This window comes from Neodiprion fabricii, chromosome 2, assembly GCF_021155785.1.
Source record: "Neodiprion fabricii isolate iyNeoFabr1 chromosome 2, iyNeoFabr1.1, whole genome shotgun sequence".
NCBI lineage: Eukaryota > Metazoa > Arthropoda > Insecta > Hymenoptera > Diprionidae > Neodiprion > Neodiprion fabricii.
In genome coordinates this window covers 41710396-41926932 of record NC_060240.1, presented here as the reverse complement: position 1 = coordinate 41926932, position 216537 = coordinate 41710396, and the positions used below count along the sequence as shown (strand labels likewise).

Below are 216537 nucleotides of genomic sequence, written 5' to 3'. Positions count from 1 at the left end.
CTAACCTAACCTAACCTAACCTAACCTAACCTAACCTAACCTAACCTAACCTAACCTAACCTAACCTAACCTAACCTAACCTAACCTAACCTAACCTAACCTAACCTAACCTAACCTAACCTAACCTAACCTAACCTAACCTAACCTAACCTAACCTAACCTAACCTAACCTAACCTAACCTAACCTAACCTAACCTAACCTAACCTAACCTAACCTAACCTAACCTAACCTAACCTAACCTAACCTAACCTAACCTAACCTAACCTAACCTAACCTAACCTAACCTAACCTAACCTAACCTAACCTAACCTAACCTAACCTAACCTAACCTAACCTAACCTAACCTAACCTAACCTAACCTAACCTAACCTAACCTAACCTAACCTAACCTAACCTAACCTAACCTAACCTAACCTAACCTAACCTAACCTAACCTAACCTAACCTAACCTAACCTAACCTAACCTAACCTAACCTAACCTAACCTAACCTAACCTAACCTAACCTAACCTAACCTAACCTAACCTAACCTAACCTAACCTAACCTAACCTAACCTAACCTAACCTAACCTAACCTAACCTAACCTAACCTAACCTAACCTAACCTAACCTAACCTAACCTAACCTAACCTAACCTAACCTAACCTAACCTAACCTAACCTAACCTAACCTAACCTAACCTAACCTAACCTAACCTAACCTAACCTAACCTAACCTAACCTAACCTAACCTAACCTAACCTAACCTAACCTAACCTAACCTAACCTAACCTAACCTAACCTAACCTAACCTAACCTAACCTAACCTAACCTAACCTAACCTAACCTAACCTAACCTAACCTAACCTAACCTAACCTAACCTAACCTAACCTAACCTAACCTAACCTAACCTAACCTAACCTAACCTAACCTAACCTAACCTAACCTAACCTAACCTAACCTAACCTAACCTAACCTAACCTAACATCACATAACATTACATAACCCGCCGCGACCCGCCGCGATTTGCCGCGACCCGCCGCGATTCGCCTCGATTCGCCGCGACCCGCCGCGACCCGCCGCGACCCGCCGCGATTTGCCTCGATTCGCCGCGACCCGCCGCGACCCGCCGCGATTTGCCTCGATTCGCCTCGATTCGCCGCGACCCGCCGCGACCCGCCGCGATTTGCCTCGATTCGCCGCGACCCGCCGCGACCCGCCGCGATTTGCCGCGACCCGCCGCGACCCGCCGCGATTTGCCTCGATTCGCCGCGACCCGCCGCGACCCGCCGCGACCCGCCGCGATTTGCCTCGATTCGCCGCGACCCGCCGCGACCCGCCGCGATTTGCCTCGATTCGCCTCGATTCGCCGCGACCCGCCGCGACCCGCCGCGATTTGCCTCGATTCGCCGCGACCCGCCGCGACCCGCCGCGATTTGCCTCGACCCGCCGCGACCCGCCGCGATTTGCCTCGATTCGCCGCGACCCGCCGCGACCCGCCGCGATTTGCCTCGATTCGCCGCGACCCGCCGCGACCCGCCGCGATTTGCCTCGACCCGCCGCGACCCGCCGCGATTTGCCTCGATTCGCCGCGACCCGCCGCGACCCGCCGCGACCCGCCGCGATTTGCCGCGACCCGCCGCGACCCGCCGCGATTTGCCTCGATTCGCCGCGACCCGCCGCGACCCGCCGCGATTTGCCTCGATTCGCCGCGACCCGCCGCGACCCGCCGCGATTTGCCTCGATTCGCCGCGACCCGCCGCGACCCGCCGCGATTTGCCTCGATTCGCCGCGACCCGCCGCGATTTGCCGCGACCCGCCGCGACCCGCCGCGATTTGCCTCGATTCGCCGCGACCCGCCGCGACCCGCCGCGACCCGCCGCGTCCCGCCGCGACCCGCCGCGATTTGCCTCGATTCGCCGCGACCCGCCGCGACCCGCCGCGATTTGCCTCGATTCGCCGCGACCCGCCGCGACCCGCCGCGACCCGCCGCGATTTGCCGCGACCCGCCGCGACCCGCCTCGATTCGCCGCGACCCGCCGCGACCCGCCGCGACCCGCCGCGATTTGCCGCGACCCGCCGCGACCCGCCGCGATTTGCCTCGATTCGCCGCGACCCGCCGCGACCCGCCGCGATTTGCCTCGATTCGCCTCGATTCGCCGCGACCCGCCGCGACCCGCCGCGATTTGCCTCGATTCGCCGCGACCCGCCGCGACCCGCCGCGACCCGCCGCGATTTGCCGCGACCCGCCGCGACCCGCCGCGATTTGCCTCGATTCGCCGCGACCCGCCGCGACCCGCCGCGATTTGCCTCGATTCGCCTCGATTCGCCGCGACCCGCCGCGACCCGCCGCGATTTGCCTCGATTCGCCGCGACCCGCCGCGACCCGCCGCGATTTGCCGCGACCCGCCGCGACCCGCCGCGATTTGCCTCGATTCGCCGCGACCCGCCGCGACCCGCCGCGACCCGCCGCGATTTGCCTCGATTCGCCGCGACCCGCCGCGACCCGCCGCGATTTGCCTCGATTCGCCTCGATTCGCCGCGACCCGCCGCGACCCGCCGCGATTTGCCTCGATTCGCCGCGACCCGCCGCGACCCGCCGCGATTTGCCTCGACCCGCCGCGACCCGCCGCGATTTGCCTCGATTCGCCGCGACCCGCCGCGACCCGCCGCGATTTGCCTCGATTCGCCGCGACCCGCCGCGACCCGCCGCGATTTGCCTCGACCCGCCGCGACCCGCCGCGATTTGCCTCGATTCGCCGCGACCCGCCGCGACCCGCCGCGACCCGCCGCGATTTGCCGCGACCCGCCGCGACCCGCCGCGATTTGCCTCGATTCGCCGCGACCCGCCGCGACCCGCCGCGATTTGCCTCGATTCGCCGCGACCCGCCGCGACCCGCCGCGACCCGCCGCGATTTGCCTCGATTCGCCGCGACCCGCCGCGACCCGCCGCGATTTGCCTCGACCCGCCGCGACCCGCCGCGATTTGCCTCGATTCGCCGCGACCCGCCGCGATTTGCCGCGACCCGCCGCGACCCGCCGCGATTTGCCTCGATTCGCCGCGACCCGCCGCGACCCGCCGCGACCCGCCGCGTCCCGCCGCGACCCGCCGCGATTTGCCTCGATTCGCCGCGACCCGCCGCGACCCGCCGCGATTTGCCTCGATTCGCCGCGACCCGCCGCGACCCGCCGCGACCCGCCGCGATTTGCCGCGACCCGCCGCGACCCGCCTCGATTCGCCGCGACCCGCCGCGACCCGCCGCGACCCGCCGCGATTTGCCGCGACCCGCCGCGACCCGCCGCGATTTGCCTCGATTCGCCGCGACCCGCCGCGACCCGCCGCGACCCGTCGCGATTTGCCGCGACCCCTTGCAATCCCCCGCAATCCCCCGCAATCCCCCGCAATCCCCCGCGATCCCCCGCAATCCCCCGCAATCCCCCGCAATCCCCCGCAATCCCCCGCAATCCCCCGCAATCCCCCGCAATCCCCCGCAATCCCTTGCAATCCCCCGCAATCCCCCGAAATCCCCCGCAATCCGCGGCAATCCCCCGCAATCCCCCGCGATCCCCCGCAATCCCCCGCAGTCCCCCGCAATCCCCCGCAATCCCCCGCAATCCCCCGCAATCCCCCGCGATCCCCCGCAATCCCCTGCAGTCCCCCGCAATCCCCCGCAATCCCCCGCTATCCCCCGCAATCCCCCGCAATCCCTTGCAATCCCCCGCAATCCCCTGCGATCCCCCGCAATCCGTTGCAATCCCCCGCAATCCCCCGCAATCCCCCGCAATCCCCCGCAATCCCCCACAATCCCCCGCAATTCCCCGCAATCCCCCGCAATCCCCCGCGATCCCTTGCAATCCCCCGCAATCCCCCGCAATCCCCCGCAATCCCCAACAATCCCCAACAATCCCCCACAATCCCCAACAATCCCCAACAATCCCCAACAATCCCCGACAATCCCCGACAATCCCCGACAATCCCCAACAATCCCCAACAATCCCCAACAACAATCCCCAACAACAATCCCCAACAACAATCCCCAACAACTATCCCCAACAACAATCCCCAACGTTCCCCAACAATCCCCAACGATCCCCAACGATCCCCAACAATCCCCAACAATCCCCAACAATCCCCAACAATCCCCAACAATCCCCAACAACAATCCCCAACAACAAACCCCCAACAACAATCCCCAACAACAATCCCCAACAACAATCCCCAACAACAATCCCCAACAACAATCCCCAACAATCCCAAACAATCCCCTACAATCCCCAACAATCCCCAACAATCCCCAACAATCCCCAACAACCATCCCCAACAACCATCCCCAACAACAATCCCCAACAACAATCCCCAACAACGATCCCCAACAACAATCCCCAACAACAATCCCCAACAACAATCCCCAACAACGATCCCCAACAATCCCCAACAATCCCCAACGATCCCCAACGATCCCCAACGATCCCCAACGATCCCTAACGATTCCCAACGATCCCCAACGATCCCCAACGATCCCCAACGATCCCCAACGATCCCCAACAATCACCAACAATCCCCAATAATTTCCAACAATCCCCAACAATCCCCAACAATCCCCAACAATCCCCAACAATCCCCAACAATCCCCAACAATCCCCAACAATCCCCGACAATCCCCGACAATCCCCAACAATCCCCAACAATCCCCAACAATCCCCAACAATCCCCAATAATCCCCAACAATCCCCAACAATCCCCAACAATCCCCAACAATCCCCAACAATCCCCTACAATCCCCAACAATCCCCAACAATCCCCAACAATCCTCAACAATCCCCAACAATCCCCAACAATCCCTAACAATCCCCAACAATCCCCGACAATCCCCGACAATCCCCGACAATCCCCAACAATCCCCAACAATCCCCAACAATCCCCAACAATCCCCAACAATCCCCAACAATCCCCAACAAACCCCAACAATCCCCAACAATCCCCAACAACAATCCCCAACAACAATCCCCAACAACAATCCCCAACAACAATCCCCAACAACAATCCCCAACAACAATCCCCAACGATCCCCAACAATCCCCAACGATCCCCAACGATCCCCAACGATCCCCAACAATCCCCAACAATCCCCAACAATCCCCAACAATCCCCGACAACAATCCCCAACAACAATCCCCAACAACAATCCCCAACAACAATCCCCAACATCAATCCCCAACAACAATTCCCAACAACAATCCCCAACAACAATCCCCAACAACAATCCCCAACAACAATCCCCAACAACAATCCCCAACAACAATCCCCAACAACAATCCCCAACAACAATTCCCAACAACAATCCCCAACAACAATCCCCAACAACAATCCCCAACAACAATCCCCAACAACAATCCCCAACAACAATCCCCAACAACAATCCCCAACAACAATCCCCAACAATCCCCAACAATCCCCAACAATCCCCAACAATCCCCAACAATCCCCAACAATCCCCAACAACAATCCCCAACAATCCCCAACAATCCCCAACAACAATCCCCAACAATCCCCAACAATCCCCAACAACAATCCCCAACAATCCCAAACAATCCCCTACAATCCCCAACAATCCCCAACAATCCCCAACAATCCCCAACAATCCCCAACAATCCCCAACAACAATCCCCAACAACAATCCCCAACAACAATCCCCAACAACAATCCCCAACAACAATCCCCAACAACAATCCCCAACAACAATCCCCAACAACAATCCTCAACAACAATCCCCAACAACAATCCCCAACAACAATCCCCAACAACAATCCCCAACAACAATCCCCAACAACAATCCCCAACAACAATCCCCAACAACAATTCCCAACAACAATCCCCAACAACAATCCCCAACAACAATCCCCAACAATCCCCAACAATCCCCAACAATCCCCAACAATCCCCAACAATCCCCAACAATCCCCAACAATCTCCAACAATCCTCAACAATCCCCAACAAACCCCAACAATTCCCAACAATCCCAGAAAATACCCAACAATCCCCAACAATCCCCAACAATCCCCAACAATCCCCAACAATCCCCAACAACAATCCCCAACAACAATCCCCAACAACAATCCCCAACAACAATCCCCAACAACAATCTTCAACAACAATCCTCAACAACAATCCCCAACAACAATCCCCAACAACAATCCCCAACAACAATCCCCAACAACAATCCCCAACAACAATCCCCAACAATCCCCAACAACAATCCCCAACAACAATCCTCAACAACAATCTCCAACAACAATCCCCAACAACAATCCCCAACAATCCCCAACAATCCCCAACAATCCCCAACAATCCCCAACAACAATCCCCAACAACAATCCCCAACAACAATCCCCAACAACAATCCCCAACAACAATCCCCAACAACAATCCCCAACAACAATCCCCAACAACAATCCCCAACAACAATCCCCAACAACAATCCCCAACAACAATCCCCAACAACAATCCCCAACAACAATCCCCAACAACAATCCCCAACAACAATCCCCAACAACAATCCCAAACAACAATCCCCAACAACAATCCCCAACAACAATCCCCAACAACAATCCCCAACAACAATCCCCAACAACAATCCCCAACAACAATCCCCAACAACAATCCCCAACAACAATCCCCAACAATCCCCAACAATCCCCAACAACAATCCCCAACAACAATCCCCAACAACCATCCCCAACAACAATCCCCAACAACAATCCCCAACAACGATCCCCAACAACAATCCCCAACAACAATCCCAAACAACAATCCCCAACAACGATCCCCAACAATCCCCAACAATCCCCAACAATCCCTATCAATCCCCAACAATCCCCAACAATCCCCAACGATCCCCAACGATCCCCAACGATCCCCAACGATCCCTAACGATACCCAACGATCCCCAACGATCCCCAACGATCCCCAACGATCCCCAACGATCCCCAACAACAATCCCCAACAACAATCCCCAACAACAATCCCCAACAACAATCCCCAACAACAATCCCCAACAACGATCCCCAACAACGATCCCCAACAACAATCCCCAACAACAATCCCCAACAACAATCCCCAACAATCCCCAACAATCCCCAACAATCCCCAACAATCCCCAACAACAATCCCCAACAACAATCCCCAACAACAATCCCCAACAACAATCCCCAACAACAATCCCCAACAACAATCCCCAACAACAATCCCCAACAACAATCCCCAACAACAATCCCCAACAACAATCCCCAACAACAATCCCCAACAACAATCCCCAACAACAATCCCCAACAACAATCCCCAACAACAATCCCCAACAACAATCCCCAACAACAATCCCCAACAACAATCCCCAACAACAATCCCCAACAACAATCCCCAACAACAATCCCCAACAACAATCCCAAACAACAATCCCCAACAACAATCCCCAACAACAATCCCCAACAACAATCCCCAACAACAATCCCCAACAACAATCCCCAACAACAATCCCCAACAACAATCCCCAACAACAATCCCCAACAATCCCCAACAATCCCCAACAACAATCCCCAACAACAATCCCCAACAACCATCCCCCCCAACAATCCCCAACAACAATCCCCAACAACGATCCCCAACAACAATCCCCAACAACAATCCCAAACAACAATCCCCAACAACGATCCCCAACAATCCCCAACAATCCCCAACAATCCCCATCAATCCCCAACAATCCCCAACAATCCCCAACGATCCCCAACGATCCCCAACGATCCCCAACGATCCCTAACGATACCCAACGATCCCCAACGATCCCCAACGATCCCCAACGATCCCCAACGATCCCCAACGATCCCCAACAATCCCCAACAATCCCCAATAATCCCCAACAATCCCCAACAATCCCCAACAATCCCCAACAATCCCAACAATCCCCAACAATCCCCAACAACAATCCCCAACAATCCCCAACAATCCCCAACAACAATCCCCAACAACAATCTCCAACAACAATCCCCGACAATCCCCGACAATCCCCAACAATCCCCAACAATTCCCAACAATCCCCAACAATCCCCAACAATCCCCGACAATCCCCGACAATCCCCGACAATCCCCAACAATCCTCGACAATCCCCGACAATCCCCGACAATCCCCGACAATCCCCAACAATCCCCAACGATTCCCAACAATCCCCAACGATCCCCAACTATCTCCAACAATCCCCAACAATCCCTAACAATCCCCAACAATCCCCAACAATCCCCAACAATCCCCAACAATCCCCAACAATCCCCGACAATCCCCGACAATCCCCGACAATCCCCAACAATCCCCAATAATCCCCAACAATCCCCAACAATCCCCAACAATCCCCAACAATCCCCAACAATCCCCAACAATCCCCAACAACAATCCCCAACAATCCCCAACAATCCCCAACAACAATCCCCAACAACAATCTCCAACAACAATCCCCAACAACAATCCCCGACAATCCCCGACAATCCCCAACAATCCCCGACAATTCCCAACAATCCCCAACAATCCCCAACAATCCCCGACAATCCCCGACAATCCCCGACAATCCCCAACAATCCCCGACAATCCCCGACAATCCCCGACAATCCCCGACAATCCCCAACAATTCCCAACGATCCCCAACAATCCCCAACGATCCCCAACTATCTCCAACAATCCCCAACAATCCCTAACAATCCCCAACAATCCCCAACAATCCCCAACAATCCCCAACAATCCCCAACAATCCCCGACAATCCCCGACAATCCCCGACAATACCCAACAATCCCCGACAATCCCCGACAATCCCCGACAATCCCCGACAATCCCCGACAATCCCCAACGATCCCCAACAATCCCCAACGATCCCCAACTATCTCCAACAATCCCCAACAATCCCCAACGATCCCCAACGATCCCCAACGATCCCCAACGATCTACAACGATCCCCAACAATCCCCAACGATCCCCAACAATCCCCAACGATCCACAACAATCCCCAACAATCCCCAACAATCCCCAACAATCCCCAACAATCCCCAACGATCCCCAACAACAATCCCCAACAACAATCCCCAACAACAATCCTCAACAACAATCCCCAACAACAATCCCCGACAATCCCCGACAATCCCCGACAATCCCCGACAATCCCCGACAATCCCCAACAATCCCCAACAATCCCCATCAATCCCCAACAATCCCCAACAATCCCCAACAATCCCCAACGATCCCCAACAATCCCCAACAATCCCCAACAATCCCCAACAATCCCCAACAACAATCCCCAACAATCCCCAACAATCCCCAACAACAATCCCCAACAACAATCTCCAACAACAATCCCCAACAACAATCCCCGACAATCCCCGACAATCCCCAACAATCCCCAACAATTCCCAACAATCCCCAACAATCCCCAACAATCCCCGACAATCCCCGACAATCCCCGACAATCCCCAACAATCCCCGACAATCCCCGACAATCCCCGACAATCCCCGACAATCCCCAACAATCCCCAACGATCCCCAACAATCCCCAACGATCCCCAACTATCTCCAACAATCCCCAACAATCCCTAACAATCCCCAACAATCCCCAACAATCCCCAACAATCCCCGACAATCCCCAACAATCCCCGACAATCCCCGACAATCCCCGACAATCCCCAACAATCCCCAACAATCCCCAACAATCCCCAACAATCCCCGACAATCCCCAACAATCCCCAACAATTCCCAACAATCCCCAACAATCCCCAACAATCACCGACAATCCCCGACAATCCTCGACAATCCCCAACAATCCCCGACAATCCCCGACAATCCCCGACAATCCCCGACAATTCCCAACAATTCCCAACGATCCCCAACAATCCCCAACAATCCCCAACAATCCCCGACAATCCCCGACAATCCCCGACAATCCCCGACAATCCCCGACAATCCCCAACAATTCCCAACGATCCCCAACAATCCCCAACAATCCCTAACAATCCCCAACGATCCCCAACAATCCCCAACAATCCCCAACAATCCCCAACAATCCCCAACAACAATCCCCAACAATCCCCAACAATCCCCAACAACAATCCCCAACAACAATCTCCAACAACAATCCCCAACAACAATCCCCGACAATCCCCGACAATCCCCAACAATCCCCAACAATTCCCAACAATCCCCAACAATCCCCAACAATCCCCAACTATCCCCAACGATCCCCAACGATCCCCAACGATCCCCAACGATCCCCAACGATCCCCAACGATCCCCAACGATCCCCAACGATCCCCAACGACCCCCAACGATCCCCAACAATCCCCAACAATCCCCAATAATCCCCAACAATCCCCAACAATCCCCAACAATCCCCAACAATCCCCAACAATCCCCAACAATCCCCAACAACAATCCCCAACAATCCCCAACAACAATCCCCAACAACAATCTCCAACAACAATCCCCAACAACAATCCCCGACAATCCCCGACAATCCCCAACAATCCCCAACAATTCCCAACAATCCCCAACAATCCCCAACAATCACCGACAATCCCCGACAATCCTCGACAATCCCCAACAATCCCCGACAATCCCCGACAATCCCCGACAATCCCCGACAATCCCCAACAATTCCCAACGATCCCCAACAATCCCCAACAATCCCTAACAATCCCCAACAATCCCCAACAATTCCCAACAATCCCCAACAATCCCCAACAATCCCCGACAATCCCCGACAATCCCCGACAATCCCCAACAATCCCCGACAATCCCCGACAATCCCCGACAATCCCCGACAATCCCCAACAATCCCCAACGATCCCCAACAATCCCCAACGATCCCCAACTATCTCCAACAATCCCCAACAATCCCTAACAATCCCCAACAATCCCCAACAATCCCCAACAATCCCCAACAATCCCCAACAATCCCCGACAATCCCCGACAATCCCCGACAATCCCCAACAATCCCCGACAATCCCCAACAATCCCCGACAATCCCCAACAATCCCCAACCATCCCCAACGATCCCCAACGATCCCCAACGATCCCCAACGATCCCCAACGATCCCCAACGATCCCCAACGATCCCCAACGATCCCCAACGATCCCCAACAATCCCCAACATTCCCCAATAATCCCCAACAATCCCCAACAATCCCCAACAATCCCCAACAATCCCCAACAATCCCCAACAATCCCCAACAACAATCCCCAACAATCCCCAACAATCCCCAACAACAATCCCCAACAACAATCTCCAACAACAATCCCCAACAACAATCCCCGACAATCCCCGACAATCCCCAACAATCCCCAACAATTCCCAACAATCCCCAACAATCCCCGACAATCCCCGACAATCCCCGACAATCCCCAACAATCCCCGACAATCCCCGACAATCCCCGACAATCCCCGACAATCCCCAACAATTCCCAACGATCCCCAACAATCCCCAACGATCCCCAACTATCTCCAACAATCCCCAACAATCCCTAACAATCCCCAACAATCCCCAACAATCCCCAACAATCCCCAACAATCCCCAACAATCCCCGACAATCCCCGACAATCCCCGACAATCCCCAACAATCCCCGACAATCCCCGACAATCCCCGACAATCCCCGACAATCCCCGACAATCCCCAACGATCCCCAACAATCCCCAACGATCCCCAACTATCTCCAACAATCCCCAACAATCCCCAACGATCCCCAACGATCCCCAACGATCCCCAACGATCTACAACGATCCCCAACAATCCCCAACGATCCACAACAATCCCCAACAATCCCCAACAATCCCCAACAATCCCCAACAATCCTCAACAATCCCCAACAATCCCCAACAACAATCCCCAACAACAATCCCCAACAACAATCCCCAACGATCCCCAACAATCCCCAACGATCCCCAACGATCCCCAACAATCCCCAACAATCCCCAACGATCCCCAACGATCTCCAACGATCCCCAACAATCCCCAACAATCCCCAACAATCCCCAACAATCCCCAACAATCCCCAACAATCCCCGACAATCCCCAACAATCCCCGACAATCCCCGACAATCCCCGACAATCCCCAACAATCCCCGACAATCCTCAACAATCTCCGACAATCCCCGACAATCCCCGACAATCCCTAACAATCCCCAACAATCCCCAACAATTCCCAACAATCCCCAACAATCCCCGACAATCCCCGACAATCCCCGACAATCCCCAACAATCCCCGACAATCCCCGACAATCCCCGACAATCCCCGACAATCCCCAACAATCCCCAACGATCCCCAACAATCCCCAACGATCCCCAACTATCTCCAACAATCCCCAACAATCCCTAACAATCCCCAACAATCCCCAACAATCCCCAACAATCCCCAACAATCCCCAACAATCCCCGACAATCCCCGACAATCCCCGACAATCCCCAACAATCCCCGACAATCCCCAACAATCCCCGACAATCCCCAACAATCCCCAACCATCCCCAACGATCCCCAACGATCCCCAACGATCCCCAACGATCCCCAACGATCCCCAACGATCCCCAACGATCCCCAACGATCCCCAACGATCCCCAACAATCCCCAACATTCCCCAATAATCCCCAACAATCCCCAACAATCCCCAACAATCCCCAACAATCCCCAACAATCCCCAACAATCCCCAACAACAATCCCCAACAATCCCCAACAATCCCCAACAACAATCCCCAACAACAATCTCCAACAACAATCCCCAACAACAATCCCCGACAATCCCCGACAATCCCCAACAATCCCCAACAATTCCCAACAATCCCCAACAATCCCCGACAATCCCCGACAATCCCCGACAATCCCCAACAATCCCCGACAATCCCCGACAATCCCCGACAATCCCCGACAATCCCCAACAATTCCCAACGATCCCCAACAATCCCCAACGATCCCCAACCATCTCCAACAATCCCCAACAATTCCTAACAATCCCCAACAATCCCCAACAATCCCCAACAATCCCCAACAATCCCCAACAATCCCCGACAATCCCCGACAATCCCCGACAATCCCCAACAATCCCCGACAATCCCCGACAATCCCCGACAATCCCCGACAATCCCCGACAATCCCCAACGATCCCCAACAATCCCCAACGATCCCCAACTATCTCCAACAATCCCCAACAATCCCCAACGATCCCCAACGATCCCCAACGATCCCCAACGATCTACAACGATCCCCAACAATCCCCAACGATCCACAACAATCCCCAACAATCCCCAACAATCCCCAACAATCCCCAACAATCCTCAACAATCCCCAACAATCCCCAACAACAATCCCCAACAACAATCCCCAACAACAATCCCCAACGATCCCCAACAATCCCCAACGATCCCCAACGATCCCCAACAATCCCCAACAATCCCCAACGATCCCCAACGATCTCCAACGATCCCCAACAATCCCCAACAATCCCCAACAATCCCCAACAATCCCCAACAATCCCCAACAATCCCCGACAATCCCCAACAATCCCCGACAATCCCCGACAATCCCCGACAATCCCCAACAATCCCCGACAATCCTCAACAATCTCCGACAATCCCCGACAATCCCCGACAATCCCCAACAATCCCCAACAATTCCCAACAATCCCCAACAGTCCCCAACAATCCCCGACAATCCCCGACGATCCCCGACGATCCCCGACGATCCCCGACAATCCCCGACAATCCCCGACAATCCCCGACAATCCCCAACAATCCCCAACAATCCCCAACAATCCCCAACAATCCCCAACAATCCCCAACAATCCCCAACAATCCCCAACAATCATCAACAATCCCCAACAATCCCCAACAACAATCCCCAACAACAATCCCCAACAACAATCCCCAACAACAATCCCCAACAACAATCCCCAACAACAATCCCCAACAACAATCCCCAACAACGATCCCCAACAACAATCCCCAACAACAATCCCCAACAACAATCCCCAACAACAATCCCCAACGATCCCCAACAATCCCCAACGATCCCCAACGATCCCCAACAATCCCCAACAATCCCCAACAATCCCCAACAATTCCCAACGATCCCCAACAATCCCCAACAATCCCCAACGATCCCCAACAATCTCCAACAATCCCCAACAATCCGCAACAATCCCCAACAATTCCCAACAATCCCGTCACGGTAATACGGATACGTCACTTCCGCTTCGCTCACAAGCAGGACGACAAGGAACTGGAAAAAAAACCTTGTGAAAAACCCTAGGAAAAAATCCCTGGAGAATAGAAAACCTCAGAATAAAACCCTAGCTGAGAAACCCTAGAATATGAAAAACTCTAGGATATCTAACCCTACAGGAGAAAACCCTGGGAAAAAAACCTGAGGGAAAAAAACCTGAAAGAAAAAACCCAACAAAAAAAAACCCTCGTGAAGAAAACCCCGAGGAAAAAACCCTAGATGAAAAACTCTAGGGGAAAAAAACCGTAGGGAATCAAATCCAGGGAAAACCCAAGGAAAAAACTCTAGAAAAAAAAAATCGGAATAGAAAAACCCTGGAAAAAACCCCTAGGGAAAGAAAACCCAACTTCCAGAACTGTAAAAATCTTCGCGTTTGTCATCTCTAAAGCTATTTCTTCGAAAGGCGGCAATTTGTAATGTTCTCCGAGCAGGCACGAGTTCAGCAGGCACTGACGGTCTAAGCAAATTTGGAGCGAATTATCCGGTTTTTCCACAAGTACATCCGGATTCTCGAACTCTGTTGGCTCGTCTATTTGCCTGATAATTTTGTGACGTTCAATACCCTCAAGTTCAGATCGATAAGCCTCTAACACTTCAAAAGGTACCTTCGTGCAAGGTTCGATGTTCCCTATATATCCTGGTTTCATTTTGAAATCGTAAACGTACCTGACTTAGCCGATGCCTTCGAACAAGTCTTCATTTTCCTGAATTAAACCCTTTGTTCCCTGAGCCTTATTTGAACTTATATTCGCTACTCGAGTTAACAGTTTTGACTTTACAATGCTCGGTAACCGCATGATAGGTGTCGTTTTTTTCGCAATCAACTACGTAGAATACAAGATTTTCAGTCTTACCTTCAACTTCGCACCTCGTTGAATCTTCGGTTACCGCGTCTATCTTTTGACGGCTTACACATACCTGCGCGAAGTGATTGTACCCATTGCACGCTTTGCATTGCTTATTGAATGCTGGACATCTATTCGCTTGATGTCGATACCCGCATCGTTCACAGGACGATTGATTCTGCTGCTGCTGATTTGGCTGTCCGTTGTTCTGCTGCTGCGTATAGTTTTGTTGTCGTCTGGATGGCTGGCCTTCGCTGCTACTCTGCTGTTGCTACTGCTGCTGTTGTGTCTGCTGCCCTCTGCCTCTGTTGCCACGCGGCTGGTTGCGTCCTCTACTGGACGGTTGTTGTTTTTCTTTTTGTTTTGTTTGGACGACATCCATTTTGGACGTCTGAGGCGTCTTCGAAATCACTAGTAGTGTCTAGTCCAGACTGCGCCATTTAATAAATGTGGAGGACGCTTTTGTCGTGTTCGGCCTGCAGCCATCTTTATTTGTCTGCCTCTAGGCGTCACCGCTAGGTGGCGTATAAGCTCGATCGTGACAACCAAAGCTGCATGCTTGAATCCGAGAATTTGGATTGTCACGTTTTGTGATTTCGGCTGCTTCTTAAGTGATTCCGACTTTTTCTTTGCAGCCACCGACTTCTCTTGAAGTCTACCGGTTGTCACTCAGGGTTGCATGTATACAATATTTACCGTCGTCATAATGTCATCGTTGTAATATTCTCTCAATTTCAATTTTATAGAACTTTCATGTGGTGTATAACCCTTGGTATGATCTGTTTATTCTTATGGCGAGAAGTGGCAATTGTGACTAATATCTGTGTAATTATCAATTATTTCTTGCCACGTGGCACTGCTAGCGCCACATATGCACAAGTTCTCGTCCGCAGCACTTGTCTACTACGCTCTGTTCGGTAAGGGTTGTGCTTGTGTTGAAGCTGACGGTACCGCGCTGCTTGTAATCCGACTTCCACGTTAGACTCTCGGTATAAGCTTGGAATAAGGTTCGCCAGAGCTTGACATTGAACGATATATACACATATCCCTGCATAACAGGTGAGAGTCGATGTAGGTGAATGCATATTTATTATCTGTTCTACAAGATATTTCTTTAGAATGCTGTACATCTCAGCGACAATTAAGTTGTGGACAGTAAAAGTCTACATCTAACAGTAAAACACGAACCACATCTAATCAACTGTGATTGGTGTAAGCACAAAGAATATTCACGGACGCGGATTGAGAATTTAGGATGATCGATATGAGTATCCATAACGAATGCAATGCAATGTATCATTTTTCTCAAATCTACGAGAGGTGGCTAGCTGTTTGGACTTTCTCTGACACCTCGAACCTAGGAAAGAAGCTCTTTTGGAAGCATATCTTCGAAGATCGGATATGTGAACGAAAGTTTTCAGGACAGTACATGTGACGTAAGCTATTTCTACATTTACTATAATTTACATAGTGGAGCTGTAACAGTGGCTCGGCACGAGCATGTTGCGATCGTTCGTATGAGCGAAAATGTCCAAACTGTGACAATATCGGGGGACCGCCGCGACCCGCCAAGACCCGCCGCAACCCGCCGCAACCCGCCGCGACCCGCCGCGACCCGCCGCGACCCGCCGCAACCCGCCTCAACCCGCCGCAACCCGTCCCAACCCGTCCCAACCCGTCCCAACCCGTCCCAACCCGTCCCAACCCGTCCCAACCCGTCCCAACCCGCCCCAACCTTCCATGTACCAGGATAAATAAATAGAGTAAATGGAAGAAGTAGATTGGAAAGAAAGAATAGAATAAATAAATAGAGTAAATAAATAGTTAGTGTGTAAAAAGTAAAATAGGTAAATCAATAAATAGTTTAAAATAGACATGGAAGGACGTTACGATGTATAAAACTTGTCAATAGACAAGGTGTAAATGTAGATAAATAAATAGATAAATAGAGTAAAAAGGATAGTCAGTGTGTAAAAGTAAAATAGGTAAATCAATATATAGTTTAAAATAAACATGGAAGGACGTAACGATGTTTAAAACTTGTCAATAGACAAGGTGTAAATGTAGATAAAATAAATAGATAAATAGAGTGAAAGGATAGTCAGTGTGTAAAAAGTAAGATAGGTAAATTAGTGTATAGTTTAAAATAGACATGGAAGGACGTTACGATGTTTAAAACTTGTCAATAGACAAGGTGTAAATGGAGATAAATAAATAGATAAATAGAGTAGAAGGATAGTCAGTGTGTAAAAAGTAAGATAAGTTAATTAGTATATAGTTTAAACTAATACATGAATTACGTGTGTATAGTCAGAATAGATAGATAGAATAAATAGGATAGATAAATAGAGTAAATAGATAGATAAATAGGAATGGAAGTAAGTAACGATGATAACACGCGTCAATAACTACGATGCCTGATATAAGCGAGTAGGAATCATTCAAGACTTACAAGATGGTCTTCTTTTGTCAGAAGCCATTGTTTCTGTCGTCCTTATCTTTCGTTGAAATGATTTCGTAGACTATTGCCGCGATCTCCTTCCACCTTTTCTCGCTGGAGAGCAACTCCTCGACGATGTAGTCCGGGCTAAGTGGTTCTCCAGTCCTCCTCTTCCAGGATTGACCTCTCACTGCGTTCCATTTTTGGCAACTAAATATTGTGTGCTCGACGCTGTCTGAGGTCGCAGTACAGTAGCCGCATCCTGCCGCTGTCCGTTTCCGGAATCTGTGAAGGTATTCGTTGAACGTCCCATGTCCGGTGAGCATCTGCGTCAGATGGTAGTTTATTTCCCCATGCGTCCTGTCCAACCATTTATTCGGGTCTTTGATAAGTCTCCTGGCCCAGTTACTAGTGTTGCGGTGGTCCCTCCACCTGGTGCACCACTCCTGTCTCGCCCAGGACGTCGCCTCCTCCGCCTCTCTTTTCATCGCCTCTTTTCTCTGCTTCGGGGTTTGGTAGGTTTCCATCTCCCGTCTTGCTCCTCCCTTGGTCCACTGCCGCCTCCATTTCTGCGCCGTTATCTCCAGAGGTTGTATACCTGCGATGACGGTAAGAGCCTCATTGGGTGCCGTTCGGTACGCCGACGCAACCCTCAGTGCGCATGCCCTTTGAACTACCCTGAGCTTCCTGGCTCGCGTCTCCTTTCTGGCCTCGTCGCCCCAGATTTGAGCCCCGTACATTATAATGGACTCGCCGACGCGAGCGAGTAGCTTTCGTCTCGCCTGTTTCGGTCCCCCGATATTGGGCATAAGCCTCCCGATGCTATTCATCACTCTTATGGCCTTGGCCGACGCCATGTCCAGGTGCTCCGAGTAGTTCAGTTTTCGGTCTAGGATGATGCCTAGGTATTTCATGCTTTTGGCAGCATGGATCTCCTTTCCTCTGATTTGCACTGTTTCTGGTAGTGGAGCTCTTTTCTTTGTAAAGAAGACCACCTCTGTTTTTTCAACCGCGATCTGAAGTCCTAGCGTTTCGATCTGTTCAATGACCTCAGCTGCTGCGCGGGAAGCCCTCTCTGCGGTCTCCTCTCCTGTCCGTCCCTCTACCAGGATCAAGGTATCGTCCGCGTAACAGGTGATCTCCATTTCTGTGTTATACGTTTGTGATAGCACTTTATTGTAAGCCAGATTCCAGAGGGTTGGCCCCAGTATCGAGCCTTGGGGGATGCCTCTTGTCAATTGCGCCTTGACGCTCTTCCCCCCAGCCCTAATCTGGATGTGTCTATCTTGTAGGTATGATCTGAGGATCCCTGTTAGGTCATTCGGGAGCTCAGCCGTTGCCGCTGCCTCCATTATCTCCGGCCAGGGGATGGATCCAAACGCATTTTTAATGTCTATGCATACCCCAGCTACCCCAGCCTTTCCTCTCAGTTTTTTGTTTGATGGCCGTCGTCACACGGTCCACTGCGTCAATCGTCGAGAGGCCTTCGCGGAAGCCGTATTGATTCTTGCTGAGGAAGCCTCTATTTTTCAGGTGGTCTTTTATTTTAGCATCCACCACTCTTTCCAGCGTTTTGCCCAGGACACTCAGGAGGCTGATCGGCCTGTATCCCTGCTTTTTCTTTTCTCCTCCTTCGCCGTCGGTTTTGCTCGTACCCTTCGGTATAAGGATCAGCTCTGCTTCTTTCCAGATCTTCGGAAAGTATCTTCGCTCGAGACACCTCTTTATCGTTTCACCCAGTGGGGTCGGGTTCACCCTGTAAATCCTTTTTACCACTTCGGGGTAGATGCCATCGGGTCCCGGCGCCTTACCCGTCCTGGTTCTCCTTACTGCCCTGTCTATTTCGGCATACCCTAGAGGTCCACCGTCGGCTGTGTCTGATTCCCGCTGGTCTTCGTGTCGTCCTTCGTCCTCGCCGCTCGGCGCCAGAGTCGGACCCGCTGGGAACAGCGTGGCGTATACCTCCATCGCTTCCTCCATACTCGAAGGTCCCGCGTTGGCGTTACTCAGTTTCCCCGTAACGATTCTGTACGGCTTCCCCCATACGTCGTCGTCGATGGTTCGTATGAGGTCATCCCAAGCTCTGCCTTTGCTTGCTCTTATGAGCTTGCGAAGTGCCCGTCGCTCCTCCCTGAGCTTGTCCTCCTGATCTTCGGGGACCTGTACCCCCATACGTGCCCTTCTCTTTCGTTCCCTTTGCAGGGACCTTCTTGTTTTCATACATATTTGTCTGCCTGCCGCGATCTCCTCGTTCCACCAATAGACGGTCTTCCTTCCGCCGCCGTGACGCCGCCTTGGCATGACCCTGTCACATAATCCTTGTATGGACCTTGTAAGCTCCTCCGCCATGTCCTCGGGGTCTCCCTTGCGTGGCGTTTTCACTTCTTTCGCACACCGCTTCAGCTTGGCCTCATTGAGTTTCTTGAGGATCCATTTACGGGTGCCATCCTCCTGTATTGCTGGCCTTTGCCCTGTCGCTTCCTCCCTGCCTTGAAGTCGGAAGCATATTGCCCTGTGATCACTAAGGGTTTCTACCTCTAGGACCGTCCAACCTGATATTCGGCTTGCCACGTCCGGAGTTGCTATAGTGACGTCTAACACCGCGGACCATCCCCTTCGCTCGAAGGTATGCTCTCCGTTCAAGTTCAGACACACCATGTCCAGTGCATCTATTAGCTCTTCAATCCTCCTGCCTCGCCGGTCGGTCCTGTCAGTCCATACCCTTGATTTGGAGTTCAGGTCTCCAGCCAGGATGACCCCACGTCTCTTTCTATTGGTCGGACCCTCGTGAAGTATGGCTCGCAGTGTGTCTTCTATTTCGGCCACCTGTCTCCCGTAATCCCTCCATTTTTCATTTGGTGCGAGGTAACAGCTTACAATTACTATTCTGTCTACTTCGACCACCACATATGCCCTGCCCGCCACCAGCTTTTTTGCGGACAGGTTTTTATTTATAATAAAACCTAACCTAACCTAACCTAACCTAATCTCTCGATAACTTAAAGTATATCTTACTTCTACGGTGCCCGTCGTCCTACAGCGCGGACATAGATAGAATGGGGAATACGTTAATTTATTTTTACTTTTCCTTATAAATGATGAATTTTTTTTTTGCAGATGCGATACAGGAAAGAGAAAGAGTATTTGGGCGAAGCAGGAAAGTTCACCCGTCATCGGAGGGCAAGGCAGGGAAGAAGGGGAAGAAAGAGGGATGGAGTATACAGGATATGCTAAGGGTATTAGGGAGGAGGTTAAAGATAGGAATAGAGGAGGTCAAAGGGCAGGGAAGGGGGATCAGGGAGGAAATGGAAAAGATTAAAGGGGAAATGACTAGAAGGGAAGAGCAGTGGGAAGTAGAGAGGGGGGGAGATGAAGGAAACAATGAGGGACCTAAGCAAAAAGAAGAGGTAGAAGAGCGGAGAGGGGGGGAGATGGAAACGGTAAAGGAGAGGCTGGCAGAATTGGGAAAGAAGCGTGTAGAAGGCGTTGGGGAGAGGCAGGGACGGGGGAATGCGGATGTGGCGCAGGTAGCAATTGATAGGGTAAAATAGATGGAGTGGGCCATAGAGTGGGAAAGAAAGGGGAGAAAAAAGGGGAAATATACTATTGCGAGGAGCGAGAATAGAGAAGGAAAGGGAAAAGGATGGGTTGAAAAAAGATTATGCAGGTGATAGGGGTAGAGGTCGAAGTAAAGGATATGTGGGAGGAAGGCGCGAAAAAGCGGGAAGAAAAAGAGATATGGATAGCAAGGCTAGGGAACAGGGAGCAAAAGAGGCAGGTAATGGAAAGAAATAGCCTCCTTAAAGGGTGGGAGGAGAGAATGGAGTAGGATCTCACCTGGGCAGAGAGGAGAATGAAATGGCATTTGAGGGAGATAGCAGCTATCGAGAAGAGAAGGGGAAACAGAGTAAGAAAAGGGTATACAAAGATTTGGATAGAAGGGAAAATGTGGAAGTGGGATGAGATAGAAGAGGTGCTTAGGGACGGTGCAGGGAGAGAGGGGGAAAAGGGGCTAAGGGAGGGGTGGGGAAAAGTAGGGGAAGGTGGAAGGGATAGGACAACAAGCGAGGAAAGGCAAGAGGGAGGTATAGAGGCACAGGCCGGGGAAGTAGGGAAAGGCAGTCGGGGGAATGGGTAGTGGGGAGGGGCAGAGGCAGGGGGTGCGGGGGAGAAATAGGAGAGAGAGGGAAGTAGGTGAGACGGAAAGGGAGGGTTGAAAAGTAGTTTTCTGGAATGTGGCGGGGCTTGTGAGAAAGGACGAAGATTTTCGGACGGGTCTAAGGGAGTGGGATGTAATATTTTTAATGGAGACATGGATAGAGGAGAAGGGGTGGGAAAAGGTTAGGAATAAGTTGCCGGCAGGGTATGAATGGGAAGTGTAGTATGCGGTTAAAAGAAATAGGAAGGGAGGAGCAATAGGCGGAATGCTGTCAGGGGCAAGAGAGGAGCTAGTAAGCGGGGAGGGAGGGAGGGAAGAGATAAAGGAGGGGATGTTAATAAGGAAAATAAGTGTAGGGGGGGAGGGGGAATGGCTAGTAATAGGAATATACGTAAACGGGGATCTAAAAGAGAAGATAGGGGAATTGAAGGAGCGGGCGAAGAGGCAGATGGAGGAACAAAAGTGCTAGTGGGGGGCGATTTTAATGCCAGAAGGGGGCAGGAGGGGGGAGGATGCTGGGAAGAAGGAGAGGAGGAAAGTAGGAGTAGGAAATCAGAGGATAGGAAAATAAACTCAGAAGATAAGCAGCTGATGCAATTTTTGGAAGAGACAGGATGGGCAATAATGCATGGGAACATAGAGGGTGATGAGGGAGAATTGACGTATGTAGGAGGGGCGGGGGTGACGGTGATAGATTACGCTATAGGAAACAGTGAGGTAAGGGATAGGGTCAAAAGGATAGAGATTGGGGATTTGGCTTACCTTTTTGAGAATATTCTGGATGCGATGACTTGTAGATTGGTGAGAGGTTTTAGCGGAATAACTGACTTTAATATTTGGGTATTTTGACTAAGTTTGGTTTATTTTATAAGTTTTGATATTTAAAAGTCACAAACGCAGAGTTACACTCTGTAAGATCTTAAACTTAGTATGACAAAATGGATTTTAAGCTCGCTGAACTTTTGGGCAGAGTAACGTTGTAGGAAGGCTTAAATGCAAAAGGCTAAAGGATTTTACCACGAGACTGTACCGGAACTAGATGACGAATCTGGAGGTAGAAACACAAGAGGACGATCGAGTGATCGGTCGCCCTTTTTGTAGGGGTCGATCGTTGCGCAGAACGATCCCCCTCTCTAGTTTTTTGGTCACCTTTGCGCACCTCCCCTCTTTTTCTAGGAACTAATTAGGTCACGACATCCTCGCGCATACACGCCTGTTATCTTAGTTCTTTAGCTATTACTATATCGTAGGTTTTTACGTATGGTATATCGCTGCTTGGTGCGGTGGTGTAGGTGCGTGGACTTGTTCCGTAGTTCTCCGAACTGCGTGAGCTTTTCGTTGTGGCGCCAGCCCCCTTTGTGGCGCCAGCCCCTTTTGTGGCGCCAGCCCCCTTTCTGGTGCCCCTCAGCCACTTAACTTCTTCCTGTCTACCTCTTAATGTTTTTGCTATCTTGTTCGTTACAAAGCCCATATTTCATTCTGGTTACCTGTCGTTTGTTAGTTTTATAGCTATGTCTATATAGAATTACATATGTATTATAGTCGACTACTGTCGTTGTTAACCTGGAGTACAATAGCAATTGTTTATGAACATAGTTTGTTATTTGTTTAACATTATTAGAATCGCGCTGCTGCGAATATCCTTAGTTGTTTGTGTTATAATTATCCTAACAGATTTAGAGTATTTAGTAATTTGATGATTCATAGCTTTAGAGCAGGTTTACATGTGTGCTTTTGTATATGATTCCCTTCTGTAGTTGTCAATTCTTATATTGATATAAATCGGCTTGGAAGCTTCTAGAACGTTTTCGTTTCGTCGGTAAGTTTCCTAATGTATTCTCTAGGTAAGGCTCTGTATGGCTCCACATTGGAGATCTGCATTGCCTTCAAAACGTTGCGCGTGTTGCCTACAATACGGCGTTGCGGAAGAAGGTATAGTTCATGCTGGGTAATTAGCATTCACGGTTTGATGGTTTTGCAGTCTCTGGTTTTATGGGTTATTGCAGCAGTGCTATCTTTACATTATATTGGTTATGCATTTATCTATGGTTTTACAGTCTTCTATACTCCAGGCTATATAGTAAAGCGTATGTTGCTTATAATATAGCTCTCAGCTCCGAATGCACAAATGGCATTGTTGAGTGCTATATAATAATTGGGTATAATTGTGTTAGTTAATTATAGTGTTAATATGATATATAATAACGCATAATAGTATTATAGTTCTCTGTAGTACGAAGATCTCGTAACATGGTTTTTAAGCCTTGGCTAGTGAATTTCATAGTTATTTCCATCTAGGGATATTCCAAATAGTTAGACAGTTGTTTTAATTTCTTATGGTTACAAGATTCTCGTACTTCGAGTTTGGTTAGTTGATAAAAGTAACATGCAGTAATAATAGTCGATAAAACATACGGACGTTCCGGTCGGATGTTACATTACTCTCACCACTCTACTTGTCCTCGTTGCCAACCTCTACACACTCTTGTATGAAGTTACTAGCAGTGTTGCCAACATATGTATCACTAAAATTCCTCTCACAGAATCTGAGTGCTCACATACTGCGACTGGCAACTCGAAGTAAAAACGGTGTGGCGACCTCTCGACAACGACCAGGTTCGCCCGTCGTCAGAGCTGAGAGCAGCGCCCCAGATCGTGAGCGGCAGCGTAAGCAGACACTGACGTTCCGTCTCTGCGACGAATGATCGTGCGAGAACTCTCTCCCGAGCGCGAGCTAAAAGTGCCGGTTACACTCAGCCAGAGCTGTGGCGAAAGAACCGCGTGATATTTTCATCAGAATTCTTTAATAAACGATAATTCATTATCTGTGATACTTATCCAGGCGTACCAATCATTTAGTTACCTGTTCTCCCTTCAAAAAAGCTAATAGCCCATGAAAGCCAAAACGGAACGCAGTTCGCAGTTGACTGCGTGACGTCACGGCGGTACTGGAAGCATATTTCGGAATACGCCCTCAGTAGCCATCCCGGGCGGTGGGGTCATTAAGAGTCTGCTGTTACCTCCATTTACTGTTAATTACCAAATTGCTATTCATACTTCATGTGTACCTGACAAGTAAGACTTCAACTCGAGCTTGTGCGCGGAAAATAAATTTTTCGCGAGCTGTTCAAAAAGTCAGAATGCTCATCGTGAAAACCCTTTGGAGTGTTTGGAGTAGAACCTGCCCGGCGAGGTATCGTTTGCTGGCATCGACGATAGAAAAGAAACCCACGCATTTTCGTGGTTTTTTTCACTTATTAGGTAAAGATGCAAGTGACAAAATGGAATGGAATCCTTTTGTCATGCAGCTTGGTTACAATTCGTTGAAGTGCATGCGTAAGCGATGCTTTATCGTGTCATCTCTCAATTTGGCCAAGACGAAGGACCGAGGAAAGGATAAGAAGAAACAGACTAAGGTAGAAGTAAACCTGAACGAACTGTCAGAAGTGATCAATACAGAGAAACTGCTTACGCAATTCGAACATACCGTTAATAATTTAAAGGATAATTACTCCAAGAACTTGACACTACGCTCTTCCGTTGGCTCGATTGAACAAATACCAATTCCGTGGGAGAGTAAGGAATACCAACTACAAGAATTATCACAAGTCGCGAGAAAACCCAAGACGTTGATAATTGATGTGTCTGCGTTCCCCCAAGTCATTCCCAATATCATACAAGCTTTAGCTAAAAGTGGAATGAATCTTAACCCCCAACAGGACGGAACCACGCTCTTTGTACCAATTCCAAAGTAAGTTTTATTGTTCAGCTCATGAGTTTGTTGTAGTTACTTACATAATCATTAGATCAAAAATGTGCGCAGATAGAAGTTATTTGATATATGCCAACCAGTATGTTTTGTTTCATCTGCATTGGCCATTCGTATTGAATATTTCATCATATTCCCATTCTCGTTCAGAATCACCAAGGAGCACAGAGAAAATTTGGCTAAAAATGCTAAGGCGATGTTCATTGGTTGTCGTAAAAGTATCAGGGATATCCAACTGGATTGCATCAAGTCAGTGAAAAACAAGAAACATATCTCTGAGGATCTTCAACGTAGTATACAGAATCAAGTTCAAGCTCTAGCGGATAAGTTTATCAATGAAGCGGAGGCGATACTTAAAATGAAACAAAAGGAATTGTCAGGAGATTTGGACTAGGAGTATACAATTTGTATATTGTCTAATGATTTCCTTACATTAGCCATTATTCATAATAATCCATCATGACAAACAAATCGTACAATCTGATAGATTTGTTATTTTTGCTATGAATACTCTGTGAGTAAAAAATAATCGTTGCGTGTAACCTGTATGAGCGGTTGGATTAAAACTACTTTGCTGTCAATTTCAGATTATCTTAAGACCGAAAAAGAATAAATCGGTATTGAATTAGGCTAAAGTTAGTAACGTTAGCGTAACTAAACATTGCGGAGGCTATTTTGTAATATTATCGTGACTTTGAAGTAGCTAAGTTTTCAAATTGTGAATTTATTTTGCCTTATACTATAATTTACTGAATTTCAGATATTCCTAAAATTCGAAATAACCGGGGTTTTCCGAAATGTGAATCTTTACAATAACTTGACTAACTTCAGCCTCACGGTATTGAATGTAATAACGAAATATATTTGTGTCTTCTCATCCCAGATCAACCAATGTGCCAAGATGGGCATAGGATAGATTGATTTGATTGTACTGTAATCGATAATACGATATTTAGAAATATTCACTCTCTATACAGATGTGTGCCATAAGAAGTTTCACTTCGAAAATCATTGTTCTCAAATGTGACATACCGCCGGTTCACTAATGCCATGGTCATTGAGAATTTCAAGCAGCAAGAAAACAGAAATGTTGAAAACAGAATCGTCAATAAGACGAAGTACTAATTATTTGGGAAGGTCGAAGTAAGCACTGTACTAGTGGCACTCTACAACGACCTCTATATTTTTTATCAATACATTTTGCTGTTTACACCTCTTCAGACAGGTTGAAATGTTTTGATAGGTGTTCAATATCTTTCCTTACAATTAGTATTGGTCAGTGAATCAATTCTGAAGCCATTTTATCAACGCTCGTACCAGTTTAGAGACGACTAATTTTTATTTTCTCTCAGCTGGAAATCATGACTGTGATTTTTGATGGTCTATTAACTTCTCATGTCAGAGACAGAGTAGACACTTTGTTAAGATCCTTCTTTGCCTTGACATTCAACATTTATTCGCCCAAAACATACAACTTTGTGAATTCTAAACTAAATCTGACTGAGAGCTCTATGTAGCGGAAGTGGCTGTCAAATTATCATTTAGAAATTGGTTTACTGACTTATGATTAAGATTATTTAAAATTATAATTCTCGATGCCATCATTCGAAATGTTACCTTTTATTCTTGATCCGATCATAATTCGGATTGTGATAGTATGACAAATACCAGGGATAAATATGTCGACTATAGAGGCATAGCAGTTGCAAACTAAGACCAAATTTCAACTAATTATGATCACAGAAGTTTTTGGATTTACAAATCTTATCGTAATTGATCAGATTCAAAGTTTCTGTATGTTTGTAAATGTGATAAAAATCTTACTGCGATATCAGATTTTACTTCATGTTTGAAATGAGTTGCATTAAATAGGTAATTATCTTTGTACACGCGATTACATATAATGGTAATGTAACAAATATCGAAAGATTACTGACTTGCAATTTTTCTATGGAAGTTGTCGCAATATCTTTCGTACACTCTACTGTTGTAACGCATCTTAATTGTATCCTAGACCTCAACCATATGATCAAATTACCATAGTCCTGAATACTTTTGCTTAGAAACACGTTCAACACGAGGTTTTTTTTCTGCTTCCACTAACGAACAACATGAACTTCAAGAGGCTGGAGATCTAAGATTGGCAAACGAACTTCTGTTCGTGTACCTTAATTTGTATAATAAAACGATGAATGTGCAATTGGCAGTGCAGACAATAAGCAGTGGAGTAGCAGATACGATAAACTTTTTTAAGAGTCAGTAGCAGTGTGAAATTCACAGGAAGTGAAGTTTAACTCTGTACATTAGAATATTTGACAAACAATTTGATGTGACAAATGCAAAAAAGTTGCGTGGCGAGAGGTTCAAGATGCTCGCATGGTTGTGTACGTAACAAACATGGTGTTAAAAATTTCGTAGTTAGTTAGGAAGGACAGTGCGTTGGGTCTTCTTCCCAGTTGGAGCAACTGCCTATGTACCCTACAAGATTTAATTATTGAAATATCATATTTTAATACGTGTGTTCTGATTTTCTCATCCTATAACGATCTATTTACTATCTATATCAACTTGTGTCAGACAGATATTTCCAATATTGTCATGGACATTACTATTAAATATTGATTGATATTTATATTTGTTTATTTATATTGTTAACCTTATAGTATGGATCTTTGAAGGAGCCTAGTGATCAGAATCCAAACTTGGAAATTCAAACCACCATTCGACACGTCAGCATTTGTTTTAAAATTCTAGAAATTTAAGTTGATATTTTTATTTCTTGTAAGGATCAACTGATTGAGAACTTGGATAGTGAATAATCTTAAGATAAGTTTGCATGTATGTTCTATATAATTTTATTTCGCAGGTAATATTTCGTAGTCGAGATAGATCAGCTTCTCCCTTTCATGCATACAGTTTTCCTTTTATGCGGTTCACTTGATACTTTTGTATTTAAGGGGTTTTGGGGTCGCTGATTACGAATCTGAAATCGAAATTTGCAGATTGAAAATGGCGGCTACAATATGGCGGACAAATAAATACACATTTTTTTTTAAACGCCACAATTTATTGACGTGTTGTGTAAACATTGGCATTCGGATTTTCATAGTGGATTAGCAAAAATGCTTGTTTTTGGGAAAAAGATGAATCTGATATCTTAATTTCGCGTTGAGTTTGAAATCTATTGCAAGTGTTTATTACTTTGAGTCATTGTGGCTGAGATAATAAATTATGGGTTTTATGTTAAAACCAGTGTTGAAAGGTTATACCAGGTGACATGTGAAAATTATATACGCTGCTTAATGCTTCATAGGTACGAGCATGGAGACTAGAGTACAGGAGTCCGATCTCTATTTCGGAGCATACGAAAAAATCGTCCTCGATGATTTGCCGTTTAAGTAGTTTTAGATTTCATCAACAGCAGCGCATCCTTTCCACGATTGTTTCAGTGTGATTACCGTTTTCTTTTTATCAAGAAAGCGTACCGATGGAATTTTATTTAATCTTTGGTCTTTCGATTCATCATGCATTTCATTTTCACTAATATACTGTCACTATAGTCACATACATCCATCATACAATTATTTTCTTTTGTTAAATATTAATGTACCCATGTAATCTTAGGCAGCAGATTTCATTTTCCACACACAAACGTCAAACTTTCGTGAATACTGTCTACTAGATCGCCGCCATTATTGTCTACCTCATCCTCACCGACGCATGAGGCCCTCGGCGGATTTCCGTCGTACTAAGACCAAATAATCACAGCAAATCACAGTGACCGTAGGCCAGTCGGACCACGTCTAATTCTTACACCGTGGTCTCTGGGGCTTTGATTCTTAAAACTAGGATCCTAGATATCGTGCGTGATATCGTCTGCAAAAGCATAGGATATGGCATGAGTTATTTGGGATCCTTGTTTCAAGAATCAAGGCTCTAGTTTTCTTCGATAAAACATATGGTCGTTCCGGACGAATGTCACAGCGGGATCAGCTGTTCTGTTTCTTGTTACAACGGTTTAAGGGGGGGATCCTTATAGCTTTCTAACCTATATTCTTGGCTAATCGATATCGCGTGATTACCTCACGGGCATCGACACGAACCGACCGTGATAATATTGTTTACTGTTAGGAACCTGAGCTTGCATTGTGTTATTTGGCGTTTGATCAGGAGCGGAAGACGATGCCGCAGGGCAGGAGAAAAGTGCCATTTAGTGGAAAGGCCAAGAAACTCCAGATGAAGGCGAAAAAACAACGGCAAACGCGAGTTCTGCTCGGTAAAACGTGTAACCGTAATATCATAGTATACAGGCCGGATTACAATTTTTGACAGGCTATGGTTTTCAATATTACGCGTGATTGCGATACATTCAATATCCCTTTAGTTGTCAAGGGATTGCCTTAGTAGATTTCGACATCGTTGTATATATCTCGAATTATCCAAGTCCACACATCTCTAACGCAGAAAAGGGTTTAATAACTCCATTCCACAAGCAATTCTGCACAAAACCAATCTAACACATTTTTATTTAACATAACAACAAAGAAATGGCATGATTTCTCCGAAATCGCGATAGTGAATCACATCAATGTCCAAATCGACTAGGACACGGATTCGACGAAAACATAATTAGTAAATTTGTAGAATTCATGTCAATTCTTTAATTCTGCGTCAAATGAAGATGGATTGGAGTGTTTTTGTGCGGGATTCTGTATGGAATAGAGCTGTTAGGCCTTTTTTCGCGTTTGAGGTGCGTGGACTTCGATATTTGAATATATATACTACAACATTGGGATCGCCCAGGGCATTCCCTTAATGGCAGAACAAGAGTTAGTTTTGCAATGGCTAAGTGTCATTCCGAAACTTACAATATATGCAGTTCTCTTGCTTTTAGACGATTTTTTGTAACTCTCCTCGCAAAAATGTACGTTCTTGCGCTCCACTTGCTCTTGTACTCGTCGTGTTGGTAGCATTTTCGTTGTAGAGACGAGCTTATTGTAATATAAGAGCACACAATTTTGTTGAATTGAGACATATAGACAGTCATAGGCAGGGCGCGAATTTTTTAAATGTGTAAGGCAGAGAATAAGGCCAATAATAGAAGGTGATAAAATTTACCACAGGTTTCAATAATTATGAACTCATTCATCATTAAAGATAGAATTCTTACCATTAATATGTAACTGGATGTATTTTCTATTTTAGTACCAATTCTGCCCCATCTCCTGTTATAACCTGGTATTCGATGTCAGAGCAAAAAATAGGCTTAATACACATAACACGTCAAAGTTTGATCCATTCATGTAGCCTCATCGCAGAATAGAATCGAGTTTGTAAGATAATGGAATATTATGTGTTCGTCACACTTACTGATAGGTTAATCTTTTATGCACAGATGTCGATGTCGAACAGGAGCAGCAGCAAGATGTGAAAGATTCTCAAAGTACGTTTGCAAAAGTTCAAAAACTGAATCAACAGCCGCGTGCTGGAAATTCCACTGGGAACAAGTATACTTTGCAATTTCTGCAAGAATCTAAGGAAGAGCTAATGAAAAGAAAAGAAGAGGCCAGACGCACGATTAATCCCATCCCTTTGTTGGCACAGGAAATCTCTGACAACTTTTTCCCACCTGAGATTGACATGCCAAAGAGACCGGAATGGGATTTCAATACCACTAAGGAAATACTCGAGGCTAGGGAACGTAAATACTTTGCCGTAAGATTTGATTATTGTTGCTGCAATCATACGGGTTAATTGTGATATTCATACAAGCAAAGTTTTTAAAGCATTTTTATTGTGCACAATTATCGATGCATGTATCAAGGGCCAGTTATGTCGAATCAACCGGCCACTGAATCTTACAGTTCAGAATATCATTGTCCGATCCATATGTTGTGGCATGTTTGAAGAAACGAACCAATGTTAATATTTTCAGTTTCTCCGACATCAGACTTTATGGTAATGACATTCATGACGAAAGTATCAGCCTAAATACCGAATGAATTTGAAGCATTGGACTATCCAGTCTTAAGGCAACATTATGTTGTTTCCAACTATGATATCCGTGACCCTCCCATTATTATCCTTAGTATCTATAAAAAAAATATTTTGGTTGAAAATATTTGAATGTGATTAAATATTTCAAATGCAGAAATGATATTGGACTTTCAATTAAAATGTAAATGTCACTATTTAGGTATCTACATCGTCGATACTGATGTCAATTAATTCAACAATCAGTACCATTCCTATGGGAATTGCTGACTAACACTGTAGATGAATAATTTTTTCCTATGGCTGATAAGTGTTTTCTTGCACAAATATGGACAGAAGGCTTTGCGTTTACACAGCACTACCTATTGAACCGAGTTTCGGGATATTCAGGCTCTTGTACACATTGCTGTTTTGAAAGTCTCTACGATTCAAGAATCTAGTAAAGAAGATACAGATTGAAATTACAAGGGTCAGTGACCGGTCGAGTTCGAATCAAATGGCTCTTTGTTGCAGCATTTTATTTTTTAATCTTTTTTTTTTTTTTTTTTTGCCAAGGAAAACTCAGGCTATTAGTCAAGACAGATATGCACAACTCATACTTACTTTGACATCCTCGCCAGAAGATTTATAGTCCGTCTGTGCGCCCATGTAATATGCTCCATACTTACTGCAGGAATATCTGAAGAACATTGAGAAAGTAAATGGCCTGAGCTACTTTGAGTTGAATCTTGAGACATGGCGCCAGTTGTGGAGGGTGCTTGAGATGTCGGACATACTCCTTATCATAGTGGACATTCGATACCCCGTGCTAACGTTTCCACCTTACCTATACACTTATGTGACCAAGGATCTGGGAAAAAATATGATACTGGTGTTAAATAAAATAGATCTGGCACCTGCTGCATTAGTTGTGGCATGGCGGGAATATTTTAAGATACGCTACCCAAAGTTGCATGTGCTAATGTTCACATCATTCCCCACCTATAATTTGCGCGATCCAAACAGGGATGAAAAGGGTCTCAAGTCCCGTCGACTGAAAGGCAAATTAAAGATGGCTGCTGAAGGTGCTCAGAAGTTACTGGATACCTGTGAACAGATTGTTGGGGATGAGGTGGACTTGAGTTCTTGGCGTGACAAAATACGCGAGGAGATGGAGTCCGAACAAAGCCTTGATGAACTGAACCGGAATGAAAGCATTGTCAGACTTGATAAGCATGACACTGACTTCTACTGTCATGAGCGATATAAAAATGGCATACTGACAATAGGATGTATTGGCACACCAAATGTGGGGAAATCTTCTCTCATGAATGCTCTAATGGGTAATTAATTTTTTTGCTTTAGCAAAAACTTTGATGTTGATGAGATACGCCGACATGATTGTGTCCTAACATAAATATCATACGCATGTACGCTGTATCGATCTTTTTGCAATAATGACAGGTAGAAAGGTTGTCAGTGTGTCACGGACACCAGGACACACGAAACACTTCCAGACGATTTTCTTAACGACAACTGTTCGTCTGTGCGACTGTCCAGGATTGGTGTTTCCTTCTACAGTACCTAAACAATTACAAATCCTTATGGGATCATTTCCTATTGCGCAAGTTAAAGAACCCTATACGACAGTAAAATTTCTGGCCGAAAGGTTGGACCTTCCACGTGTTCTCAATATTCATCACCAAGAAGGCAACAGCACTTGGTCAGCGATGGATATCTGTGATGGCTGGGCTGCCAAACGAAGTTACTTGACCGCTAGAACTGCGCGATTCGATTGTTATCGGTCTGCCAATTCTATATTACGAATGGCACTCGATGGAAAGATTTGCATCTACGCTTACCCAATAGGATGGTCAGTCGATAAAGGTATCTAAATATGTACCTTTGAATATTAAATCATTACGTTTTTGCTTCTCCGCAACAAAGCCTGTCTCTGTCGAAGATGGCATGGCCTTTGAAACGGAGCATTTATTAGATCTGGCGTTGCACTATTTTTCCAATTTTGGCAAATTTCAGATAAATGGGAGAAACATCCTGACATTCAAATGGTACAGTGGATTCAGGCGAGAGGGCAAGTAAATGATTGTACATCTAACACGACCATGGTATCTACGTCAGACGAAGAGGAAAGTTCTGAACAAGTTTCCAGTGCAGAAGAAGGTTCCTCAGTGTCACTAGATGAGGAACACAAGCCAGACCAGATGTGCAACAGCCCAATTTCGCATACATCTTCTGAAGACGAATCCGATCTACCAATGGTGGCTAATAGGTTCACAGCATTAACGACAGCCAAGTAACGACGTCTTTTCTGACACCTTCCAAAATTTCTTATGCAATATTGTTTCGGGTGAAGTTTTACATTTACGATCTCCAATAACATTATATATACCAACACGTATAATAGAAACTATCGTCTCGTAGACTATGCTTGGCAAGCGGAGTTTATAAAGTATTAAAACTATTTTATTCATCGATGGTCACCGGGCTGATATTGACAGGCAATGCAATGCTGGAATTATTAATTAATTCGGTTATTGAATTATCATTTAAAAAATACCAAATACAATGTCAGATTTCTTGTTACTGTACCTATGTAGAACAATACCATTTAATTTTGTTACGTCATTGCGAGTTTCGTTCCGAGCCAACTCTGCAACATTTACGCCACCAAAGCAGGGCCTCTTGTTGATTGTACACAGTAAGTTGATATTCCCGAGGTAAGTACCGAAAATTCTATACTGACCGTTCTGACGCTGATACTCAAGATTGTAGTCAAATTTGTAATAATGATTGATTTTAATTCAATTCAAACCAGTGTATGCGGATTAAACTCTTGTCCATTAGCGTGGTAAATATACGGTAATCCGCGGCTGCGGGCGAAATAACTCATTTGTCCGGCCCCTTTGAAAACTTGTCATTTCGTGCATGTAAAGCAGACAAAAAACAGTACCGCGTTCAGGCTGATTCAGGAGCATTCCGAAGCGGGCGAACAGGGACTTTCCGCCCGGCTCTAGCGGACGTAATAGAATCAGATCGAAGCGAATACGGCCCTTCTTCGCATTACAAATACGTACTACCAGTTGGTGTCATGTCAATAATTATATTAAGAAATATATTTCATAAAACGTTAAACCATACATTTACTGCTTCGATTTTTCTAGTGTATAGTTTAATAACTCAATGGTACTGACGTGTTTTTCTTTCTTTTTTGTTTTTTTGGAACGAAGTTCCTTATCGCTCGTTCACCGTAGGGGCTAGGCGGAAAAAAACGACACCAAAAAACCGACACTTTTTGGCTATAGTGCTCGTTTGCTATAGTGCGCGCGATCTCTCTCTCTCTCTCTATTCCAGCGTGTGCGCGCGCCCTCTCTCTCTGTCTCAGCGCTTGGGGTGGGAGACGGCAGCAGCGGTCTCTCTCACTCACAGCGCACGACTATACTTCGCCCCTCTTTCTCTCTCCTACAGCGTACAACTATACTTTGGGCCGCAGCGCGCTCTCTCACAGCGTACGTCTATACTTTGCCTCTCTTTCTTTCTCATAGCTTTCCCACTTTCTCTCTCTCTCTCTCACACAGCGCTCGGAAAGAAAACAAGCGGCATCAGTATAGCGTCTCTTTGCCTCTCTCGCGCGCGCTCACTAAATCTCTGTCGTTTTCTTCTTAATAAACAATGAATTGTGAAAGTGATTCAGCAGAATTTTTATATCTTTCAAAAACACATTCGTACGATTTTATTACCATTCCTTCATATATTTGATTTTTCATTTAATTATTCTTCAATTAAACGTTCTTAATTTTTCTTCAATTAAACGTTCTTAATTTATTCAATGAGCAGTAATATAGCGTAAGGAACTTCGTTCGTACCGGCTGTCCCATGACAGCTCTCATTTTTTTTTCTCATCATTTCGATATTTCGCATTTTCAAAAGCGTCTGTTAAAAAGTATCGTGTGCAGCACGGGCGGAACGCGATTTTATTCGTGTGTACGCCGCCCTCGCTTCCCTCGTGCGGCTAACTTCGCACTCCGTAAAATCGCCTCCTTTCCGCCCTTGATACTTAATGTACTATATTAAACACGTATTCGGATCAAATTACGTTTTTTGAGTAGGGTAAGTTGGGTTACATAACCTATTGTAAACATCTGGAGTGATATATAGTTACTCTCTAATCATATATTTTTCGACTTTACATAAACTAACAGAAAGTTTTGTCTACCCGTATTACTCGTTAGTAAAAATGTGTTATCTGATCATCAGACATAGGTACCCTTGATTTGATTGGATCAAGTTGTTGACTGAAGTTGTCATGAGAATTGCATAATTCTAACAATTGGTCCATTGTATGTAGGATATTTGTTATCTGTTCGAGTATTTTTTTGTGTTACTGATAGTACAAGCAGGAAGAAGGATTATAAATTATGCACGCTAGTGAGTTGAGCTTGACTGGCGAGTGCATTATGATCCCATGAATTATTATACAACGCAAATTTGGGGCATACTCGAACGCTCATTATCAGTTACAGCAAGTATTATGATCAGCCGGATTCATTTTTTCAGGCTCAGCCTGTAAATTTTCCGCTGTATTCTCATGCTTGCGTTATCAGGAGTATAATCGTGGAATAAGAAATACATAAAAATTTTATGCGAAAATTACACTTCATTGACATATATAGCCTGTGATAGAACGTTGTACTTTTGTCATTCGTCACGTACTTTATAATTCCTATTCTCTTGCGGCAGTTTGTTTATAATATTTTTAAATGAAACTGCAAGCAAGTCGCGGTGCTCACGAATGTCTTGAAATGGGCACGAGTGCGATACGAATTAATTAAGCGCCTAAAATTTTTTTCACTGAATATCCAGGGATAGCGTAGAAAAAAAGGAGAACCAACAAAGCTACGGCAATGAGTACGAAAATTCGGAGTATTGCCCACTTGTAGTTGTGCCATACGATATACTTGATAGACTTAAGAGGATTCAGAAACCACATAAATGAAGCGTCCGGCCGACTGTAAATAACAATTTCTATATTAGCTAATCGTTGAAAAGAAGAATTGAGGTACGTTCGTTAAGACAGCACAACCACCTAAAAATATCGAAATGGCAACCATTACACGGGGATGTAATAAAGCTGAAGCTGACGTCCTTGTGATGTAACCACTATGGCAAATTCTTTTTAATAATTAAATATTTCGATGTTGAGAAAAAAAGTTTGTATTGTCTTTCTTTAGGTTTAATAAAATCGCTGAATATATATTTATAAACAACTTAATGCCCACATCCCTTATCTCAAATGATTAAACATTATTCGATTTGCGATATCAAAACTCTTATTCAACGCTGGAATTTCAATATTGTGACGGATTGTTTTGTTTATAATCTATATATGCATTGAATGAATTATCGACTGTTATAATTTAAAGAGTAAATCGTCAATTTCAATACATAGCATGTGCACGTTCAACTAAAAGACATACTCGTTCTCGGGATTGAATAAATAAATAAATCAGAGGTGTATAAATAAAATTGTAAAGATAAATCATAAAAAAAATCATTCATTCATCCATCCACTCATTCGCAGTATTTTAAAACACACACCCGACACAAAATATATTCACGATAACATGTCTTGGTTTTCTTCCCATTCCAACGCGTGCAATTGCAAGACCATTCCGGTTGCTCAAGCCTCCGGCCCGGCCACCTGTGGTTCCTTGGGTTCGTCAAACATTTGCTTCGTCGGTCGTTGTCGAAGTCAGTTTTGTAATGTTAAACACTTTTTTCACTTGACATTATTTGAATGGGAAAAAGGAAAAAGGAACCAAGACTACGAGACAATCTGCTCGTCGTTCGACGTCTTCTCCTTGAATCCTTCCCGCAATACCGCGAATCCCGTCCCCCGGGCCACATCATCGTCGCCCCAAACGCCGCGTCTGGCTCATCACCGTACTACCTTGACTATATGACTCCCACAATAGTTTTCGAAAAAAATTAAGAACTTTTTTCTACGTTATTCGAGAGACAATACGAAAGAAAATATTACCGATCATGTAATTTGATTTCATTGTTATGTCAAATGTACATAGACAAATGACTTCAGTATTATATTATGGCGTTATGTAAATATTATATAGCATTCGAATCATTTTGTGACATGAAATTAATGTCACTCAGTACGATGTCAGAAAGATGTATAATTTCGCATCGCACCTTAGTCACAAAGGATGTCTCTATTATTTCAAATTTGCGTAAAATTTCCTTACCTATCTATGACCTATTAATGATGTTATATTAAGGTCACGTGTTCACTGGGACATGATCAGTAGCAGCTAATTAGCGGCGAATTACAGTCTCATTTAAAATTTCTGACCATCAACCCTTCGCAGTTATTTCACGAGTGATTGTGCTCTTATTGTGAAGTTTAACAAATCATCGATGCTTGCGAAAATTCAACACGCGGCAAAATAAATTTTTCAACAGTTAATTAGCGGCTTATTAACGGCTAATTTTAAAAACGGTACCATTTCGATGCTTATAAGTGGTTGTGCTAACTTAACGAACGTACTTAATTAACAATAAGATGAGAATTTTGAGGATGAAATCGCAATGGAAGGTCACTAGGTAACTCACTTTGGCTTGTCGAGAGGGTCCGGTTCGTTTCTTCCGTAACCGGTAGGATTTTTCTCAGCCTCTTCTTTTGTTAGTAAATGTATTTCAGCTTCAACTTTTCCCTGGAAAGAGAGACATAAAATGAATACAATCAAATTCGCGTTTACTTGCAAATTTTATCATTACCACGTTGTTTTGCACTTTGTATGCGTAGGCGTGCGCGCGCGCGTGTGTGTGTCCGTGTGATTGCTGCCTTACTTACCGTTAATTCCATGTCCTCACATTCCTTCTTCACGTAAAAAGGCCACCATCCTTTGATACGCTTCTGCTTGAATATATTGACCATCGGCACAGATCCATCCACTTTCAACATTTCCAAGGTGCACAGCTTACTGTTCTTCGCGCCCCGTGGAAATCGATTCAAGTCCAACGTGATTGCTCCAAGAAAATCATCAGCCGAGAAATGATCCGCATCCCACACCTGCGAAGTATCGATGAGGGGAAGAAAATGGAATTGAATGCACGATACGGCATAATCGATAGAATATACTACAATGATCTATCTCATTCAACCGGATCATTCCATAATGCCTATCAATTTGTCAGCACTTTTGCATCGACATACGACATTTAGCCAAATATAGCAATCTGTTTCTGGTTTGTGGCTGCTTTGTTTTTCAAACTTAGATATTGTTGTCGAAGCTCTTGAGTGAAAAACGAGGGTTGTTGTACGTTTAACGGGGTGTTCTGTTCGATTTCGACGCTAACGTATATATCTCCAAATATCGAAGTCCACATATATCTCAAACGCGAGAAATGACTCAACAGTCCCATCCTGTATGCAATTTCGAACAAAAACACTTCAATACGTTTTCATTTGAGGCAGAAATAAAGGAATGGTAGGGATTCTACCAATTTACTATCGCGATTACGCAACGGATAAAATCTTGAGTTCTATTCAATCGATTGACTTCAAATTTAGCATGGACCTTCAGTATACATACATCTCTTTATAGCTCCTAATTAGAGCATTGCAAAATTATTATTACTAAAACGATTTAAAAAAAAATGAGAGCTGTCATGGGACAGCCGGTACGAACGAAGTTCCTTACGCTATATTACTGCTCATTGAATAAATTAAGAACGTTTAATTGAAGAAAAATTAAGAACGTTTAATTGAAGAATAATTAAATGAAAAATCAAATATATGAAGGAATGGTAATAAAATCGTACGAATGTGTTTTTGAAAGATATAAAAATTCTGCTGAATCACTTTCACAATTCATTGTTTATTAAGAAGAAAACGACAGAGATTTAGTGAGCGCGCGCGAGAGAGGCAAAGAGACGCTATACTGATGCCGCTTGTTTTCTTTCCGAGCGCTGTGTGAGAGAGAGAGAGAGAAAGTGGGAAAGCTATGAGAAAGAAAGAGAGGCAAAGTATAGACGTACGCTGTGAGAGAGCGCGCTGCGGCCCAAAGTATAGTTGTACGCTGTAGGAGAGAGAAAGAGGGGCGAAGTATAGTCGTGCGCTGTGAGTGAGAGAGACCGCTGCTGCCATCTCCCACCCCAAGCGCTGAGACAGAGAGAGAGAGAGCGCGCACACGCTGGAATAGAGAGAGAGAGAGAGAGGGAGATCGCGCGCACTATAGCAAACGAGCACTATAGCCAAAAAGTGTCGGTTTTTTGGTGTCGTTTTTTTCCGCCTAGCCCCTACGGTGAACGAGCGATAAGGAACTTCGTTCCAAAAATTAAACACATTGAAAAAAACGGGGTGAATAATTAACTTTTCCTTCAGGCGGACGCTATTTTTTTAAACTTTTCTTTTCTTTCTTAGGTACCGGCTATAATGACATTCTTACTGATCAAGAAAATTGGTTTCATTTCTGTTTCAGACGAATGGGAGCACCGGAATCATGTCGAACGCAGGGCTTCCAGTGTGCAGCTAATTACACTATTTTCCCACTATTTTTCACACCTTGTACTATTTGCCTCTATTTTTAACCAATTGCCTCTAATTGCCTCTATTTACATGTCTCTGATAAAAAGGAAATAAAAATTTCGCTCCTCGCATCAACGTGTCCCCCAAAATGCCAGGATGCCTCTGTAAGTGACTGGATCCATTTCAAGTAGCCCAGTATAGTCGAGATGAAAAATGGAAGGGACTTTTAAAAAATATACACGATTCTTTGGCAAATTTGAGGAGACCCACATTCTGACATTCGGCTCCAAAAAAATTCGTGAGGGTAAGATAGAAGAATAGAGAAACATTGAAGCAATGAAAGGATTACAAAAGAATCGCGTCTAGAGAAAGGAAATTGAAACTAACCGCATTTTCGCTGCAAGAGCGAATTGTCGATGTGTGGGATGATTGAAACAGATGTCTGACTTCTTGAATAATTGCGTATAGGATATTCATATTCTGAGGATTATATAGTCTTATTTTCCAATGGATTTTCCATACTTTCCACATTCACTTATTTGCTCGTGTACCTACATGCATTACACAGAAAGAAACAACGTAGCGACATAATGAAAATAATTTACATATAGTACAAAATGTAAGCTACCCGAATACATAGAAACTTCGTGATATAGAAAAATTCACAACTCCTTTCAAAGAACTTACCCGCTAACGAACTAAAAACCGGCAAGAGAAAAGAAAATAATTCCCGAAAGCCGTGGTTAAATTTTCTCCCATTAATCTACATTACATTGAATAGCTCCGGAAATTTTGGGTCGATCTTCGTTAATTTCACATTTTCTGAATAACGATAGAAATACTCACACTTTGAAAAGAAAAAAAAAAATCACTCGAAGAAGAAAATGAATTTTTGGCGAAAAATAGTAATAGCCATGCAGAGAGATGAGAGTCTTTTTTAGAATATAATAACAATACGGATTTCTTCTAATTTGCCACAGTGTCATAAATTTTTTACAAGTTGTTTGAATTTTTCGTCCTTATCCTTGCTGGGCGATGTCAGATGGAACCGCGGCCTATACTGCATTTCTGTCACCCCAATATATGCGAATCATTAAAAAACGGAGTCGTGTTTGGTTCCAAATACCATTGTTTTAATAACTATTTTTTATGGCTGATGCCACTAATACAACTATATTTGGGCACTTTAGTCGATGGAAGCCCTGAAACCGCTTCAACCCGTATTTTTCACGTCTGTGTATAATGTAGAGACATAACTTTTTTAATTTTCATTTTTTTTTAAACAACAATATTTCTGTAAGTGCTTGGAACATCGATAAAGAGACGAAATTAATGGATGGTTAAAAAACGTTTTTTTGTTTTTTTTTATCTTCCATCAAGCTCAAAAAAACACTGGAAATTGCGGCCTCTGGACTACTATACCCCCTCAAGGAGCCCTGGGTATTATTAATTTTTATTCAATCCGCGACCAAATCAGTAGCACAAGTCTTACCTGTAATTCCAATCGTGCGGGTATTTTACATTCCGTTTCGTCCCAACTGAACAAACTCTCCTTTCGGTTGATGACAATCTTTTCCTCGGCTACAAGGTAGTCGAATGGAAATATCAACCGCCAGTTAAAATTGCCCTCGCCGGTTAACGATCTATAATGAATATCTGTGCACTGGCAATCTTCTGGCCCTTTCAGCCATCTATTCGTGAGGTGGAGAAATTTACAGTGCCACGTCGCATACACGAACAATAAAATATGATATAATGACAATAAAAAGAATGGTTACGGACCCCTTAACATAGATGTCGCTCATTTTTTCACCGGTAAAAAACGCGTCGTCCTCCAAGACGACGTCGTCCGTATTCCAGATAATAATTCTCAGCTCATAACTTTTTGGTTTCCTTGGGGAAATGTCCAACGGTGGGCCAGGCAGAGGCATGTCCATCGGAAATAGATCCACCCACATCTCGAGCTTACCCTGCTCAATGCCAGGTTTGTCAGGATTGTACAACGGGCGTGTTTCCACGTGCTCCGGTACCAACGTAGTACCTAGTCGAGGAAACGAGCTCCACTGATGTAGGACTGCCAAGGCGAGATGTTCCTCCATGCCTACAAACATATAGGCTCACATACACGGACCCGGAACATTCAACTGCAGTGGTCATTATTTGTTAGAGCGAGAGTAATTGTATGCTCATAAGCGCATAAGCTTGTATGCTGGTATGCTCACCTTTTGTATGGACATAATTCTCCATTTCGTCATGAGACAGTGTGAAATTTTTACGTCCGATTGTTACTCGTCCGTGGGTGTAAGATGGACCGTCCAATTTCCCATCTTTACAGAGCTTCGACAGTATTTGCGTTGGTTTAAGGGCGTCTCGCCACTTGTTGTAACCGGAGCTTAAGGCGAAATATTTTATCTTGACGTAATTTGCAAAATGGATGTAATTTATTAATACATATATATCTATGTTAGGGCGTGACTATGACTCAATGTTTATATGCGAATATCTCTTAATTGGTTGGTTAGGAAAAGTTTATATCGGTGCTTTATTAAAGAGCGTGAAATTTTCTAAAAGAATCTGTATTTAGATAGGTTATAAGTCAAGCCGTTTACGTATAGAAAAATGTCGATAATATTCCGATTTTCCTTACTTGATTCTCCTTCTTTTATACTTACAATTTTTCAAACATAAGATTTTTTTACTCAATTATTTAAATGGAAAATGGAAAAAAAACGCAATAGGCATCTCTGAATATCAGTATTAAGAACTCATATTTGGATGAGACATACTATTTGGGATGCGCTATGGAAGTTTTGATGCACGTTTCAGATAAAAAGTGTTTTTTTTTTTTTTTTTTTTTTTTATTTGGCACACCCTAATCTACTTATGTATATATATATTCATTTTGATTCCGCGGAATTAAATCCGTATAACAAGTACTGTAAGTTCAAACCGGTCATATCAGCTGACTGACAGTACACGTTGTAGCAGGCAGAATACGGAACGTGACAGACGTCTAAAAGATGTCTTTAGGTGATGTTACGTCCAAGATATTTTAATGCATATTTGCACATGCTGCTTCCTATGTCTATCGCTCGATCATGACTGGGCATGTTTGAGATTATGTTTTTTAACAAATAAGGGTGTTTCAGTAATATAAATAAACATCCCGTTTCACATTTATCATTCTTATACTTTTACAATTAAATAAAATCTTTTTGCAGAGTTCTGGTTGAAATGTTACCTTGCCGCAGCATTGAAAAATTTCGTTGCCTGACCGCGCGTTTTGCACGATAGGTTACCTTTCTGAACTTGTTCATATGCAATGGAAAATATCAGTTGTATGTTTGAAGAAGTCATGCACAACGTGAAGAAATTGGCTTTTTCGATCCAACTCCGCAAAGTTTCGCGAAGCAAAGTTTCTAGTCGTCAAAGAGTTTCAAGGCATTATTCGAGACATTGAGAAACAAATCAAAGGTTAATGTGCGATTAGGGGCATCTGAGCAGTTTGTGAATAAATTTGTGATACGAGACCTATCTCCGTCGCGGGTACCCAATTAAATTACAACTAATTCGTAATAATTTAACATCGAAAAACGGGATCCATACGAATTCAAAGGAACTGGTACTACGACCGAGTGATTTTTTTCTGTCCAAAGCAATCTGAAAATGATTGACCCAAAATTATTTTCTTTTCATTCTAATCCCATTCATCAAAGGCAAATATATTTTGGTTGGTGGGTGAAAAATCGAGAAAGCCGCGATACGTGCGACTCTGGCGGCCCGAATATAGGTATGTAGTTGCGTCAGCGATGCCAGTACACCGGTCGTTGTTCCGTCTCGCATTCTGCATTTCTATGTGAACATTATCAGGTAATTGGAGAAAATCGGGAATGAGAGAAAATGTAGAGTAAAGTATGCGCGAGTGTTTGAAATCAGCTCAGAAGTTGCAGGACACATTTAGTTAGGTGCGGCGTCTTTTTCATTTCTGTCATCGTTTCGAATATATTAATGTGCCGGAAATGTGTTGAGTGAATTGCTTACCCGTGAACATTTCTGCAAATGATGTTTGTTATTTCAAAGAATGCTCGAGTAAAAAGGAACACCATCATCTTATCCGTTCATCATGATACGTACGGTTGTTATTTTCACGTAGTTGCCGATATTTTACCACACTTATACCTAGAACTCACTCGTCGTATTTCCTTGCTAGTCCGCACGTAGCACGATGCCTGCTGTAGAACCGATTTTCCAAGTCAATCTTAGTCTCCCCGATTAGATCATCTGATCCAACCAGATCCCAGTCCAATACCTGTACCGTGAGAAGTGAGTCCTGCGGAAAGGTAGCTTCAATTTCGAAACACCTGTCCGAATGAGAATTTTATGATGATATGAAACCGAAATAAAAATCGCCTTCATCCTCTCGGATAACGGCCATGAAATAATGACTGTTTCTTTTGTTTTATATCGGATCGATTATAGTCAGACCTACTTTCCGAATACTGGGTTCAATTGCTTTGATACGTAGCTATCCTTGTCGCTGATGCTCTTGCCGCCAAGCTGCAGAACAACGTAGGGATCGGCTTTGCCGTTCAAATCGCAGGGATGCAGGTCATTTGCTTTGACTATGTATACCCTGACCAGAACGTGTATAGGATCGTTCGAGGGCAATCCCTGAAAGAAGCCGTATTGCGGATCAAAACTCATCCCGTTATGATCCACGAGATCTTTTGGCAGTGGCCACTTGTAAACCTTCAAAGCTCCTTTGAAGCTACCAACGATTCGTGACTCGTCCTCGGGTTCGTCACCCATCTTTTTACCTCTGTACAATTCAAAAGTGTGCAACCACTCCTTGAAATGTTCATACTCAGGCTGTGCTTCGAGTTCGTTAGGATAGATTTTCAACAATGCCGTTTTATCGCATACGTTCCGAGACATGTGCTTGGGGCTTAATTTTGAAGAAAGATGCGTCGTGTTTCCCGTGGGCCGCAAACCGAAAAGCTTCCTTGTCGAGTGAATACCTGGGCTCTTGTCACCTGTAGAATTAGTCGCGTTACCGCGAGATGCAAGGTCTTGGTCCAAATATGTCGGAAGTGTGCCGTTCTGCTGGTTCGGGAATAATGACTTTCCTTTCCGTAACATCTCTTTGTTCTCCTCAATCATTGCCTCGATTGACGCAAAATATTTGGTCCACCAATCCTGGCAGCCATTCTCGTCTTCAAGGGCCGTCAAATCACCTACGCCAATCGTAACGGTTATATGATATAATGGTACATGCCTATGTACGAGCACGAGGCCTTTGCATTACTGCTATAGCATTCTTCGCGGTACACGACAGAGTCAGACTGTGCAGATAAAACGTTGCTCCTTCTAGTCTGGGGTAGAGGATCACAAGTTTGGGATAAAAGGTGCTGAATCATGTGTAGTAGCGTTGAAAATAATTAAACCTTCAACCGATGTTCTACTCCGTCACTAAAAGTTGAATCTAACCTAGACTGAAGTTTCGTTTATTCGGCTGTCGATTTGTTTGGTTGGCCTGTTGGATTCAAGGGCTGAAAATGTATTCTCCAAAAGAAACGTACTCGCGTGAACGCATCAGCCGTTGCGTGATGGCAAAAAAGTCAATTTCAACTCCAGTAAATCGCCAACTAGATTTTCAATACGAGTAGTACGTCCGAATTATCGGTAACCGCGTAAATTGCAATAATCTTATAGTTATACGAGTACATATAAATATTTTGAACTGCGCTGGTCGTACTCGCGGGAGGTCGACGAACTGACCTGACATTAAATGCACATTGCGATGTTCGTACACAGATCGCAGGACAATGCAATTGTTTTGGTGACGTCTACCCAACACGCACGCTCAACATAGGCAGCCCTTTCGTGCTTATCCTTCAAAGATCATGTCCTACCTGAGCTATCGTTGGTGGCCAAACTGTGCCTCCGACGAACATTCTGCTCAGTTTTGTCCCGCTTCGTTGTAGGCCAATTATCGGTTAGCTCGAATCCCAGCTTGATAATCGAATCACCGTTGCATGAATCGTTGTCCGTAAACGTATCTAAAAGCAGGCTATGCTGGTTCTTCGCCTTAAACTGGTCGAACGCTAAAAGAAAATACGTGCTTTAGGTATTTCGATGTCGTAAGTTAACGTGTAACGTAACCGCTACTGGTTTTAACTCGTTCATTCTCTGCCTTGAACGTCTCGTCTTACATTGTACGTGATGAGGACTTCTTTTCCTGTCCTCGACGTCTCTCGGGTTATACCTTGTTTGCGGACAATGCATGTATTTGTGAATGGAGCTTATTGTGTGCGTTCCAACGAGGGTATATCTACCAAAACTCCGACAGTCAACAGCACGAATTGTCAGTGGCGGACGGTAGAGCTCTTGCTCGGGAAGCTCCAGTTCCATAAATTTTATGGGCGTGCTGAAATTTGGATTTTTCTTTGCGTTTGAAATTACTGACGAGTAAAGTATGTGACCGGCACACTCAACGTCGACGCGAGGTTTGTCGACCGTTAGCAAGTGTACTCGCTTCAGATCACGAAGTCCCCAGAAGAGAACCTCGATTCTGCAGAACAATAAGTTTGATATTGTTTGGATTAGAGAGATCAAACGGATACACAGTATCTGTAGATATCCGGCTTCAATACGTCCTTTGGTATTGAAACCGGGTACAGTACGATTCGGAGCGGCCGTCTCGACGCTGAATGAAAGTTCTCGGTAAATAATTACATTTTACATTGTGCCGAATCTGTTCTAATCGTTCTAAGGATATCCGAACTATAATACTTTTGGAACGAAGTTCCTTATTTTTTTCTGTTTTACATAACTTGGCGCGACACATTTTCGTGTCTCTTGACATCCCAACTCTAGCTTCGGATTTTTTGTAGTGTTCACGGCGGTGGGATCCGCTAATATAGTACATCAGATTCCTCATTCCTTGCAATCCTGTCACAGTCACCTTCTCTAATGATTCGTAATTGGTAGTAATCGTGCGGGTTGTGACGAATAATATACCTTTTCGTCTACCCCCACGCCCCACCCACCCACCGAGCGAAGAATGCCTGTTTGCGGATATGAATTTATATCGTGCGCATGGAAACAGATATTTCTTACACCCGCTTTACATGTGCGAAAGGCGAAAGAGACTAGCCCAAAACAAGATCGTTGACATGAGTGATGGATGGAAGGAGATTTCACTCGTATGGTCACCATACTTCGCTTCGCTCACATGACAAACATGACACTCGTAATCGAAAAAACCGAAATTACTCAGAAAACCATATAATTAAAACTCATGTGAATTAAATCATTCCGAAATTACTGCCCAACTACCTCAAGGTCATATTAAAAACAAAAAAATTATATTCATCGAAACTGACGCCTTCTTCTGGCGGTTGTTTAAACATTTCGCACTGTTAATGAATATCTGCGTAACAAACATTGAGGTGGGACGAAGGGACAGAGGGATAGAAGCATATATGGCGGACTAGCGCTGTCTTTGTCCGAACCCCCCGCCCGTGACTGCCCGCGCCGCCGAAAGTATAATGATCACGACAAACCTAGTGACGACTAGTGAACTACCAACGCGTCTTCAAGAAGCGATCTCCCCCTTCCACTGCAATTTCCAGACCGGTATGTAAGACCGCGATCAGTACCCGCCACTCACGTACCATCTCAAAGTAATCTGAAAGCTTTTTCTGGAAGTTTGTTTATTCAGTGCCGAAACGGCCGTATCGGAACGTCCTGCTTTCTTGAAGCCTACCTGTATTTCGAGAGGGTAGGCCTGATGCCGATGGGAACGGGAAGAATTGATCCTAACGTATCGAGGCCAGATGAGTTTCCTTGATGAAGACCAAGATCTCGGAGCTTGGGGTCAGGGAGCGTGGGGAAACCATAATCCTTCACCGACGGATGCTCCAGGAGTTCGAACACAGCGAGCAGCTCGCCGGCTCTGGCGATCCCTCTCGTCACGTCGTACCATTCCAACGACGGTGGGAACTGAGGCGGACCGTACGACTCTGAAGCTAATTTCACATGGGGTCGAGCTATCGCTCTGCCGATGTACTCCGACTTTCCCTGAACAATCGGTGACGATTAGCTATGCAGATTGTCGGTGTAACATCGCATGTCATCTACGTACAGCTGGTCGTAAAATACATTTCGACATTTCTTATCGAACTAGGTATATTAAATACAACGATACGTATTTATAAGGTATGACGAATCTGACGCGTGTTGAACACGTATGTTCATTTCAGATAGGTAAGTGTTGTTAAATTGCAGTTATTATAACGTTGTGTGTCATACAAACTGTTAAAGAGGAGCCCTCATGCAGCGTTATGCCCAGAGATATTACATGACTCTGAAAAAATTCAAAGAGTCACAATTCGTCAAAGATTCTGCAGTGTATGAGAAGAAAGCAAGAGGCTTGAATTCGCATTAACAAATATGATGCTCTATTTTCCGATGCGAACGGACATTGTTATAGTTTCCCTCCGTGCGATTCGCCTATCCGGAAAAAAGTGGCAACGCGGGTATATTTGTGTACAACAAGATTTTTTCATGAGACCTGATTCGCCGACATACGATATACTATACGCACGTGTGATTGGATTATATGTGTTTCGATACGTACCACTTTGTCCTGATCGAACAGCTCAACGATAATCGAGGGTGGATCGTTTTTTATTTCTTCGGCCGTTCCGTATATCAATATGTCATCAAAGAGCAGAAGTTCGTCCCACGTTGGACTTAAGGTTTCGTCGATTACCTGTGTTGACCTACAGAACTCGCCACAAATGACTCGAGCGAAGGGATCGGACAGCCCCGAAGCGTCGCTACCAATGAGTGACCTTGCTTGATACATGTGTGCCCTCAATTGGAATTTCTGTTTTTCAAAAAAATTTATCCAATTGAATCGTGCGGCCTGGTCAAATTCGATGCGACGAGCGCGACTGCCTAAGCATTGTACATCCGGAAATTGTTAAAACGGTACAGCACCGGATTACAGGGAAAAATGATAACGTTACACAGGTATAAGGGAAACGAACGTGTAGGGAGTATATCCTTGAAACGTGGGAAAAGTAGCGAAAGCACTTACGGCAAATACCTAATATGTACGGGTACTTTGCGGAGGAGAAAAAATGTAGAAAAATTATGAAACAGCAAAATCAATAAGGAAATTTCACAGAGGCAAGTATCTGCTTCATGGAACTCGAAAATGTAGTAATCTCAAACTATAGAAGGCCGTGATACATAATTATCGGAATGAATAATAATATCACAGGATTCTATAACTCGTTTATATGCCTCACCTTTCTGCATTCTGACTCCTCTATATATGCATCGGCTTCCAACGTTATGACATTCTCTGAAATAGACTCTCCCGTTCTTGATAACTCAGTATCGTGACCCTTCTACTTTCGAAACTTCACCCTCATTTTCACCCTCGCCCAAAGAAATTAAAGACAACTAATTTCATCGCGCCCCCAATGGCGCATGTACTATTGACAGAGGTACTAACGTGTTTTCGAATGTAATGGATCGTTGACGGAGGCAGGGCTCGCGGCCTGTCGACGTTTTTCAGTTCGTGACTGACTTCATAACCCTTGGGTAGCCCCTGTATAAAATACTTCTTGTGCTTCAATATACCGAGCCAGATGTATATTTGTAATTTGGTCTGAATTGCCCATCCGGATGGGCCGAATCTCTTCTTTCCAGGCAGCTGCAATTCATATCTATTATTCGAAACGCTGAATTTCGACTCAGGTGAACTCTACGCAAAATGATTAAATTCGACGACAGATGCCGAACGTCCTCGCCGTACCTTTAAAAACATAGTTTGAATCTTGCCGCAGTACCGGCCGCATTCTTCGTCTACGATGGAATAGATTAAATCTCTTCCCTGAATTCTGTGATAGGCTACTCGTTTTCCAGAACTTACAACCCATATGAAAACATCCGGTAGCGAATCTTGGGGCTGAACGAAAAACCGTTAATTATTGAAAACTTTCAAGCATCCACCGAACAGCAATTTGTATATAAATAACAACAAGTACTTTTCTACATGTATCATTTCCATTATTAAGCGAAACATGCAGTAGTTGATAACTGAAAAGGTGTTCACATGCGCTGTCTCAAACACTTACGTCGTCAACGAGTAGCCTGAGTCTTTGCAAGTAAGTTTGGGCAGTCTTGAGTCTTTCTTTGAAGCTACTCTTGGTGACCGTAGCTTTTAAGCTCCTTGACATGTTCCCAATATTTTCAATCTCCCTTTGACACAGCTTCGACCTCTCTTTGTCCAGTTTCGTTTTGCCAACACCCGGTCCGGTGGTGAAAGATCTACTGATGCTGGCGTACCGATTACAATTGCTGCTCAATTCCTCGAAAGCAATTTTCAAGCATTTCTCGGCAGTAGTATCCTCGACGCGTGACATCACTTGGGCTAGGCTTTCTTCCTGCGGGTTCGTAAGAAAAAAACTATGGTTGGAATCAAAGCGAAAGAGCAGATAATTTTCCAGTGCAGGACACGCAGAGCAGAGGATGGTGACTCATAGTACCGCATATTGCAGCTCGCGTCTTATAGAAAGTATTATGACTTACGTTTGCGATCACTTACCGCTCGCATAATAGGAAAAATAACAGCAGAAACAACAATATTGATAATAGCAATAAAAGTGCCGATCCCGCTAGACCCGGAAGGGTACAACGTAATGTCCGGGATGGGTCATTCGTATACTATCACACTGTGTTTGCTCGCGAACCCACGACAGACATTACACGTTAAAGCGTACGGTATAGGTGCACATAACACTGCCAGATTACCAGTTTATCCGCTATTTTCCCGATTATGTTGCTGCTGTACATTCTTCGGCGATAGTCGGGCCAAATGCTCCGCACGTGTAAGCAGGGCTTGTTGTCCCAGTAAGGTAGGAAATAATACATTTTGTCGTGGGTCATTGGCTTGCACGGCTGCGTTGTACTTTGACAAGAATCTGTAACGACTTCTTGAAGCTCATCCTCGTCTCCGCTTCCGCCGGCACCGCCTTGAATGCTCATTTCACAAACCTAGAACCGTTTGCCAATCGTACCGTTATTCGTTTGGCGCGTACAGATTCTCAGACAGTTCGTACAAGGTATGATATTGCATATCGTAACGAATGGTGATTTGTTATTTAGAAAATCGTTTATTTGCTAGACCGCCGCCCGATTCTCGGGTGCAACGGAACCGCTTATGCGGGCGTCAAGTCAAATCGACTGCGTCGCGTCCGTTTCATTCGTGGCCGTTATCCAACGAATGACCCCCTATACGAGTACTGTACCCACCTTAGAGCTTTCATTGTATCCATCCAACGAGTTCCCGGCGTTCCCAATTGACATTTCAAAGTACACCGGTTTATCCCCGAGTCTCTTATCAATCATCGTCGCGTCCATAATGGTCGCGAACATGAAAAACTCCTCGTTCCGGGCATAAGACGACTCGGTTATCGGTGTCGTCGGCTCAACTTCAACATCTGACGGCGCCATGTCAACGTTGTCACTTATTTCAGTTCTGATGGCTATAAGGAGTCTGGAAATGTCGTTACTTATCCATTATTATACACTATACATATCGTGGTGGCTCCTGATTCGATTTTGTAAAAAATTTCCGCATGACGCCCTACAAACTTGTTTCAAATCGATGGAAAGAAATTTGTTAATGACTTAAATCTCTCACATCGATGGACACTCGTCCACCACCAAGCTTGGATTATTCTGCGTATAAATCAACGAAACTTTGGAGACACAATTTTGTGAACCAGAAAATGCGAATTGTTCATTTCAAATCGTAAACAATTTGCCATTAAGATTTGTGAGCTCCTTGTGGTTTTTGACTTAATTTTTTGTGTCGCAAACAATGGCGAATCGAAAGGGGTTCTATGTTTCCAGATTTATATTCTCAGCAAAACAATTTGATTTTTACAATTTAAAAGATATCGTTTACAAGCATTTTTTTTATCAACATTCTGCTTATTTTCTTCTAGAAGGCAAAAAAGAATAAGGTAGGTGATTGTTAGCACCCCGAAAAATGAATAGTTGAGTTTTCACTGGATCTCGAAGTTTCGAGCATCAAGAGAACCATTACCGACCATTTTCGGTCGGATGTTTGGGTGTGCGTGTCGCGTGCGCCCGTGATCAATTTTTTCTCCACTGATATCTGGCGAACAAACGAATGAACGAATTTGTATGAATTTTGAATTTTATCGGCCACGCGGTTTCTCATTGTCAATTATTTGAATAACAAAAGAAGAGGCATTAAAATATTACATTTTTTCAAGTTTCATTTGCTCGAAGTATACCGCAACGGGAAGTCTTTAAGCTGGCTCCATCAAGGTTAGGGAAATGAACCACTTGTTTTTGTTGATATGATACACAAATTTTAGATACGTCTTGTTCAACGATTTGGAACAGGCTTGGGGGACTGTCCCGAGGAAAATCTTTTCGATTCCTGCAAATTGAGGAGCGTTTCGATATATTGCATACATATGAACGTACGTGAAGGCTTATATTCCTCACATTATAATTTTCCGTTTCAACGAAACATTTATGAAATTTATTCGCCAATTATGTACCTAATTCAATCATCTATTACACAGAAGTTCGCTACATTATTGTAGACATGGGGACAGTAATTCCGGTATGGCTAATTTTTCGTCCGGGTTGATTACGCTAGCCCGCAGCGCCACCACCGGCCGTGGGCTCAATTTTCGTAAACATAACAGAACCCAACAGTGCAAAGTTGAAATGAGTTTGCGGCCAGCCGACGCGGCGGTGGTGGTGGTGCATATACATGACAGAGATTGACAGTGCACTTTATGCACCGAGCTTTAGTCGCGTTAAGACAATGTAGCTTCGCACCTTCCTCTGTAAGATATTCCTTCGCCCAAACCCATGTTCAAAGTTGAATGTTCGTCGATGAGACTATAATCTCTGATGCTACCGTACATGTGGACGAAAGCTGGCCCGAAAGTTGGTAGGAAACCCTTCTCACCGTCGTTGCTCACTTGCTTGAGATCGACGAAATGGGTGCTGATTACAGATGCATGAACCGGGTCGTTGTCGCGGAGTTGAATCTTGATGCGCTGGCACAGAGGCGGAAACATTTCGGTAAAAACTATCTGTTCGTTCCACACAGGTGCGTAACTGTTGCGTTTTACGCTTGTTTTGCCCTGTAAAACAATGAAAGAATAACGTCTTTTCGCATAATTGCATGTGATGAGGAACGGAGATTTTGTGTCCCGAGACCAAAAAATCACGAGTGAGAGATGTTGAAGGGGAAGTGCAAAATTTTCCCACAACAATGACCGTGGGTGCGAACGTGTTTACACCGAGCGCGAGGAAGGAATCCGCCCTCTGTGATGTTTTAAAGTTCACAGTTGAATCCGAATGCTTATAGGTTATAGGCGACACGTAAGACAGAATATAGATCGGGTCTTCGCGCGAACATCGGTAGGATCCATAGATCGGATAGAGTGTAAGTCGTTAGTACAGTAGCAGGCTACATACATGCGGCATCTCGTCCGTTCGACGTTCGACTTGGCCCGTGATAAGCCGAAGGCAGGGATATTTGTCGTCGTATGAGTTTCACCCGCTTTGCCCCCGATGTACATTAATATTTAAAATGCTATATGCTTTTGACGTATAATTTATGAGCCAACAAATAGCGTCAGATTCTGTGTTGTAAAATCATCAGTACCACCGCATCTTTGAATTTGTTCCCGAAATTGAATTTACCCAGTTCCTTTTTCTAACTTATTAGACACCGGCCCCGTTTCCTCTACGCATAAGACGTTGTTAGGTACTTGGCTTGTAAGCACGTCTTGTCTACCACCTTCATGATGTACGTGAGGTGAAATAAATTTTTGAAGTTATACTTCTTTAGGCGCGTTATGAAAAACTGATGAGAGTGAAATTTCAAGATGCGCGCGCATCACTGTAACACAAAATTAACAGGATGAAGTTGCCCACTCAACCGAATTCATCAAGTCTCGAAAAAAAGCTAATGTTGGTACGCTTGTCGCCTCTGATCACTGTTTTCATATTTATTTATAATATTTATCCACATGGTTTTAGTTTTTACAGTCACAACACGTGTTTTATTTTCATACAAGTGCGAATTATATATGTGGCAATAAAATCTATTCAGTAGTGATTTAAATTGAATATTTGGATTAATATTATTTACTATTTGTGAATATTAGTGAAAAAATTGTGCTAAAATACTTTTTCAAGTGCTCCAATATAATTGAGGTTAGTTATCCGTATGTATTATTTATTGATATAAATTAAAATATCATTATTTAATATAATTAATATTAAATATTATTAAATTATCGATGTTGAATATTTATTATTGATTTTTTAATATTTACAAAATAAAGAAATAAATTTAATAGAACATTTAATAAAAAGTTCGTGACAAAAATTTAATAGATTATTTAAATATAATGTAAGACATCCGTTATTTGTTTTATTGTTTTTTATTACATACTTCTTTTCTTTATCATTGTGTGACAGAAGATTTTGACATGTTGTGTATTTTTTAATGATGCCAAAGAAGTATAACTTCTCACGCGCGTACATAAGTACACGCACCCATTTTTTTTTTTTTTTTTATTCTCTAATATCCTCACAACCACCGCACTCCCGAAAAGTAGCTACAAATAACTTTCGGCCCCAATTTTACATGCAATTATATCTAAATGCGTAACGGTAATTATAATGTGTCTTATTCGTTGTAGATACTGATCGGGGATTATCCCGTCACTAACATACATTCCACTGTGTAGAAATAAAACGCATACTCACGCAGAGTCCGGCAAAGGAGACTTGCACGTAGGGGTCGACCAAATCTTTTGCCTCGCCAGTAAATGCCTTCTTCACATTAGCCATTATACTGCTGTTCATCTTTGGTAGACCGTCGGCTCTGTAAATTTTTACCACAAATCTGGCTCGCTGTCGTTCAATCGGCACACCGTCCGGCAGCAGCAGATTCCCTTCGATGTCGTCCTCGTCCTTTTCACTCTTCGGCGGTATCTTGACCGAGTCCCCTTTCCCAATCACACTGACGTCGCATTTCAGATATCCCTTTGGCCCTCCGGCGACGTCGTCGGGGTCAGTAAGCAGTGCCCACTTGTGATAGAATTGATGATCTGCCCGGAAGTGCGTTGATGTTATACCGATTAATCGTTCTTTCGCGAAAATAATTCCGAAAACTATTCGTAGCATTGATACGCAGGCGCGTACGTGTTCCTGGACTGTTAATCCTTGTCGATTCTACCGGACCGTACAGCTCTACTTATGCATACAGTAGTACGCCCGTATATGAACGCATATGCGGAATACAGCTGTTGTGCATCGTGGCCGTTGAGAAATTAGAAAAAGAAAAACGAGAGGCTACGGGAAATTCGATATAGTTTGTCAGAAGATATTTCTTTTATTCAATGTATAAATTTTTTTTTCTCACGTCTATGCAATGGCACGCAATATGAGGTTTATACACATGCAAGTAAACGCGTTTTCAAGTGTCGTCTTTATAGTCCGAAAAACATTGAGTAACGTAAAAGGTGTTTGGATTTCCTTGCCCTCTAGAGGGCGGTATTGAGAACTGAATAACAGAGACGGCAGGACCTTCAGGTATCAAATGTTTCGGATTGGCGAAAAGAAAAAGTCATGCTGACAAGCAGATTCTTTCGAAAGCTCAGATATTGACCTTAATTTGATTCCAGCCGCCATTGAATTTTTATGACCGTAGAATCCGTTAACGTGCTCTGATTTTTCATGGTGTACAGCGATCTGTATATATTTGGTAAATCGATGGACTAATTCTATGGTTAAAAAAACGCAAAATCAACTGTAGAAGGCACTGCAAAGCAGCCGGAAAAAATCGAAAGTCCCGCGATTACTTCTATATGGGGAATTTCACGAAGTATATTGATCAACGTCGGAGGTCGATATTTCCTATTTGATACAAATGTTTTTTCAACTTTTTTCAATCACTTGTCTGAGATATTACTATTTCGAGACCACCCATGTATTAAAATCTGAAGCAATTCATAAAATTCTAGGAAAGTGTGACAAGGTTTTTTAGGCCTATTCAAATATGGAGATTTCGTCACAGAAAAAGTTGGATTTCGAAAATGATGCATATTTCCAAATTTTCAAAGCATTTCAATCAGATGTAGACCGTACATACATTTGCTTGGGAAACGACTTTAGGTGCGGTACCTAGCAAAGATCTCCGTAGTTACTGTTTTTTCAAGTTGAACGCTATGAATATACATATTTGTTTTCGACTCGTGTTATAAGGAACTTTCATGTTCATTTTCGTACGAACAGAGTATTCCAGAAGTAATTTTTGAAATAGTCATCATTTTCGAAAAGCAATTTTTGCTGTGATGAAATCTCCATCTTTGAATGGGGCACAAAGATTTTTTCATATTTTCCCAGAATTTTCCGATTTTTTTCAGATTCTAAAAAAGGGGCGGCCTCGAATTAGTAAAATCTTCGACAGTGATGGTTGAAATTTTTTATTAAAAAATCCGGGCTCTGTAATTCGACCAGTGTTTTCGCAGAAAAAAAATTTGGATCAAATCGGAAAGGTCATTTTCTGATTTTTGTCGATACTTTGTGAAATGCCCCATGAACAGATATTTCCATACGAAACTTCGGGACATCAGTACAGGGAAGGGCTTTCGAAAGTGCCCGGTCCAAGCCACGCAATATAAATTCTTGCGGAACTCACCTCGTAAATTGTACTATTATAATGAAAGCAAATGTTTCGATCTGGAATCGTAGGCATACGGACAAATCATGCAAGCATAATATATCTAGATACATTACAAGAGGTGGGAAATGAATATGAATTTGCTATTCAGCAAAACACTGAGATGGGGGACGTTAGGAGAATATTCGGATTGCCCCGTACGCTAGGACCGGCTACTATAACGCTAGGCACGCACAAACATATATAGTGAAGCTACGCTACCGAAGTACTACACTGCCCTGTACGATATAAATACATACATGCATACATACGTGTTTCAGGTAATCAGAACCCGCGTACTCTGGTCAAAATATAGTTAAAAATCGTAAGATGGTAAGAATCCTCATCTGACGATTGTCAGCTATTGTATTTCGACCAGAGTACAAGGAGTACATACACGAGTCATTCCATGCCAACTCGATCAATGATTTTCCCTCACCATTTTTGACTTCGTTCATGATTTTTCACACGACTGTTATAACTCTAAATAGCACTCACGAGGTATTTCAACTTTTATTCTTCAACCGTTGTTTTTTTCAATGAACTTTCAAACCTCGAGAAAGAAAGATATTTTTTGTTTTCCCCGAAAAATTCTCAAAAATTCTTCGATCAACGACCGTCATTTTGGGCGGTACCCAGAAAAAGAAACTATGATTTTTACATTTATTTCGCTGAATTGAAGATATTTTTTTTCGTAATTCTGTTCAATTTTTTTATTTTTGCTGGCATATGTATTTTTATGCACCGGGTGGGTGTGAAATTATACATACGCGAAATTACCATCCAAGTATGATAGGTATCCACGCCAGTTGGGGCGCTGATTGCGTATAAATATACGCTGATCTCTCGTACGCACTGATAACATGCTTGAGAGGTATGAAACTAGCGTATAACGTACATACAAACATGCATTACACATGCACATCATGTATATGTACACCACCGTCTAGCTATCCGCTGTATAATGTAAAAATTTTGCACAAAATCTTGATACTTCAGTTACTCATATTATGAGAACGTATGTTGAAAATGCATAATTCATATTTGTTTTATTATTCCCGGTGGCAGGAGGCCAAGCAGATGTCTACCGGGCACTGATTATAACTCAAACTTAGTAGGTTATTTTTATTGGCATCCACCTCACTCCAAACCGTAATGATTAGATTATCATCCACTCTATTTATAAATCACACAAAACAATTAATCGATAATAATACGTGTTTGACCATGCTACTTTACACGGAGGGTAATAATAATGCGAATTTTGTATAAAGAAAACGTGTGAATTAAATGACTAAAAATTTTATTGAACGCACCTCAATCATTTCTTCTGTTCAAAAATATGAATTTGTTCTATCAAGGCAAATTAAGATTGTTCTATTTCATGGGTTTGTTGAGTCAAGAGTTCAATCGTTGCAGCGGGCAGTGAAATTTGTGGTTACAAAAATCTTTTGCATTGACTAAACATTAGAGTTATTCAAGCGCAGAAAACGTATTTTACGAATGATATTGTGTTCGATTCCGGTGACTCAAGATTTTGTGGAACTCACTCGATATTTAACGGGTCAAACCCGAAAACTTATATTTGCGTCTGTGAAGTGTAAATGGAACATGTGTCGTCAGTGGAGTTGCAGCTCGGTATTACGCTTTCTTCGGTTGTAACATAGGTCGGACGAGACATCTATTTTATGTTATCCGTAACTAACTTCTTTGCCGTCTACACGGTTGTATAACTATCTCCAAACCTATTTCCGTAGCGAGCAGCTTCACCGCCTAGTGGCCGATTATATTACTAGTGATCTACTTGTTTCAAAGCATGTGTGGTGTTTCTTTTAGCTCGTAAACAAACTAGTGCAACTGATTCAACCAGTTACGCCAACAGGCTCCGCTTAGATCAACTAAGCATGGCATTCGATCGATGTAAATTTTTTGTTGGCTAGATTCGTTTACTTGTTTCATTTTAAGTACGTAATTGTTTCTGTCAACGAACGTCCGACTTGGAGGAATAATACATAAACTTCAAGTAAAATCATACTCAGTTGACGCAATTTCGGAAACACATCGAAAGGTTAACTCGAACCAATACGTCCCTCGATTTCATTTTGGCAAACTAACTAAATCGAAATTGCTGAATCGAAGTCATCGCATTTGGAATACCCAATATGGGATACTGGATTAAAGAGAATGGACTCCGATAAAATCTATTCAGTTGGTTCGAAAATTCTTTTCCCTCCGTGTGATGCCTCCGAAAAATTGTTAAAAAGCCTCATGCCAAATGTGGATGGCGGATTGTGTTCCATCAACGGATGGTTTCAAATTTTGCGATTCCACGCGTTAAAAAGAAGTTATTGTCGCAATAGTCATTTCCGATAATATCCGATAAAATTTCCTCGTGTCGACGCAGGAAGAAATCATACAAGCGCGTTCTCGAGTTAGTTGTGTATAACGGGTTATATTTTTACTGAAAAAAAATATACAGGGTCATTTATCGAATACTGGCCGCGAGTGCGACTTCGACACGGCCAATAATACCCGACGCCCGTTAAAGAGGGTATTGCTCGCTTGGGCAACGGGTGGCGAGTATCAATAAATAAATGGTCCTGTATTATAAAAGGCCCAGAGTATAGCCTCGATTAACGTGTTGTACGCACAGTTCCCTGACGGCGTAGCAATGTTGCTACAGTCAACGGAGTACAGTAATTGGAAACATGTACACGGTTTTCAGAATGCACTGGTTCGCGGTACGTCCAAAGTTAGACATTACGTTTACGGGCTTTACGTCATGGCCCCGAGCTTCGCACCGCGTAGCGTATACAAATAATCTGTAGTCAGTATAGTCACGTATGAGATACGTATCGCGTACGTCTTCGTCAGCTTGTCTGACTTTTTTCAAATTACTCACTGCTATATTATTTTACCCCGTATTACACGAATACCATGCATGTGCCGTATTAGAGACGAAAGACCATCAATGGCTTTGGAAAGTTGACAAAATTTAATCCGATAGGGTGAGAGGGAGAGTATGACGCGTCGATCTTTGAACTTTGCAATTAAACAGCATAGGCGCAGCACGAACACGGGCGTACATTCCATGTATAGGCACACGGAACGCGCGCGCCTGCGCCCGCATATACTTTATACGTATATACATTATTATAAAACGTAATGAGTATAGTTAGGGGAAGACGGAAGGGTAGGTACGTTTGACGTCGGCCGTGAGGTGCGTGGGGAGAGTCGACGGGTTTGTGACTCCCTCGATTGGAAATAAAGAGTGCTACGCGTATTTGTCCCGCAACGTGATCATGCATTTTGTGAATTGACGCAACGGCCAATGTACCTTCGTTATCCGTTTGAACATTGATTTGTACGCAAGTCTCTTGATTTATTCAACTCGTTCAATTGTCATCGGTATAATTCCAGTAAATAATGAAATTCAATGAGGTAGCAGTGTTGTAACAGGTTAAAATAGCGGCAACTGTATATTGGCCGGAGGCATTTAAACATATTTATAAAATTTCGTGCAAAGCTCTATCGAATCAAGGAAGTCCAAAAAAGCGTGTACCTGGCTGAGCCCAGACGGTGGCTACATCTAACTTAAAGCTGCCCAGTGTTAGATTAGGACGTAGAAGGTTCCGCGATTGCTGCACCTGTGCATTATCACAAATCACCACACATTTATACCGTAGTCTATTATCATTACGACCAAATACTTTACGGCAGCTTGCAATTTCATTAGCCGCGGGTAAAAGTTGTTGGTCATAAACGTATGCCTATTATAATACATACATGCGGAATGCATACAACACTGACATGTGAGAATCTGAAATATGTGCCCATAGTATACGTATAATATACAATATACATGTATACGGTTGATTTCAGAATGACTACGTCTAAACTCATATGCAAAATCCGAGGTTAACCCTATGATTAGTGTTTATCCTAGGCACAACTACGCGAATACCGTATATATTCATCTGCACAAAGCATCTGTTTGTTAATTTTCGATACGAGTCTGCCTTTCAGGCTTCCATCCGGCGGATAGAATGAAACTACGTGCAATTGCCAATTGAAACTACTGTCGCAAACGGTACGTGATTAAAATAATGAATTTTTTTTTCCTCCGAAGACTTCAAAATCAGAATAGCTCAACTAATGAAAACAGTTATATCTACAATATGTACAATGTAGCCTGTGACAGCACAATATTGATAGCTACATATGCACACTCAACGATACGTGGAAGATCACTTGTCATGTGAAAATTGATACGATATGCCTGATACGTGTACGGGGTATTCCCAAAGTTACCCAAAGATCGCTGTCCCTCGCCTTTATTGATTCTCTTATAAATTTTTCGTGTTTTCGCCATGCATGCAAGGATGGCGGGTGAGTTTTTTCACTTTTTAATTCAACCCGATGTAAGTTTGTTCCCTTTGTTTTTCAGGATTGTGTTACAGCCTAGCGAGATTCAAGTTACAACAACATCGATAACAAATAATTTTTCTACATTTCGGATAAAAGGATGCTCTTTCACTCACCGATAAAGTGATAATCTTGTCAAACAGCATAATCGGCGGCATGTGGAAGTCGAACACGAAATACTGCAACGTGAAGTATCAGCGCATTGATTTCGTTCTTTTGATACCCCAATGACGCAATAAGATAGCCAAATGAACTAAACTCCCTCAAAGGGCAGCACGGCTAGCTTATACAGATATGCTGGCCACTCGAAAAGTATAACACAGATGTATAGAAGTGTCATTATGATGAAATTATCGTGATTTCAAGGATCTTAAACTTTACAGATCGATTTAAACCAGAGATGTGCGAGTCGTTCGTACTTTTCAGAATGTAGACCTTTTTTTCCCAATTAATTTTTTAGCATACATTAAGCCAATACCGATGACTGGCAGCGCGATAACTGTTCTTCTTTGGGTGTCTTGAGATAAAACCGTAATATCTCCCATGACGCGGGAGGTGAAAGACGTTTATTAATGACTTTCAGGATTTTCGCATTTGAAATAATGAGCTTCAGCAAGTTACGGCCTTCGAACTATTATTCTGAGAGTACAGCTTTGCCAAAAATTTTCCTTCCTTATTTGATTGTCTAGTGGCAATACTTTTATTTCATTTTTTTTATACACTGGCGTTGTCAGTTTTTTGCCAAATTAGCAATTTAGTAAGCCGTGGTTTCGGAATGATAATTATTATGTGAGAAAAATTGCAAGGAACTATTTCAATCCTCGTTTGATTATTCAATGGCGATACCTTTATTTCTCTTATTATCATCAACTGATGCAGTAAAAATAATTTTGACAAGTTCGCTCCTCTGTCCTCGAAGAATCTTGACAAACTTATATTCTAATAATACCACGCATTTATTCAACCCTAGTGCTCGACTTCCCGGTTGCGCATAAGCGCAAAAGCCTAGTTGAACCCAGTTGTACTTTATTCCTTACCGCACGGGAATAAATGACCCTCGAGTCGTTACATACGTGACTTTGTCATCGGAACGATCGTTTAGAAGATACGGCTTGCTACAGTTAACTTTGAACGACGTAGAAATCTTGAAAGTCATTAGTCAATTTATGATTGTTGCAAAAAATCTCAATCCGCGTGTCCTTAAGGCCTCCGATACCAAATCTGGCATTAAAACTGTAGAGTCGAAATACCGTATCAAGGTAAGGGGAAAGAAAGTGACTACCAAGGTGAATAAATACAATATAATAAGAGCTTGAGAATAATTAGAGGAACGTACCTCATTGTAATAGGGACAGTTCGTGGACTCTTTGACACTAGTGTATTTCCGTTGGTCACCGACTTGGACGCAAACCGTCGGATCCATGTTGAGTCCAGCGAGTTGTCTCGCTTCTATGACAGTCACGCAAATCTGATAGTCTTGGGCTTTAAGGGCACTCTGTCCCACTTCACCACTCTGAAATAAAATACGTGATTTGCTTCCGCAAATTCGACTCTACAAGTGTCAAAATGAAAATCGTGAAAAGCCATTTTCAACGATATTTGTAATTAATCAATTTATTTTGACGACAGGAATTATCGAAGCTGCGGTAGACGTTCGGAAATGGTGGGCTGGGAAATGAATTCAGGTGTATATCTTTATCCTTCGGAAATTCTGCATGCTTCTTTGATAACAACTACGAACTTCTGGTGGATGAATATTGATCGTCATCCTTGACATGGTTCCTTCACGCTTACATTTCAAATTGAAAAAGTAGAACCTTTGTTCAAGAACCTCACCTTGGGTTGGGCTCTCCTCAAGGATTTCGCCGAGTTGTTTTCCGCGTCGTTGCCACTGACCTGGCTGTCGTCGGACGGATTCAATTCGAACGATGTCATTGAATTTGTCCGAGAAACTGCATTTGACGAAGTGCAGCTGAAATCGTGTTGCTCCAAAAGTCCCCGTGACTCAGAGTTACTGTCGCATGATTTGTCTCTCGGTGGTCTCTGCTTCCCAAGCCTCATGAGGGAGCGGACGCTTTTCAGAGTAGAACTCCTGTTACAATTCCACGGGATTGCAGAAACGGATGGGTTACGCATACGCATTATAGGTATGTACACCTGAGGACAATGAATCTGAGACGGCTAATTTTTTACACCAGACAGTTATGTTGGCGGCACAGACAAACCTACAGCGCCGTAGTCGGCCGAACACGGAACAAACTCAATCTCAATAAACACAACACAACCCATGACCATCGAATCTAACCTTAGAATACGTGTCAATCTAACAAGTCATCATCCCTAGTATGTTAGCAATTAAAATGTTAATGGTATTTATGAAGGAAATCTTTACATTTGTACTCAAAAAGATGTTATTGATTGGATCGGATGATCGATTGACTCGCCAGAGAATTGCAATTTTTCAGTCGTTTCAACGAAATTCATGCAGTCTGCACGTACAACGTGAAATTAGTGTTGGAATGTCACACGAACAACACATATGATATTCAAATTGCACTTGAATTGGTCGCGGCTTCCTTAATTATCGCCCGACTACAAACGTAGGTATCACTTGACTCGATGTTTTTCATCCCCCTCGAGATGCCAAGAACATTGAGCCAACAATCAAGTTCACAATCGTCCGGGGGAAGTCGGTTTTATAGGGTAAGATTGACCGACGTGCGCTGCGGAATATTAAGAATGCTTTCGCGTGTAAATGTACACCATAATGTATACGACGTCCGCTTGTGCGATCGGTAATTGTATTTTATACGCTACCGTTTCCGTTCCGGCGACCCTTCCGCCGCAGACATGGAGCTGCCCCGCTGCATGGTTCCTGATCCTCGCTTCCTTGCCTTCTCTGCGGGGCTGTGCCATGAACCCCGACGTCTCATGGAATTTGCCTCCTCGAGGCTTCGCTCCAAAGTTGCAATGTTTTGCTCAATATCGATTAGCATCCTTTGTTCATCCTCCATTATTTCTGTACCGGCATAAGAGCTACAGCTACCGTCCGGGGGTGTGTAACGCACCTCGAGTGTAACGACTGCCTAAAAGTGATTGGTCGGGTCGTTTGTTATCCGATGGTATAACGTTGGGCACGCACTTTCAAGGACTTAGAAAATACAGTTCTCATATACATATATATGTATCTCATATATAAATATATAATATATACATGTATCTCAACAGTTTAATTAGTGGCCACCGATTCCTAAATGTAAATTCTGCAAATGTTGGCGAAGTATCTTCGCTCTCGTTGACTTATGAACTTGTGTGCCGTTAACATTGCATATTTGTTGGCCGCATTGCGTTGGAACATATCTGTACAGGTATGTTCGTTGCATGTAACTTATTCGCAAGCTAAACGGCAGCATCTAAAAGCATTCCAACGTCGCGTCAGTATGTTAGGGCGTATACGCGTAAACTGCTGACAAAGGTGGGTGACTGTTCGAAATTCATACCTTGATAACCAAAAAAAAAAAAACTTTCCATTACAATCAAGCAATAGAAAGCATTGTTACTAAAGGTTGAGGCTACTTGCAGGTGGTCACAAGGTGATTTTATCCATGTATGGAACGATATTAAAAGGATAAAGTTTATCGGGTATCAAAAACATCTCTCACAAAATTTCTTAATGTCGGATTTTCGAAGGGAATTGAATTATTGAAGGTATTGAACATCGCATAGATAAGCGCAGCAGGAAAGCTTCTTAATCGGAAGGAACAGCGATTTCATACCGACAACAACACCACCTGATATTGCTGGCCAGATTTTAATTTGAAGGTATACGGGCGCGGAGGACAAAGTGGGCTCATCAAGGAAGCAAGGCTCCAAATGGGCATCTGAGTCGATGGATCTTAATTCAATTTTTACCAAAAAAATAGAAGTCTGACTGATGACTCGCGTTTATTTGATGCGTCCGAAAATAGCGGGGAAGGTGGCCCTTAAAATTTTTAGTATTCCACCAAAATTACACAAAATGATGAATTTCTTTATGTACTTTTCTGAAAAGGCTTCAACGATGAAATTAACTAAATATTAAGAAAATTTTTAAATTTCCTTATTTACTTGCCATGGAATATTTTGCCATTTAATCATTGAATATTATGAAAATTACTAAATTATTAACTAGACATTACAAAAGAAGACAAACAAATAAGGAAACTTGTATGATTTTTGAAAAATTTTGCAGGGGGCCCACTTTGTTCGGCTCTTCCCTGTACGTGTCCCTTAATTCATGAGCAAGTATGGTCGCTGTACTGCGCTTGTCGAGAAGCGCAAGCTAGCCTACATTACCCCTGGCGATATTTCGTACAACTTTCAGTCTTGAACTGTTGATTTTACCGGAAGTGGCCGGTTGCTTAGATCAACCAGTGAATCGCTGATTAGAATCCTCCCTTCTTGAATGACAGTCTGAAGAATTAAACCGTATTTCGCGACTGTTTTTTCACTGCGCAAAATCCCTCGGGATACAACAGTCAGCTGAAGCGTCTCCGACTCCTCCACCGGCCTTCCCAAATTCCAAGTGAAACTCTGAAACTCAGAAATTCAATTTAAGACTCATAGTCCTGCAGTAGCGTGGTTGATTCAAAACTGTTTCAGTGTTCACATATGAATGCCGCCAGGGCGTTCAAATGACCATTAAATTGGAACGAAACTCCTGTTCGTTTCCTTCTTTATATCAACCCCACCACTTCATATCGGCACCTAAGACCGCCGAATGGATTTGTGCTGTAGATAGATAGTCTGTTAATTGTGGGTCAGCGTATATTTCCGAAAACGATTTGCTCTGTACCGTGAAATTATTATCAAAGTTTTTATGGGCATTTCACGCGCAGTATTTTCAAGGGATGGACATCCTTGCTTGTTGACTCATAAAACCAGTTGATTTGTCGTTAGATTACTTTTTTTTGTTCCATTTGTATTCACCGCTCCTATTCCATAACCTGTTCAATCGAAGCACCGTCGTAATAAAGCTCGTACAAAATTATGGTATGCCGCGCGTTCATGTCAGACCCCGGAGAAGACTGTGAGTATAATGCAAGTTTTCTGGTTTCACGATTACGAATAAATATTGCTATTCTGCATTTTCCTGAGAGTACAGCGATCAAGTCACACGCGTAATTTGTATCAATAAAATAAGATCCCATGGAACAGGGTGTATTTTCACGTTATTATCTTTATGATTTTCACACGTTTCAAGGTCTACAAGACTGCTGTAACCCGAATAGAAATAGGTACAACCAGTTGAATTCTATCTGTTTGTATTTGCTGTCAGCCTGTGTCCAGGCTACGTGGCTAGCCGTATTCAAGCTTCTATCATTTCGTCAAATTTTTATTGAAGTTATACTTCTTTAGGCGCGTTATGAAAAACTGATGAGAGTGAAATTTCAAGATGCGCGCGCATCACTGTAACACAAAATTGTAACACGAAATTAACAGGATGAAGTTGCCCACTCAACCGAATTCATTAAGTCTCGAAAAATTTGTGAATATTAGTGAAAAAAATTGTGCTAAAATACTTTTTCAAGTGCTCCAATATAATTGAGGTTAGTTATCCGTATGTATTATTTATTGATATAAATTAAAATATCATTATTTAATATAATTAATATTAAATATTATTAAATTATCGATGTTGAATATTTATTATTGATTTTTTAATATTTACAAAATAAAGAAATAAATTTAATAGAACATTTAATAAAAAGTTCGTGACAAAAATTTAATAGATTATTTAAATATAATGTAAGACATCCGTTATTTGTTTTATTGTTTTTTATTACATACTTCTTTTCTTTATCATTGTGTGACAGAAGATTTTGACATGTTGTGTATTTTTTAATGATGCCAAAGAAGTGTAACTTCTCACGCGCGTACATAAGTACACGCACCCATTTTTTTTTTTTTTTTTTTTTTTTATCAATTGCGTAAAAACCGTTTTTATAAACTGTCGCTATCCAAAAATCTCGCTGAGGATCAAACTGGGGAGTAGTGACGATCAAACGCGTAACTTTCCAAATCGAAACTTTGCGTATGCCTTTCGCAATTACAATGGATCATGAAATATGGAACATTTAACTAGCAGGGAGGATCAGTAATACGGAGAATTTGAAACGTACATAATATACTTAGGCATGTCCCTGCCTCCATACCCGTATTAACGAGCACACGTGCGTATATCATACATACGTCATACATTACATATACTTACGAATACGTTCGTGCATATCGTCTATAATATTAGCTACAAAGATGGTCTGTATCAGGATATGCGGGGTAAACGGTTGATTTCGCTAAACGCGCGAAGAACGGTGTATCACACGAAATGCGTGAGGAACGGGCAATATCGCGAGATACGCGAACAACAGGCTATTTCGCCTGTATTATATGTATAACTACAGGAACAGTGGCAGTAGGTAACTGTAATAACCACAGATAAAGCAGTCCTGTCCTTCACACACTTCACGAGCCTTTCTTCACCGATTTCGTAAGATACACCGCAAAATAGATCGTTCTCTCGCATTTTCTTAAATAGCCTCATTTTTCATGACCAGTATAGCCAGTATTTGTTAAACGTATGAATGCGTATAAGTATATACATAATATGTTGTAACGTGCTCGGCTGATCGACCGGACAGCCATATGGGCGGTACGCGAGGAAGGCGGGGGTGCTAGTACTGGTACAGAGGCACACGGAAGGATGACCGAGACAATACTTTAGGGGCGATGCGTGACCGCCGTGACACTTGACTCTTTGGTGTAAATGGGATATCTGATGCTTTGCAGATCATACACCTATACATATAACTATATAACCGAAGCGCTGACTTAAAATGGTGATAATATGATGAATTTTGCCACGTTACCTGATCTACGACAATGAGATCTCCGTTTTCGTCGAGACTTCGAGAACAGTGTGTCGCACCTGAAATCCAAGAAATAAGAATGACAAAGAATTCGGTATTTATTTTGTTCGACCGAGTTCTACAAAATATCGTCGAGGAAATCGGAAAAGGTAAGAGACGGACGTTGGTCGCTTTGGCAAGGAATTTGCTCAAAGTTACTTGAATGTTGACCGGTGGTAAGAAAATATATGATCAGGAATTAAACTCTCCTTACGTCAGGTTTTTCGTGTGCAACGGGAACGTGTGCCAGTGGGCCATTCCCCTATCGTTTCGCAAAGTTTTAATACTGTAAGATATGATACGCTCACTGCATCGGCACTCTGACCTTCCCTCGCAAATTGACCTTTCGAATGTACCCGGGTGAATGTTCACCACCGATTGAAATATAATCATGCATAGTTCCGACTTGAAGCATGTCCCAAATATTTCTGAGACCTTGGACATGGAGAGAAAAAAGTCGTTAAATCAACCGAATCGATTTAGTTGGATGTAAAATTGTTGCTTCAATCATTCTGTCAGTCAAAATTAACCATAAGAGTTGCTTAAAATGTGCGGTTGTTTTAATCGAAAATTTGATATGTCTAAAAAAAATATTCAGTGATGTCAACTCAATGATTCGGCTAAAGACAGGGGTATCTGCGGTTGAATGCGTGCGATGGCTTCGACTATATATTTTTTTGTCGTCAAAGAATTTAGCATTCCACGAAATAAAATTTGATTCTCTCGTGTTAACCCCTAAATTTGATTTAGTAAACAAGTCGATTTCGTCAAACTAAGTGATTTTTATGCTTTCCATTCAAACTTATACAGTGTTGAATAGGTATGGTTGTGTGAACTAAGTGTGTCTTCCGTCAGGAGCTTTTGATGATTGGTAGAAACAAAGTAAGTTTCACAACCCATAAAAAAAACCTGCATCTTGTAAGTACTGCTTGTTCCGTTGATTCAAGTCATTGAATATAATTCGACTGGCTGCAAATACTTTTGTTGATTTAAATGTATGCGTCAGTCGAAACAAGAACAAACCTATTTCCATACAAATAGTCCAATTAATCTATACACAATCACGAATAGGCTAATAAATTAAGATGCTTTTGAATATTTTGTTGGTAAAAAAAAAAAAAAAATAAAGCCACATAAGTCCAACGTGTAAAGTAGCTGGAAAAACATAAAGGTAATAATATCCCAGTTTTCAGTGTGTTGGACCAATTATGTAAACGACATATTTGCATCGAATAAATATTTTGTTGATTGGGAGCATTTCATTCGTTAACTCAACTATTTCATCGGCTTTATCACTGCTGTCAAATTGTTGTAAATACTAACGAAATTCTTGAATATTTGTAGCAAATCTCTTCATGTCACCTGGCAATAGCTTCGTATTACTGACAATAAGATAAATATATCTTGTCATCTAAGTGAGCAAAAGTTAACACGAAATCCGTGCGATAGTTTGACGTAGTAGGTACAGATGTGCGACTAGGTATATAGGATGACAGGTATTCATTTGCAAGTGGTTCCCGGTTTGAATCCCGAACAAAATCATGCGGCGTTTAATAGGGAACTTAAAAAATTGCGTTGTATCCGACTTGCGAACAATTATATGTTATTTGCGTTACCGAAGAATCTACCAACTGCCGTAATTAGGCTGAAAATTTCAATTTTATTTTCGATCGGAACCATTCCAAATGATTTTAGGACTTTCTTTCATTCCATTCAGTCTTGTCAATCGAAGTTCATAATAACGTAGCTTTAAAACCCTCGCTTGCTGAAGCTCGCTCGGGGTCGGATGCCTATAATAGCGTAGCTGGTTTTGGTGGTCATGCCCTCGCTACGCTCGCTTACTCGTTGTCAGTGTTTCACCAGATGAGGATTGTTCAATCGGTAGTAAATGTTCATGAATAACATTATAACAACATACGTGCAAACACACAATTCAAGATGTGCTTATGCGCTCACTACGATCATTAACTCAGTTTTTTCATTTCCACTTCAACGTACGATCATTAACTCAGTTGAGTAAGCTGCTATAAGGTTGGGATGCCTAGTACAGCTGATTTGTGTACTCGTTTGGATAAAGCCTTACTGTCATCAGTTTAGCGTACATTCGTAGAATGTTAAAACATAACTCACTACCTGATAATTCTGCTCGTATGTGTCGTGATATAGGGGCGGGGGGGCAAAACGGGGTACTTAAGGAAATAGTAAAATTTTGTGAACGGAAATATGTTGAATTTTCTTTTTTTTTTAGTTGGAAACAACGTAAATAATGTCAATTTTCAATTTCCAGTAAGAAAAAATTTTTTATTTTTGCGGGCAAAATGGGGTACCCGTGAAAAATGGAATTTTTTTTTTTCAAGTAAATAAAATATGTGTAATAATTACTTTTTAAATTAACGTTAGTAATAAAATTTACTCTAAACATAATTAAAAAAAAGTTTTTTCTCGTTATTTCCATTTTTTTTATTTGTATTTTTTCGCAAAAAGTATACAAATGTTTTTTTTTTAGCTTTTAATAGTGTAAAATGATGCTAGATGTCATTTTTGACCATTTACGATGCGCGGTTGTTTCCGGACTGATGAATTCGGTCAGCTGATTTTCGTCGTCGTCGATTACTATAGATCGATGACGTTAAGAGAGAAAAAATTTTGGGTGACGTCACTTTCTGAACATCCGAACGTACAAAATTTGGTTTCGAACTTTAATACTATGTATGATGTATGATGTATGATTCTAACAAAACATTATCTTACTTTGGTACCTGAGCATTAATTGGTGATCCGAACGATACGAGACTGCAGCCAACAAATAATTTGTTTGAATCAATGGTTGGAACACTACACTGAACTGAATGTTCAGTTGCTTGTACCAAGCTGTGACGTTTCCAACTAAATATTCAGTTCCGTTAACTGAGATTTTTTTAAACCAACGAAACATGATCTTGCTTTGAACAAGCACTTGTCGGATAAAAAATTAGGATATTCACATTAATAAAATGATTTCCGTACCACCGGTATAACACAGGTCGTTCAACTCAATATTTCGTTCACTGTACATCCTCGTATTTGTGCTGGATAATAATTTAGTCGACAGATGTATGTTTTATGTAGTTCGTGCATGTTATCAATCCTTGCAATAACCGAATATTCGTTTCGCTGCCCGTAAACGCCTTATTTGGTTAGTCGAAACGATGTTTTTTTTTTTTTTTTTTTCCAGATTCAACGACCTTTTTCTCTCAGTGCAGAGGAAACATTCCCAGAATAAGCCCAAAATATTTCACTCAACTGGGGCATATATCTCGAATATGATTAACGAAAAGACTGAACGTATTCTTTTACAAGCACAACTAGAAATCGAACCGAGCTATCACGAACTGACTATGAGTTATAATAACACTCTCGACTAATACCGTTTGCGGAAAGAACCCGGTCACCGAGTCCATCGGATCAAGGCTTACACATGCCCTGTTACTCGTGTGTTTATCTGAGAAAAAATTCTGGTTGAACCAATCGGAACGGCAGTTACGGGTGAGGAGATGCAGATTTTTATTAGACATACTGAATATCAGTTAACACAATTGAATATTTCGTAGCAGATCCAAGGGGCGATAAAAGACATAATCAAGTTAACTGATATCCAGTTGAAGTAACTAAATCTGCGTTTCCTAGCCCGTAATCGCCGTTTAGATTAGTTCGAACAAATTTTTTTCTCAGTACATATACGGAGAGGTTTCATTCAATGACGATGGACCGAGATTTCGATGACTGATTGTGAGTAATATGAACTATCAAGCTGCGGTGTCATTGCTGATGCGATTTATTATACCTATGGCCGGGAGACATTATTACGCGGCTTATACTTGCAGTTAGAGCGAATTGAATCGTGCTCTTCAAAATCGGTTTGAAACTACTTACGGTACATTTTGCGCCTTGCATGGTACCATTTAGAGTTACCGCAATCTGTAATCGACACATGTCTGACAATGAGACGGCAGAGAGAGTCAGACACGTCTATCCGGGTAACGCATCACCGAGTATCGTATTAACAATTACAGTACAATTATACCAACGTATACATTCTATGGCTATCTTAATTGCAGTGAATTTCTCTGGGATTCTTGTAATGTTGGCTACGAAAAAAATAAACATAAAATATTTTCCATCAGTCAGATGTCACGTGCTGTGCTACATACTTATGCACATGCGTTATATTGAAACATGACGGTCGACAAAGTCTATTCAACGCGATTGTTGAGTCTTAAGGGGTCGCGGGTGCGGTGCGTTAATCGATGTTTAAGAAATCCGACTAAAATTCAGATTGTGTTATCGCATACCTCTGAAGTCGATCTTGACGAACTTTTCTCCCTTGAACTTGAGAGCTTGGACGTTCTTAATGCTCACCACGAGTGACATGGCGGATAGTTTGGCGATTGGATTCCTGTTACTATTTATCAATGATCGGTAATCTCTCTGTAATTAACAGAGATATTTATCACCGCCTCGCTCATAACGCAGAATGGGCGCTTATCAAATGGCCGCGTTATGTTCAACAATTATGTAGTCGACCGGACTAAAGACACCGAATAAATTTTATGAATCAAGGTCTGGCATATTAGCAGGACTCTGAACGTCCTATTGGCATGCCGTTATTACAAAACTCGCATCCTAACTGGAATTCGTTGAGGAGACCGATATTGTTTGATGTTTATAACTCCGTAGTACAGGTGCGAACAGTTTCCACTGATCGCGCGGATACGACGATTGTGTTGCGGATTTATACGTAATAGTGGAACTATTACTCTCCAGATGTTCTACGATTTGGCTATCGGCCCACCTTTCCAATTTTCACCCGTGCCGCGAGGCGAAGAACCAGGGGTTTCGCGACGTACTGCCCGCGTTCTCGCTGTTGAGGAAACAATTTTCCCCGCGCCACCGACGCGCCGCCGCCTGTCGCCTGGCCTACAATTTGCAAACGCCCCACGACCCCTGCCGACTTAATTACCACCGAGTACTCGATCGCGCACCTTACCTGCATATATGCCATACGTGGATACCGCGATAAACGATTTCACACCATCCTCGTGACCGTTGCCGTGCGCTTGCAGATTGTCCACCCTTTGAATCCCCTTTGCTTTTGGTTGAATCGTGGTAAAATCTTAGGAGGTTGTACGCACCTGTGTAGTACTCTTATTTACCATTTTTTCAACCAGCTCTGTCATATTCACAGCCTTGACTACTACGCGGCAGTCTCTTGTGGCCTTAGAAATTGCATTGTTGTTCGGATGAACTCAGAGTCAATGATGGGTGAAAAGCAAGTGACCATCATCACTCAAGTGCCAATACTTACCTGAGTATCGATCCGATTTCCTTATCGGAACACCCGTTGGAATTAGATACTAGTTCTGGCTACGACCATTCTCGAGAGAAATTGGAACGCGTTACGAGCCACGCTGCCTAATCAGACACAATCCATAGCCCTTCGTTTAGCTTATAACTCTGACTGCCCAAAGTTGTTGTCATACAAAACACCTTTTGGCGAGGTCACCCGTTAATTACTCTGCTCAACGGCGGCCGGTCCCTTTCGCATTCAAGCACTGTCGTGAAAACGACTCAAACTAAACAACCAAGATAAGTATAAAATACCTCCAAGGGGGATTCTATGCAGAAATGATCTGGATCGAATAAATCTTTCAAACTGCTATGCAGTATTATTACGATAGGTTGCAGATATGTGCCAATGTATCACATTTTGCAATGGAGTTGATGCGAAAACTGACAACACCGCATACATAAATTATTTCTACTAATTGTCTCAAATATTTGACCCCGCAGGCGGTGCCGGCTATTCCTAGGACGATTCACGCGGGTGAGTTAAACCTCGCCCCAATTATCCATATTTACTGGATCGCATGAAGGAGGAATCGGCATATTTCAGTCAAACGGCAGAGCTCCCTGGTTTTATTAGGCTAGCTTTGAATGGAGGACGCTTACACTCGTACAGGTTATACCTGGCCGTTCCAGAGTGTGCGGGGTGAATCAATACGTGTGTCCTCAAAGGAGGCGTACACAGCGCCATCCACCGACATTGTAACAAAGCCGCGCCTTTGGCATCCACGTCCGTTCACTCGCATGTAGGAAATATTTATGCCAGTAACGTATTTTGAAAATCATGAGCATTTCGTTTCTGACGACGTACTGCAATTCGCTTCTTTACTTTTCCATCCACTTTGTAATTCCTATGTGATTTCTACGCCGCCGCGCCGCGGCAGAATTGAATCAAATGCAGGTCAACTCTCGTTGCCCGTCGCGTTAATTTATGCAACCCCGGTTCTGGTGGACCGTGCGGGATGACAGGCGATAGGGGAGACGGAGTTTGTAGTTTTCAGAAACGGTAATACTATGTCGTAGAACAAGATCGGTCAAAGGTTACGCTAGGTATACCACGATAGTTAATTACTGACGTAATAAGAGCACATCAAGGGTATGTTATAGATATGTATTGTAAAAACTCAAGAATACAGGTAGAAAAAACACCACAGAAATCTATAATCCTATTAACACGAAGCGTTGGTTAATTGTATTCATCTTTTTGAGTAGATTGTTTCTCCTCGGATGGAATTTTTTACTCATGCAATCAATTGTACACCAACAATAATAACCATAGTAATAATAATAAAAAAAAAAAAAATAACCTGTTTCACTCTCCGATTTCCTCATAATATGTATATTCGACTGCATTGCCGTATTTTTCTACATTCGTTACACCACTGCTAAGAGAAACACGAATTGAATAATTCGTAATGCCATATTGAAAATTTACATCTAGAACCAAGTTGCAGGGCTTGTATCGAGCACGTCATGTTAAGTTTAAAAAACTGTTACCATTAGTTAATCACGTGAACTTCAGTACCGCGCGAGACAAGTTTTCCCGGAAATATAGAATTGCTTTTCTTCTGTTGGGGATTAGTTGTCCAGTTCAACTAAAGCCATTCCACTTCAACTTGGTGCTTAATCGAGTAGTTAATATACCGGTTGAGCAATCGATTCGGTCGTTTCGGTTAGTTGGGTTTACGTTGCAAACCCTCTGCGTAGGCATGCGGTAGGCCGACGCATTCTGTTAACGGGAATATAAGTATCATTTTTTCTAATGCACCCTCTCGATCAATCCTCCGATAATCGGGACACTTTTCAAGCCTTCCGTGACAAAGTCAAGGCAGAATCTGGCTGTCTCAAAATTCTTGCATACGTAATAAATAATTCCGAAGTAAAAGGCGTAGACCGCGGTGATATGAATCACGTACAACCTGCAATCATGACGAAATTAATGAAACCGTGTATGATTAAATGAAATTACGAGATTTAGATGCGGCAGTGAACAGTTTGCAAGATAAGCCTGGTATTTGTGTAATTCTTACATTTTAAGATGCCGCCGCGCCCTGGGAAGCGTGTCAAGTTTTTCTTTCATACAGTACTGCCTTGCACCCAGGACAACATCGGTCATGTAGGTAACTTGTTCGACGTTATAAAAATCTATTGGGAATAACTCCTTGTCCTTTGGACTCATCTCGTTTGAAAGGTTGATCAGATTGGTGTTGTGGAATATCCATTCGCGTGTCGTAAAATACTGGAGAACCTCGAGGCCGTCGGAGATACGTCTTTGAATGCGGACCATGCTGCGGACGGAGGTTCGTGATTATTAACCAGGGCATATTACCTAATGTACGCGGCGTTTGAACTGTTTGTAAGGTTGAAAGTCTTTTGCACAATCTGTGAAAAGAAATGCCTTCAAGCTGCCAGAAGGAACGAGACATCTCGTTATCTTCGCGCAGTCACTACAGCTGTCTGTTCGCAAATGCTATGGTCATTTTTGAAAAATTATCGATGAACGTTTCAGGAACTACACTTCTTTGCGGAACACTAAAATTTCGTTCGCAGAACCAAGAGGAGAAGTTATCTTATTATTTTTACATTTTAGAATCAGTGTTCTTGTTTCCGCAGTGTGATTATAACCAGGAACGTTTTGACTTACAATTAGAATTAGCTGGGTGACTCGTGCGACATTCTACAAACGCCAAGAAGGTACTTGTGGTAGCTAAGCAGTCTTTATCTATTTGTATTTTTTACCATAATCGAAAAATATGGTCTTGGGTGCGAAATGAATAAGAGTTTTGTAGCTGTAACCTGCCGAAAATTTAGAACGTATTGCTATTTCTTTTCGTTATGGTCACTCGTGCTATATTTGTATGTCCCTATTGCGATAATTTGTTTCGGCTCCAACAATAAATCCCACGTCAAGACATTATTCAACCGCAAAAATGTAGTTCACCGAACAAACCAATTTCGTGTTGCATGGACCAACATAGTATTTTTCGCAACAAGTGCGTGAAATGGAATAACTGCAATAACCAAAACTGCACACTTTTCTCATGCGCTTTTCGAAAGCTGCAGAAGGAGGATACGTGGTTGTGAATATGGGTATAAGCCGGTCTACTCTGAGTTTATTACGACTCACTCCGTAACGTACAAGTCAGTGAACTACTTCAAAATGTTTGCGTCATAGACTTGATACATGAATTAAGGCATAGACTTAGTTAACTCGGGCATAGACTTGGTTATGCGGGCTATGTGTGGAAGTGGGGTGTTATTATTTACACGCGGGTACTTGTCATTGTGTAGTCTAAGATGTAGATGTAGGTAGATGATGAGATAGTAGCCTTTTCTATTTTAAAAGATAATGGAAACGATTGGTACACTTACAAACGCTTCTGTCGGAATAACAGCATTAGAAAATCGATGAAATAGGCAGGAATCAGGTGGAAGAAGAAGACGAAGAGTTCGTGTACAAACTTGCTGCTCCGTATGTCACCGTCCGGATACCAGATAGCTCCGTCAAAGGGATACTCACGCGCAATCTTCTTTCCTTTCTCAAGGACTTCACCCCAAGTGATTGGCACTACCCCACTTTGGGTGATGTTGTAAACAGGTATTTTCTTCGGCCTGTTTAAATGGTGAGATTACAAATACTCTGTATCCACATCTAGGCATAAGGTGTGCGTAAGCCTGCACAAGTGAATATTGAAGTCACGTCGATCGTGCCGCATGTAATCGCCATGTCAGCTGTTTCATACGATCAGAGAACTTGAAACTCCCTTCCCTAACTGGCAATCTCAACGCGTTTGTTTTACGGTCTCTCGGAATGGGGTTATAAACTATTGCGGGAAACTACGCTGTACTCCTAACGTCCCGATTATTTATTACAACTTGGGGCAATAAATATTGCCAAGAATCGACTCACTTTTCTTTTGCTGTACCGATTTTTACAGAGATGACTATGAGGGCATTTATTGCCAAATCAACGGGGACAACTTCTGCGTGATAGTTGCCGTTGCAGTGCATTGACCGTAGGACACCTTTGCTGCCAGCTACGATGAGTCCCACGGGTCCGTTAAGGCTGTCCACCCACCCAGGTAGCGGTTCTTTCCATGCTGGGGTTACTGAAAATAAGTAAAAGATCAATGAGTCCAAATTACGAGTCGGGCACGTGAAGGGAAACGGGGGTGCCAAATTTTGCAGAATATCCTGCAAACGAATAAGAACACCTTTCGCACAACTCTTTGAGATTACGTATTTCAAAGCAATATTCTTATCGAATGCATTGCGTTCAATCAATATGAGTCAGAGCTGACGCTATGGTTCATATCGTTATCCATGTTTTTTGTTAACCGTTAAAGAATTACTTGGTCAAGAAGTTCTAGCCCGCGAAAATTGCCCCATCATACTATTGCCTCCAGGTGATCCTCTTTAGAGCCGATTATATTTGATACCCGCACGATCAATTGAGATATATGGTCTTGTGCCTGGAACTACGCACGGGTAGTACGTGCATCCGATTTCAGACTTATGTTTGAGGAGTGAGCAAGGCTTTCTCTGTTTGCACATAGTATCACCTGATGGTTTGTACAGCAATAAGAAGCTTTTACCGGGAGTTTTCTGACAGTGAGAAGCTCGGCGCTCACGTCCAGTAGGTAGGGAACCGAAGCTACATTTTGGGTCAGTTCTATCATTTCTGTGAAGATGTCTCCATTTTACGGACGTTGTTCATGTAAAGTACTTAATCAGACCTTTTCAGATATCGCAATACGGATTTAAAATGTAACTTCGGTTACCTATCCGGTAGCGATGAGCAGCGAGCGGAAGCTTAAAAAAACTCTCGACATATACATTGGATTGCGCTGCCTATGAAAGCGTTTTGACAAGACCGAAGTGAGTCCGAGTTAATACTTTGAAATCTGATTTTTCATGTCGATTTTTTCATATTTCATTCCGTCTCATTATACACCATAAGGATTCAGCGAGAAAAAAAAAACCAGACAAGTGCGAGTAGGATTCGCGCCGTAAGGTTCCGTACAAACTTGATTACCCTTGCTTCTCCGTCTTGCTTACTGCTTCTCTCCAAATTTCGTGATTATAGTTCAACGGAAAGTACCCTATGGGTTTTGACGAGTGAGTTTGACAAACGGACGGACAACAAAGCGATCCTTAAGGGTTCCGTTTTTTCCTCATGAGGCACGGAATCCTAAAATACGAGTAATTTAACCATCATCAGGTATGCCTAATTCGGTAGAGTATGTACTCCCCGAATATCATACACAGTTTCGAAAAATAGGCTGTACACGAAGATGCGATGACGTAACCACAGCGTTTGTTTTACTCGTTACATCACTGAGAAGAATTAATGAACACGTTGGAGCTTGGAGAAGTAAGGATTTTCAACTGGAAAATCGTAGCTTGCCATTTACGCCAAGTCATTTCTGACTGACAATAATTGTTATTAGTTCGATATTCGGGTATAAAGTTCTATATGTTATCCAAGAGTGAATCGTGAAGCGAGAGATCGAGCAAACCGAGGTGACTTTGCGCTTGGGTTAAATACTATGAGTAGGCACCTGGAGGTATACGACCAAAGCAAACTTTCTGCTGGCGATTAACATACTCGGAATACACAGAGAATTATATGACCATTTGTGACGTACCAATCGATGGTCTGGCGATCGCGCAAGGCAATGTTGCGTATTCATCGGCGACCAGTGTTTCGGCAAGCCTCTTCGAGTACGTGTATGTGTTTGGATGTGGTTCGATTAATCTAGTTCAAGACAAGTATGAATAATATTGAAAAATGCATAAAGTGCACATTGCAAGATAATTCGAAATTGCATGTCCGATCTAAAGTATTTGCATTCAGCTCGCTGCCTGGGAATTGTGTGTATGTGGGGCGGTCCAACTTGAAATTCTTACCATGAAGTGAGAATCAATATGTGGGGCATTCTCTACAAGTTCTGCCACTTATATAAACCACCATTCTATTCATTGTGCCCGGTTATTGAAGGATATTAATACTAGAATCTCTTTCTATCCCTCTCTTTTTTTTGTCATTAGTTCAGCCACTTTTTTCAGACTCCCTCGGATATGATTCGTAAGTGTCCGCACTTTGGAAGTTTCTGAGTTTATTTTTCATATATTCTATACATTTGGGGGTTGGAGTTTGTTAGGTAATTCACATACCTTGGATCGGGTCGTGGTCTGGCAAAAAATTTCTTCGTACGTAGAACTAATTTTCAACCGATCGTGAACAATAAAATATAATACGTCTTGCATTTTTATTCTTATTGCCTGGTTTGTTTTGAGTAGGAGAAAATGATGAGAAATTTTCCCGACCAAATTGTACTTTTTCCTCCCTACCATAATTTTCATACGAAATGAGTGGGTTTCGACTATTTTATGGAGTTGAAACTTTTTACTCGAAAGTTTCACAATCAGTATCAAATCGCGGTATATAAAAACCGTTTGCGTCACCTTTTACGTGAGTATACTTTTCCCAAATCATTTTACTAATAAATGCAAAAATCCAATGGTCAGTCTAATCCGATTGAGTATACAGCCTCCTCTATTAAATCCCAGCTATTGCATCGCAATATCTAGTAAAAAAACTATTCGAGTTCTGCATTAGTAGATTTTTAGCCAGACTCATCCGATTGCGAATTATAAAGAAAAAAAAGTCTTGTTCTGAAAGAATTTATTCAAAAATCTGAAAAAAATCAAGGGGACTGCTTTCAAGTAGTACTCAAACGTGGCCAATTGTGAGCGATGTTTGAGAGGGTCCGTAAAAAAGTGCCTGAACTGATGAAGAATGCCCTCTACGTGGAATTGCTATCTAGCTGCACCCTCGGGCACTGGCCCCCATATTGCACTTGTATGTACCAAGATATGGGAACCTGCATGGAAATTAATGTAAAATTGGAACCGGCTTTTGCGTTGGCTCCCGCAATCATACTTTAGATAGGACTGGAGGACATAATGCAAATCGTTATACAAAAATGACAGAGGGCTGGACATTTGCAGTTTTTAAACATGGAAAAAATTTGTCGGACTTGCAGTACTTTTAGCCAACACACTGCGCTTACAAAGTTTCTGCAATTACCGCCGTGTCAGCATAAGTTACTAATTAGACGTTCCAAGTGACTGGCTCAAAAGAGATGTCAGCACCATAATATGTATAAGCATTCTAACACATTCAGCGTAAGTGCAACGTATATGTATATGTCGTATGGTTTAAGGAAAAAAGTAAGAATTAAGCAACGCACTTTGGTGTTACGAGGTTAATGGCATCTTCATCCATCCATTGTATCATACGCATTACGTCCCGAGGGTCCTCGTTCGCTTCGTAAACCCTCTCGCCAAGTTCATCCTGGTCCACATGGCAGAAGGCTGTACTAAGGTGCAACAAGCACTTCAGCCCTTTCATTGTCCCGCAGAGTTCAAGCACCCTACTCGTACCCACCTTGAAATATCAGCCATGAATATCTCTTTTCTAATATTTCTCTTGCACTGTTTCATCTAATTAATCGTCTATCACGTATCCCAGTGGGCAGTCCCACTGTCGTCCCGTAGACAGGTACAATCTAATATTGCTTCGTTGATGTTACCATACAACGATGGCAAACAGAGCTGCGTACTAATTTTCGTTTCTACCTGTAACACGTACCGTATTCATTTCGACGGCATCTTTTAGTTTAGCTTCCAGGCGAAGAGTAGCCGCGCAATGGTACACAATCGATACTTCCTCGGCAAGAGTTTTTCGTTGTTGTTCGTCCAGCCCAAGGTTATCCAGTGTCACGTCACCCTCCATCGGCACTACTTTTTCCATCAAGGCGGGATTTAATTTTCGGACACGGTGAAACATCTATTAAAAATTTTTTTTCGTACGTGATTCGACATAATAATATTGCCTATTCGGTGTGACATGTCGGTAGGCCAAATATGAACTGTAGTGATGCCAACCTCTCACAATCAGTGTAGATAGTCTTGGCTGCGGGCACAATTCGCGTGAAAGATATTCCGCTTGGAAAGTTTGACTTTTGAAGCCTGTGGAGCGTGCTTAAAGTGTCCCATTTCCGAACAGTGCGGAAAAATAACCCTGACCATGCGCACTATCAAACAATTCAATTTTACGCACTGTATCATTCAGCGCAAGTTGCCTAACTTTGACTGTACGTAACGTTAGTGACATCTCCCGTAATTATCAAATCAAACTCTCCGTGCGAGTATTGCAAAAAGAATCTGGTGTTACGTGTGCGGACATGCAATATATAATTTGTGTTATTACAACACTCGGTATCGGCTCGTGCCGCAACTTATACTCGTTCAGATTATATTGCCCATATATTACTTTTCATCACCCTTGGTGATATAACAAGAGTATTGGTTTCGGTCGAAAATCACTTTTCCTAATTTGAACGAATCTTTACATTTTCAAACCTCTAGAATCCGAAAAGCAGGTTTTCAGAGAAATGTAGGTCTGTCTGTCGATCCGTCGATCTGTTCAACAAACTCCCGCGATGATCTGGGAAACAGCTTGACGATGAAAACTGAAACTAACAGGATTTTGCAACCAAACATTGTGCATGAAAAATTTCCAAGTCCTGATTAATTTGATCTTTCGATTCTATCGGAAATCAATCGATTCTAAATTGTTATCAACAAACTTTTATTTTTTTCTCCTTATCACTTTTTTTATACGAATTATTATGTTTTACCGTGTTTACTTATTTGTTTAACAAAAAAATTTAGTTGGTTGCCAACTCTTGTTCAGACTTTGTCCTTTTCATGGTGATGAAAAGCATTGCGAAAAACACTGTTTTCCCGGCTTGCTGCACTCGTTAGGACCTGTCATTTGTTACGTATGATGTTTTGCGAGGTTTGGGAGGGGGGGGGGGGGGGGGAAGGGAGTACAACATTTCTTACTTAGTCTTACTTCGGGAAGAGGGGGACTCTGAAGACATCTTCCGTGAGATTTTTATTTTATTTTTAATCATAAATCAGCTCCACACGCAAGAATTACTTTTAATGTATTACCCTCTGTGACTCTTATAAGTTTTCTCGATAGCATTAACATTATCATGAACGCTAGGGTGGATGCTGCGAAGGTACGATATTTATGATTACTTTCAATATTTCAGGTATTTAATATTCAATCTTGCGTAAGATATCCGGCGCAAGGGGGGCCGGGGCTTCCCAAGTCTTTTCGATTTCTTGATTAATCGTGAAGGGGGCGGGGACGGGGGGGAGGGGGCCAAAATAGGCAAAAAACGTCTTGCGTAATAAGTGAACGCCCCCTTGCACAACTTACCATTTTTATGCACTCTATAGATGTGATGTATGCAATATATATTTATGGATATATGTGACAATCACATGTATATACATATATTGAAGACAATATTTCGCAAATAAATTCGATACCCGTGCGAGTATAATACGTCAAATTTATTTGATCATATATGAGACATGCATATAATACGTAGCATATGTTCCTCATTTATCCGTAATTTAATAATCGCATAATTTGTGCAAAAAAAAAAATTATGATCTCACATACTTTTGGCATATTCCTACACGCATTTGTCCATACGGACATAGTTATACAGTGCAGATTTCACGGGATAATCTAGTATATCATATATATTTCAAAGAAAGCAATAATGCAGTATACTGTACATTAATAATGGCACCGCTTCGAAAATATGATACCACGACTAAGCCACGATATGAAAGGTAATATGCCTTACCGGGAGTTTGAACATATCGTCGACACGAGCTTCCACCGAGCGTCCACGTTTCTGGCGAAGAAGGATGTAGATGCATTTCAAATCACTGCAGCAGTAGAGAAGCTTTTCGAGTAAGACCTTACCCATCAGGCCCGAGGCTCCGGTAATGAAAATTGAGCGTCCACTGTAGAACGATTGTATTTCACTCGCCTGATCCATCGCGGTACGTTTACTGCAGTGAGAATTGAAGCGGTAATTAATCTCGCAGAAAATCATTCGTCGCGTGAGATGCGAAAGTACTTGCTTGCAACACATCTGCGTGAAAAGTTTAATTCTCCAAGTCTGTGGAGCGCGCGTAAAGTAATTTCTTTTTGAACAGTGCCATGTGGAAATAAAAAGTCGGTACGTGCGCTAATGAAAATGTCAAGTGTGGTCAATAATAGCTGGGCTGTGATTGTTCCCCATATATGAGGTACAGAGTACACCGGATGGCCTTTGGAAACCGGTTTATACATGTATAATAATTTTAATATACCACATTACCGTGCAGCGCTTTTACGCGTCTCTACATAATATCTGTTCACCATTGGTGTGCTTACATTTACTATTATTCCACGCACTTTGCGACGCAGTAGCTTCTTTGAGTAAAGGTAGGTAGGAATAATTGATGACGATTGGATATGCACCTGCTATAAACACAAATTTACTCAATTGGCAAACTAAGATCCTAAACAAATCAATACCAGCTCATTGGCAGTATAATGACAGCAGCGATTTTCTGTACTTGCATCCGAAACTACATCTGGCCAGAAAAGAACAAGGTACGAGTTCGTCGATCGCTCAGGCAAGGATATTATAACTGTATAACGGTTCGATCCTCGAGAAAGGCCGCTGGACGTGAGATATTACGCCGACCGAATGGTGAAAATTGCCAGTGAAAGGCATCGCGCAAATACTACGAGAGATCCTTCCGGTTGTCACTTGGGCCTATTAATTGTCAGATAAAGCGTATGCATTATATTGATGTTGAATAAAATAGAGTAAAATTTAATGGCGGTGTTATTGTCACTGAGTCAGATTACAGCCGGGGTTTAATTTAAAGAAAAGAGTGGGAGGGAAAGAGAGAGGGACCACGACTGAAGATTTACCTCAAATGATTCCATGAAACGTTTAACATTTACACAATCAAGTGGATATGGCGTGTTCGATTATCCATAAACTGTTTGTATGCATACTCGTAATGTTGTTTGTACGTTTATGCATAATGGATATAACCTTAGAATGTGTAAATATGGTTGATAGGCTCTAATTGGAATCAAGCAGAGAGCAGCGACTCTCCCTTCTTCTTCTTCATATCTGTTCCGCACGGTCGTTACGTATAATAAGAGAAAGCATGTAAAACTCGTTTACTATTATATCAGAGAAAATACAGCAGTAGTTGCTTAAGTAGTTTCTAGGTGGCCTAAAGAGATACGTCACGTAAAATTTCGTACGAAAGTAGGCATGTCATTGAAATGACATGGCTATTATTTTAAATTAACAAAGGTCTTAGCAAAATCGTGCTCGCGCTTGCTTATGGGGTAAGAATTGTAGAAATCTATAAATTGGGTGCTTTGATGTGCCGCGATATACATACCTCTCAGGCCCTAGTTTATAAATCGTTGTGGGTTAATTTTCGCAGTTATAAAAAAAATTATAAAATTCGCAAACTTTGGTAGGTATACAAGGTTTTAAAAAATTTTCTTATCCAATTATTTTTTCAACTGAAAGGATCCCTTCTTAATTCTTTCAAGCCGTAATTATTGTCATTAAAAGAGAGCGTATAGGCGTAAAAAAAAATGCGCGAGAGATTATTTTGAGGTTGGTTGAAAAAAAAAAAAATACGCCGTCAGAAAATTTCTCAACAAACAAAACACTTTTCTGTTATTGGAAATCGAATGCACGTTACAATGACACACCAAGTCAAAGAGCTAAATCTTTAGACATACCGGAAGGATTCCTTGAAGGTTAACAATGCGGACGATACCCTGCCGGTATAGGTAGGCAACTGGAGCTATATCCGAGGTACTTATACTGCGTATAAAAAAATGTAACTTCGTTTGCATCGTTAACCCTGAAGAAAATCTCCCGGCATTACTTTCTAAAATTTGACTGCAAATGTATGTCATTACGTATAATATGAAAACGTCTTGTATTATATAAAAATACTGTTGCGTAACGATGGGTGATTAATGTGGGAATCAGATTGTGCGAGCTAAATTTATATTTGATGAGCGACGAGCATTATGCAATCGACAGATATACAGGTCAAAGTACGCAACGTGATCCTGATACTTGGGAGGATTCGCCATCTCTCGATTCGTAAAAATTTTCACCATTACACACGAAGCGGATTCTCCGTATATACTGCTGGCTAAAACTGCCTCTCGTTACAGTTCAGTCTTCGATTAAAAATAATCATTCAGCGGAGAAGCATGATCGCTAAAGAACGGATTACTGAAATTCAATTTTAGTGTATTTTCACTTCGTGTAACCGCACTCACGAACGCAGGTTTGTGCACCCAAGTTTTCCAAACATGTGTACCAATGCGAGGCCGCTTCCGTAAAATAACAAGGCAGTTTATAAATCCGCATTGCCTATTTCGGGTCTACAACTGTATAGTATATAGCCAGATCTGAATGTTTATAAAAATGTATCGTTTGCTGCCTTGGAAAGCAATTGCATCTCATTGATGTAAGCAGTATATCATATATCTCTTTCGATCAATGCATCGAGGCGATATACATATAGTCGAGTTTTACGATGAAAGCGTTGGTGTCACGTCTGTGGTAGACGTGTTCTTTGACGAAACAATAAGGCACTCAGTAATTATAACAATATCTCTCTGTTTGATCTTACAGTGACGCAGCTTTTAATCTCCGTAGTAAAAGAAGCCACATTCTTTACCTATAGATTTCCAGTAGAGCTAGTCCTATGTACCACTTATTGCCCTTCCGAGAATTTCTTCCGTTAGAAATAATTTTTTTCGATGTGATTTGAAAATATTCAATCATGCGTACGGGTTAACAAGAATCAGGAGAGTCGACACCATAAGACGAAAATAATGTTCAAGTTTCTTAAAAATTGGTAGTATACAATTATCTCGTAGTGAAAAAATTCAGCAATAGCCTGACGATGTCTATAAAGGCGGTTCGTTAGTAAATAAAGCTCATTATGTAACGTATACAGTACTATACAGATAGGCTTTTAGTTTTTTTCGTAATACTGCAAACAAGTGCAGTGGATAATTGATATAATTTTTTCGCAATGAATTGTCAGAGTGCCCTTGCCGCTTTTCAGCGTTATAGAAGTGCTTCGTACTGGATCTGACCGGTTCCGTTCAATCCATGACGCACATCGTCTAAGTATGGGTTTAAGCGAAGCTTATTCTTGTACGCGATATCAACTTTTCCCTTAGTTATACACGTTATACCGCATACTCAGAAACACACGTTATAACGACTCCGGATACATGTTTGATTGATTGATTCACGTTTTTATAGCTTTCTCAGTTATTTGTTTACATCATTAAATTTTAGTTTTACGTCTATATTGCGCATATTCATTTGGGGACATGACATATTGCGAATCGAATGAATTACTCACAATTGCGCACGCTTCAAAATAAACTCGGGTTAAATCCGTAGACACGGGATCTTCGTAGAATACTTTTCCGTATGGTCCAGCGACGCAGGTCCGTTCAGTAAATTGTTCGACGTTAACGGCTCGCGTCGAAAGGCGGCGGGCTGTACGGTAATCCCGACGATCGCTCGAGCACTGCGTTCGCGGATGTCTCGCCTTGGGTACCTATTCATTCGGACAGTTTTCCATCCTTTCCACTGTACCTCTCCATAACCCCTTCCTTCCTACGAGCTTCTCGTACTCTCACTCCGGCACGAAGTCTCACTGTAGCCCCGGTGTTTCCTGTTAAATTCTCTGCCCATCGCGTCTACGTAACCAAACAACCCATTTGCCAACGGGTTTTCCCTTTTGCTTTCCTATATAATGTTAGCTTGGGTCCAAGACGTTCGTTCTTAATACTTTACAGATTTTGCGGGTGAACTATCCGACTCACCGCTACTCATCCGTGGGTCGAAGGGCTCCTTTCTAGAATCTTTCTGGGGTCGTCCACAAATTACGTAAATGTATTTCCTGAAATTTTCGAATCCTCTCTCTCTCCTCGTCTAAGAATTCATAAGATCCATTCGATGGATTTCCCTTTCGATTCTTATGTACGATTTTGTTTCAAAATAGTGCCACAAAACACAAATATTGAAAATAATTCACCATTCGTACTCTCGAATAAATGTTTTCAAACGATAAAAGTGATCGACGATAGAAGAATACTTCAATATACGAGGAGAACACGCGAGCTTGGAGCAATGACAATGGTACCATGATCGACACTTAAATAATAGGGTTGAATTCATGGTATTTTTCGGGATTAAAAAAAATCTTACGGAAACGACCTCTTCCTGCGCGTCTTCCCTTACTACTATGATAGACTCTATAAGGGTTTCAGACCCCTTTCTCGCCGTGAGAAAGCCTTACGTAGGTAAGTTACGGAGGCCCCTTGTCCAATATGCCAGAGGTTAATGCGAGAGTTACGGAATTATACACAAGAATGCATACCTAATAGACCGCTAACTTAATATCCTTTATTGAAGAATTTTGACGTATTAGAACATTCACAGGTATGTACGACTTCCGAAAGATGCACCGCACTCATCTACCTCTGACACTGCAATGCTATGATTACGGTCAATGAGCGTAGCTTGTTGCACTGCCCGTTGTTACGCGTTGTACTGACAAGGAGGGTATCCCAGGTCGATTGCTCTGATTTGATTTCTTTTGTAATATGTTATAGTATACTAAAAATTCAGCGACACGTTTATTTTTTTATCTGCCATTAAACACTTCAGACGGGAGAAATTAACCTCCAAAGTAAGGCACCTGAAGGGGCGATTTGGCATTTTTTTTTTTCTTCCTCTTGAAGAAAATTACATTTTTCAGTTCTCGTTATGTGAAAACTTTTCCAGTTGGACTGGTTAAAAAATATCACGTTCTTGTCGGTGAAATTGCCAAATCGCACCTTGTCATGCCGTACTTTGGAGGGTGGTTTCGTCCCCTTGAAGTGTTTAATGGAAGATGATAAAAAATACTTGTTGATTAATTTTTAATCTACCATAAGATATTAAAAAAGAAATCAAAACGGAAAGATCGATCTGGGATACCTTTCTCGCTAGTCAGCGTGGCGTTGTGGCAATCAAAGATCCGGGCGTCCGATGCATAGACTGATGGGTGCAATGACGCCCAATTCTCGAGTAGGCGCGGAGCGAAAAATAAAATGTTTCGGTTGCGATACATTTCTTGTGTGTATGCAGCGCGTCAAGAAACGGGAGCTCGTGGAATAAGGAAATGATGTTAGGTTTATGTAATTGTAAGGTATTCAGGAGTCTTATTGCCAATCGGGAACTACCGGTTGGGATTTTTGCGGCAAAAGTACACGTTATAAGGAGAATCCCTCATCGATACTGCCATAGGCACGTAGTTATAGACGAAGGGTATCGGGACGAAATGATTTCGCGGGGTAGAAAAATTAGCTAAACGTCATTTTTCCAACATCCTGATACGATGAAACTATCTTACAGCAGCCACTAACTATGCACGGTTGATTTCTTCTGTCTATAATCAAGAATCCTGTGGCAGTTATAGATTTGAATAGTCTTCATGGCAGTAATAGGAGGAAGTTGAACAGTGACTTTCTGGTAAAATCAAGAATAAATGTAGTATCCTTTGAACAGATGAAATCAATTCAAATTTCATAAGTAAATTATATATATTTCAACCTTTGGCATACTTTATTTATATGCGAATTGTAAGTATTTCATTATTTATGACAGTATCCTTTTAGCTTCGGAAAAGTTTACCTCGCCCTATTTTGCCCCGACATCCTCTAAACAGACGCAGGTGTATGTACACTATGTACAGTCACTTAGGATATCGAATGGAAACGTATCGTACACGTAAGTGCTGTGCTGTGAATTGAATCAATCCAATTTCATTTTCCGTTGAAAAAAGAGCGGTACGTCACGGTTCATAGAAACCCTAATCTCCGTCCTGGAACAATTATTACGGGGTCCTTACATCGGAAATCTGTGCATGGGAAATTTGACCGACTAAAGTAAATCAATTTTTCGTTCGAACTTCCATCTTTTAATGACATTTCGGATGAAAAATGCTTCTCTTTCAAGTTGCATTGAAAACCTACAACTGCCATTTCGTATTACTACATACATTTGATCGCAGTCCTCTCCTCAGCGTTCGGTATCCAGTCGATGCTTGCACCCATAACAACGGTTGCCTTGTTTAGCGTATTATTCGGGAAAAATCGAATTAAGCTTTTCATGCCGAGCACGCGAGCGCACGTACACACGCGTCCACTTCCACGTGCCTGGATCGATTAGAATGTTTATTACGAAAGTCGAGCCACACGGCTGCCGACGCTGCCGTTACGTTTTAACGTGCCTTCGCATAAGAAATCATGCAGAGGCTCGAATACCATCATTTTATTATTTCCAGCCACTTTCAATTTTACGCTACTTTCTGGCCTGCCCGCGTGCAAGCGAATCTGCATGCTTTAAAATTTCAGCATCTCTATTCGGTGTTGTCTGCAATGCAAGCCTAACCAATGAATAAGTTTCTGAGGCTGGGCCTTTTGATCTGAGAAAATAAATTGGTTATTGTCAAAATATTCTTTATACCTGGTAGTATCCAATTAGTCATTCACTGTTTACAGTTTGTCCAATGTTGCTGTCAAACGCGAAACTTAACAGTATGTATACGCCCTGCTTAAATCTACCTATGTATTAACAGTAAACCTATGAACCTGTCGCGGGATTCACTGTTTCTGAGTTAGAGCCGTTTAAAATCGGCAGATTTGCTTATGTTAAACTCCACAAGAGACACACGTCCTTCTAATGGAATTTTTAATCGATTCGGTTGAAATTCTACCCGATTTTCCAACATTTGTACGCGTTGGCGAACGAATTCAAGGCCGCTCAGGCCTTTTTAGGAAATCTTCGTCATAACCGGATGTATCCACGAAGAAAAATAAATCAAAGTTTACGTAATTCGTTAATTACGAGCTTGCCATAGGTAAACCCGATGAATAGCAAACTTCTTTTTCGTGTAAGTAGCTTCATTAGAAGCCGCATAACGCGAGCATATTAATGTATTTGATCAGTCGTCGTGTAATCGTCTTAAAATTTATAATCAAACGCTGCAGTTTCATATTACATTCATTATAAGTCAGTGGATTTCCTCATAAAGTTTACTTTCTGCCAGCTCACTGTGTACCCATGTTCATTGTTCACCTGTAGGTACAAGCGCATTGTTTTTAGCCAGATGAGCGTTCGCTCGTAATAGTATTAATCTTTCGCGCTAGGGCACTGGAAAAGCTCAGCGCTATTGCGCCGTCCGGGGAACCTGGGAAACGGGAGCGGAGCGCATGCTCTGTGACTTGACCAGCTTACGCCTATCGGGCTACGAACGCAGTATGCGCGGTGCTGTGGTTGAACCGGCGTATGAGGCGGCTCGGCAACCTGGGTCACGGGGCTTTCACGTAGAATCGGAGATTTCTCATCATGATCGACGAACTAGCCACTGACCACGCTGCTTACGCCAAAATCGACCTCACTAGTCAGGTAAATTGTCGCGCACGCATGCATACGCTATTGATCGTAGTCGGTACTCAGCGGATTCGGTGTGCGTGCGTGTGCGTGTATGTGTGTCGCGTGAACGTATGTTTCACAACAATGTCGGTCGCTAACTGTACTAGACCTTACGATAATTCCAATTGCTTCGGCTCGTAAGCGCGGCAAGGAATTATACTTAAAGTGTTAATTTCAATCGAATCGTCATGCGTTGTCGGTCGCTAGCGAAAACAATTGCGAGAACCTGCATGCCCGAGGGCACGGGCTTGGCCGAGTCACATGGAAGTAACAGGCAAGGGCACCGAACTCCGTGCCGGAGAACATGGATCGAATTTCGAGTCTCTTTAGTAGTACGATATTCTTCTACTCGCGGTGCTGGTGCCCGACGGTATGTTTCGCCGACCGTTGGTGTGCACAGATGCGTTCTTTGACAGTGAATACATTATCACGCCGTGAAAGTAGGACATTGCGCGTTCAATATATCTTTTTGAATATCACAGGAATAATAATTTTTAATACCAATGTTGCATAAGTTTTTGCCTCAATAAGTTACTCTTTGAAACAAAATTTCACCAAAACATTTCGCAACCATAAAATAAAGGAAGATAAACACTAACCGTACAAGCCTTGAACAAACTAGGATTTTAACTCCCAACTCCTTGTATTTGCCTTTTTCCCATTTGTAACCGGTCTTACGTCCCGGTATAAAAGACATTTTCAGTACCGACTCTTGCAAACCACGTGCTAGAGATCGCTTTCGAAGTTTGATCCCAACGTAAAACGTGAACAAACGTTCTACCACGTCGTAGTCGTGACCCGGCATCGGAAATCACTTGCAACACTTCGAGTGGCAGAATACGCGGTGACACTAAACTCGACGTAAGTTCCGGTGTTCACCCAGCATGGAGATTGATCTCCTTGCCTTTTATTTCCCGGCCGTGCCGATTGGTAATTAGCGCAGCAGTCTACACGAGGCTATTATCTCTCGGATGGAATACATGTATGTACAACTTTTCCATTCATACATGATTATAAATGTGTGCACATCGTGCACGCAACGCATATGGAAAGTCGATACCTGCTCATGTGCTCTTTCACCTATCTTGCCGACCGCTACATTCGGACTATGCGTGTGTGTATCACTGGTGTGTATGCGTTCCTTGGAGTAATGTAGTATCTGGAAGGAACCTTCCTTATCGCCACCCATAAGTAGAAACTGTCTAACAATGAGAAGCAAATACGGTAAGATGATATTTTGCCTCTTTCATAGACGTTCTAATTGATGGTAATTCATCAATCACGTGACCAGAGAGATACGGGATATGTGAGGATGACGGAAGAGGAGACATCATTCTCATGTTCTCCTCTCCGTCTTCCCACTTATTGGCCGGAAGGCTCCGTCCAGGCACCGCATACGCGAGAAGATGCGTTCTCATTGTTGAGGCCCACATCCGTACTGATAGAAACCCGTTATTATGGCGACAAGTTGCGGAGAGAATGTTATTATTGCGTTGTATCGACGAATGCGAAAGCACTGCGTGATATGATTGCTCCTCGCAGGAACGCAACGGTTCGACATAGATAGGTTGGATGAATAATAGCTGATTTCTGAATTTTGTTGCAGGTCAGAGTGCTTCACAACACCATAGAAGATATGATGATGCGGCTTGAAGAGTTCGAATCAATATTTGGCATGGTGATTTGAAACTACCGTTTCAAGAGAATCGCTAAATGTGTTTAATAGTATTTTCAACCCCGCAGAGTCATTGCTTCAATTTAGTTTTTCTCAACCACCCAGTGTCACTATTTTATTAGTCTATTATCGAAGTCCAAGTACCACTAACGTGAAAGGGCTGTGTGAGGATAGCACAATTTTATATGCAATAGTAAAGTTTTCAATTTACGCGGTCGGCAAAAATTGACTGCAACATCCTCCTTAATGCAAACAGATCTTGACAAGTCCACGGAACAATTTTATTCCTTGACCCTTTGACGCCCTTTGTTAAAGCTCCACACCTTCCTTGCTCTGCAGGTACTGTCGGAGGGTGCAGAATGTCTCAGCGGACAAATTCCACGCGTGCAAGTAGTACGGCAAGAATTGACAAGCTTGTGTAGACGCATTGACGCCCTGGAGCACGTCGTCGGACGGGCGAATGTAAGCCTTGTATCCTTGGAAGCTGCTGTAGATGCTGCTGAGGCGGATCTAGGTGTTCCCGATTCACTGTTCAGCAAATTGAATCCGCTGTCCTTTTTTGTAAGTTTTCCGTATGCCAATTTTTCAAACTGTAATCAGTATCTGTTAGAAGGTATCTCGTTGCTTATCCCAGCGAAGTCCAATCACTCGCGATATAACATTCCATCGCTCGCTGTAGCTAATTTTTTTGTTCCCACAATCAAACCCTTTGTCGCATCAACAAAAATGAAGCCGGAGCATCAAGATATTTTCACCCCACCTGCAATGAAATATTTCGTTGCCTGAAATAGAATTTTTTTGCGGTGTATGGGTGGACGGGTAAAAATTCAACTAGCAAAATTACTGTTTTAGTTTTCCATCAAATTGTCCAACCATTTTTACGGCAAGATAATAATACTTCTATGAGAAACCTTACTCAATAGTGGGCATCAAGCAGAATACAATCCAAGAAATATTACGTTTTATTGAGAATGAGGTGAAAATTAGAATTTGTAAGACCTTGTATTACGTTGAATATTTTGACGAGCGCGATTTTCGCCGATAGGAGCAGGACTTTGGTGTGAAAAATTCACCTCCCGCGAGTATCTGGATTTCGCTGGAATTACCTTAATACTATGTAGGAACTGTAACGAATATAATTATCTACTTCATTTCAACCGTACAAGATAGTCACAATCGATTGTTTTGCAGAAAAAGGTCCAAGAACCGGTAACCTCTACGAGAATGCAAATATTTAACCCGCCAGTGCTGTACAAAACGGAAGAGTTCTTTAATTCGGAATAAATCTTGCTCTACATAATAAATATAGAAATGTTACCTGACCATATGTTTACCCACGATGGGCTGATACACATGGCATTACCGGTTTCATCAAATCAACAAAATGATGTACAATTGAATGTATGGAAACTGTTATTGTCGGCTTTTTTCATCGAAAGTGACATTACTTCGAGGCTTGGAGCAATCGATAAGAAGCGGGTCAAGTCAAGACTGAACGTGCATTGAGAACCGTGTTCAGAAGCTGAATTGTATTTGTACAATATAGGAATTCAAGCAGCGATGTAATCAGATTATATTTTCATACTCGGAGCGAAGCAAAAACATTTCACCCCCTGCCTCTTCCCCCTCCAATCGGCTCGTAAAACTGCAGCATAAAAATAACAATATTTCGTGAGATATGTCGACACCAGGTGTTACAAAATGGAACACGAATCAGAAACCAGATATAAATGTAAAATATATTATACAAGACTCACGGAAAGGAGGTAAGAGCAATAATTGTGACTAATTGGGCATGCAAGCCCTAAAAATTAATGAAAATCCCTGTCAGATTTTCCCGTGTTTGAAATTGTTCTATTAAAACATATCTATTCGCGTTTCCAAATCACCAGGAGTCCGAGAATCGTGCTGGCGGGGAAATTGTTATACACATGGTATAAATTGTAGATACACACGTTGACCCAATCATCCGGTGTATACCATTTTCACGTCTATTTTACGGACGTCGCTATCATCGATGTCACCTCTGTCGTCGTTGTTGCTGCTGCCATCGCCGTCGTCACCGTCGTCTCCGTCCTCGTCATCGTCGCGGTAAACGTCATTCTCGTAGTCATCGTTTGTTTCTTTGGAATCGTCTATAATTTTCGATTCAATGGACTTGTGGTTGTCGTATTCCCCGTTCTCTCCCAAAATGGAAATTCTGTAAGGGAGTCGCGTATGGCTTCTCACGGTGTACCGCTGTTCTCATCCAAATTGTTATAATTGTTTCTTCCATCTCCTCGTCTGTGACCTTTGATTGTGGTAAAATAAAAAAAAAAAAAAAGTATCAGACCCATGTTAGCCGTCAACTTATCGAAGGTCGGATAAGAATTTCAGGATTATTCCATGCCCACGCGGTAAAACTCAATTATTCTTAGAGGTTTACCCATCATGTATATTTCGCTTCCCCAGGACTTCCCCGACATGTTCAAAGAGGTCGTCCATAGCTCGAACTCTGCCTGTCACAGAATCATCTCCCTCATCTCGATCGTCGTCTTTAAGCATGCAAGCATGTGCAGATCTGATGTTCTTTAGGTCAACTGCGATCCCAATTCCATTTTCGCTCTCCCCCTCTTCTTCTTAACCTTTTCGTCCATCTGCAATTCTAATACTCTCGGCCCTATCACTTCGACCGGAGCTTCAACAAACGTGGCTATAACTGATCATGAGTCAGTAGCATCCTTCGCTAGTACAGTTTGCGCATTCTCATCTGTCTGAAGAGTAGCGGCAGAAGATAAAGCTGCTAATAGAAGGATGTCCCGATTATTCCGCGATACATTTACATCTGGCGAAGTTGTGTAGACGACTGTGACACTCAACCCATGTGATACGATTATAAGGAGTACGGAAGGCTCGCACTTGGTTTGGTTAGTAAGCCGATTGATTATCGGATAAAAAAGTGCTTGAAACGTCATTCAAGTCAATGAAATGTTACAAAATGCCACAGAGACATGCAATGAAATTCGCAACTTTGTGGTAACAGCTGAACACGTGCGATAATTTTCATCGCAATGCCTATGCTGTGAAAAGTGAATGAAGTATTCGATTCCATGCGGTTCATCGATTCGCAAATGTAATCGGCAATAAATGTACAAATATCCGAGTATAATTCTCCGAGCTCTAATTTGACTTAGGCTTTGATTCCAAGCCAAGTCAACAAACTCTTGCTATTGCAGTCCCTGAGATGACACGTCCTTATTTGGGCCTTCTTAAGACCGGCCATACACTCCTTTCCGATACAGTGACGCCATCGAACTTGGCGCCCGCAGCCACAACTCGTACTGCATTCGCTCCATTCGGTCCATTCGTCCCAGTCGCTCATGTCATTCTCCGTCTCTTCCTTGTCTACATGGGTATCCTCCTCGTATTCCGCTGCAACGAATATCCAGTCATAGCCGATAATGTAATTTAAGATCAATCGCAACTTAAGCTCCCTGCCGTCTGACTAATTTATAGTCTGAAAGGACGTGCCAAGTAATGCGGGTCGGTGCTCAAAATACTACAGGTGATGGTGAAAATATGTATTGTACATACGATCATTTCTCCGTGCGAAACGGTCGTTGTTCAAAGGTGGTGAATCTTTATTGCCTTTTTTCACCCGCGTTCTGTGATAAAGTGCAGTTTCAGTCGTTGTGCATCTCTCGCAAGCCGTCTGCCGCTCGTGCGAGACGGAGCCTGTGTTTATAAAGTTCCTCTCAGCAAGGTTACGGCGTAAGTGGAGCGGTGTCCTTCGTTTCTTGCGTACGTGGTGTTGTGGAATAATGCGGAAAAGAGACCGTGTACCTCTTTGATGATGCTGCCATGTAGAAATCTGCCTCCCATTCACCTATTCAATTTCAAGGCCACACATTGTACATTGAAAGCTTGTAAAAAGTCATGTCTAGCAATTTCTGTATTCTTGTCATTTTTATGTTTCTCGTCCAACGAAATATCCGTATTTAGAAACAGCGAACCGGTGTACGCTTTTTTCGCGTTCGGGCCCTGATAGATGCAGATCTCTTGGGTAGCAGATAAGTAAAAGCTAGTTCTCGAGTTTTTGAAGAACTGGTAGGTATGTGTCGATGACACGCAAGGTTTTGGCCTACACCGTGGGTATCCGTCAACATAGCTTGAGCAATCTTTTCTCCAGTTTGACTTGTTCCAGTCTGACGGTTATAACTGTTGGTATGAATGACAAGTTTTGAGTAGCTTAAGAGATGTGCGGATGCATTTCTTGGAATGATGCTTTAGAGCTAGTACAAACCTTTCTCTCGTACCGCCCCTCTCGGTTGAAATCCCACGTGGAAGCTTTGTCGAAGATATAACTTGACTTTCTGAACCTTCGACGATGATCTTGCCGTCCCTGACTGGTGGCCTGCGCGGGAATTCATTGTCAAAATTTTCCAGAATGACGCAGCCGAAGCAGTATGTAAGAACTATTGCGGATAGTACTCGCATATCATGGTTTTCTCTTCTGTGATACGCAATCTTTGCCGATGGTGAATGTATACAAAACGAACGGTTGCAGGCTGCAGGCTGATTAGATAGAATCTACCGCTGTAGGACCATCGATGGTAATGACGGTAGAATAACGACGTGAAGTTAGTACTTATCAACGATTGTTCACGAATCGATTCCTATCGGAGTTGTCAATTTCACTACATCCTAGATACGCTTAGCTTCGGATTCACAACCGCAGCTATGACAGAATACGACAGCGTATGATGAATTACCACAGATTTTGTTACAGATTTTACGAGAGCTGGATAGTCAGTTTCTAAAAACCACGTCATTCATCATGTGCATCTAATTTATAAATATACCGATCTATGATTGTACGTGTAAGATTTTTCATTGAATTCATTATGAATTCCGAAAGACGTTTGTTGAAATTTATTTAGAGATACTCTTTTTATCGATGCTTCAGAAGTAGCATTGTTTCAAAAATTTAACATTTTTATTTCAAATAGTCTCATTTAATACTCCGGATGCCACAACAAGAATCACTATTCAAGTATTTTCGACATTTCACCCCACTGCAGGGAGATCGCATGAATAATTGACAGCTGATTTAGACAAAAATTGGAGGGGTTCCACGGCATGACAGTAATATATTTTACTTATGGACGGCTCGACCCGAGTTCTGGAGGTACGGCCAGTTGGATCATGAGCAATGCTTCGTGAAGTACGAAACTTTGATGCTTCATATCTATACTGAGCAAGAACTCCGTAGCTGATTTAGTAAGGCTGTCGGTCAGTGGCATGGAAATTCCTCGTATAAGTCAATTCACCGTTTCATTTACGTCGACTCCACGGCTTCAACATTCCCAATGACAATTTTTATTGGCTTACGAACTCACAAATCATTTCGCTTGAGTTACGTCGCCGTAACTCTGAAACCAAGGATCCTCTATCTCGAAACCTTCGCATACCTTTACGATACCATCCAACACCTGTGCCATTTCATCAAGTCAATTCAAAGTCAGATGTCCGGAATTACTCCGACGGCATCCGTGCCAGAGTGGTACATCGCGAGATCCAACCAATATTATTATACCATTATACCCAGCATCGGGATCGATTTTTACAGGAAATACATAATGTGAATCAAATGTCCGATCTAAACGGCATATTGACGACACATGTACTGTACATGTATATATGGGTGTAAAAGCTTCAGATTGTACTTTGGAAAATTATTCCCACACTCGCAGTTTAGAAAGAGTACAATTTCGAAAATTTTCAAGCGAGTTGAAAAATTAACGACGGAGCCAGGAACGGAGCCAGGAACCGAACCTGGTATCTAGAGATGCTTTACCGGAGACTTACTCCACTGGACCACCTAGCCGCCCTGACTACAGTGTCATTAATTTCTCTCATCACCTGTATTCGAAATTGTTTTGTTTTCGTGTGCCTTTGAGTATATATAATTGTATATACATGAAATTTGTCGCGAGACGCATTTACGACTTGTGAGTGAGACTTGTTGACATGTGCACACGTTGAAACATCTATATGTGGCTATTAATGTGATTTACATTATTTTAGCCATTCAGAACGGCTCAGCCGTTTATTTTTGATGATATGAAAGAATCATATCCATATTAGAGCGAGAAAAATTAGCTTACTCGCAGTTTAGTTCGACGGTACAGCGCCAGCCAAATTCCTTATAAAAGTAGCTGTAAACGTTTAAATATAATCGTACTTTGTTCTGGATATCAATTTTTATTATTCCTGTACAAAATGGCACAATCCTACTCTACAACTATAGTAGACTATGTAAACGACGCCAAGTCTGCGCCAAAGATAATTCAAGTACTTTTTTTCTACATCCGTGGAGTTTTCCTTAATACTAAAATATCTATTTACAATTTCATAAAAAATTTCAACTTTATGAAACTCGGATACTCCCAATTTTATTGGTTTGTTATTATGACGGCACAAAGCCGAGATACTGTGTGACTCGTGTATAATGAATATGTTCCGTGGCAGATATGGCCGGATTTCCGGAGGATCTATGATTCACCGGCGAAATTTTCTAAATGCTAAAGACACATACCTTCAAGAGTAAGTAAAAATTGACGAAAATTCGACTGCGTCACGCTCGTCTGAATGTTATGTTGGGTTAATTTTGTTCGCTTTGTTTCGCTTCGAGCAGTACGTTTGCACTATATTAAGATACTAAATTCAAATATCTCCATAATAAGAAGACATTTCCTATCACAGTCGGTGACGGGCCATACGATTCATTGTCAAGGAGCGCACGAAGGATGCAACTCAATAATTGGGTACAATGCGTCGCTCGTAATTTGACGAAACGAGGAATTAATCGTTGCCTCGTTCATGTCCTCTGCTACACAGGGTCAACTCGGTTTAGATATGAGTCGGTAATATGTAGCGGAGACCGCGTCCATGACTAATGTTTGGGTTTCAATGTTTTCTACAAAAACTCTTGTCCTACAAGTGAACCTTATTCGCCTGAATAACTTGTGGAAATGTCGATTTTCAATACCATTCAACAAATTTTCATCCGTTGTATGTGGTAGATCGAATTTGAAATTGCGCCTTCGCATCATACTCAAACAAAGGTTGACCGTTCTGCAAAATTTTCGTTAGATGTTACAGTTACCGATGTAGGTACACGTGTGCCAGAGTAGGACAGAATTTGCATAGATAGATAGCTCTATAGTGTGTGCGTGTGCGTGTGTGTGTGTGTGTGTGTACGCACACACACACACACACACGTATATCTACATGGAATTAGATTATTGAATTGTGGGATAATTACTTCTATCAATTACTCTAAATTATTATCATTATAGTTATTTACAAGCCACCGATAATGAATGGCACATTAAGAATAGTTTTTTGCACTGCAAGTCCATTGTAATGGGGAAAGTTTCGGTAGACGATATCATGTCTTGCTAAATCCGGTGCGCTTGTTTCGTATCGGCCAATCTATAGTTATCGATTCGTTGTTCATTCTGATTACCACTGCGATTGGATGGAGCACTTAATATTACTATGTTATGTCATCCTATCTTCGGCGAACCTGTCTAAGTACACGTGGCATCTCTTTGATTCAAGGCACAACATTTTCTCACCCCTTCATCAGCTAGGTAATTGGTAGGTAGGTATACATTAGCGCGCCGTCTAACGTGTGTGTAACGGAGACTGTGAGGTGGCTAAATGCTATCACATCCACGCAAACATTCCCGAAACAGCAGACGTAATTGAAGCACGATATCCCAAATCATTTCTGCGTCTATGGCAGGGGTCGGTTCCAATGAAGACGAGAAAAAATACACGGTTTTTGTATTGATTACTGGCCACAAGTGCGTCCGCCACCACAGCTAATTATACCAGAAGCCGACGCATGCGGCCGTCTCTCTCATTCATTGGTCGGCTGGCAAGTATTCAATAAATAATCCTGTATAATTTTTACCAGATGATCAACGTTCATATACGACGGCTCCTCGCCGCCCCCGCTGCAACGATGTCACATAGATATACATATACCAGTGTCAGTTGGGACAATAAATATCATACTGTCGTTTCGTTCTTTCTAAGCGGTTTCAAAGGCTGGAGCTCGCGCTCAAGCCGATCGAAGTCGTTGTAATACTCGTGATCCGATTCCTCTTCCGTACTCCTTTGCCTGACCTGAGAGCCAAAGGCGGTACCGTTTGTCGTCTCCGTCTTGACGAGATCCGCGGTCGCGGGAATCCCCAACGTCTGCGGGCTCAACGCCGCGTCGTCCTGCGACATGATATACTCCGGATTGTCAACCGACGTTTTCCCGGGGATTGTTAAGAATTCCGGGTACTTTCGATATCCATTGTTCATATGCTTCGACTCTGACTCTGCAAAAGAAAAAATTCTAAAATATTGGCAGTCTGCGATTTTATCGTCTACCCCCGGTGGAGGCTTGGCAATAATCAGCATTTGCATTTCATCAACGGGTAGAGCGCGCCACGCTACGGTGCTTACCGGTAGGTTTCGAATCACCGATCAGATCCATGTATTGTATCGTGCTTGCTGGCATCTGGGGCGAGGGCATGAGGTAGTCATCTTCGTCCAGGGGCAGGTCCAACTTCAAATTTCCAATTCTAGCTTGTTGGTGTATCGTGCCGACCTCCGACTTAAAGCAGTCGTCCGTTACGTCGCATTCTACAACGCCCAAGGAATCATGTTTTATTAATGGTATATCCTCGCGAAATACCCGCATGTTACAAATAGACGTGTAAGCCCAGTCCATTATTAGTCCAGTCAAAGCGTGCTCAAAAAATAGGCTCGTGAGAATTTTGGGAAGAACGCTGTTTTTTTTTTTCATTCCCTGGGGGGGGGGGGGGTCGGCCATGAGTGTGAAACTCAGTTTCCGGGTCTGGAAAGGTTGCCGAACGGCCGCCATCTTGAAATTAAGGGTGTGATTAGTTTTTTCAATTTACCTCCGTAACCGTGAGGCTGACAAAAATTTTGTAAAGAGCTTTTTTGTAGTTGATGTTTTGTAGAAAAAAAACTTTGGTCTCTTGAAAGTTTATTCGTTCTGTTTTTAGTTTTGAAAGGTATCCATTGCTTACGGATTATTGGAATTAATCATATAACGTTGAGGTTAATTATTTTTTACTTAATTAATTTGAATTGACTGAATGTTAATAATTAGGAATCATTTCGAATTTTTTTTCTCGATTACAAATAATTAAGAATTTAATAATCCTACGACTTTTATATTTTTATAAATTTCTAAACTTCAGATTATTATTATTTACTTTCAGGAACAAATAAAAGAAGAAAGGAATTCGGATGTATTCCGTTTAAATTAAACGAAGAAGAAATAATAGAATTTAAATAATAGATCAAATTGTTCATGACAAAATGCTCTATAAAAAAGGTAAGAATCATTTTTATTGTCAGATTTCAAGTTAATTAATAATCTTGCCTCAAAGTTTTCTATTCCCTAATTTTTCATCGGTTTTGGTTTATAATTTGTTTATTATCAACATTAGCGCAAAAAGTTATAGGAAAAAGTTATGGATAATTGTATCAACTACAAAAAAGCTCTTTATAAAATTATTGTCAGCCTCACGGTTATGGAGGTAAATTAAAAAACTAATCACACCCTTAATTTCAAGATGGCGGCCGTTCGGCAACCCTTCCAGACCCGGAAACTGAGTTTCACAGTCACGGCCGACCCCCCCAGGGAATGAAAAAAAAAAAAAATAGCGTTCTTCCCAAAATTCTCAGCGAAATCACACTTTGACTGGACTATACATATAGTAAACCAACAAGAGCCTTTGCGTCTACGTCTGATATTCAAGTAAAATCACCTATGACTCCGATCATCTTAAGGGGGTCTGAACAGTATCTGGAATTCGAGCCATCCAAGCTGGCAGCCGGGCCACAATGGCCGTTCGGGTGGGTATAATGGGGGTGCTGTAGATGCGCGGGGTTTGCCTCTGCAGACTCCCGCGAGGTACCCCCATTACCCGAGACGCCGTATCGCAATAGCTCCCGGTCCCAGTTCTGTTGGTTCTGCGGTGTCGGTGAGTCAGCGGCCATTGGCGTGTTATTCGGCCAGCAGCTCTTTATCGGCGTGTTGGGAGGTGAGCCGGACGTACTCGACGGCGAGACCACGATAGGTGGTATAGGTGCCCTCGACTTTGGTTGAAGATATTCATCTGCGTCTACCACGGCTTCCGGACCATCCATCGCGGACGCCAGATTTCTTATCATTTCTTTTTTATCCTAGTTACAATGATTGCATATTTATACAGGTCATGTGGCTTCGCGATAGAATTAAAGTTTACAATCAGTATTTGCGGTCAGAGTGACGAATGGAAGGTGCATTCGTTAATGTAATCACCGATATCCGTTTGCAGTCCCTCGAATTATATTATATAATGTGGTGGATTCTGATCGTCCCAGCCGGACACTCCGAAAATGGAATGGGGTACCAGAGAAAGTTTTCCTTTAGCTTTGGAGGATTCCGGAGGGGAAAGATAGTTTCGATTATTGGTTGACTTGTCGATTGTACTATTTCCGACGTTTCGCAAGGGCATCTGATTTTAAGGAAGGAGCACGACTCTTGATAACGGATAGTTGATAGCGAGATCAAGGACAAATTGAAACCGTGAAACTTCTTTTACTTTCTTTCTTTGAATTTTTTTTTTTTTTTGTCTACTTAATTCGTGTTTCACCAATTTGTGGGTTAATTATCTTTGTAATGGATTTCATGTCGCTGCGATTTCTCGTTAGTGAGTCTCTTGTATGAAAGCTTGAGTCAGATATGAGGTTTGACTTATACCGAAGTATCGTGTCGTACGGCCGTTAATTGTATTCGTTATTAATCTACGAATTTCTTTTTGCACACTATAGGCTATAGGTACATTCAAACTCTGTGATTTTTCACCCGCGCAAAAATTTTTAGTGATGAAGAGGAACAGCGGTACTCATAGGAACTGAAAAAGTGAGAATTTTTTTCAACAGGAAAAAATACCAAATCTATTTTTTCGATTGTTCGAAACTCGATAATTTTGCATCGCAAAGAAGACTTTACAACAGGGGAGAACAACGTATACGGTAGCTTGAGTGGAAGAGAAGAATATTTGAAAAAAAATTTTTGCTCCGGTGTTTATATTCGTCTTTGATCTTGCTTCCAACTGCCAAAATACGTATTTCACATTTAAAATCAGTCGTCACTCGCGAAGTCTCGACCATGGCACAATGCAAAAGTCAACTCATTCACTAAGTCATCAAGCCATTATCTTTTTTTTAAAACCCTCCGAGTTTCGTATTGAGATTTCTCTTTTATCCCTTTTTACTTTCGAGTTATTCGCTTGGGGTGCTTATAACCGACTACCCTGCAGTGAACCGAGTCTCAGGATTTCACCAAATTTTAACGCGTCGTAAAGATGAATGGTTGGTATCGCTTGTGCAGAAAAATGTCATCTTTCGTACGGAATTCTTGGCCAGTACATGCATTAGGTACCAAGTTGTAAAAATACGGACCATTGAATGTTATCACGTTTTTATTAAATCATTGTCTGTGCGAAATTTTAAGTGAAGAATACCAAATCAAGAAATTTGCATTTTTTCATATTACGTGACTAACAGTTGATAACATTACCTCGAAATATCTGCGGAAGCGAAGTTGCGGTCACAAATGTTTCGGTGCTTTTCGAATCTTTCAGAAACTCGTACGTAAAGGAATAAGTGAGGTAATTACTATTTCTGATTAGATTAGCGTACGAAAATTCATAACAGATTTTTTCGCACCAAACCTCCCACAGGGGTCATCCTACTATCATGAACCATAGTCGAATTCCATACAAAGGATATTTGCACTAGGAAAGAAAAAACAAAAAAAATTTTCAACGTGAGATAGAGACTCACCTGCAATGTATAGGATGGTAGTATCATGTACTTGTCCCCCTTTATTGCCAGATAACGTCCAGGATCTCTCGACATTTTCGCAAAGTCGTCGGCAAGTTCCTTGAAGCTTGGCCTCGACTCCGCGTCGAGCATCCAGCATTTTATCATGATCATGTACACATCGATCGTACATATCGCCGGCTGCGGTAACCGTTCCCCCTTTTCCAATAATTCTGGCACATTTCTTGCCGGAACGTTTTCGTAGGGTCTTCCACCATAAGTCAAAACTTCCCAGATGGTAACACCGAATGCCCAGACGTCTGACTTGTGCGTAAATACGCGGTGCTGAATACATTCTAAGGCCAACCATTTTATTGGCATTTTACCGCCAGCAGCCTTGTACTGTTCCTCGTTGATGTCCAAAAGCTTCGCGAGGCCAAAGTCGGTTATTTTCACGCAGTTTGGCGTTTGCACAAGGACGTTCCTCGCTGCCAAATCCCTGTGGACCAATCGTCTCTCTTCGAGATAGGCCATACCCCTGGCGATCTGTGTACACCAATTCAACAGAGGCTTTGAGCCAATCTTGTCCTTATACTTTCTAACGAAGTCAAGGAGACAACCGAGCGGCATCAGTTGTGTCACAAGCATCATCTGCGACGTCATGCAGACGGCGAGTAGCTGAAGTAGATTCGGATGCTCGACACTTGCCATGATATAGGCTTCATCGAGGAACTCCTTCGACGTATTGGATCCTGTCCCATCGTGGAGAACTTTGATCGCAACCGGGATCTTAACATTCTCACCCTCTGGCACCCAGACTCCCTTGTAGACGTTGCCGAATGCCCCGTATCCGAGTATACCGCCCTTTCTCATCTCCTCCTCCTTGATTATACGCAGCTTTGCTAAGTTCGGCTTCACTCCCGTAGGCCTTAGAGGTTCGTTGTCATCAAGCCCGGTAAGTGCCATCGTCATTTTCACGGTATTTTCCTTGGCCTTCGTCCGCTGACGCCACAGGCATAATACAGCAGCGGAGAAGACCATTAGAATCACTACGAAAACACCAACACCTGCTAATATTGCCGGTGTTTGTTCGCCTTCTAACGGGTAACTCATCTTCTTTGCATGATTGGAGCAGAACGGGTCGTTGTCCGCAGGGAACCTCGTAAACGGCTGTTCTGGCGGGCAGGTATCGGTGCAATTGAAGGATGTTGCATTGTCTTCCGTGGCAACGTTCTGAAAAATTAGCATTACTGTTTAATGATATCGCTGCGCAGTTCGTCGCATCTATATAATATAAAGGCTAATCGTGGGAGGGGTGAAACTAAGGAAATAAACTTGGTGTACAGGTAGAACTTACGGCGAACACCTTGAAGTTTCGGCACTTGTAGCACTGATCAGCTCCCGGGCCGTAACAGCCCCTGCACTCCGAAGAGCATGGGATGCAGCTCCGGGTTTCCGGGATAGCGAAGTGATCGGCGGGGCACTCGTCTTCGCACTGTTCACCTTTCTTGTACTTGGCGCATTCCTGGCAAACTTGTTGATGAAAACCGTACCCGGTACACCTAAGGCACCGAGGGTGACATTTCCGACAGACTGCTTTACCAGCAAGGGCCTTCAGAGGACCCCGTTCCTGAGGCTCGACCCCCTCCCAGTAGTAACCTACACGCGCAAACATACATATGAATAACCTGTCCGGTAAGTGGTCGAGTTACACTGCCCGGCAAGACGTTTACCGTAAATAAAGGAAGCAAATTTGGCAACCAAAATTTCACTCAGAGTACCGGTTATACAAATACATACCATTCTAATAAGATTACATGAGGCAGTCTTTCGTGAAAGGTATTAGAAATGAAAACATCCACAGGCGTTTGTAGGCATTTGTAGGGCGCTACTGCCGCCTAGCAAATATGGCCGCCATGGGGGTAAGCCGCTGGCAAGGTTTACGTTGAATTTGAACAGAGCGCGTGACATTTCTTGAATAAAAATTACATTTCCACGTTTGAAAATATTTTCAGCGTATCTCAAATCGGTTTTCGAATACACGAAGGCGTCTGTCACTACTAGGAATTAAATAAAGTTTGCTAGAGCTGTTGATTTGGGTAAAAAAATACTAGTAAACGCGTTATTTGCAGATATATTGGTGGAAGGATGATCTCATGCGGTGAGACACGCAGTAAGTGCGAATCTGTGCAAATAATGCAGAGATAATGCCTGCGATGCCGTTTAGCTGTATCTCTGCGACGGCCATTTCGAAGAGTACACAGAGCGACCATCAGGTCCCGCATAGAATGTTTATACTCCCAATAGAGATACGCGTACTCACCTTCCGGGCAAGACTCATCCGTTCTCAAACACCTCTCCGGTGTTTCGAAGTTCATAATCGCTTTTTCGCAACTGTGACACCCATTTGGACCAATGTTATTTTCCGGACCCTCGCACCCCCCTACGCAATTATCGTGACAATGTTTGCATATCCCACCATCGTTGAACTTTGATGATGGACATTTGGGAACGCAGAAAGGCCCGTCGCGCACATGCTTACATGAGTGGCAGTGTTCCGCATTCGGACCAGAACAAGTACCGTTGCATTGCACGTGACAAGGTTTGCAGACTCTTTCGTCTGCTTGGTAAATACTGAAATGCAAAAAATATCGGCCGTTTGGTGAACGATCGTGATTTCAATAGTAAGTTAATAATACTTTGAGGTGACTATTTTTATTTAATACCTGTAGTTGTTGGTTATGGGATAATAAAATTCAGATCTCTTGTCAACAATTTTGGCTAGCTCGCAATCAGTGTTCAAGCGCAGATAGATGGGCTTACAATTAATCATAGAACAAAATTGCTAATAATAATAGCAATTCAAAAATATAATTCATGCTTCAAATTGATAATATTACCAGCCACGCAATCAAAACTTACCCAGGTACTGCTGTGCAATTTTGTACGCAAATATTCTCCAATATGAAATTCCTGCAGGACAAACATTGCTCGGGACCTGGCCCCCAGCAGCCCTCGTCCGAACATTGATCATCGCATACCAAGCCTTCGCGTGCTGCAACAAATAATGCAGATGATACATGACGTTGTTGTGCAAGCGAACTTGGTCAAAAATTGTGAAGGTCATCACATGCCGAATTCATTTGCCATCAGGCTACTCATTAGCCCATGTATGTACAAAGCAGGGCAAGTAGGCTTTGTTCCCAATTTGAGAGAAAATGATCAAAAACGTGTAGTTCAAGAACCGAGCAAGTTGGGAATACCGTGGATAAAGAAGAATTTCCAGTACAATCAGATGTAATACCAAGTTACTCACCGCAGTCAGCTTCGGGCTTGTTGCTGGACAAAATCGTGGTATGTTCTTGAGACCTTTTTATTCGCGTCCAGTTGATGCTCTGAGCGTAGCAGAGATCCGTGTTCTCCAGGATTGCTACCGTACCAGAGTTGATCTTTTTCAGTGAATTCAATCCGAGGGACACCAGGGCTGTCTTCACAATGTAAAGTGATGCAAAGAATGTTTCGGTAAGGCTTCTGCCCCCGATAACCTCCAGATTCCGGAAGTATGAAAGATTTGTGAACTGCTTGTGATACCCTTGAATATTAACGTATCCCGTAACTTCCTTTAGCGTGCTGAACACCTCGAGTTTGTCGGGGTGAAGCTCCAGATACCTCGGTCCAAACGTAAAGTTTTGGTATATATGTTGATACCCCATGAAACTCTGATCCAATATTGTGATCGAGCCTTCAATTATTGTACAATCTTTAAAGCTGTCAATGTTTCCAGAATGGACCCGATCCACGCCTTGGCAAGTCTTTGGGCATGGACCGTCGCATGGTACACATTCACCATTAACAGCCTTTTTCTTTGCAGGACACGAACGCACGCATGCACCGTTGTCCTTCAGAAGGTGTTCGGGACACTTACGGACACACGTCGCACCATATGCATACTTTCCATCGGGGTTTGTTTCCCACGAGTATGTTGTCGGATTATACCTGTTGATGAGAATTATAACCGTTGTATGGTAAGATCGTGTTGATATTGAAACACGCGCATGATGGGCAATAAGTCGCATAACTATTTGGCAGCCGGAGATTTATCGATTCAGTCAGATATGTCAGCAGTGAGTGTCGTATATTGCACGGGGCTTGTTGCATGAAAATGAATCAATTTGAAAAGTACAGGATCATTCTACTGTATTTCATTTGGGCAGCAATCGACGTGTCCACGTAATGCATCGACGGCTTGAAACAGCAAACACATCAGCCGTAGTGTCTTATTATTAAGGACATACATGCGTGTAGGTCGAAATCGTGCCAGGTCGATGAAAATTATACAAATTGTTCTAGCTTTTGCTTTAAACACTTGTGAAAACATTGAAAACGTTTGTCTGAACCATGACGATGTTAATTTACTTTTGATTTTTTGTGATTTTATAAGTTGAGCCTGACAGTTTGCCATCAGAATCACTGTAAAATCACAAAAAATTAAAAGTCAAATAACTCCGGTATGGTTCAGACAATCGTTAAAAAAAAAAAAAAAAAAAAAAAAACAGACAACCGCGCCGTGGTATTGACAAAAGAGGACTCTACCATAACGAGACATTTTCTCCTACGATTCTTTCTATTTTTCGTACCTAACGCCGAGACCATCTATTGCATAAGAATACTAACAATATGAATCTTTCAGCAATTTATTCGACTGCTGTCGGCTGTATCATAATCTGCCGTGGCACATAGATAAATATTATTTTCTTACTTCTGCATTGCCGGACATTCTTGCGTACAGACACCGTCGTCGAAAAAGTTTTTGCACGCCAAACAATCACTCTGCTTCGGTCCGGTGCAACCCCCGGCGCAAAAAAGATGACAGCACTCCCTTGGATTTTGCCCGAAGCAACGTCCCTGCCAGCACTGTGGCGAGCAATTTATCTTTGAGAAACTCTGGCAATTGTGGGGTCCTTCGCCCCAGCATCCCTGCTCACAACTCTTGTCGCACTCGGGGCATACCCGCTCCGGGGCTGTGAAGTTGTACACGTAATCATACTTTGCCTGGGGACCCGTTATTATTTCGTCCCAATTGATGGTCCTCATGTGGCAGAGATTGTAGTTGTTGTACATGCCGACACTGCCATTTAGGATGTCTGGGGAATAATTAATAAATTATTACTAGGTGAATATCATTACTTCAGTGAAGCTCGGCATACCTATATGTATACTTTCAGTGTATATATAAGTATATCGCGTTATTGTTGATGCGGCCAAAATCAGATATTAAACCGTTACCTCGAAGTGCCGGTAGCTCGAGGCTATTCATCTGGCACATGGTGACGAATAGTGCAAACTCGGCCTCGTGAATGTTCAGCTTGAACAGGGTTCGGCCGCGAATGATCTGGAGCCGTGGCAGGACAACCTTCTGCACGTCCACGTGGCTGATGAGGACGTACCCGGTGACCTCTCGGATGTACTGAAGGAAACTGAGGTCCAGCTCAAGGTTCTGCAGCCATGTGATTTCGAGGTTGCCGTCAACGTACGTACAATTCGTATACCGATCTCGAAGATTTCGGTAATGATGGTCCTTGTTGGAGGGTACCGATAGTCGACCATTTGTCCCGATACAGACTGAAAAAGTTTAGAAAAAATTTTATCAACGTGCTTTCCGCCCACTTCGTCGATACACAATAAGCTATACCCAAATCAAATGATAATCGAAAGGTACACGGCCTGAGAAATATTCGGCCGAGCTTCGTATGCGCTGACAGTTTAGCTTAGTATACAAAAATGAAAATACCGATATCATTACTGTTCACCTTTGTCAGACGCTTGTATAAAAATTGGATTTCTGTCCCTGCATTCGCTTAAGGGCATGACCGAATGATTAGCAGCAGGATAATAAACGGCAGAATACAGTTTGAGGGAATAAAACAAGTAACGAGGATCAATAGGGTTGGTCGCATAGGCAGATTTCGCGGTTTATTCGGCAAGCGCAGGCATCGGCAAATTCTAACTGTCTTTTCACGAATCGCCCGACCAATCACAAAACATGGACTGATTAAACTGTAAATGGCCACGTATATATTTGTTCGTTATAAGGGAACAAGCGATTGCTTTGGATCACGTATACGTGTTGAGACACCGAATTCGTATACATATCTGTGATGCTCTTATAACGAGGAGTGGTATTGATCATCGACACATTCACGCACGTGTGATTCTCGAGCTCTCCAGGTAGTAGTCGGTGAAAGTTCCGGCGTCGAATTTCTTGGAATCCTATTCCCCTTACCGCCCAAACATACGTCTTACAACGAGGTTGCACTGTATGCGATAAAGAAAAACTTTTCTTTGAGATAATTTTGAAAAACCTTTCTTCAAGAAGATGCGAAGCAAAGTATCTTTCAAGGACGCAACAGAATATGTAACTTGATAACCTTGTGGAGAAAGAATGAACGCAATGCCAACCTTCTCAACTCATTATTGGAAAGTAAAAATGTATGGAGTTTTCACGGGCATATAATGCATTTCCCTAATAAGTAAACCTCATCAACCGGAAGGCCTTGATTACTTCAGAATTGTTCTATTTATTTCTAGTAGCGAATAACAAATCGAAATCAAAAAATATGTAGCCTCAGTTGAATTATTAATATCATGTTATAGTGCAATGTACATTTTCTAGCTTCGATTCAAGGTTTCGTGAGGCCTTCAGCGCGAAAAGTTGTGTAGTAAAGCGAAGCTGCCATTGTTTATCAACGCGTGTACACGCCGCGCGCCGCCTCTATGTCGTTTCAGCCGGAGCGGCTACTGCATTACACCCTGTGAGATCAAAGTAAAAGCAACACGAACGTTGATAGTTCCTTTCGCCACTCTTGTCAATATTCCTCTTAATTTTCATGAAGAGGGTAAAACAAAACTCACAAGGCCAAATAAGTGTAACGTTTTTAAGTCGATAGTTTCTCAAGCATAATCCGTATTATACACCGCACAGTAGCTATATTTATTAATGCCTGCATCAATTCTTTACATCCAAGTGTAGATGTAGAAAATCGGGTTCCGGCCGTAGGCCAGTAAAACGAACACAGCTCATGCGTGTAAAGTCACTTCTGGTTACCACGTACACATGTGTACGCATAAGAAGGTGATTCTAAAACGAACTGCGATACTAGCCTAATCGTCGATCAGTATCTTATATAAGATATCAGTTCCGTTTCAGCATCAACCCCTGCACGTGTACTTGGATAAGTTATAAGTTTATTGAAGATTTATGAGCACAGAAAAGATAAATAAAAATAATCTGCTCGCTTGTTGACTCGATTCATAGCATATTTTCCAAACAATACTGGCACAGAGACGATTGAGAATCTAACAGATTTATGTCGACCTCTTTATTTAGCACGCTGATCCGTTGTGAGGGTGAAAAGCTGGGGAAGAGGGAGGGGGGCGGGGGGGTGTAGAACTGGTAAGATGAAGAAAAATAGGAAAAGCTAAGGAGTTCAGAACTGAAATGTACCGCAGACAAGGAACAAATAACGGCGTGTGGAATGTGCTTTGTTCGTCGATCTCTCTCCGTATTGCCTTTCAGGCATCTCCGGCTCTTGGTCGCTCTCGCGCAATCTCACCTCGCCGGACGGCTCTGGGACTGTGAGGTTGCGAGGCTGCAGGACCAGCTCGTGTCTGGCTCCGAGTACGTGAGCCTTTCTCTGGATATTAACTCTACCAGAAGTACCGGACGGCGGTTTATTGTGAACCTTGATCACCTCAGCCACCCAGTTCAACCTTGAACGGTAATATTGCTTGTATTCGTATTATAACAACTGTTTGCCTTCGGAGCCTACGTCGTAAGACTCTATGTGCTCTGAGTATTCTTCTCTCGATAAAATAATACAAGCGTGGAGCGCTACCTCGGACGGGCGCATTTCACGTCGATTCGATCAATGGTTAGGAACGTTGCGTGGAATCCCCGTACACGTGCATCATCCCCACACACATACGGAGCAAGGATTTGTTGACTTTTCCAAGTATGGCAGTCAGATATGGCGCAAGAAATATTTATTGCATTCGTGTGAATGTCATTTGTTTCAACAGAAAGGTGGCTACAACAATAACTTGTGTTATCGTATCAAACCACTCTTATTTGAATTAACCAAACATTTTTTTACGCCATATATTCATACAAACTGACTGTAGTTCTAAAAATTTTTCTGCTACGTACCGTGGTATTCTTGTAGCAATCGTGGCAACACGGAAGGAACTCTCATTCCTCATCTCTATCATTCAAGGTTTCGGATGCAAATTGATTGAAATCGAACGCTTCTAGGAGTCAACCTAATTTTCTTACTCAATTGCTTGCTTGCATTGGTACAAAAGTTACAACACTTTCATTGTTTTCGACCAAATCTTTCAACGCTCCGTTGTCACACTTCCGGGGAATACTGCCGGTGTCGCTTTGGGTCAAATTGACCCCATATCGGATTTCAGAACGCTGTTACATGCAAACTATCATTCTGGTTTGAAACAAAAAATTGGGAGAAATACTTTGAACATTCTAAAATAAGAATTCATGGCTGTTTTAGGAGAAATAAAATGGCAACACGTTAAAAAAAAATTCACAAAGTCATAAGTTTGCAAAAAGAGGTTCTTCGTATAAAAAATTGTAAGTTTTTCAATTTTTAATATTTTTTCCACAATATTATTGCGTGACACTCTCGAAACGGGCTACGCAATGGGGGAAAGAAATAGCTTGTTAGTGTACAATTCACAAAGCGTATTCATTCTGACCCATGAAGCTAATCACGATGTTCCGTAAGCACCTGTCGCATGAACACATTTTGGTATGTGTGCACTGGTAGGCAGATACGGACAGCCTTTGAGTAGAACCACCAAATTATCGGTAGGTGGCAGAGAAGGATCCATTTTCACCCTTTCAGTTACAGATATTTAGTCCCAAAGTCCACAGATTCAGTGTGACAACGAAAGGTTGAACAAGACTCAGAATGGAACCTGTCAAATGACAAACTATATTTGTTTGTATTTGCTGGACACCTAAAGCCATACAGGCAAATTGATTGAATTTAAATTTTAAACATGTAGTTCAAAAAAGGCACCAAGTTTCACAAGTTCTAAATTTTTTAGGATAATTCCTAATACTGGTAGTCATTTTAGTGTACAACGAATTACGCAATAGCTATCAGATTATGTTAATTACCAAAGTTTTATTGGCTGATTGAACATGGACGGTTTTGACCATTTCGATAAATTGTTCAAGGGTTTTCCAACTACAGGATTCTAAATCCGAATGATCAGCCCCAATGATACACAGTTAACCGTAATAATAAATTATTCTTCCCTTTTACAGGTTAATCAAAAATACAGAACACTGAATATATGTCAAGAATCAAGGAAAACATAGAAGTCAAATGCGTTACTAGAAATATATTCAGGGTTAGAAACATGTCAAGGTCAAAGTACAGTGACGGAGCAGGATTGCTTAAGAATTTCACTTTCCTGGCTCGTTAGGGCTTGGAACTCAGTGTTGTCAGCTGAAAAATGGAAAAATTATTATTTTGACATCAGAATTAGAAGAAATGCATGCAACGTTTGTGGAGTACATCTCTGCGAGTTGAGGTATACTCTTCCGCGTGTCTTAATTCTACAATATAGCAGGTCAAAAGTCTTGGACCGTGTAGAATCATGCCCAAGTAATAACGCTTTCGGATCACTCTATCTGAAATTTATTCGATATATATATACATATACATATACATATATATATATATATATATATATATATATATATATATATATATATATATATATATATATATAGCGTTAGTTCGTCTCATCGTTAGGTGTATTACGATTATGACGATGGTACGTCCGTGAGAATGTTCGAGGTCTCATGTTAGATATACGCATATATACGTATAATATATATGAGTTGAGACCTCATGTTAGATATACGTATATATACGTATATATATATATATATATATATATATATATATATATATGAGTTGAGACCTCGAACACTCTCACGGACGTACCATCGTCAAAATCGTAATACACCTAACGATGAGACGACCTAACGCTGTTAAATCACTGTGTTACTATATGCCCTATTGATAACCTTAAAATGTAATGATTTGGACTGCCGGAATCGTCGTGAAGATTTTGTCAAGTACCAACTATTCTTTCGCGAGAAGAGTTGCCAAGGTGCGGTAAATCAAATTATAGAATAAGCTCGGATCAGATCGGGATGTTGTCTCACTTTTTCCTTTCACAAACTCAGAATTGAGTTCTGCGGAAGCATATCGATGCGAGAAGACAACCACCAACAATATCAGTGCTGCGCCGAGGAGACGACTGTGCGTTGACGGCGAATTGAGCTCGATGCGATGCAGACTTGACATGGTGAGCGTTCATGCCCTCCACGGATCCGTGGACTCTGTCAAGGTGACCTTGAGGGATGCCACGGAGACTGGCCTCGGAAGCACGGCTTTCGGACACGCGTCAAGAAAGTCGAATGCGTTTCGAACGAACGTTGCGGTTTCCATCGCGCCCAATTCATCAAGTCTGGCACATGCCAGAATGGATGACTTCTTTCTAAAACATGTAATAAAGTTAATTAGTCAATGTGAACATCGCTGGTCTCGACAAAAAATTCAAATTAACATTTTTAATACGTATAAGTATACTACGTATGTGGACATAACATAATATCCGATGCGTGTTTTCAATACAGGCATGAGTACAGCACGCAGAGGAAGGTTCAGATATGACGTCACCGATACTTTCGTTACATTATTTAAATACAAGAAATACCCTCTTCACCACTATTTAGTTGTACGACGGTAACGTGTGGTTTTGTCAGAATATTAGATCATAATCGTAAGCCCCTCGTAAAAATCGCTTTCTGATAAACTTCCAGTGCTGGTATTCGCTTGCTTTCTTAATATCTTCGAGTGAAAGACATATAATCACTCTTTAGAGTGACTCTATGCACTCCATGCGTTTCGACTGGAAAAGTTCACTCTTAAAGAGTGAATATTTACTCAATCATCCGAATTGCGCTGTTTTCACTCCTAGGAAATTTGGAAAGTATTCAACCAATTCCTCATTTGGTTATTTTTTGAATAATTTGGCCTCTTCTTTCCTGGCGCTTCTCTGGTCCGTACCCCGGCCCCGCAGACAATGTTTTAATATTCGAACGGAGGCTCTGTATGATGATCGCATCTTACCACATCTTCCGGATAGCATGTAATTCTGTGCGATTTCATCACAGCAACGACAGTAGGTGACGGCGACGTGGCATATTCTGTAACTGCAACGCTAGCCTTAGCCGAGCGGGTAAGCTATCCGTAATAAAAAATATTCGAGAATGTTTCCTAATGGTTCTCCTCCTGAATCCATGTGTGCACAACACGCATGGGTATATGTTTTAGGAGTTAGCGAAAGAACGGTTTTTGCCACAAATTCCCCTTCCATCTCCTCTGTTAGAGGGCAATTTGGTTTTCTTGTACTCCTTGACCTTTTCTCATCGTCCTTCGATCAACTTAGCGATCTACCCGTCCACCTAGCTACTTGCCTTTTTACCAATATATCCGTTCATCCATCTATCCATGTTTCCATTTTTCGATGCACCTAACCATCTATCCACACATCTACGGATATACTATCTGCGTAGGTATACAGGTCCCTATGCTCGTTGTCAGTGTTCTTGAAGATTGTAAAAACAATCGGACGGACGTTGTTATCAACCATATCAATGCATAAGTGACGATGTTGACTCAGTTGACACGGTTCTCGCCGTGAGCCCGTGATAATTTTTTTTTATTACAGAGGATTTCTTAAAAAAGCTCGCTTCAACGTAATCCAACGTCGTAAATGAGGGAGCCTGAAATTGCCCGGGTCCCAGGACTGTGGCAACTGGATGTTAACGATTTTACGATTTAACAAGGCGGAAAGGAGCCTACGTAATTCAAGTGCTGCGCTGATACGGCGATTCGTACTGAGCTTTCCTAATTCGAACTTGATTGTGGTTTCGATGCAAATTATTATGATGGAACGAAGACTACTTTATTTTAGACTTTAGGGATGGTCTATAGCTCGACAGCTCCGGGGGATCTTATTATTTATTATCGGCATCACGAATCTTGGTCCTTTTACTATAAAAGAGATGTTTCTCCTACCGCGGCCAGGCTGGATTTCGACGTCATTATACGCCTATGCCAACGCCAATTTCATTTAAATAACTGTTCGCAGAATATTGAGTTACAGGAAAGTCCTTCTCTCTTTCCTCAACGGCACGGATAGACATTGGTATAACGGTGATGGTGGCACAAATATCAATTATGCACAGAAATGATGCGCGTGGCTGTTGAGCTTTGCCGATTATAATTCGGTTGAAAATTCATCGAAGCAAGCAAATGTGAAGTTTCGAAAGTACCCGCACCGTCGTGCCATCCAAAATTCGTTCTCTGTATACGGTTCTTGAACTGGACCGTATGGTCACTGGGCCGTATTTATTTCAGCAAATCTAGGCATCTCTCAGATGCGAGATTTAGGTATCTGGTTGAGATATGTTTCATAACATCAAGGCCCGGGTATATGAGATTTCATATACAATAAGTTAGGAACAATCGGAGCGGGCACCAGTCAGCTGTAAATATGAATAAAACAAACGGTTATCGGCGTATTCCCGTGATATCCGGTGGTGCATCGCTATACCGAGTCTGCTTTAAATGAAAATTGTGAGCATAGCTAACGATAAGTTGGGTTCAACACCTACATCTTGGCTCTTTAGATGACGCTATCTTTTTCTTTTTCAATTGTACCATACTGCGTCTCCACTCCATCTCTATCCACAGTAAGCAGAATACTGAATTCAGAATCTATATTGGAATTGCACTGACTCTTTGACATCCGATGCTACTTTTCACTGTGCCGATTACGACAGGTAAGCTATTATCTCCACTTCAACTATAACGATGCGGTTTTGGACGGTTCAGCAACTGCAGCATCGTTATCACTTGGTCATCATTTGTTTCACGCGTTGTATTGGTTCAATTGAGCTCGGGACCATAATATCTTTCGATAATGGCACCCGCACCTTTTGCGTGTTGTTCCCGTCGGCTTCTACAAAATAAACGACTGATTCCTCTCTGAATGAATCCATTTTGAATTTCGCAAACAAGTGGGGTTTAATTTCTGATAAATTCTCTATCCCGGCATCCGATGTTATTTATTACAAGTTTCTATAATACGCGTAATTGCGGTGTGATGTATCAATTCGGCGAACAGCGACACAATTCTAACCTGATTAACATCTTTATCCCGTTCCCCGTCTCCGACCACGTTCAGATATAAGGGATACCGTTATGGGAAGTTGGCATAAAATTAAGGTCGGAAGATGCGATTATTTGGCAAGTATTCATTCTTTGCAATACGACGATATGGGAAACCGTTACTACTGTTGAGAGGTTTTGGTTAATTGGCGTGAAAGGCCGCACAGTCTGAATCTACTTTCGGGGTAAGAATGTATGCAGGGTGACGGAACACGAATTCACTAATGGCCGATCTGGACGCCAGGATGGATAATATTTCATCGCGATCTCGTCGCCGTATAACTACCTACGTTCGTAAAGATCACCCCACGTTAACTCGTACCGTGACGTCAAAACCCTTTCAGCGTTGTAACTTTCATTTCGCGAACATCTTTCGCTCCATCTAAGTCGAGTCAGCTGGCTTGGCCTCGGTGATGTCATCGTTGCAGCGTACTCTGCCACGATTTCCGATCTCCGACCAACACCCACTCATGGGACGCCCACGTTCGACGTCAACTATGTTATATACACCGTTCAGTCGAAATTGTTCACCGCAATGTGCTATTAACGATTAAGTCCGGCTTATACGGAAAATCACGTAATGCCCATACAGGGCTCGAATTGGAATTATTTGCAGCAAGGGCTACGGACTTATACGCACGCGAATTATAGAGTTATGACCCGGACAACATTTACGGTATTTGAAACGAACATCAGCTACACACTGCGGGAGCAATTGATTTTCTACGTCCCACCGTAGGCGAATCAAACGACAGTAGCTTTTCAGTCCGAGAAACCCGCCGCGGTGTTTGAAGTATATGTATATCTGAAATTGCAGAAGAGGAATCTTCAGTGATGGCTGCGCCGTCAGAGTTTCCGTTCAAGGTTGGTTTATCGATACTTTGTTGCGGTATTCGAGTCCTACAGATGTGACAGGCGTGGCATGGCTGACGTCATGCACCACTTGGATTGTACAAATCTCATGCGTATTTACGACGTTATCCACGGGATGCGCATCACAAGCCACCAAGGTAAGCGGCGGAATTTTTTTGTTCCAACGGAACCCCGGCTCAGTTGGTCGGGATGTGGAAATCTTTGGTGTCGACGTATAATAAGACACGGGGACCGGTGTTCGGTCTTGGTGGGACACATGTCACCCGGTGGAACCGGCGTCGCTGGGGTGCTCCCAAATCCTCCTCGTTCCGAACTTCTCTTGGCCGTCAATTAGAGGCGACATCGCCCCGACACGAAAAACTTGGCCAGCTAGCGACGCGACGGGCCGACTCGCCGCGGCCGGGATCCGGAAGAATGACATTAACATATCCAATTTTCGTACTGCGGTGCCGATCAATAGTAAGAAACTCACAAGTGTTTCGAAGATGGTGCCGGACTCCTTGTAGCTATAGAGCTAATGTCAAGGCGTGTCCTCGGTTCGAGTTATACGTAAACACCTTGCAATTAGTTCATTCGTAGATTTCGATACTAAGGGTGAGCCTTTTTTTCGACACTCGATAGGGTAGCGCAACGATTCACCTGCGAGACTCACTTTTACATCAGCTGTTTCAGAGCCATAAGAATTCGTTAGCACCAAGGGTTCATCCTACGCAGAGGGCCGTTAAACTGGCTGATACAACGGGTATCATACATAATAATTATGAGTACAACCGAGTTACTGCGAATAATTATTCCTGCGGAAGCGGAACTCCGAACAGTTTGACACTTTTATAACCAGAATCAATTCGTGGCTCCGGGAGCATTGCGTTAACGGTGTTTTGCCCTGTCAGAGATTTTTAAAAATCAATTTTCTTGAACGTTGTTACGAATGGATTATTTTGAGAATATTTTTACACAAGGTCGATGTCGAAATGTCAAAAATTAAGAAAATTGTGAGCTCTTGCGTAGAGCAGCGCGCAGCCGCTCGCTATTGACCAAATTCTGGCTTATCGCGTTCTACGTGCGCGTCTTAATTGACGAATCGGACGTACGTTTAGAAATTTTATAATAAGCCTATTGGGTTCTAATCTAAACACGAATACAACTGATGCTGCTTTATATATCTCCGGTTAAGGCAAAGTCATGAAATTTGCGTTTCACCGGGCACAGAATCGAACTTGAAAATCAAACCTCTTCATGCTTATCGCAAAACTATTTTTTCCCACTTGTATGTAATGGTCCAAGTAACTCAACCACCGTTCGACGGATCAACTTGTACTCCGAGATGCCTGGTCCTTTTGTGATTTCGTAACCGTCCACCATAGATTTTTCCCAATTTATTGCTTACTTTGTTCAAAACAAAAATACGAGTTTTTTTTTTCTAGTCTCTCATTGAGCATTCCTTCCATATCGTAATTTATACCATACGTTTTTAGAGTTTGAATATCCCTTGTGTGAATAGATAAGTATTTTCAGAGTTAAAGGGGCCACAGCGTGGTCGCGTACTAAGCGCGAACTTTTGAGCAGTTTGATTTTTTTTCAACGAACATACTACTGTCAATGTACAGTAAAACTATGTAATCACCATTCGAAATCTAATGAAATCTACGTACGCTCTGGGATCCAGTTCCGCCCTGGTATTGCCCCTCAATAATAAACTTGTGGCCTACGTAGACGCAGACCTTGGAAAATAATGATTTGAAATCACAGGCGGGCTAGCCACATAAGTCATTCGGTGCAATCAACGAAGGGTCGATACGGATTTGGGCCGGTCGAGTTACTAAACATTTCTGAGACAGTTTGAAAATATTATACAAAAATATTGGGTCATATAATATTTTCCATATGACGATCCGAACTTGAGTGAAATTTAAAATGGACGTAGTAAATGTTTTCATTCGGGAAAGTAAAATATTGGCGTGACAGAGAATCGCTCTATACTGACGGCTCTCATAAAAAATTATCAGCGATAAATTCACTGAGACTATCGATTTCTCGCAAATTGGCTAGTTAATACGAAATCGCAGACAAATTTCGTTGGAACAAACGTACAACAAGGCCCTTAGATTCAAGGGATTAGAGAGAGTGAGTTTACTTGTCTGCAGCTAGCAAAGAATAAATGCATCGACACTATTAACATTCGTTAGTCGAATCTTGAGTATTCGTTGACCTTATATTATTGAAATCCAGTCCGTGAGATATTGATGGGTGCCCGCTCGGCTGCAGATAAGCTATCTCACACGGATCAGAGTTTACAGAAATTAAATGAGGAGTAATGTAACTGACGATCTGATTCGTAGTTACAGTCAATCGATTCAACGAAAATATTTTGGGAACATCGCGATCGGGATGCTAAATTGCTAGATTTTATTCCCAGCAATTCAAATGTCAGGCATCTAATAAAACATGCGCCCATTTGTACCTAACCCACTCCGCTCAATTTTAATTCAACTTGAGAAGGTCTTCGTCAATGTGCCTATGTATTGTCGTAGGTTGAGAAATAGCGTATTTGAGGTCTTCCCCTTTGCATTTTCGCTCGAGATTCTCATAAGAGCTAGTTTCTGGGTAATTATTTTTACGGGACAGTTTCGATGGACGGACGTGCTGTCTCACGGCACGAATATCAAAGTACCGGCGGTTGCAGGTGAAACTTCCAAGGTCCAACATCGTGGTAGCAGTAGAAGGGAGGCGGGGCTAGTGTTTCGAGTCAAAACGCTGATCTCTTGTCTTCGGCGGGTCGAACACTGGGCAAGATTCTTCTGAGATATGCCTTCGGCCTTATCTGGGTCCTAAATCTTGGTAGGACCTCGCTGCAAGCATGTTCTCTGCGGTGCATCTCAAATCTTGGCTGGCTAAGACAAAGGGATACGACATATCGCGGAATAACACGACGTCATCTTAACCTGAAACTCCAGTTCGTCGATTTATCTTAGGAATTGGCTGCTTTCAAATACCAACCCGGGTTTCACCTTTGTTCAGAATATATACACTGTCCGCCGAGCCGGACTCTCTGTTCTTCTTCTGCTTTATTTCGATCATAGCGCGACAGTGCAGGTGCCAATGCCAGCCTCTCTAGGAAAGCTGCTTACGCTTCGTACATACACCGTAGCGTAATCTTCGTTGTTTCGCCGGTCACCCCTCACGGGCCTTCGCATTCCGCAAAGAAGATGTACTCTGCCTGAGTATACTAGTTGGTATATTCGTACTGAATATTGCTGTCGTTATTAGACGAAGAGTACACAGATGATCGACATAGTTTTATCAAAGGATCTGTCCTCTTTGCATTGCTTGAATTATGTAGAGGCTCTTCGGTAGAAGTCTATTGTAACATCGTGCAGAATAGAGGTGGGGGCTGAATTGTCCTATAAATCATGATTCACCTGGTGGTAAAATGACTTAGAATTGTCATCGAATAAACCTTGAAAAGTGCACAGTTCATAGCAATTGATCCCATGGCAGATGCAGCGAGCTTATCTGGTTCAACACCTGGACTTGGGATGAAAATTATCTCTGGCTGATTTGATCGACAAGTATGTGATGTCTATGTACTGGAATAATGATACTCTATTTGAAAATAAAGTTCATCATCTTAACCGGAATGCATACATTCAGTTTGATAGGTGCCTACCGACAATACATTCTACGGTAATCCATAAGAGGCAACACAAACTAATCATGCGTTGTCTGACACTTTCAAGAATTCAAATAGGTTACAAAAATTGCGCGGTTAAAATCCTTCATCAGAAAGTGAAAAAAAAAATTTTTCAATCAATTACAAATTCCAAGAGCATCAGGAAAAGCTTACCGCTACTCATTCCTCGTGCACATGTGTACGATACCTGGCTGCGCAGTTAGTGGGTTGTGTGTTCGTGATGTGTAAAGAGGCAGTGGGCAGTAATTCAAATGAAAGCCTCGAGCCTTGAGGCGCAACGGTTACCAGTTTGCTTTATTACATTCAATTCTACGCTTCAAGAAATATCGAAAAAGAGAAATGTTTGTAGCTAAGAAGCTGGCTGACGAACACGAAAAAAAGAATGAGCGGAGTTTAGGATATCAAATTGTCATCAGCATTTCTGACAGAGTGATACGTTCTCTCTTACCTACGGTCTCCTAGTCAACCGATTAGATTTGCCCGCATGTATATAAGCTATTTGCAAAATGCATGCTCAAGTCATCTGAAAAAGGTAGGTATCTGCGCACTGGAACGAAAAGGCAGGCGAACAACGTACTAAGCTGTACGAAACGCACACAGAAATGTGCTTAAGATATTGTTCAATAAATTGCGTGCGTATAAATGGCCCCTCTGATGTGTCAGATCTGGATTGGGAATCACATCAACTGTCCGACAGTTTTGATTCTGGAAGGTACAACGAACGATGTATCGTAATAAATTCGAATGACTACCTGTAACTATCATTGCTAGATTTACCTTTCTTGGCACACTATGTATGGCGTGGTACAACGGTCATTCTCGTTTCTGTATTACTATCATACCTTCATTATTGTTATTGTCGTAATATTGTGAATCTACGCTTTCCGAATTTAACTCAGCTACCACACTGCGGGGGAGAGTGATGAAGAACAACTTATGAGATGTACTATCGATCTGCACAGATGGAGCAAGGGAGCAAGTTGATAATGGTTGAATAATTATATTTCAAATGAACCCCCTCCCCCCCTCTCTTCATCTGTCTCTTCTTATACATCTGGATACTGTTGTAAACTGTTCTCGCTTCGTAACTATTTTCAAGTTTTTCCTCTGTATCTTCTACCGCGGCCAATATTTCACGGGCATAAATGAACTTATCCATTTTTTGTTATTCCCTCCTACCGACCAAATACACGATTTCTTAGAGAAGGATGGAAGGGGCCTAGCTAAAGAGGCAGAGTCGACGAAGCCAGCGTCTTCATGAGATTCAAGAACTCCATGTAACAAATTCAAATCTAAGCTATTATGCAGTTGTGCCACGATGAAAGAACTACGAGCAACCGGTTGTACGACAAAAGCGGCTCTGAGCCGATGAACGTTTTGATTTTTCCTGTGACTATACGTTTGTCGAAACAATGTTGACGCTTTGTAGTAGTAGCAAGTAGTTTATCCGTGTCTTGTTTCAAGATGACTGACGTGACGTTTAGATGAAGAAAATTGCAGCACCTTCGACGCCTCAGGTTCCCGTGGGAAACCGGAATACAACGGGACCAAAAGGATTTCGTAAACATGCAATAACTAACAATAAGTAAAGCATAATAATCGTTGAGATGTCCAGTAGTTACACTTTAATATTGCAACAGGAATACAGTCAACTGTCAAGCAGTATCCCATGGTACCGCTAACTTAATTAGGGTTATTACTTAAGGCTACAGATGTAATGGACAAGTCAGGATTGTACAACGGGCGCTGACGAGAGCGCCGCTTCGAATACCTAATCCAAGCCGAACGAGCTATCGCATTTATGGTTTCTTGCACAACAGATTTCACGTGACGGCGGTGAATGTTTTTCGACCGGTCGTGCGGCGCCAACGCTCGTAGTTCGTTCTTACCCAGTCGCTCGAGTCCCCGGGATTATACTGTCGGTTCCACGTGACACGGCCTGAGCCCGACCGCCAACCGAGTCCTGAGAATTCCTCACTTGCGTAATTCGTATGCAAAGTTCTGGTGAACGCCGAGAAGTTGGCGTCAGCCAGTCAGCCAACAATAATCAGTCCTGGATGTTTGGATATGCCACGTTGTGGAACGGTCGAAGCAATGCTTTACAGTAGTATGCCGGGGATATAATGTACGAAACGCTGTGCGTATTAGCATTATTTAAGCTAGTTCTGCGTCATATTCCGCAAAACGGCATAGCTATATTGCCGAATTCTCTTTCGGACCAATAAATATATAGCGAGACAGAGTGGGTATCAAACCGATCAACTGTTGGACATGAACGAAATGGTACACGCAAAACGGAGTCCCTTTCCAGTGTGTGGGTGTGTGTATAGGCCATGTAGCTGTGCAATGTGTGCCTGCCCATATCTACTAATGTAGGCACTTCCAAATCCCACACACTTCCTGGCACCGATTTCATTTTTCTCGGGAACTTTGTCAAGACGTTACCGAGTGTCGATTCAAAATACGGAATTGGAATTAAATTGCGGAAGAACGTGTACGAATGTGGAAACGGCGAAACGGTATCTGTTCAGACCCGCCATGAAATGCCATTACAGTAGGTAGGTCGGCGGTCTACTTGTAGAATGCTGGAGGAAACTTTCATCGCGTATATCACGTCGTGTGTACGTATACCTGTGTATAATTATGCCTTCATATGCGTGCGTACCCACGCATCTGATACATCTTGTATTATCGTTAAATTACGTCCGACGATCTATGTGAGAAAAAGTGGATTCGAAATCATTTACAATCGCAGCAGGGTTTGATGGACTGGCTGTTATCTGGTTAACAAGACGCTTCTCATGAGCTGCAAAATTACTTAATGTAGCAGGGTGGACACGCCAGTGAAGCGATGGTTTATGGAAGCGAAAAACTTGTAGCAAATCAACAAAACCTTCCGTTTAATTTGTAGCGAACTGTTCACTCGACTTACTCACTGCCGTATTCACCCTAAATTCGAAATGTTAAACTTGACTTGAAACCGACGAAAGGTAGGTATCTGACCCTGTACGTAGATACGCCTATTTGCGAGACTCACCGATTCAACGTTTACCAATTGATTCCATTCATGTGCATATGTATTCACATGTAAGCCACATCATAAGTATGCGTGAAAAGATGTATGCAAGTTACGTACAGCACTCAATTGGTTCGCGTTTAGTTTTACTTCTCACTTTGCGTTATTTCCTATCCGTTACGTCACTCAGTTACACACGAATCACGCGGTATTTTTCCAGGATCTGCTACAAAATTCACACGCCCACTATTAAAAACTACTTAACTAAAACGATCTTCCGTCCGCGCTAGCTGGAAAATACACTTCGGCACCCGTAAATCCGTTGGTCTTCACAACACTCGTCCAACTGTCACAACTGCTACTCTTCGATATATTTCGTTATCGATGAAAACAATTCACTTTATTCGTCAACGAGAAAATCGGCTCTCGCGTACGCGTCTTTCGGTGACTATCCACTTGGCGGGATGAAAGGTCGCACACGCGCAGGCGTTCTCCGAGGATCGGTTAGGACAGCCCTCTTGTTTACAGAAATGATTGCACAAGCATCGCCGTAACGACGCACAGTCGTAGGCATACGAATACTTCATCGACGGGTTGGGTCAAACGTCTTGGTAGAATCCCATTGATAATAGGATAGTCGCCGATCAGCGATCAAATTCACCTGTCCAAATACCGCGGCAGCGCGCTAAGTCCGTACGAATTCAAGTACCGGCTGTACTGCCGTTTCCCATATCCGCGCACTCACACAATTCAAAAGGCAAAGTCGACCGTGTTACTTGCGGACGCACTCCCGAAACTGTGAATACGAAATAATATCTTCTCCGGCCGATTGCCGCCTGCCTTTACCTGTTACTATATTTGTCCACGCAACGACTCGGCAGATAAGGACTTACACCACGTCACGCTTATCAGAGACACGCCAGCCCGGCGACGTCTACGCCTGGAACGCGAACGCCTATCCCTGTATATGCGTAAATGCATACAGGCATAAATCGGTCCAAGCGTTCACTCTCTTCACCAAGTCAAAATCAGTCTCTTTACGGGCGTGCGCGCGTCTCACCTCACCGCGTGAGTCTCAAGGATGGCCATGCATCGCAGGTCCACACCGGGACTTATACCCCCACCTCCTTACACTCGCCACTCTCGGCTCCTGCCCTCGCGCCAGGGCCTTGCCAGGTTCACCGCAGCACTTTCTCGGCCGAGCCTCGTGTTTCCTCAGGCAAACCTGAAGAGCTCCGCTTAGACGCACCAACGTTGCCCTTCGTCCTGACTCGGAGCTGAACCGTTGCCGCACCGCCACCACCTCACTTCCCCGCCCCCAGATCTCCTACATATATGTATAACTAAATTCACTACGTCCGTGTACCTGTCTACCTACGCCTGCCTGCCTGCCTGCTTTCCTACCCAGCTACCCTCCGACTTACCCTGCAATTCTCCGCGGCGCGGCGGTGCTTCCAGGGGCTTTTCGCTCCAAGAACGTCCAAGAAACAACACTGCACCGCTGTTTGGGGTACCGTATTACAGCTATACTTGTCCTTTTCCCACCTAATAAGGGGTTGTTGCCTCTCCTGCTTCGACGTACATAAAATATTTCTCGTAAACTAACATCGGGCAAAACGGGCGAATCAAAAGCAAGAGATTAGGCTATGCTTGTCAAGCAACTCATTAGGGCGTGAATTCTATCATGATTTTGCCTCGAGGGTGGACCGTGCGAAAGTGAAACGACGCCGATCGTCTTGAGCCATTCGTATTAAATTTAATATATATAGCCTGTATATCCAACACTGTCTCGAATACAGTTTAGCTTGTTGGTAAAATAGTATAAGACATAAAAGGAGCGATAGCATGGTGAATCGTATCAACGGTGCTGAACCCAAATTGGGAAGAACGATAATTCTCTGACAGAAATGCTTACTTGCTTCGGGCGTATGCCAAAAGATTACAAGGACCGTAAAGAATTAAAATACGTTTAAATCGATGCAATTATCAACGAAAACAGTCGGCTGCGAAGCTAAACAAATTTTCTCATTCCAGCAGAACAGCCCCCGTTCCCTTGCTGTTTCTTTCACCAGAGGAGGCTTCAAGGTTTCACCTTGGTAGGCGCGCCTTACGGAAATCATACCAATGGACCAAAGCGGTATGTATCAACCTGCGTCCCCGTACCCCAGCACGGCAACCTTGCTAGAGATCAGCTCAATCGCGCCATCACGATCCGTTTCAACCTCCGGACGACCCCCGGAGAGAACCCCGTGTCAGGTTCAAGTGGTTGATGCTGCAGAAAGGTAGAATGTAACGCCAGCCCTTGTCCGAAGCCCCTCGACCCAGGGGGATAGCCAACCCTGCTAATGGGGATTATTTTACGATCCGATGAATACCGCGAATTCCAGGCCGACCGCTTTGCGTATGCTGCACGTCTTGTTATCGATATTTCCGAATTTTCAAGATGCCTCGAAGTGCCGTTTAATTTACAATGTACCGCGGTGGGCACGCGAATGGGCACGTCACGCGAGCTTATTATTTTCAGAGCAATAAATTTCACGGTAATTTTTCGCGTCATTTGAATAAATATAGATCAATCTGCGAAGCATATCGAGCTACGATTATATTTTGTAAGCCGCAGTAAAATAATTTGTTTTGCAAGCTGCAGCAACGTGCTAGAAGCCTAAACGTACAAGTAATTTAAACGGTCCGTTGGTATCCTTAGTCCGCATAAAAATCATCTGAAACATGAAGATATAACAACCTTGCTACCCAAATATGTTAGGCGTGTTAAATTTCACCGTTTTCTGTGTTATGCCAACTATGAGACGCAGTTATGCGTACAAAAATATAAATCACAGTGATATCGTTCGGTAAAAAATGCAACTGTATTTAAAAACGTCTGCATCTCTACACAAGTCGAGTTTTGTTGTAAAAGTGTTACGTCCAATTTTAGGAAGTATCTTTAAGCACTTTAGAGAATGAAAGAAGAAATACTGTTTAGGGCTACATGGCACACACGTTATGAAATTCTTTGGCAAAATCCATTCTACAGTGAGAATTACGCGCAATCGCGTTTGAAAAAGAACCAAAAATCTCTCCATCGTATTTTCTCGTCTGCAGGTGCATGAGGTACTTCACTGAGAGAAATTTTTAGTCCCGGTTACCGCTCAGTCCTTGACTATTTTCATTTTTTACCACAATCAAAAAATATAGTTCTAGGTACAAAATGAAAATTAGTTTCTTAGCTGTTACCAGAAGTTCTAGTATCTGTTACTATTCCTTTTCATTGCGATCACTGTTACTATATTTTCTTGTAACTGTTGCGAAAATTTAATGCTTGTGCAACGATAAATTGACGTTAAAGCCTTATTTAACTAAAAAAAAAGTAGAGTAAAACCGAACAAACTGATTTTGCGTTGCAATAACCAAAAAAGGATCGACAATAGCGCAAAATGGTTACGTACCTCGTTTTTCGTAATTCCAACAATAGTCAAACAGTTTTTCTTAACGATACCTGTTTTACTGAATTTTTCTAGCTACTATAACAAATGAAATTTTTCTCAGTGTTGAAATCATGTGTCAAGGCTGACATGTCATTGCATCATAATGCATTTTGTCGCCATAATTCATTGCTACATTTACCGATGGTGACGAAACTTCCAATTTGTATCGCAAAACGGCTTACAAGTTTCTACTGATTGTGAGTGAAGATAAGTGCAATTCAAGTATATTTATGCATTTCAACGCAGTATTGCTTGGGTATTAGCACAATGAGAATAGACCGGGAAAATGATGCTGCTTCGTGTGCAGGTATACCGTGGATAATTATGTATGAGTTATTTAAGCGGTGTATTAAAACAAGTGTATAATATAGCAGCTATAGCATATGGAATTGCAGTTTCGTCGGTACTCGCTCGTATATACAGGGTGGGTCAAAAAAACGGGACTGGTTTGAAACGTGAATAAAATCCGGACAAGTGGACCGATTTCCAAAAACTTTATTTCACTTGAAACTAGAAGAATGAATCTTTCATGTCGCGTTTCGAAATCTGAAAAATCTTTATTCACTGCTGAGATACGCGGGCTAGAAAATCAGGTTTGGAAAAGTCGCTGGGGGATTGAAAACAATTAATATTAAAGTATGTTCAACTTGATTCCGATTTTAAATTATGATGCAAGGACGCAGTCAGACCGACGCAATTGGTTACAAAAAAATTGACAACACTGTGCTTTTCGTTTATTTCGCTGATTTTACATAATTCAACATTTTCTAACAATCAAATCGATTAACACGAAAAAGCAATGGGGAGCGGTATTCAGTTATACGGTTCAACGTATCCACCATTTACGGTTACTACTGCCAGAAGCGAGGTTGAAATTAGTAACGTTATCGTAACGGAACATTCGGGAAAAATCGCCAGTTTCTTAATTTCACCACGACTTTGAAAGAACTAAGATTACCAAATATGAGAGTGTTTTACTTTCTTACGTTTTACTGAATTTCAGACAATTCGAAAATTGCGAAATAAGGGTTTTTTCTCAGCATGAATCGTTAACTTCCATATGATTGACAAAACTCTCATTCGCCAGGATGCAATATCACGTGCACTGAGGAGTAAGAGAACAGGCCATGTGACTTCAACTTCCGCGGTTCACTGAAAAATTCTCTCCCACGACTGAAAATGTGATGCTCTAGGTAATTCGATAATATAAAAAAGGTCAGCCGTCACGCAATCTCGAAAAATCTCAAATGTTCGTTACATCTGGAGGGTGATTGGTCGTTGGCTGAATCAATTTTGGTCAAGTACTCGGCATCATTTACAGCCGACTTTTGTGATAATGGACTTGTTTGATAATGTCATGGAAACAGAACTTCAACTTTCAAGCGCGTGTTTTGATTCTATTTACGAAAAAGAAAAAAAAAAAATTTCAGAGAATTTCTAAAATTCCAGAATCAATCTTCGAATCACAATTTCTGGAGGAAATTGAATTGAACATTCTTTAATATTAATTCTTTTCAGTCTCCCAGTGACTTTTTCAAACCCTGTTCTTCAAGAGTACGTATATCACAACGAATAAAGATATTTCAGATTCTTAAACGCGACATGAAAAATTCATTCTTCTAGTTTCAAGCAAAATAAAGTTTTTAAAAGCAGTCAACACGTTTGAATTTTATTCACGCTTCAAATCGGTCCTATTTTTTTTTCCCCCACCCTGTATAAATATACATATATGCGTTACATATACGTATGTAGGTATATGATGATTAAGCACCACCGTTTACGTACGTTTGTATATATGGATACATACAAATCGATAACATATATATTAAGGTGGTCCTCGTTTGGGGTGTTGACGAATTTTTTTCGTCCCAGCCCCGAAATCAGCTTCAAATAATTCGAAAACAAGGGCATAATTTTTTCAGATTTTTACATTGAATCTAAGCATTTATCACCAAAGCAAAACCAATTAAGCGCTAAGGTAGATTCATTAGATGAATTCTCTTATATTGTACTTCTCTTATATAAATTGCACTTCCTCTAAAGAAAAAAAAAAGTCAGGTTTCGAGGTTGTGCAATTCGTCTAGATTGCCTCGTACGACGATGTGTACTTTTTCCCAGATAGGAGCACTAATTCTCACCAAAACCTCGCGGTTATAGATTATTTGGAACATTATTACTCTTGCAACAAAATATATACTGAGAAAAAAAGTTTTACCCATGTTAATTTCCATAAGAAACTTCGATCACAATGCGGACCGTCTTAGATTCGATGTAAAAATCTGAAAAAATTAGGCGATTGTTTTCGAATTATTTGAAGCTGATTTCAGGGATGGAACGAAAAAAATTCGCCAACACCCTAAACAAGGACCACCTTAATATATATATATATATACATATACATATATATATATGGCATTTCTGATCTCCCACTTGTATCTCATGTTAATGGATCGTATATCCAGCGTTGTATGCTTCGAAGAAGTAGTCGGTATACAGCTGCACTAGTGTAGCAAAATTGCCCCTGGGGCAGCTTAGTCTCTCTTCCATGCCCCTTAGCCCCCACCCCCTTCCCCCTCCCTTCCCTCATCGCGCTGCCCCCTTCCCGGACCGTTCCTTCCACAGCCTTCTTTCCTTGTGCCCCGCACTATGCTCTCTTCGCCATGGCGAGAGCGAAGACTGATCAGAGAAGAACGCAGGTAAAATGCTGGCCCGCAGAAGAGAATACCGGTTCGGCGGGCATTGGCGTCGCATTCGAGGGCTTTCAAAAAAATTCCGGTGACGGAAACCGTAATAAGTCGATGCGAGCAGTCTATTATTGATATTTAAAATTTTTAAATTCGTTAATTTTCCCGGTAACAAAACGTAATTTGAATTGTATAAAGACGGTTCCTTGTGGGAGTAAATTGTCGAAAAAATATAAAGCATACGATACCATGCATGGGAAATTAACGGTGAAACACATGCATATTTCTTGCTTCAACGAAACCGCTATGAATACCTCAGTCATCATCAATTATCAATAGGTGGAGTCATTACACGGGGAAAAAAAAATTGAGAAAAGCAAGGGTAGGTGATCTGGCTGTAGACAAATGAGCCTATAACCAAATAACCTAAGCCGTAAGTTGTTCATTGCTATTAAAGTCAGTGTCTCTTCGGTGGTCAATTGGATACAGCTGTGGATATCTTACGAACATATCCCAGTAAACATCGTCGTAGATTGAAGGATTATCTCGTAAGCTGAGATTTTATTCGTCCGTAAAGAGAAACTGAATCGGATACTGTGACGTACGAGTATGCACGACGGAGGGATCTATAAGTTATATTTTACAACTACGCCTTCCGTTGGCTGCCGAAGTATCGAATAAGTCACGTTTGAACCCTTTTTTCGCAAAAAAACATTTTTCAACCTATAAATGGCCGGATCATAATTGTGACTGTTTTTTTTTTTTTTTTTTTTTCTACAATGTTTATTCGCGATGGAAAATCAAGTTAGGATAACGTCAATTCGACATATGTCACAGATTGCATCCAACGAACCAACGTTCTTGTCTCTTTTCAGGTGTCCTATTTAATCTCTTTTATGCCTAACCTCGGTCTTCTAGTTGACCTTCGTGGATATTCCGTGTTTAACTTAACTTGAAATAGTTCGTACCGAAAGTTTTAACCCTTCCCCTGTTCGTGACATATCGCCTATTGTAGTAGTATCAGTAAGGTGTGAGTAACGTATAAAGGTTCTTATTGTTAGAATAAGCAGAAAATACAACTAACACCAATTACTTCTTGTACTCGACGAAATGAGAGAACTAGCAATCTGTGGTGCATTTATCATTGCCTTCATACGCGACTATGATTATCGAGAATTACTGTATAAGACAATCGTCTTGAATGCTGCGGTAGATGCGGAATTTCTTTGCTCTTGGTTTCAAGTCTCTTTGAGATGCACATAGGCGACCGAACAGTTATTGTACGCTGCTAAAGTACAATCGCCCACCGCGAGTAAAGCGACGGTCGAGCTGCAAGCAGCGTTCGTGATCTTATATTCCACACACGGTAACTTGACTTTGAGAAAATATATCATTGGCACAATTCAAGTTTTCGAACTATTTAAAAAGTCCACTATCGACAGCTGAATATTGATTCAACTAGCCCAAGTAGGGCGTTTTCTCCGTTAAACCATCAAGTAATTTTCTTCGATTGCCTGTTATTTCTTCACCTTATCGTTGATACCAGATGGCGCATAATCATTATTTTTGCTCAGGTCAACACGTATATAGCGAAAAGACTACACGCATGTGTACAAGGGAAAAAAGGTTTGAAACGCTTGTCATTAACCCTTAAAAAAATTAAATTTTGGGTGAACAATAGTAATAATTAAAATAAAGTGAAGTTGGAAATGGTCGCATTTAAAAAAGCGGCGGTGATTAAATTGATTCGACACGCGAAATGGCATTCAGATAGACCGTGGCGTGTATGCGTAAGTGTTTCCAGCGCAACGTAGAGTGTACGGCCACTCCACTCCGTGAGGAACCTGAGCTCGATGGGTGACGGGAAAAGAAGCAAGGAACATCGGGTCGGCGTGTTTGCTCCGCGCAGACCGGTTTCACCGATGTATCAATACGGCGTCCTTGTCTCACACGCGAGCAGCACTCCCGTCTTCGTCGCACTCCCCCGGTATTCAAATGACCTCATACGGTGATTACGCGTCTCTCTCTTTCTCGGTCCTCGGCGCGGTGTCCCGGTAATTGCTGCTGTTTCTATTTCCGTTTTTAGCACCTAATCGTCCACCGCCGTTCGGACGCTGTTGCGGAGGCCGCTGGACAAGCCGTGGCTTGTACAGAGATAGGTGCCTCTGCTTATTGGTCTCCTGCCGGGTCAACGTATCCCGCAGACGGTGTCTTTCCTAACGCGTCTGCGCACGTGATAAATTTCAAACGGATTGCAGATAATATTTCACACGCTGGTCATGTATGGAACGCGAACGTATCTTCGTTTTTGCTCCAGTTCATGCATGGTATGGAAAGTCTCAAGATATAATAACCACCTGGGCTTGTACGGCACTCGATACCGCCGTCGTTTATGTTCCTCTTCGAACTGGTTATCTAAAAGCACGCGCCTCAGGGTGAAGCGAACCGATCGGAGTGGCAATTGAAAGTCCTCGAGGCCGGAAATGTCTGTTGCCAATGGTAAATTTGATTCGTTGCGATTCCGTTTTCAAGGGTCCTTATTCTTGTAACTTCGACTTTTGAAATTTGTTTCAGACAAATTTTAGCTGGTAAAATTTAATCTCTTGCCGTGTGCACGTGAGGCAGAAATAAGATTCGCGTGCCGAACCTGTCGAAAAAACAAAACAGCATGTTGAGTGACAAGAGGGCAAACTTGGTCTTTTCCGGCCGCGGGTAAGCTTGCAATATGAGTCGTAGGCGAGCACGCATACGAGCCGAAGACGATTTGCAAATACGAGGGATGAAAAGACCGTTGCCTCCTCGTTGCACACGATTCTTTGTACAACAAGAGTGTGTTACGCGTTTTTTCACCAAGTACGAAATTGAGGGTCGCGTAATGTCAGACTTGTTCGCAACAGTGCATGCGCGCAGTGCAGAAAGGACCACTTTTAACTCCTAGGACTTGAAAGCGGTTTTTTCAGTACTCCAGACAAGCACATTGGTAGACTCACTCGAGAAAAGACACGCGTGAAAAAACGCGTAATACATGCTCGCGTTGTATAAAAGTTGTTCTGACCTGTAAAATCCCGGGGTACTAATTTTTCAGATGAAATCGCAGGAGCATATATCGTTTTCTTTATTTAGATTTGCATGTGCGCACGATCCCCATTAGTTGCATGATATCTATCGGCGCTATTTGTGTGGGTAGTGATTTTGATATTCAACTGCGGTAGTTGCGTTGTGGAACCAAGCTTTGACCACTATGGTGGGTCTGTCGAACGAAAAGCTTTCATTGGAAAATCAACCGTGGTCAGGGATATTAGTTGAAGATCGAAGAGCCTTAGAATTTCCTGGGACGATTTTTTTTTTTTTATATTTTTCTCTCCGAGTAGTAAATACTTAGTGACAATATACAGACCAGTACGAATCCAAACGTTCAGCAACAGAATAAAACATGTGTTATTACAAGTACTCAACGTGCGTTAGTGATATAAGTAGTTTACTGAGACGCGGGAGAGTCCCCTAACGTGGTGCAGGTAAAAGATAAGAGAGTTATTGTCGTGACGAGTGATAAATTCGACTGGCAAAGTCAGAGTGGCCACGGGAGTAGTAGGCATGACCGTGAATAAGGAGGTATTTGAGAAAAACAGCTTTAATACGCAGTAAAGCTGCTTCGGATACTGTGTACAAAGTTGTTCAGTTCGTAAGTATAGTCTTCGGCGTTCGTGCGCGCGCAGACGTTGCCGATAGATTGCGCTGCCATGTCGAATGTTCCAACGTGATACCGGCATGGTATATAGAAATACAGTCGGTTGATGTGTATACTTGTATAGAGACGGTGCGTACCTCACGCACACGTTGTACCGAATGACGACGTTGTATGGCAAGATAGATAAGTGATTGGCCGAGCTAAGCTTAGTTTTATCATCCTCTGGATCGACGGACTAACTGTAGCAGTACCGTGCCCAAAATGTCTACCTCCACCTATACCTGCAATGTACTCATAATCTGTACTCGTAAGTCTTCGATCGCCGCTTTTACCTTCGTCCTATTATAGAGCAATGAAATCTCCTGATTTCAGCCAGTAGCCAGCTTTTGTACTGCTCAGAACGCCGGTCGCGCTCTGTCTCGTTAATCATTCACGAAGAATCTTTAGTTACTACGCAGCTTTTCCTGACTCTTGTTATCGTTATTCCAATAATTCAATCTCTAACCGAAACTTGAATATAACGTATATACTGTAGACCGTGTAATCACTGACAACGTACCGTTTGCGAACGAAGGGGCACGTCCATTTGAAGAAAATTATATTCAAAGGATTATTGTTTCGTAATGGGCTAGTCGAAAGACACAGGTTAATGACAGCAGATTACTAGTTGTTGAAAGTGGAAATTCTCAAATTTTGTCGCACGTACGACTGCGTATTACATATCTCAGGCCGGAAAACGAAAGAGTGTTTGTCGTAACGTACCGGCCGCATCATGTCGCGAAACTCTCTGAAATTTGGTATAAGTATTTTATAATCATATGGTTTTAGTGCCAACCAATAATATTTCATTAATGCAATTCTTCGACGTCTGATTCTTATTTTTTCGCTGAGGTGTAAAAAACTTGTCGGAAAAAACATATTTTGTACTCAAAAACGTAGAACCCAGATCGTATCTGTAGATCTTACTGACTATGCCGAAATAACATGACGGTAGAATTCTCCACCTAAATTCTGAACGTTTCGATACATTTTGCGGTTTGCACGCCACGACACCACTCTTGCTTCATTTGGCTTTAGCAGCGTAACGCTGAACCTCGTGAATGTCTAAAGATCGAGGCATTATACTGTCAAATATTAGTAATTCATTGTAACAACGCCGAGTTGATCAAATATTCTAATACTACAAAATATTGATTGGAATATGTTTGTTTTAAGGTGCATATAATAGCCCTTTCAGATGAGATGAATAGATATTCACAATAAACGGATACCTACTTGCTGTTGAGTCAGTTTCAACCTGGTCGCCTCGCGGTCTATCTAGAACCGTCAAAAACTACAAGTGTAAACGCCAGAAGTGTGTGGCTGCTGGGAGAAAGAAACTGGAATCAAGAGAGGGAAAAAAGGATTCATTCTGGCTGCATTGTCTAGCGTTTAATTGATTAGGCCGCATTGCTGTACGGTGGCACGTTATTCAAGAACAAGTGGCTCACAATTGAATTGTCCGCGTGCGACACGTTCGTACGAATAAAACGTGTGACCGAAACAACGTCGTGACAAAGCGTGAATATGAGGACCCCTAAGCGCTGGAATGCTAACACCCAGAACAACTCGACTCTGAGTAACTTACACGCATGAATAATATTGATTCTAGCTGTTGAATCCATGTGCCTTGCAAGTCCACACGGGGTCCCTGGCTATGGACCAGAAGCACGTATCGGTATAATGTTCGTGGAAATCAGAGAATATAGCATACTAATGCAGGCTGTCAACCAGGGAAGCTCCTACAGATATACGGTTTTATTTTCGATCAATTATATATTGGTTTTGCTCCGGCTACACTCTTGGAAATCTTTGGTTTCTGTAGAAAATCACATTACTGATGTGAAATTCTATCCGTATCAGTCCCATAAATGACAGTCTTGGGTGGTGACTCCATATTAGACTGCTTCCAAATTTAAAACAAAAAAATTTGGCCCTGGATGCTTTCAGAGAGCAGATTTTGCTGCAAGTTTTGAACAATGCATGTTCAATTAAGGGGTAAAACTTTTGAAATATTTACTTGAAACTTCATAACGTATAGGAATCATGGCGTCTTGTACGTGCCCCATGGTAAAAACAATTTCGCGATCTGGTATTGAGTTCGTAAGGTTTTGGGACAGCAGAAGTCGTGGTCTAAGGTATTGACCATCTGCATATTCGAAGAACTGAAAGAAGGTGCCGTTTTGGTACCATTCTACTTCGGCCAAGTTAAGGAACCATATTAAAATGGCAATCAAAATTATGCAAGATAGAGTATCATAAAATATAATATTTTAAATCATCTGAAATTGATTGAAATCAGTAAAAGAGATCCGAGACCATGCAAGTGTTTCTGAAATGGCCGGGAAGGAAATTTCATCCCATAAATTTGATATGCAATCACTCGTCGTCCAGCATGGAGGTGAGAAAACTGCCTGTCTTATCAATTATTGTTCGTCAAGGTCGACGCGTAAAGTACAAATGAATAATGGTATGTTAAACTTACCAGCTGCCATCATGAGGTCCACGATCGCCCAATTCCATGACCGCAACGGATCCCAACAGTTTCCTTCGCGTCTTCATAATACAACGCCAATTCGTACCGTCAATTCGAATTCTTGACTCAATGTGTATGCACCTCAATTGGAGTACTAATAAAATCACTCTTATTGAGTCGTACGGGAACGAGCCTCACAGTTACAGTTTATCGTTATATTATTACAGTTACGGAAATTCAGTCTCGCAATATGACATAGCGCTGTAATTGAAATCGTGTTTCAAAATTGGCGAGAAGATTCATCGAAAAACTTCTTTCAGCAATTTTACCCACTTACTGGTAAAAGGTGGTGTGAATCTGGGAGAAGGACATCTTAAAGAGCCGTTGACCGCGTTGTTGATCGCCGTGCGGAGGGCCATCCATAAATGACATCAATACGGATCACTTACACGACCCTTATTACTTGCCCACCCGCCCTTATAATAATGACCTCACTAAATCCCATTCTTATACTCCCCATATTTTCTCATTACACAGGACATCTAAAAAAGATAATATTTTGTCTTATGAACATTTGTACGTTTCGTATACGATTATCGCACATAATACATTTAACCACTCTCAAATGATGCCAAGCATCGAACGCCACGAGCGGGCTTTTTAAAATTGAGCTAAAAAATTTGTCGGTGAATGGAACAGTGTTTGGAGTAAAAACGGCATAATTTTATGTCTCGTTTGCTTAGCCTACTCCTCGATACAAGATATTACGTTGTCGGAGTTACCCTTCCCCCTTGTGTGATGACGTCATGCATGAACGGCCCGTATCGAAAATGTATCGAGAGCCAATAATCCAATCAAAATGTGATCTTAATATAAGGGAACAAATATTTTCTGTGAATATATCTTCCTGGTACTTGAAATCCCAACGAATTAAACCCCAACACCATTAAAATAATAAGAAGTCATCGTGAACCTAATCGCCATGTCCACGTAAAGTTTGAGTTTAACGAATAATTTTTCAAGTTATGCGCACGAAGTTGTCCAGATTGCAAATGCTAATAACTTATCAATGTAAAAGAGAGTCAGTAAAAGTATTGAGTAATCGTTTCATCAATCGACTGGTTTATTAGCAGCTTTCATGCGTGATGTCAATCTGCAACAGAGTTCACATTAAACATATTCTAAGTAAGACTGTATTAGAAGAATTAGGTGCGCTTATATGTTGCCAAGTGGCCACTACAAAAAATCACGATGTACGTGAAACAACCGTAAGTTGAAGAATTCAATTATGTGTACTTGGAGATGTGGTGTGAACCGTGTGGCGTTTGAACGTACATAAATTCATTCAATATCTAAACCGTCATTGTGCTTCGTCTTGGAAACAGGTTTTGATGCTGAAGTACCCAATAGTACCCATATCCTATTTACAGGAAAGTCAGTCAAGGTATATCTATTTGTGAACAATGCATAAGGCATTTCGTGTATATACCAGTAGTGTTCTCGTAGTTTTGTATTCCTTCGCTATTTGGAAGTGGACGACAAAAAGTCAAGTTGTGAAAAAAAAATCACCACCTATTCCCCAAAGTGTTCACAATGAGCGGGTGTTTAAGCCATTGTACGGCTGCTTCTTTCAATACGGGTTTCCAAGCCATTTGAGAACATTTCCAAGTAAGTGAAAACTTGGATTGACAAAAGTGATACAAGCATGTTGAACGCAATGAGCGAGCAACTTGAATATACCACCTTAATCCACAGAGACGATATCTTATAATGAATCTATTACTCTACTCAAGTGCTGGAAGAAAAATATTAGTGTATGCGTGCCTAATACCTACAAAAATATTGAATTATGTTATCATAAAACGAAAGGATGCAATGAGAGCTCGGAATCAAATATATCGGGCATGATAATTTTTTTTTTTCCAGGGCTTGTATCCGCAAATCTACATGTTGCCTAGCTGTTGTAAAAATACGGTTTCACCATATCAGTCCGAGCTCAAGTTCGTTGGTACTTGACATAATCTTCATTAGGGCAAATATCGAATAGTTATAGCCTTAATATAAATTCCTAACTCGTAATCATGCTCCTTATACTCTAAAATCGATCAGGCTACCGACCAATTGTTAGAATCCAGCTCGTCCGGCAGACTATCATCCATATTCGTATGCATGCATCGGCAGTTTACAGTTTTCTTACTCTAGGCAGAAATCCTCAGCAAGGTATGGAAAATGGAAAATCGAACTATCCGATAACTTGTGTTCACTTACACTTAATATCGAGACTTTCAACTATCGCATTATGTCCGGATCTTTGCACCGAAAGTGAGATCGAGGAAAGTGAAATACATGCTACCGATCACGTGTGAGATTGAAAACAAACGATCTTGCATTCTGTTTGAAGCGTCAACGTCAGTAGTTCAGTTCATTCAATTTCACTCGCATACTTACTTCACCGCGGTATTATAAGTATAGCCCATGTTATGTATAACATAATACATAGCTGGAGGTATGCAGTGTCAACAAGCTCGCGTTAGGCATTAACCAAACTCGAGGGTTTCCGACTGATCTGCATACAACGCTCAGCGGCGTCGATCCAGATACGTGCGATAATTATAATTTTAGGATTCTTGTGCGACGCGAGGGATGTGGACCCAAACTAACCGTAAATATAGCCCAACAACCGAATGCAACTGATTTCTATGCTCAGTTTATAAAAGTTGGTTTCCGGAAGGTGTGGCTAATATCAACGTTACACGGCATAAGAATTCGTATGCAATAGCGACGCACTTCTGCGTTGTACCATGTGACAGAATATTGAATAAGGCCTGAGGCCTCGAACCGGGCCGATCTTATCATGGGCATATTTGGAAAGTGCTAAAACAACCGTATTAGGACGTTCGGGGGACCGTGCCCAGTTGGGAAGCTCGTCAATACCTCTTCGACTCTAGGATTTTTTACAAAGATATGAAAGAAGAACGAATGGGCCTCTAGTGATATCTAGGGTTGCACCATTGTACAATTACTTTTACAATAAGAGACTGTGAGATTCTTGTAAACTAATCCGGCATAAGATTTTACATGCATACTTGTTCAATTGTATTTACGTTACAATGGACTGTAACCCCGAGTGATACAATTCTAGTCAAATGGGTGTATCATTCGTAAAACATTGCAGATTACTCGCCAAGGGCAGAAGCAGGGCTACGTATATACGCGGGGTGACTTGGAGTTCAAAGTTTATTTTAGTGGTGTCAAAGTATTGCGTAGTCACGAAGAAGTTACACATGTACAACTGATGTGAGTATATTGGATAACGTTGGCATAATTGAAGAATATTCACAGCGATAGCAGCCAGCGGATAAGCCAGCCCCTCGATTCGGCTCCTATGTAACGTTATAAAGTAAGAAATCCTGAATTTGTCAGTACACTTGACGAGACTAAAAAAGATGAAATTTGCTTAAATCAGAACAAACGCTTCGAAGGAAGGTATGATGAAAATAGCACTTGGAAAAAGGGAAGGCTCCGGCAGAATAGAATTCCAAATTTTTATAACCCTGTAATATCTGCGAGTTAGTGACGCTTTCAGGTCTAATTCACTGTAATATAATATGTACTTCCGCCAACGCACACGCATCGACGGATTTACTTTGAATAAATACAAAATTTCAGCAACGAAGAGCATACACGCGCGACAAGACTGCCGAATCATCACCTTTCTTAGACAATAAACAATATCTCAGTCTCTGTTCTACATGTGTACTTTTTTTTTATCGCCTATCTCGATCCAACTCGGCGTCGCGTCGTACGGCTACATTTCACCGGCACGCAACTTGTGCCGCGAGCCACACCGGTTATGTTTCCAACTACGTATTTCAAACCTGCTAACGAACTGAGATGATTATCTGAATTGCCGACGCATTGTGATCCTGTCGGTGCTCGAGGTTACCTCTCGAGTATTTCTTTCGACCTTCGGTATTATTTTCCTCTCGTAATAAGCATACCCCTTAGGTTTACCTGCAACAAAGGAGAGACGATTGTTGAATTGGGCATTTTGTTTGGCGATTAGTGAAAATCTTCATTTCTCTCGAATGGAATGAGTATCTTTCGATCTGTCAAGCGTCCGAGGAAAAAAAAACCCTGTTCTATTTACATTTGCGACGGCAATTATGCGAACAGTACCCTTTGGAGTAAAAATTACTTGGATTGCGGCATTTGACAAATTTAAAGAACACTCGCTAACGTAACATTAACACCCTAATTGGCGATTCTCGCCATAATCCTTGTAATTTTTACTACATAAAAGTGCTGTTCGTATAACTATCTTCGCATGGGTAAATCCCACAGGTTTTTTTTTCCTTGTACGCTCGGATTAATTCAAATTCTGATCATAAATCAGGTTCAACGAATTATGTACAGATACTTCAACGCATGCTCAATGCAGATTATCTCTATAAATTCTCGTTGTCTCAAAAAATTACCGCTATGCAGTTTAAGTACATATCCGCATCGCTCCAAAAACATATTTGCCTTCGGCGTGGGATTTTCCGCAGCCGTAGCACGATACCATTGGCTTAGGTTCGCCGAAGTCATTTAATTTCGTGATTGTACACGAAAGTCGTGTGCTCTGAGTCGCGTTCTTTCTCGCCCTAGTAGGCAACGTTGGTATGGCGTTGCTGGCCGAGGAGACATATAACGGCTGCACATGCAAGATGCACGAACTTCAAGAGGCTTACATATAATTGCCTCCTCCGTCGCCTTCCTGCGGCTTGAGTGCCCAACCAGCATTCCTTGCTGCCACGGCTATCACCGTATCTCAGGGAAGAAGGACACCGAGGATTCCCCGCATGGAAGCCCGTGCATGGATTAGAGTACATGCCGACTACTTCCGCCGTTCAGTTATGAGGACGCTGACTACTACATTAGTTGAAATCTGTGCATCGGAGTTGAATTGCCGAGCGAGGAAGCGTCGGTTAACGATAGATGTACGTACGGGCCAATTGTCGCGCACTTATAGCGATTAGCCGACCGTCAGGAGTTGCCCATAGATGAAGAGCGATAAATCCAAACCGCGCGTGTATTGTTCATTCATTCGTGTGGCGAATATACATCTTGATCAACTTTGACGGATAAATCTCCGAAGCGCAACAAAAATTTTATCAAGCTTTCAAATAATCATTTACCTAAATTCTTAACAAAAGCAATCAAAGAAACATGTCATGCCGACGACTCTCCATCAGTGCTCACTAGTTTCCCTTTTCTTATTCCCTTTCCAGAGGTCTGTATGAGGTCTTTCTAGGGATCGATGAGTTAAGGGTGGTGACCCAGCAGCATGCGACGTTCGGTGTTTAAATGTTTCAGATTCCGTTTTTAGGATCCGCTCAATTACAACTGTCCCGACTATCGGTGTTTCAAGTTTTTTCAACTTCCCCCTCTTATTTTTCAAATAACAAGTGATTCATTTCGCTGAGCTTGCTGCGGCCAGCCGAAGAACTTCCCGCTCGAATGCGTATCGGGCCCACGAAACTTTCACAGATGAAATTTTATTCTCTTCTTCAGATCTCGTTATTGAAATAACACGAAAATCACACCGCCGGCAAAAATTCAAAAGTTTTCAGTCCTAAATTAAAAAAGCTTCGTCGATTGAGACCAAAAGCAACGGAACCCGTTGGTTCGTTCTACAGATATCGTCGGACAAAAAATTGATTTTACCAAACACAAAGTTATTTGAATAACAAATTAGAAAATTTATAAAATACAATTTATTAACGTTTCATGGGCTTGAAATGCATCCCAGCGAAAACTTTTTAGGCTGGCCTCATCAAGGTCAACCAAATAAACTACTTGATGTTCTTTTTCGAACGAAGAATCCTGATAAATTTGTCTCAAGTTTTATAGCTACCAGGTAACAATTATATTAAAATGATTTCGGTGAAAATGTAATTACATAACCGGCTCCGGGAACAAGTGGTACGTACGATATTCACAGAGATTCTCGCGTCGTCTCCCGCTGGCGTCGCTCATTTTCTACACTATTGTGCGTCGTCATACAATAGCAGGAATCTTAATTAAGCCTTGAAAATATAATCACAGGGGAACGAAGAGTCTTCTCATTAGAAAATTTTTGCTGAGTCATCCAATCACTCGAGACGTATCTAGACTAGATCCGTGCTTTTGATTTTTGAACTAGATTCATCGCGCAGTTTCGATCTCCGGCTACTCGAGACGCATCGGGTGTTCTCCTTCGGTCATTCGCCGAGTCTTGTATCGGAGCTAGGTTAATCCGAGGCAACGCGGTAGAGTTACCTGTATACGCACGCACACATGCCCAACAGCCTTGAAGAACGGTTATGATGTTTTTATTATTAATTCGTTTTGCACGTTACTTGCCGGTGAACACTGCGATGCACGGAAACCAGTTTCTTCGGGTATAAGATTACGGCCGCGCTGTGATTCGTAGGGAATGATCTTACAGCTAGCATGGTTAGACGAAAACATTTACCGACACTGAATTTTCTTATCCCTCTCCATCTTAAAACCGGCTTGCGGTCGTGAGCTTTCTAGAAGGTCTGGTTGTATCCATGGCTCGGTCAAGTTTGCTACTTAAAAAATTCCCTACGAGTTGGTGCAGCTTGCGTTGTTTCCGTAAGTTGAGCTAGCTGGTGACACCGAAAATATTTGTAACATAGCGCGGAAGAGCTTAGGCGTTTCTTTACTCTGTGGCTTGCGTCGTACAAACCTGTCCGTCGCATCAACCAAATAGTTGAATGGAAAATATTTATTCTCATCGTAAATTAATATTCCCCAACGGCCAATAGCAAGAGTACTATGGTGAAAAGAATTGGGACTTGCATCTTCGGCTCCGTGATTGTTGAATTCGGATTAAATCTTCTCATTCCGTATGGTTAAAATCGTACAAGGATAACCATGAAAATTTCTATGTCCCCGTGAATATACAAAGTGAGCGTTTCGAGAGATCGCGTGTACGGAATATTTATATCATGATAACATGTTCGGTTGCCTGTGAGATTAATTCAAACTGAGAACTGAATATGCGATATGTTTTAAATTAAAAACCTTAAAGTCGGTATCGATATTGCATCGATGGCCATTCCAATACGTCCGTATTTTGTACAAGTCGGACAATGGCATTTGCTCGATAGTATCAATAGCCACGAAAATAAGGTTTTAAAAATATTTGATCCTGGGACAATTGGGAACAATAATAGTAGACGCAATATTTTTGGTGCAATGGTCTTTATGGATCGTCCATGTATGATAAGTATAGCGGTTTTTCAGTTCACAGCGGACGTGACGTACGCGTGAGTATATTTATCGAGTGCAAACATTCACGCTATGATAGCAGGCGCATAGCATCGGCCGGATTGAGTTCGAAATACTTGCCCGTCTCTCGTCGGTGAAATTCAAATAACTCACGAGGCTTCGGGAAGTACAAAGAAGCGCTAGTTCCTTCTAAGAGATAGAATTTATAACGGTGAATAAAGGTGGCCGTTGAGCAAGTGGGAGAACAGCAAGGTGGAGAGAGGTCACACTGTTCGTAAGATGGTTGATTTCAAAACACGTGGAAGAGAGCCGCTGCACTAGGCCGAAATTCAAACGTCGAACGTGTATTGACCATTAGCCTACTACTCAAAGTCACTGATAAGTAATACAAGTAGGTATACTTGTAAGAATGTGTTACTTGAACTGAGTTTTCATTTTTCAGCATATTGTAAAGCCAGAATTAAATCGCTCAGGTGTAAACGGTGACTATATTCTTCATTATGTGCCAGAATTCAAGTCGCCGGTCAAATCATTTTAGAACACTAATTCTTGTAACTGATTTTGGGGCTGGAGCATTCAGCAAGCTTAACGAATCAAAGCCAAACTATTAACCAAACCGGTCCGGTAGAATTTGCGTCTAGAAGCGTATGAATGGTATTGCACGGGCGTGCATCTACACTTCTCCCATCTCTTCCCATCCGCACTTGTACACGGAAGGAAAAAACTTATGAATTCATTCGAATCCATTGCGGTAAAAAATAAAATATATATATTTTATGATACCTGTTTCAAACATTCAAGATTATTAAGTATTCAAGAAATATGATCAGTAGGAATGTGTATCTGATGACCTTTGTTTGAAAATCAAACAGACTGTAGTGAGCTGTAATAATAAAGGGTATATAAATAATCGGCACTGACACACGTTTGATAGCGTTGTCAAGATTCAACTACTTGTGATTAGGTATTTGCAATGTGTCGGGGAAGATTGACGCATGCGCGGTGTTAATGTTGAGAGATGGTGAGAAAAGATCCTAATTCTCACGGCCTTGAATTACACTTCCCCTCTTTTTTGATCGGAAGATGTACTGCCGTGAAAATATGCATACTGGGGCTTACATTTTCTGCAAACGGTCTGAAAATGAAACTTCAGCATTACTTTTTCGTATCCGACAGATTTTGGTTTTAATTAATCGAGTGCTCGAATATTTATTTATCATCAATCGTGCTATCTTCAGTCGCCCTGTATCCGATAAATCTCTGTGTTTAATCGGTCTGTGTCAAATTAATCTCGTGTTCAATACAGCTTTCTATTTTAGTGCATCTATCGGGTGGTATACAAACGGGCTTTCCCCCTCCCACCGTCTCCTATCGGTATACAGTCGTTGCCAATTTTTGGTCTTACCCGTAGTGCCGTCGTAGCTCACAGAGAGCGAAAAGCTTACGTTTGTCAGTCCCATGCACGCATTGTGAAGCACCGAGGAACTGAAACGCCTAGTATTTTGAGAAAATCGTCTGACAAGCAAGCCTTAAGGTTGTGACCAGAATTACGTGCATACAGTAAAGAAATGTCTGTGCGAGATACTTTGGACGTTATACGATTGAGAATACTCTTCTCGTAGCTAGGCCTGACTGCACATGAGTGTGTGGTGTAAATACATACTTAGATAAGATAAGTTCCACCTTGGATGATTCAAATGCAGTCAACGAAAGAAGGAAGCAGTGAAATTTCAACTGCTGACCTCATTGTCTGTTTCGTGCTACAGATTATTTCCAATGACATGGCTTACATTAGCGTATAAACATCATAGTTTCAAACTGTTGGCAAATTATTGATAAATTCTTCTTTTCTCAAACGCTCGCAGTCTACCACGTTAGCGCCTTTATCGGATTCGTGGCAGAATCTATGGGGAACTTCAAACGGCCCTATTATCCTCATTGGTCATTGAGGGAAAGAGGAAAATGTCAGCGATAGCATTTCTGGTATTAATATTCGGGGTAGGCCCGATACTGGGTGACAATACTGAACGCACAGAGCGGCATATGCTTACAAGTAGAGTTGTACAAAAACGTGCAATCTTCATCTATTACGGGCGTGAACCATGATGTAAATCAGTACGCGGACCCTGCAATGCTGTCGATGACGTGAGGGTATTACTACAATGCGGTGGTTTAACGACAATAATATATTATCATTATAAACTTGCATATTATATCTGTAATCAAGTATTACACAAATACATATTATTCACTTGGTATAAGTACAAGACCTTACAAATGTGTTGGATATAATTTGGCTTGAAAACACGTCGAGGTATTTGATTGTGAGCGATCCTCCCGGCTTGGAATAATAATCTTATCGTTTGCTACGTGCAGAAAGAAGTGTTGTTATGTATTCGTTACTCGATTGCGACAGAAAATCCAGAGGACACACTGAATGCTGTACATATTTATATTATACACATTTTGAACTCTTTGCCGTGTGAGAAAACCGAGTAATGTAGATGATCGTGTCTAAGGTACTCATTTGTCAGGCTGAAGCGCGTACCATGCATGTATACCTGAGTGAGGTTGATTCTGACCTTCCTCATTTCAGCGGGTTCGAAATGACCAATAGTTAGAAGTACCAAATGGCACCGGTGCATCGTGCTGACGTGGCGTGTGGAAAAATTTAAGACAGATTTTATATTTGTTGTGGCATATATATGGACGGAACTTTGTTGGAGTTGAATCTACATCAATTGTGGTGGATCTACCTGAGCATACTGTAACTGTTACTACTGGTTTTGTAACGCTTATTTATTATCGGATTTGTAAATCTCGCCACAATTGATGTAGATTTAACTCTAAAAAAGTATTGTCCATGTATTCACAACAGGAAATGTGAAATCTACATTATTTTTCTTTCGGTGCGGATTCTGACCGATTCAAGGCCACCTGGTGCCACCGCATTTACCTATTCAACCTGTCGAGTTTCCATGCAATTAAATCAAGACACGGACAGCCTTAAATCGGCCATAATCCACCTTGGGAGGTGAACATACATAAGATGTATACCCGCCAACACACTAAAGTACAAAACACATTTCATGTACCAATGTTTTAAGGCATATGCAGGCCGACTATGTGCACTTATAGGTGTGGAGTCGCTACGCATCGCTACGCAAGCATGTACACACCACATCGCATGAGTAGAGATAAGTGGTTATAGTCGAAGAATGGTTGGTAATAATTGAGACTTGACACTCACTTGACACCTGTGAATTGAACGCTAAGATATCGTAGGGAGAGTTCTGCAGTCATAAGGTAGAGAAATTCTTTTTAACAGCGAAGCCTTCGTCAATTATTGATCATATAGTACGGTCAGTTTTAACCGTACCGTAGAATCTTGATTGTTCAAATTTATTGATTACGAACGGATCTACAGCTGATGAGCGATAGTTCGAGTAGGTAATGGAAAGGTACCGTTAGATGAAACGATGATAGACGATAAAGAACGCTAGAATCATATGTATCGAACAGTAAGGTAGTGCATATTTTTAAAATTACTTTTTCACACATGATGTTCATGACACTTTAACGTTCGCCACATCGTTTGAGTTAAATAAAATACGTTTTACTTTGACGTAAGTTTGAGTTGTGATCTGGATAATCGCAGTTGTAGTGCAATGACGTGAGTTTTCAGCAATAAAATTGTATAGCTACAGCATTGGAGTGTCTAGTCACATGATCTGTTAGAATTCTGACGCTAAATTTGAAATCCAATATCAGAAATTACGATAAAAATCAGTGCTTTCGATCGAACATACAGGCGACGCTAATGGATACAGAAAAATCTGTACCCTGCATAATATACTTGATAATCCATGTTTCAGTAAGGGCCAGCCAAGGCTCATGCGGGTATATAATAAGTATGACCGCCGAGTAAAAGTTTCAAGGCTTGAGTAACCACAACCACGGCTTTAAAAAACCACTCATTTGGGATCATTAGGCACGCTCCATTGGTAGGAAACCATTGGAAACTGAGGATACCACGAGGATCCATACTGTTTACTTTTTACCATATGCGCCTGCGGTACACACTAAGGGACGCCACGGAAAATTTTGGGCGTTTGACGGCGACGAACAAAGCTCGATTTATTCATGAATAACATACTGCGGTGGAGAATTTGGACAATTCTCATGTGTTGGTATTTTAAATTCCCCTCCGCTAATATCTTACTGTAGTAATCTCAGAGAATAATGTGACGAGAAATCGGATTTAGAGACGTTGTGTGAAACAAAGATGGCGCTGACACGTCAGCTAGGTTGGGGAGGGGATGGGTGAATGCTCTGTGAAGTAATCACGTGAAAATGCGACGGAGAACCGAACGGCCTACACATGCAGACAACGTCTTTACTTCGTTGCTGGGCCGTGTTTTTAATTGTGGTATTGTAATGGATATTTCATTAACGTAATTTCACTCCTATTTCTTTTCCCCATAAACTGTCCGTACGCGTAGCAAACACCGACGCGAAGTTTCGTTTACACATAACCATAAAAGTATAACTAGTTGGACTAGTTGGAAAGTATATATATATATATATATATATGAGGTATTCCATGCCAACTGAGAGGTCATTTTCCCTGACCCTCGCTAATTTGTTTCATTATTTTTTATATGATTCTACAACCTGGAAAAAGCACTCACCATTTTTTTCAGATTTTTCGTCCCAACCTTTCTTTTTTAAAAAATGTTACAAACCCTTTTATGGTCCTAAAAAAAGACGCCATTTTTTTTTTTTTTTGTAAAATTCACATAATTTCTGGGTCTCAAAACAAATATTTTGAGCCATAGTTCAGATTGAAGAATTGATTTTTAGTATTTTTTAAATAATTTTTTAGAGGAATAATTTTTCTTATTTTGTATGTATACAAAATATTTGTTATGTTTGTAAAATTTTTTAAAAAAGATCGGTTGGGTCGAAAAATCTGAAAAAAATGGTGAGTGCTTTTTTTAGGTTGTAGAATCATGTGAAAAATAATGAAGCAAATTGGCGGGGGTCATATACATTTTTTTATTTTTGGTTTGAGTTTGGTTGTGTATGGTGAATATGATTTCAATTTCAAAATTCTTCCAATGATTCCTCAAGTTTGAAAGTTTTCTTCCGCAGGTAATAATATTACCGCACGTGATGCAAACTATCGTCACAGAATGGTTTGAGATTGCTGTAAAGAGTACGTTTACTTCATATGCTCATCCGAACTACGGCCGCTGCACACTAGGTATGGATGCCTTGTAGTTGTAGTCGCTAGAAGCCATAGCCAGCGAAACATGGAAGCACAACGAAGGAGTGAGGGATGGAAAAGTCGGAGTCATCTTGAACCATAAGGCTAAACTCTTGATCGGTCATCTGGTTCTACTTTTTCTACTTCTCATACACCTATTCATTTTCTTTCTCTTCTCGTCCTCCGAAACGAAGTAGTTCCTCGCCCTTTTTTCATTCCAATTGATGCAGTTCCTTCTCTCATTTCGTTCTTCTTGTACTTGAGATCTCTGTTGATATTGCCATTGTTATTTCTCACTTTTTTCTCAACTTCGCCATCCTAGATATTTACAGTCTCCTTACACCTCCGGTGCTCAAAAGTTACCTCTACCTATGGAAACTGACGCCCTCTCATACCTCCTCTCCCATCGCTCCGCTTCTTGCTCCCACTTCTTTCATATCTTCTCTGACTTCTCTCCTCCTCCCTAAGTATGGCGAGTACAAGCGAACGAGAATCTCAGTGTCGTAGACGCATGAAATCCGTAGTATGCGCAGTAATATTTTCAAAATCATAGAAACCCGAAAAATGAAGAATATTCATAATAAAAGAGATTTCAAGATTTCTGGCTTGAGAATAATGATGAATTCTGAAATTATTATTACACCAGCAGTACATATGTTTTCTAATACTACAGGATCCGTAAATATTCGTGGAAGATATCTTGCCAAACCCATACAAGGGTTTTGACGGTGCGCATCTCACAAGAAATATCTCGCAAGATTCCAACAGCGTTATAATGATACTCAAATTATTTTCGCGAAGAATCCCTCCGGATTCTTTGCGAGGGCTTTTTTGACTCGCAAATCAATTTCGTCTCTTTTTTTACAAAACTTTCAAAATGTTTTTTTATGCGCAGACCTGGTCACTTGGATTGTCGATATTTTGACTCTCATACATACCTGATTTCTAGTAGAAGAACGAAAATGATGTATCTTCCATATTTTAAATAACTATGCTCATCTGCGACTAGGCTACCAGATATATTCAGACCATCGTCTCAGAAATGTGGTTCATTTCATTGACTACCGCATTCTCAGATTGAGATTTAGATCGAATAAATCTGGCTGACGATTTATCGAGGCTCGATCTAAGCGGGGTCTTGCATCCACGTTAATTTGAGATATTCTCACCCTTACTACCGGTTATACTTGTAATTATGGTACACCCACATTCCAAAGGGATATCGCATTTCATCTTGAGCTTGGTATAACAGGCGCAATGATGTTTTTCTTCCATGTAACAATATTTTTGAATTGATAAATTGCACTAATATCTGTATTATGTACCTACAATTTTTGTTCGATGCTGTTTTTTGAAAAGTATTTCACGAAACTGGAATTCAAACGTCGCGTGCTTCGTAGCCATCGATCTGTGAACGTTACGTTGCTCTGCATCGATATCGGACTCGAGAACATGAAAAGGTTCGATGACATGTCACTAAAGCAGGAATCTTCAAACGCTTACCGATAATCAAGGGCGTACCTTTCTCCGGTTACCTTGCCGTTGAGTCAATTCCTTGGTAAGTCAGAATACCCCCGATGATTTCTACCTTAGCAACACACGATGGACTTCCGCGATGGAATAGGTGCAACACCTCCCCTCCCCCACGAGACACGGTCGGTTCGGTAACGAGCTGTAAGCACTATCGGTACACCCAGTCGCTCCGTATTTTATACCCAATCAAGCTGTGGTTCGGGATTGGTTTTTTCAAATCGACACAGGTCAACTTCAAGCAAGGCACGCGATTCATCGAACTTTGATATCTTCGATATTTCACCAGCAAGGCACCTCGTCCGTATAACTATGCCTTTTTAATGTATAGTCGGTATAACACGTATAACAGCGACAAGTAGGATCGTGTCGCGGTCAGACTGATTGTTGGCGGTGTATACAACAAGTTTCATCATTGTCGTATCTACTCGTTCGGCGCGCAGTGGTGTATAACGCGGCACTGAGAGTTCACATAGGAAGTTGGTATCTTAGAGAGAATGGTTACGGATGGTTATGAGTGTACCTTCGTGTAATGTACACTCAGCAGCACTGTGCGTGCGCGACGGATAGAAGAGCGAGCAAGTAGATAAGGTGGGGTGTCACGGTTGAGGAACTGCTTCCTCAGACGTTGGAAAGCTTATATGGCGGTAGATTCAGCCGCCATGCGAAACAGAAACAAAAACCTGTGGCCTCATTGTCGTCTGAGACTCATGGTTACACTGATACTCAAAGTTCGATCCAATTTCGAAGGCAAACACGTTTTGTGCCGCACGAGGTACCGGAACGAGTATCCGCCGATTATTCCAAAGCACAGATCGGTGATTTAGTGAATCTCGATCCCTAAGACTCAAGCTCAGGCTGTTAATGACATTATCCATTTCGAGCATGTCGCGGACAAAAGAAGAAGCAATTATGAATTAAAACCTGGAGCTGCTAGGTATTCCTGATATTCCTGAAACATTGAGCTGATCCAATCACGATTCAGAATGAGCTTGTCCCCGTTGCAGGAAAGAAACATATGTCGCATCGTTTGCTTCACGTATCTGCACACTGCTTCCCAATTCGATCCGTACGTACGAAATGTTCACTTTGTGTCGTCTGGATTTTGGGGAAAAAGAGAATATGGGAGCTTCATTGACTTGTTAGATGCTTGATCAACCTGATTTTAACAATTGCTAAAACGCCCCGAATTCCTCGAAGCTGAATTGTTTGAAAATCGAAGTTTTTCCAAGTCGGTATCAAAATTGGACCAAGATGCAAATTAAATTTAAATTTTGCGATTCAGCCGAAATTGTAGAAAAATTTTATATCAGTTTTTAACTCGGATTCAATTTAATGCAGATTTACAGTTTTGAGTGGTTACTAATTCTAATAAGGAAATTCGAACATAACCGATTTATACACCGAGCGTGTATTAAATGTTACAGGCGTATTCAATATATCAAGATATAATATGCAACCTAACCAGCTCTACCAATTTACAACCTCTGACTACATTGTGTATCGCGTGCGGGTAAAAAATCAGAAAACCCGGTATGTCATTAGAGGATGCGGATGTACCTGCCCTTGAGAGTATTTGGGGAAGGGTACGCTCTGTAGGATGTAGGGTGAATGTTCCGGGGTGTCAAAAGTGGACTTAGCCATTGTTGAGTATAATGGAAGCTGTGATAAGATTATTATAACCCCCTTTATCGGATATGCCGATGAGATTCACAAAGGATAGTCTGCGCTATGAAATATGATATATCTGACGGGGAGGTACAGCCGGGACTACCTCCGTCTCTACATATGCTCTTGGAAGATGAATATAGCAAGATGCAAAGTACACTTAATACCCAAGGTTAGGTAGACAATGTATTACGCATATGTGTATCACGTATGAAATATAGGCAACAGGAGACGTATTGTTGCGTGTACACTAAATTGTTACGCGAGCGGAAATCTTGGGGTAGGCACGTAGTACTTGAGTCCGTTATACGTGTAGCTGTCAGGGCGTAAGGGGCTCAAGTTGTCAGAACCCGGCTGGATTGACTATGAAAAATACGGTGTGATTTTCAATTGTTTAATTCGTTTGCACTTGCTCAGGCACGAGAGTCCGGTCAGTGACTGGCACCTGTACGCGGATACCTCGGACTTTGAACCACGTCGGAGGCCGCGAGGTCACCGCGTCAACTTGAAAAATGGAAATTCACAAGACAATTGTAAATTAAATCATCACCTTACTTGACCCATTGGAACTGATTATCGTAGCTCAAATTCATCGAGACCGCAAGTTTGACCATAAGTTGGCCCAAGGCTGACTTGTGGTTTAGAGTGGTTGGAAAAGTCTGCGATACAAATCGTTTTTCCGTATAAAATCGCGGATTCACATCGCGATAACGCAGTCTTTCTTATCCAAGTATAACAACAACTTCGATTGTCTTGTGTCTGACGGCAGCCAAAACATTCGTGTTTCCATTTCGCAGTGCTGCTCATCGAGGTATCGCAGTGAACCGTCATCTGATAAATGATTGCAATTGCCGTTACCTTTGATTTCTGATTATCAGTCATGTTTATTCATAAGTTTTTGCAGTTAATTTTGCAGTGCGAATTCCGTGATCAGGAAATTAGCTCGCTATAGCTGCTCGTGAAACCAGATATACTGGAGCTCACTGTCAGGTAAGCAGGTACTCATTTCAGCCCATCCGATAAGACTATTGTTTATGTGTTACGCTGACGTAGTAACTTGGGCTCGTCTCAAATTCCTGCGCGGTCGTGCCGACGTGGACACCTCTAGATGCTGCAGTAATTTCAATCCTATGACATCGAATGTCAGCAGACTCCTGACACTGGCGGACGAGGAATAGGAATTTTTCCACAAATTCACACTCTTTGATAAATGAGAATTGGCCGTATTTGTAATTTTCAAACGCGTCAAGCCAATATACGCGGATGGAGGTACAGATAGAATCAGATTAGCAGTCGTGTGTGCAAATTCACAGAGACAGAAACGCTTATAAACTTATTTGCGATTTCGATTACAGTGCATATTTATGGAATGTACAGCATGTGGGCGGTGTTCGTTAACTTGGGATAGGCCCTTGGAGCCACGGCAAAGAAATTAAACTCTGTTTTTTAGTGAAAATGAAATGTTCAAGATTGTAAGATTTTGGCAAAATCTCGTTATTGCAGCATCGTCAGTCTTTTTCATCTAGCCGATGACGTTGTGTATTTGGATTAAATGATTTCATACAACATTTCGCTAGTGCACGCAGGAACCACACACGTTATGTGAAAATGAAGACGTGTTCGAGGTACAGTAATATTTTATTACGTAATATACACATGAGGCTTGAATGCTTCGAGGGACCAACCTCGATGCAACATGCAGCGTGTTGAAGCAAAAAATATTTCTGTAACTCAAGATGGCTGCTGCATAAAGGAGAACTTGTACTTTCAAGAAACGTGAGTGGGGCTTATACGGAGAAGAAGGGCGTCGGAGAAATATTTAACGTCACGTAAACTCGTGTTTGTACTTGGCTCGCTTTCGGGATGCTAACGATTCCTCACCTCCGGTAATTTCGAAACAAAGAAATCCAAAATACCATCTTATAGATGCAGGAACCTAGAGTCAAGTACACTAAAATGGTTGCTAATTTGGTTATGCTTAAAAAAAAATTAACGTCCAGCTGAAGAAAGTATTGAAGTTTGTAATTATTCAAATATACCGGTTGTTCCTTCAAACCAGCACCACCTACAGCATATATAATTGGGCTTTATCGATGAAGTGTCGAAAAAATGTTTATATGAACTCTAAATACATTTACATACGGATATCCACGTAACTACGGTTTTCACTCTGAGTCGAAATATGGAACGGATGTCGAGTTCACGTCGATTTCCCAGGGTGATGCATACTTATGCCTTTGGATAATGTGAATACGTATAATGTGGACTGCGTAGTATGCGCATACCCAATCTCGCGTGTGTAGATATCTGCGCGCCTGGTTACATAAAGAAGTAACGCACGGTACATCGCATGCCTACATTGAATACCGTAAAGACATCATTCGCACAGCTGTTCACGTGTATAGGCTCCGTGGAAAAATGTGATTATTTTTCTTACAGAACTTCAGTGATTTATGAATAACGGGCAGATATATATGAGCATGAGCTCACGAGGCAATAAGGTGGCTGGTTTATTTTCACCTATCCCGACGAAAATTCTCGGGTGTTAGCTAGGTTGACGTTCAAAACAAGTGGCTAATGTAGCTCACCTTGATTGGCTATCTCGAGAACTTCCCGCTCGGATGCATTCCGAGCTGATTAAACATCGAACGAGATATTTTTTCCCCTCCTAATTATGTGAATTGGATAATAGGAAAACTACCGGGCCGATTAAATCTAAAATTTGATCAGTTCTAAGTTATGAAAAGCCACGTCGATTGAAATAATACACAGACGTTTAATCGATAATAGCATGAAATAATTCGTCATACGTCAAAATGCGAAGACCTAGTGAAAACTCGACATTCGAATTTCGGTGTGATTATAATAAGTTCCCTTATTCCCTTTTTTTTTTTTTTTTTACCGAAGAAAGAGGAACGGGCGTTGGAGATTCGGTCCTTTACATCTTCGTGATGGGAATTATGCCAATACAAAATTTGGCTATACTCGTCGCTTTATACGTCCGCTCACCTCCCATGCTTGTGATTCTACAAGCGACAATAAACCATATGCCATCTAGATTGTTTTTTCGCCTGACATCAAAATTACAGAGGTTCATCTTCCCACTCCCTTATACCTGCTACCGATACAATATGTACACCCACTCAACGCATACCAATATTGACATTTATTACCGAGTCTACGATCTTATTATTTTTTATTATAAAAGTAATTAAAAATTAAAATATGTTAACCTCACGGATCTGCGGAAGAAAATGTAAGAAACGGTATTACAAACATAATGTTTTTCGAGTTTTTACCGCAGGTCTCATCTCTCCTAGTCAAAATAATTTGTAAAAGTTTATCATTTTCCCGAAAACTGGATATTTCCGCCTGTCATTACCATATTCCGTCCCAAAACGTACATGAATACACAGTATTCGATTATAAGAGAATCCGTTAACCTGTATATGCATAGTATCATACATATTATATCCATACAGATTCCTTGTTATATCGACACATCACTGCCCTAACAATGATTCTGGGAGAATCGTTGCATTCAGACTGCGAGCTGTTTACATGCAAGATGTAGGTATTTACACATGACGTACGATGAATATTAAATGGCCGATGCTACGTTCTAAGAGCCTCGGAACGATGGGAATATACTAAGAAAGTCAGTTATAGTCGGTTGTAGACGGTAGTTGTCTGAGGTTGCATTGAGCTATTTCTTACACACTGTCATTATGAAATTTCATGTGTCAAACACGTATCGGCCGTACAGTTTGAATGAAAAGTTGAAAAATTTTTTAAATATTTAATATTAAATCATAATATTTCATCAGTAAGACCAACGCTAAAAGCGTTATATTCAATTTGAACGGGGCCTCTGTGATACAGGAAAATCAAATGCTCAACCGAGTACTTTACCGTACAAGTCTTCGATGCCGAAACCCTGTCACGGATTGCGAGAATGTAAAATAATTAAATTTAAAAATGTATCCTATGAAAATTGACACACATTTAGTGCCCTGTGATTTCTGGTGCGGTATCAGGATTATACCACCGGATAGACGAATTGCGCTCGATCGATAATTCCCCTTGGCTAAGTGGCGTTACTGATAATAATATCATAGTAGAATTAATGAATAACCTAGAATTTGGCCGACAGTAAGAATTAATTTCATTGGAATAGTAAAAATATCATTTGACGCCAGTACACGCGCGACGGATGGATTTGTTCTTCGATCTTGTTGGAAACGAATGTAATCGATGCTCTACCGATGTACACTCACGATTATTTTCTGCTCCTGCAAGAGAACCAGGGCGGGTTGAAGAAAAAAATTTTTTTTCCAAATGTTCCTCTTACAACCTACGCGTTAGACATTCGTAATCCAGTAAAATATAGATTTATACCACTGGTATAGACATTGCAGACGGTTGTATATTTTTCAACAAGCTGTTACCAATCATGCGGTGAACAAATATTTGAACTAATTTTAGATAGCAAAGATACTTTACATCCTTCGAGGCGATTTCGAAATCTGGATTTCAGATATTTGCTTGTTCTTCTAGATCGTGGCAACGTTTGAATTGTCATTCGCCGTCATGAGCATGGCTCTTGAACGTAAATTGCTTCGGGGAAAAAAGGAACACGCCAATGAATTGATCGCTATCAATTTGCTGGAAACAGTTACGTGGCTCAACATATCAAAGTGATCGTTGATGAGAAAAATATCTTAAATGCCGTTCAGAACTTCATATTATAAGTCGCCCATATTACATCTCTCCTCTGCCATGCGGGCCACCGCACAAATGGTGGGAAATTTTTGAACCCACACTTTTTTCTCCCTTCGCAAGACGAGCACCCCAATTCACTTATGTGTTCAAGTAGCAGTACGAGAGTGGAAACAGAGTTGAGAAAATTCTCTCTTGATGCGAATAAGTTTAATTACCTTCAGCAGGTGACATGTTATTTGTAAAACCTTTCTTGGCATCAGCACTCATCATCTTCGTAATATGCACGTAGCTCAGTTTCACGAATAATATCACACTACTTTGTGAGAAGACTCGCCGAGATAAATTGATTTAGTATTAGCAGAAGTGTCTGGAGCTCTCGAAGACATACTTTTCCGCCGCTAGCCCGTGTCATAGCAAAGTTGTGCAACGTTGTATTCAAATTCGCAGAACAAGCAAGGTAAGGTGGATGGTGTTAAGCGGTAACGTCTTAATAAACATTTAAAAAATATCAAGTTATTATGATGAATGTATTCAGTGAATGATTCTCAAGTATATTTTATTCATTTTTCCCGCTATATCGATACGCGCGCTATCCGTTGGACGACTGTCGTAAATACGTACAGTGTAACTTGTATATCGTATTTCGCAATAACGACGTATCGGCTATGCTGGAAAAAAGGAAAAATCTACGCTTACCGTTTGGGTAGAAGGACAAGCAGGTCGTGGAGCTCAAGAACTGAGTTTATGTTTGCGAAAATATGTAAAAGAACATGTTGATGCTGCAATTGATGAATCAATTCTGTGGAGTGACTTATGTGGAGAACAAAACCGTAATATTAAAATAGTATTGTTATTGACCCCCATTCTTGGAAATAGTAGTTGTTTAAAAAGTATTGAATTAAAATTTTTAGTATCACGTGACAGCTATTTACCAAACGATAGTGATTTTGGCGATGTAGAATGTGCACAAATAATCAGCAGAAATCATGTACTCTGAAAGATTACCTTGATGTTTATGAGACAGTGCGAAAAAAATCCTTTCATTGTCAATTCAATAAAAATAGAAGATTTCATTAACGTTCAATCGGTCGAGGAAAAAAAAATTAAGAATCGAAACAAAAGTTCTTTTATTGTGAAGAAGTAAATTGGTTTCATACAAGACAAATTAAAATTGTCAAAGATCAGCCCTTCAGCATGTTTATCAACATGTCGTATTACAACACAGAAATTTACTAAAAAATCAATATAACGAAGAGAGGAAAAGTTCACCGACGAATAATATTTTCACGGAGAATTTAAATGCATTATGTCTTGATGGCAAAGCTGTAGCTCAAGCTAAATTAAATGACATTAAATCATATATGTATTTGATTCCTGAAGCTGACCAAGAATTTTACAATAAATTGATTTGAGACGATACGATAGAAGAAGACGTTGATGGATCACAGTGCAGATTTGGATTTTCAATTTAAAGTTACTGGATCGAATGGAGGATGAGATAACTGAAATTTAAACACATCAACTATTTTTATGATTATTCAATTATTATATTTCCGTTACTATTCAATACATTTTATGTGTACTTACAATAATTTTGGTAGCAATTCATTTTATTATTACTGATGAATAATAATAAATAAAAATTTTCCAATTAAAATCACAAATTTGTGTTTTTTTGGTCAAGACGTTGTAGCGTATTCTCATTCAACTTAAGGAGCCTATGCAAAAACAAATTAATTGTTTTTGTAACTGGTCATTTATATTTTTACATGTTTTATCATTTTGTAGTCTTTCATTGTAGAAAACAGCAGTAAATAAAAAATAAAATTTTCGGTACTGGTTAAGTTTATTGTTGTAGAAGACAAAAATTTATAAAAAAATATATTAACGTTATAATCTCGAAATGTTTATTTTGGTTGGTTAATTGTAAGACGTTATTGCTCAATACCATCCGCTAGCAATAATCAGCTGATAGTTATAACATTCGTTCAATCTGTACTTTAAGAGGCGTTGAAATGAACAGATTGCGTTGTCAGTTGCGTCATTTCTAAAAAAAAAGCATCGAACCGAAACAGTCAAACCTGTTGCCATGACTTCAAGGTCAAGCACATAATCAACAGATAGTTTAACTTTCATTCAAGCTACCCTTAGTGAAATTTAAAAATAAACAGATTTCGTTGGCAGTTGCATTATTTCTCAAAGAAAAGCATCAAAATGAAGTGGAAAAAACCCGTGACATAACTTTGCAGTTAGGCATAACGCCAAGATTAACTGCGGTACCATGAGAAACAGTCAATGGGTACGCTTGCTGTCTTGTGGAAACGATCGTGTGTAATCGCGGTTGCTCCGCTGAAACGAATCTACTGTCACGTTACAGCGGAGTATAAGGAAAAACGATAGTGTATTCTCAACTAGGGTGGCAATTATCTCCATAGTTGGTATCTTGTATTATTAACGATCTTGCAACCAAACATTACGTATTGCTTATCTAATAGCATTCTCACGACTGCGAGATAACAGCTATTTCAATGAATGTGGAAAGTTTTGAAAAAATCGTTGTTTATTTTTATTATAAAATAAAATCTTATGAAACAAATTTTTCCCGAAATTCGAAATCGTCTTGCGCCCTATTTTGTGTGTGAACGTAGCAAATTAATTTATATGCATATCTACTTTTCACATTTTTCAAAATTCACTGTTGGAAAAAAATGTGAAAAGTTTTCCGAACGATATGATCAAGTATGATGAATACATTGTTTGGACTAGATTGTATTGTGGAAATATGTGTACCAAAGAATCTCCCTACGATTAGATAACGGAATATTTACGGTGAGTCGAGAAGGAAAAGGTACATTCGCTATGAAATGGTGTTTTGCATCTTTCCTACGTTTCATACTTTCCATAAATACAATTTCTATCAAATTCACGTCCAGGAATGCTGTATCGTCATTTTTCAATTGCTATATTGTGATTCGAATTATTAAGACAAGCGTTCGTATCAAGAGCTGACATCGGCGAACGTCCGTGCTACCTTCAGGCTGCAAGTTCACATCGAACGAAACAGATCGTTCGGGTAGGCGGTAACGCATGGAAACAGAGCACCGTAATAAACCCAAGCTTCAAACTTTACAAACTGTACGATGTCTCTGATCGGAAGTTTGACTTTCGCTGGTGTAGGAAGGTCACCATCGTGCTATTTGCACAAGTGTGCACGCGCCAAAAATATGCCGCAATACCTAACCAAACTCTGCCGGAACACACGCATGTTTGTTTCGATCATTTGTACATTTGTCAGCCAAATCGTTCAACGATTGAAATTTTATACTGCCACTGCTGGAAAAAGATTACTGCACGATATGCTCGGACTTTCCAGACATCTTCGTGTCATAATTTATTGAGAATGTGTTGGAGCTTGATGTTATATACAGGCAGCTATCAAGTATTCAGAAGAAATACCGCAGTCGACCATGTACCATGTGAACGCACGTCGCATGACAAAGACCTAACGTGAGATAGTTCAAATGCTTCTACGGCGGGGGAACTTGATAATCTTTGTCACCAGCGCAAACGAAACAACGCACTATACGTGAAAATTGAACTTCAATGGATGGGCTGTGACCATGAGTCGTAGGTGTACAAAGCCTTTATTGGACAACCGTTTTTCTTATCATTAACCACGCGATAAGTACCGTATATAACTACGATAATTACATGTCAACATACAATTGACTATCACGTAACAGTATCGTATGCAAATATACGATAATTTTCAGTATCGAACAAAAAATTGAAATGTAATGAGGTTCGAAAAAATGGTATTTTAAAAATAATTTCCGATCTTACGACAAAAATGTCCAGCGCAAATTTGAAGAGGATTAAATTCCCTAAATATTTTGTATGTATACTGTTTTTGTAAGTCTGATGTGTAACGAGTTGTTTTGAAAAAAACAACTTTTTGCACCTTTAATCCAAGACAGCGGACCGCGCCCCCCCGCTCCACGTTGTAATCTTGGATTTTTTTTCGGGGCCCGGAACTAAATAACATGTATCAAAATCATTTCTACCCCACCTTTTGTAGGGCAAAGGCCTTTTTTACTCCCTATTGACCGGACTACATAGCAAGTTTCCGTATTTTCAGGTTCTGTTTTCTGTAGTGACAAAATTTTCTTCCCGTGAATTATAAGTAGAATGAATGATAGCTTTGTCTGTAAAGAAAATTATTTCAACCAGACGCCACCATTTGGGTTTCAGTAATAGTTACACTCTGTCATCAATATGCGACGATAGAATGGAAGGCAGAGAAATTCAATTGTCTCTTAGAAACGGATCTATGTCAGAAGATTCCCCCAATTACAATAACTTAGCTGCCGTCAATGAAACGAAAAGGATCGAGTCCCTACGTCAGAAACGGTCCACGCCCGGTAAGAAGAATCAGTTTACGGGTGTTGAATCAAGCGAACTAAAAGGTGTGTACCTACCCATGCGAAATGGTGAATCGCCCCACCACACAACGGTAACTAGCAGGGCGCTAGAGTTTACGAAAAAGTCGCGGTGCAATTGTTGATAAAATATATTAATCTATAACAATGCATAACAAAGCACAACTTTTTCAGTAAAGATCGGCAATTTCGGGATCACTGTGGCGTATGTCCTAATAATGATAACTGTGCGTCTTTACAGATGTTCGAAAATTTACAAGAATCTATACATTAATTTAAAAAATATTAAACAGTTTACGAGTATTTTAACTTTTGACGAAAAGTAAAATTTTTCCATGTTAAATGAATGGGTAATAAACATTAAGAGAACGAGCTGTTAGACTTGACCTGGCGATATCATCTTTTGGGACGATCTTCTCTTTCTATCAAACAGTACCGTCCGAGGGGGTAAGAGCGGAAGAAAAACTTTTTTCATCGAACCACCAAGTTTTATATTGAATTAATATTGTATCGAATCCAACAAAAAGATTGTTCTGACCACAAAAATATTTCTTACATCCCAAATGAAATGCAATGAATTATAACACATCATTACCCGTCCTAAATAATACATATTCATTTGCAATGACGATTTCGAAAACGAACAACTTCTTCGAAACTGATTATTTTTTTAGTTAAGCTGAATAAGTTTCTCACGAAGGGTATTGCAAATTAATCCGAAAGATTGAAGACAGGTAAAAAATTTTATCTACATTGAATAAATAAATGAATTTATTCACATTGTTTATTTATTTGATTGTGCAAAGTTTCATCTCCTGCTACTAAATATTCATATCAAATAAATGAATGATGTTGAGATAATTGAATGTCTAGTTACAGGTTGATGTACTAATTTTTTTTGTTTTGTCTATGTGAGTGGAAATTTCTTTGTATAAACGAAACTTGTTTCTGGGGATCATACACATATAGCCAGGTGGTGGGTAGCGACTGTATTTTCCCGCGCAGGTAAATATCTCAAACGTATAAAGGATGCAGCTTCACAAGGATCGGTCTCGGCAGTACTGAACTCCTATAGGCCGCATCTGCCTGAAACCTAAAATCATCTCATCGACTGATCCAACAGAATAGACGTATGAAACGCATCGTATGATCATCGCCACCTGCTCACCTTTAGCGTGGGATGCTGCGGGTTCGAAGGTGCAATATACCTGAGGGTGAAAAAGGCAGAGGCTAAGAAGGGTCGCCCACACTGATGCAAGAAAAGGAAGACAGTCGAAACGATAGTGATTGATGTATGACCCGAAACTGCACTTTTTTCTAGATCTGTGAAAGCCTGGGAGTACACCAACGAGAATGTATCTGTGATATCACGCGAGTTTTGCGTCGAATAAAATTCGTTTGATTTAAATGCGGCAAAAGTGAATGTTCACTTTCAGACGAACGAAATGAATCAACACGTTCACAGTTGAGCGGAGAAATGATAAAACTTCAAGTAACGGGCTTTTAACGGCCACGAAATTCGTCCGCGTGCTGTGTAGAAATTGCGAATTGACAATTCCTTAGAATAATTAATATCGATGGGCTATCTTTCGTCGAATAGGAGGTTGTGGCAACGGAGGATGCGGTCATGTCAGAGAGGTGAAAAGGATCGTTACACCTCGCCGCCAGCTTGACATGCATCAACTTCGTACTGGAATCGCAGTATTTTAATGAAAATATTATTGCGATTTACTCCGTCACACGATTCCAAACATGGTAATAATTCTGGGTGGATGGCCGATTATATCACACTCATTGTTAGTGGTATTGTTTATCGTCAACCTATGAGACCCCTTGAATACACAAATACGGAACGTTTATGAAAATATACTGGATGGCCGAGCACATGTGGTATGATGCTGCGATCTCCGGAGCAGGTTGCCGCATATGGCCGTGGTTCGTGGTTTTAAAATTAGTTCCCATCTCTCCAAGAGTACCAGGTGCACGCACGACCTAATACACACGCATACCCGGAAGTAGGACCTTTACATGCGAGCACATCCTGCCCTGAGGATCTCATCTCCGCGTCTCTCACAACCTTGAGGTCTGGTGCCCTGTCACGCAAGTACGGCAGCTGCGCCACCCCCCTTCTCACCATCCCTCTTCCGCCTTATCATCCTTCGTCCTGCATCGTCAGACGGCCAACTGTTTTGCCTCAGTTTTCAGCGCTTCGTAAAGATTTATTTGGAATCTGGAAAGTAGTTGTTAGCCAGCTAGGCACGCTGCAGATGTGAAGTTTTACCTACATGATGCATTTTCGAAAGCTCCCCGAGGTTGTGAACAAGTGGGGGAAATGATGGATTTCTTCCTGCGTAAAGGAACTCGGAAATACATCATTGGATTCGAGCTGCATTGCTCTTGAATGTACACATCGGTGTACTTTGGTGGGCTACAGTCACGATTCAATAGGGTGAAATAGGGTTGACCGACCGATTGTCCGCAGGTGTGTCGATACATTCGCAAGTCACGAAGATGAAATTTGGGTTTTCGGACTTAACTATCTTAATTCAGTCAACGTTTGCATGTCAAGTGTTGATTGGGTTCTAATCATTAATTCGAACACCGGTCAGTGATCAAGATTATGATAATATTGCAGTCAATTGCAAAACGATGTTTGCCAAAACAAAGTTTTCGCGTGGATGGTTTAGTATGCGTTTGCCTTTCGGTTAGATCTGCACAGTGGCTCCTACTAATGTTCACTAAGGTGAGACAGTTTCGAATGTTCTGGTAACACAACATCGCAACACACTTGAAATACGTAGCGTGAAGTTAAATCACACGATCGACCCGACTTTGAATTTTAGCTAGAAGTTTTCGATCAAACCAATGCACATATCACGCACATATCACACGTTACGTTATGTCCAGATTCCGGTTCACCTGTTAGGCCACTTCCTAAGTAAATTGATAATTACAGAAAATGCCGGTAAATCTACAACCCTGCAGTGGTATGAATTGTGATGTGTGAAATTTAAAAGGCTTAAATACAAATAGAGCCGTGAATGCCCTGACCGGGGGCTTTCGTTTTTCTCCATATCTCGAAATAGTATCATGGTATGTGTAAGGATTGCGATAATAATGATGATGATGGTAACGATATGCGAAAGAACCGCGTACGATTGAATTACGGTGCACATAGCGACGACGCACTTGAGAACGTCACTTGGCCAGTATCATACTGCCTCGGCCCTTGCGAGCTCGCGGCGATGGGAAAGTAAATAACGCATACCCTTCGGAAGAAAAAAGGAGCAGGATTGAAGAAGTATAGGTCTCTGTATGTGTAATATAACCCACCGCGACACCGAAATATACAACCCGGAATCTTCTTACCAACGTTCCGAATTTTCTCCGGGACGTTGGTATACTTCTAGAAACACTTACCTTCCTGTGTCTATTTTACGTGATGCAGATCAAAGAATTTCACGTATCACAGTTTCGTACGCCTGCATAATATGCGTGCGAAAGAAATGATTTCTACCAAGTTTTATACGCTCCGTCGTGAAAATCTCAAAAATACAGTATTCTTACCGCCAATATTCATACAGTAATATTTGTCTGTCCCGAGAAATTGTAATGTACACTAAAATAGATTGTGACATCACTGGTGGATCACTGGCGTAGCGGGTGTTCAGTTGCTTCAACGGCTAGCAATGGTAATGGTGCAGTACGGGGCCAACTGACCCCGCGTTAGATCAAAACGCCGACGAGTCTGACGCCGGAATTAGTATCTTTTAATTAATTCGATTGAGACCTTGGTTCGTTTCGTAGTAGCTTAACCTGAGTTGGAACAAAAAAAATTACAACCGGTCTGAAAAAATCACTGAGATTTCGCGCAAGAGTTATTTGGGATCGCAGTGAAAACGAAAGAATTTCGAGAATATTTTTAAGTTTCATGCGGACCAATGTATACGCAAGGTCATTGTCAGAAGGCATCGTCACTTGTAACATATAAAGAACAAACGTTGCGTTAAAGTTCGTCGCATTGGGGGTGAATGTAAAACTTTCGTGAATTTGCAAAGTCAATACTTAGCCGATTCGTTTTACCGCCTACAATTTGTTACTTCAAAGTGAAGAACGCATGCCTGATAAGTGGATCAGTTTGGTCGGTACTATGTGATGCCACTCGAATCTCATGTGGAAAATGAGAAAAAAGAAAATGAGAACAAATAAAGTTACCAGTAGGTGTTTGTTGAGGCGAATCGGAGTACGGAAAGTGTTTGAAACAGCTGTGATAAATCTAGGGGTATGTTACAGGGAAGCTTGCATATTGCAACCCTCTGACAGTAAATGATTATTTAATGCAACCAAAAACCTGCGGTATACCGGCACGCATGCATCTACCCTGGTCCCCAAACCTCAGGTAGCTAATGTAAAGTAATTATAGTACAGTACAAGTATCATTTTTTTAAAGGAGTCCAGCTCGTTCGCGCAAATCGTTTCTCGCGCAAGTATTTTATTAGTAAGCAAATTGCAGTACCGCACTAACGTGAATTTTTCCAAGTCCAAGCGTGAGGCGAGACTGGTCGAAATCGTGAGAAACAGCTAGGAATCGTACGAAGCGAATGAGATATTGCTGATTGGGTGGTGGCGTTCTGATGCTTCAAGTTTATTGCTGGTCAACTTGATTCGAAAGATGAAAATTATTAACAGTTGTAAAGAGACTGCGTAGAGAAGCTTGAATATAAGTATCAGAGTTTGTCCGTTTTCTTCACAAATTGTCTACATGACATATTGTGATTTGTGTAGGACGCGATGATATTGTTAGGATAACGTAGACTGGCATGCCTAATTTACATAATTTAATGCTACTTGGAAGTAAAAAATGCTTTACGACATTATTATATCCCTGGATTAGAGCGACCGTATTAGGCAGTAGTCGAAGCGCATATAGCCAAGAAATTTTCCATTCGCAAGACATGCTCTTAGTTTGAACTGTGACGCTATAAATGATCTGTACATACGTCGAGTCGTGATCTCGAAATTTGCTCAACTTTTGCCACCACGATAATTCGGTATCGCCGCCTCAATTGACTACGAGGTATGCGAGGACTGGAAGGTAGATTCCATCCCAGGTAATGGTAACTTAGGGTAGTGAAACGTTGACGCGGGAATTTCCCTGCGTTGAATCGATGATCGGAATTGAAATTTCTCTTGCGGGCCAAAATATAAGATGGCTGTTAAATACTACCGGGGTTCCTTAAGTCACGATTCCCTCCACGAAGAGTTGGCGCGCTCTGTAAACGCTCTTTGTATATTCTAACATGTGCCAGGGGATACGGCGTGATCGCGCCAACTTGGCGCACATGGCCCTGAGTTTTTTTTTTGCTTGCTAACTCGCGCTCAAGTAGAAACTTACGCTCTGCATGTGGTTATTTTCGCGAATCTGAGGAGTGGCGAGGGCCACGCATTCTAGACGGCAAAAAAAACGTGGCTAACCTCCAAATCTACTCACTTGTTTCAATTGAACGACAAAAAATGATATCACATTTGTGTTTCTTTGTTTTTTCCGGTAATCGGCCGCGGTGAATTTTAGTCGCATCCATGTCTGAACATGTGTAAATTATTTTCAAACGCTTGTTTTCTTTCTGTTTTAATCCCTCCGGTGAGGTTGTGGTTGAGACATTGAAATTGCAAACGAGTACAGAATACGGCCAACTGGTAAAGGCTACCTCCGTAACATATGTTATACACGCTGTTTGTGATTGTACGATCCGTGTACATTAGACTATTTGAGAAAAATTGACTATTGTTTTCTTTCAAAATTCAAGTCGATCATACTGTTTCAAATGACGAAAAAAGCATGTTTTCCAAGTTTCAGCTCTTAATATTAATATTTGGAGGTGCATCATCGCGATCTTCTATTTTCTATTTAAATTGCACGGGAAATTTTTTTTTTCTTCAACTCTGGAATCTTAGAACTCATTAACGCATTAGTGTACTGATAAGACCAGAACTTATTTTCGTAGGGAATTGAACCCTATACAAAAAGGTTCTCTTATCATTTTATGATTAATTTAATTTTTTTAAAGTTATTTAAGGACCTTGAAGTGAAAGCAGAAGTAAATAGTCGATTGTTTTTGATACAGTCGACTGTCAGCGCCGTCTGTTCAGGTTTTTCGACGTACTAGGGTGACTGGTGCGCAAATGCATGTAGCAGGCAATGCGAGCACGTTGCTTTGCCCATAAGGTACGCAGCTAGCTTATTGCCACGCCGCGCGATGGCATCGTTCGGAACGGTAAGCCAATTTAGAACAGTCGACCCGACACGCTTCGTTACAGTTGCTCCTTATTATTCATCCTCCTCGGGTTTGTGTTTCTTCAACTTTTTTATTTTTTCTTCGATTCTTTACTACCACGGGCACGGGTTACCCAAAGCCGGGCTATATACGCTGCTCGTGATTCAAGCCTCGACGTCCACGTTTAATTGTGAATATGTTTCCTTGTTCCAAACTAACCATACACGATATAGATATACGTGCATAGTGTATGCGCGTATCTACTCATGTATACACACAATGTACCAACCATATACCCATGTACGCGTACTTGGGACTTGGGAGAATTTTCTACCAGCGTGAAACACTACACCGTCCGCATGCAGGCGGGCAGACCTGCACGTCTATCCGCGCGTACGCCTTACGAGCCGTAGGACATTATTCCGTGTGGGTGGCCTACGGTGGTTGTGTGATTGGGAAAGTCGGGGCTGCAGGGTGCGATAATAGTTGCGCGATGTATCGATGAAATGAAACAGCGTCCCGGTCTCTCAACTTTAACAGAGATATGCCCCAGTCACATTGTACATACATGCCGTATAGCTTGTATATTTAAGAGCTGCTCGATCAGAATATCAGCAACCTTGAAATAGTTTTCTTTCATCCTTTTACAATCTTCCGCTGTTCCTGTTTTTTGTCCCCCAAATTTTCTCCGTTTTTCACCAAAGTAGTTGAAACAACGCGTGGAAAATAAACGATCTGCGCCGGGTATAAAACGAATATTCGCAGGTACATTTCTCCTCAAACGTCGTGTACTAGTTTTGATCGTGGGTGAGCCGGTATGCCATGTGAATCAAAAGGTCGCAGCTCATAGCGGTAGATCCATGCGAAAGAAAATATGAGACGCATTGTGCTTGCTCGCAAAGCGTTGAGATTCGAGACTCAAGGGCCTCGTCTGTATGAAAGACGCCTTGGAAGACGCGCGGTTGGGTTACCTGGGCTGCAGGTTGGGGTGGAGGAACGATTGCACGGGCCTATTCTTACGTCAGGTGAAGGGGCTGGGGAAAGGCGGATTTTAAAGGTACCTTGGTTCCCGGGCTTCACGTAGGCGGGGATTTTCAGCCGTGACATGGAAGTGATCGCCGGCGACGAGGATCTCGGCGGACTCTCGTACGACGAGATACCTTTGGTGGTAGCGATGCAGGTCTATCCTTGCAAGAAAATAATACTTGAGTTGCGAATAGCGACCGTCCTTCATTACTCGAAATGAACTCACCTACTGACAAATTATTGAAAAACGACTAGCACAAAATTGATCACGCTAGATCGTTTGGCGGTGACATTTGAGTAGGTACTAATTTCCCGTAAGGGTGTACACTGATAAAGATATTGGTTGTTGTGCAACGCAGTCAATTCCGAAGCGTTCCTCTTAACCGCGATCGTAGTATGGGCATCCAAGGACAGGTCGCAGCGATGGAAAAACTCGCGACTTTCGTGAAGCGTACAGAGAGATGACGCGACGATGTGGCATGACTGCCAGTGAGATACCGCGAGCGAACGTTATACCAGGATGACTTGCTCGTCCAGTCTCCGAGGTAAGCGGTGCATTCACCCCTGTCCGTGCACATACCGCTTTGGGCCTACAAGGCCTCGAGAGACGTATCTGGGTTGTTTTCTCGAGGACGAGTTTCCGCTTTTGGTAAAGAAAGCCTCCCCGAGTCCCGTCGATAGCGATGGCGTTGCCGTCCGATGTCCGCTAGCTGTCCACTATACAGCCGCGGCCAAGTACGCAGGACGGTGGACGCTGCGAGAGTTATAAACGCCTCGTTCATTATCCCTCACTTTTCGCAAAATACCACAGCGGATTCGACCCCAAAAATAGTCGATCGAAGGTGGACGACGATGGATTCACTGTATCATTCGCGTGATGATACGGTATATTACGATCCGGCGCGGACGCCTCTCCCTTCGCCAACGGGGGTACCGCGGACACAACAGCGTATCTTACACAGGTACGCATGGGTCGACTACATGCAAGCGGATACGCGTCTTCTGCCGTTCAACGTTCACTCGGTGCCTTGCCTCGTACCGAAGTCCTCCGGCAGACCTCGCGCTGCAACTCCTCCCATTCACCCGTAATAACCGTGCTGTTTCCCAGGGCGTATTGAATGGGCCAAGATTGCACGTTTAAGAGAGCGCGGACCGGTCCTCTTCGCTTCCTTTCTGCCGCCCGCTATTCCATGATTACTTCGACATAGCGGATGACGCTGGAGCCTCGAGCCAATCCGGTGCCAACCCCAGAACACGTGAAACTAATCAACTGTTGACCGACAATCAAGTATGAATAAACTCTCTGAGAAGGATAATAATCCCTTATTGATTCCAATAATCACCCGATCAACCTCCGGGGTTCCTTTTTCCTCATACCCAAAGACTGATACCAAATGCCACTGCAGTTGGGTCGCGAGGATGGAAAGTATAATGAATATTGGCTATCTCACCGACTGTGTTTGGCTTTTGAGTATACCCCCCCCCCCCCCCCCCCCGGCGGGAGGTGACGGACCTCCTTCAACTCCCCGTCCTGTTGATTCGATGCTGAAAGACGCATCGTAACGCCATTGAGAGACACGCGCGTCGTACGAGCAGCGAACAAAACCATTGATAAATATATAACGAGCACATACACATAACCAAGATGGCCTAGTACAGTACAGATAGGCGGGATATGCCTCCCGATATAAAGCTGTTTTGCCATGATAAAACAACTTGCAACGTTGTCGTATGCTTGTTGTTTGATGAAACTTGGCGCAGGGCTGATTTTGAACGTAATGTTGAAACTGGGCATAGCTCCTATGCGACAGGTAATATCACGGTCGGTCCGGGTCATGCGAACATGACCTATTCAAGCGTGTGGACAGCGTCGAAAACTAATGGAAGTGCTGGAGTCAAAGATACTGAGAAGTAAACTACTACTGATCAATCTACAGATGGACAATTTGGAAAGAGGTCTGGATACATCTGTTGTTATAGATGCGTAAGAAGAAATTTCGGAGCAAAGCGATAGTGAATCTAATTCCACCGTGCCGAGTAAAAAGAGGAAGGTGGGTAAAATTACTGATGTCAAAGACTGCGTCGGGGGTTGTCGTTATATGCATCAAATATCCTACCTAAATAAAATGAATGATGAACTAAGCAAGCAGAATAATGAACTTAGAGGGCGCCATAGTTTTCTGAGACTTGGACGTTAGGAAAAAAAGTCATGATCATTTCAATAGCACTTGTTCGAGTGCTGTGTCAAAAGAGCTAGATAAACAAATTTTTGTGCAACCAATAGTAAGCCCAAAGATAATTTCAATGGAAATACACTGGATATAGACAAAAAACAAGTAGCTGAAAAAACGAAAGCCAAAGTCATCGAAATGAATCAAGTGAAAGATGGCACGGTATATATAAAATCTAAAATTACAAAAGATTTTGAAAACGTTAAATTGTGTTAGTAAAGATATCGTAAGTGCTAATCCACGTGAAAAAAATAATCCTCAAATACGGATACCAAATACACAATTGAATATCAACAAAGAAGAAATCCTGAGTGATGTCATCGTTAGAAATAATTTACCAACAGGTAATATTGCCATAGTGCATACATACATGCAAAAGAACAATAATCGAGCAGCCATAGCACAAGTGTCAGCTGTAGTATACCGTATGATCATGAAGAATCAGTGAATTTGTATAGGCAAATCAAAATTGTAACGTATATGATGATTCCAATATAGATGCAAAAATTGCTGTGGATATCATCACAGTCATAGAAAGTGTCAATGATCCCAAACCTGTATTACATGCGCTGGTCCCCACAGTGTTTTTAATTGTAATTATAATGTAAAAAAATGTATAGATTGTGTAAGTGCACATGATTTCTTAACGAAAAAGAGAGAGAGGAATTGAATCTGCAGCGGATGAGTATAGTCAGTGTGAGACCTATAAAACTAGATGGGAGCAGCATGTGACTAATACAAACTGTCCATGGAAACCAGATCAAACCTTCTGAATTTTCATTCCTCAAATATACAATCATTATACTGCAAAGAATGGAACAGTTATATTCTCGTTCTGTTACAGTTTTAAAATAGAATATACAATCTTTTTGTGAAAATTGAAGGTTTCATAAGTATTTAAGAATTGTCCTTTAATGGTATTGAGGAAATAAATAAAGACAAAAATTTCTATAATCCGAATTATTAGTTTTTCGTGCTAATATTAGAAGTATAAAAAAAATTCTATCAAACTGTAAGCACTGACTAATGCCTGTCAGAAGGTACTTGATGTAATAATGTTCCTAACTGATAACATACATTTTCCAAATATACCCGGATATGCGGTATATGATAATAAAAAGTAAGATAAACAAAGCGGATGGTTTAGTTATATATGTCAAAAGTTCTCTTCACTTTATAGTAATATCAGAGCAGTATGACCACCTCAAAATTACTACTATACAGTGTGAGTTAAAAAATAAAATTGCACGTCAGATATCTGGTCTATACAGGCATCATGATTATAGTACTGGCTATTTCGTAAATCATCTCAAAAAAGTTTATTGGCTCTAATAAAAAAGTATGAAGTCACATGATCATAGGGGATACCGATACAGATCTTATCGATTTATATAGAAGTGCGGAGGAATATTTATATTTTGTATCACAAAATGGGTATTAATCAATGATTAACTCATGCACCCGTCCTTCAACCCAAACAAACTTAGGAACATGTATAGATCACATCTTCTATAAGGGCAATTTAAACGTTTCTGCTGGGAAATTTGTGGACCCAATTACTGATCATTACCCCAAAATGATTTTATTAACATGACTCAATCTTAGTGTGTGGTGTTTCAAAACACAAATTTACGTATACTGTGCTAAAAGATACTTTAATACACTTCCTGCTCACCTGAAAAACCTTGCCGTGAGTAAGAAATAAAAAAAAAAAAAAAAAATAAAAAAATAAATAAAAGAAAAAAAACCACCAAAAAATAAACCGAAAGAACATATCTGCAATACTGTGATATAGTGTACTATGATATGTTGGTGAAATATAATTGCAATCTTGTCAAATGTTTCATGTGGATTTACAAAAATTATGTGTTTTAATTTATCTTGGAGTGTTAATTTCTGCATCTGTCTGTATATGGTAGTTTTATGGATTTGAGTAATAGGCTGGCCTACATATATATATTTTTTTTCTTTGAAATCGAAAACAAAGACCGTATAATGTGTAAACTGGTAATCAACGCTAGAATGTAAAAGCATACTCTTCTAGTTTCAAGTTCTTAGGACCATCCTATGTAAGGGCATAACATGCCCCCTGTAGGTCCTTCTTGTATATGTATTTGAAATGTATTGAAGGAAAAGTGGTTGCTAAATGATAAATAATAAACAATAATAACGTGTCTGCCCTCGTAAGTGGCCACGTGGAATGTCATGCGCTAGACACTTCCTTGCCGATGAGTCCAGTCGGTCATCGTCTCATACCCCGGCAATTCCGGTATAACTGTGTACACGGTCCTGCTGCCCACCGATCGCAATTCCGAGTACCTCGAGACAACGAATGGTCGCTGGTTACTCCGGTTTGACCGAACACGCGCTCATCGAATTTCCGAAGATCAACGCCGCGATATTTTTTACCGAATGAGCTTTTTTTTCCATAATATCAATCCGGTGACGCAGGTACTGTTCGGTTCTCTTTAGTGCGGCATCGATCCGTCGCGTGAAACGCGAGAGCTGCATCTTGCGCAATGCGAAGAACGCCCTATAGTCTTGCTGCGTGCTGGATTCTGGTCCAATGCAAGAGTCCCCCTCATCAACCTCAATTAAACTTTACCGTCTCGCATCAACGCTCACTTCACACCCAAGCCTCTTCGCCAAGTGCTGCCGGTTACGCTTAGATCGCTCTATCAGCGGCAAAGTAACGCTAAACGGAAGAGGAACTCCGAAATCGACTTAGGAATAGTGAAATACGTGAATCTACCGGATGAAATTTGTCAGTCGGGGCAGCGGTTTGACCGACGTGGTGTGTAATTAAGAAATCTCTAGTTCTGTATCACTATTGACCCTTGACCCGGGCATTCGAGTCGTCTGGGATACGGGAGACATGTCGTTGAATCTCGACGAAAGATTAGTTACGCGAGGACTGATCTCGAATTTTCAATGGCGATGTTTTGAGACAATTGGAGATGAAATCGTGTCCTTTGATATCGAGCTGAAAGCGTCTTGGTCAGCAGTCGCGTTGCGGAAGGGGCTTTGAACTCGATGTAAAAGCAGCCCCGCCGAATAATGCCTTGCACTCGTTTGCATGACCCTTGTTCCGATGGTCTATTCTTGTTTTTGTTTATTGCCGATTGCTCACGGTACCTCCCACCTACGACTCGATCCTTGCCACTTATGCCTCACTGACCGACCCCTCTCATCTTCGCCAGTTATTTGAAGTTCAGGTACCCGGTGCTCTTTCTGTTCTCGCTAGCAAAAGACTTGTACGGGATTGCAATTCTTGGTTTTTTCCTCATTTTAACAATCGTGTACGCTTGTGCGATTCATAGTTCTAGCCTTACTTCAAAACACATGAAAACTTTCAGAGATAATGCAAATGCGAACGTTCGATAACAATACATTTTATGAGTGTCGGAGGCCCGGCTTCGTCAAATTGTTTTGTTATCTCCTACTAGTTGTCTCCAAGTACGAAAATTCATCGTAATCCTTGGCAGCGAATAGTCATTGATTTCCATTTGTGTAACACATACATTTCCAGTTGTGTAGGCATGCAAGTGTTTTGAAGAAGTACACCACATATTCGATTGAGTGTGTATTTATATGTATGTACGTTACATATACACGAAGATGTGTTGAAACAATAGCAAATATTAGGTTTATTTCGCATTTGCATTATCATTAGAATTACATTACCACGTGCGTTTGTTGTTACCTCGAACTGAAGTATATAAGAAAATCCCCGGAAATAGAAGTCTGACGAACCTTAAAATATCGGAGCTGTTTTTATTTACGAATTGTTATAGTTATAACAAATATTTCATCTGTCAGCGATTAGCTATTGCAGCGTAAGATAGCCCAAGCACGAGATACGAGATGACGCACGTTGACCGTGCGGACTCTGATGCGTCACTGAGCGATTGCCGTTGGATCAATTAGAGTTGACCTGGCCTAGCGCAACCAGCCTTCGAAAAGTGCGATTCGTTGTCGAATCGTGAGAAGTATGTATCGCCATGCCAGTTTGAGTTGTCGACGATGAGAAACGAGGCATGCAGGCCACTTTAAACTGCGTCCTCGGAACTACTTAGCATCGCCCTCCCCGTGCCTTATCTCAGAATAAAGATTATAGAACCAGAGTGTTCTTAAATCAGCTTACGAGGTGTATTTCCGAGGATTCAAGACGCTCGGATAAATTTTCTTTTTTCCCCGCTTACTCTGCCGTATGCTTTACCGCGGCATCGTGCGCACCACAAGTCCGCATCTCGTCACACCGTTTCAACGCGGCTTCTCGTCAGTGTAAGTGACCTCCGTGTAAAACTATGATCAAACGGGATACGAGTATGAGCACGGCGTTTCATACTCGATAAGTTAGCAACGAGTTGATAGGTCTTATTGTTAGCAGGCCTACTCATCCGAACACAATAATTCAACTAATTTCTCAATCGTGAACAGAACGTTGTTTCTAAGAAAGCACTACTCGCTCATACCGCAAGGATTGACAGATGACGCGGTGCACATTATCAGATACCCGCTGCCTATAATTTGATACTTAATGACAAATTACAGAATGTAAGTTACGAGAGTAAAGTGACGTCGTAAAGAACAAAATTGTGGATTCACGCTAGGGGCATATACACCCGAACTGACTACACCTAGGTTATTTCAGCAAGCTGTGACTGCGAGGCATTGGATCCTCCGGCGCTCTTGAACCTTCCGTACGCAAAGTATAAAATAACCAAATTTGATCGGATGGTGGGTAACTATTCTACCACTAGACACATTTTCTATTGCCCGAAATGACCGAAATCCGGCAACGCCGCAATCTTGGACTGTGGGATGGCAGCCAAGTTCTCAAAGGGCCTTCAGTGATTCGGTTTGGGCTCTTTGCCCTTTCAGCCTTTTGGCCTTTCGAGAATGGCGGGACACCCCGCTGGGAAGGTTTGAAGTCGTCTCGCAAAGCCCATCGAGAGGGCTCACTGTCTGAATTCGTTCCATCAATTTACAACGGTGCGCTTGCGTGTACCTGCGTGTTAGGTATACGATATACGTATATACATGCGGTGACGACCTTAAGATGGTTTATTATGCTGTCGCCAAAACGAAAGATACCCAATGATAAAGACTGCAATGGAATTGTCATAAACTGGGTTGATACCCCATGTCAATTTATGCCCAACTATAAGAAACCTAAACCTAACTTGAACCTAAGCTTTGGTTCTGCTACGTTTCTCTAATACTTGGATAATTTATACCTTGGCCCGTTGAAATGATTCACGAAGAGTAATTAAAAGGTCATAAATATGCTAATACGAAAGATTCAATTTATGATAAAGATTGCGATGCCAATCAGTGTATTACTCGCGTTGAAAATAGGTCCAAGAATAACGATTGTAAGAATGATACATAATTCTTTATGTAATACACAACACAAGAGAAATCGCACGACTAACAAAAAGGATAGAACTAACAATTAAATGAAATTAATAATTGACAATTCAAAAATGCGTGAAACAATTTCAAGTCTCAACAGACAATTGTTTCTACTGGATTTTCACTTCCACGCTAAACGAAAAATCGTCAGAACGAAGGTTCTTACCACAAATATCGTCACTTATTTCACTTATATTTGGACTCGTGCACTAAACAGTTTTACTGAGCTCTTCTCATCCTAATTTCGACTTCTGACTCTAACAAGTTACCGATCTCAAGCCCGTCTCGATGCTTAGACTCTCTGATTCTGACCGTTCTCTTTAACACCATACTGACTGTCCACTCATTTGTGAAAGTGATGCTAGGCATGATTTTGTCGTTTATTCTTGATATGTGGTTCTCCCAAAAATTCATGGGATCCAGACCAATGAGTAAAATTTTAATCCTAAAACGGCCATTTTGTTATCTTTCTACTCATTCTTCGAATTTCACTCTTGGGCCAAGGGTAGTCGAAAAGTTCTGCCCACTCCGCTCTTCTCAAGAGGCCAATCGAATTTCCATTCTTATCTTTTGTATATATTTTAGAAAGATAGTTTACGATAGCTTATTTTAGTTCGAAAACATCCTATTCTAAAGCAGACACCACTTTTTTTATTGCTGCACGTGTGCATAATTTCGTGCCCATTCGAAAATATCGTAAAAAATTTTCGAGCACTGAGATCATCCTAATCTGTTGTTTGATGCTAAACAGATTCCACCAAAAAGTGGATGAGATAATAATAAGCTGCAGAAGGTCGTAAATATTCTAACCGTTCGACTGCGATTTTCACTACAGACACATGCAGAACCTTAGCCTATTAGCATGAAAAAAAATTCACTCGGTTGAAAAGACACGCGATCGGCATTTTCTAAAATAGTCGAGGAAATAAAGCAATGGACTGTCGATTTTTTGAGCAGTAAGACGGATTTTAATGCGGTTTTTTGCATTCGCTTCGTAAGAGCGCCTACAAACTTTGTGAACTAAATTGATTAATTAATTTTTTGAAAATGCATTATGGCATTATTAATATGCATTTTGCAAGTGCACTTCCAAGAGACACTAAATAAAAAATTTGCTACTCGGGGGTTTTTGGGGTCGCTGAACACGAATATCGCCACGGCAACCGTCTCCGAGGTACCTGGTGGCCAGGGTGGACAGTATCAACGTCTTCTCCTAGAGTTTTGGCGAAAATTGTGATCGAATTTGTGATTGAATTAAGAACAATATACTTTAATTGAGGTAAAAATGATAATACTCAAGATATTTCCAGACAAAGACGTTGATACTGTCCACCCTGGGCACCAGGTACCTCGGAGACGGTTGCCGTGGCGATATTCGTGTTCAGCGACCCCAAAAACCCCCGAGTAGCAAATTTTTTATTTAGTGTCTCTTGGAAGTGCACTTACAAAATGCATATTATTAATGCCATAATGCATTTTCAAAAAATTAATTAATCAATTTAGTTCACAAAGTTTGTAGGCGCTCTTACGAAGCGAATGCAAAAAACCGCATTAAAATCCGTCTTACTGCTCAAAAAATCGACAGTCCATTGCTTTATTTCCTCGACTAAAATATTCATCTGCTATTTTGCTTATTACCTGAAGATGATTTTGAGTATACGAGAAATCCTGTGAAAGTAACTCGGTATTCAATCATACGAATGTAGGGATACCCGAATATCCATTACAAAGTGACGAAAGAAATCGAAATTGACCCGTGAAAGCGAAAAAATACACGGTTATATGACGCAACTTGAATTCATCAAATGAACTAGCTGTGCTGAGATAAGGCATGTCTTTTTCTCACAGCTGCTTATTTCATCCCGCATCACTTGATTAACTCTGCAAAAAAGAATGCTGCTACATCCCCATTCTCCTAGAATTCTTTGGCTCACACACGCTCCACCCATACACACTCATATTATACTGTGGTAGCTTTAATTTAGTACCAATCAGGCATCCTGAATGTATCTGAGATTATCGCTTTGCGGCGTTTTATTTTTTTCTCACTTAATCTATTCAATAATTTTTTATCTCCAACAGGTTGATAACTGACAATGAGTGTACTTGTTTGTTCCGAGTATCTGTATTTTCAAAAGTTCAGCTAGACGATTATCAGGCATTTTCATACGATACTGGTAAGCTGATGAGAGAATATCTCTACAAACGAGAATGTTTGCCTTGTAAAATATCAAATGACCGCAGATAGATCGTACAGTTAAGATGAATCTGCAGTTTGAGATCGCCTGTCACATGGTAAATTCCATGCTTTACCTGAAGCTAGACAAAAAGTAGCGAGCAAAGTTCAAGCAAAACACAGTTAAACGAATACTATGATATATCGGCATGTAGAAGAAAAACGATACTGCTCTTTTTATTCTTTATAGGTACTCGCCTCAACGTAGGCTAGAGATATAAAGAAAGCAAGAAAGATGGAATGCATCGGTTTTTTCATCACCACCTCGAGGCCATGGAGTTGAATTCAGTGTTACTTTATGCTTGGCTGATCACCCGAGCCAGGCTGCTGCTTCGTCAGCCTAGCAATGAGCCTCGTCTCGAACAACGAGTCTTGGGGCACGTCGGGCAACTATCGCAAGAAGGTTCGCTCGTTCGTTCGCTCGTTCGTTCGGTCTGTCATGCGTTGGTAGGCTCACTCTTCCCGATCAGAAAATTGTTTGATTCGACACGTTTAATTTTTTTTCCAATTTCTGAGGCATATTCCGGGTAACGTCCGACTATAAAATATAAAATGATGGAAAATAAGCTTACCCATCGCAGATAAATGTAAGGAAAACAGCCTTATCTATTAGCTATCCACGTCGACCGGGGTTGAAAATGTGTCATTGTATTCACGATCGCGACACGTCATCGCCGTTCTTGGTGTTGATACTGGCTGCCTCGGTAAGGCGTTCAAAAGTTGTCTAGAAATCTCAAAGTGCTGATCAGCGGCAAGAATTATTTCCTCATATAATTTCCCAAGTTCCGTATGCTACCGGAAAGCCTTTAGCCGTATCACTCGGAGATGAGCTTTTCAAACTACAGCAAGGTATATTTACAGGGGAAAAAATGATAAAGACGGTAAGAATGAGAGGAGACGTCGGAGGGCTTGTTACGACTGTTTACGCGATGCGAGAGGACGGAAGAGGTATGTACATACATAACATCAAAGACTGCAAAAATACAAAAGATGACGGAGATAAGCAAGGTCGCCTTCGGCTGTCATTGTATTTCAAACTAAGGTACAGTTGTTGCACTCCGCACACCCGCCTATCTATACGTCTACGGTACGCGCGAGGCAAGTTCCTCAAGACGCAACGTCGTTGGCCTGGATTCCCAGCACTGCTTTGGGTGAACCGATCTTATTAAGCCCTAATTAACCATTTAACAAGATATATTTAACTCGTGGTGTATTCGCCACTGGCACGCGAGACGTGTCCACAGTTTTCTGGTTATAAATAACAAAAAAACAAAACTGTTCCGTCAAACGTAACGCGGCATAGAATGACCCGGAGCGTTGGCCAGCCTTATCTCTACTTAATGGAACATTGAACGTGCTACAATCATCGCTTATCGGCAAATCCGATAAAGAACCTTATCGCTGACTGCTAATGATAAGACGATGTGACCTGATAAAATTAATCTTTCCTCACCTATGCGTGACGCTACGCATAGGGTACTACGTATACCTGCCGTTGATTCATTTCGGTTCGGAAGAGAAATGTCATGCTTGCATTCGTTTGAATCAAGCGACAATTCGTAGCTAGATTTATCAGGTCTAACGGTACCGCATTCCTGGGGTACTTGTCAGGTATTTTTCTGCAAAGGCCGGGAAATGCCGGAAACCGTTGCGTGAACTTTGAAGCTTAGAATTGATTGCGAGAGAAATAACGAAGGAGTGAAAAACGCCAGAGGTGACGCAAGCGTTCGAGGTGAAATTCCTGCTCGGTCGCGACTGCTTCACCCTCTAAGAATCGGGACAATCCAGTTATATTTTTGTCCTTCTCTCAAAGACGGTGGCTCGGACTCACCCCTTGGCCATTGTACCCACGAACGAAGTGGGACAGGTGTGGGTACCTGCTTTACATTAACAATAATACCCATCGGAATCCATGGACTATCTACGCTGCTTGCGCGTACCTAACCCGCCGAGATACGTCGTGAATTCTTTTGCCCGTTACACAACCGCGGGATTAAAATTTTTCCCCAACAATGAATCAATCGACAAAGTATTGCGAACAGGCTCATCAAAGTGTCTGCTGATTTTCATGGCCATGTCAGTTGATTATCAGAGCATACGCGAATGACACGTTCAGAGTAGCGATGAACAAGTGGTACAATGTCTTCGCATTATCAACGCAACGTCGTCGTCGTTTCGATTATCTGCGAGTATATTCCTTACCTCTTTCCTCGATTACTTGCGTAGCGACGAGCTGCGCACAGATCAGCACCAGATATATTTCCAAGATCCCGGACTTTTCCATTTTTAACCGCATTCTCGAGACGACCTCTCACAACCGATACATATCACCACTGCACTCCCCACTGTTTCACCAGAGGCTTTCACTTGCCAGCACCAAACACCACAAGGTAGGTATAACGAGGATAACAATGATATCGGTAATTCAGGTATCAGAAGACGCGAAACGCTGCCGATACGCTGGCCGTGTCAGCCACAAAGCGCGATTCCCGAGCCGGCGGCGTCGCGAAAAGGTCGCAAACCGATTCTCCAAGGGACATTCACTTGCGGCCGAGATGACGTGAACCATCCAGCAGGGCTCCTGCACCCGTGCTCGCTTCTTGTCCTGCGGGTATCCGCGATTTCCTCGGCGTGCAACTTGCCGTTTCTCCCCCCTCACCGAAAGCCGAGAGATCGCATAGCGTTGCGGAGCGGAGTCACCTGTTGCTTTTCCACGTTGGCGCCCGAAGCTAACACGCCGTCGTTGCACTCTCCGGCTCCGGCCACCTGTTACCAGTTTTCCGCCGCTTGTAATCCGTAGAGGACGAGCAAATCAGAACAAACCCGCTGCGGACTCTCTCGATCGGTGCGTCAAAGTATTAACGCTTCAGCGAAACCCGGCTTATGCGCACGATTTCTCAAGCCTCATGCACGCGAGCGAACACTTGTCTTCGTAATCAGGCATGACCTGCATCGTTTCTATCCGTCATCGTAACGATACTCGGATTAAGATTAGTTTCAATCGAATTCACTATCAGGCCTGGACAGCGCCTCTTGTTCTCTTTATTGCAACACGTACGGCGTTCGATCGTTATTTACCGACAATCGTCCGTAAGATCACGCGGATGGTGAAATGTTGTATTTTATTCGCGGATTTTTATAACTTCCACGGACGAGAGGGACGAGGGAGAGATGAAAAGGAGCGTCCACAAAGCCCTACCACTCCCCACGCGAGACGACTCAAGAATACGCGCTAGTTGTGCATCAAAGAAACAGATTCAGTTTCTTGCCTCGATCGCCAGATGTCGCAAACGTCGAGAGTGGTTGGTAGGGGAAGAACCCTGGTACTACGGGTAAACCGATTCTTTGCCGATTCCATGAATGTTCTAAACCCTGCTAGATATAGGTATAGCCGTGTTTCAGAGGATTCTCAGGACGACCAGAGGGACTAAATCTGACCGATATCCAACCAATCAGTCAAGCCTTCGCGTAAACTATTCGGCGCCCAACATTCGTTTCTCGGTATTCTTTCGTTCTGTTTAACGTTTTTAACAAAAATGTAAGCCACGGTCCTGCTCTGCAGATATTTTGGATTCATATGCGAACGAATTATTATATTGATATTGTTGAAAAATAGCGGCGCGGCAATCCCGCACAGTAAAATCCAATGCTGCCGCAGTTCATAATAAAAATGCAGATGTCCTCATTGGGGGACCTCGACGGAAAGTTTTTTTTATCCCATCTTCGACGCTCTGTGCCTCGCCAGTTCCCACAGAGACTCCAGGATCTGCAGCCGGCGTTCTGTTGAGTTTTTACGAAGGCAAACCAAATGCGCGCTTACCACTCAGCCTCTTGCCTGCAGGGTGCAGGTGGCGGGGGAGAGAAACTGTCTTATACATTATAAGGCTCTGCCACATCACCAATTTCTGCCCTAATTGCCGTGATTATATTACATTGATTGCACCAGTGCCAATCAACCGGCTTGCAATATTCGAATTGAACGTAGATTACGAATTTCATTTGTCGGGTTGCATCGCCCGAGCTTCGCCTTTCAACACCGTGATGGAAATAAAAATCACTTGGCATATTATTGACATTGCTACAATTATTATCATTACTAACATTCTTTCTTTTATCCTATGATTTGAACTTCGACTCGCGCTATCCTGTCGTTTTCAATGTATGAAATTAACGGAGAGCTTTTATCCAGTCGAAATTGTCCGTATTCGAACTGCATTTATATCTTTGCCTAGCGGCAGAGTACTCGGAATATGGTGGAATTCGATAATTGCTTAACGACTACGTGTATCAGGATATCCATTATTTTGGTCATTATGGAATTTTTCCGACTGACCGCCAAAATTAGGTTCCTATTAGAACAATGCTTTTGCTTTCAACTAAACGTAGGAGCAAAAAAGAAAAAATGAAGTAATACATTCAATCTTGAAACTATCTTATATTTCACAAAACCATAGTTTATACGGTTTAATTTATTATTATTATTTACGGAATACTTGCCCTCATCCCAATTATTTTTATTCTTACGTTTAGTTGGAAGTATAAGCATTGTTCTCAAGCAAATAATTTATTTATTCAGTTCGTTTTAGTTTACGAAGAGAAAAAAAAAAACACTCAAAAAACATTGAAAATTTCAATGCGTTTTGCATTCAAAGTTTTAATCACCTGGTGGCACTTACAATTAGTAATATCATCCAAAAATATTCACATCTAGAGGATATTTTTTTCTGTCATGTGAACATATTTTTGTCGTTTAACCAAAAAAAAAAAAAAAATCCACAACACCAAAAAACCAATACCTTACTTGCATGTAAGTATATTTTAAAAGTGGAACGTGCTTCTCTTATCCTGCATCTTTCGAATGGTAATATCTTGACAGCAAGAAGTGATGATATAGGTAAACTTATTACCCGACATGAACGATGAGCAGTTAGCTACGGAACCAAAGAGTCACTCAATTATCTCAAAGCTGGGTTTTGAATTATTTTTCGGGTTCTTAATTCCGTTGAGCAAAATTAAAACGTAAGTTTTGAAATATTTTACTGACACAGATATTCTGATGCATCGGTCTTCTTAACTATGCTGATAAACCCGAGAATTTCAAAGATAAACCAATATAATTTGTTTTTTGAATTTGCAAGTGTTATTCATAATTGGGAAATAATGTAACGCGTATAGATTAAAGATGTATTTTTTGACGAGTACAAGTCGTGATTTCAATACCGACATGCGTATATTTAGCAGCTAACTGATACTCAAATCACCTTCTAGAATCGTCGATGTTTTTTAACTCACTTTATCATAAAAAATATATATATATATATATATGTATAAATAGGTCGCGCATTATGAAAACCAACATGTCGTAGTTCAAAGATAATTTCCGTGGTTTCTTGTGGATGATCATGAAAATTGATATTTTACTCAACATCCCGAGGTTTTTTTCAGGATAAAATTCTTACTCTCCATTTTTTTTATACCTCGCACAAGAGGTACACATGTTCAAAGACAGCTAGTTTCTGGCTAGTTTCTGGGCCTAGTCGATTACGTTGGTAACGCAAAATCAGCCCGTGGCGGGCGGCCGACAGTGGCACTGCAGGCCGAATCTGCGTTACCAACGTAATCGACTAGGACAAAAACTAGCCGTCTCTTAATTAATGTTCACTCGTGTACTTTAAAGTTACAAGAGGAATGGCATTATTTCAATCATTCGAAAAATTGATGCCATAGTTCTGACGAAACAGGAGCCCGAAAAAATGAGAATGGCTGTTTGTGATATCAATTATTAATGCATAAAATTAGAGTTAAATTGGTGGGGATAGGGTATAAGCATATTCCAAGAATTCGACGAATCACTCAGATGTAAGAATGATATGAATTTGCCTAGTAGGAATTTGGATGAGCATTGAGTATTGAAAACATCAATTTAGTTGCAAGCCTGTTACATAAGTAACGTAAATAATACCATTTATTTTTGAAGAGGAATCACAGAATCAAAGTGATTTATATACCCAATTTGCATTCTATGAAAATGAAAAATTGTTACCAACGAAGGCGTCTGAGTTTGAATAAGGTATTATTTTTTCGACGGTTGGATTAGTGAAATGAAGTATTCGCTTGGTATTTTCAAAATTTTACCTTGTAGTTATAAATTTTACCAACGTTGATGTTATGGAGAATATATTGCCGATCTACATAAATTCGCTGTACAAATAATGGTTGGTAAGAAAGTTACGAACCTTCTCGTGTAAAATAATCTCCATCCGCTTCGACTGCGTCAACACATGTACCGTAAGCTATATCCGTAGCCGGGATCCGCATTTATATGGAACGGATAGGACTTCGTCAAATCGAGAAGCGTAGGCGAATGAGTACACGTGTGGTATAATATTATATCAAGCCGAACGAATAAATGTAATTTTTCCCTGATCCCTGTCGATTTTTTTGCTCTTCTATGTATATTAATTACCTATCGAAAGGATCAATCGCGGAACTTCGACATTTTTTTTAAACAAAGTGTTTCTAAAACTGTCACTAAATTTTTCTAATTTCTCATGAAAGTTTCTATTCTAATTTTCAAAAAAACCTTCTCGGCCGTAAAGAACAGTATTTACAGAAAATCTGCGCGGATCATTTGTAACACAAAAGTGCCTCAATCTATTTTGTTCAAGGGCAGGTTGAACATTAAATAACACCCAAATTTTCAAGTACATGATGCCTCAATAGGGGAGGGTAAATTTATTTCTAGAGCAGTTTTTTGCGAGGAGTATGATCGTGATAAAATGAAAATTATAATGCAAAACTTAGCTCCTTTTGAATTTTTTTGACTTGGCTAAATCAGAGTCTCGTAAAATCTATCAGCAAAAATTCGAACAACCTAATTTGACATGCGGCGAAAAATGCGGCGAAAAAAAATGGATTATTTGAAGAATCGATTTTTACTAGCTATGCAATATATTTTTCTTGCTTTGCTGTACAAATTTTTCTAACGATTATCATTGATTCCATCATGGCATTTATCAAAGAATTACAAATTCTAAGAAACTAATTGCAATTTTTTTTAGAAAATTACAATTTCTTCATCGCACAAACATTCCAACACTTTATATAAGAAGAATAGTACCGTTGAACAAGTTGTATCAGAATAATACTTATGGCCGTCTAATTACTTACGAATGTTATACCAATACATTGAGAAAAATTTAATTATGCAATAAAAGTTGCGTACAAGTACGACTTGTTACAGGCATTGTTTCAATACACCTTCTGTTAATGATACTCTTCCTCGGTTCGTTATCCATTGCCATTCGTGATGTCATTCTAGTGAATTAAATTCTGAATTTTGTCAGAAAATTTTCGACGGATCAAAAAATTGTCTAACCGTGAGTACAAACTGAACATTGTCTTTCGTATCAAGGTATGCGTCGCGGGGAAATATTTGATTATGGAAAGATACGAAAACTCGTGGTCAATCCTCTCAACGCGTAGTTGAATTTTGTCGGAGGTCAAATAAATCGAGAGGAGTTAGGAAAATCGACCGTAAGACTTGATACGGAATGTCCCATGTGCATCCTCGGCTTCCCCTCACGCCGCTGTCCAAAAGATTGGACCGTAAGGCTGTCTGTCGTTGCAGATGCGTTTGCATCACTCGACGTTTCGAAGAATCGTGCACACGTACTTTTTTTTTTCGACTAGTGACCCGTAGCTATATCACGTTCAAATACATCCGTCAACGGACGTTGGACCAGGGAATGGGAATGAATGGGCAAAAGGGGGTCTATTTTATGTGTTTATTTATTATAAATAACAAGATGTATACATCGTGTGCATGTAGCTGCATATCTTCGCAACCGAATTTATGTAATCAAGCTCTATTTCAATGTGTATTTCCAATCGGCACTAATCGTAAGCTATAAATTAGCTACATCCATGCTAAATAGAAACGCTACATCCAGCGCGCCGATGTCTTTCCTCCTCTAGGGAGGTACAAGAATTCGTAATGAACTCCCCCTACATCGACATAACTCACAGTATCGTCTCGAGTTCACGTAGATCCGTACTATGTTGAAGCGTATTCCATACTAAGTGAATGTTGAATGACAGCGATTCATGGATATACACATCTTGTCGCGTTTATCATTGATGACGTTTACTGTAATGGTCTAAATCGTAAAATCTGTGAGATACCGGCTGTGCAAGCTGTCTCGTTCTTTTGTGTTGGCTAATATTCCGCGATTTCTAATATCGTTTACTATCTGTGTCCATTTCTCAATATATTCTTATCTCACAACATGTTTCGTTACCGGTTATACCAGTATCAACAAAACCCTTCCCTCCCTAACATCTAGCCGTACAAACTTCCAAAATTAATTAACTATCGCCTCAACCTTCATTTCTCCTATATTCGTAATAGTAATAAACTACAAAGCAGTCAACATTCAACCATAATTTTGTTAAAAATCATTCAAGGCAGTATCATGTCGTTGGGAATTCGTGAGTGATTTCAAGACACTTTCGAACATTATGAAATCCCGACAGTGTTGTTCAACGTAAGTCTGAGTCCTCCAATGAGAGCTACGACCAGTTCCGGAATTTAAGAGGATGGTATCGGTCAGTCAGTTCTTGACGACTGCGTGATGTTCTTCTATTTTGACTAATATCAGATGCCGTAATATCATCGCAGCGCAAGAAAGGACATAACAGGCGATTTCTACATTCAATTCCAAACAGAAACACCATGATAGACTTTGCGCAGCGAACAAAATGTTTTCGTGTGTCTTCGTTCAGAATCGAACGTAGAATAGGGTTGTTACGCACTTTTTTTCGATTGCGACGCATAGCTTTCGGTAATAACGAACATACGAGACATGTAACGCAGTTGGTAAGGACTGGCTGTAGCATCCGCTTAAATCGCAATCGTGATACGTCTGCGAAAACAAGGCAATCACGAATTACTCGTTGTGAGTTTCATAATATTATAAGTACAAAGAACGATAATTTTATCGAAAGATTAAATGAGTATACGTGTACATATTACCGTAGGCAATCACATTGGGGTCATTAATGTCTAGACAGTTTCTATTTACTGTTTTGTACTTGCTCATTGGAAATTCCACGCAGTTTCAACGAGGCTTCGAACCTTGCACTCTACGATTTGTTCTCATACAATTCAACGTAAAATACAGTCCTAGGTGAAAGAAACACTCGTGAATATTTTACATTTTTTCAATCACAGGTAAGCGAGATATGGTTTTTTCAATATTCGAGAACCTCAACAAATAAACTGCAATGCTGCTCGTAGGGGTTGCAGATTTCAAGGTGTGGGATACGATAAACGATGTGGTTCTCAGTTCGGGTGGTCAGGTCAACTTGAGATCGCAAGTGGCTTCAAACTTGTTTGTTTCTTTATACGACATAAGATGCATTACTATGCCTATGATCACGTATTGTGTGAAACATACTCCATCTGTGAATATAAATACTTCGCAACTCGCCTGACATTCGCTGGCGATTTGGTTAAAAACGAGGCTCCGAAGTTGGGCAATTAACTATAGGAGTGAATCAGTGCGTGTAATATGTAAATCTAACGACGTCCGGTATTTCTTGTTCCTCATCTTTTTCCGTTTGATAACGGACCAAGATATTCCCATACATACATATATCCTCTACTTTTGCGTTTTACTTCGGATCTCTAGTCGAAAGACAGGTTGTGCGTTGAAAACAAATATCGTAGATTGTTTGAACTTTATCCCCGGTCTTTGAGGGAACGTCTTGTAATCATCGTTCTAGCAGCGTAAAGAATATCAACTCGGCATTTCAAGAAAATCAGATCTATTTCATCGAACAAAATAAACTTTGATTTCGCTTTATGAGAAAGAAAAAGAATATATGTAATTGAGAAACCAATTTATGTCAAGACTGTTAAGAAAAACCGTGACAGAAAGTAACGTTCACGATATAGTGAACTACAAGTAGAAAAAAAGAACAAATGGTGATAGATGTGAAGTTCTCAAATTTGGCAAAATCATATCTCGTTTAATTGCAACAGCACGGATTGAAAGGATAAAGACTGAGCTCAAAGAGTGTAAGACGTGGAACCCGGTGATAAAAGAATCCCTCGTATAGTCCATTCAAAGGATGTTTCAATATTGCGATTGATGAAAATAAAATTTGACCTACCAGTTCACAATGTACAGTATATAACCTTGGATATCTCACCATGTGAAGAAATTTTTTGCAACATGTAATGCCCGGAAACAATAATTCGCTGGATCAGTAAATTTTTGTGTTAATATAGGGACACGAAGATTTTGCAAGTTTAACTAACGGTTCTGCTACATTGAGAAGCCCTGCCCTTTGCTATGCTTGCAAAATCTTTGCTATTGCGGTGAAAATTTTTGCTGCGACAGGTGAAATTTTTGCCGTTTCTATAGTTACGCAAAAGTTATCTGATTCAGCGAGTTGTTTTCTTTTCGTCTGACGTAAATTGAGATATGTACGAGGACAAGAATGACCTCGGGCCGACCGTTTACTAGCGGAATGTGTACCGAGACCGTCTAGGATTAATAACTTTCAAACACATTTCCTTAGTTGCGCATACCTAATCTTTCTCACACTAAGATACAAAGCCTCGTAATTCGGCTATACCTTCTGTAGAAGATTAACCAACACCTTAGCAAAAATATAGCAACAGAGGCCTGTGTAAATGAGACAATTTATTTCTATAATACATGTTAATGGACGTATCCACCTGAAAACATTAACGAACGAAAACTTAGTCATTTTGACGTTTGTGGAACTTGACGCAGCGTTTCGGTAAACCAAGTAGCGACAACTTTTCAAGCTCAAACTTATCTCACGCGGAAAATTCTACCGCTGACAAAGCAACTCTTTGAATGACGTACGCCAATCAGCGCGAAGTATTTTTTTTTTTCTTGTTCTATACTTCGTACGTTCATAAACGCCAAACGGTCGAGCCGTTTGCCTATAAATCCGATATTACTATAGGTATCGATTTTTTGATATTAATAATTTCGTTCGATTATTGCTATGAAAGTTGCATTCGCTGAAATCACAGGGCCATATAAAGGCCATCGTTTTATTGAACCAGTCATCTCAACCTTATTTTCCGTTAAATCAACAACCGACCCGGCACTACCACAGCTGACTCGTGAAAAGTCCTTTCGGGCTCATCGCCGATTATGAATAGTTTATTGTCACCAGCTTATTTGAAACAAAATTTTTCAAATGTAATTACGCAGCATAATTTATTTGTTGAAATCTCATATACTCATTCTTTGATATTGCAAAAGAGTAAGCGGCTTCCCGGATTTCACGCTAAGTTAAAAAAAAAAAAAACTGTCTTGTGATCCTGGGATAGACCACGATTTCCACGATTTGATTTTCGAGCCACTCAGAAAAATGTGAAGAATGCAATTCATCTTCTTGACCAATCGACTAGAGGGGTAGGAGCGTTTCTTGAAGTATTGAGAGGCTTGGAAAACCTTTACGAAAGTCGCAAGAACAAAGTTTTTGTCCGTTCACGCTTTTACGTGGGCCGACGCATAGACGAATATTACTGGATATAAATATATACATATAAAAAGTGTGAAACGCAAAATTCAAATTACATAGGCATATCTTAGAGCAGGCACATATTATTACAGCAACTCATGTTCCGGGCGTGAAAACCACATTGCCATATTGCAGCTTCAAATCACGTTACATGTAAACGAATTCAATTCTTTTCTCTTATTTATGGAACTATGCAAAGAGCATACGACATTCACATCTAACGCCGCTTATTCTAGCGCAAGGCATAAGAAATCAATCTTGCCGGCTATATTTCAAACAAACTCCAAACGTGCAGAGATTCATACATTTCGCAAAAGAAAACTCCGTACTTATTAAACAAACTCTTTTGCGCGGGCGCGTGTGCGTGTGTGTTTGTGTTTGTGTGTGCACGCGTATGTTTTTTCGATTCTCTTATTTTATGTGACCTTTCGTCACATCGAGACGTTTGATATCGCATCGCGTATTCTTGTTTGACTATATACGCAGGTAGGTACGTACGTCTAGACGGGTGATGATACTCTAAGAGACTACCGTAAGCGACATCAAATATGTATTGATGTCCGCGTCTTTACCCTAAGAGAAATGTGATTATTTATCTCGCATTGTTTATATTAATCACATGTCTGGTATATTGTATTTGTGATCGGCATAGTTATCACTATCACATACCCTCGTTAAATTGGATTCAATTGCTATTACGAATAATTTTATCGGTTCGACAAGCTGTGCCGTACACATCGCGTGCCGACTAACTTCGCTAAAATTAATTTAACGTCCGTGACGGTGATATATTCGTGTTAAAAAATCCATGGTCCGACTCTCACTAGTCGTAATGAGAATACTCTAGTTCTACTATGTTCTCCCGTAGGATTGCTTGATAATTAAAGATATGCAGGTGCAGGTTGCTGGCGGAGTATGCCACAAATTATTTCGATTCGATGGGTGAAATTTCTTCCTTGACTTCCCATGAATTATCTATACCAAATACTGATCAAAACAAAAAATATCGCCTGGAGTGAAGAAACGATGGTTTTCGACTAATAGGCGCCATATACGTTACCAAAAAAATTTCAAGATTCCACTCAACGATCATTCACCCCACTCGACCGGTTACTAATTTTTACCGCCAACATTTTTTGGCGTTCCTGAGTGAAATTGATCTATCAATCGCACTATTACGAGTGCCGAGAAACAAAGGAATTGAGAATAGAAACTTTTCGGGCGCAATTTCAATTCCAGCTTGTTTTATGAGGTGGTCAAAATAGCGGTTACACGTAGAAAACAGAAGAAATAGCGATTTGGGGTATAATCTCACCAACCCGAAATCAGCCATTCTGCCTTTCAACTTCACGTAATGAAATATCGACGATAACCTCGATACCCTTACGAATGCGAATTAAAATAAAAAACTAGTGCGTCGTATTCACCGAAGAGGTGAATCTATCCGCCGTATTTGCGACGCTATAAGAACGGTACATTAATGCCTAGGCTAGACTAGCTTTCCAGCCTTGGGACTCAGCTCGTAGCTGATTGAAGCAACTCAACGCGAAACGTCTACTTCGAAAAGTAGTAGGTACTACGTAGGTGAAAAGATATTAGCCTGTTCGAGAGTCCCGCGGGACCGCTGATCCCAGGGATACCAATCATCCAAGTAGAAGGAGGCATTTAACAAACGACTGCCTCTGATATGGGGTTCTCGGTGATGTGAATAGTCGCCGATAGCCACTCGGACTTTTGATTGCAGATTTCCAGGTAAAGCGACGCCAACCGGTAGTCGGAAATCTTCGTTGGTGACAGAGGAGCCACTGTAAAATAGATAAAATTTCACAATGAATAACTAGTTCACAAATGAAGCGAGTATTGAAAAAAAAAAAAAAAAAAAAAACGATTTGTGCATTTTTTCCAGCAAGTACTGATTTAGCATGTAGCGATGATTATACTGATTAGGCGATGACTTGTTCTCAATACAAAGCAACCGGGAATGTAGATTCTTGTCTGCTTTTCATACAGTCAACGTCACAGTAATCGGTCCGAAGTTTTCTAAACTTTCAAGGTCATCTCTTTGAGTTTCTTCCTTCACGAATTCTTGGACACGGTCGTTTTCACCGATTTGCCAATTTAATAGGATACACGGGAAAGACGGCGCGTCAACAGTCGTCAATCGTTTCCTCACGTCGATATTAAACATGTTACTAACTGTTCCGTGCGATGTGAACTGTACGTGAAATGTATACGTCAGTACCTATCGCCTCAAGTGTGAGTATTGAAAAATCGTGAAATACACGTCCTGCAGCGGGAGAGTTGCAGAGAGCAAGAATAGTTTGCTAATCGCTATATATTGTGAACGAGTTTGATGCTTTGCAGAGGATATTTCCATCGTTTATGTTTTGGAGATAGGTACGCATGATCTGCGTATACCCGCGAGCCATTGCGTAGCGATTCCCTGTTCAATTGATACTGTATTTCATTTACTCTTTCATAATCACTATGGGAAAATCAAAAAGCGACATGCAAAGAAAATATAACATTACGTGTAGGTGAGCTGTTGTGAGTACAAACAAAGGGAGCAAAGTGATTTCGTGAGTGCTACTCTACTCGGTGCACCGAAATTACATTCTTTCGACCAATTTTAATTCGTTGCGATCCTACCACGACAAGTTAGCACCGATAGAACAGGATAATGTTTTGCTACATAATCAAGTAAGTACACGGGTTTTTTTAGCGGCGGAGAGACAGGTTTGGTGAAGCAGTTTTCAAAATTTATTATTAACAGTACGTGCACCTGCCTTGTTTACAACCCATAACTCGATCATTAGTGATGCCCGGACTCAGAAAATAATCCAAAGCCATCGAATGATCGATCGTAATCAGATCATTATGATAGCATGAAAATTACTTCAGCTGTCACTGGCTGCCAGGGTGTGACACCTTGACCCAACGACATTCAGGAAAATGGAATGCCGGATGCGAATAAATCTCAAGTTTTCTATTGATGGACCTAACAAAATTTTTGCCACAACAATAATCCAGTGTCAAAAAAATTCTTCCTTCTGGCAAACAATACATGATTTCGGTGGCGAAAATTACCATGTCAGATTACAAACTTAATTCATCCAATTCAAAGCCAATGTGACACAGATACATTTTCTGCTAGGTTCATATTATACAACTGGAATTCCGTTTTGTCTATCACTTGTTTTTTCTATGTGCAACACTTAATTGCATGGCATAACCAATGCAGTTAAAGAATTTGTTCCAACGTTGAATCGTGATTTTAAATATTTTTCTTGCAGGGACTATCAGTCGTACGAGGATAGGTATGGCAAATTAGTTGCGCACGATGTTCAACCCAGCTGTTACGAAGCACTGGAAATTGTTAGCAGACTGAGGAAGTGCACCAAATATTAGATATGTTACAGAATTGAATGTTAGGCAAGTGTTAGTATGTTCAGAATAAGTTTTTTCTGCAGTATATTTACCCCGGCCAGCTACACCCTAGTTTTTAACTGTTGCGATTTGACTTACATATGCATATAAGTATAAGGTAGCACTCTAATTTTGAGGGTGACTTACTTAACATTTAGATGGGGCCTAATTGACTGGCGGAACACTTGACTCCTCGTGGCCTCAATTCCTAATTACAATTACCTTCGAGTGATGTCGACGTCACAAGCTTCCGCGGGGCTTTCACCACTAAAACGTATAGAAATAAAATTTTTATAACCAAATGCCTACTGAGACTGATTACCTCGTGCTAGTGCCAAGGCAAAAGTAAAATATTTTCATTGCGAGTAAATTAATTAAACTATTCTGTGAGTCCAATAAATTGGAACGATAAGCTTTGAAGCTCAAGAGCTCGATGCACTCGATGATCTTAGATTATTTAGCGAAAAACCTCCGAGTACAGAGTGCTCTATGTCCATTGACCTTAAGCCGATCGTACTGGAAAATATAAAAACACAAATCTCAGTGAGGGCTTTCTAAGAAACTTCCATTTGAAACTAGAATGAAGCTACGCTTGAATTACGATATTCTATCTCCATTCAATGATTCCAATGCCTTGGAATATTCACGATAAATGGTGCGTATGGTGGGACTGTATCCTACCATCTGTTAGATATTCGTAATTCCTTGAGTATATCATGCGTTTACCATCGAGCAGTTGATTGAGCTTCAAAGTCATTTGTCTCAGTTTTTCGGTAAGGTAGCAATATACCGCATACATAGGTATGGAAGATCCGGGAGATAGCCGATGATAAAAAGAGAGTGAAAAAAAAAAAAATAAAAAATCAAATAACCGTATCAGGAAATACAATACAATAAATCCCGAATAAAGCTTTGAGAGGTGAGTGTGAGGGATGGTCTTTTTTCAATTTTCTATGCATTGAGGTTCTTAAGGTAAGTCCTCAGCCAGGACAGGGCCAAAGATGAAACGATATTGACAATAAGTGCGCGCGAGTGCTCAGCGTGCAAATGAAAACAACGATTGTGTATACAATTGGGTTGAACGCTTTAAATAATTATTTCGTACATGGCTGTCAGATTTGTTGTGGAAATATCGATGCTGGAGCAGGTTGTTAGAGGAAGAAAAGAGAAATAAACTTTCAACAATAAGAGACGTGCTATCTGAAAGTGCGGTCACTTAACATGTGATACGCATGGATTAATATAGTACGAATTGGCACAATGCAAGGAATACTAACATTAAAAAGCTAAAAGGTACGTGATTACATCGAAAATTTGAAGAACAGAGAATACATACCACACGAGACTCCGAGGCGCGTGGGAAATAAATGCTCAAGTTGGTAAACAAGATTTTGATAAAATTATTGGTGATAAACTTATATAGTGATCAGTCGATGTGATTTTCGTAATTTTATTTTATTTATCAAGTCAAATGAAAGCTGTTCAACGATAGTTATACATAGTTACCCAAGCTGGGGGTGGATCTCGGAGTCATAAGGCATTTCATTCTGCCAACCAACATGCGCGTTGCTCTCTTTCTTAAATCTAAATCTTTGCGAACAAACTGTGTGGGGGACTGGCGATGAGTGAACGAATGTACGAATTACAAAATAAATCTATCAACAGTTCGTTGTATGCTTTAAGGCAGAGCCCTGTTACGCAACTCAGAGAGCACAACTGCTGCACTGAAGTTCACACCGAGAACATTAATACGTAAGAAGAATCTAGTAACAATAGAACGGGAATAGGAAGAAAGTGGTGAAAAAAAAAAAAAAATAAAAAAAAATAAGCCGACGTGATTGAAAACGAGATAACGCAACAGCGACGCAATAGAAATAAATAAATAAGTAGGGTGACGCATTGAGAGAATGAATAAGAGTATTAACTAGGAACACCAGTATGTCCGCCAATATGGCATAAATCGGTGTACGGAAGCGTGACCGAACGGGAGAGAAGAGAGCAATAACAAAATTTCCCGTTGCACCCACAGAAGTTCATTCCTGCAGATCATTCTAAGGAAGTTTGGAACGAATACGTTATGGTTTCTTTAGTGCATGTGCAAGGAAAGGTGCGGAAACTTTACCTACATACTGAATATCGTACATTTTCGCTGACAGCAATATTTCAAACTTATGAGACAAATTACGACGTATAAAATTAGGAGGATTAAGTGTATTTGTAATTTTTAATCTCCAGATGAAAACATTGACTACGTCACTCTCTTCATTTTCAAGGACCGTTCCTTGAGCCATTAATATTTAAAGCTGCGAATTCATTTTTGATATTACGCCACTCTGTAACGTTGCTCTGCGTCTACGCCTAATAAACAAACTGCACAGGTTCGGAAATATCGGCCATGATTAGGGCGGGGGATGTTGGGAGAAAGGTTTTTATATATAACAGAAGTTAGTGGTATTTCGAAAAATTAAAAATTCACTTGTTAACAATATAGCCAGATTTCTGGAGGATGGACAGGCGCCAGGGAGAGTGGGTGGGGGAGGGGGGGGGGGGGGGGGGGAGAGAGAAAGTGTAACACTTTGGCGTGACAAACGATCGAATTATGTGAACCCCTTAAAACGCTAAAACCCATCCCCATGAAAAATCAACTGTTCGTAGTTGGGTTAATAGTGTGTAGCGAAAGTGGATGTAAACTAGAAACATTACGTTTAACAATTATGTAGGTATCATAAAAGTGGTTCAAGTAATACGATGGTCGTGTGTTGCTGACACACGTGTGTTCCGAGACGTATTCCTGAATCGGCATAATACTCCTGTAACTACACAATAATCTCTCTATTTTCATAACACGCTCGCAAGATGAAATTTCGGCTCATTTAACACATTTTAATCAGACTGCGATGCTTAACATAATACTTGTTATTTTGGTATAACAAAGCGTTGTGTATACTGTGAGAAGTGCGAGTGTGTTTTCTGTGACCAAAAAAGCTAAACGCAATAACGAGCTCTGTTGGGTAGCGATCAATAATATAGTGCCAATAAACTCCGTCATTCTCTAACAGTATGTTAATTTTATACATCAGGTTTACGTATTAATAATTGTAAGCAGTAGTACGATGAATCATTAGGTGATCTGGTTATGATATTCATTACGTTTCCAAATAATATTCTATTGTTTGTCTGTGTAATCTGAAAATCTTTACAATGAAGCATATTTCCTCATCTAGGGTGTGAAAAATCTCTTTTCCCCAACGTCAAGCATCATTACGCGATTCTTCTCTATTTGATTGAAGCAGAATATTTTTAGATTACACAGTGTCTCCGAATTAAACATTTTTATAGCTCCATTAACGGCAATATAGTTATAACAGCAATAATAAAAATAATAATTATCGTAATAATCATAATAATGAACTGGTTCATCAGCAATACTGCTGCATAATAACAATTCGATACTCCGTTGTCATTAAAACTATGCACAGGTGATACGGTTACCACAGAAGGAAACTTGAATATATTCAGGTTCAACGGAATAAGCAATCGGGCTTACGATATCCCCTTCATATTCACAAGAGCTTTTAAACGTTCTGCGTAGCCATCTTACATGCATTAAACTGAAAACTTGAGATCCAAGCAATCCGCAAACACACCTTGATTCAAAGCTAATATAAGATATAATCACGGGAACGTTGATTTTCCAACACTTGGTGTTGGGTCATAATCTCTGCATTTTACGTTTCATCAACGGTAATTTAAAGTGAACACCGACAATGCTGAAATAAACAGCCATGCAAAAGTAGTAAAAAACATTTGCATCAATCATTTCATTCTTAAAAAATTTAGCTTCAATTCTTGTTGAGGATTGAACGTGTATAATTTAGTTACGTTTGCCCTAGCCTCACGACACATACTTGATGTTGCGCTAAGGTCAGTTATGCACATTAAGAAAAACTGGACGGTAAGACGGCCACGCAGCGCCTAGTTAATTCACTAGCAATTGTCCCACACATTAGGTTAATAGCGCCTTCCTCTCATAATACAGGGTATCTCAGAATAATGGCATCAAGCTTCGGTAGATTGTAGAGGTTTCCAAGACAAAAAATTTTCGATAAGCAAATCATGGTCGGTGCAATCTCTTTGATGGCCTGTAACGCCTGAACGGGATTGCACCGACCATGGTTTACTTATCGCAAAATTTCTTGTCTTGGAAACCTCTACAATCTACTGAAGCTTGATGCCATTATTCTAAAACACTCCGTACATCAAAATTTTGTGTAGATTAACTTTGATTTAAACGTTACGTTGCTGCTGGCAGAGATGTAACGGTTTCAAGCTCACTTACCGTATCCTTCGCCCTGAAGGAATAGTCGGAAAGCTTCGCTAACTTTGCCCGGCTGTTCTTCGAGCACCATTCCGCAATCGGAGATCTATTTTGAGAGGAAAAGAACATCGATGAATAATTGAAAAGAGTCAACTGGTATGAACGGGAAGAGTCCTCTTCCACTTGACAGACTGATTAATTATTGTGTATGTGCGCTAATAATGTACGGGATGTCCGACAAATTAATTTACAATAGAGGCATGGAGCAGCTCGGATAGCGAAACGGTGATTTCAGAGTAGCGTAAATTTCGTAAGCGTACCTTCATCCAGGAACTGTTGGTCGGATCTAGACGACCGTTTAACGTCACGGTATCTTCGACGTGCGGGCTCAACGAACCAGTGATGTTGATTACGGGCACTCCCAGAGTCAACCCCTCCTTCTTGCGGGTAGGATCCAACTCGCGGACGATGTTTAGGTCCGTGCGACGAACGTAGCTGTCGATGAAAAGGGCCAGATTCGTTGGGTTCACTCGTCGCTCAAAGTAGCTCTTGTAGACTTGGACCAAGTCGTGATTGCGCTCCTCGGTACCCTGCAGTGGCCGAGAAGACAAAAAATGCATATTTTCAATACGAAGAAAGCAAAATCGATCCATTCAAGCGCCCCATCGACGTGCGAGGTCTTCTCCGATGGGTTGGATTACCGCGTATACTAGAAATCGAGATAATTGATGGATGTGGGGCGGTGCCTGTCCGCATATGAGATTCGTTACAATGATGAGCGAATAAGTAGCGTAACAGAGATGCGGAAGTACATCGAGGATGTCAATGACTTGCCACATCGAGAATCTTACCCTTCCGAAGTGGTGCCACATGAGGTAATCCAGGACACCTTGCGTCATTCCCTGAGACCGGAGGTGTCGGACATTCAATTTTTGGTAACCCCACTCAATCCAACCGGCCTGCGTGGAGACGCAGTTGATGAGGCACAGTGCGTTAACTTTTTCTGGATGAACCAGGGCAAACCGCGAGAGTATATTGGCGCCAGCACCAACTCCGAAGCCGATCACAGACTTGAGTCCAAAATGACCGAGGACAAACTGCAGCTGTTCGGCGAGCTCGTCCATAGACGGATAAGTGTAGCTGCAATGAGTAATTGACAGCTAATTAGGTATCCCTAGAGGGTGTTAAGTACTTTGTTAGGCATAAATCATGTTTTTCAATTTTCTGGTATAGCGCTTGAGTCGTTTATAGTGCTATTTCAAGTAAGATCTTACTATTTACCCCTTGGATTCTTATTGGAATGCTTTAAGGAGATAGTTTTCCTTACCTAGCCAATATTTCAGTGCATGCCTCAGTACGTAAGAATATAATTAGTCACGTCAGAAAAATGTTTCTTTCAAGAGGTGATTAAAAAAAAAAAAAAACATCGGTCGCGACCTTTTGAATGCACTCTCTTTCCAGAAAAAAAAAACAGGAATGTATTTTCCTGAAAACAGTATGGGAAAATTCTGGAAAACAGCGTCGTGAAAATTCTGGCTTCTGGTAAGAATCTGAACGGGTACTTGAACCGTAGTAGTATATCATGAACAGAAAAATTGTATGCAATTGAAAGAACACGAGGATAATGGTCTAGTCGATTGGAGATGAAATGGCCATATTCTTTATAACATCCATGGATACAACCCCGGAAGACTGACAAGGTATGCGGGAGGTGTTAAAGTTAATCCGATATTACGACTTTTGTTAAGTATTAACGAATCTTCACACCAAGTTTATAATACAAATGCACAATTTTGTAGGGATGCAGACTGGAATCGAAAATCCCGTACTCGCAATCCATCACCCTAGATTAACTATTCTACTGACAGGTTAGTTATTTTCAGAACATGTTTCATATTTACAGAGTATGTTTCATAATGTGCATTTGGAACACGGATACAAAGTGAGTAATGAAAACAAGGCTGCTTACTTTTCCGGCAACGTAGGGGCACCTTCCTCTTGTCCTGGGGCATTTACGTGGTAAACACAAAAGTTCTCCAGAAGAATGCGCATGTCGATGTAATTGAAAAATGCTTGGAAACTCGAGATATCTGAAAATCAATTATTGCATTTTCATTTGGCTTTCGTATTAAACGGCGACAAATAAACTGTAGCTCCTGTAATACTCTGAGTTACCGTATGTCTAAAGAAACAGATGTACCGCGTCTGGTACAGTAATTGTAATCTTTTTTTTTTTTTTGTCTCATTCACCACTTGACACGAGTAACTCGCGGCGAGTAATAAAAATAATTTAGCCGGCTTTAGGACGATATCAGCAACTTACAGTTAAGGCCCAAGTCGTGATAGGTTAAAATTGCAGGTTTTCCCTGATTTCCGTGAATGGCAACCAACAGTGTCCCTTTGTCCGTTTCAACCCGCTCCTCCCGGATCCGCTTCTCGTCCCGGGTGGGATATCTCAATTCCGGGAACTGGAGCTGGATGTTTTTCAATTCAATGTCGTCCATACTGTCTGAAGGCATGGTGCTGTTTCATAAAAAATCACGCTATATTTATGCGGGTGTATAGAAAATGGACTAACATACTAGCTATACCGATGCAAACGCGTAACATCGAACAAGTTGAGGGATTCATCCGATGGTCGAATAAGTTGACGTGTATCATATGCGAAACGAACTATGAGTAGAATTGACTCTGGGGTTTTGCATTGTATAAATGATTTGGAAAACTTTGATACGCAGGAGTTGAACGATGAATTGCAAATGGCATAAAGACAAATGGTGCAAGGTGTTTGTACTCGATGACGGTATGCGTAAGCCAAAAAAATGAAATTCAGTATAATACACATGAGCAATATCTGTACAGCTTGACGTTTTTAAGTTTCGTATTGATCTAAATGCCACACCCGGGTGGAACGAGTACGACTCCTCGGGTAAAGGTTCCTCCTATGTATTCCTGTCGTGCCTTCGCCTGTGCTCGGGAGGTTCGCCTATCTTTGGGCTGCGTGCTTGCTCGTGCAACCACGTAGATCACGATTGTTGGATCGTATATGCATTATAGGTCATGTTCATAGCAGTGTTCATCACTAAAGTCGTACACGACGGCGTCGACAAGTGTATTCCCTCATAGAATCACAAACACGCCGTCACCTAGCGAATTGTGTAGATACGCACGTAGCGCTGGTAACTGACATGTCCTTATATCACACAGTAGTACTCGAGTCAGTGGTGTCAATCAAGTTCTCCACATTCATTGATTGGTGAAATTCATTAATTGAAAACAAACGCACCGCAGTGTTAGATATTATTGGATTAATTCGCTGGGTAAGCATCTCGCAGAGAGGCGAGACTAAGTTAAACCCTTTCGCTAATTTTTTTGCTGTTTGCGGTGGATATGCCACAGTTGTGCAACGTATATCAGCTCAAAAGAAGAGGTGAGAATGCGTAAGGTAAACTTGAGTGGAACGTATCGAGCCACCTTGTATAATGCCCAGAATTAAATAATTGAATTGGGTCAGTAGATGAAATGTGGAATTGACACGGCTGGAGTCATTCTTGAAAATTGACGTATTAACGTTCAGTAGAAATATGACCATTATTTTATATTCCCTCATGTTATTTTGAATATATCACGTGCTCTTGAACCGTGCAGAAAATAAACTGAAGCCAACCGTCAATTATTACGGCTATATCCAACAAAAACAGCCCACGTAACAGCAATCGCGCCACGGCACCGTCACCAGGGCTACTGTTTGCAATCGATGCGCGTTCTCAAGTAAAAAAAAAAAAAAGAAAAAGAAAAAATACACAGTAGTATTAGGTTTGAATCGTATAAGTCAACTGATCAAAATATGATTCCTTCGAATCATCTCCATAGGTGGATCGGGTATGATCATATGGCTAGTAGACAATGGTACGTGAGTTGAGTTTCTTCCATTTGAGATCAAGTAAGTCTGACGCTATTAAGTAATACTGTCTGCTGTCCTTGACTACACGTGTGAGCAAACTTGTGGACGATATAAAAGTGTACACAGCAGGAACAAAAATAATTGTCGAATAAGAATTACTGTATTTCATCAACATTCAACATACAAAATTTTCACTACCTGATCTGCTATTTCCAAATTTTTATTTTCATTTTTGGAATTTGCCAAAGGAACTCCACTAGGAGAAAATCCCCAACAATTGCAAAAGCATGGTTAAAGTTGATTCAAGTTGTATGATAATTCACATATTCCTACAACATTGAGGAAGAAACAATATGTAAATAAGTATGTCGCAGCTCAAGGCATGCTGGAGATTTCCAGTTTGTTTCAACGGCTGATCAATCATCTGTACAGAGTTTGTGGTTATCGCGAATAAGAGAAAGGGTAGAAGATGGGGGCTTTGCTGCAGGTGCGGGATAAATCGAATGTCTAACAAGCATGTGGACAGACGCGACCGTGGCGAGGCTAACACTCGATACTCAGAAACGTGATACTTGATCAGAAAATTTTTCTGGTCTGAGTGAGGTCAGCGTAAGAAACTGAGGAAAAATTTTCAGTCAAACACTGAACACCACGAAATTCTGATCTTCATAAAAATAATGACTGCCGCGGTAACAAGACCAATACAGCAATTACACACTTAATTATTGTTTGAATATACATAATTGGAATAATAAAAATAACATAAAGCGATGAATGTCGTTATATCGGGTATTTCATTATTCTAAATATCAACCAGCTACCATGCTTCAATGATTATCAAAGCGCGGTCTGAAATATCTATTAAACGCATTACAAATGTTACCTGAATACATGTTGGCATAGTTTTCCGAGCAGTAGCTTCACGAGTCCTCAAATCTGTTAAATTACGAAATTATAGGGTGTTGCTATAGTGCCTACTTTTCATAAGACTCAACACGACGCAACAAGCCATTGCTCTGGTTGTGGGTTAGGCCGTTTGACAATTACGTACGAGCTCGTTCTACATACTTCTGCCCAATATCCATAACTTACTCTAATTATACAGTTAATCTAGTATCCGGTGCTCCACTGCTCTGGCAACTAAAATGCTCATTAGCAATCCCCTCTCTCGAAACATCTGAAGTATTCTCTCTCTGCGATACCATTTGGGTGTGTTTGCATCGAAGACAACGTGATGGAGATTTTATGAATAGTACTGAAATTTGTCTTCAGTGTTTTTTATTTTTTTTCGATACTACAAAAGTACGATCCGACAATAATTTAGAAGTTTATGACACAAAGCGAAGTTGACAATGATGCGAGACAAGAACAAACCTGAAACGAGTATCTATGATGTTTCGGAGCTGATGGCTCACACCTACAATCTGCGAAGCTCATACCCCGGGATTTTCACTTCGAGCATTTCTCTCCTACTCATTCCTATGTTATTGAATAAAGATCCAACAGCACCTCCGGCTCATTGATGAACTGAAGTGGAATATACAATATCAAAGAATGATTATCAGTACGGCAACACACCGGTAAGCATCGCCTTGGAGGTTTAAAAGATAGTTTATTCCAGACGGAACGTATATAGCCATGTCTACCAGCAAAAGCTAAAGGTAATATAAGCTTTAGAGCTTACGCGCTCACATTTGGGAAGATAGGTTTTTTTCGATCGAGTGATTAGATTTAGGGGCTTGTATCGCAGAATGTGGCAAAATAAATTTTTATTTTTGGGGAGGCACCTGACTTACTTGGTCAATGCTATTGTAGAATTTAAATTAGCACTTCACCCTCATTTTACATTCGATATAGTCGAATGAAATGCTTTTTCTAGAGTGAAGTTGTCCCATGTCTTTCCGTTAAAAAGTTTCCGACAGGGTCAATGGTTCGAAGAACAGAAAAGGAGTATGAGCGTGCAGCTCACGCGTGTAGGACAAGGATGCACTACTACTATAGATACTAACTGGGTCAAAATGGCTAACCTTGGAAAATTTCGGTCAATTCAATTTTGGAGCAGCCAATGTAAGTAAGAATTTGTACCGAACTGGAACTTGTCAAGTCAATGACAGCCCGCTTCAATTGCCAATACTCCTCTTTTCCCCTTGAAGTTAGTTCTCTAGGCATATAAAGCACCTCTCTCTCACCTCGCGGTTGGAAACGGCTGTAATTATAGTCCGAGTACGAATTTTACCTTGATCAAGAAGGCATATGCAGCATTGGGGTTACAAGGAAAAGTATCGTCCTTCTATTTACTTTGAGATTTGGATTAACTTCATAATATTCCAGCACAGCTGATAAACCCAACCCGAAAAATGTACCTTTCGAAAAATTACTTAATATGTACACAGCGCGCAGTGTGATTGCGGTACTGCGTGAGAAGCTTTCTTCGCGAAGTACCTAGCCCTGCAGTGCACTGAAATTATCACAGAGAAACAATTAGGTGGTACGTAACGCCGCTTGTACAGCATCTCATTGTGGATGGTAAATCACTCTTTGAGGGAAAAGTGGCATTCCTTTAAATTGTCATCGAATTGTCCATCGTTGTATTTATCGCTGAACTCGACTAAATTTAGCAGGTTACACTGGACACCTAGATATTTACGACGGGTGCATGCGGGAAAAATTAGTAATCCAAATACAACTGTTACATAAAAAAAAAAAAAATGTATAACAATACAAGAACAGGGAGTAGAATCACACCTCTACGTTATGCCGGTGATATGGATCGTAAAGATAAATATAAGTTTCAGATCGAAACTTACCCCAGCAGAGCTGATTCTTCGGCACTTGCTGCGGCGGGCATCTTGTTTCTGTCCCTAAAACAAACATGGCGGCGAATAATCACACGACTGGCCCTATAGGCTTACGTACTCCGCCGATACGACAAGGCTTGTTAACTACTGTTAATCATTGGCAAGCTGACGTTAACTGCTTAGCAATGCTATAAGCAGTTGAGCGTCGTAGATTGCAACAGCTACTGGAGACTTTTTGGCGCAGCCCGGATTCATTGATTAAAATATTAGGTTCCATTGCATAGAGTCGCCTCGTGCTGGGTGACCTGTTCCACATTTCCAGATCGATTCCTACAGTTACGTGGAGCCCCGGTAAGTCACACTTGTATGGGAAATTTTGCAAGAGATGTCTGACGAAGCAGTAAAACCGAGAAGAAAAGGAATTTATCCATTCTAGGCTGCGCCAAAATCTTCAACAGTGACGTTATTCATCCAAAATCCTACTTGGGATGAATTTTCCAAGCTCCTTTATATTCGGATATTTTTGGTGACAGAGGATAAAATAAGAGTCTGTTACGAAAAAAGATGTGCAACATATTTACACGTGGTACACAGCAGCAAAGCGTCTCTGATGATAAGCACAAGAATCAGTGATTGGGTGTACAATATCCATCTACAAGTTTAGTCACATAGGTGGTGTAAGACTTACTTCACTTGCAATTCGGACTTCCACTCAGCCAACGTGCGTCTTAACGCGAGGTCTGATCAATACAGGATGGAGCCACTGGTCGCCAGTCTGCTAGTTTACCTTTGTACTTACGAGCCGAGAGTCGGAGTATTATTCCAACTACATCAACTTGATAGTCCCTATCGATTTGCTGACGATGAGACCGGTAGAGAACTTGGCAAAGTACGAGTCTCTACACGTGGTATCGTTTTTGGCCCACTGGCGATACGAGTGTAACCGGCCCGGTAGTATCAGTGATGCGGATGCCTGGAGCTGTGCCCCCTTCCCCTCAAGGTACCAGATCATGTGACGAGTGTTTCACCCCTAGAGGTACTCGTTAAAACGTACACTCATCCACCCACGTAAATTTATGCATGCAACAAAGTATACACGTTTGGAATACCTAGCGATCCTTCGAAGCACTCATCGGCGGCAGTCTCGATCGACCAGCTGAACGCCATACGTACATGTATTCCGATGGATATTCAAGAAACTTTATATGGTTTCACTGAGAAGTGGCAACAGTGCAATCGTCACCACCCTCGGCAGGGGTTTCTATGCGTGATTCGATACGCTGGGTTAGAAAAGCAACGAGCGACGGTCAACTCTGCGGAGGTTAATATCAGCATGAAATAACGAATTAAGCAGCAAACAAAAATCAGGTATACCCATTTGGCGCGTACCTCCAAAGTCTAAAGCCAAAATCCCATTGCCATTGTTTTCATTGTATATATATGATACATTATGTACATTTTCCCATCACTTCATTTAACGCCGATCGACTTACCTGGATACGATCGATACGCACTCCCTATGATCTTCTATCAGGGGATCCTTTTTCCGTATCTCGACCTTGGGTGAGGCAAAACTGAACGCCTTTTTGACACTCTCAAGAACACTCTGGCCAGTGCTCTGTGTTTGGTCCGCAACGGTTGTGCTTTTGTAGACGTCTTCGCCCAGGTCTCCTAACGACCTGTACGAAGCGCCTGTACCTGCCGGCATGGCAATCGGGCAGAGACTCTCCCTGATGACCGCTGCCGACGGGCCCAGAGGTAGGTATTGTCCGGTGATGGGAGGGTTGCCGAAGAGTTTCCCGAATAGGCCGCGTGCAGACTGCTGCGAAGGCGTGCCCAAAGCGAATATGCCAATTCGTACGTCAACAAGGCAAACAAACCAGACAAAACAATAATCAAAATCAAAACGGGACAAACAACAGAGTCCAGGCACAAGGCCGAAAGTACGCTGCCAATAACATTGGTTTGCTGTGTAGAATCCTCGTCGCCGCGACCGATCCCTTTCAACGATCAATTCATCATGATGCGACCGACCGAATCATGTTCCCCGAATCGCGGAAGACCCCTGATTGCTTAACCATGAGAGAGCAAGTCACTACTTCCTGCGAACAATACTGTTGAGAGTGTATCCGTTTACCAGTAAAAAGCACGCAAAGGATTACGTCTTTCAAGGTGGAGCTGCCCCATGATAATTCTTCGTCTCTTATATTGAAGAAATTCAACGCGCAAGTTCTGAGGTGCGACGAGGCAGAGAAAATACCGATTTCGGACGATCTTGGCCTATCCCGCGAAAATGCAGTTCACCCCGTCATACCGACAAACCCCAATTCTTGTGTACTGTGTGCATAAAAATGTAGACAAATGAACACAGGTAGGTAATTTAATTTTTTTGCAAGGCATCCTGGATGTGAATGTTTATATTTGACAATTCTCACGCAAGCCCTTGCATTTTGAAAATTGATCTTATAATAAGAGCACACGTGTGCACAGGGCTTAAGTTCAGACCTCGTTTCATCATAAGCCATGTATAAAAAAGTTTCAAGCTTCCAGAGCAAACAGCTCCATGTAATTCTCAAGTTCTGTAATATTTTCGATCAAAGTGATGAACCTCTTAAAGGTAACACCGACTTACTGAATTGAAAGGGATGGCGGGTGATTTAATAAAGCACAGGAATAAGCTGATAATACCTTCTCGTTGGCGGAGAATAATACATCAGAAGATTTCCACAATCCTTTGTTGTAACGTCACCGGGAAATCACTAGCAAATTTCGGTTCAGTCTATAAGGGGCCGTACTCACGAGGCATTGACTTGACGGTTCTGAAATTGTTCTGAACTTCCGTTACGATCTACACATTCTTTTTATCCATGGGATAAATTCAACTGCGGTTTCTACCCTGTTCTATCAATACAGGAATTAATTATGGTTTTGATTGAAATACAAATTATAAGAAATTGATGCAGTCAAACAATATCATACGTCATTGGCAGCAACTGTCAGCCTTTAGTCAACATGGGAAATGGGATGGGATGCACGAGTGGATAAAACATAGCATGCGATAAACTTAAGACATCGATATCCATGCGGTGGTTATGCATTCCGATAGGAAAATTGTGTGAGTGTAAGTTCTCTATATCATAACAGGCATTTGTTTCGAGCCTGCTCTGTTTCAGAACGTGAACAATCTAAAATTAATGCTACACAACTTCTGTTTTGGCTAAAGGATCATCGCGTTTTTTTTTTCTTCTAATAATCAGAAGTACTGGAATCAGACATCAATCGCCAGGATTATTATTTCAATGGAAGTGAGCTGATCGTGACTTCAAAATGCGCTGCCAAATGTACATGCATACAAGAGTATTCCTGCACTTTGTGACAGAGCTAGGATAAAGCTGTAATTCCACGTAATACACCTGCTTTACAAATAATACCAATCGTAAGTTTGTTATTTGACCGAAGCTCCCCCCCCCCCCCCCCCAGAAGAACGACAGGCAACGACATTTCCAACCCCTTTACGTATATGGTGAGAATCCAACTTGCATACCCAAAAATTATGCTCACAAACACACAGACACACACACGCCCGCGTACGCAATTGCAGCGAATCAATGTATTTTGATACCAAGTATACACACGAATAGGTATACACTTTAGCGTTTGATCATGAAACCTCGAGAGGATACGAAATTCTTAGTAAAGGGAACATGTTTCTCAAATTATACGATATCGACATACGCACGAAGATCGTAACGTATCGAGCGTGTAAAATCGTTTTCTTTAAATTTAAATCAGTAATAATACGTGTACTTAGTGTCATTTTGCCAATTAGCAGGCCAATATTTGTCATTTTCATTTCAATAAAATAAATCTACTATATCAAAAGTCTTGTACAAGTAAAGACGTGATGAGATGTCAATTAAAATTTGAGAGAATTTCGTACCGGCTCAACGTTTCGAGACAAAGGTGTGAAAAGGTTATTCAATATCACTTATAGAATCGTTATAGTATAAGCAACATGTAACAAAAAAATGAAGGACAAGAGCTGATCGTTGTCGTGTGTAGCGTGTAGCGCGTGCGTCCTTGTATGTGTGCTGAGATTGAAAAACAAAATTATTCCAGACTATCCGTCGGTTATTGATTTTCGAAAGTCATGTAACTTCGGTGGATCTGGTCGTATATCGTACATCTTACATTGGTTGGTTGTTGGATATGATATTCCAAATAGTAAACCACACAGCAATTACACAACCGTACAGCTAGTGTTCGCTAGTGCTTCATAGAATCAGCTAACGTCAATTGCGTGAATTGATGTATGTCAGGTTGTCAACCTATTAAGCCACAAAGAAGCGGTGAATCGATATTATTTCTATACTTTTTACTGCCAGGTAATTCGGAACAACCCCGCTGTTCAAGTATTGATTTTTCAGGGGAAGGTAATATTCAGGCTAGTTGAGCGACCCTCTATTCTCCACCCCCGCGCCCCGGTGGGCTGCCATTGCCGTGACGAGTTTAGTACAAGCTGATGCTTCTAGCCAAAGATGTGTTACAGACATTAATTTTTTCAGCCTTGGAGCCAGACACCGGATGTTGCCTCGTGCGATGCAGTAACAAATGGTCAATTTGGATCGTCACATATACGTATATATGCATGTACATAACAGCGGACGGTTAAAACGTATTCACATGGTTGAATATTTACTTACCTTGGCGATGGGTTACGAACTTTTACCGGGGATTGATGCACACCCGAAGAACCGAGAAATAACTGCAGCTTAACGAAGAGACCGCCGCTCCTGCTTAAAAACCTCGGAAAATCGGAGTGATTTTCGTGGTGGAACGTACGTGACGGACTGATTCTCGTGCGCCAGTACTGAACTGCCCGGGATTACCATTGGCCAGAAAATATTTCACTGGTCAATGGGGGCTGCGCGAATAGACGTCGGCGCATTCCGCCGACGAATAAGAAAGGCCGACGACGGTACAGGCGTCGGCATCTCGCGTAAGATTGTTCAAACGCCGGTAAGCGTGAACCGCAAAACGATGCCTGCGCGACGCATGGTACACCATGCGATTTGCCCATGACCGACAGCCGACAATCTTCACACTGACACGCGATTGGTGTGTGCTTTACTGACGATGAATGGAACGAAATGGTAGGAGCTCGTGCCGATTGTAGCTAAAGCGACGGTAAGTGTACCGTTTTTCTTTAACGTAGGTCACTGTGATACGTGTCTCAACTCCTTTTAGGCCAATCCAACAGCAAAAGAAGTTTCTGGAATCGTTTCAGTGTCGACTTGGGCTGCTTCTAACATCGGGGAATAGACCCGGCGCGCTTGAAACTACGCGGTCGTTTTCACCTGCAATTTGTTGGTTATCAAGGAGAAACATCGTTTTTTATTTCTATATGCGTAGGAGTTTGCGTTTTTTTCAACGATAGTTTCAAAACTATAGGTTACATGTGTGAAAGAACAGAGGAACGTATTCAAGGCAGAAATTACCAAACTTTCCGAAGAAATATCATTTTTCCATTAGGGTACCCCTGAAACCTAATTTTTTTTAGGAAAAAACCGTGTACTGCCACGGTCCACAAAAATGACAAATTATTTTTCTTTTTCCTCTTGAAAATTTTTTTATTCCAATAAAACTGAATTTGTTACAACGGAATTCGGGAAGGATGAACATCAAACGAATTTGACACATTATTAACCTTTTGTTCAAATTCACTAAATTTTCTGAAACCTTTGCCAACTTAATGTGAAAAAATCGGTGGTATCTACGACGGTAGGTTTCCGAATAATGAATCTTATGAATCAATAAATCGGTTGAAAAACAAGTACATAGAAATTCTTGTCGCAAAAAGTACTAAAAGTTATATCATCTATTATTACTACAGGATTAAACCTACGTTGACTTAAATGAAGTTTTCGAGTTCAAGATATACCGGACTTAAAAGAAGTCACTATAAGATATTGTCAAATTTATTCGTTAGTCTTCCTTTTCAAACCCCACTAACAAAATTCTGTTTCACTTGGTTTTACTGAAAGAGAAGAGGAAAAATAAAAAGGAATTTTCTTACTGTGAAACCTGGTAATACACGGTTTTGCCGTCAAAAAGTTGACTTTTCAGAGACGAAATCCACCCCATGCAAAAACTGACAGTTCATTTGGAAAATTTGAACATGATCACATCGATATATTCGTGATTTTTTAAAATCAATAATTGGTATTTGCATAAGTTATTTTCTCGACAAATGAAACAAAATGTGCAAATAGCCTACAAATCGTAAAATTTGCTCCTAGATTGATAGGATAAGAATGTTGGATCGTGTTGGATACATACATAAACAAAGCCTTGTAATGGTAGGGAAACCGCCTGCTCAGGATTTCAAATGATCAAGGTCACGAGCCAATGGTCGACTGAATTCATTCGATAATCAGGAATTATTATGCAACGTGTTTGACTTCAGAGGCATCTTGACTCTTTGAATATCTGCATAATTAATACACCTTGTCCAATTTCAGCGGAGTAAGCCGCGGAACAGTGGCGCAGGGAGCCTAGTCGTCGAACGAATGATACGTAAACTGATGAGACTAGCTCTCTGACACCTACGAAACGTTTGCAGGTCGACGGACCGATGAAATTTAATGACAGTCTGCAGTCTTCTCACTCCGAACAGACTCTTCAACAAGTTCTTTACCCCGAGTATTACGCGGAGGTGCCAGCAAAAGCGTTGGAGAATGGTTTGAGATCGTTCACTTCGTAGCGATTTCCGCACGGATGAAAACGCAAAGAATATTTTCCTCTCGCTTTCCCGTGGCAAAGTAATCCTGGAGAGATTACCGTCTGCGTACGTTTATTTATGCCCGGTTAAAAGGATTCTAATACATGTTGAGCATACGCATACCTACAGATACCTGTCGTAATTCAAAAGGATAGCTGCCATATTTTTTACGCTTATCTCTTCTGAGATTAGCATAAATATGAAAGTAAAATAGAGTCTGATTCGCGGATGAGGTGACGTTGAAACTTTTTTATTCATTTGAGAAGATGCGAGGCGCGCACTCTGTCTTCAAGAAAACAGTATAAGCTTAGAATAGAATACAAAAAGAATACATTCTGTCATAATTCCTACCGGTAGAAAAAAATAATCAAGGAAGCGTTAGTACAGACATTGAGAGCCTGGAAAACTTTCGATCAATCGAAACTTTGTAAAAATTAATTACTTGTTGTCTGAAACTTTGTAACGATGGTTGATCACGTTTACTGTTGTTTGGGAGTAGAGGGGCTGCGAGAGAGTAACAGCCCACCCTGCTTTCACCTAGGGGATGAGCTGGGCCTATAAGGTCCATTGAATAATTTCTTATTGTAGCTGACAGACTTACGGGATCTTGAAGGATTTTGGGTCTCCCGTTACTAATTGGTGGCCGTGAACGCTCAACCTTTTGGGGACCGGATTATAAAATAGCGTACGGAAAAATATTTTTCCATCCGAAATATATTTAAATTACTCCCTAGAACGCAAATCGACACGTAGATTGGAAAAAAAAAAAAAAAAAAAAAAAAAACGAATACTTTGACTTCGTATTTATTTTTCTGGCATTCTACGCATGAATTTTGAGTTCTCGCACTTGGCATAAGTCGCTACATCTACGTACTTAAGGGGACTACACTGGTAGAAATACCTGTCTTATTATCTGACAATTTCTACGTGGCGGTCGAAGTTCATAGGCCCATGGGGTGACCTGTTGAGAGACCCATATTTGGTATCTAAAGGCTTGAACTCGTTTTCACAACACCTTTACCGTAAGGTCCTTTGATATTTAAGGTATAAAATTACCCTCCTTCAATCCCAAAATGGTTGTTGTTTACAATGATGCAAATTATCGCCCGACGTATAACACCCAACCCTTGCGTATTGTTCTTTGATTTTTTTTAGCACGGCTGAACTGTTTGTAACGAAGCATCAAATTCGAAAACTAACATCTACGGTTATAAGTATCGATGCAAGCATGGGGACAAGTGTAGATAATCTCAGTTCATTCTCGAACAGTATGACTACGAATTCATCCGCTCTAGTTTTCACGGAATAAAATCTCTTGTCAGACAAGCTTTCAAATTCGACAAATGTACTCTCGCTGGAAAAACTCTCTCGACGAATAAACGAATGTGTACATATAATACAGTTCTCATAGTTACGTATGTTAAGGTGTACAGTGGAAGACGGAAAAAGAATATGTCGCCAACCAAGGCGTGTGTACGCGTAGCGTTATGGGATTACGTTCGTCGGAATTCAGTATCAATAATAAACCTAGTCAGTGTGCGTGTGCTTGTTTCGAATATGAATCTAGCAACGACAGAGCATCGATACTGGAGAAACGTGTACCGCGTCTAACAATGAGCCGCGAATTAAATGTTTCGAGCAGCTTGTTTCCAATCGCAGCGAATGTACCTCGAAGGACTCATCGTCAGCGCATTCGGGACTGCACGGGCTCTGCGTTGTAGGTGGATGTACTTCGGAGTCTATTTATCATAAGGAGCTGTATTAACGCATACCTCAGCGGCACCTGTCGTAAATCGTGGGGTGAAAGGTGTTTTATAGTGCAATACCGGGGATATTTCCCACGGACGGAGCGGACGACTCCGACTCACACTCTCGACTCTTTTCACCTGCAAAAAACGTGTCGCACGTGGTATTTCAACCGTTGCGTAAAGTGACGGATCGCGGAGCGAGCGACGCGCGACGTTAGGGATGTGAATCCGTCACTCGACGCCCATCCTGGCGCTCACTGCGGGGCAGGCACATAGATGGACAGTTCTGAAACGGTATTTCAGTTGAGCCGGGGATTTGGGGACGAATTTCCGGTTGCACCGCGAAATCAATATCGTTCACTGTCACTTCAGATCATCATCGATTATTTCCCGAATCCTGCACATTGATGCTTCTTCGTTTCCCAATGTCATTATTCATATCGCTCGGCAATATTTCGATACATGTATCGAACAAGCGTGAATCACACGATGTAGATGAGAAGAGGTTCGAGAAGACGGAAACGGAGATAGTTATATGAATATAGATAAATACAAGGAGAGACTTTTTGCATGAATGTTTGTTTTATTGCTTACCCGTAATCACACTGAAACGTACGAATTTGCGGATACCATTCGTACAGTAATGGGATATCATAGTGTTTCTATATGAATTATTATAACATTGTCGAACAAGACTTCAGAAACAGTATCATTTATTCTTGAAAAATTGGGAGTCTAACAAAGTAATAAGAATGAATAATGAGTCTTACGAAAATAACTCTGAATGTAAGTACTTTGAATAACATCAGTTGTCAGAAATATATGAAACTTTGATATTCTCAATGAGAACGCGGATTCGATTGAAAAGCACTTGTACTTCTTACAACTGGGATTTGAGAAAAAATTAAAGAGACAATACGAAAAATTGCTCACTGTTTCCGCACTTTTCCGATATTGACGATAAAATAATGTGAAAGAATCACGTTCGTATTATAGGTATGCGTCGAGAAAGGAAGTTGAGAATGATAGAGCGAGAGAGAGATGAAAGCGCGTTTATTCTAAACACATCGTAGGGCACGTTGGTCCCTGAGGATAATATTATGTCTGTGAGACTAAGTTGAACAGTTCTCAGCACACTGATATTCCTGAGCATAGTCCAGTATGATAACAATGAGCGTAAGATAGAAAATATCATAAAATAAAATAAAAACCCTACAAGAAAAAAACACATGTGCAATAAAATGTCACGAAGAAATATTTTAACAGATTAAAATATTACAAAATTGATAGCGGAGCGCGAGAAAATGAAAGCGTGGGAGGAGAGTACGATAGGAAGTACAGGGGGGGGTGGGAGGGGGAGAGGGAAAACGGTGAATTCCATAAATTTACATAATTGTGCCTACCTACAAATTCCGAACTTTGCCGGAAGGATTTGTGGGAGTGCGTCTTGGAGTTGTAACACAGGCGGCGAGGATTCGTTGATATAATTTAATGAATTATTTATCTATGAAAACGTGTGATTTAACTACATCTCTCCCCCACGGTCTGCTTATCGATCGTAATTCCAAACATTTTGGCAAAGAGGCGACCGCGGCTCTACGATTCTTCATTGTATTTAAAGGATACGAATGAATTCGCGCAACGTCAAAAGGCATCAAAGTGCTAGGCTGAACGGAATGACTGTTGATCCACCATCCGGTTCACGTCCTCCACGGTACGTGTGTTTTAGTACTTCTTTGAACGCGTATTATCATCAAGGAAGAATGTCCCGGTAGTTACGGGGCGGTAGTTTATTTTGATACTAGAGCGAAAACTGATAATAATCGGAATAGTCATGCCTCTCTCGAAACATCCGGGACGGTGTAAGGCCCCGTGTAGCGACAAGGAAGTCTATCCGAAGATTGACCAGTCCGAGCCGAAAATTATTCACCGGAGTATATAACGGTAGACGAACGGCGCG

The 216537-nt window shown here is 41.8% G+C and overlaps 9 protein-coding genes and 3 long non-coding RNA genes across 46 annotated transcripts; 3 read left to right on the top strand and 9 right to left on the bottom strand.

Annotated features, from left to right (window-relative positions):
• The first annotated feature begins 24463 nt into the window (after nt 1-24463).
• On the top strand, nt 24464-26091 carry LOC124176428 (ribosome-recycling factor, mitochondrial). The gene is made up of 2 exons (XM_046557715.1): nt 24464-25476; nt 25645-26091. Exons 1-2 carry the CDS (start codon nt 24866-24868, stop codon nt 25886-25888), a joined length of 855 nt encoding a protein of 284 aa, XP_046413671.1. The 5' UTR covers nt 24464-24865; the 3' UTR covers nt 25889-26091.
• LOC124176430 lies at nt 26005-29194 on the bottom strand. The gene is made up of 2 exons (XR_006869373.1): nt 27644-29194; nt 26005-26260 (listed from the first exon to the last, which is right to left on the bottom strand). It is a non-coding gene; the product is annotated as an uncharacterized LOC124176430 (long non-coding RNA).
• A 73-nt stretch (nt 29195-29267) lies between these two features.
• On the top strand, nt 29268-34113 carry LOC124176425 (guanine nucleotide-binding protein-like 1). Of its 4 annotated transcripts, none has more exons than XM_046557707.1 (6): nt 29268-29385; nt 29665-29770; nt 30890-31209; nt 32162-32810; nt 32932-33354; nt 33505-34113. In XM_046557707.1, exons 2-6 carry the CDS (start codon nt 29677-29679, stop codon nt 33783-33785), a joined length of 1767 nt encoding a protein of 588 aa, XP_046413663.1. In that variant the 5' UTR covers nt 29268-29385; nt 29665-29676; the 3' UTR covers nt 33786-34113. The 4 variants fall into 4 exon arrangements, with proteins under 4 accessions (XP_046413663.1, XP_046413662.1, XP_046413665.1 ...); XM_046557706.1 differs by having other exon boundaries at nt 29665-29785; XM_046557709.1 differs by lacking the exon at nt 29268-29385 and having other exon boundaries at nt 29678-29770; nt 30890-30937; nt 31099-31209.
• LOC124176431 lies at nt 31130-32194 on the bottom strand. 2 transcript variants are annotated; one of them, XR_006869375.1, is made up of 3 exons: nt 32092-32194; nt 31699-31924; nt 31130-31586 (listed from the first exon to the last, which is right to left on the bottom strand). It is a non-coding gene; the product is annotated as an uncharacterized LOC124176431 (long non-coding RNA). The 2 variants fall into 2 exon arrangements; XR_006869374.1 differs by having other exon boundaries at nt 31699-32167.
• A 1164-nt stretch (nt 34114-35277) lies between the features above and the next one.
• On the bottom strand, nt 35278-73103 carry LOC124176424 (otoferlin-like). 4 transcript variants are annotated; one of them, XM_046557701.1, is made up of 27 exons: nt 72544-73103; nt 68174-68232; nt 65649-65837; nt 64083-64351; nt 63102-63357; nt 62602-62778; nt 61382-61444; nt 60403-60487; nt 54884-55227; nt 52934-53244; nt 51362-51605; nt 50861-51103; nt 50185-50493; nt 49863-50015; nt 49560-49760; nt 48672-48923; nt 47799-48112; nt 46243-46601; nt 45943-46134; nt 44520-45264; nt 44221-44391; nt 42253-42422; nt 41813-42131; nt 41523-41721; nt 38354-38572; nt 38113-38213; nt 35278-36494 (listed from the first exon to the last, which is right to left on the bottom strand). In XM_046557701.1, exons 1-27 carry the CDS (start codon nt 72620-72622, stop codon nt 36314-36316), a joined length of 6204 nt encoding a protein of 2067 aa, XP_046413657.1. In that variant the 5' UTR covers nt 72623-73103; the 3' UTR covers nt 35278-36313. The 4 variants fall into 4 exon arrangements, with proteins under 4 accessions (XP_046413657.1, XP_046413660.1, XP_046413658.1 ...); XM_046557704.1 differs by lacking the exon at nt 68174-68232 and adding an exon at nt 64492-64765 and having other exon boundaries at nt 72544-72648; XM_046557702.1 differs by lacking the exon at nt 68174-68232 and having other exon boundaries at nt 72544-72648.
• Nucleotides 73104-74691: 1588 nt separating this feature from the next.
• Nucleotides 74692-87150, bottom strand: LOC124176426 (putative fatty acyl-CoA reductase CG5065). Of its 5 annotated transcripts, XM_046557712.1 has the most exons (10): nt 83618-83705; nt 83335-83545; nt 81252-81449; nt 80851-81047; nt 79243-79352; nt 77505-77703; nt 76967-77206; nt 75625-75882; nt 75511-75513; nt 74692-75323 (listed from the first exon to the last, which is right to left on the bottom strand). In XM_046557712.1, exons 1-10 carry the CDS (start codon nt 83626-83628, stop codon nt 75278-75280), a joined length of 1473 nt encoding a protein of 490 aa, XP_046413668.1. In that variant the 5' UTR covers nt 83629-83705; the 3' UTR covers nt 74692-75277. The 5 variants fall into 5 exon arrangements, with proteins under 5 accessions (XP_046413668.1, XP_046413667.1, XP_046413666.1 ...); XM_046557711.1 differs by lacking the exon at nt 83618-83705 and adding an exon at nt 86960-87150 and having other exon boundaries at nt 74692-75513; XM_046557710.1 differs by having other exon boundaries at nt 74692-75513; nt 83618-83698.
• A 1873-nt stretch (nt 87151-89023) lies between these two features.
• Nucleotides 89024-89796, bottom strand: LOC124176432. Its single transcript, XR_006869376.1, has 3 exons — nt 89651-89796; nt 89284-89509; nt 89024-89118 (listed from the first exon to the last, which is right to left on the bottom strand). It is a non-coding gene; the product is annotated as an uncharacterized LOC124176432 (long non-coding RNA).
• A 1092-nt stretch (nt 89797-90888) lies between these two features.
• On the top strand, nt 90889-94351 carry LOC124176429 (biogenesis of lysosome-related organelles complex 1 subunit 4). Of its 2 annotated transcripts, XM_046557716.1 has the most exons (4): nt 90889-91059; nt 92693-92764; nt 93101-93322; nt 93953-94351. In XM_046557716.1, exons 1-4 carry the CDS (start codon nt 91000-91002, stop codon nt 94043-94045), a joined length of 447 nt encoding a protein of 148 aa, XP_046413672.1. In that variant the 5' UTR covers nt 90889-90999; the 3' UTR covers nt 94046-94351. The 2 variants fall into 2 exon arrangements, with proteins under 2 accessions (XP_046413672.1, XP_046413674.1); XM_046557718.1 differs by lacking the exon at nt 92693-92764.
• A 375-nt stretch (nt 94352-94726) lies between these two features.
• LOC124175662 (phosphopantothenoylcysteine decarboxylase subunit VHS3-like) lies at nt 94727-95305 on the bottom strand. Its single transcript, XM_046556063.1, has 2 exons — nt 95187-95305; nt 94727-94961 (listed from the first exon to the last, which is right to left on the bottom strand). Exons 1-2 carry the CDS (start codon nt 95303-95305, stop codon nt 94727-94729), a joined length of 354 nt encoding a protein of 117 aa, XP_046412019.1.
• A 604-nt stretch (nt 95306-95909) lies between these two features.
• Nucleotides 95910-97237, bottom strand: LOC124175661 (adhesion G protein-coupled receptor B3-like). Its single transcript, XM_046556062.1, has 4 exons — nt 97044-97237; nt 96886-96958; nt 96335-96626; nt 95910-96172 (listed from the first exon to the last, which is right to left on the bottom strand). Exons 1-4 carry the CDS (start codon nt 97235-97237, stop codon nt 95931-95933), a joined length of 801 nt encoding a protein of 266 aa, XP_046412018.1. The 3' UTR covers nt 95910-95930.
• A 1747-nt stretch (nt 97238-98984) lies between these two features.
• LOC124176331 (epidermal growth factor receptor) lies at nt 98985-183258 on the bottom strand. 10 transcript variants are annotated; one of them, XM_046557467.1, is made up of 16 exons: nt 114909-115000; nt 113847-114180; nt 113420-113641; nt 112854-113145; nt 112543-112734; nt 112152-112417; nt 109934-110269; nt 109407-109791; nt 107964-108643; nt 107570-107702; nt 106971-107281; nt 106005-106306; nt 104669-105880; nt 102604-103021; nt 101267-101446; nt 98985-101139 (listed from the first exon to the last, which is right to left on the bottom strand). In XM_046557467.1, the coding sequence occupies exons 4-16, from the start codon at nt 112913-112915 to the stop codon at nt 100823-100825; spliced, it is 4794 nt and encodes a 1597-aa protein (XP_046413423.1). In that variant the 5' UTR covers nt 112916-113145; nt 113420-113641; nt 113847-114180; nt 114909-115000; the 3' UTR covers nt 98985-100822. The 10 variants fall into 10 exon arrangements, with proteins under 10 accessions (XP_046413423.1, XP_046413428.1, XP_046413427.1 ...); XM_046557472.1 differs by lacking the exons at nt 112152-112417; nt 112543-112734; nt 112854-113145; nt 113420-113641; nt 113847-114180 and adding exons at nt 136697-136800; nt 137946-139412 and having other exon boundaries at nt 114909-115243; XM_046557471.1 differs by lacking the exons at nt 112152-112417; nt 112543-112734; nt 112854-113145; nt 113420-113641; nt 113847-114180 and adding exons at nt 137946-138197; nt 138274-139412 and having other exon boundaries at nt 114909-115243.
• LOC124176332 (protein NDRG3) lies at nt 139429-210928 on the bottom strand. Of its 14 annotated transcripts, none has more exons than XM_046557480.1 (11): nt 210752-210928; nt 208737-208867; nt 207542-207870; nt 206058-206111; nt 201670-201869; nt 201316-201436; nt 200198-200486; nt 199667-199936; nt 199368-199452; nt 195251-195295; nt 187805-193407 (listed from the first exon to the last, which is right to left on the bottom strand). In XM_046557480.1, exons 3-11 carry the CDS (start codon nt 207754-207756, stop codon nt 193268-193270), a joined length of 1419 nt encoding a protein of 472 aa, XP_046413436.1. In that variant the 5' UTR covers nt 207757-207870; nt 208737-208867; nt 210752-210928; the 3' UTR covers nt 187805-193267. The 14 variants fall into 14 exon arrangements, 13 of the variants coding, with proteins under 13 accessions (XP_046413438.1, XP_046413436.1, XP_046413443.1 ...); XM_046557487.1 differs by lacking the exons at nt 208737-208867; nt 210752-210928 and adding exons at nt 206737-207078; nt 207158-207361 and having other exon boundaries at nt 207542-207675; XM_046557482.1 differs by lacking the exons at nt 187805-193407; nt 208737-208867 and adding an exon at nt 139429-141950.
• Nucleotides 210929-216537: the final 5609 nt, after the last annotated feature.

Excerpts from the sequence above, each read along its gene's own strand:
- LOC124176425 (XM_046557706.1), top strand. The coding sequence starts at position 29,677 with ATGCCGCAGGGCAGGAGAAAAGTGCCATTTAGTGGAAAGGCCAAGAAA. Across the intron at positions 29,786-30,889 it reads GCTCGGTAAAACGTGTAACC|ATGTCGATGTCGAACAGGAG; the intron begins GTAATATCATAG and ends TTTTATGCACAG. Across the intron at positions 32,811-32,931 it reads TCTCATGAATGCTCTAATGG|GTAGAAAGGTTGTCAGTGTG; the intron begins GTAATTAATTTT and ends CAATAATGACAG.
- LOC124175662 (XM_046556063.1), bottom strand. The coding sequence starts at position 95,305 with ATGCTTAAAGACGACGATCGAGATGAGGGAGATGATTCTGTGACAGGC. Across the intron at positions 94,962-95,186 it reads AAGCGAAATATACATGATGG|AATTTCCATTTTGGGAGAGA; the intron begins GTAAACCTCTAA and ends ACTCCCTTACAG.
- LOC124176429 (XM_046557716.1), top strand. The coding sequence starts at position 91,000 with ATGATCGACGAACTAGCCACTGACCACGCTGCTTACGCCAAAATCGAC. Across the intron at positions 91,060-92,692 it reads AAATCGACCTCACTAGTCAG|GTCAGAGTGCTTCACAACAC; the intron begins GTAAATTGTCGC and ends ATTTTGTTGCAG. Across the intron at positions 93,323-93,952 it reads TGAATCCGCTGTCCTTTTTT|AAAAAGGTCCAAGAACCGGT; the intron begins GTAAGTTTTCCG and ends ATTGTTTTGCAG.
- LOC124176426 (XM_046557710.1), bottom strand. Across the intron at positions 81,450-83,334 it reads ACGATATGTTCAAACTCCCG|ATGTTTCACCGTGTCCGAAA; the intron begins GTAAGGCATATT and ends AATTTTTAATAG. Across the intron at positions 77,704-79,242 it reads GATCGCCAGACCATCGATTG|TAACCCCAGCATGGAAAGAA; the intron begins GTACGTCACAAA and ends ACTTATTTTCAG.
- LOC124176331 (XM_046557467.1), bottom strand. The coding sequence starts at position 112,915 with ATGATAGAGATGAGGAATGAGAGTTCCTTCCGTGTTGCCACGATTGCT. Across the intron at positions 112,735-112,853 it reads ATTGCTACAAGAATACCACG|CCACCTTTCTGTTGAAACAA; the intron begins GTACGTAGCAGA and ends TTATTGTTGTAG. Across the intron at positions 112,418-112,542 it reads GTGAAATGCGCCCGTCCGAG|GTTGAACTGGGTGGCTGAGG; the intron begins GTAGCGCTCCAC and ends TTACCGTTCAAG.
- LOC124176428 (XM_046557715.1), top strand. The coding sequence starts at position 24,866 with ATGCTCATCGTGAAAACCCTTTGGAGTGTTTGGAGTAGAACCTGCCCG. Across the intron at positions 25,477-25,644 it reads CTCTTTGTACCAATTCCAAA|AATCACCAAGGAGCACAGAG; the intron begins GTAAGTTTTATT and ends ATTCTCGTTCAG.
- LOC124176424 (XM_046557701.1), bottom strand. The coding sequence starts at position 72,622 with ATGTCACTCGTGGTGAGCATTAAGAACGTCCAAGCTCTCAAGTTCAAG. Across the intron at positions 64,352-65,648 it reads TAAGCAACCGGCCACTTCCG|GCAGTCGTTACACTCGAGGT; the intron begins GTAAAATCAACA and ends AATCACTTTTAG. Across the intron at positions 38,573-41,522 it reads CCGCACGATTGGAATTACAG|GTGTGGGATGCGGATCATTT; the intron begins GTAAGACTTGTG and ends GATACTTCGCAG.
- LOC124176332 (XM_046557480.1), bottom strand. The coding sequence starts at position 207,756 with ATGCCGGCAGGTACAGGCGCTTCGTACAGGTCGTTAGGAGACCTGGGC. Across the intron at positions 201,437-201,669 it reads TCACGACTTGGGCCTTAACT|ATATCTCGAGTTTCCAAGCA; the intron begins GTAAGTTGCTGA and ends ATTGATTTTCAG. Across the intron at positions 199,937-200,197 it reads TGTGGCACCACTTCGGAAGG|GGTACCGAGGAGCGCAATCA; the intron begins GTAAGATTCTCG and ends CGGCCACTGCAG.
- LOC124175661 (XM_046556062.1), bottom strand. The coding sequence starts at position 97,237 with ATGCGAGTACTATCCGCAATAGTTCTTACATACTGCTTCGGCTGCGTC. Across the intron at positions 96,627-96,885 it reads TGTTGACGGATACCCACGGT|GTGAATGGGAGGCAGATTTC; the intron begins GTAGGCCAAAAC and ends GAAATTGAATAG. Across the intron at positions 96,173-96,334 it reads TTTCGCACGGAGAAATGATC|CGGAATACGAGGAGGATACC; the intron begins GTATGTACAATA and ends TATTCGTTGCAG.